The sequence below is a fragment of the Sceloporus occidentalis genome, unplaced genomic scaffold, assembly GCF_023333645.1.
Source record: "Sceloporus occidentalis isolate IW3139 unplaced genomic scaffold, rSceOcc1.0.p SCAF_5, whole genome shotgun sequence".
NCBI lineage: Eukaryota > Metazoa > Chordata > Lepidosauria > Squamata > Phrynosomatidae > Sceloporus > Sceloporus occidentalis.
In genome coordinates this window covers 116,660,641-116,926,004 of record NW_028316985.1, presented here as the reverse complement: position 1 = coordinate 116,926,004, position 265,364 = coordinate 116,660,641, and the positions used below count along the sequence as shown (strand labels likewise).

Genomic DNA, 265,364 nt, shown 5'->3' with positions numbered 1-265,364 from the left:
CGTATGTCTCCTTTGTGGTATACAGAGAATGTTACATTGGGAGCTTATTGTGAGTGCCCATTTGTGTAGAGAAGAAGACATCAAAACCCCTTTCCATAGTGCCATCCAGGTTTTTCTTGGCCTACTCTTTCTCTGACACTTTATTATGGAATAAATGAATGAAAACAAATGCCTGAGAATTAATGATTCAGGTTTATAGGCTCTAGCTTTTTCTTGCCTTCTTTCTTTCTTTTTTTGCAAGATAATCAAAACATATTCTCTATGTCTATATCCAAGCTTCAGTTTTGTCCTTGGGATGGCACTGACTCCTGAATGGAAAGCTTAACCAAAGAATTTCCTAGATTACCAGCTAGATAATACAAAAGAAATATTGAAGGTACAACATTTACCTGAATGACACTAGTGACAAACTTGCTGGACTATTGTTCTGAATAGACTGGTGTTAAAAGCCCAAACAGAAAGGGTAAGAAAGTTAAAATTTCCTTAATGCTTGCAGTAACATATACTACAATTGTGAGCCTAAATTCTGACAGAATGTCTGCCTAAGACATGACCATATTACTGGGGTTGTTCAATACTGGGAGCACTGGTTTTTGCTTATGACCTGTTCCCCAAGATCACGACTTGTCGTGAGAGAAAACGAAGCCCAACAAATCTATAACAGTAGGTTGCCATGTTTGACATAATGGCCTGAACATCTGGATAATGGAGAATCAATCTAGTACAACTAGTCTAGTTCATATATCATCTGGGCATTATTGTGCACTCTGTGGTGTGACAGATATTTCTTTTCTAGGGAAAAGAAATCGCAAAACAATTGAAATAGCGTCTAAGGTTCCATGCTTTCAAGTAGGAGGATCATTCTCTCGGAACACTTCCATGCCCATACTTTTGTAAGCAAAGAAAGTACTGGCAAACTTGTTAGAATGTCCTTCTCATGTTGTTACTTCCTAGATGTGCTCAAAGATAATGTCTGACTAGAAATAAAACATCAGTGACAGAAACAAACCAGTTGGTGTCTTAACTAATGATCCCAGTTGGGTCAGGGTCTCCATGATCCATTACTTCTGAACTCTGATAATAAGCTGCTATCTTTAGAAAAATTGTAACTATTTTGACAGACATAGGCTGTAGCTATGTGGCAGATGTCTCGGGTCAAGAATGGCCAAATCGCCAATACGTTTGGTGTCTTTGTGTTTTTCGTGTGATTCAAGGAAGGGGGTGGGTCAACACCATGCAGACAAAAATATATAACATCTTTCCAACACTTCACTGACCTCACAGGTCATTTTTAGTTTCTTATGCTGCGTGATATAAAAGAAAATGATCTCTTAAACCAATAGAGCATTTCTATATGTTCTATTGTTGAGACTGATAGTTGCATCCCAATTCTTGCACATTATGCTTGATGTATAGCAATTAATAGTTCATATATGCCTTCAAGTCATTTCAGACTTATGGCAACCCTAAGGTGATCCTATTGCAGGATTTTCTTGGTAAGATTCATTTGGGGCAGTTGCCTTTGCCTTCTTTTGAGGCTGAGAGAATATGACTTGCAATTTCTATGGCTGAGTGATGATTCTAACCCAGGTCTTTCAGAATCCGAGTCCAGCACTCAAACAACTACTCTCTTTGAATTATCCCCTCAAGGTAGTCTTAACTCCTGTTTCATCCCAGGCACAATGTACCAATAGGACATATAGTGGCAAATGGAGAACATTTGTTGGATTGTGCAAGAACCATTTGTACTATGCAAGGTGTATCCTGAGAAATCTTTAAGCCCACAGATGCTAGAAACAGGTAATTACATTACTGAGAGTCTTAATTGTACCATTATTAAACAGGCATTCATGGGTACTCTGCTATTGTATGCACAGTCACTTTCACCTTCCTTTGATCTCAGATATTATTCTGGAAATTAAATTTGGTCCCAAATGATATAACTGAATCATCCATGATAAACCTGGGTCAATAGCACTGTGTTTTCTGTTTAACAAGGCATACTTTTTCATAGCTGTTACAGTGACTGGTGTCCAAGCTGGGGCCTTTATCTGTCCCATATATGTATTATTCCAAAGGGTAAGAGTGGCCTTTAGCCAGACCTAGGTTCTAAACTTAATATGACTTGTATATTAGTCACAAACCCTAATCTTGCTATCATTTTGTCCTAACTCACAGGAAAAAGTATGGCACACAGTCAGGATCTAGAATAAAAGTTACATTTTTTTAGTGTCAGGAAAGATCAGTTTAAAACAGACACTAAAGACAGACAGAAAGGCTTTGATAGAGTCTTGTGTAACAATTGTCTATAAGAACTCAGGGGCGTCTTCCTCAATACAGGCTTAAAAATCCATTGTACAACAAAGCGGCATCTTTCTGGTGAGGATTTTTCTGCCAGCTGCTTGCATATCATTCCTTCATTAGGATTCCAGGATAGAAACTGCTACTTATCTGCACTTTGGCAAATACTGTTCTAGACTATATATATGTTATATTTTGTTATACCATGTTATCTTCAATGATTCAGTCCTTTCCTCACTGCAAGTTGTCCCATTCTTATGTATTGTGGAGTGGCACCTGAAACTACAATAGTACCATTTGCAGACCTCCTTTCTAGAATCAGAGGGTCTGCATTAGAAACATAGCCTAGTACAGAGATAGGAAAGATGCAGGCTGAATACACCTCTACTCACATGTACTCCGTGGTATCCTTGAATGATCTCTACTGCTTTTTTTTTACAGAGATAGAGACAGAGAGAGACAGAGAGGGTATACTTTTGACAGAAGCCTCTAGAAGCAGCAAATGTCCTTTAAGACAAAATTCAGCTTCCCTCCTCCCCTCTCATTTGGGGATTTTCTCTATGTCCTAATAAAATAATAATCCCTAAAAGTCATGACAGTGAAGGAGTGCTGTGCATATTAGATAGGCTGGGTGGCCTTTTTGCTCTTCCACCAGTCTGAAGAGAAAGACAAGGAGAAGATGCAGTCTCCTCAGTAAGAGCTGCTCACTCCATCTCCTCCAAAGTGTGTGACTCAGGGCACTTTTGTCTATTTGCCTCTCTGACCTCTTTATTGTGTGTGTGAGAGAGAGAGAGAGAGAGAGAAAGAGAGATGGGACATGTGGAGAATGGAGGAGGAAAGGATGAGAAGGCAGCCTTCCTACCCTTTCAACCTTTTCATGTCCCTGCCTTCTTCCCACCTCCTTTGTGAACAAGACTCAGCATTTAAGCTCTTCTCATTCCCTCCTCTGTTTCTTCTTCTCTGTGGCTTCCACTTGGCTTCCTTTCAGTAGACTGTCCTCTACGTTCTCCTATACTCCCTTGCAGTGGAGCCCTGTGGCACAGTAATTAAATGCCAGTACTGCTACCACAATGTTGTGAGTTTGATCCCAGAGGTCTACAGGTTGACTCAGCTTTCCATCCTTTTGTAGATCAGTAAATGAGTACCCAGCTTGTTGGGGGCAATTGGTTTACAGATTGTAAATCACTTAGAGAGTGGTGTTCAGCTCACTAAGGCCTCATTCCCACTACCTTTTAAATTGGATTGTGAATCAGTTTGAACCAGTTCAAACGACCCTGTTTCCCACTTAATCCGAATCGCTGAAGCAATTCTGAGAGGGGAGCCATGCTCCAGACTCATTTAACCCACGTCTTTTTGATGCTGATTTTTTCAGCTTCTTTTTCAATAAATCAATTCCCACAAGTGTGAACCACAAGCAGATCGGAATCGATTCATTGGTGAATGAGAACCACAAGTGGGTTATTTTGGTGCCAGAAAATGACAGGAAATGCGACCAGGGTAAGTGTAGTGTAAACCACAATCCGATGTTGAATTGATCTATCAATTTGAATCGCACACCGATTTATCTGTAAGTGGGAATGAGGCCTAAGAAGCTGTACAGAAATGTAAAGTGCTATTGCTATTGCAGTAGATGAGTAGGGTGGAATGATGGCCTGTTGGGCATATGAGTGGGGAGGGCACTAAGTTGGTTTCCTTCTGTCCTCTATGTCCTTGCAGCCGAAAGCTGCTGTCCCACCTCACCCTCAAGTATTTGGTAGATGTAGAAAGAGAGAGACAAAATAAAATAAATAGGCATTCCCCATAGTAGTTTTTGCTCCAAGGTTGTTATATTTTTAAAAGAGGTCCAGGATGGTGGTGGTCTGCTTGGGAGACCTGTTTCTTCTTATGCCAGTAGCTTGAAATAGTTCCTCAGAAGGGCATCATCAATGCCATGTCAGTCAAGATTGGGCCCAGTTATAGGGAAACTCAGTGCTGCACAGTGTCTCTTCCCCTCTTCGCACCTTTCCACTAACTCACATTGTTGGCACTATGCTGAGCTTAATTACTTTCAAAATGTGTCTATTTTGCTTGGGATTGACAGTTGTATTAAGCCCTTAGGGTTCAATCCTATATTTTGTTGTATACAAGCACTGCTAAACAGAATGAGACTTATTTCTGGGTAGACATAGAATTGTACTGTAGCGCTACCAGTCAGTGTACACAGACACCTCACTAAGGATCAATGATGGGTCAAAGATGGACTAAAGGCCCAGATGAAGGAAGGTGTCTGAATATGATTCTGACTGAACATTAGGAAGAACATCTTGACCATAAGAGCCATGATAGAGGATAGACATTGGAATAGAAGGTAATGGGCTTTCATTTGCTGGACGTTTTTAAAGTGAAGTTGCATGGCCACTTCTCAGGGGTGTTTTAGCCATAGATTCCTGTGCTGGCAGTGACACCGCCAATAGCTTGAACAGATCCACTGATAGAATCCCATGGGGAAGCTGTGGTTGGATCAGGCTGAAGGAGAAATTGTAAGAGAATGGAGTCTCGCTCAGGATTAAAGTAAGAGTTCTCAATTCCCCAAGAGAGACCAAAGGAAATTGCAAGACCTGTTTCCTGTCTTCTCCTTTTTCTCACACTACAAGCACCAGCAGCCACCATCTGCATGAAGGGAAGAAGGGGAGGGGGTGAAATGGAAATGCAAGGGCAGATTAAAGAGAGGGTAGTCCAGAGGGGAATGAAGTTTCCATGCATGCCCAGCATCAGCAGATCTCCCACCTTTTCCTAGGGAAATCTGATGAGTGTAAAAGCTCTGAGCTAAGGAATATAACCTGGAAAGTGTTTACTATCGCACTGACATGGAAGTCGCCACTGCACTGTGCATAAACTCCCTTTTCTCAGATTGTGCATTTCAAGCAGACAGTAACCAAAAATAGGATTAACACATTTTTAACCAAAAGAGTCATTGCCTTGTTTTTACAATGATGCAGGATATGCTAATGCAAAGTAAATTAATATAGGTTTTCACATATACTGAAAAACACTGAATATGCAATGATTGAGAGGATGGGGTCGTGAAGTTGTTGGAGAATTTCAGTAGTATAGCATGCCTGTGTTTTCAATCACAAAATATTGAAGGATATACCTGAGGTCAGAAACACATTTTTCAAATACAAAAGGGGCTTTGAAATACTGACGCTACAGAACACATTTTGGAATTTTACTGCTGGGCTGTCAACCCAGTCTGGACTACTGTTAGAGTAGAACTTTGTAACCTGTGTTCTTCTCTTCTGATGCACCTTATGTAGTGTGTAATATTGACAATGATCGCTGTATTACTAAATGTTACTATTTATGTTGATTGAAAAGCTGTATTGGATTCACCATTGTCTTTCATTTTCTCAACAACAAAGTAGCCTCCTGCCTTTGTATGTTTTGTGTTCATGCTTTTGGACTGAGGGGCAGCAAAACTGAATAGATTCCTTCCCTGGACTTCAGACGTAACATGACATTTTGATACATTATGATAGTGAATTGCATTGATCATTATTCTAAATACAAGTAACCTTGAAACACAGTCAGTTAAAACTGAAGCCCAGCTCACACTAACAGTTACTTTTATGTTATGCTGTATAGGAGTACAGCACTGCATAAAGGAAAACCAGGTTGCATATAGTCACCATCTTTGTTATCTTGGCTGCTGGAAAAAAGAAGCTGTGGATGGTCATGGAAAACAGCCCATTTTATACTAAATTTCAGTGTAGTCAGGCACCTTGTATAAAATTTAACCAGCTAGTTCAACTGAATTATTATTCAAATGGTGATGTGATAACACATTTTTCATCCTACATGGACAGAATATATATTTGATGCATTCTTATATGAATTAAACCATAAAATGGTTGCAGTGAACCTGCAAAGCTTAATATAGGCATGCTGACCTATTTGGGGGAAGATTTGTTGTTGTAGTACAGTCTGGGGTGCCTCAAGCTAACTTCTGCTACCATCGATGGAATATCCCCCACCTGAATGAGTTGAAAATCAAAACCCCAAAGTGTGCTTTGTGACCTGAGATCCTTTGAGTTCAGTTGGACTTAAGGAGAACCAAAATCAATTGGGGATCAGGTGGGGGATGAAATTCTCAGGAAATATATCCAAATTCATTTCTTCAATGGAAAAACTATTTTTTTTTTCCATTTGAAACTCCTACTTTCCCCGAATTCCCAATAGTGGATACTTTCGGGCTGATGGCAAGAGTCAAACAACATGTTGAATTCAGCAGGTCACTCCAGTGCCATCCATGAGATTATTCTATAATTAAAATCAGCTAGATATATTGCATTTCTTCAGTTCAGTCTGTGAAATTCAGGCTTGCTCCACCTCAGTTGTCTTTTTGGTTTGTAATGGCCCACAGATCTCTAGCCCTCACTCACTCATCCTAAACAATTGTGCTCTTGTCTGTTGGCCCTGTGTGAAACTGTCCACCAGCTTTTTTCTCCTCTTTGTTTTTCTTAGCCCTTCCCTGCTCCACTTTATAGAAAACCATGTGTTGAGCTTTGTCTCACATTACTGGAGTACGTTTCCCTGCAACTTCTTCCACAACATTCCAAGAAGAGAAATATATTTCTGCAACTGTGTATTTTTCTATTGCTTTTTTTCTATGTATGCGTCTGCAAATGTTGTATGTGGATTTTAAAGAACCAGATGTTCTCTTTCTGATGCAGCCGTGTTTCTCCGCATGTGTGGCCACAGATAGATAATCCATTGTATCCAACTATTATGAGAGGGGAACCAACGTTCGCGTGTACGATTCATACTCCAGTATTGTTTCCTGCCATGTGAGAAGCTACTTGTTTAAACAATGTCATATCAACACACTGGTTTGTTTATATTTCAAACGACATAAATTTAAAAAAATGCAGATATTTATTTTATTCAAAATAAATCCTATGAACAAAAATAGTTTCATCTTCCCAGCCCAGTAAACCATCCTGAATAGAGCTTTCACACAAGTTTCTCAAAACTCTGGTTAACTCTTTGAGAGGGCAAGAAGAGGAGGAAATATGTTTCTGGGCTTAAAAAGATACTTTCAGACAGAGGATTCCATCCATGCCAGGTTTCTTCAGAGCGGCTTTGCCATTGCCATCCTCTGAGGCTGAGAGAGTGTGATTTGCCCAAGGTCACCCAATGGGTTTACATGGCTGATCCGGGATTTAAACCTTGGTCTTCACAGTTGTAGTCCAGTGCTCAAACCACTACACCACACTGGATTTTCCTGTTATTTTTTTACCTGCATATTTATGGGTTTGTATCAAGTCTTTTCCTTGAAATAGTGTGGGTTTCTATGCCTCTCTCCCACTGATCCGGTCACATTTCAGAAACTGGGTTTCATCCGTTTCCATTGAGCCCTTTTTCATATCACTGAGGAGATTGATAGTCAAAGTGTTAAGGTGCTGTGGCAACATTGCTTTAGTTAAGCATTAGGGTCATTTTGTTTTAGTGCTAATATTCCTCTTTCCCTCACATTACCTCTGTTGAATCTGTGTCCTGGGAACAATAGTTGTGTTTACTTGTGGCAGCTATCTTTACTGCTTTTGACACAGTAGGGACAGACACACACACACACACACACACACACACAGAGAGAGAGAGAGAGAGAGAGAGAGAGAGTGATTTGATTTTGGAAAGTACTTGATTAATTTAAGCCAACCTGGCAAGTAAGAATGATAATGCTAGGAGCTCCCAGGAGATAATTCTGAATGAGGGAAACACTGGCTGGCATCTTGTTAGGAGGCAGTTATGTTGTTGTAAGCTAGGTTTATGATCTTGTAAGTGTTTAGTCTTCCTATTTACAATTGTAGCCCCATTGCCAGGACTACAAATATCCCCAGAATCCACTTAAAATCCAGGCAATGGGTCTGTACAGACAGGCCAAAATAAAGCTGCTTCGGGTCACTTTGGAGGTATGCTGTTTAAATGATGCATGTGTCCTAAGAGGCCAGAAGCTGCATCAAAGCCATGCTCTGGTCCTAAGGACTGAAGCACAACTTTGGCACCGCTTCTGGCCTCTTAAGATGCATGTGTCATTTAAACAACATACCTCCAAAGTGACCCAAAGCAGCTTTATTTTGGCCTGTCTGTATGGGCCCAATATCTCCTTAGGGAAGAAGGAGGCATCCAGCACCCTCCTGATATGGATGGAGCCAGAGGCTTTCTTCCCATCTGGAGGTGCCCCCCATTTTTTCCTGGTAAGAAATAAGATGGAAAGAGAAGTGAGAAATGCTGGGAGGGTTGCGATATTGTAAATAGCGGTTGGGGCTCCTATAACATTCTGTGTTTGTAATGAGATGACCGTAGGGCAAAAATCTCACTTGGAAGCACTGTCAGACTGATGCAGGTGAAAGCTGCTGGGGGCTTGGTGGAATAATAACATAAGAGATCTGGTAAGATATTGTGATTTTGGGGATGCAAAGATATCGTATTAGTTAGGCTTTAGTATTAGTTAGACTTTATTGTCACAACACTTGGGAGTCTCAATGGCCCCATTTCAGAGATAATTTGGCACCAGCTCAACAATAATTATTTAATGGTCTATAGGTGGAGCACTTGCATTGCACACTTCACTTGCAAAGAACATCTATTTATACTGGAACAACAGTATTAGTGCTGAGTGATGTTTAAATTGATGGACAAAATTAGAGCTGGAGTGGTGAGCATTGGCTAGTTTCAACAGACAATGCTCTTTCATAACTATCGTCTAATTTGCACTGTGAAAATAATGTAGTTTCACACTGCTTTAACTGCCATGGCTTAGTGTTGTGGAATTCTGAGGAGTGTGGTTTTGTGAGACATTTAGCCTTCTCTGTCAAAGGGCTCTGGTGCTACAACAAATTACAATTCCCCAAGTTCCATAGCACTGAGCCTTGGCAGTTATAGCAGTATCAAAGTAATTTCTGCAGTGCAGATGCAGCCAAAGTTTCATTATATATATATATATATATATATATATGCGCGCACTATTTGATAGGAGCCCTCTCAACATTTTCCCAGGTCAGTCTATCATTGCATTGGTAATATGTCACGCTGTTGCTTCTTAGGGGAAAAACAGAAATGGTGGTTGTATGACGTTATTACTACTACCAGGGGAATAAATTAGAGTACCATAAATCTTAGGACCTTATCCCATAGGAGGGAAGTTCCCAAATCCCGTGGATAAAAGGGTTTTAAATCAGAATATCCTGCAAAAGGGGGATTGCTTTCAGACAATGTGGGGCTAACTGAGCATTAATGCGACATTAACCAGTGCAGAAAGTTGCAAAATCGCACCGCTTTTTAACTTTTGGGATTCCTCCAAAAGTAAAAAGTGGCATGATTTTGTGACTTTTTGCATAGGTTAATGTCGTGTGAATGCTCATTTGGCCTGACATATCTGAAAAAACCCTGCTACTGTGGGATTTAAACCCTGTTTATCCATGGGATTTGGGCGCTTTGCCTCCCGCTTGATAAGGCCCTTAAAGTAGAGCCAGTGTGGTGTAGTAGTTTGAGTGTTGGACTAAGGTTCAATTCCCAGTTTGGCCATAAAACCCATTGGGTGACCTGCAGCAAGTCACTCTCTCTCAGCCTCAGGGGAAGGCAATGGGAAACTTCCTCTGAACAAATCTTTCCAAGAAAACCCCACAATAGCTTCACCTTAGGGTTGTCGTAAGTTGGATATGACTTGAAGGCACACAACACCAACAACAACTTGCAGTTATGCACACAGCGTATATCTTGTTCTCACAGTTCCCTGTCTACACACTGACCTCATGGAAGCAGCCTAGTGTAAGTCAGATCATAGCCATTGCTATGCAGTCACTGTATATGACAGTGCAGCCTCTTTTCTCTCTCTCTCTCATTTGCAGCCCAGCTTCTGATGCGGCCATAATAGGCTTCGCTCACAATCAGTGGCAGGCAATTCACAAGAGACAATTTCATTTATGGTAACTCTTCATTATACCAAGGTAGGGTTACTAGATCCTTCTTCTGTACATGAAAGGTTTGGGAGCCCTGTTCTGTATTGCACTAGACAACCCTATTGGAGTGGGAAAAGTGTGACCCTGGGGCTGCAAGAAATTGATCGTACACAAATTGACCACATCTTTGTTTTTAAAAGACATTGACAATTGCCCTTTACTGGATGGTGCTTATTATTATTATCTAATAAACCCGTTCCTCTTAATGATTGATGTATTATGTCCAAAGATTTGTTAAGAACATTCAGCTGAATTTCTTGCATTCCGAAAGTGTTGATTAAGATTCAGAGGCATTAACATAAAACCCCTCTTTGACATTAGAGGTGCATTCTTATGTTTGCTACCTCAATTTGTATCAGACAAGAAATCATAATAGAATCACAGAGGTATCTAGGAATTGGTTATCTTCTTTCTTTTGTGCTGACTCTGATTTTTCATTTCTTTTTTTTTTTGGCAGGCTAAGAAAGCATATAAAAGAAACATTTTCCAACATGTGCATTTCAGCTAAACATCAGTACCGCCACAATTTGTAAACTATCTGTGGCTGTACAAAATTGATTTATGTGCCTCATTAGTTCCTAAAATGCTTTATTTGGGGGGGGGGGGGAAGCTTTCATAAAATTATAAATGCCGTTTCTTCAAAATAATTGTGATCTTTAGGAAAGTATTCATGAACTAGTAATTAATCTTATAGGCGGGATACAAACGGGCAGGGGAAGACGTCTTGGAGGTGTATTCTGCTGAATACGGAGCCTCCAGACCGCCCGCCCCGGGGGCGTGGCTCAGGAGATGGGGCTTCCACATGGGGGGCAGTGAAGACGCCTCACCTGGGGCCGTTTCTGACCCGCAGTTTCCAAACCGCCACCTCGGAGGACGCTGCAAAGAGAGAGGCAGCTTCCTCACGGGCGGCCAAAAATGGGGCTTTTTTTTTTCCTTTGCCGGCTGGCGGATGCGCAGCTGCGCAGCTGCAGCGCTAAGCAGCGGCGGCAGAAAGCCTATGGGCACATTTAAAGTGCCCAAGCCCCTTTAAAACTTTCCCCCCCGCTCTGCCCAAGAACAATGGTGGTCTCCTGCCAGCTGGTGATCAGCTGGTGTTGGCATCCTTGTCCGCTTGCACTTTGCCAGTGTCACCAGCATCATGGATGCCTCCTCTCCTTTGGTCCCCGCGCTCCTGCTGAATCTGCAATGCACAGCCACAGCTGTCGCCGCTGCCACCGCTGTCCCCCTGCCATCCCCCATCACCTCCCTTGTACATATGTAAATATTTACAGTTTTAGGGGTTTTTATTGTTAGGTGAAAATGGCACAGGAATGTGTGTAGGGGCTCACTTTAAAGTCCAAACTTTCCAAGCAGCGCATGCGTACATGTTGCTCTAGGGTTAGGGTTAGGGTTAGGGTTAGGGTTAGGGTTACGAGTCTTAAAATGCGCTGCAGCTGTGCTGCAGCTTCCACACCTGCATGGCAGCTGACGCTGCAATTAAAGCCTGACTGCAAACTGCGCATGTTCCAGGACCCCGACTCATTATGCGACGCAGCAGACACGGAGCTTTTAAATGGGCAACTTAAATTAGTGGCGTAGCAATTCTGGCGTACCGGTGCAGCAGCTTACAGACGGAGCACATCAAACGGAAAAGAAGCGGAGAAAAGCAGCACCTTTTTAATGCCGCTTCTTCCCGCTTGGGGCGTGTTCATGGCGGCATTCAGGTAAGGCCCGTCTGAAGGCTCTACCTTCATGACGTCATGAATACACCCCTTTTTGCCCGTCTGTATCCCGCCATAATGTTCAATCACAAAGCTATTAATGGTTAGCAGTCATTGCAACTGCATGTTACTTCTAGTATCAAATGTAGCGTTGCTTACAAACACTTATATATAATCAAACACAAGGTTTAATGGAGGGGAAAGAGAAAAATATGGAGGAGTAATGCAGAGAGAGAGGTTATGTTAAAGTAAACAAACAGTAATTCTCCAGACAAGGAAACTAGCAATCAGTAAATATAGGCAAGCAAAGGTTACTAACTATTCGTTGCTAGCTAAAGGTTGGTTGAGTAGACCAAACAGGGAAACAGTTCCCTCCATAGTTCACCCACCAAAGCAACCAAAGCTGTCTCTGTCACATAACCAAGTCTGAAACCAGACTGCAATGGCCCTAGCTAATCTGCTTCATCCAGAAACCCATGGAGTTGGGAAGTCCATAAGACTCCTGGGCTGAACCGTTGGGCTCTCATCCTTGTAGAGGCTCTGAGTCCCAGCAGGACTAAACCTGACCAAGAAGTGACCTGTTCATGACAAGAGAACAGTGATCAACATCCTGTGAAATTTGGGAGTTGGTAAACCAGTTTAGCGAGGCCCAGGAGCTCTTTGGCTGAGAATGCGCCTACCTAAATTGCATATCCCAGGATTCCATAGGATATTGCCATGACAGTCAAAGTGGAATATAGTGCTATAATAATGTAGTGTGAAGCCATCTAACTTCATTCAGGCTCAGAGAGAGCGAAAGGATGGTCCAGCTCTATCAGGCCTAACCCAAAGTAAGAAGAGCCCTCTCTCCAGGCCATCTGCCAAAGTCCAGGCCTCCGAGGAAGAGAAGAATCACTGGACCTGATCACTTTCCCCACTGCCATTCCTTTCTCCTTATGTGTCATGTCTTTTTAAATTGTAAGCCTGAGGGCTAAGGCTATCAAATGTTTTTGAACTGTGGCTGGTGCTAGGCTCAAGGAGGGGCTAGAAAGTGGTCTTATAGGGAACTTAAAGGGAACCATTGATATGCTCAGGAGTTATTGCCTCATAACTGCTAAATTTGGTACAGGATTGTTGCTTTGTGGCTTTTCTTGTTTTATTGTTTGTTGCCAGTTCTGTTTCCACTTTCCTCATCCTGTCCACAATATTTGAATCTGTAATAGTTGCCCCTCTGTTTGTGTGGACTTCAGATCCACGATCCTCGCTTACTCGTGAGGGACAAATGGATGGGGGTTAAAATGGGGTGGGCACCACAGCCGCTCTTAGGCATGTGCCCCTATTCAAGCCTATGGGCCTTCAATATCTGCGAGTTACTGTTTTTGCCGGGAGGTCCGGAATGGATCTCTGTGAAAATGGAGGCTGGATGTATTTCCTTTGTGCACGAACATGGATTTTACCATGGTTAGCAAAAAGTGTCTTGTCTTCAATTCTGCTTAAGATCCTGATTCTTTTAATTATTTGATCACATATCTTTTTTAAAAACCTCCTTTCTCCTTCTCTCCATCCTCTGTAGCTTTTGATTCAACATCTTCCCTTTTCCTTCTCTTGCTCATCTCTGTCTCCACTGTGCATCTCCTGCCTTGTTGTTCTGCATCTCCAAGCCAATTCTGACTTATGGTGACCCTGTCAGGGCAGTTTTTTGGCCAGATTTATTCAAGGGATATTGCCATTGCCTTTCCCTAAGGTTGAGAGGGTATGCCTTGCCCAAGATTACCCAGTGAGTACTCACGGCTGAGCATGGATTTGAACCTTGATCTCCTGGATAATACTCAAACCACATTACAGTGGTTCCCAAATCCACCTTACCTTAGTCTTCTCATTTGTTGCTTCATCTTTCCTTTTCTTGTCCTCTTTCTCCTGGCACGGCTCCTAAGGATATTCCTCTTCCCCTCAATCTCCTTCATCTTTCTCCTTTGTCCAACTCTCCACATTTTCTAGATGCACTTCTCTCTTGTCTTTTCACATTCTAAGCATTATAAAACTATATAGTCATGATCATCCCCTTCCTCAAATAACTTGTGATCATTGCTAGCATTATTATGATGGTTATAATGGGGAGTGGGGAGGATTCCCTCTGGCTGTATGAAAATAAAAATAAAAATAAAAATGTGGCCAGTAAGGGTACTTATTAATAGGGGCAACCCATTAAATCTAGTTCAGAAAACTTTTATTTTTCCTTGTAAAAAAATGTTTTTCAGGGTGTGTGTGCGTGCTGCACTACAACACCCAATTTTTATTAAAAGTAGTGTATGAAAAGTGTTAAAATGCAGAGCCTGAGAAACTTACTTTGGATGAACTAAATCTCCCATGCTTTCCTAAAAACAGTGCATAGAAAAATGTTAAATAAAGCTAGAAAAGTTTGTGGATTCACCACCTTCCTCTGTTCAGCACAGTACCTGGAAAACTTGCACTTTCCAAGTGGATAAATGTTTTTGTATTTGTTAGACTTTGTGTTTTTAATATGAATTACTTGCTCTGAGCAACTGTGGTTAATGTGACTCCAAAAATAACACTTATGGCTATCATTTATCCCATTGCATATGACCTTCAGATCAAGCCGAAATTTATAAAGATGTCTTGTTTTCTGCCATAGGAATATTGCATTATGATCCACAGCAACACAAATCAGTTTTATTTTTTTGCTAAGAGGCATGTTGCAGTGAATCCCACAAGATTTTCTTGCTACCAAGTGGCCGCCTAAGGCAACCTACAAATAACATTAATAAGCTTATAAGATTGAGAAGCATTCTTCGGTGGGGGGTGGGAAGAAAGAAAACCATTTAAACCATCCGCCAAGGCATTAAAATAACTTTGGAAACAAACCAACAAACCCAATTGGGCAAATGTGCCACCCTACACTTCAAGGAACAAGGAATGTTTGGCCTTTCAGAGGTTTTGGACTATAAGCTGTCTTGGATGAAACCGATTATCTGGACCCATTATCCCACAGCGGGATATGGAGTTGAGACCGCCATGGTTGTCTTAGTCGATGATCTCCATCTGGGCATTGACAGGGGAAGTGTGACCTTGTTGGTGCTCTTGGGCATCTCAGCGGCTTTCAGTACCATCGACCATGGTATCCTTCTGGAACGCCTGAGGGAGTTGGGCATCGGGGGCACTGCGCTCCAGTGGTTCCGTTCCTACCTCTCGAGCAGATTCCAGGTGGTGCAGTTGGGAGACACTTGCTCCTCTAAGAGGGAACTGACATCTGGTGTCCCTCAGGGAGCGATTCTGTCTCCCACCTTGTTTAACATTTACATGAAACCACTGGGAGAGATCAACCGGAGTGTTATCAGTATGTTGATGACACCCAAATATGTTTCTCTGTGTCCCTGACTGATTCAGTGACTAAGGATGAGGTCTCTCTTCTGACTGCTTGCCTGGAGTCGGTAATGGGCTGGATGAGGGAAAACAAACTCAGTTTGAATACAGAGAAAACGGAAGTACTTGTGATAAGTTCCCCAGGCCCGGGGAAGGAAATGTATCCACCTGTCCTGAACGGGGTAACACTTCCCCTGAAGGACGAAGTTTGCAGTTTAGGAGTACTTCTGGACTCGTCTCTACCGTTGACATCTCAAGTGGATGCAACGGTCAGAAGTGCTTGCTATCAACTTCGGTTGATATGCCAACTGTGACCCTACCTGGGCCAAAGGGCCTTGAAACTGTGGTACATGCTCTGGTAACCTCTCGCTTAGATTTCTGTAATGCGCTTTACATGGAGTAACCCTTGTACCAAGCCCGGAAGCTTCAGCCAGTACAGAATATGGCAGCCAGATTGGTCACTGGTGTTTGCAGGTTTGACCATATAACACCTATTCTGAAAGATCTGCACTGGCTGCCTGTTCGCTTCTGAGCACAATACAAGGTGTTGGTTATTACTTATAAAGCCCTACATGGCTTGCACCCGAGTTACTTGAGGGACCGCATCTCCCCATATAATCCGCCCCGCACACTCAGAACAACTGGGAAGAACTTGCTGGAAATCCCACCTTCTAAATATGTTACTACATCCCAGATGGCCTTCTCAGTAGCAGCCCCACAAATCTGGAACAGTCTTCCTGAGGAGCTCCGCCTTATCACTCCCCTGGAAACATTTAAAAAGAGGCTTAAAACCTTCCTCTTCTGTCAAGCCTTCCCCTCTGGAAAATGAAGTTGTGTATTTTGATCCCATTGACTCTCTGCCTCACCCTATTGAATGAGTTTTAGATTTGTATAGTGTATATTGTATTACTGGTTTTTATCTATTTTTATGATGTGTTTGTAACTGGTTTTAATTCTGTGTAAACCGTTTTGATCTTTTGGAAAAGCGGTATATAAATAAAATTTATTATTATTATTATTATAACTCCCACAATCATATAACATTGCCCATACTAGCTAGGGCTGGTGGGAGAGGACCAAAAGTCCCCCATCCTTGCTGTAGCACTTACATCTGAACAATGCGTAGGCATATGGTTATGCTTAACTGCACCAGGGAGATGGGAATTCAGTGGCAGCGCTTAAAGCCATGGGGGGCCTTGCGTTGTGCACCTCTCATCTGAGACATTTCTTATATCTCTGGATTAGATTAATTTCAAATGTAGATAAAAATTCTGTGTTATAAATGAGGCTATTGTCTTGGTAACTACTCATGAAAATCACTATAATAATCTTGCTTGTCTTATTTCATAGGTAGACAATGATGTGCCCCCCAGATGTTTTGAATTACAAATCCCATAAGCCCCGGCCAGGCAATGCTTGCTTTAATGGATTTTAATAGTTTGCTGCTGAGTTTCAGCAACATCATTTGGGGTGGGGTAGGGGTGGGTGGGATGAAACACAGCCTGAGAAAAATGGCCTTCCGAGTTGCACTAAATCGATATATTTGCATAATCCTTACAAGTAGCAGTAGAAACACAAGTTTCATGTTAGGTCCGCTAACAGAGGAAGCTCTTGGAAGACAGGCAATTGGGCTAGCTGGAGAATAGCATTGGTCATCACATAATCATTATATATAAAACTGTCTCACTTCTTCTGCTAGTTTATTCTCCAGAGAAATGCTTACTGACATATGATATTTTGTTTCAGGGTCTTGCTCCCATGAATAATTATAGTTTTATTATGAAATGATTAAGCTAAATGTTCTGCACAGCTGTTGTCAGAGGAAGCTACTGCACTCTTTGTTAGAGATACTTAATCTAACATTGCTTCAGAACATTAAGCACTACAATATTAGTAACCAGACAAAAGTCAGAAATCAGAAAGCCCAGCACCTCTCTGTCTGGACAGGCTTAAGTGAGTCTCCTTCGTGTTCCAATTAAATAAGCTCTCACAGAATTTTCCTGTATTGTGGCACATAGGGCTGAGGTTACTCTGGAATTTCAGCAATGAATGATGCCTGCTTAAATCTTGAACAAATTATTGTGATTTTTTTTTTAAAAAAATGTTTTGAAGAGAAATCAGTATGTGGTGGCTGTATATTCTATGAAAAGGAAAAGTCCTGTGCCAGAAAGATCAAATGAATATCTTTGTTTTGGACATTTAAAAAAAGGAGGAGGAGTACCCCATTTTTGGCAGAATATGTTAAACCCATCTATATGCCAAAGGAGGAATGGAAAGCTATCTTATTCATGAGAAAATATCCAAATGGTTCTCTCCAGTAGCAAAGTCCAAGCTGCCATATGAAGAAGCACCAACTCTGCATATGCTGGAACAGAATTCTTTCTAAGGGCTTAAACATTCCAGTGTCCTCATAATTCATCCTGCCACCATTGTTAAGCATGCCCTGGATGCTGGATCTGAATAGGCACTTGTGCTCAGGCTCCTTCAAATTCATCATGAATTGCAAGTCAAGTACATTGGGAACTCAACAAATCACAAGCTGCAGTGTTGTTTTCTTTTGCTGAATTAGCAGATCAGGCAGACTCCTGAGTATTCCCATTTGTTCTTTAGGTGTCACTACTCACTGGGTCTACATCAACACGCTGAATCTTACTCTTCTGAACTTGATTTTCACGGAGCCTGGCTTTCATCAGTGGACTTGGACATACTGTGTTTTGGATTACTCTGAACAAAAACCTATAATGTAAGGAAAGATTTAGATGAACTTTGTAGGCATGAAAATGTTTCAGGGATGTACAATTCTGAACAAAAGCAAGAGTCTGGAAATCACAAGTAGGATCTGATATAAAGGAGAGTCAGACTTTCAGATGTACAACAAAGTTTTTCTTCCCCCCAAATTTAGTCCAACATGTTGTGGCTCAGAAATATTATTATGGCTACCTTTTGGGCTGTTAAGGGGGAGCGAGAATGCAATACATGGACAGACTACAAAATATGAACTGATTAGGTAAAAAGGTTTCTATTCCCATAGGCCTCATATTAACTTACACATGAAAAGCAATCTATAAAGACAATGGAGATTATTGCATGGCCATTTTTGCCTGATCCATACACGGAATGGGATTGGGCCAGAACTGGGGAAAACGGGTTTTATCGCACATGAAATTACTGTTGCGCTACTGCCTGACCATCACCCGTCCCTGAGCTGCGCTCTTCTGGCTGATTTTGGTAGTACAGAAAGCTTCCGTACTAACCAAAATCGCTGGGAGAAGTGCGGCTGGGGGATGGGGGATGATCAGGCAATAGCACAGCAGCAATTTTGTGTGTGATAAAACCCGTTCTCCCTGTTCTGGCACGATCCCATCCCGTGCACGGATCGGGCTAAAAATGGCCATGCAATAATCTCCTATGACAATAAACCAAATAGAGTTATATGCATATAAACAGGCCAAGATCTCTCTTCCAACCTCAGGGCATGATGAGATGATTATTTACTCACTGGGCGTGGAGATGGAAAGATGGCATTGCTAGACTGGACAGAGGGCAGGAGGTGCCCAGACAGTGTACTCAAGAGAAGACAGCTAATGTTGCCCTTTGGATCTCTAGTGGGGGGGGGGGGTGGCTGGCTGAGGATTTAGTAAGATGATGCCAGTTTTCTTTTCCAACTCAGGCCAGGTAGTGCCAACACCCCCTTTGTCCAGCAATGTGAAAAACTGCCTGGAGGAATTTCATAAAAAGCATGTCTCCTATATTGAAAATGGGTACTATAGATTGAGTCTTCCTTAACTGGAATTCCAAAATCTGAACTTTTCCAAAAACCAAAACTTTTTTCATGGGTGGCTGAGATTGTGACATCCTTGCTTTCTTATTGTTCAGTGTACACAAGCTTGGTTTCACAGACACAATTATTTTAAAATATTGTACAAAATTAACTTCAGGCTATGTTTATAAGATGTATATAAAATATATATGAATTGTGTGTTTAGACTTGGGTCTCATCTCCAAGATATCTCATTAAACTCCATAGTAGAAAAATTAAATCTAGATCTTCATTTTAAAAAAGCCGAGGCAGAGGAAGAGGAAGAGTTCCACCCTTCGATATCCAAATACAGTGGTGCCTCGGGATACGAAATACCCAGGTTACGAAATTTTCAGGATACGAAAAAAACCCATAGGAAATTATTGTTCCGGGTTGCGAAAGTTTTTTCGGGTTACGAAAAAACTTTTGGTGCTTTTCTGCGCGATTTCACACGGAATCGCGGCTTTTCCCCATTAGCGCCTATGGGAATTCGGCTTGCGAAAGCCTTTCGGGTTACGAAATTGACAGCGGAACGAATTAATTTCGTAACCCGAGGCACCACTGTAATTTATTTTCTCTACAGAGGAACATCTCAATAATATTAAGAACAAACAGTCCCATGTTCCTTTAGTCAATTACTTTATAGAACATAATAATTCCTTTAAGGATTTAAATTTCTGGATGCTGGCTGACACCCCCCGCCCCCCCATGATAAAACTGTGTTGCCAAGCTGCAAAGACTGAAACAGCCTTGATCCACATACAAAAGCCTGAAAGTGTATAGTTCTCTGCCTCCTATTCTGAAAACTACTAGTTACCACTCACAAGATTAGAAAAGTCTAAATGTCTGATACCCAGTGTTTGAAAACACATATACCATACAGCTACACTCAGCAGCTGGTCAACATTAGCTCTGGCTCCCCTGTTGATTTTACAGCACACCTTGAATTTATTGCGCTTTCAAGACAAAGGACCTACAACATAAGTACATATTTGTGGCGCTTTACAGAGTGCCCAAAAAGGGTGCTCTGCCGACGCCCGTGTTTGTTGCACCAGGGAACCACAGTGGACAAACCACGTGATTCCCTGGCGCAGCGAAAAGAACACGCAAAAAGCGGGTTTTTTTCAGCGCAGTTATGACGCCACAAGGCGCCAATGGCACACTTGCGGCATCATAACCGTGCTGTGACGTGCGGACGCTAAGTGTCTGCAACGTCAAAATGGCGGCGCCTATGTAGAATGGGTGCCACCATTTTGTACGTACTAGGTACGTACTAGGGTTAGGGCGTCCGGAAATAGTAAGTACTATTGGCGCGTCTGCAACGTGCCTATGTACCCCAAAATGTCTGGTTCTGAAGCAAGAAAATACCTTGGAAGCAAAGCCAATAGTGTCGTGATGACACAAACCAGATAAAATGTTGGATTAGTCAATTGTCTTTGTATAACCCAGTATGGATTGGCTGGTGGGTTGCAGAGGACACAGTTAGCTCCAAAAGTCCCATTAATGGAGAAGAACAAAAAGATGCTACCAGCAAAAACAGAGATGGGTATCACAGTCTGAAATAAAGAGAACAGTGAAATAATCTGAATGAGATAACATTTGCATCAATTTCTAAAGACCCTAAAAGACTCAGAGAGAAACACTATGTAATATTATTCAATTAATTAATTAATTAATTAATTAATTAATTCATAGCCCACCTTTTTGTAGGTATGAGGCCCAAGGAGACTTACTATTTGAATTAAAACAGAATATGATTCAAACAACTGACAGTACAAAAGTTAAAAAAGAAAACAAGAAATCATATTAAAACATTAACTTTAAAAGTTTTTTTAAAAATATATTGATGATGGTTAAAAATACAAATACAACACACTTCAGCTGAAAGGCCTTCTGCAACAGGCTACTGACATGCAAAGACTGGGGTAAACAGGAGGTTTTTGCCTGCTAGAAGACAGAAATAAGAGAGGGGGCTGACCTAGCTGTCCCAGGAGGGAATTCCACAGTTTGGGAGCAGCAGCCAAGGTTCTCAGACAAAACATGCCTCTGACATGGTGGTGGGACTGAAAAAAGCCCGCCTTTGAGCATCTTAGAACTTGGATAGGCTCATATTGAGAGATAAGCATCTTTTCTAGATAGTCTGTACACAAGCCATGTAAGACTTTATAGGCTATATCTAGCCAGTTATGCCCAGAAACAAACTGGTAGCCAGTGAAGTTGTTTAAACAGGGAATTACATAATCCCTGTAACCACCTTGTTACCCTATATGGCTCTCTCCCTTGTTAATATCAAGAAATATTCTGAGATTCATGTCTCCATGACCCTACATGTGGAAGCCATGAACTTCAAGCTAGAGGTCACATCGGCTAGCTTAGAAGTTGCCAGGGGGATGTGACTCACTCACACCTATCAAGAGATGAGTGTAGCTTGCATCCATTGTTCTGGGTCCTAGTCTCTGGAGCAGCAGAAAACAAGCTTGCTCCCTCCTCAATATGACATCCTTTCAAACATTCTTGTTTAAATATTTGAAGGGATGTCATATTGAGGAGGGAGCAAGCTTGTTTTCTGCTGCTCCAGAGAACAGGACCTGGAACAATGGATGCAACCTCCAGGAAAAGAGATTCCACCTAAACATTAGGAGGAACTTCCTGACAGTAAAGGCTGTTTGACTGTGGAACACACTTCCTCTGAGTGTAGTGGAATCTCCCTCCTTGGAGGTCTTTAAACAGAGGCTGGATGGCCATCTGTTGGGGATGCTTTGCTTGAGATTTCCTACATGGCAGGATGAGGTTGGACTGGATGGCCCTTGCGGTCTCTTCCAACTCTATGATTCTATGATAGCCTATCAAGGGACAATACACTAGTTTCTATGCTGCATTGTTCCTGTCTGGATTCCCATCAAGGAACAAAACACAAATTTCTGAGCAATATTTGTCTTGTCTATCAGGTCCTGCGGGCTATCTAAAGCAGGAATCTGTCCAATTGCATTCCAATTCTCACCTTGGAAAAGGTGATGGTTACCTCATACAATATGGACTATTGGCCAATGAAATATCTGGACTTTGCCCCAGGCTAGAAATTTCCCATTTAAACCCCTATTCTTCTTTTCCCTGTGGGCTTGTTCAGTCTGCTGGGAGAAACTCTGCCAGTTTTTCCTTTGCTAGCTCCCTCGGTCCCTCACCAACCTATGCTGGCTGGGAGCGACTAAGTCCCGCTACCCAGCTCCAGATTCCTCAAGAGGAACAACAGCCCTTAGGTATAGTATTTTCCATTAGAAAGGCTATTTCTGTTCCATTCTAACACATTTATTTCTCAGCTTCTTGTGTGCTTGTGTGAGAATGTGTGAATGCTGTGTGTGTGTTTAATTCCTTTAATAATAGAAGAATTTGCCTCTGCAGTTCTTTGCCTCCCACCTCCGTAAACATAGAGATAATATTCCAAGGCTGATGTAACCTAGCCATATATATATATATATATATATATATAGAGAGAGAGAGAGAGAGAGAGAGAGAAACCTAACCATAATTGAGCTAAATTAATATTCCCCAGACCTCTGGGTTACAACCTCCAGCCAGCATCCAGCCAGCAACCTGGCTGTAGCACTTTGGACGCACTGCAGTTTCTAAACAGGGTTTAAAGGCAGCCATGGCTTGTTCCCACTATCAAATATAGCAAATTGCAATTCGGTGCAAATGACCCTCGTTCCCATTTGAAACCGGTTCCTGTCACGATGTGTTCAAATCCTGTTGTGATGAAGAGAGGCAAAGGCAAAAGAACTGGTTTTTCCAGAAACTAGTTTAAAAGAGGTTCTTTTAAAAAGAATCATTCCAAAGAGTGGGAACAAGTGGGAACGACAAATCAGAATTGCAGCATTCTGGAGGGAGGGACTAATGGCAGAGGGGTGTTTAACATCCCTCTCCATTTTTTGGGAGATGTCATCCTCCTCCCCCCAGTGCTGCCTTTTCATTTATTGGTATGACTTTTGGTTGCTTTTTTAAAAATAATAATAAAATTAATCGATGAAGTGATAGAATAGTTTAGCAACTGCTTGCAAAGGGAGGTGTTTTTTTTTTAAGTGGCACTAGCAGTGGGGATGAGAAACATCCCCCCCCCTGCAAAAAAAATCGTTTTCACTGGGGTAAGGAAAAGATCCCCTTTCATAATGGGAACAAGGGACCTTTTAGAATCGCTTTCCAACTCAGAGGAAGGGAGAGTCAGGAACCGAATTACCCTCCAAGTAGGAATGAGCCCATAGAGTATTTTACTCCAAACAAAAGGTAGCCAAGGCATGTGTTACTTGGTCAGATCTGACATCTCAAGGAATGGGCTGTTAAAACAGCATTCTTTAGATGTAGGGTTAGAATGGAATCCCCTAGCTAGCACCATCTTCTGAGCCTTTCAAAGAAGTGCCAGAACCACTCTAAAACAGTGCCCTTAACTCCTATCCCAGAGAGAAGGCTCAGAAGGCTACCATGGTTGATGATATTGAAAACTGCTGATAGATTTCCCATGACATCAAGACATGCTGAAACACGTATCAGACCAGAGATTTTTCACAGCAGAACACACTTCCCTTGCCATTGGGTCACCCATTGAGGGAACCAAAGCTGTCTCCTTCCCATATGCAGGTTTGAAGCCAGACTGAAATGCATGTAGATAATCCATTTTATCCAGGATCCTTTGGAATTGAGGGGCCACCACATGCTCCAGAACCTTGCCCCAGATAGAGATGCTGGAGACTGGTGAGTAGTTATCTAGTGTAGTCAGACTCAGGAAGGTTTTTTTCCCCCAGTGTATTTTTTGGGATAATTTATTATTTTGTGCCCCCCCCCCCAAAAAAAAAAAGTTTCACGAGTAAACATTATCACAACCCCTTTACCCTTGAAATGTACATTTGTGGAAAAATGCAAAACAAACAAAAACCATCCATTTTTTCTGAGAGAGGCAAAGGAGTAGAGTCCATATCTTTTGATGCAGAGCATGGCAACTGCACTTCAGTTGCACCCCATAAGGGCTTTAGTCTGTTCCAAGGAGTGGTCCCATTCAGATACAAACCACTTGGATGTAGCTCATTGGAAATATTTCCTTGCAGCCCTGTGAGAAGGGACCCATCGCCACTAGGGTGTGCAATATATCAATTTCTGCATTTCAGATGATAAATTAAACTAGTTCTTTGTCTAGCTTTTAACTCTTGTTTATCACACATTCTTAATGGGAAGAACAAAGCAGTAGTGAACAGGCTGTGCAAATTTGGCCCATGACTGTGGTGGGAATCAAGCAGTTCTCCAAGGTTTTGTTGGGTGACAAGTCCCATAACCTGTAGCCAGCACAGTCAATGGTAAGGAATGCTGAAGGTTGTTGTTAAACAACATCTGGCGTGCCACATAGCGACATCCCTCTCTGTTAATAAATTGTGACCCAAGCCTGTCCAAGAATAATCTATGAAATCAATAATGTACTTACCAGAGAGTTACTCTCAATCACAAGGTGTAGTATTATGATAAAGAACATGGTAGTGTTAAGAGGACTCCCAAAGGAATAGAGGTCTATATCAGTGTTACGGAATACCTGCAAAAGAACAATTATTTAAATTTAATGTATGCTATGCTTATTTTTCCAATAAAGTCCACACAGCACAGGTGACAGAAACACTACTGTTTTCTTTAATACACAAAATTCTAATGAGTTTTATGAATAAGGAAAAAGTTTAAATAATATGCGAATAAGGAAAGCTTTGTGTTGATTTTAAAACAAACTTGGAAGAACCAGGAAGAACAAGTGGGCTATTTGATACTTACACAGTAAGGGATAAAAAAGCAGACTAGGCTTTGGTAAAATGCATCTAACAAGTTCATTGCAAAAGCTAAACGCCCATATGGCTGAAACAGAAACAGGAGAAGCACAATGTTAGTACAATGATAGGCTTTAGCCATTTTGAATAACTTGCTAGATTGTTTGCCTGAATCTCTGCCTAGTGAACTTCTAAAAGTGATGCATTGTAGGCATGGAGAACATCATGATGTCAGAATTGGATCTCAGTTTTCAGCAAGAGTCTAAGCCAATCTGCTGCATGCCAAATCACATATGAGAGATTCAAAGGAGAATATTCAAGACTACTTGTCTAATTAACAATGTCTAATTAACAATTTGAAAATCTCTCTGATAGCCTTTTGGCTGAAGAACGGGGTATAAAATAATAATAATAACAACAACAACAACAACAACTTAGTATACTAACATTTCTGGCATATGAAAATGCAACCTTTAAGCTGAGACCAGAGCTTGGAAAAGTAGTTTTTCGGACCATATTTCCAAGAATCCCCCCTAGCAAGAATGGTCATAGGCTTCACCTAACGCTTGGTCCTGTGAGCTGCTGTCTAAACAAAAGTATCTTCTAAACTCTGGAGATTCTGTAATCTATGCTGACCAATATCTAAAGCTGATGTCCTGTGCCATTTTGGATAAGTCACTTCACAATATCAGATTTATTTTCTTGATACTTTTATTCAGTTAGGAGCCCTTCCCAGAGAGTTTCAAAGTGACTTTTACAACCTGTTTGGTACACAGTATGGAATAAGGCTCTCATTTCAGTTGAACATTCCCTCAGACAAGCTGAAGGAAAAAAAACCCAAACCAAATAAGCAATAGTCAGCGTAGCAGCCAGGGATAACAGGACATCCATGAAACGACTGTCTTGTGCCTAACTCACTTGCTTTCCTAAGGCCACCTTGATTCATCAGCCTAGGGAAGAATAGCGCTTTTCATCTCCACATTACCATGAGATTATTTAAACAACAGGGAATGTGTCTGAACATTCAGATTCAATGGGCCTGGAATGCACATCAACTGTCACACATTTCTGAGTCAAGAAATACCTCATTTCTTTGACTAGCTTTGTAAAGTTCTGGATTGTGCATGAGACTTTCTGCAGAGACATCTTTGTCTACCACACCAAAAATGACCGGGGGTACTGATGTGAAAAGAAGATTAAAGAAAATCAAACTCCAGTAGTCAGTCATGGGTGTTCCTGAAAATCCACAGAAGAACTGGAACCAGAATAGGAGGTTGACATAGGCCTGTTAGGATCAAAAACAAGGATTAAAAACTTGTGGCATGGAGTGAGAATGGCTGTAGGAAGTCAAATGTTGTTTACAGTAACCCACAGAAATGCCAATGCATACTTTAGCTAGAAACAGCCAGCTCCTTCAGCCAATCTGGGAATGAGAGGTTGATACTTATTATGAATGAGCATTCTAGGGAGGACTGAAGAAGCCACTGCTACCCAAGGGCTGCAAAGGGGGAAAACCCTAAACTACTTTATTACTGCTTCTGTCTGACCTTTCCTTCTGAATTATTTTCTGTTGATGATCAAGGCTATGTAATAAAACTGTTGATGGAGAGAGAAGAGTAAATGAGTAAATGGAGTAAATGGATTAAGAACTTTCGGTCTCCTGCCTTGATCAGCTGATGCAAGGGAATAACCCACTAGTTGTGAATTGCTCCTTCAGCTCTTCTAGGATGATTATCCACGGTAAGGATCAACCTCTCATTCTAACACTACAAACTGAGCTGCCAGACACTGCTCCATTCCACTCATCTCATGCTTGTAAACAGTACAGAGTGCTACAGATGCCTAGTATTTTTCAGTACTAAATTCCTAAATCCATCCAGTTTAATATTAGTGTGGTAACAGGAAGAGACAACAACTAACAGTAGCTCAACCTGTATGGAAATATTATTTATTAATTTGTTTAAACATTTATATCCCACATCTGGAGATCTAAGGGCCCAAGACAATTGATAAAACACTTTAAAAACAATATATAGGACAATTTAACAAAAGCAAAGCAGAACTCACAATCTGAGTCATGATTATTAATTCTCAGACTATTTGGTTAACCATCACATTTGAATTTGATGCAGAAATAAGGTCAACCCCAGTGCCAATCAGGGCATTGCATTGTCCCTGCTTTCTTGGAATATCAAATGGTTACACAAATTCAGTATAGTTCATCTTATTTCAAGCCCCAAAGTTGCAGACTATCAGCTCTCCACACACTTAGGATATAGCCACACTGCAGAAACAAAGAAGTTTGATGCTACTTTAACTGTTATCACTCCATCCTATAGAATCTGGGGATTTGTAGTTCAGTGAGGTATTCAGCTTGGTGTGTTAGAGAGCTCTGGTGCCTTGCCAAACTACAATATCCATGATTCTGCTGGATAGAAGCATAGCAGTTAAAGTGATGTCAGACTGCTTTATTTCTGCAGTGTGGATACACCCCTAGGACCTGACTACATGGGCCAAATAAACTGGCCTGCTCCAGCCTTTGGGCAGGGAGACTGGATGACACCCAGCTAAAAACCTGAGTATGGCACAAACAGACCAGATGATATATGGTCTGCTCAGTGCCAGACCCAGGTATATCCTCAATAAAATGGGTTTAAATAACTCCTATTTGCTCCAGATCAAGATCAGGAGCCCTCTCTACTGCAATACTGAGCAGCTGTTTAAAACATATCCTGGCACAGCTGCCTGGCATGGCTGTGGCTGACTCACATCACTCTCTCTGAGGTTAGGTCTGAATTACATGGCCAGTCATGTGACAGAGGCAAGGCCACCTTTTCTGACCTCAGGAATGAGTGATGTACTGCTGCCATGCTGGGCAACAGAGTGGGACATCCATGTGAACAGCTGGATAGCACTGGAACAGAAGGGCCCAAATAATAGCAGGAAGTCAGGGCAGCTTTGGGGCCAAGATATGCTGGCTGTCCCTGGTGTATCTTGGTCAGTGCAGATAGGACCTTATAATAAGGGGTAAGTTTTTATTTGCCCCAATAAAACAGGTATGTTTTTCAGGAGTCACCACATGGGTACTAAGTGTCTCTATATTTAATTTATGATCCACTGAAGGTCCCTCCAAAGTCTTAATGTTCAGAAGAAAACCCAGCAGTTCAAGTTCATCATTGTAGCTGGCAAGACCAGCCTGTCTCTTGAGCATTTTTCAGTGCCATTAATGACACAGAAAGATTCTGTTTAAAGGCTTAAATAACGGTGCCAACATGTCACAATTGCTTATTAATGCTGACTGATGGCTTTTTGGCAGGGAGCACATTTAATAGATTGTAAATGCCTCTGGAGCACTGATCCTTAACCCAAACAGATGGCCAGATTCACTTTCCAGTGCTACACTCTGAATACAGAAATCTACTCATCTGTTCCCCGTTTCTTCTAAGTATTAAGGAACTGTTCACCACTCTCAAAAGTCTCATGTCCCCTGTGGGACCTACATACCAAATTCTTGTAGAAAAAGTAAAGGATCATGTTGGCCAGTCGGGTGTAACACCAGTGACCGTGAACAAACAGCAGCTTTTTCAGATGCTTGAACTGAGCAAGTGCAAAATCACTTGCCAACACAGCCTGAAAACAAACAAAATGGAAGTGAAATACAGCAACCAGGTCCATAGCAAGGGTATTATATAAGGAGCTTTAACTGAGAATTACAGTGGTCCCCCGGGTTACGAAATTAATTCGTTCCGCTGCCCTTTTCGTAACCCGGAAGGCTTTCGCAAGCCGAATTGCCATAGGCGCTAATGGGGAAAAGCCGCGATTTGGTGCGAAATAGCGCCGAAAAGCACCAAAAGTTTTTTCGTAACCCGAAAAAACTTTCGTAACGCGGAACAGTTTTTTTAAATAATTTTTTTTCGTAACCCGGGAATTTCGTAAGGCGGCGCATTCGTATCCCGGGGTACCACTGTATCTGCCACTTGGGCTCCATCTTTCATCTCCAGAGAAACCAACTTCATACAAAGCCTTGTTCATCACTAAATGCAGGCTCATTTAAGTTTCACACACACACACACACACACGCACACACCCCTTCACATGAAATGTACATGAAATAGGAGAAACAACACAGTACATAAGAATACAGAAGGCCACAGCTGTTGCATTAAGAAACTTAAATGAGCCTGTATTTAGTGATGAACAGGCTCATTTAAGTTTCTTAATGCAACAGCTGTGGCCTTCTGTATTCTTATGTATTGTGTTGTTGTTTCTCCTATTTCATGTACATTTCATGTGAAGGGATGTGTGTGTGTGTGTGTGTGTGAAAGGGAGGGAGGGAGAGGAAGAGAGAGATTGAAGAAGTTTGTAAAGGAAAGAAGAGAAAAAGAGAAAGAAAGGGACAACATTTTCCTTGGTCAATTAATCATCAATGCTCCTCAAAAGAATATATTCCTAACAAACATAGGCATCCAGACTTTTTTTGTGAATCTTGCTTGTAGCTAAATAACAGGGATGATGCCTCTCCTTCCCAGCAGTCCCTGGAGCTTCATGGGCTTGTGGAAGGGTGGGAAGAGCTCTTCAATCCGAGAGCAGATTGACTGGCTACTTTGGGGATGATGTTTTAGGCTGATCTGATTGAATATAACTATAGTCATGTCGGCCTGGGGAGTGCAAAAGTGTCTGCATAAAAGCAATGCCGTTCCTTCAGGAAGCACCTTGCCCACCCACCTCCCTTTAAGAAGAACTCCTCATTATGTCTTTGTTATGCCATTACATGCCCGTATCTGTCACAACGTTTGGCAGGTTGGGCATAGGATCAGATATAACTGGAGGAGATGGGCCTGCATACCCATCATCTCTGGTGCTAAAGTGGTCCCATTAAAGCACCTTGGGTTGAGTACTGGGGGACATAGCCAACTTGCAGAGGTATCTTTCTTCAGGCCTGGGTGATGGGGGAACCATAGAGTGGCTTTTCCCTATATGGAGTCCTAGTTATGTAACCCCATATTCCCTCCAGCATTTGGATTGGCAGGCAGGGAGTTATGAGCCAAAACTGGATCGCCCAATTAATGAATCTGTGGCTCATGTCAAGCCAAATTTTCCAGCTGTAATCAATAAAGGTGAACCCTGATTTTACTTCAAGCAGATGCATTTGGATTTTCATTGGAGTGCTCAGTCCTGAATTATTGCCAGAGGTGAAAGATAATTTCAAATATCAGTTTCATGCCAGAAATCCACCTTCTAGCTTCTCCTCTCCTGGAGAAGAGGCTGAACCAGCAGAGGATCATGGTATCCCATATTTAGTTATACATATAAATATGTATACTAGTATATTTGCAAAGATTTCCATAAGTGTAATTATCTAGCATATATAATTCAAATATCATATCTTGATTTCAGTAAGGCCTTTAACAAGGTTCCCCATGATATTCTTGCAAACAAGCTACTAAAATGCAACTGTTAGGTTGATTTGTAATTGGTTGACTGGCCAAATTATCCTGGAGAGAAGTGACCAGTGCTATTCAACATCTTTATCAATGACTTGGACGAAGGAATAGGGGGTATGATTATCAAATTTGCAGATGACACCAAATTAGGAGGAGTAACTAATACTCCAGAGGGCAGGATCAAAATTCAAAATGACCTTAATAGATTAGAAAGCTAGGCCAAGACTAATAAAATGAATTCCAATAGGGAGAAATGTATGGTACTGCATTTAAACAGAAAATGAAATGCATAGATATAGGATGGGGACACCTGGCTGAACAAGACAACTTGTGAAAGGACCTAGGAGTCCGCAAGTTGAATATGAGTCAACAGTGTGGTGCAGCAGCTAAAATAGGCAATGAGATTCTAGGCTGCATCAATAGAAGCATAGTGTCTAGATCAAGGGAAGTAATAATAATAATAATAATAATAATAATAATAATAATAATAATAAATTTTATTTGTATACCGCTTTTCCTTAGATCAAAGCAGTTTACAGACCAATCAAACCGTTACAACATATCATAAAATAGATAAAATGCAAAATACAAATTATATAAAATCTAAAAAACAATCATTCAAGAGAGTAAGGCAGAGAGTCAATGGGATTGGGAGTGCACAACTTCATTTTTCAGCGGGGAAGGCTAGACAGAAGAGGAAGGTTTTAAGCCTCTTTTTAAATGTTTCCAGGGGGGTCACAAGCCGGAGCTCCTCGGGAAGACCATTCCAGATTTGTGGGGCTGCCACTGAAAAGGCCATCTGGAATGTAACAACGTATTTGGAAGATGGAATTTCCAACAGGTTCTTCCCGGATGTCCTAAGTGTGTGGGGCGATTATATGGGGAGATGCGGTCCCTCAAGTAACTCAAGCCCAAGCCATGTAGGCCTTTATAGGTGATAACCAACACCTTGTATTGCGCTCGGAAGCGAACAGGCAGCCAGTGAAGATCTTTCAGAATAGGTGTTATATGGTCAAACCTGCAAACACCAGTGACCAATCTGGCTGCAATATTTTGTACTAGTTGAAGCTTCCGGGCTTGGTACAAGGGTAGCCCCATGTAGAGTGCATTACAGAAATCTAGACGAGAGGTTACCAGAGCATGTACCACGGTTTCAAGGTCCTTTTGGCCTAGGAAGGGTCGCAGTTGGCGTATCAACCGAAGTTGATAGCAAGCACTTATGACCGTCACATCTACTTAAGATGTCAACTGCAGAGACGAGTCCAGAAGTACTCCTAAACTGTGAACTTCGTCCTTCAGGGGAAGTGTGACCCTGTTCAGGACAGGTGGATAAATTTCCTTCCCTGGGCCTGGGGAACCTATCACCAGTACTTCCGTTTTCTCTGGATTCAGACTGAGTTTGTTTTCCCTCATCCAGCCCATTACTGACTCCAGGCAGACATTGAGAGGAGAGACTCCATCCTTAATCACTGCATCAGTCAGAGACACAGAGAAGCATATTTGGGTGTCATCAGCGTACTGATAACACCGCGCCCCATGTCTCCGGATGATCTCTCCCAGCGGTTTCATGTAAATGTTAAACAAAGTGGGGGATAATATAGTGCCATATAATAGTGCCATTCTATTCTAGCTTGGTCAGGCCTCCTGGAATATTGTGTCTAGTTCTGGGCACCACAATTTAAAAAGGATGTTGAGAACATGGAGTGTGTCCAGAGGAGGGTGACCAAAGTGAAGAGTCTGGAAACCATGCCTTATGAGGAGAAAGTTAGAGAGCTGGGTATATTTAGCCTGGAAGGGAGACAGTTAAGAGGTGATATGGTAGCCCTTTGAAGGAGCGTAATACTGAGGCTAGAGCAAGCTTGTTTTCTGCTGCTCCAGAGAAACAACAGATGCAAGCTACAGGAAAAGAGGTTCCACCTAAACATTAGGAGGAATGTCTTGACAGTAAGATCTATTTGACGATGGATCACACTCCCTCAGAGAGTGGTGGAGTCTCCTTCTTTGGAGGTGTTTAAACAAAGGATAGATGGCCATCTGTTGGGAATGCTTTGATGGAGAATTCCTGCATGGCAGAGGTTGGACTGGATGGCCTTGGTGATCTCTTCCGACTCTACAGGATTCTATGAAATTTCCCCCTTTTGTTAGCCTCTGTATGTCCAAGGCCCTGTATCAGTTCAGCTATCTAACACTATCAGGGACCCATTCTCTCTTCACTTTAGAGCCCAATAGGTGAGATGTCAACAGACTGCATCCCAAGAGAAGACTACAAAGATAACGGAGATGCCCAGTTCCAGAATCTATCTCTCTCTCTCTCTCTGTCTGTAGGATAGATATGCTTCTGGCAACACTTTAATATTAAACCTACCATTTCTCATCATGGAATGGTGACTCCCAGGAGTACAGTTAGGATGGCCAATAACAAGGGAAAGTAGGTTTTTGTAAACCCATGATACTTTTTTTTTAGAATTGTATGCAATACCATAAAGAAGAAGAAAGAGGACAAAACTAAAATTAGCCCTACCTACCGCTGACTTTGACTACACCTATGCACCCTGTCAGTCCCAAAGGTCACCAACTGCCTCTTCTTATCAGTTTTCGCAACATATCATTTCTCCCTTCTACTTTTGTTGCAAGCTTTAGTCTGATTCTTTTTTAAAAAAAGTTTCTTCTTGTTAATCATAATTTATTGCTTTCTTAATATGTCTCTATCTATTCATTACTTGTTAATTAATAGATTTTGTCCTTATGACTTAACACCAAGCTACATTTCAGCACTGCACTCATTAGGAAAGCTGTGGAACCCAAGTCTTTGTGCTACTAGCTCATATGTTACACTGTTCTCTTGGACAGATGACTGCTGCAAGCACAAAACCAGCACCACTGATTCCTCTCTAAGAGTCTTAAGATATCTACCTGAATTAACTTCAGAGAATATTCCCACAAAGATACTCATCATGACTACATAGTAGGCATCTGATTCCAGTACATATTCTCCCAATGTCTTTATGCCTTCATAAAAGCTATTTCCAGAATTAACAGAGTATGGAGCAGGGATGGGCTTTTTCATTTTTTATTTTATTTTATTTTGCTGTCCCATTCTTTCATGGGTAATACATCTGGAGCTGTATGCCCACTGTGGGGAGGGCTGAAACCCGAGGTGAGTTTCTGCTCTGCCCATTGAATAGAGCCAAAAATAGGCAATTACATATTTTCTATTCTTTCTGTCACCTCCCAATTCCTTTTCTTCACTATGTAGTTGACCCATGGACAGGACAGATCATTTTTGCCAGAGGCAGAAAGAAGCTTGTCACTTACTGAGCATTTGAAAAAAATTAAACCAAGGGCCACATGAGATCAGGCCAAGGACTACCAGCAGCCCTATGGCTGCAGGTTGCTCACCTCCAGTACAGAGGCATGGACTAGGGAAATTGCCACATGTCCTCATGCTGCAATCATGTTAGTTAATAAAAATGGAAACATTCTGGTTCCAGAGTAGACATTATTGTACCTCTCTGTAATAGCATGACTGAGGTGTTATGCCATTGAACTCTCTTCTGCATTCCCCCTTACCCCCTCACTGTCCTATGACCTACCCAGAGTGTCTTTCATTTTTTAAACGTTTTATTTTTATTTTGACTTTTTAATGCAGTTCCAGGGTTATGGTGAGGCAATTAAGTTTTTAAAAAAGAAAAGAAAAGAAATAGCTGACTGAAAAAATAGGAAAACATAAAGGAAACCAGCCTGCTTGGGAATAGCAAGGGGGAGGGGGACAAGAAGGAGAGGAGGAGATGCTGACACTATGTGACTCCCAATATTGGAACTGCTATTGCTGTGATGTTTCAAAGGACCACATCATGATTGGGAGCTTATTGATGGGTTTCCCCATCAATGAAAAAGGATGTCCTAACTATGCTTCTTAAAGGCATAGGAGTGCCACTGAGTTTGATAAAAACCGAAAGATACCCAAATGTTAAGAGGTTAGGTAAGGATGCATTCTATCACCCTACCTGTTCAACTTGCATGCAGAAAATAGCATGTGAAGAGTAGGGTTAGACCCAGAAGGAGAAGTGAAATTAGTAGGAAGGAACATCAACAACCTAAGAAACGTGGATGGCACCATACTACTAGCAGAGAACATCACAGACTTGAAATAATTACAGTGGATCCTTGTTATATGCTGGGGTTTGGTTCCCCGTGTATAACAAAATCTGTGGATGCTCAAGTCCCATTAAATATAATGACATAGCAAAATGGTGTCCCTTATAAAAAATGGAAAATCAAGGTTTGATATTTGAAATTTATACTTTTTTGAAACATTTTCAAACCGTGGATGCTTGAAGCTGTGTATAAAAAATCCGTGTATAAGAAGGGCTGACTGTACTAAGGAAAGTAAAAGAAGAAAGTGCAAAGGCAGGCTTACTGCTGAACATAAAGAAAACAAAAATAATGACTATGGAGGATCAATGTAAGTCCAACCTAGATAATGAAGAAATCAAAATAGCTAGAATAGTTCCCTTACCTTGGATCAAACATTGACAAAAACAGAGATTGCAGTCAAGAAATCAGAAGAAGACTAAGAATGGGAAGGGCAGTGATGAAAGAACTCGACAAGATTCTAAAGTGTAGAGATACACAGCAGAACATTAAAGTCAGAATCATTCAAGCTATTGTGTTCCCACTTACATTATACAGGTGCGAGAGCTGGATAGTGAAGAAAGCTGATAATAATAAACTCATTTGATATGTGGTGCTGAAGAAGAGTGCTGAGGATATTGTGGACAGCCAGAACAAGTGGGTGTTTGAACAGATCAAGCCCAAATTCTCCCTGGAAGCAAAGATGATGAAGTGGGGTTGTTTTACTTTGGTCAAATTATGAGAAAGCATGACTCACTAGAAAAGGCAATAATGCTAGGGAAGGCAGAAGGCAACAGAAAGAGAGGAAGACCGCATGCCATATAGATCAGGGGGGTCACAGTCCTGAATTTACAGGACTTAAGCAGAGAAGTGGAGGACAGGGAGTCTTGGAGATGTTTCAGCCACAGAGTCACCATGAGTCAGGGCTGACTCGAGGGTAATTAGCAGCAACAACAAACCGCGCATTGAGACACATAGGTTGGAGGCGATGTTGTGCAATAAGTATCGCCAAATGTGCCATTTTCCAGCTTTAATTGTAGTTTAAAAGCCACATGCAATAATCTCTGAAGTCATATTAGGAAATCTATAACTCTACAGCTGTATAATATCATTGTATTTTTCTTTCCAGTAGATGAAGTCTTTTGATTTACAATGTGAAAGTTCTAAAGTTTTTGGTGTCTAGTCTTTCATCTCGCTGACAATATATTATGTGATCTTCAGACCTCATGGCTCTTAGACAAATATATCTATAGGTAACATTGCTTTCATTTCTGGTTTCATCAGTTAACTGACCTGCATGCCTTCTTGGCCAGAGATTCCAATTCCAACATCAGCAACTTGAATCATACTGACATCATTGGCACCATCACCTAGCAAGAGAGGAGGAAATATAATATTGCAATGATGAGTTGATGAAAAAGAAAACATATCACATATACAGAGCCAAATTATATGTGTTGTTGCATGTATCTTTGCATATTTAAAAATGGCAGCTAGGAGCACTGGGAAGAATAACTCCTTTGAAGTTTTTTGCATTTGGAGGAAATCTTCCACTGCAATCCTGAGCACATGTAAATAAACTACCTGTTTCCCTTTTGGCACAAATCTAAAGTCACTTTCTAAGTTCAGGAACATAAAACATTTTATATGTGGCTTCATTTGCTCATAAATAATAATATTTGGGTATTTAAAAGACTGATTAATACAGATATCAATCAATTTAATGCTGTAATAGACCAGCATAAAAAACAGAGAAGACAATTTTGACCATAAAATCAAATATGAAATAAAATAACAAGCAATAAAATAAACACATAAAATTCACATTTAATAATAAAAGGGAGTAAGTCACAACATTCTTCCTAAACTTAAGATCATACAGATATATAATCTTACTGGATGCACATGGTTTCTCTGGTTTTTCTTCAGATCATGCAGATAACAATTACAAATTTACTACATAATTTAATTTTAATTGTTTTCAGTTTTTGTAACAAGCAGTTGAACTTGAACAAAGAGCTGAACTTGAAGATATTTTACATAATTTAGTTTTTGTCAGATTATGAAATGTAGCTGGAAGGTTTAAACTGAAAACAGATGAAACCATCAATATAATAATAAACCAATGAAAGCTATTGTGTATTCTGAACTTAATCTTCTCCATCATTTCAGCAGACACAGAAAGCTTTTTTTTAAAAAAAGAAAAACAACATCTCACTAAATACTGTTTTTGTATACATAAAACCTCATCTAATTTTTAAACTTATCGCTAATAAAGGTTTCTGTTATTTTGGAACTTCATATATGTCTGAAATTTCTTGGATGTGTGTATTTTCGGAGCTTGGAAGGTCAGGTTGCATATCCATAACTGTTGTTTTTTAAACAGGTATTCCTGAACCTGTGCAGAGCATATTTGGAATCTTCTAGAAGAGCTAGGCAGATTTTTGGCAGTAGTTCTGCCTATCCGCTATTCCCTCACTGTTCCTGCTCATTTACCACAGTTTCAAAGGGTGCCACATAGCAGCATCCAATGAGTACAATGTACAGGATACACCATGAGGGAAGGATAGGCGGGTTTGTGTGAATTCACAGATGACCTCTCAAAGAATTACAGTTACAGGTATGCAACCTGTCCTCCTTCTTCATGGTTTCTATGGTTTACACAACTAGGAGACTAGCAAACTACTCACAAAAGGTGGTGGGAGTATCATACTAGAAACCAAACATACTGAATACTTCAACCATGGAAATATTTTATAGAATACAACTAATGTAATTCTCACCCAAAGTTCAATGAAAACAGTTGACTGTTTCAAACTTGACTGTCCTCCCAAAGGCTGCATCAGTTCTGGAATGACCATCCAGTCTATAATGTGATTGAAAAGTCAGTGGTTGTGACAACACAGCAGCTCTACACACAGCTTCTAGTGGTATGCCACTCAAGAAGGCTGAGGAGGCAGCTACCGCCCTGGTAGAAAGGGCTCAGATTTGAGTAGTGGATTCTTCCCAATCAGTTCATAAGCAAGGTGTATTGTTGATACCATCCACTTCAAAAATCATTGTGGAGCAACAGCCTGGCCTAGCTTTGAATGTAACACACAAAGAATTTGTTAGTCTGTCTCAGATTTGAACTCCTGTCAATGTAGACTGTAAAGGCTCTACAAACATCAAGTGAATGTCAAAGTTGGAAGTCGGATTCTGCATGAACAATGGTAGAATAATGTCTTCATTCATATGAAATGAGGAAATAGTTTTGGGCAAAAAGGATATATCAGGTTAGAACATAACTTTGTCCTATTGAAAATGCAGGTAAGGCTGAGCTGTGTATCTGTGTGCGCAGCGAGGCATACTATGTTTTCTGTGAGGGGAGGGTCTTCCAGTGGATTGAAATCCATCAAGAACCACAATTATAGATGTCGAAACTAAAGGTGGGCCATTGGTGTGACTGAGGTGATCAAAGCCATATGCAGGAGAAGAACCTGTTTCAATCTGGCTGATGTCAGTCTGGAGCATGACTTCTGAGCACAACTTTTACCAAAGTTCAAAACCTGTCTTCCAGAAGATAGGCTACAGCTGTCCTTGTACCTAGAATTGCACCAATAAATCTCACTTCTTGGGAGGTAGTAAGACTGGATTTCTCCCAGTTAACAACTAGATCACATGAATTTTGCAGTGATCAACATATTGGATCAACTCCTGCTTGGGACTGATGACTATGAGCAAGTTGTCTATGCAAGGAAAAAGTATTATACCTTGCTGATGCAGAGAAGCCTCCAAGACAGGCACAATTTCATGAAAACACGAGGGACCATGGATAGGCCAAGGGAAAGTCACAGAACTGGAAAGCTATTCTCTCCACAGTGAAGGAAGGGATTTGCCTATGTGACTGTTGAGTCCTAGTGTGGAAATATGCTTCCCTGAGACTCTGTGAACCAGTTCTCTCTCTGCAACAATGGAAGAATGGAAGATAAGGTTACTACATGAAATTGCCTGTGGGGAATACAGGAGTTGACCCATCTGAGATCTAATATGGGACAAAGTCCCCTGTCTTTCTTCTTCACTATGAAATAACGGGAGAAAAAACCAAGGTGGATAGCTGATGTCAGTACAGACTCAATAACCCCCTTTTCTGGTAAAGTGGTGTTTTCATTGAGGAGAGTGTTTGAAGGAGGAGTCACATGTAACACCTTCATTGGGGGATATTCCTTGAAGGCATACCCATTCTGGATGATGTTGAGGACTCAGGGGTTGGTGGTTATCACAGACAAGGCAGAATGGAAGTAAGCCAGTCTGTCTGTGAAAGTTGCAGAAAGGTTGTGGGGAGGAGGAACTGAAGAGTCAAAGGCATCTATTGCCCTGATCTAGACCCTTTTTCTTCAAGGTGGAACAATATTTCAAGGATGAGGTTAGCCTCTTTCCCGAAGATGTTGACGACCAGGAAAGTATCTGGAATTTCTCACAAAGGATAGGCTAAAGGAAATGCTCTGGCCATAGGTGGATCTTTGCCATCTGTAATGGAGTTTGGAAGTGCCTTGATATGTGGAGGGCACAGCATATTTCTCCACAGTAGTTCACATTTTCTGCATGAACTCCAATTTAGCATCTATACACTTGTTGAAAAGGTTGGATTTATTGAAGGGCATGTCCTCAATGATTGCTCTTGTTTGCACAGAGATAGAATGAATGCAGCCAGGCATGCCTCTTGAGGGCCACCAAATCAGCCAGAAGCTGCACAGACAGCTATGTGGCAGGTGGAGTTAATCTGTTGACCCACCAAGGAATTGGCCTAGCCCTGTTAAAACATTGGCCAAGTGTTCTTCGTCTTCTGGGAGCTTATTCAATCATGGTAAAATCCTTTCCCATAGGTTGTTGATGGGGATTCAGGCTATGCAGTTGTTGATGCAGAGACTAAGGTGGAGGCAGATTTTTTTTTTTTTTGGCTATGAAGTTGAATTTCAAACCCTCATTGTCAGCAGGTGTCAAGGATGACCATGACTAGTGATGCAACTTTATTTAAGATGCTTCAACAACAATCGAATTTGGCTTGGGTTATTTGAAAAGCAAGTTCAAGTATGAGTTAGTGACTTGATAAAAACTGTCAATCTTCCTCGAGGTTTGATAGAACTGTCAGGGGAGTGGTCCACAAATGGTGCAAAATCTTCAGAAGCAATTGCAAGAGGGGAACAGATGCAGGTGAATGCATCTGTAAACTGCATGCAGTGATTCATATTCATGTTACTTCACTTAGATGTCAAGTGCATTCAGTCTCACCCTCCAAAACACACCCAACCTGAACCTTGACAACCGGCAGAGAGTCAGCAGGAGAGAGAGGCTTCAGGGCCATTGATCTTGGTGGGCCCAGTGGTTCAGCACTGGTGGAGTTGAAATTGTTTGGTGGACTTTGGGGCAAGTGTCTCAAGATCCTCCTCCTCCTCTTCTTCTTTTTTCTCCTCCTCTTTCCATGTCTATCCAAGCAATGAGAAGAAGAGGACTCTAAATGCACAGAATGCCCTGGAGCTGGCATCAGTGTTCAAAACTGATCCTGTATGTTTAGGAGGTTTTGAAAAAACCTCAGATTCAAGTGACATTTGCTTGACTGGCAAGATGACGTAGCTTCTGATGTGGACCTGGGTGGAATTGATACAGTCGCCATGGGCAGTTTTGTAGGTTTGAAATCCTGTTTGTAGAGCAAAGCCTTAAGGCAAGACTCACAATTCTTATGCGCTCAGAGCATAAAGGCTTTACAATGGACACAGGTACTAACTGTGTCCCTCACCCAGGCAATGAAGGTAGTGAGAGTAGTTGTTGCAGCTAGGGAATTTCACTTCACAATCAGCATACCTCTATAAAGGGCAGAAAGAAGCCATTACTGGCAAAGTTGTACTCAAGGCAGTACAAAGTTAAAACCAAAAGTTGAAGATTTCCTAAACCAGGGGCATATGCAGAGGAAGAAGCCATAGCAAGCCAAGTCATAATCAGAATAAGAAAAAAGAGACCAAGCTGAGGAATTAGAGAGGAGAAAAAGATGATAAATGCACTGAATCAAACCAATGAGGAAAACACCAAGACAAGGTTCCTTGATGCTGCTAATGCAGTGGGTGAAAAGGAACTGGGGTAGATGAGTGGGAATAGCGAGGGTATAGCTGGGGGTGGATGGAGCTACTGCCAAAAATTTGCCTAGCTTATCTAGAAAGTTTCAAATATGCTCTGTGCAGGTGCAGGAATACCCAGCTGTGTGAATCTCAGAGACCATGAAGAAGAAGTAGCTAGTTACCTGCAATTAATTCTCTTTTGTAGCTATCACACACTATATTACAATTATAACTTAACATGGCATAACTTCAGCCTGTTTATAGTGCAATTTAAACATTTAAAGTTACTGTTATAGTTACAGGGGTGGGGCCTCACTAAATGGTGGAAGAAGAATATCACAGGATTCAAGTGCTGGCTTATGCTATGCCTTTTTGCTCTGGTGAGGGTCCTTAAGGTGAAATAAGGTATATTTTCTATCACTGGCCAGAGGTTTGTAAGCTTTGTGGTTCAAGTTGTTCTATATTCTGCAATGGTTTAAATATTCTTTCTAATATCTGGTCCTAAGAATGTTTAGAAATCTTTCTGAGAAAAGAATAAAGACCAGGTAGTGATACAGGAAAACCCTATCAAACATTTTATTCACCATTTTAAAATAAAATATTTCATAAATGAAATTTTCCTCATTGTTCCATTTTTCCTAGTTTTTTTACTCCCCTTCCCTGAGGCTTTTGTATCTCCATACCCACTGATACTATTTCCATTTTTAAAACATACTAAATAGAAAGATAGTTTCAGGACCATTTCAAAATACACAATTATAGTGCTATGATTCCATTTTAACAACTATGGAATTGTGGGATTTGCAGTTTAGGAAGGGGTATTTAAAATTCTCAGGCAGAGAAGGGTAGTTCCTCACAAAATTACAAACCACAGGATTCTGTAGGATGTTGTCATGGCAGTGAAAGTGGAATAATAGTGCTATAATTGTGCAGTGTGAAAGAACCCTCAATGTCATATCTAGTTTGGCCCTCAATTATATTGCCTTCAATTACTGTCAAAGTTGCAAATATATAAGTGGTAACTTGGCAGCTCAGAGAACAGAGTCAGCAGGAAGCCTCTGAATTTTTTTCAACTACACAAGCTAACAACAAAGAAAAGCTACTATGCTGCACATAATATTAAGGCTCTAACTACTGATTACATGCCAATTTATATTATGAGAGCTCTGTGATTACCTTGCTAGCAAGTGAAACAGTTGGGAAGGGCTGAGCAGAAAACAAGTAGGAGGAAAGGAATATTAGATTCTTTTTCTATTTTTTCATTCCTCCAAGTTACCCCCCCCCCAAAAAAAAACCTCCATAAAGTTTAATCCAGTGTCAAAGCCACCGATGGAAACCTCTGTCCTGTTTCTTTCCCTACACTCTGCTCAAAATCCCAGCTTTTTAAAAAAGTACAAATTGTCATTCAGCCTTCAAAGGGAGTACTATTTATGACTCAGTAAACAACAACAGGATGAGATCAGGCAGTAAATAATTTCATCAACAATAACTATATAAATGCTGAAGAAAATCGCACTCCAGTGTAAATGTACACCTTTAAATAGCTGCATTATATACAGTGTGCCCTTGGTATACAAAATCCGTGGATGCTCATGTGCCATTCAATACAATGGTCTCTCTTATATAAAATGGCAAAATCAAGGTTTGCTTTTGGGAATTTATACATTGTTATAATATTTTCAAGATGTGGGTGCTTCAATCCGTGGACAAAGAATCCAAGGATATGGAGGGCTGACTGTATTCCTCTATATGCAAAATACAATGAAAGGATAACAAGACTTTTAATGTGCCAGGTGAAAAGAGATGCTGCCTTTTCATATGGAAAATGCTGCAGAATCTTTATTTTGGCTTTCCCTAATGATAAACTACTACTAATTGTTCTCATTCTGCTTTTCCCAGTTGTGCACAACTCCAGAGTGGAGAAAGCAGCTATCTGGTAACAGATATGCATGTTACTCTACTAACTCTTTTCATATGAGCCAATGTTTGGAAAGAGTAAGTGTGATTAACTTACAATTTCTACTGCATAAAGTCACTTTCAGACTGGCTTCATTTTGAAAGCTGGGCATGAAAGGAACAGGTCACAGCAACCCTTGCTCCTTTCATGCTCAGAAGCCGTTGTTTATCGTGCTATTTGAAGGAACAAACAATGGTCAACACTAACTATGGTTAATTTCAAACAAGCCACTTTCAAACTATGTGTTATAAAAGTTGGTTTGTTGATACTAACAAATGTTAGTGTTAACCACAGTTTCAAAACCAAATGGCACAACAAAGTGCAGCTTGTTAAAAGTGGAAGCATTTGACCATCTCCTCCTCTAGAAGGACAGAATGAGGATATTGCACAAGCCTACGGTTTCTGTGGGTTGTCCATGCAGTGCCAAAACAGTTTAATGCAGGTAGGGAATAGTTTTGGACCAAAGGACTAGCTTTGACCCAAAGTCTAGAGGTTCCCTTATCAATTTTAGTGTGACATGCAAATGTGCCCAATACTACTTTGAATCCTGCATTCATTCTCATGTACGTGGGGTTTTGGGGTCAAAGTAGATGTTCAAGGGAATGTGTATTTCCTATAAATAATCTGTTTTCCTTCCCATAATGGAACTGTCCCAGAGATATGTGCCTTAGAAACAAGACTTGAAAATTAAAGCCAAGCTTGACTTCCAATGATCAGTCACAAGATAAAGCATGCTATGTGCAAGATACATAGGTATGTAAAATCATATGCTATGACAAATTAATTGGAAAACATCTCTGCAAAAGAATAAATAAATAAATAAATAATTCTAAATTAAGAAAAACATTTAAATTTAAATTTAGAAAGCAAGTCTTCTCAATTACTTCAGCAGAAGGAGAAAACTCAGCACATAAATGAAAATACCCACTGGATAGGCATGGGCACTAGTCTACATGAATTGGAACAATCATAACCAGCTTGTTATATAGGACCATTAGTGTGTACTTGATGCTTCAGAGGATAACATAACCAGAAAAACAAAACTCAACAAAAAAACAGGTCCCTGCTGCCCAAACTGTTTATCATCCAAAAATTTAGACAATACCTCACCTATAGCCAGGGTCATCACTCTCAGCTCCTTTCGTACCAGTGTCACTAACTGGCTCTTCTGCACAGGGGTTGCTCGGCAGCAGATCACAGCCCGGACACGTCCCGTGAGCACTAAGAACTTCTTCTGCACACGTTCATGCAATGCAAATTTTAATGTTGGTCCATCTATAACTAGTGCATAAGTGAAGTGGGAAATGTGAATTATCGAAGTGGTTGGGATGCTTATAATATTTGTATTGCGCCTTCCCCTGGAAGAAGCATTCCTCCTGATATCTTCTAAAATATCGTCTATCATATTTGAACAGTCATCCTGGTTGGAAAAAAAGAAGCTTGTGAGATGACACACTGTAATTTTTGTCCAGTTTCTTGTATGATTACACATCATACTTTCACTTTTCAAAACACATCTGGGTGGTAAGACATACCAGCATACTGAGATTTTAAGATCTTTAGCGTAAGCCCTTCTCTTGGTACTGTTGCTCCTAGAATCACATTTGGAATGGATACGAGATAAGGATTCCCTGGTGCCTGCTCCCAAGCTTTGCTTCCAACCCCTGATGAGGAAAGTAAGGTTACCTCCCTCTTTCTGATGTCCTTCCCCTAGCTAGCAAAGAATTTTTCATTCAGACTGACCACTGAGATCTGAGTGGACCTACAGTGACAAAAGACTGTTGAATCTTTTTTTAAAATTGATATCATTTTAATTGTTTTAGCCTCTTTTTGGTGTGTTTTAATTATATTTGCTTTTACTTGAGTCTTAATGTTAGGAGCTTGTGTGCTATTTATCTGAAGAAAGGCAGAAGAAAACTAATAATAAATAATAATAAGTACATATGAATCATCTAGTTTGCTTTCCCCTCCTCTTTGCATGCTGCTGTGAAGACAAGAATGGAAGCTTGCATTTCCATTTTGATTAACTGTAGTTTAATGTTATGCCTGAAATCCATATTTATGATTATGGGGAAACAAGCCAGTCCTCTAACCTGATGTTGACATGGTTCAACGAAACTACAGTTAGGGTTAATCACAGCATTTTGTCTTTGGACAAAATGACATGCAGCATTTAATAAAAAAAAAATGCAAACAAAAACTTCTGAACTCTTCACAAATATGCTAAGCAAAAGAATGGTTACTGTGGCTTATTTTCAGCATAATGAAAGCCATGATTTATGCTTGATAAATTATGATGATCATGATGTCCAAACCACCTGTCCCTTTGTTAAAAGTTTAGCAAGTGAGTCGCAGCCTCAGTTCTTATTTAACTTGGAACTGGAAACCAATGGTTGCAGGAAATACTGGAAGAGGTTATCTTTTCTAGTGTATGCATGTATGTGCGCGCTCTCTCTCTCTCTGTATTTATGTATATGTGTAGTCTGATTCATGTGGGGAAAAAGACATATTATGAAGTCATGCAACCTGTGTAGAATTGCAACTTTTAAAGAGTTTACTTGTGGAGACAACAGGCAGATGGGAACCTTGGCACTAGGCAATGGGAGCGGAATCAGGGAAAGGAGGGGGCTGCTCCCAGGAGTGAGTATATAAAAGGGAGGAACAGATTTGAAAGTTGTTGTAGATGTTTAGTGTGCCCTGAGGGGTGAAGAGCTGCTGAGACTAGGTTAGGCTGCTGTGAGGGACAGCTATAAAAAGTTTTAGGTACCCAAGAAAGGGAAGAAGAATGTCTTTATTATATTATTGCAGTGCCCTATGGGAGACATAATGTTTGGTGACTAGTGTAGTCACAAATAACCAGAAAGGTTATATGATACAAAAGTTTAATAAGGTTCTATGAGAACAGTCTGTAAGGGAACATATATAAAGCTATAAAGAAACAATTACAAAGGCCCAGTCCAGACGGGCCTTTGCGGCACCCTCATCACGTGCTAGGGATTGGCCAAGGGCGCACCGTCCATATGTGCCTCACCCCTAGCACGTGATGAGGGCGTCAAAATGGCAGCGCCCTTGTACACACAGGTGACACCATTTTGACATGACGGATGAGCGTCCGCATGTCGCGCCCCCATTGTGACGTCGCGAGTGCGTCATTGGAGCACTGCGGCATCACAATGGTGCTGCAGAAAGAACCGCTTTTTGCGGGTTCTTTTTGGTGTGTGAGGGAGCCGCACGGTTTGTTCGCTGCGGCTTCCACGTGCAGCAAAACAATGTGCCGGCAGACCGCCCTTTTTGGGCGGTCTGTACCCCGCCATAGACAAGCTAAACGAATTATTAAACTGTGCAACTAATAAGGTATTTATGCACTGTATCCATTGTGAACATCATCCACTAAAAGAGATACTTTAAGTGTGGTACATACCTCCGGGAAAGGGCGGAGTGGCGGTGGCCTGTTTGGCTGCAGAGGGATGCTGCAGCAGCCGAACTGCTCGGCGTTCCTCCACCCCAAAAAGAACCAAGAAAAAACAGGTTCTTTTTGCTATGGCGCTGGCATGTACAGTGACATGTATGCTGCACGTCCCTTATGTCAAAATGGCAGCATCCGTGCAGATGGGATGCTACCATGATGCAGCCACCGATACACCACAGGGTTCGGGAGCATGCGGTTAATACGCACTTCCGAACCCTAGTATCGGAGCTGCTACACGCCTTTTGGCCCATCTGTACTGGGCCATATTCAGTCTGACATGCAAATAAATTTCTTACTTTGTTTCAACAAAAAGCTATCTGAAGTGATTTAAGAAACATATTAAAAATCTACCAACATTGAGAAAATTCTTTTAGATTTGGGTCACATTAGATAGTGTGTGTGTGGCTGTCAAAGAGTATATGGTGCCAAGCTGGGGGGGGATTTGAAACCCAGAGGGCTGGTGTCTAAAGAGAGTTATAGTGCAGAGGCACTTAAGAGAGTCCCAAGTTGGAGCCTCACAGTGAAGAATTGGTGGGATAGTGGACATCACCTTCACATAATTGGTGGCAGCAGTAGCACACCTTAAAAAGGAGTGAAAGGTTTTGAGAGATTTTGGCAGTGCCACATTGTCACCTTCACGCTACTCAAAGGACATAAAACACCAGTATCAGTCCTTATACAGTTCTAACGAAATAATGCAGCTTCTGCACAAGAGCTTGGAAACTAGTTGGGAGCTTACTGATATGTCCCCTACTGAAATAAATGGAAACTTTAAATATGGTTGCATGCTAATGATACATAGTGACTCACAACATAATGTTTGCAGGTGTTTGTACTTCAAAATCTGACATAATGGCTCTGCATTTCTAGCAAGAGATGGTTGATCTAAAATGCTAATTAAATTGTTGTTATGTGAGTACTTATAAGAAAAATTAGTTTATCTACTGGCTATTTTTTTAAATAAGTAACCCAATTAATTTGTCAATTTTCAAGTGACTCATTTGAGGAAACAAAGACTTGATTTTGTGAACAACAAAATAATTGCTCCCCCATCTTTCAATATGTTTTTAAGGAAATTTTTTAAAAGGATATAATTAGCATATAGAAAAGAACACGTTCCCTTTTAAGCATTTTTTCCTTGACTGGATAATTAAAAAGCGAACACAAAAACACTACCATTTTTCTTCATTAGAAAATCTAAGTAGATTATTTTCCTGGAATACTATCAGTAATTCCATTTTAATGAGATAATTCCTAGCACATTAATGGTAATCAAGCAAGGCTGCAGGAAGATACAACAAAGGGCAACTTAGAAAAATTATATTTGCTCAAATTTTAAAGACAAATGTCTGTAGACTGCCATCTGTATGACTACAATAATTTAGCATCTCGCTCTCAAAAGCATTTCAAGACCAATTTAAAATGTGTCAGTCTCTTAACTGAAATTGGGGGGACAGATGAAATCTTGATCTAAGTTTAGATAATTAACTGTCACTCTGTTTTCTATTAGGGGAGAATGTTTGCACAAAACATTCATTTTTCAGTGCTTATGCAGCACAGCCAGCTCTAACCTAGCACCCTGCTTCATTTGAATTGCAGAAATAATCTAGTTTGACCCTACTAGAGTTCTGGTGCCTCAACGAACTACAATTCCCAGAATTTAATAGCACTGAGCCGTGGCAGTTAAAGTGGGGTCAAACCAGATTATTTCTGCAGTGTGGACGCAGCCTAGTTGTGCTGAACTACAGCTCCTTCACACCCAGCCAGGATGTTGACAGGAGAATGGGAAAGCATCACATTGAAGAAAGCCAATACAGCTCATTCTGGGAGTTCAAGACACTTAAATTATGTCTGTAAACTTGACATGAGAATGATTGTCCTCTATGGTTCAAAACACACTGCAGAAATAATCCCATTTGAGATTGCTTTAACTGCCCTGGCTCAATGCTAGGGAATTCTGGAAACTGTATGTTTGTACAGTCTGTACTAGGCATTCAGGCCTAGTACAGACAGGCCGGTTGTGCCAGTATTAGGACTTGATACGGTGCAGCATCCATATGTGCCAAGCCCTAATATCGGCGCCATTACATCACAAGGCTGCAGCCCCATCCACATGCGGATGCTGCAGCAGAGATGCGGGGCTTACAGGGACGACATCTAGCCGCCTGTCTGTACCGCCCCTTAGCTTCTCTGTCAGGGAGCTCTGGTGCCACAATAAACTACAATTCCCAGAATCCCCTAGCACTGAGCCAGGGCAGTTAAAGTGGTCTCAAACTGGATTATTTCTGCAGTGTTTTGGACTGCGGGTACAGTACTGAGAGTGTCTTGCCTTAGGGTGCATCTACACTATACAGAAATAATGCACTTTGACACCATTTTAAGCATTGTAGCTACATCCTATTGAATCCTGGGATTTGTACTTTTACAAGGTCTTTCACCTTTTCTGCCAAAGAGTGGTGGTGCTTCTTAAAAATCAGGATTGTGCAGGATGGAGCCATGACAGTTAAAGTGGTATCAAACAGCATTATTTCTACAGTGTAGATGCACCCTAAGGCTACAAACTGTATTGTCGATGATAACAAGTTGAGACTAAAATAATAATAGACAAGAAAGAAAGAAAAAAACACATTAAGGCAAAAAAAGAGTGAATGTTCAGCACACTCTGGAGAGACAAGACCTTGAGAATCAGTGAAGGCATTTAACTGTTCTGTGCATATCAAAGGAAGAGGAAACAAGGTTCCCACCAAAATTCTAGTCAGATCTAGAAGGTTTTGAAGATAATCACAGAAAATATTATGAAAAAGAACTTCCTAGCTCAGATTCTTAGCATCTGTGTCATGCTGTTAGATGTGGTATGTACCTTATCAATGCTATGTTACATGTGTGGAGCATTGATTTGCAGGTATCACCCTGCAAAAAAGTAAGTAAGTAAGTAAGGAGGTTTTGGTTTTTAAAGAGAAAATGTGTTCTATTGTTTAATATGTTTTAGTCCATTTATCTTTTACTGTTTTAATTTTAAATTGTTTTAAATTTATTTAAAGTGAGTTCATTATATATTGCTCTGAGACCTTGAACACACTCCCTCGGAGTGTGGTGGAGTCTCCTTCTTTGGAGGTCTTTAAGCAGAGGCTGGATGGCCATCTGTCGGGGATGATTTGATTGAGAGTTCCTGCATGGCAGGGGGTTGGACTGGATGGCCCTTGTGGTCTCTTCCAACTCTATGATTCTATGTTTCTATGATATAGAGTGAGATAAAAATATTTCAGACAGACAAACAGACGATCCAGTGAATACCCCCATCCTGGCTGTTTTCTGATGCAAAGAGGGCTACCTCTTAGCCATGGGCAAGCTCATGAACTTCAGCCATACAGTCATTATACTGCAACACAAACATTTTCAGTAAAATACAACTATGGAAGAACCAAATGTCAAACGTACCAAATTACCAGACTTAAGAATGAAGAGCTGGTCAGTAGTGTCCAGTAATTTACAGGAATAAGCTATATTGACAGCTGTCTCTTGTTTATCACCTGTCAGCATCCAAATATTAATTCCAGCTCTTCGAAGGGATTCTATGGTTTCTGGGACACCTTCTTGCAAGCGATCTTCAATCCCAGTGGCACCTTTGACAACAACCAGGTTGATGAAATGTAACAACAGCAGATGGTAAAGAGCAATGCAAATAAATGTAGAAATAACCTATCAGGTAGTATTTGGTGCTAGGGTAGCCATGTTTTCCTAAGCTACTGGTGAGGAAAGTACACCCCTAGGCTGTATGTGGGCCTTTTGAGGCTCACATGCCCCCAGTGACCCCATTTTTTTCATTCCCCCCACAAAAGGTTTTTTTAACCCTTCAAATATGATGGAGATAATTTAGTGCAATTTTGGGAAAGAAAATGCCTAGATGGAAATGCCACTGTCACATAAGTCTACCCACTTTGGGCTCTGGTTTGTACTGGAATTCCAACTTGGACAAGTTTCAGTGGAAATATTGTTCACAATTGTTAATGTTAAACTTTTGCTATCAGATACAATTTGTTGTATATTGTTTTTACGGCAATTTTATGTGTATTGTATTATTACTTTGATTTTGCAATGGCCATTGGCCAAAAGCAATAAAGCATGTATGTATGTATCAGTGGAAATAATGCAACACTCAGTAGGGAAAAAAGTTATTCTGGTGCTCTGGACTATTGTAAAAACAGCACTACCACACACAATGGTGTTATGTGTATTAGAGAAATTAAGGTTAAGTAGAGTTATGTACCTGGTGTACGATATATGTAAATATGTAATAATGCAGTGCTGGAAACGAGTGTTTAGGATACCACGGACAGCCAAAAAGATAAACAAATGGGTCCTTGGATCAAGCCTGAAATCTCACTGGAAGCCAAGATGAACAAATTGAGGCTGTGATACTTTGGCCACATAATGGGAAGGCATAGATCACTAGAAAAGGCAATAATGTTAGGAAAGGTAGAGGGCAGAAGAAAAAGACTGCATGCCAGATGGATGGACTCAATCAGGTAGGTCACAGGCATGAATTTGTAGGACCTGAGCAGTGGAGGATAGGGGATCTTGGAGATGTCTCATCCACAGTGTCACCATGAGTTGGAATCTACTCAAGGGCAGCTAACAACACCAAAATAATTTAAATAAGGGGGTGAGAACATGGAACGTTGGGGTGACTGGTGATTGGCTGAGGAGGAGATTTTAAAAAGGTGGTCTTTTAAAAGTGGTGTCAAACTACATTATTTCTACAGTGTAGATGCACCTTGAGAGATATGAGTCAGTTAGAGATAGGAATTAGACTCAGGATGGTTAGTTAGGTTCAACTCAGATTATGAAGAGTTAGGGAAGGAGTTAGCTGTGTAAGAGTCAGTTAGGATTCTGATTACTTAATTATATAAAAATAACAACTAAGCCTTGAAATTTTAGAACCATAAAATTTTGTACACTCGGGTGCTGAGCAGACAGAGAAGAAAACTCAGGTCGCACCTGAGGTTTCTTGAATTGAAAGGAACTTCCACTGTCCACTAAGGCAGTTCAAACACCACAGGCAGTCCACACCACTCTATTATTTTTTTGTGCCTGCTCTCCAATATATGCACATCATTGCATAAAAACATCACCTGTGACTGCTAATTACCCCCCTCATCTGAGCTGCCATCCCATTGGACACCCTGTGTGACTGTCCACAGTTGCACAAGCGATACAGCACATGTACAAGTGCCTCGGTGTGTCCAGTGACACATGAGCAAAACACAATCATGGATGCCCCATATTTTCCCACTTTCCCCCTTCACTCCATACCCTCCATTGGACTATTTGTTTATGTTATTGCATCCACTGCATTATTGGTGACGTGGTGTGTTTGTCATAATTCCACTTCAAGGGATGTGCAATGGATCAATGGTGTGATGGGTTGATGGTACATCTGGCCACTTGTGTGCTTGCATGCTTGACAAAAAAAACAACAGAATGGTGAGCAGTGGCGCTGATGGCTGTGTCATACTGGGTCCAGGACACATGCTCCAGACCACTTATCTGGGCCTTCCTGCATTCCCACACCCACGCCATGCTGTTTATATGTCAGTGTGATAATGTGCATTTTCCATGTTAGAGCGGAGCAAAAGGTCATTATTTTGCTCCTGCTTTTTGTCCTGGAGTGCAACTTTGCCCTCGTTTTAGCCTCATGAATCATGTAAACAGCAGAGGCTCAAAATGGGATGAAATTACCTTTCTTTGTCTATGTGGACAACCCTTAAATAATTTCTAACTGTATGTTGAGATTATATTTAATAAATTATCCTTCTATATATGCATGTGCTTTTGGGAATGCAGAGAAGGGGATGGTTGCTTTTTTAAAAAAATAAGAGTTACAATACAGTACTTACAGGGACCCATGAATAAGTCTACCCATGTTTTTGAGTCCATTTTTTGGCTAAAATTTCTAGACTTATACATGAGTATGTACCACATTATTTACTAATTAATGGACATATTGTCCATTCACTTGCTCCTTCTTCCATCAAAAATGAATTCTGTAAGTTAGGTGCATGCCATCGTTGGGTCTCCAAGCAACTCCACCCAAAGGATTGTGATAATTGTAGTTTAAAATGTCTGGAAGCCAAAGATACTTCACCTTTGTTTTGATGTGGCAAAAACACATTTCTGAGTTACCTTTGTTACTTCATGAAATTAAGTGATAATTATTAGATTTCCTATTAGATAATTATTAGAGATATTCTGTAAGCAACTCACCAAGCAAAATTAAGTTGTTCTCAAGCCTTTCTGCTGACTCAAGGAGCAGTTCTTCCCTGTTTTCTATACTGCTTTCAGCTAAAAAATGTCCTTGCAACCATTCTTCATACTCGTCATCATTCAATACCTGTGGAATCAGCAAAAGGGCATACAGGGGGGGGGGGGGGAACCAACTACAAATAAAAACCGCTAACAATCCAAGAGGTGAATTCCTATCATTTCAAACTGTCCTTCAATCACTATAAGCCTGAATTTAGAAGTCCAGCTCTTTAAAATGTTTAATCTTTGTGACGGGTAAGGATTTATATTATTTGACATTTCCCCAAAACCACCACAGCATGAAAAAAAATGAATATTGACAGTTTCAGATCACAGGCTGCTGGCCATTCTGGCTGGGGTTGGCAGGCAGGTGGAGGAACATGAAATCCAAAAAAACAACAACCCCCCTAACACTGTGGATCTCCGTGGAGAAAAACAATGGCAACTGTAGCACACGTGCAATGCAGATAAAATCACTTAGCCCCCAAAGGCTTTAATAAAAAGTCATGCTTTGATTTGGTGATGGAAAGACACCAGGTTTGGCACAGATTGGGCATCCTAGGGGAGTTATACCATAACTGGGGTTCATCTCCAAAAAAAGGCTCTCCTGCATGTCCTCCAACAATTTATTGCCCTCACTGGTGGGACACAGGGACAGATGGGGGCTCCAAGAAAATTCAGTTCTTGCACAGGCAAATATAGAGCTAAAGGAGCTAAGTTGCAACCAATCTGAGCTCTGCAATGCCATATAAAAAGAAAGTAAGAAAAGAAAAAGGTGATCGCTCTGCCAGTCTTCCCTGCTGAAACATTTCTATACTGTAATAGGAGGAAATGTTTTAAATTTCACAATAGACATCTACCAAACCCAAAGTCCTTTTCACTGGGTAATATAAACAAGGGATAAAGAGCCTTTATTTATTTGTTTTCATTTAATGTTATATTCTTTGAGGATACTTGATCATGGTCTGCACAGTGGTGGTGGGTGAGGCAAAAGCTAGACCTAAGCAAGGCCATCCCTTTCTCATTCTGTTGTATGTTTTTACCACATCTCTCTTTCTGATGAGTCTTTATCTCTCCACTTTCCTATGGATTCTACAATGCACTGTTGTTGTTATTGTTGTGTGTCTTCAAGTAGTTTCCAAGCTATGGTGACCCTAAAGTGAATCTATCATGGGTTTTTTTGGCAAGTTTCTTCAGAGGGGGGTTGCTGATGCCATCCTTTGAGGCTGAGAAAGGGTGACTTGCCCAAAGTTACCCAGTGAGTTTACATTGTTGAGCTGGAGTTTGAACCCTGGTTTCCATAGCAATAGTCCAATGATAAAACCACTACACCAATCTGGCACTCTGGACAGCACTGGGCCCATTCAAAAATCCTTGCTTTTTATTTATTTTTTAAACATAAAATTTGGATGAATTGTTAAAGTAATAAACTACAGTACTGGATTCTTGGGGAGTCCCCTCCTGAGTATGCAGAAGTAACTGTCTGCTTTTGGGTGCTCCCATTTCCCATTACCCATGCCAATGGATTGCCACAGGACCAACCCACCCACATTCAGTATTAAAAAGAGATCAATGATGATACTGTAAGAATTAAAAGTAGAATATTCTCTGAAAAGCAAAAGCAGTGTGCACTATACAGGACTGTGCAGCCGAGTCTGGTGTATTCAAATATTGTAAGAAAATCCAAAAGAAGATAAGGCCCTTATTTGTTTCTAAATGTGAGCATTTTCCTACAGAACATTGCTTTCTGTACACTCAACATATAAGGAAGTCAGAATTCTGGAAAAAGCTCAGCCAGAGTTACCTGTGAGCCTCCACTGCCATCTACTGAAAGGCTAAAACTACAATAAGATGGTAATTTTGCTCTTATTTAAAATAACAAATCTCTCTCTCTCTCTCTCTCTTTTAAAAGGACCATGATAGATTTGCTTTAGGATCATCATAACTTGGAAATGACTTGAAGACACTTGTGTGTTCCATTATAATGAGGCACACACAGCTTCATGGGGACAAAGCAGGGGTGCCTACTGTGGTAGATCTAGGGCCCAATTCTTTGCTCTTGGGACCTTTCCTATGCCTCACTACCCCATTTGAATTATTGGGAAACCCATGTCTGATTTTGAAAAACTGATTAAAAAAATTAATAGTGCTGGGGAAGTCTTCCAAAGAGGGGAAATACCTGTTCTGGTGGATCAATTAATGTGGGAGGAGGGGCAGAAAAAGGGCAGACCATGGAATTTGGAGGAGTCAAGAGGATCAAAAACAACAAGTCCATTCACACTGCAGAAATAATCCAGTTTGACACCACTTGTACTGCCATGGCTGAAGGCTATGAAATTCTCAGAAGTGTAGTTTGCGGTGCCACAACAAACTACACTTCCCAAAATTCCATAGCCTTGAATTATGGCAGTTAAAGTAGTGTCAAACAGGATTATTTCTATAGTGTAGATGTAGCCAACCTCTGGGTGCACATGAGGCTCTAGAGTCATATGCTGTCCATCCCAGCATGCAATTTATCCATTCAATTCAATGGAAGGGCCAAGGGTGTGATTATTATTCGGTGTGTGCAGAAGAACTTGTCCTTCCTTGGAAATGAAGACACTCATTTCTGAAGAAACACCATGTGGCAGCTCTGACTCTCACTTTGAATCACACCCTGTACTTTTAAATTGTGGTTGCAACAATTTATAATCATACATGCTTGAATGTTGGATGGCGCCTGATCAGTGTGTTGTGCTTTATCTTAAAGTATCCTGTCTAATATAAACAGGCTATAGTCTTGCTGTTCTGTGTCTTTTCTATTTCTCACATTATTGTTGATTATCATATGCAAACTTTTAAAATGTTCGCTTTGGAATCTTTTACCTCTTTTTAGTTCCCAGTTGGTGAAATACAAATAGCATCTTACTCCTTTAAGAATAGAAATATTTGCTAATTTTTAATTATTATTACCTTCATAGCTATACAAAGAGTGCGTAGTCCCTGTGTAGCATAATCATCTAGATGCCTCTGAGTTCTGTCCTGTTTTTCCCTCTGGGTCTTATCTGTTTTTTTATCACCTGAGTTTAAAGGGATAAGCAAAAACCCATGTAAAATGGAAATATGCACCAGCTCTGTATAAAGCATTATTTCTTGTACAAAGATTTTTGCAAAAAGGGAGCAAAGTCCTGAGATTTGCTTGTGTATGAAATTGTTTTCTGCAAACCACTGTGTGAGAGCTAGTAAAAACATTTTGCTGCACAACAGTTTCAGTTCAGGAACACTTTGGAGATCATTACACTAAAGCCTTTTGCAGGAGACTGTGGCTCCATACAGACAGGCTAAAATAAAGCTGGATTGGTGCTTGGCTTTGGTGTGGCTTCCGGACTCTTAGGACGCATGCATCATTTAAACAGCATACCTCCAAAATGACCTGAAGCAGCTTTATTTTGGCCTGTCTGTATGGGGCCTGTGTAACACCTTGTGAAAAAGACTGCACCACATCTTTTGCTAATACACTCAAGAGCTCATGCAAGAGTTTGTGCAGTATCTTGTAAGAGAAACAACATTCTGCAGGATAGTTCTTTTCATACAGGTAAAGATCTTGTGGTAAACTGGGGAAAGCTGTTTCACTTGCAGACGAGGCCTTGTAGAAAAGCCCTTCCAGACAGACAGAGAGCTCAGAAAAAGTTTTTGGACTACAATGCCAGAACTTGCCAACACCATGGCATTAAGAATTAAAAACACCAATTGCATTTAAACATATTCTCAGTTTCAAAGAAGAACAGTTTTCCCATTTTATTATGAACCTTGAAAATACAAATGGAGCCAATGGAGAAACGGATATAGAGACAATCAAGGCTGAGGCAGCCTTATTAAGAGACCAGTGGCGTGAGCTGCCATAATGCTGATCTGAGGTGTCATGAGGGACTGTACACCTACTGGGGCTGAATCCCCACTGCAGAAATAATCTGGTTTGACACCACTTTAATTGCCATGGCTCAGCTCTGGTGCCCCACCAAACTACCATTCCCAAAATTCCATAGCCTAGAGCCATGGCAGTTAAAGTGGTGTCAGAGTGGATTATTTCTGCAATGGGGATTCAGCCTGGGACAATTAATCTGTACCATCATGGAACAACACGGAAAAGTTCTCCCATAAATTTCCTACCCTTTGCATTATGATTTATGTAGGAAAAATGACTCATTAATGAAGATGCGTGGTGTTAACAGTTTGGAATAATTATTTATTCAAACTACAATTCCTAGAATCTGCCAGCTAATGTAGCTCCTAGTAATGTTGGAGGGGAGATTCTGAGAGCTATAGTTCCAAGCTCAGTAAAGTCCTGTTCAGCCCAATATTCTGTATTCAAGCTTCAATGGATGATCTAAAGTTGTGCTACCAAGAGAAATGGAGAAAATGTCTCCCCATTCACTTTCTTTATACTATGGCTATTCCTATACACCTTTAGCATATCCGCATTTACTTAAGTATGGGACATTTGAGTCAAAAACCCTGCTGAGCTGTGCTGGGGCAGGTTTTCCCCCCATCTATTTATCCAACAAGGTTGATATAAGGATAATGGTGGTGATGCAGGGCTTTGTGTGTAACTCCAATCTCTTTCAAGGAAGGTCACAAAAATCTGATTAATAATAATAAATAATTAGAGAAGTAATAGTGCCACTGTATTCTGCTTTGGTCAGGCAACAGTTCCAAAAGGATGCTGAAAAGCTGGAGTGTGCCCAAAGGAGGGCAACTAAAATGGTGAATGGTTTGGAAACCATGCCCTATACGGAGCGACTTAGGGAGCTGGGTATGCTTAGCCTGGAGAAGGGAAGGTTAAGAGGTAATATGATAAGCCCTGTTTCAATATCTGAAGGGATGTCATATTGAAGATGGAGTAAACTTGTTTTCTGCTGATCCAGAGAATAGGATCTGGAACTATAGAGGCAAGCTACAGGAAAAGAGATTCCACCTCAACATTAGTAGGAACTTCCTAACAGTAAGAGCTGTTTGACAGTGGAAGACACTCCTTTGGAGTGTGTTGAAGTCTCCTTCTTTTGAGGTTTTTAAACAGAGGCTGGAGGGCCATCTGTTGGGAATGCTTTGATTGAGAGTTCCTGCATGGAAGGGGTTGGACTGGATGGCCCTTGGGGTATCTTCCAACTCTATGATTCTATGATCTATTTGAAGATTTGACATGCCAGTTCTCAAAGTGAGAAACACCATCATAATTAAAATAAAGTTTTGCTTTATGGTGTTTTCACATTGTTTATTTTGTTTAATAGTGTTTTCACATTTACTTTACATTTTTTCATGTTATGAGATGCCTTAAGTTCCAGCTTTGGAAGAAAGAAAGGCTATTAATCAAATCAAATCAATCAGTTTTCAAAAATCAGAGTTAGACAAAAAAGACTTCTGTGAGGTAAGAATTTGCTAAGAAGGTAATCTGTACCTGTTGCTTCTGTCTGCAGCAAATCCATCATAACAGAATCTGCGCCCTTTGTGTACATCACGATCCGGTTTAAAAGTGGGTGCTTCACCACTACAGACATTCGCTTGCGGGTTGAGTCAAAAGGCAAAATGTGTAACAGCTGAAATGTTAACGTTCCCAAAAAACCCAAGTCTATCGTCACCTGCTCAGGATTCCTAGCCTTCAGTGTGCACTGATAAGCCCTGGCAGCATGCACTAGTGCTGCTTCATCAGGACTTTCTGCCTCATAGGAGAGTGCCATTGGATCAAAGTCAGGAGACTCAAATTTAGTGGTCTCTCGTGCATATAAAGTCTCTGTTCGTTGTTCCTGAGCCAATACCTTCTTACTGGTCTCTGGTGGACTTAGAGACTCCATTTCTTGAAGGTCAGAGAATTCCTCCTTACTGCTCTCCTGTGCACCTATTTCTTCATGCCCAGATGTTACAGTGCTTGGTGAGCTCTCAGAAGTATCTGAAAAATTGTTGATTAAAGATGATGGAAACTGCACATGGAAAACAGTCAGCTTTGGTGTTTTTTTGTCTTTTTCAGGTGGTGTATAAGCTGAGGCTTGAGCAGACACGGGGCTAATTTTTCGGGATGACAACTTGCTAAATATTTGCCTAAATTCACCCAGGGGTAAAGTAGGTATTTTGGTTACTGAAGACCACCGTCTCTGTAAAAGAGTAAGCATTAATTAGTAATCACCATCAAACAAAACAAAACAGGAAAAATCCACATCCTGTCCAATGTCGAAAAGACCAAATAGACCCTTGACCACAGCTAGAATTTCTTATCCCAGAATTCCTGAAATGTTAAAAATGTTAAAAGAAGTTTAACATTTAATGTCAAATGAAAACATGAATGCTCACTAAAGCCTTTGGGCCTCACTGATTTACTTCAAAATGCTTTGTATATGATTTTTAAATTGTTTCAATATTTTAAACCTGCTTTTAACCTGTTAATCCTATTTAACATGTTTTTAAATATTTAAATTATTTTTATTGTTTTAAATTGTTTGAATTTGTGCTGATTATACTTCTGTGGAACTCTGATATCTTTTGATATAGTGTGTGATCTTTAGATAACAGAGACAGGTTGGAAGCTCCAGAATCTTACAATTTTAGGTCTAACAGCAGAGAGAAACAGAAATGCAAGCAAATCATCTGCATTGCAATCGGAAGGGAAGCCTCAAGAAGAAGCAACCTTTCAATAACTTTGGCTTGTTCAGCAAAATGATCTTCTTTGTGAGCAAATTCTAAAATAAATATTTATATAAAAATGAACTGAACTTAGCTTCGTAGTGCTCCAACAGATATGTGAATATGCTAGGCATATAGTCACAATCAAATGCCAAAGTTGGTGAATGCCAACTTCCAGACCTAGGTTTTCTTTAATGAGTATTTTGTTTGTTCTGGCATTAAAGAAAATCCAAGAATGCGGATGTTCTGTAAGAAAGGGTAGATTTGTTATATATTTATTCATTTATTAGAAATATTTCCAGTGTGTTCTTCATCCTTGTTAATACAATTTATAGGAAACATGAATAAAAATAATACCAAATATATTGTGATAAAACAAAATGACAGCTTTCAAGAATGGACAATTAAGAGAAAGCTAAAGCGAAAAAGTAGGTTAGATAGTCATGACCAATATAAATGCCTAGGCAAAAATTTCCAACGCCACCCCCTTGCAGTGCTGGCACTAATCATACGTCTAATAGAAATAGGAGATTTGAAAATCGGGGTGACACTGTAAAGAAGGAACTTTCACTTGGCAACACATTGCTTATTACCCATGGAGAGACAACTAGGAGAAATTCTTAAGATATGGGAAATGATAAATGTCTTTGCAAGGGGAGTGCTCATTTTTCATTTCCATGCCCCATGGGCTGCATTGATGTACCAGATGTAATACAGCATCACGTCTAGTCAGCATTTTGTCGTTTGCTGGGCAAAAATGGGATTTGAGGGTTCTGGGGTGACGGTCAAACTACTGCCCCGATGGGCAGTCTCTTGGCAAAAACAAAGGGTCCAAAATTGGCCCAATCCATTAAGGGGACTGGAAAATTGAGGTTTGAGGGTACATGTGGCCCATGGATAGCATTTTTTCCACCCATGATAAGGGAGAGGTATTCCTTGAGGAATTTGCATCTCAAGCTGTTTAGGACTTTAAAGCATAAGCATCCTGAACTGAGCACAGAGGCAAATGGACAATTAGTGTTAATTCTTTCAGAATGAATGTAACTATTCCAATTGGCTCCCCTATTTAAAATTGTAGCAGCCAAATTTTGTGGTAATAAAAGCATCAGGATGATCTGCAAGGGAAGCCCTATATATCAAGCACTTCTGTAACCTAACCAGGAAGTAATCAGATGTCGTATCACCACCTCCAGCCTATCCATATTCAGGAACAACTGTCACTGGTACCTCTGACAAAGCTAATAAGTTAATAAAAGGCCACCTAGGCCTCATAACATGACAGCCCTGGATTAAGTAGTACTCCCAAGCCAAAGTGTGTGCCTGGAATGTGGTCTTATCCAAAACAGACTGTACATTTATTTCCTGGATCAAGAGCAACTTACAGTGCCTCCATCCTGTCAGATTTCAGCCTCAGTTTATCAGTCCACACCCAGCCCTTCACCTAATCCAGACATCCAGTCCACTACCAATACCCGCCTAGGCTCACCTGATTTAAATGACAGAAAGAAGAGCATGGGATGTCACCAGGTTACCAATGGCTCTTTCACAGACAATCAATAAAGAGAGCCTTGCAAGCCAGTAGATATGTTCTACCATATCTCTACCAGTAGTTAGTCAGAACAACATCATTTACCATCTGGAAAAGATATTGTCAAAATGCTACCCAAGGACAAGAGGGTAGCAGAGAGCATGTCACAACCATCATGTCACAGCCATCCCTGCCCAAAAGTAGGCTTGGGAATGTTCCCATAGTTACTGTGAGATTTGACGCATATGTTTTCTAGCTATCAACCTTCTTGTTTCACAGACCCCATAAATCACATGTTTGACCACTCTTCAGAACAGCAGAAAGTGATCCTTCAAATTCAGATCCTTAGTTTTTGAAAGAATAATTAATTTGAAGGAGGGAAGGTCACTGAAATATTTATTGCTGAAGTTATCACTCCACTCCATGTAAAAGTCACTTTGACGATCCAGCATAGAATGATGAGGTCAGACACATAGAGCTGGTTAAGTAAAAGCCAATTTATTGCTCAGCCTTCCCTTGGGTAAAACACCTGGGGAAATCAAATAACTGGGTTGTTCCCTGGAGAGTGATCTATTGGAAGGCAAACCCAGAGGGCTCCCACTCAGGAACCAAGACTTCATAAGTGAGAACAAACCCCCAAGTCTTTCTCTACCCTAGGTCCTTGCACCCTAGAGAAGCAGTTCCAGAATCCTATCCTACACCAAAAGGGTGCCAAGGTGTACACCAGACTCTTATAATCTGTCCTGCTACCTGCCATGGACATGGAACAAGCAGGCACTTAGTCCCTTTCCTCCACCAGGTCAGCCAAAAGGGTGCTCACCCCTCATTGCAAGTCATCCAGGAATAACCTATTCCCCTCCTCCAATAGATAGATGTCATTCTGTACAGCCCCAGGTGTCAGAAAACTATGACAGGGTGAGAAAGAAAGTGGCCCAACCCTTTGCCCAAGGCATTTTGTACTTCCCTGTTCACTTTCTTCCAGTGCAGATCAAGGTATGGGAGAATCCCCCTCATCATGTCAAGACTGGTGTGGCAAAATAGCAGACCAGGCCAACCAGATACTAGGCCACCTGCTCCATATGACTTAAAGCCATGGAGAGACTGGAAAATGAAGGTCTTGCCCTTCAGCAAACTGAGGTCATTTCCACTGAGGTGAATGACTAGCACATGAGAAGGCGGTCCAACACGCTCCTTGAACAGGAGAGGAGCAAACTCTTCCCAAGCCATTCTTGGCCAACTCACTCAGCCACAGTTCCAAAGTGACAGCTTCAGGCCTGGTGCTCTGTCCAGTAGACCATGCTGTGTCCTACTGGGACCCTTTGCATCTCTGAAATGGATCTACAGTCTAATAGAAAAAAACAGCATTAGTAATGTAAATCAATATTTGACAGAGTATACCTCTTGAAGTCTGAAAATTTCCACTGTCCAATTCATTGTATGATCTGTGGGTCCAGGTTCATGACAGAGGCCATGAAGGCAGCCCCAATTCAACCAATTTGACCATCCAAAGTTTATACCTCATGAATGGTGTAAGGTTGGCATGGCAAAACAGCAGTTCCAGTGTTGATCTTCTGACCTGATATGCAGGGGTGCTGACAGGGCATAAACTGCTGATCTTCAACATTGCATGGTGGTCTTACAGAATCCAGGCTCTAAGATTCAGAGCCTTCTCAGAAATGTTCCCTTTGATTGAGGCTTTTATCTTGCAAGAATGCTGTCAAGGCTGTGGAGTGAAATAATATTGCTTCATATCCTGAAGCACAAATCCCTGGCCAGGTATCTCTCAAACTCCTCAGGTCCCCAGGGGCTAATGGTTTCTGCTTGTCTGGCTTGCGGCTCTTCTTCTAGCAAAACACGTGGCACTGGGCCTCATCCATCACCATGCCATTAGTTTTGCACAGGCTGTGCAGGTTGATGAACTGGCAGTGGTAAGGCTTGCTTTGAGCACACCACAAAGGATGGGGGAGCATGGCTCTGCCTATCTGAGGTACAAGGTACACAGTGCATGATAGGCGGTGCTTCTCCATGTCCAGAACAACCTCCATTAACACCTCTCCCATGGTGGTACTGCCTAACCTGAACTGCTGCAGTGGCCAAATGACCAGATGGCAATTACAACCCCCTTCTCTACTGGGATGGCTTTTCTCATGATGGTGTCTGACTTCTCTACTTTTGCATGCAGCTCCACCACTCTCCTGTGGAAGAGGGCATGGGGCATTCAGAAAAATCACTGCCATTGTTCATCCACCTATGATGATCTATGCAAGATACAGGAAAAGAGATTCCACTTCAACACTAGGAGGAAATTCCTGACAGTAAGGGCTGTTTGACAGTGGAACACACTTCCTTGAAGTGTAGTAGAGTCTCCCTCCTTGGAGGTCTTCAAGCAGAGGCTGGATGGCCATCTGTCAGGTATGCTTTGACTGAGATTTCCTGCATGGCAGGGGGTTGGACTGGATGGCCCTTGTGGTCTCTTCCAACTCCATGATTCCATGATTCTTTGTTTGTGATGAACCACCCACCAGTCCTTGCTGTTTGGGTATACCTACCAGTAGTGCAGGCATTTGGGTGGTGCCAGCATGATGGTGGCTGTGGTTTTCATGACTAGCATGGCTGTGGTGGCTAAGATGATACCTGTGTTGCACAGTTGCATGGCATCCTCCATCTTGGAGTCTGCAGCTGCTGGAGTTGCTGCTGCTGGCTATTATTCATGCATATTGTGGGCATTGTTGCATGGTCAGAAGCCTGCTGGCCACACCAGCAAATTGCAGCATGGCTACCAGTGTCCCTAACACTGGTGAGGTAGACTCCATGATTGGGCTTTGCCAATCTGCTAGCGATCTGTCGTACTGATGGTCCAACTGGATGGCCGGTCATTAGCTGTCCAATCAGGAGGCAGCTGGGCATTGAGGGAGGTGGCGGGTTCCAGGCTGTGTGTTTGTGTGATCATGTGCATATGCCAGGGAGCCAAACAAAAAAGAGTGGTGTGGCTAGATGCCGTGATTTCTTTGTTCCGATGCCTCTGTTCTCACATCAGGAGCGGGCCATGTAGACAGTGGAGGTTCCAGTCAAATCAGGAAAATCCTGGAATGACCCAGTTTTTTCTCATTGTCTACTCAGTCCCTTAATGTTGCATTCTGCCAATTCCACTTCCACCCCACTCCTAGGAACTTCTTGTACTGCCACATCAAAGGACATATAGTATTCTATGGAGAGCTCCGTACGAATGGTATCATTGACTGACCCGTCTTTTGAATAAGAGAAGTGGTGAATAAGCCTGTACTCGCCAGGTGTCTTTTTTGGGGACCATTCCCAAAGGTGACATCCTAAAATTGGGCACAGGGAGAGAAGCGAAGAGACCACTTCCCCTCCCCTCCTTATTGATTTTGTTCCTGATGCCAGAACTAAACATAAGTTCTTTGAAAAACAAGGCTTCCAAACTCCTAGTGATGGAATCCAAAAACATTCTCTAAACCCATCCCTTTAATTTAGTCTGGTCTAACTTAATTGGGCTGGGACCCTTTTGCAGATGAGGAAGCACCCCTGATACCTTCTTGCATTTCTGCTGCTCTCTGCTTTTTCCCAGAGTTCTTCCTCTAGGGCAGTTCCAAAAGGAATGTGGAATACTTGTGCTGAAACTTTAGGGATGGCATGTGCAGGAGCCCTGCTGTCCAAACTCACAGCAAAATTTGCTCTGATTGATCTTAACCACCTGACTTTTAACTCTCAACGCCAATTGGGCCTTTTAGAAAATATGCCTGCTGTGAGGCCTTTCTCCTTGCATAGGGCAGGCAGGAGTCATAACTTTCATTGACAACTGTGCGTGCATTTGATTGGATGGCATAGTGGGACTCATAATCCTAAACACCCTAAAGTCCTCATCATACAACAACCATGCAGTGCCAGAAAAATCAACATATGCCCTGTGAATAATAATAATGTATTGGATGAATGAATACCCTCTCCAGGGCTGCACCATTGCAATCATAAATAGGGGAAAAAATGAAAGCCCATTTTTCAGTTCCTGTCTATCTTATGCTTGTAGATGCTTCCCCTCTTTCTCATACATTCTTTCCCAATCTTTCTTCTCCACCTCACAGCAGAGCAAGGGTAAAAAAACCATGTATTCCCCCACTATCTATAGTGGTATGATAGAGATAGTCACCCAGGGGCATAGGGATGGCCCCATAAGATACACTTCCATATAAAGTAGTGGAGGGCTGCTTTAATTTGCCTTGGATGCCATAAGGCCACTATTCTGAGAAAAGAAACTGATAAGGAAACTGAGAGCTATGATGGGGGACATCTGTGAATGTCCAGAGCCCCCTGCCTGGGGAGTGGGAAGCCCTCCTCCCCTTGAACTTCCTCCTGCATCCTCACCACAGCCTGAGTGATGGGCACACTCCAGCTCCCCAAAGCCATCCCTGCAATCTCGTGTCTTCACTAGCATGCATGTCTGCCAGGGTGGCAGGAATAGCTGTAAACTCACCTGCCAGCCTGAGCTCAGCCACTCTGCTGCTACTTGTATTGGGCATCTCATTGTCCTCATCAACTGCAGCCACAGCCACTGGCTGCCCTGGCCAAAGGTGCCTTTCCAAGGCCTCTAAATGAGACAAGACACAGTATTGAAATAATCTTTGACTACTCATATCCTGGTCTGACCTTCCACACAGATGGCTGACTGGATGAGATGCTTAGCTTCTCAGATTTCTTCATCTTTGCTAGTATAATTGCTCTTCCTCTTCTTCCTTCCTCATCCAAGGAGTGGGGAATTGAAGGTGCAGGATTTTGGCTGGGGCTTTCCTGGCTGTACTCTTTCCTTTAGAGATTCTGCCCCCTTTCCTGGAAGCCATGTTAACCTGCCTGGAACTAGTATGATGCAGCAATGGAAAGTTGCCATAGGGAACCAGTGCCCTAGTCCAGTTTTTGAACCACTGGAGCCAGTGTCCAATCCAACACTCAAAACAGTGTTGAAGGCAGACTAGAGGCCTTCAACAATGAAAGGCTATCTTAATTCAACCCTCAATCCAATGGGACTAGTATCCTAGTCCAACACTCAAACAAATGCCTCAAACAGGGTAAAGTCAGAGCAAAGATTTGCAAGCAGCGGGTGGTGGGGAGCATGCTACTGTCCCTTCTCACCATCCCAGATGCAGAAGCAGCAACTCAAAATATATGGCAGGACTGTAGGAGAGTGTAGGAAATAAGAGCGTAGAGGTGCCTGGGCCGAGCCACCTACAAGGAAACCAGCTAGATCCCAGAAGCCCAAGCCATAAGCCTTAAAGCCCCCTCAGGCCACACCACACCAGTGGATGGAGGCTTGCATTAGGTCCCTACTGCCAAACTACTGTGTTGAAAGGCAGCTTTTCAAGCTGCTTGGCTCCACCATCAAACAACAGGGAGGAGGAGGGCAATGGCAAATCACATGTGAGCAGCAACTGAAATCAACTTGGCCGTGATGGAGAAGCAAAATCTTGGTCTTGCCTAGAGGCTGCTGCATGACTGCTACCTCCACCACCACAACACTGGTCAGCCTAGCAGCCACCACATGACCCGCTGCAAATAACAACTCACAAGAGTGAAGAGGCCACTGCTTGAAATGCAATCTGCTGAAAACAAAATAAACAGGAATAAACAGGAAAGAAAGGAGAGTAGTTCTTGTCCCCTAATAGACAACTGAGCAAAGCATGAGTGGCTGGTAATAGTAAAGGCAGCTACTAACTGTACAGTAGGGATGGGGAAAAAATTACAATACCAGTACCATCAGAACCTTAAAAAGAGCGACTGCCAATCTCTGCAAGACCAGAAAGGGGTACGTGAAGGCCCCGCCTCATGCACACTGCTACCCACTGGACCTTGGGAAATGAGGAATTGGTACCTATTGTGAAGTTTCATTCTTGGATAGTCCAGAGATGGGTTATCCTTCACACACCAGCCCACATTTCAGAGTTCCAAGCTCAAAGTTCTTTTCAGTAATAACTGGCTACTCCTGGACCCCAAGTTAGTTTTTAAATTTCCTGCCAAGCCAGGTACATGAAAGCTCCATGTTAGAGCTGTAGGAGAATTTGAAGGAAAGATGGAAAATAGTCAGAAACATAAGAGAAGATTAGAAGTGGAAGAGGAGAATGGTGAATTGCAAACTCCGCTGGAAAAGAAAACTGCCACAGAGGAAAGGGTGAGAGATACTGCTTCAAAGCATATCATGATTGTGAATAAAGCAAGAACGAGAAAACTCAGATGGTTCTCATTGTTTGAGCTTGGAACTCCTGCAACATGGGCTGGCCTGTGAGGGATAATCCATATGTCCATGGATTGCTCTGATGGACCATCCAGAGAATGATGGGGAAAAAAGCCACACGAGGATTATGCTAGCCTTAGCTGCTCTGACCCACAGTCCTGGAACAGCAATAGGAAGAAAACACAGATAAAAGCCTAGCTGAGCAAAGACCAAGAAATTATAGTAATGGAGGAAATTCGCCAAGCCAGCAAGATGCAGCAAAGTCCAGTGCTGTCCAGCCTCCAGAAATAAACAATAGGAAGGAGGCATGTGGAAGAGTGAATAGGCTTTATATTGCCTCTGGCTCCACCCCCTGAATGTACAGCATCTTGGTGCTTTGCACCTGGTCTAAGAGCTCCTTGTCTCTTTTCCCCAGAGGCCATCAAAAGGTGGTCCCTCCCTGGCAGCATCTAAGGGACTCCATTCTACAAAAATGGAATATATCCATTCCAACTTTTCAACAGATGCTTCCAGGCTCTGGAACGCCCTTCCTGGAGAAGTTGGACTGGCACTCTCCCTACTTTCTTTTCTCAGTCAGGCAAAGAGTTTTCTATTCCAACAGGCATTTGATATATAATGATATAAGAAACAGTGACGGAAACAATGATAAAGTGGGCTCAAGAAATTGGACATGTTATACCATTTGAAAATTGGGAAAAAGCATGGATGCAGTCAAATAAATTTACATGCTCCCAAGACTTAAAAGAAAATTATTTAAAAACAGCCAATAGATGGTATTACACCCCATTGAGACTTTCAAAAATATATGGAATACAAGAAAATTTATGTTGGAAATGTCAAATTAAAATAGGGTCCTACTATCACATGTGGTGGACATGTAAAAAAATTAAGAAATTCTGGAATAGAATACATGAAGAGATATAAAAGATAATTGATTTAAAATTTCCATGTACTCCGGAATTTTACTTACTTAATATGACCTCGGTATTAGGAACAGAAAGGGAAAAGAAATACTGGAGACTGGTATTGTATTTGATAACATCAGCTCGCATTGTTTTGGCCAGATACTGGAAATTGAAAACAACACCTAATATAGAGGAATGGTTGGAAAAAATAGTGGAAGTGAGAGAATTGGATAAAATAACGGTGTGGAATATAAAAAAATCAACAGACTATTGGGAAAGAGAATGGCAACCCTTAACAATGTATTTGAATAATTTAGGTGGGAAAAAAATGTAAGAACATATGAGAGAAAAACATAAATGGATAATGGTTAATATTTTGATATTTGTGTAAGTGAAAGGGAAGGAGATTGGGAAGAAGGGAATAGAAGTAAGAACGGAAGTTCATGGGGAGATGTATGTATGTACAGTTTATAAGAAATGAATTTGTGATGTTAATTTGTATATAATATTGTACATGTGAAAAAGATAAAAACAATAATAATAAAAGAACAAGTGGTACGGCAAAAAAAAAAGATATATAATGATATAAGGCCCATCTAACACAATGTGCTGGATATTGCTAATTGTTGTGCTGATATATATGTGTGTTTTGTGTGTTTTAATTGGTGTTTTAATCTGGTTTAATTTTTTTATTGTTTAATTGTTTTAACGTTTGTATTTTGTGGATTTTTAGCAATTCTTTTTAATTATTGTAAGCCACTTTGAATCCTAAGTTTTGAAAAAGGAAGAATATAAATAACAACAACTACTGCTGATGTTGCTACTATTACTTTTTCCTCGAACTTTTACTGCCTGCACATTACACACACACACAAAATCACTGGACCATGTTGTTCTACCAAAATAGTGGTTTCTTTCCCCAAGCAAACATGACAAGCAAGTCAATAGAGTAGAGAGACAGTTTAATAAAGGGGAGTATCATTGGCAGTTTCATTTGCAAGGCATCAAAAAGAATTATCAATATTTGGCAACAGGCTAATGCATGCTACTGAACACCTGAAGTCTCAGCCCCCACTTACCTTTAGACGTGGTTGATCAGGTACTGAAACTACAACTGTGTTGCAAATTGCTAGAGCAATGAAGAATTCGCTGATTTGCATTATCTCTGAGGTTACCTCAACTGATCCAGGAATCAAATAGAGTCTGGATGAGATCCGCTGAAATTTCCTTACAAGTCGTGGGTCTGGGACAACATCAGTCTCCTGTTGATACAGTGAAAACAATGGCAGTAAGGTTGCCCTAGTTTAATGGCACATGCTTAAAAGTTTCTAAGATCTAGGCTACCATGTAATTGGAAGGCCCACCTTTTGAGGGTGTACAGTTTGAAGGTACCAAATTGACAACACTGGCTTAAGATAGATAGATAGATAGATAGATAGATAGATAGATAGATATGAAGTGCACTACACTAAAATATTAATACTGATACATACAGTACAACCTTCCCAGCCTCTCAACCCAATCTACCCACAAAACAAACATACTACCAATGAAAAAGAGACACACAATTGACTTCTCACCTGTCAAATCCAAGAAAATAAGAACAAATAATAGTTAAAGTGAACTTTTCTGTATTTAAAACACCACTCATTACTAGTTCTGATCATAAAATATAACAACATAACATTAAACATCAAACCCCACAGACATAATGTTCCTATTTTTCTTCTTGGTGTATGACAAAAATGTTTCAAAGTCTTTTAAGAAATTATCCAAAGATTTCTCTTTAAGTTATGTTACAAGTTTGCCATTATAGCCATTTTGAAGATTTTGATCATCCAGTTTTCTACAGATGGTATAGATTCCCCTTTCCACTTCTGGTCACATAATAGTTTTGCTGCTATAATCATGCAATGGATCACATTACTGCTCTTAAATTTATCTTTTGCTATACATAACAAAAATAGCTCTGGCATCAGCTATATTTTAAATTTTAAAATACTTTGCATCAATTCCTGCATTTGCTTCCAATACATCTTAATTTTCTCATACAACCACCAGATATGATAAAAAGTATGTTCATGTACACCACATTTCCAACATTTATTTTAAAGACATTTATACATCTTGTATAATCTTACTGGAATCAGATGCCATGTATACATCCTCTTATATTTCTTCCCTCTAAGATCATAGCTCAAAATATCTTTTAAACCATCAATCCACACTCCAGCTCAGTGTTCTATCCAAAGTTTTGAGCCCATTTAACTATACATTCTTTAACTTCTTCATCTTCTTGTTCTATTTTAACAACAGCTTGTAAATTTTCTTCATCAAATGTTCATCATCTGTACATAAATTTAATTCAAATTCACTTTTTTCTCTTTCAAAACCAAAAAACTTTTTATCAACTTTAAATTTTTCAAACAATCATTTATAACTGTACCAGTGGAAGTCAAATCCATCCTTAACAAGATCCTCTTGGGTTTTAAATTTAACTTTGTAATTATTGCACTTCAATAAATCTCTATAAGTAAACCATCTTTCATAGATTTGTTTATCTATTTGATACAAAGCTTCTCTAATAGAAACCCAGAACAGATAATCGGGAGATAATCTGGGTGTCTGCTCCATATATTTAAAACTGCACACTTTACAAAATGATTATTAAAGTCTTTGTTTGCTTATTTGTAACTAAGAAACCCCATTAATTTGAATTTGTTTATTGTCATTGGGAGTAACACTGATTTTAGGCCAGTCTTGTTAAGCAAATAAAGCAAACAACACAAATTTAAGGGATTATCACACAGCTGAATAAAATGTTTTACAGTTGCCAAATGCAATCTTCATTTGGGTGAACACTGGTGTTATCACACGGCTTTTCTCCTCAATACCACCACCTGGGTACAGCCCAGCTCCAATGCTGGTCCCTGAACTCACTTCGGCAGCCATTTTTCAAAGTCGGGAGCTTTCCATCTTTGAAAAATGGCCACCAAAGCGAGTTCAGGGACCTGCATTGGAGCTAGGCTGTATCTGGATGATGGTTTTGAGGAGAAAAGCCATGCGATAACACCAGTGTGCAGCTCAAATGAAGATTGAATTTGGCAGCGGTAAGACGCTTTCTTTAGCTGTGTGATAATCCCCTTAGATTCCATGATACTCACAATGGCAATTGACTCATTGAAATGAACAGAACATATTGCTTACAAATAGCATAATTGTGTTGACTTCAAAGGGTGCACTCTAGCTAGGAATAATTTTAGATATAGTGTATCATTCCTTATTGTGGGTGTATAATTTATGATAGTCTTGGAAACAACTGCACTCCTGGTCATCCCTGGCAAGGAGCTTCTAGATGGCAAAGAGTATTAGTGATACAAAACCTAAGTGTTCACCCACCCCTTTTTATGGCATAAATAATTAAGAGAACTATGTATGCATAGGTGAGCTGGTCATTTTGATACACCTATGGTTAAGCTGGTTTAGGAGTCTGGGAAACTTACAATTGGGCTGCTGAAGGCTAGTTGCCTCATGCTTGGCATACCAACAGCACTGGTGCTACGAAACATGCGACTCATAGACTTCGAACTTATGAACACACTTGATTTTCGAGGAAATCGTGACCTCGATGAGTGCTTCAAAGAACAACGTGAAGCAAAGAATGCTGACTCATCATCTTCTGATTCATATTCTGATTGATAGGTTTCGAGTCTCTTGGCTGTAAGGAGAGAAATAACAGTTTTCTAAAGAAGAAAATCTACTACTTGTCTTATCTTTTCCCATGGGGAGATTCAATGCTTGTGTGTACAAATACTTCCATGCTCAGACAAATGAGTCTGGACTTCATTTTAAAATGTAAATAATTTTATTTAGTCATGAAACCTGGCTGGTTTTATGATTTAGCAGCTAAAAAAGAAAGCATAGGACAAAAAGCTCTTAAAGATTGTGTGAAGCTTATCGTTCTGTACCGTATGTAGAGGTATCCTGCTATATATTGCATTTGAAAAGCCCAAAGAGGAAGGGCATGCAAAGCAACAGAAGAGGGTATCTGCTGCAGTTCTTTTCCCTGCAACACAAAGACCAAAGAGGAGCAAGAAGGGAAGAATACTGCTACAAAATAATAAACCCTTTGGAGAAAGGTTGGTATAGTAGTGCATTCTTCCAAAATGGTTTAGTCACAGGATAAATGCTGGAGGACTAAGCAGTAGTCTCCTACCTCCAGGTAAATGTAAAACTACTGTGTTTTGCCAGTAGCAAAGGCCTCTGAGAGAGGAGCCCTCTTCTCCTGGCATAGGTCAGCCATCAGGATGACCCAGGCAATTTTTTGTTTTGTAATTAAGTCTGAAACCAGATCAAAATGGGTCTAGATATTCATTCTCACCTAATGGTACTTTAAGACACAACACAAGCTTGGCCTTCCCAGCACATTATGACAGCTCTAACCCATCTTTCTTGAACAGAGCTCAAGAAGGCACACATAGGGCTCCCATGCAATCTTGACTAGCTTTACCAAGATTCTAGTACTGCATGCCTTCAGACTTCTATCAGGAGAAATAAAGCATTTGTTGGTGTGATCCATGAGGGCTACCATAACAGTCATACTGAATTCTGTCGCCAGGAGGATATTTATGCAGAAGCTAAGTACATTTTAGGGTTTTAGATTATGGTCCAAATATTTATTTATTTGCATGGTCCAAATAAAATATCCACCCCCCCAGTCTTCTCTGTGGGGAGTCCAGAAGATGCACAACCCAAACCCCAGTTCTGGTGTGAACAGTACAGATGATGCCTGGCCCATTCTGTACCAAAGCCAGGGAATAACTCCCCTGATAATATATTTTTTAAAAAAGCTCATCTTTTGTTCCAGATGTTGCCAGACAATCCAGAGCCCTCTGTTGTGATGCATTACAATACATCCCACTGTGCCACCTGGCATGGCTGCAGCCACGGCAACTCGCTTGCTCTGAGATCAGAACAAAGTATCCAGCCATAGTATTGATGCTAGGTGCTTCATTCTTACCTCAAAGGGAGCAAAACACAGTGATGGTGGCTGCACTGGATGGCACAGCAGGATGTATGTGTGAACTATTGTCCTATTGTCAAAACGGAAGTGCCAAGTAATGGGAAGGGGGCAATGGGGAAACTCTAGATCCAGAATACTGCCTCTAGAGGATTCTGGCCCACACAGACAGAGCCTATGTGTATGTGGTGTCTCTAAACCAAAACTACTACCCCAAACACCATGCTTAAAATGGTATTCCAACATCTCACAGAGGAAAAACTGGGTCACATGTTGTCAAGCAACATCAGTGTGTGGTCAAGATGGGAAAAGTTATTTATGGCCTGTTACAGACTGCCAAAATAAAGCTGCTTCGGGTCTCTTTGGAGATATGCTGTTTAAACGATGCATGCACCTTAAGAGTCCGGAGGCCGCGCCAAAACCACACTCCATTCCTTAGCACTGGAGGGCAGCTTTGGTGCAGCTTCCGCATTCTTAGGATGCATGCATAATTTAAATAGCATACCTCCAAAGAGACCCGAAGCAGCTTTATTTTGGCAGTCTGTAACAGGCCACAGAGAAACAGCACACAAGCTAGGAGAGACTTCAGCAGTTTGCTTTTATTTGATTCCACTCTCTCCTCTTCTCTCCCTTCTGCCGAGTTAACCAAGTGCAAACTAATTTGGCACTTAGAACTCAGTTTGAAATTGAGTTGAAGTACAATGAGGATAAAGAAGAAAAATGGGAGAAGAGAGAAAAACAGTTGAAAGATTGGGATGATGAAGAATAACTGGGACTGTTCTTAATAAATCAGGAAAGTTGGAGAACCTGATGGTACCTCTTGAAGTTTAGAGTCCCAGCATGTCTTAAGCTGGCCCTGTCGATGTTCTTGACTTGAATGTGATGTCTGGAATATTGTTCCAGTAATGCCAATTGAACTTACATCTAAATAAGGGTCCAGCATTGCAACCAGTATATGATTAAGATGACATTAACTATAGCAGAAGCATAGGGATAGCAAAGGATTGAAAATAGTGTAACGGGCTGGACATCTCCCTATATGAGCCAGCCCAGGCTCTGAGAACCTCAAGGGAGGCCCTTCTTTCCATCCCATCACCATCACAAGTACAGTTGGTGGGGACATGAGAGAGGGCCTTTTCCATGGTTGCCTCTAGACTCTGGAAATCCTTGCCCAGGGAAGCCAAGATGGCCCCTTCTTTGTTATCCTTCCGCCGGCAGGTTAAGACCTACTTGTCTAGACAAGCTTTTAAAACAGAAAGTTTTAAAGGCAGGTGACGGGGTGCTGTTATATTGCTTTAATGTATTTTAAGCCTTTTAATCTTTTAAACTGGATTTTAGTATTGAATTTGTTTTAATTATTGTAGTAATTTAATTATATTTTAATATACTATTTTTGTATGTTTTTAACTGTATGGTGTTTTTTAATGTTGTAAGCCGCCCTGAGTCCCAGCTTTGGGAGAAGGGCGGGATATAAATAAATACAATAAATAAATAAATAAATAAATAACTTCTGACATATAAAATTAAATATAGCTATTTGCTTATTTTGGCACTGTAGGCATTTAGAAACTTCCTCCTCCACTTTAGCAGCCACAGGCAACAGCAAAAGCAAGAGGTTTATTAAGTTTTATACCTATGGTTAGGTCTGTTTTTGAAATCATGGACTAGAATGAATGATGTGCTTTTTGAAAATATTACGTTATAGATATACAATATGCTGCAACCTCCCCCCCGCTAATTTATAATTTCGTCTTCCTAATTTAGTTTATTGGTTAGAAGTATGATAATTCTTATCATAGATGTTTGTGTTGCTTTCATCTTAGAAACTGACAAATTGCCTGTGTTTGTGTCATTGCATCTTGCATTTGCTTTTTACTAATATTGTTAAATCTGGCTGGTTTAATTCTGTCATGGCATACTAGAACAAAGCTTTTAACAGTTATTTTCATCTGGATCCGTTTGTTTCTACAGTATAATTTTAAATGATTTCTCAGTAAACCAGCAGAGGGCATCACTGGATTCCTAAATAAGATCCCCAAGATGTGCTTGCCATAGTTTATATCCAGTTCATATCAGAATGAGTCATCCTTTGTTGCCATGGATTCCACTTGTGATTTTGTGTAGATTGAGGTCTTGCTGCCTGAAAGGGAAAACTTCTTCACTGATCATTGGGGAAACTAGAGCAAACTATAAACAATGGTAGAGCTACAAATAATCATTTTTGACTTATCACACCCTTTAATAAGAATGAGTGTGTGTATGTGTGTTCCAGTTTTGCCAGAGACCACACACACATATGGTATGTGTGTGTGGCTGTACTGAACCTTACTGAATCAATGATACCATGATATTCTTTAAATGCAAAGGTTGATACCCAAAGAAGCAACCTAAATACCATGAAAGCATCAGATCTGGTCCTGTTTTGGAAGCCAAGTAGGATCAGGCCTGGTTAGTATGTGGATGGGAGACCACCAAAGAATGAACATCATTAAGCAATAAAAACAGGCACTTCTCTTTCTCCTCCTCCTCTTCCTTCCAGGACTATTTGTTTAACTAACCTCTGAGAAGGAGGAAGGTCCTAATTCAAGCTACTGAAGGCAAAAGGCAGCGAAGACAATGACAGCAGGTAGGTTACCTTGCTGGCTTCATCTTACTTATATTCAGGATTAGGCTCTAATTAAACATTTAATACCTTGTTACCATACTAAAAGTGTTGATTAATCATTTTGCCTCAGGCTTACCATTCTCTTCATGGCCATATTCCTGCCCTGCAATGCTGCATCTTCGAAAAACCATTTTATTCTCAGTGAGGGTTCCAGTTTTGTCAGAAAAAATATGTTCAATCTGTCCAAGGTTCTCAGCAATATTTAGTGATCCACACTGAATCCTGGTGTCTGTGGGCTCATGGTATAAATCAATGTCATTCTGGATGAAATAAATTTGGCCCAGTTTGACAAATTCAATGGAAACATATAGAGAAATTGGGATCAAGACCTGTAAAAGTAAAAAGAAATTGATCTGGAATCATTTGCTCTTGAGATACTCTCATTTCCACCAGAAAAGGTCTGGAACACAGCCACCAAATTCAGTTTGTTCCGTGTTTAACATGTAATGGGGAACAGGTGGCCCTCTGCATATTGTTGGACAGCAGCATCATCCCTCATTGTTGAATGTGCCAGCTAAAGCTGAAGGGGATGGCAGTCCAAACACATCTGAAGGGCTATATCTTGTCAGCTCAATATATGTGAAGTGACATAAATCAACCAAAGTGAAAAATTACCTGAAGTAAAATTATCATAGTCCAAAACATTAAAAAACCTCCCCAAGTTGGATCAGGCTGTTTCCCACTGCTATAGAGCGGGGGCTTGAGATTATCGCTTAGCCAAAATCCATGACCTGTGAAAAAGAAGACAAAGGAATATAAAAATGGTGGCATCTTTCTGTGCAGTGACATAAGGCTATTACAGAGATCAGAGTGTCAAATTGACTATAATAAAGCTATCTATTTCTAAGCAGAAGTAATACAAAAGCCATGTAGGCAGCAGTGCTATGTAGACTTACTAGGAAGTAAAACCCAGGCACTCTGACTACTGAGTGAATGTCTGTAGAAGGGCCATGCAGCTGTAAAGACTTCCATTAGGAAGGTCTGATAATTATTGAAACAAGGGTGGACAACTTCTTATGGTCCAGGGGCATCCAATTTTGGCCCCACAATTCAAAAATAAGTAAATACAAAACAAGTAAATAAATTAGTTTTATTTAGAAGCTTATAAATAAATGTGAGAAGAAGTGGTCACAAGTCTACAGATTCTAAACAGAACTTCCTTGAAGGAGTAGTAAGATAAAAGCTATGGGAGACCGAAAAGTTTTGACATATGGCTGGGGAAGGCTTCAATGCAATAACATTAAGACTATTCAGATTTCAAAACTGCACCCACTCTAAAATGGAACCCAGTCATACTTTGCATAATCAAAGAAAAATATAGTGAGAACTAATACCGATGCAACCCTTTCTTCATTCAGTACATGAATACAAATAGAAAAAGTCTTCACTGTTGTCTTCAATGTATTCCATTTAAAATAGAATAAAATAAAAACAACAACAACAACAAATCAAGACAGTGGACTACAGCTTGAAGAAGTGGAAATTGTAGCTGAGGGATTTTGGGAGTTGTATTCCAGAAAAATAAATCAAGGAGAAACCTTTTGAAAGCTCTGACCGGGAGGCAAGGAGTGCCAAAAGTGGACTTCATCTCCCAACAGTCAGATTTTTGACTTAACCACACAAGACAGTTGAGAGTAACTGCGGAAGGATCATATCTGCAAGTAGGTTATCAGAATGAAGTTGAACGCAGGTGACTTTGAACAACATGGTAGACAAACTGGTGTGCTTTGCAGATATTTAGGACTGTAACTCCCAATAGCCCTCTAGCATGGTCAACGGTAATTAAAAACAACTGTTTGTAATTAGCTTATCAAGAGTCATTATTAGAAATGACCCTGCACCTCCAATCAGGCACGGTCTATGGTCTAGTTTAGGGCTAGCAGTCTAGAGGTGAGCAGTGAGGGTTAGTAAAACCTGTGCTTTAGCAAAAACATACTCAGATTGAAGACCCACAGCAAAGCTTAAAAAATTTACTTTTTGACTACAACTCCCAGAATGCTCCTGCCAGCATGGTTGTATGGCCACTTCTTATGCTGACATGGAGATTTTGTAGTTCTTTCAAACTTTAAGGCAGCTGCTTTACAAAGACCAGGAAAAACTCTACTGACTCCTTAGGCCATGCAACTCCTGCTAAGGATTCCCAGACAACTCTCTGCCCATCTGTAGTGGTGTAGCAGAAAGATGTGGTGGACTCCTAGCAACACCTTGCCCCCAGAATACTATACACCATCTGAAAATCCTAAATGAATGTAGAAAGAAAGAATGCTCTACTGTGTTGATTAGATCTGAACTTACCCACTGCCCCTACAGAGCACATCACAAAGAGAAGCAGAACACACCAGAGGATATCTCTGTTTACCATCTTCTCTAGTTTACTTCGTTTATAACGGCTTCCTGTGTTGTTTAACATGGCTTTGGTTTCATGACCTTTTCACAAACAAAAGAGATTGCATTTTAAAGATCCAGTCTAAAGAAAAATTTCCTCCAAGCCTAAGAAAAATAAGATATGTGAATAGTTCTCACACTAAATAATTCAATTCTGTACAATTTGTCTCTCAGATTCTTGGTCAGATGGATCAGAGATGGGAGGAGAAAAGCCTAATAACCTATACCCACACTTTGGACTAATTGCAATCTCACCATGCTCCCAGCTAGAAAGAATCAAGATAAGTGTGAAAAAAGTGCAGAGGATCAATATGACTATACATGCCAGAGAGAGTGGCTGGGTCACATAATGGATTTGGGATGTTGGGCAACAACATCGAGCTAAGTGAGAATGGAAATACTCAAAGAGTCAAGATAAGATAGTGCCTTTCCACATGCCTTTCCACAGTATAAGAGCAAGTTCAGCTCCTAATAGTTCCTTTTCAGCTATGGAAATTTCTACAGAGAAGCTTGCCTAGAAATGTCTATTTCTGCCCAAATAATGTCTACACAAAAAATTCTGAGACTTTTAACACATACAATTTTTTAAAAGCTCTACATGACTGCTTAAGTACCGTCTATTACTTCTGCAAACTGATGATAATGGATGATGATTTACAACCTGTTCTAATAATACTTGCCTGGATAAAGTAGGGTACATCAAGCTGATGGAAAAGCTTAAGCCAGCAAAATCAGGAAGTGATTATCTCTCCCATTCTGCATTGAATCCCCTCCCCTCATGTACCCCAAATACCTACTTTGGAGGGCTGGGAATTCTTCCTAGGCCAGTTTCCAGGTAGTGTCAAAGGCTTTGGGGTGTGTGAAAGTTATGCTGTGTTGGCACCAGCATGATGTTGGGTTTAGGCCTTTGTATGGAAGGGTGGTGCAGAAATATTTAAAATTAGTAGGCATACTAAAACCAAGAAACAAAAATCTTATTATATTTAATACACACACACACACACACACAGGGCCCAAACAGACAGGCCAAATTTAAAATAAAGCTGCGTCGGGTCACTTTGGAGGTATGCTGTTTAAATGACATGCACATCTTAACAGGTCAGAAGCTGTGCCAAAACTGCGCTCCAGTCCTTAGGACGCATGCATCATTTAAACAGTATACCCCCAAAGTGACCCGAAGCAGCTTTATTTTGGCCTGTCTTTTTGGGCCTATATTCAAGGAATCTTAGAAACCTCTTGCATGCACTAGACTATGAAGCGTCAATGACATTTATAGGACCTCCCTTCTAATCTGGCATTAAAAAGGGATAACTGTTATAGTCCAAGAATACTCTTCATCACACTTGAAGCTTTGCCATGATCACAAATGACAGCTTCCTTCTCTCTGATTCTCTGGCTGTGCAAACCAGCACTGCCTGACCAGTGAATGCTAACCTGCATACACCACAATACCAACAGCAGCTTCGGTATTTCTGACAGTGCATCCTCGCATCAGCAAGTTATCCTTACTCAAACCCACTCGTTCATTATTTGTATGTTCACTGCAAAAGACATAACACAAATACAGCTGTAATTATCACCTATCCATGATATTTTTCAAGAAAAATGTATACATGCTATCCAAGGGTTACAGGTGGGCTTTCCCAGGTTTTCAGCATATACTGCAGCATCTATGGTTAGATGTTCTAAACAGCGCATCAAAGTACATTGTACCTCAATTGAAAAGCTAGCTGTGTGGAGCTTTGGTGTGCATGGAGTTGGTGTGTGTGTGTGTGTGCATCTTCAAGTTACCTGTCAACTTGTGGTGATCCCATGAATTTCACAGGATTTTCTAAGGCAAGGAATACTAAGAGGTGGTTTTGTCAGTTCCTTCCTCTGAAAAATAGCTTATAGCACCTGGTATTCATCAGTGCTTTCCTGTCACAGTATTAACCCAGGCTGACCCTCCTTAGCTTCCAAGATAAGATGGGATCTTTTACCTTTAGGGTATTTAAACTGATAGAAAAAATCTGACCAGGACACTTGCAATGGAAGACTTTGTGTTGTATTTTAAAATCTGCATTAAATCAAATGCATTGATATATGAAATGTAGCATAAAAATATGCAAGGGTGTAATTTGCAAAGCTGTAAAATTGCTCCCTCCATGTAACATTTCTGCACCCTCTGCGAAATTTTCCTTCTTCCCCTAAATTTCTAGCATTGCAGAGAGTGAGACACTGAAAATTGTTCACACCTAGACCTGTTATATTTATTTTATTTTATTTATATCCTGCCTTTTTCCCCAGAGGGACTCAAGGCGGCTCACAGATAAAACCTTTAAAATTATTATAAAATTCAAACAATTAATATTGTATATATAAAATCACTTAAAATATACACAATATAAAATATAATATAAAACCACATAAAATATACTCAAGTTAAAAACATACTAAAAACCCACCTGCTCCATAAAACTACCCCGCTATGCATTATCTATAGAAAGCCTGCCAGCATAAAAATGTTTTCACTTGTTGGTGAAAGGCCAACAGGGAGGGGGCAAGCCTAGCCTCCCAAGGAAGGGCTTTCCAGAGGGTGGGAGCAGCCACCGAGAAGGCTCTCTCGTGTGTCATCACCAGGTGAGCCTGAGATTTTGATGGGAACAAGAGAAAGCCTTCTCTTGCAGATCTTAGGGCTCTTGCAGATTCATATTGGGAGATACGGTCTCTCAAATAGTCTGGACCCAAGGTGTGTTTATTGCATTTGCATTTGTTTTGGGAATACTGCCTTTCGCTTTTTCGGCTACTTTAATTGTATTGTAAATGTTCTATCAAAGTTTAAAGTTTCTGCAGTGCTAGAAATGTGGGAACTGAAGGAAAACTTTTATGGAGGCAGAATGCTCGTTTAGAGTAAGGTCCTCATTTTGCCCTCTCCCCATAGTTATACCCTTGTAACACATTTGTGTAAGACAAAGGCAGGTTGCTAAGCCTAAGTACTTGCATTTAACTCAGATTAGTCACCTCTTTGCAAATGTAGGAATCTCCTCTGATATTGTAGACTGTTCGTGTTGTTTAAAGGTCACATGGAAAGTGAACACATTCGACAGAAGATTACTTTGATGAAGGAGTGAAAGCCAAAGTCCTTCTTGAAAGCAGTCTGCCGTGCATTCCATCCCCACACTGCACATTTGCCTCTAATAACAGCTAGCAGGAGCTGTAAAGTAGCTGGATTTGTCTGGTGGTCCTTGCTTTCAAATGAATTCTGCAAGTCTTAGAAGAAGCAGTGCAAAAGCTTACTACAAATCACTTACATAAAACCTCGGAAATAGTTGAGATCACTGCTGGGGGTCTCACATATAATTCTGCATGAAAACGTTTCTGGGTCTATTTCAGTGGCCTACATAAACACAGGAAAAGAGGTGGGGAAAAACATTAAATGTAGACATGGAATGGAGCCAGGCTGAGAATGCATGACTTGCCAAGGTCGCCCAGTGGGTTTCCATGGCTGAGCAGGGATTCCAGCTTTGGTCTCCTGGAGTACTAGCCCGACACTCACACCACCGCATCATGGTGGCTCCCTCATATAAGTAGAGGGGTTGTTTTTTTCCAATCAGAAGACTCCACCCATCCGTAACTCTTTTGACTATATATTTTATGTAAAACACACAAAACAACACACAACATGTAATAGCTTCTATAACATCTGACCAGCTGCTGGATTTACACCTCAGAGGTGCAATAGATTGGGAGTGGGAAAGTGTGATTCCCAAACCCTTCTTGTAGTCTCTCAAAGCCCCTGATCCCCTCCAAGCTCCTTCTTGAGGGATGAAAAATGCCTTCTAAATATGGTCTGGAGTGGCTGTTCTCCTTAAAACACTGCTCAAACTAGACAAAACCCCAAGGAACTCAGACATATACTTGCAGTTACCTCTGCGAGCTATTTTTGTGCTTGATAATGTGTCGGTATGAAAACTGGCCCTTGATGCAGTTGCCCAGACAGTGATGGGAAGTTACAGTTACTTAGCTGTCAATTTTCCATCTATGAAATTAACATTGTGCATACTGTATCTGACAGTCAGCCAGCATGATGTAGTAATTTGAGTGTTGGACTATGGCTCTGGAGACCAGGGTTCAAATCCCTGCTTGGCCATGGAAAATTCCTGGGTGACCTTGGACAAGTCCCACACTCTCCGCTTCAGAGGAAGACAAAGTCAGCCCCCGCTCTGAACACATCTTGGCAAGTAATCCCATGACATGTTTGCCTTAGGGTCACCATAAGTCAGGCACACAACAACAACAATCTCACAGTGATAAAAATGAAGAAGTTCAGTACTCAGATAACTTTTGAAATGTGACTAATTGCTAATAACAACGCTCATTGCTAATAATGATGCTCATTGTTGATAATACTACTTCCTCACTGCACTGGATAAATGTTTATACCTACCAAGTTCAGCGGGGACTCTGGAACAACACATGAGGCAAAAGGGTTTTTGCAAAAGTAAATAGCTTTTGTGTAACTTCTCTCACCTCATTTCATAGGAAAGCACTTTCTCTGAATACATAGTGTGTGTGTGTGTGTGTGGGGGGGTGTCTCATGTAACAAAGGACACAGGTCATCTAACAGGAGTCTGAAATCAGATTCAAAGGGCAACAACGACAAATGTAAAGCTGTTCTATTAAACTCAGTGGAATGTGGGCAGTATCAACATGCTTTCTTCAACCAATACTTAAAATAAAGCTAAATATGTACCTGTTCTGCAAATCCTCTCACCACCTGCTTCTGTTTTAGATTGGTCTCTCCATCAAGGCTTGATGTTTCAATGTGACATATCCCATCTCCATCACTAGAATATAACAGCACTATGTCAGCTGGAATTTCCTCATTACATGACAATCGGATAAAATCACCGACCTTAACATCCTTCCACATCTTTTCTAAATATGCCTGTTCCTTCCTGAAAAAAAGCAAAAAACTATAAACAAAACATATAATTAAAAACAATAAATAAAAAGAAAACTCTTCAATTATAGGCAATTATATCATTAAAATTCATTAAAATAAACCAAAGTCTCTTCTCAGGAGAAAATAGAGTCAATTTGGCTTTTCATGAACAAATGAGAACAAAATGAGATTCTCTGATACTGGCCTGGAATATAAATGAGGAGTCACGGTCATTTACTTTTCCAAAATACCCATAGCAACAAAATATTAAAATATAATGGAGGTAGAAGGTGATGTTCAAAATATTCCTTGAATGAAAAGCTAATTTTCTGCTAAGACCTGTAATTTTTAAAAATGAAGTCAGTAAAAATGCAGGATTACCATGCACACAAAATAATGCTTTGACTGCACACAGCCTATGTATCTTTCAGTAACAGGACTATGAATGCTTGATTCCCCTCAAGGATGCCTTTGGCATCACTTTGAAATTAAATCCACATGGATAGAGTCCTATATATGGAGGCCTAATCTGCACTATCACACTACTGGTCCTTCATTGAGAGATAAAAGACCACACAGATCCTGGCAGGCCATACATAAACCTCATGGTAACCTACCAGAGAGGAGATTGGCCATTTTGGTTGGGGGATTCTGGGAGATATAGTTCAAAGAGCTATATTCCCAAATTTTTGGATAAATATTCTCTTCCAGATGGCCAGCATTCTTCAAATAACTTTTTATTGTCTGGATTAAGTTTCAGTTTTTTAGCAATAGCAACAGCATACACACTTCTATACTGCTTATCAGTGAACTCAGCACTCGCTAAACAGTTTACAATCTGTAAGCCAATTGCCCCCAACAAGCTGGCTACTCATTTTACTGATCTACAAAAGGATGGAAGACTGAGTGAACCCTGGGGCCCCGGGAACCGAATTTATAATCTTGGGGCAGCAGTACAGGCATTTAATCACTGCATCACCAGAGTTCCCTTTTTGCCTCCAGACTTTATCATATGACCCCCATTCTTGCCATGATCAAGTTAGTGAAAGTTGATTTGAAAGTCCTACTGATTTAGGAGCCATTCCATATCACACATCCCTTCAATAGTATGACTGTACTGTTGATGATCCTGCACACTCTCATTTGTCCTCATCCTTAACTCTGACTCCCTGCTTTATGCCCTACCCAGCGTGCCTTTCATTTTCATTTGTGTGTGTGTTTTAAACACAATTCTGGAGGTATGCTAACAGGGTTTAACAAAATATATATATATATATACACACACACACACACACACACACACACATATATATATACATACATACACATACACACACACACACACACACACACACACACACACACTAGGCTGTTCTGGAATGGCAGGGGGCTGCAGGAGAGGAGGAGGCATTGCCACGAAGTGACTGTCCAATCCTAGAACTGCCACAAGAATAACCTACCGCACCTGAGGACTAGCACTATACCAGTATGATTGGGAGCTTATTGAAGGGTTTTCCCCATCAGTGACAAGGTATGGGCTAACCACACTTGATGGATGAATCAGCAATGAGAGGGAGATGACTCATATGATAAGTATTGGTAAAGGTGATACTATCCAGCTTCCGTGGCGGATTAAATGCCGTGTGTGATAAAGTCCTCCCTCCCTATCCATTCTTGAACCAACATCAGATGCTGATTGATCATTTCCGTTTATTCTTTAGTATAGGATAACAGAAAAGAGAATGGTGTTCTGTATCCTCAGGATACAGTTAGCATCTTCGTCCAAAGCTTTAGATGAGATTATCCACTGGTTTCATGTATATATTGAAATTAAGCATGGAACACAAAATGGAACCATGTAACACCCTAAGAGGAAAGTCTAGAACAGCAATCTTCCAAAATGATATTACTAGACAAACTCTCCACGAATTATTAGAACCACTGAAGGCGACAGCCTGATAAACTTATCCCTGCTTGATTGCCTAGAAGAATATCATGGTCAATGATATAGGAAGCCTGAACAGTCCAGGAAAACTGATTCATTTTTAGTCCTATCACCAATCTCCTAATGGAGATCACCTACAGCGGTGACTGAAACAGGTGCTATGCTAGACTGAATCCAAATAATCAGTTCCAGGAAATTTTGGGAGCTGAAATGAGATCAGATGCTTACATATGAATAAGAAATTTTGACATACATATATTTGCCTCAAGTCAGAATCTGTTAGGATGCAAGAAGTGTTGCTTGCTTTCAAAAGGAATAGCCATGATTATTACATTTCTCAGAGGCAAAGATGGTTTCTGATGTACTTACCGATTGTAGACTAGGGTGATTAAATTGTTTATCTTTTTATCCAATCTGTATTTTGAGTAATCCTCTAGGCCATCTTTCACTGCAATAATTGTAAGAACCACAAGGAGAGGAATCATTGTGATTTCTTTCCTAAAGGCTTCCACGGCTGGAATCCAGTTTAGCACAGCTATGAATAAGAAGTATAAATTTGCAGCTCTGGAACAAAGCAAAGGAACACATGCAGGATATGGACATCAGCCACTACATGTTAAAATAAGATGTCTGGAATGGGATATGATACATTTAATAAGGTGGCACATAATCTATTTTTTTATATTTAATCATATTGCTAGGTAAACTACCACGAATGTACAAAGCATATTAAGACTGTGCATAAATTCCACAAAGCTAAACACAGAAAAGTTTTCATAACAGTGCAGCAAGACCTCACTGGAGGAGGAACAAAATGGTAAAGTCTCTTTTGTGGAATTTCTTTTCTGTATTTCTACATGTTTTGTACCTTTTATTTAGGGTTTAAAGATTTTCAATAAAACTGAGAAGCACAGGCAGAAGAGTCCTGCGATCAGCTCCTGACTGGCACTTCACTGGATGCTTGGAGTCTTTGAGACAGTGCATATATATCAAATTGAATATATAATCTGTTTTATTGTTGTATGCATACAAACACACACACACACACACACACACACACACACACACACACACACAGAGAGAGAGAGAGAGACTAGAACTTAAATTGTGCTTGTGCTTGCAAAAGTCAATTATAGTTGGCCCTAAAGAGAGAGGTACAAAACTGAATTATCTCATAGGGGTTACAATTGCATCCTAACCAAAGTATGGTTTGCTAGAATGTCACAAGCCACACTTAGAAGCCATTGCTTGTTATTAGCCTATGAACTCTGTTTAAAAAATGTGGTTTGCCATTACATTTGAACCCAGCACTCTGATTTGTCCTTGGCTTGTTTCTCCAGGTGCTAATTCTGAAATATGAGCTGCGATTCTCTTGAAAATAATATCACCTGCGAATGCCTTTTTGAAGGGGAACATGGAAAAAGGGACTCACTTGTTTCATTGCCTCTCAGAGTTGTGATGAGTCCCTACTCTCTCTCTGCTTTTAAAATAAATATGTCTGAAGCTCCACCTCTTCAGTTTATTCTTTTAAGGTGTTTTGAATATTGTTATTAACATTAAACAGGTTTTTTTATTATTTAATTTGTTTTCATCCATGTTTGTTAGAAAGGTCATGGTGGTGGGTGTGAGATAATAAAAGCATAAATAAAGAAAATAAAGCAACAAACTATTGCTAACATAAAGATGGTTTAGTAAGAAGTGCAAACAGACTACAAATGTCCTTAAATAGATTAGTGTCTGATCAATTCCCTTTAAAATACAGTCCTGCTCCAAGGATAGTTACACCAGCACATAAAAGAGAAAAAATGAAATGTAATATCCACGCCAGTGGCTCATGGATAAAGAACTACTTTACCAGGGAGAGAACATGGCTAGAGAGCCAGGTATAAAATAAATGCCAAAATCACTATCATTCCACTGGAGTGATTATGTTATTGCAAATTGCTGCTGTTGTGAATGGTCCTTGTGCAAATTTTGCACAGATTTAGTTTAAATTGAATTCTCAGACTGAACATTTTGCATTTCTTTGCAATGTTTCTGTTCACCTGAGGTTAACACTTCAGGTATCTGACTCCAAAACCCTTTTTGTTAGCCACATTTTTCTCAGCTGGTTTTGTTGAAACAGACTAATGACGTATTAGTTGTAATGGAGGAGTGGGAAACCATGGCTTTCCAAAAATTTTGGACTGCAGCTCCCATCAGTCCTAGACAACACAGCCAAATGATGAGCAGTGCTAGAAGAAACAATGCAAGAACACTGACTGGGCTATTGCTGTTCAAACCAAGGCTATCTGATTTCACAACCATGTACCTGTGAAATTGTTCATATAAGTTTCTTGGTATGAAGCTCCATATTCTGTACTTTGTAGTCCGTATTCTGTTTGACCTATAATGTTTGGTTACTTTTTCATATTCTTCTTTAAAATGCCCCACACATGGTATAACTATCCGGTGTTTACTGGTTATCTTGGCTGGCTGCTGGAATTTGTGACATTGTGGAGAATCAACTTCCATTTGGGACCTGCTATGATCTCTGGCTTCCACAGATGATGAGGGCCCCAGCAACATCTTCCCCAGCGAGGTGACTGTTGTGTTTTCAGGGAGGGTCTGTACACCAGGCAATGTCCTTTATTTAACAGCATTTTAAAACATAAGAAACAAAGGAACAAAATAAGTTTGGCAAAGTGTTTGATTTATTAATTAATGATTTTTTCTATCCCTCTCTATTTCCAAAATCTCAGAACAGTGTACAATGAAATGAGTTTTAAAATATTAAAGTAGTAAAAGGTAATGTACAGTCTAATACACAGTGAACTATATAACAATTTAAAATATATCAAGATAGTTAATACCATGTACATTTCCAAATTGAATAGAACATTAGACTATCCCCCAAGGCTTTAAAAACATGTTTTAACTTGCTTAATGGAGGCAGAGTCTGCACCAAATGCCCCTCAAGTCTTATTTGATATACACATTACAAACAGGATACATTCAGAATTGCCAATGAAGATTTAGAAAATCCGGTGTACATAGAACCAATTTGTAACCTTGGTGGTATCCACACAGGCTGGAATACATGGGACCAGCCTGGAGTATTCTGGTCCTGGAGTTGTCCTGAATTCAACTTGTTACCAGGGCACTCTGTTGTGATGCCACCTGGCTGTTCACATGGATGTCCTGCTGTACTGCCATTGCTGCCATGCACCACTCACTCTGAGATCAGTACAAAATGCCCAGCATTGATCCCATGGCTGGACACCTCATTCTTATTTCGGAGTACATGATGCATGGCAGCATGGGTGGCACCAAGTGGCACAGTAGAGTGTGCATGTGAACAGCTGCTCCGCTTCGCAGTGGAGGGCTCCAGATTTTCCAGGAAGATCTGGAGCAAATGGTGAATTATTTTAAACCATTTTAAAGATGTTGTCTGGACAATTCACACAAGAAGCAGGGATTGGACCCTGGGTCGTCCAGACTCCTTGCTGTGGGAACAGGGGGAGGGCTTTTTTTTGCCCGGCAGACAGGGCTCAAATGAGAAATAAACTTCAGATATTAACAATTTAAAAGTCAACAAATATCAGATTTAAGTAATATTGTGGCCCAAGAACATTGCAACACTATTTATTTGCCTTTTAGTTAATATGTTAGGTTAGACCAGTGCTTCTCAATTATTTTCTGTCATGCCCCCCTAGGAAGAAGAAAACATTTCGCGCCCCCCGCGTGACTGTAAATAGTATCATTTGTCTATAAAATTGTTATAAGTACACCTCTGCATAACAGAGCCTCGCGCCCCCCTTTACGGAGCCTCGAACCCCCCCTGGGAGGCCCGCCCCACTATTTGAGAAGTACTGGGTTAGACCATAATGATTTCTTCTTTTCTAAAAAGGTTCTTAAATAAGGGGCTCTACAGATCTCCTCAAAGGGGTAGCCTGTAGCTGCCCCTTTTTGCCAAGGTTTGGGGCTGCAGCAAGCTCTCACTGCAGCCCTGATTTGGCTTTTTGAGGGTGCAAAAAGGAGCCGCAAAAGTGGCTACTTTTTGCGCCCTTGAAAGGGCGCCAAAAACACAATGGCATGACACTGTGCACCATCTGGAGCGGCATGCAGCATCAGGGTGCCCTGGGAGTGGAGTCAGGTGTGCGTCGTCAGGACTCTATGCCCTGACTCTGCCCCCAGACAGGCCTTTCAGGCCAGTCTGTGAAGGCCTAAGATACTTTTCAACAGCTTCTTTTTCTGTGTTTGCATTTGACTGGAGAACTTGGTAGGCAGAGTAGAGGAGCACTGGCCACAGATTATAATACTAAAATCCTAATTTTGCTAAGAGTGCAGAGAAACACCAATGTTGTAACTGCAATTATCCTCATTGACCTCTTACACAGTTTAGCCCTCCTTTCCCACAAAACCTGCTTCTTTCCATCAGAGAAGAGGACCAAACTGGCAGTCCCCAACCTGAATAGTTCTTAGTCCTTTCCCCTTCCCTTTCCTTCCACATGGCTGTGACAGCAAAAGTAGATAGATAGCTACACGCAGACATAAGTTTAAATATACTTTATATTACATTACATTTTTTTATATTTTCTTGGTCACATTGGAAAATTTAAAGTTAGAAAGTCAATTCATCAGTGCCTTGTACCAAGTTTCCAGAATGCGTTACACATTCCCCTCAGCCATCATGGTTTGGCAGAGACAGTCCCAGTTAACACTGTCATTCCACTTTTCCAGCCACTTTTTAAATGTCCTGGTTTCTCTCTCTTCCTCCCACTTTCCCCCTTTGTCCTGAGACTGTGCGGCTTATCGCTCAGCATTTTAAACTGGCTCGGGCTGGGCCGCGGGATGGATGTGGGGATTATCACACACTAAATAACTGCCAAACCACCAACCCAACTTCTAAAAAGTACTGGTGGAGTGCAGCTGGAACCCGGGCTGATGGGGGCTGGTGATTCAGTGGTGATTTAGTGTGTGATAATCCCCACCTCCATCCTGCATCCCGGCTCCAGCCCGGGAGGCTGGAGCTTGTTTAAAATGCTGAGCGATAAGCTCCTATAGCAGTTGCTACAAACTGAGTTTAAAGTCTCAAAATAGTTTGCACTTAGTTAACTCAGCAGGGGGAGAGGAAAAAAAAGGGGGCAGAATCTTGCCCTTTCCAGTAAGCTCAAGCAAAAGAAAACTGCTGCACCCTCCAAGCTTGTGTGTTCTTACTCCTTTTGCCATCCTGACCACATTCTGATGTTCATTGGCCACATGTGCCCCAATGTGAAATATTAAAGTGCTTGGTTGCCCTCTTAATTTTCTTGGGAAAAATAGCAATAAACTACAGTACCATAAATGTCCTAGTACTTTATAGAGGAAAAGAAGAAGGAATTCCTTTGCCTCCAAGCTCAGGGTGCATCTACACTGTAGAAATAATGTAGTTTGACACCATTTCAACTGTCATGTTTCCATCCTATAGAATCCTAGGATTTATATTTTTGTGAGGCATTGGCACACTTTGGCAGAGAAGGCTAAAGACCTTGTCAAACTACAAATCCCAGGATTTCATAGGATGGAGTTACAGTGCTTAAAGTGGCGTCAGCCTGTATTATTGCTACAATGTAGATGCATCCTTAATATTATCAGAAAGATATATAGATGGATCACACAAGGCTTCACTATATCATCTACACAGCTACTATAGTTTTTTGTGGGTTTTTCAGGCCATTGTGGGGAGGGTCGGGGGGGGGACTCCATTCTCCCCTTTCCCAATTTTTTTCAACAGAAAAAAGAAAAGAAAAGGAAATTGCAAGAAATATAGTACTTGAATATAGTACTGTGTAATATCTTGATTTCTTTCTCCCTTATCCTTTTTGCCTTGGCTTCAAATGCCCAGACATTTTTATATCTGTCAAGCAGGTGAGCGGGTAAAACTGGTGCAATAGTTTGAGTGTTGCATTAGGACTCTGGGAAACCAGGTTTTGAACCCGCACTCAGATATTGAAACCTATTAGCTTACCTTGGGAAAGTCACACTCTCTCATACTAAGACACACAGAAACCGAAGATGCGCACTGTCCCAGAAACCACTGGCTATGCTAGTTTGGGGATTCCAAGAGCCGAATTCCAAAAAGCAACTTTGGTAGGTGCTGTTTAGATTACGGCAAAGCTTGAACTGCAAATGCCTGTCTTATATACAGATATCATACCCTCCAACTATACTGATTTGGCAACAGATACACATTAAATTCAAGTCAAGTTTGTACTCAGCAGAGTCTTGCCCTTCCCAGTAGGCATAGGCAAACGCAAACTGGTGCAGCATTTCCTAGCTTTCTGTTTGTCTTCATTAACAACTTTCCCCATTTTGATCACACTCTCAAGTTCCTTGGCCACAGATCCGTGTTTTTCAGCTATTAAATGTCTGGTGGAGTAAGATCCGTGATAAATATTAATACATATTTAACATTAATACATGTTTAAATATTAAACATTGTTTAATTAAAGATTTAATTAAATATTAAATATTAATATACATTAATACACTATGGAAAAAATAAATCACTTCTCACAGCACTTACATATAGCAATCCAACTGGCCTTGCAAAAATCAATGCCAGCACCAACGTTTAGGTGACTAGGCCACTAGGATTTTTCCATTCCTTTTACTGCTATAGCAAAATGTGAGCCAATTTAAATGAAATAGCATCTTACCACTTTGGGATCCACTGAGCTCCAAAGCTATTTTTATGCAGCCAGGCTTAACTGTTGCTGTTGGTGATATCTGCAAATGACAGAAGGCACTTTCTAAACATTATATGAAACAAAGAAACAAAAGTTATTACGGTCCTTTTTGAGCCCTAGGGGGGCATGAACTATATCTGGTTCTCATTCATTCAAATATGGCCACTGCTAGGTCTATAAAGATGAAAAGCAATTCATGGAGCCCAACATTAGAGAATAAAACGTGATGAATACCCTTTCTCCTTCCCTTTTCCCACCTGCATAGTGGCCAAGAAGACATAGTCCTATCCTGAAGGTGGTGGGTCTGGAATGGATGAGTGCTTGCTACAGGGAAGAAACAGGACAGAGAGGATTATGGAGGGCCCTTATGGGAAGCAAATGAAAAAGGCTGGCAGTGGAGTCTGACAAGGGAGGAGAGAGACTGAGAGAGAGAGAAATAGGTAGAGTACCCTGTGTCGATTTTTTCCCCCAGAAGAAACAGCATCAAGGTTATAGCTTATGGCTCTCATGGAGATAACAGCTGTGGGGCTGTTTGGCATGGAACTGTTGGCCACTGAGATTGCTAAGTTACAGCCAATTCTTTTTCAGAACCATCAACATCAGAACCATCAATTTCAGAACTACCTACTGATTTAACATTCTAAAAGAGCTAGAAAGGTCAGTTATGCAACCACAACATGGCTGCCGTAGGAGTCTATAGGTTCTATCGTGCACCCTTCAAGTCTCACACATTTGTCTGTAACAATCTGTCCCAGGTTCTTGACTCTAGGGAAAAAAGTGACTGAGAATGGAGGAAAAGTCTGAATCTTTCAAGAAACTGTACAAATTAAGAACAACTTTTTGTGGGTCTATATTCTTGCCTTTCGTGCAGACCTAATCTCTGTATCTCTGATTTTCTGCATCAAATAAGAGGTGTCAAGCTCTGTTTTGTTAATACCAAAAAATCTCACCAAGTGTACAGACCTAGTTTCTTTTTGTTGGCAATCTTTTGAAAGAGAAAAGGCGCACATGTACTGTATCACTGTTTAAACAGCAGTTAAAATTTGTGGAATAGGCTCAGATTTTTTATGTATTTATGGAAGATGCAAAGATGCAAATTCTTCTTGGAAGAAAAATGAGTTATTTGCTCATACTGGGTATCTTGAGAGCGCAGGGGAACATTTTATTTATTCAAAAGTTGAAAACTAATCAAATAAAGGAAACCAGTATTAAAAGAGAAATCTCAAGTGGATCCCTGAGGTCTCACAAAAACAGATTATTATTTGAGCTACAATGGAAAAGACAGTGAATAGCTGTGAATAAAGTATTTATATTTGGACAGAACAAAAGATTCCAGTGTTGAGTTGGATGGCAATAAAGTCTATGATTGTTTAGACTTCAGTAGGTTACTCAGTCTATCATAGTTAGCTCCTATTTTAGTGATATATATGTGCAAGAAACTATGCTGACACTTTTAAAAAAGTGAAGCACAGAGTGTGGAAAATTTAAAAATTAGGAATCAGAAAATCAAAAGCAGGGAAACCTGCAAACCAGTTATTTACATAGAACAATCTGTACACATCAATGGGGTTAAATTACCATGGAGAGATTCGATCAGGATAAATGTAGTGAGAACCTTGATTCAGTATTGCATCATTGAGTCACCCTGGATTTACTTGGCACAAAAACGCTAGTGTAAATCAGCCCCTATTTAATGGAGCTAAATCCATTCCAGAAACAACCAGTTATATTAATATGTCCCAAGCCACACTGAGGGAGGCACAGACTCATATTGCTTCTGGGCTTTGTTTCTGGTTTTCACAACTAATGACCACTGATGTATCTAATAATAATAATAATAATAATAATAATAATAATGATGATGTTTATTTATATCCTGTCCCTCTACAAAATGCAATCGAGGCACCTTACAACATTAAAATATACATACCCAAACCATCATTCCCACCCCTCTTTAAAATACAATTAAGCAGATTAAAATTAAAACAGACTTAAAATTCACAAATAACGATAAACAGAGGCTATAGCGAGGTTGGGTCAGAAGCTGGATTTCCTTTCTTTTGATGGCCGGGAATTTAATCAGGAAAGGCCTGCTAGAAGATGCATCACACTTCTTTTAAAGGAGTGCTTTTTTTGAAGCCACCCGACACTTCATCCTTTTTAAAGGACTGCCTTTGAAGAAGCCACCATGACATCCTCTGGCTACAAATTCCATATGCTAATTATCTGTTGCATGAAAAAATTGTGTATTTTATTGGTCCTGAGAAAACTTCTCTCATTCATTTTCAGTCTTCTACTCCAAGGATGTGAAAGTTCCTCCCCCTTCCCATTTGCTCTTTCTACTCATGATCCTATCAGCCTCTAACATATATAGTCCTAAATCCCCAGTCTGATTTCCACTTTTCTCTTGATTGCATTCTCCTGATATAGTTTTGTATTCCAAGTTGTGGTGACAGTAAATTACTACAGAAATGAGAATTTATTTTGTTCATTGTCATATTTTCTTTTTCACGTACATTAACTGTTAATCTGAATGTCATCTCCTATGTCAAGGCCAAGCCTGGAAGGAGGATTCATCAAGTGTTTTACCCATCCTCCAACATCCGGCATCCATGCAGTCAGCCAATCCCACCATGAATGGGTGCCTTATAGGTGTGTCTAACACTTTCCACAAGTGCATGGATCTTCTCCACTTGAGTCTCAATTTCTCCTGATCTGTTTATGTAGTGACAACAACTTACATTCAGCCATACACACAGTCCCCCATCCTTGCTTAGCAAGTAATCCAATGCTAGTTTGTGTTGTGCTACAACCCCTGCCAATGAGTCCACTTCAGTCTGCAAGGCTTGCAGTCTCTTAGTGGTGTCATTAGCTAACGCTTCAAGGGTGTATGACAGGATTCTTATTTGTTTTACATTCCATGCCACACCCTGTATTGGCATTCCTATTGCAACAAAGCTTTCTCCTTCAGTCAGGTAGGTATTATCAGGATCATACCCTTTTTGGGATCATACTCTCTCTTTCGTCTATTCCAGCCAAATTGTTTTTGCCAAGATTTTTCTGGTTGTTGCAATGGATGTACCTGTATTCCAGCTGGGGCCAAGGTACCTATTGTACAAGTACCATTCCACAAGGGGGGAAGGACTTTTCCAGCCCATTTCCCACTAATCCAAAACATTCCCTTTGACAGTCCATATAGCCAATGAGGTTCTTTAGCCATGGCCTGTCTCCAGATTGCCACAAAAATATTCACACTTTCATTTGAACTGGTCAGTGTAAAAACCTTGTGTTCTTCTGTCAGTAATATCCTGGGTAACAAGTGTTTTCCCCATCTGTAGTGATATAGTCCCAATTCGTTATGTTCCGTCTTTGTATACAGAGTGGCGCTTTGGGTGATTTGGATCTATGTGTGATTACATATTGATTGGAATCATATACTGGGTGACTTTCACCTTCTCTATACACCTTCAGGTTACCCAACACTCAGTGACATTAGCAAGTTGGGTCATATTGTGAATTAGTTGATGAAACTCATTCCTCTCCCCACCCTGCTTTGGTTTTTTTTTTTAGTATTTTTAAAATTTTACAAAAACAAAACAGATTAATCTACTTTCAATACATATACATACTTTTATGTCTTAGTCGTTTTTTTTTTTTTTTTTTTTTTACAAAACCCCCTAAATATCCCCTCAGTGCACCCCACCCCGGGAGCCATTCCCGTCTTTATACTCCATCCAAAATCTTAACTCCTCCAGTGGAGGTAATTTCCCATCTTCTTTTCTTAGTACATTTTCAATAATTTTTTTCCATATTTCATCAAAATCATTTCTTTTCCATAATCCTTTTTTTTACTTTCAATTTACATGTTAATTTGTCATTAATTGCTGACTTCCAAACTTCTTTATACCAATCCTCCAATTTCACATTTATTTTTGTTTTCCAATTTCTTGCTATAATTAATCGTGCAGCAGCAAACAAATTTGTTACAAGGTTTTTTTCTTCTTTCCATTCTACTTCATTGTATATTGATAACAATACTATATTTGGTTTTCTATCTATCTTTATATTCATAACATTTTCTATCTCTAATATTACTATTTCCCAAATTTTTTGTACGTATTTACATTGCCACCACATATGTAGACATGACCCTACTTCCTGACAACCTCTCCAACAATATTTTGAATTCTCTTTGTTTATATTATGTAATCTCACTGGTGTCAAATACCATTTCCAAATCAATTTATAATAATTTTCCATAATTCGCACCGATAAATTTTTCAAATGTCTTTGTTCCCAAATCTTATTCCATTCATTATCACAAATTTTACATCCTAATTCATCTTCCTATATTTCTTTTAAAATAGTTTGACTTAATTTTTCCCTTTTATTGTCCATTAATATTTTATAAATTTTACTAGTTATACCGTTCATATTTTCATTTTCCTCCATTTCTTTTCCTTTCTGAACTATTTGTTCAAATTGTGTATATTTTCCTTTTTCTATATTTTTTCTTCCAATTTTTAAACCATTATTCTATTTGCATAAAATGTAACCAAGACATATTTATCCCCCTAAATTTTTCTTGTATATTTTCTTTTCCTATTTTTAATTCCATCCAATTTTCTATTTTATCTATTTTCCTTTCCTTTAATTCTTTATCTAATAAGTCTTTTAAATTTTTGGGGAAAGATTTTTCCATTATTATTGGTGTTATCATTGAGTTTTCATTCATTAATCCTTTTTTATATTTATTCCAAATTTCTAATATATTTTCCATAAATGGGTTTTTCAATTTCTTTAATTTCTTTCCTACTAATTTCTTTAAAGAAAATTTTCTCTATTTACATATCTATCTCTTTCCCCCCCATTTCTAACCAATCCAAATCTGGTACATCCATCATACCTTCTATTACATATCTTAAGTGGTTAGCTTCATAATATCCTTTTATATTAGGGAGGCCTAACCCTCCTTTTTTCTGAGGCTCAAACCAAAATTGTTTATTTAGTCTACTTCTTTTTCCTCCATTACAATATACATTTAGTAACTGTTGCCATTTACTTAATTCTACCTCTGATATTTTTAGTGGTTTCATTCTGAATAAAAAATGTAGTTTTGGTAAAATTTTCATTTTGACTAACGCTATTCTTCCAAACCATGATAATTGAATTTTCTTATATTCTACTATTTTTTTCAACTTCTTTCCATAATACTAAAAAATGTTTCCCTTCCATTTCTTTTAAATCTTTTGTTATATTAATTCCTAAATATTTTATATTACTTTTTATTCTTATCCCTAACTCTTTTTGTTTCATAAGCTCCAATTCTTCTTTTTTTGTATAATTAAATAACATCATTTCTGTTTTATTCCAATTAATTTGAAGTCCTGTTATCTCTCTAAATAGATTCAAATGTTCCTTAATTATTCCTATTTTATCCTTTAAATCTTTAATAGTTAATAGTGTGTCATCGGCAAATAAACTAATTTTATTTTTCCCCCCAATCCTATTCCTTCCAAACAACTATCTTTCCTTATAACATCTGCTAACATTTCTATAACCATTGCGAATAATATTGGTGAAAGCGGGCATCCTTGTCTTGTACCTCTCGTTACCTTTATTTCCTTTGTAATTCCATCATTAACTATTACTTTTATTGAATTATTACAATATAATTGATCTATTAATCCCCTTATTTTTTCTCCCATTCCAAACTTTTTCATAATTATTTTTAATGTTGGCCATTCCACACAGTCAAAAGCTTTAAATATATCTAATGCTAAAATTCCTGCTTTTAATTCCCCCCCAATTACATGTATTTTACTCAAAACTCTTCCTACTAAATTAGACATTTGTCTTCCCTTCACAAAACCACATTGATCTTTTCCTATATATTTGTACATACATTTATTCATTCTATTTGCTATTATTGCTGTTAATATCTTTGCATCCTGATTTATTAATGATATAGGTCTATATGACCCTGGGTCAGTTGGATCTTTATCTGTTTTGGGTATTAATATTACTAATGATTGAGACCATGATGCGGGAATTTTCTCTCCTTGTAGTATTCCATTATATAATTCTAACAACTTTGGAATCAATATCTTTTGGGGTCCACAGTTCCTAGAGTCCTCATTGGCCTGCTGGGATTCTAGGATATCATGCTCCTCCTGCTAAAAAAATTCCAGACTCGAGACAGTGCTTTCCTTGGATCTCAGTTCCAGACTCCCAGTGGATGTGCTTTTAAGGAGATTCTGGGAGCTGATCCCCCCAAGCTTTCCCAAGCTCTGAGTTGTCTGGGACATGCCTTCCACCTGGCAAATACAAAGTCTATGATGGCTTGGGGGGTTGCAGGCCTAAAAGGGGCAGGTGACCCTTACCTTTGCAGGCCTTGAGGTTGCAAAAGTGGCGTTCCATGTAGGCCATCAGGATGTCTGGGCACCAGTGCCCTCCTTGCCCTGAAAGGTGGTAGATGCACAGGTGCCATTGTTGCCCCGCTCCACAGCTGCAGGTGCAGTTGAGGCCCAAGCATTCCTCACTTTGGCACAATGGGGCATCTAGAAGGCACCAGAAGAAGGAAGAATCAGAGAGATGGACAGGAATCCATGGGTTGTTTTAGGGGCCTGAGTGGTGTTTGTTTGGGGTGGGATGGCTGCAAACAGGAGTGTGGTGGAGTGTCCTCCTTTGGAAGTTTTTAAGTAGATGCTGGATGGCCATCTGTTGGGGCCTGGGGGTCTTTGATTGTGATTTCCTGCATGGCAGAAGCAGGTTGAACTGAGGATGGCCTTTGGGATCTCTTCCAACTCTATGATTCTATGATCTCTCCTGCAGTTTGCAATTGGGGAAAATGATGCAGTTGGGAAAAGGGGAAGGAAAGTAGACACATTATGCAGTGTTTATTAAGCACAAGTCACAGAAACTGCTGGTTAGTTTTCAACTATAGTAGGCACAAGGAACCAACTCTTGAATGGCAAGTCAGCATGTAGGTAAATCCCACTGTTTCAATAGGCATACTGTCCATGGGGCAAAAATGGGATTCTGGGACCTATAGTGTCATGAGATACTATGCATTCTCTACCAGCTAGTTCTAGTGCTGTAGTTCAAGGGAGATAACAGTAGACCCCTAGGTATCTCTGAAAGACTGTATCCTCCAATTGGGTGACTTTGGGCAATTCATATTCTTTAAACTTCAAGGGCAACACCTCTGAACAAATTCTGCCAAGAAAACTCTGCCACAGCTTTGTCTTAGGGTTGTAGCAAGTCAGAAACAACTTGGGCTGCATCTACACTGCAGAATTTATGCAGTTTGACACTGCTTTCACTGCCATGGCTAAATGCTGTGGACTTCTGGGACTTGTAGTTCTGTGAGACATTTAGACTTCGCTTTCAGATAGCGCTGTTGCCCCAATGAACTACAGATCCCAGGATTCCATAGGAAGGAGCCATGACAGCTAAAGCGGTGTCAAACCACATTGATTCTACAGTGTGGCAGCAACCTTCAAGGCACACAGCTGGCACCAAAGGCAAGGCAAACCAGCTCCTATGCCTTCCTAATGCTCTGAATGTGGAAGGCTATGGAGCAGCAGGCGTTTTTGTTGGACTACATTTCCCAGAAGCCCCAGCCAGCTTGGCCTAGTGTCAGGAATTCTGGGAGCTGAAGTCCAAAGACACCTGGAGGAATGAAGGAAATCATAGAGAGATTCTTGTAGCACCTTTGAGACTCACTGAAGGAAAGAAAATTGGCAGCATGAGCTTTCCTAGACTAAACTACTTCCTCAGATGCATTCTGGAGAACTACAGTTTGAGAACCACTGCTGTGGAGAGAAATGGAATCTGCCATTCGAAAACAGAAGGATTGCTTTTAAGAGGCCACACAGCCATTTTGGAACAGGGGGGGAAAGACAATTAAAAAGGGGGAATGGCAATGCGCATGCGCACTGGGAAAAAGGAAGCACGGGCGGAAGCGACTGCTGCTGGGACGTCACGGCGAGGGACGTATGATTGACGCTGCGGTCCTTCCACCGGGCGGATTGGTGGATCGAACCATTCCGGGGAAAGGGGGGAGGTGAAGAAGAGGGCGACGCCAAGACCAAGAAGATGAACCTTTTGGGGCAGTTGCCCCCCGAGAGAGCTTTGCAGGTGGGCGAGCCGTGCGCGCTTTGTGGGGCAGGGGGCCTCGAACCCCTTCATTTCAAGGGAGGAGGTGGTGGAGGAAGGTGCTCTCCCTCTTAGGCTGCATCCACACTGGGGAGATAACCCGGTTTGGCAGCGCTTTAACTCTTTATTTGGCCCAAGGCTATGGAATTCCGGGAGTTGGAGTTTGTTGTGGGGCCCATAGCAAAGAGTCGACAAAGAGTTAAAGCACTGCGAAACCGGGTTATCTCTCCAGTGTGGATGCAGCCCTTTAGTTCCAAAGCACACTGTCGAAATAATCCAGTTTGAGACCGCTTTAACTGCCCTTATTCAGAGATACATAGCCATGCTAGTGTATAGACTCAGTACGTAGAGAGATCCTTGTAGCACCTTTGAGGCTAACTGAAATAAAGAAGTTGGCAGTCTGAGCTTCCCTAGACTAAAGCCTGCTTTCTTCAGATGTCTCCACCAGATGAATTTCAGAGAGCTTTGTTCTTTTAAGAAAAGACATACTCATAAGACAATATCTGGTGCTTTAAGAGTAGGCCTTGAAACCAAAGTAGCTATCCACAAAAAGGAGCTGGCTGCTGAAACTTGACCAATGTGCTTTGATCTTTTCTCCTTCCCTTCAACCTCCCTGCTTTGGGGCCCAGTAAATCTTCAGTGTCTTCTGAGTTTGCCTAATTGGATCACTCCTGAAAGAGACCATTTCCACAGCAATATTGTTATTGTATTTTTATATTTTACGGCAACCAGGCAAAGGCTTGAAGGAGTTGTATGGAGAGCATGAAGCACACAGCAGGAGACCTTTGAGGGTACATAAGGGGTGATTTGGCTCATAGACTCAGTAGCATCTGCAGAATGGCTTTCCCTGTCAGAGTCTGGAAAGAGACATGTCCAGATCTCTGCAAGAGCCTTTCATTATTTTTAATTAATTTTTCTCTGTGCGCAGTCTGGGAAAGACTAAACTGTTGGTTAAAAACAAGCAGATACCAAAATATGCTTTTTTGTTTTTGGTACTTAAAGGGTTTGGCAATGTCATTTTTGGATTACTGCTCCAGAACCAGGTCATTCTGGCTGGGGAATTGTGGAGACTGCAATCCAAAAGCAACATTTCCAGGCTTAGGGTGTTCATAAGTACAAATGTACCATGTTTTCTAACTCTGCAGCAAGCAAAGGTCATATAATTGTTCTTTAAGCAGTAGGTTGCTTAAAATGTGATGAGTCAAATTAAACTAACCAAGCTTTGTTTATACTATTATTTTTTTTCTAGTTTTTTCACAAAGTAATTGATGGCATATGTGGACGGGCATATCCTCGATATCAAGATTACAACACTGTTTGGAATTTGGCAGAATGGATTGAAATTCTAGAACAAATGACAGCATATTTCAAAAGTACAGTTGGCAAAGATGTCTCCGATGAAGAGGTATGAGCACTTGTTCCAGACGTGGCTCTGAAACGAAAGTCCCAGATTTACTGTTCCCAGCCAAACTGTTCCTTGAAATAGGATGACATTTTTATCAAAATGATGGTAAATATGGCGTGTTGTATCTTCAGTATGCAGTTCCTGGAAGATTAGTAGAATTAAGTACAATGCTTAACTTTTAATTAATATAGAATATATATTAGTATTTTAGTCAATGTTGGCTAGTGTTTTGTACAGATAAACTAGTAATTAAAATGAAAACATCATACTTTAATAACCTCTATAATTTTGAAAAACATTAAGTTTTAAAAAGCTTTTCTTCTCAGGCATGGCACTCTACATTGGGCGCTTTGAAGTGTCTATACTTTTAGTTGTGTCCCTAAAATATTTTTCTAATCTTCTGTTAAAATTATCCTCTCTAATAATAAATTTAGATGGTGAGTACCAAAAGAAATGGAACCAAAACAGGACCATTAAAAAAACAAGAGGAATGTATTATGATGTTTACATTTGCACAAGTACACTGAAACAAAACAACTTCTTGAAACTCTAGGGGCAAGAGCCAGTTCAGTCGGACCCATTATGCTCAGTAGCCAGAGCATGTGCAGTGTAGTGATGGGAATCATAGCTTATAGGCTACATGCAGCCGTTTTGGAGACTAGTCTATTCCCCATGGGTGTGTTAGTTTCTGGACTCTGGGAACTGTGATCTAAAAAGGGAACTTTCCCATACTTTGGGGTTTGTTTGTTTGTTGCTGTGATGATCCCTGGGCAGTTGCACTTTACCACTTTCTAGCATGGTTGTTTTGAATTGCAGATCCAAATAGAGTAAAGAGGATGTTCTGGTATTCCATGGCATGGCAGCTTGTTGCTCCAAAATTGTTTCAAACAGTGGGAGTATCACTGTACAGCAGTGGTGCACATGTTGTTCTTAGCTATCAGATATTTTTAATCACTGCTGATAGTATTAGGCAAAATAGCATCAATTTTTCTCTCTACTAGTTTGAACTCTTTTGTAAATGTGGAAATTATTTTTTTAAAGCAGCATAACTGTGGTGTCTCTTTTACAGGCTGTTCAGCAGCTGGATGAGCTGAGTTCTGACTGTCGAAAAGCATTGGTCACTTGCCTGAAAGGAAGAAGACATGATATCAGACATGCCCTGATTCAAAAAACAAATGCCATCTGTTCTGCACAGCTCCTGGATTTTGACTGGCAGCTAAAGGTTAGTCTAAAAGTTTGAAGGTTAGATGAATATTTTCATTCTTAGTTGTATACAAATACAGGTCAACCCCCGTATCCATTTAGCAGTTGTTCAGTAATTCAATTGAATCTGTTTCTTTCTCTAAGGCAAGAAAAGGACCATCATATAAAACACGTATAATGTATGTGACAGAGCAGTTGTCCCCTTACACTTTTGAATTACATTGGTTTATAGTGTGTTTCAAGAGCAAATGTGGTGTAGTAGTTTGGACATTGGACTATGACTTCCCCACTCAGTCATGGAAACCCACTGGGTGATCTTGGGTGAGTCACACACTATCAGCCCCAGAACATCCCATTATACATTCGTTTTAGGGTCACCATAAACTGGAAATGACTTAAAGGCACACAACACAACAACATAACGTATTTACTGCATGGCAGTACTTAGTAGGGTTTTTTAAGGAAAACATGCAAGCATATATGCCCAACTATAAGTCAACTTCATGTATAAGTTGAGGGCAGGTTTTAGGACCAAAATTATGGATTTTGATATGACCTGTTGATAGGTCGAGGGTAAAACGTAGGGATATGTAACAAAGGATGTAAAAGATGAAGCAAAGGAAAATGGTGCGAAAGTACCTACAAAATTCCAGCTGTGTGCTTACCCTAAAGGCTGGATGGATGAGGAGGGAACTATGGTAAATGGTGGCTGTGAAATGTGTAGGGGAGGCAACCAAGCATAGCGAGGCTAAGAAAACACATGTCTATAAGAATGAAAAGGCAAAGCAAAGAAAATGGTAACTATGGCCTGATTTAGACGGGCCTTTGCGGCGCCCCCGTCACGTGCTAGGGGTTGGCCGAGGACGCACCATCCCTATTGGCCTCACCCCTAGCATGTGATGGGGGCATCAAAATGGCGGTGCCCTATACTCACACGGGTGTCACCATTTTGACATGACGGACGCATAGCGTCCGCACATCGCATCCGCTTGCAACATCACAAATGTGCCATTTGCACACCCAGGCATCGCAAGCATGATGCAAAAAGAACCTGCTTTTTGTGGGTTCTTTTTCCGCCACCGGGAAGCCTCACCATTTGGCGGCTGAGGATTCCCGCTGGCGGAAATGGAGGCATTAGCAGACCGCCCTTTTTGGGCGGTGTGTATCCCGCTTATGTTAGCCGTGATTATGGACTTTAACTTTAATGTGATAACTTTGCCTGGTTTTAACCCAGGAAATCTGATAAACTTACATAGATGTCTTATTCAGATCCTTCAAAGCCCAATTCCTCTCTATGTTCCTTTGGGAGGAAGTGCCAAAGAGTTGCCATTGCTGCCATTTTCCTACCCCGGCATTCAAAAAGTTCAGGAGTGGTACCACAGCAGAGAGAGTGGGGGATGGTCAGTGCTTCTTTTAAGTTCTCCTGGGGTGGACTAAGCTTTCGTCTTTGACCACTCTATTCAAAGAAGGGGATGAGTTCATTTTTTATAAGAGTTAATGTACCATCTTTACATTGATCCGTGGATAAGATGGACCAGTTTTTTTTGTTCAAATTTTTGACTAAAATTTCTTGACTTATACATGAGTATATACTATAATTCATCTTCCTCTTTTTAATGTATATTTTGTACCATAAGAAAGAACGAGGGTTAAAGTTGAATACAGCAGCTCTGTCACATCAATGAGAGTAGTGTAGACAGTGGTTTTCAGAACATCTGGCTATAACACAATGATTTTGTAAGAAGAGTAATTACTTTTCCCATCTTCTTAATGTGTTTTTTCTAGCTTAATTGTGATAATATTCTTTACATTTGTTCTGGAAGCAATTATATAAGCTTTCTGTCTTAGCAGAGGTCTTAAACATTATTTATACAATGTAAAGAGGGATCTAATTGAAAATGGTGAATCTTTTATCTGCAGCCACACATCAATTCTAATTTTGTAGAACTAGTAACTTTATATTTTACAGTCAAGGCTTACTTTGTAAATCCAGTTAATTTGCCATTCTCTAGTCTAGTCTTTCCCCCTCAGACTTGGGGCCGGAACAGACTGTCAAAAAAAAACAAACCAAAAAAGCTGGCTTTCTGGAAGCTTAGTGGCGTGGTGTACACGGCACATGCCCCTAAGCTGGTAGGAAGCCACAGTGAAGCTGCCCGGCCGTTTACACGGTGGCAGCATGGCGTATAGATACAGTATGCCGCAGGAGCTCTGAAAAGCTTGACAGTGGCGGAAAGAACGCCTTTTTTCTGGCACAAAAGGAGCGGCATTTTGCTGCTTCTTTTTGAGCCAGAAAAATGCTGGATCAGGGCCACGGTATGCGATTGCTACAGCCCCAATCCAGCAATCAAAGGGGCGGCTGTTTTGACCCTGACTTAAGTCTGTCACTATGGTATTTCTTGATTGTCACCTGTGGAAGATTTTATTAAAAATACTGTGCTTTTGGAAATGATAGCCTTTAATTGCTGAAGAACAATTTTGGACCTCTGTTGGATTGCTGACATTCTGTTCTTTAATTTGGTTAGATTTATGTGTATGAAAGTGAACTGTCCAAGCAGCTAGAAATCACCCTGGACATACATACTCAGAAGTCAGTTCCACAGAGTTCAATGAGTTAGTCTGGAGTTAGTGTCCATGGCACACCTTTGTGATAATTCCTTATTGCCAGCTCTCCTCCTTTGCCACCAAATATGTACTATTTCTGCCTTCACCAAATATTTCTACACCCAACCAATATAATCACTGTCTAGAAGTGAAAAAGATATGTGGAGTTATTGGCTGGTTCGTTTCTACTTAGGGCGGAGAGTGAATAAGCTTGAAATTCTCATGGTGGATTAAATCCAGTTTTTGGTCCCACTATAGTAAGTATGGGGCTTATTAAGTCAACACTGATTGACCATTGATTCAGTTGGTTAAATCTTCTTGAGATCAGTAGTTGGCTTTAGCCCCCTATCTGACAGATTTATTAGCACATCCATTCTGCTAATGGGTATTTCAACAAATTATAGGGGAGAGTAAAACAAAAGTAATATGGAGTGATCTACTCTAACAAAACCTTAATATGGTTTATGAATATATTGATATACAGTGGTACCCCGGGATACGAAAGCACCGCCTTACGAAATTCCCGGGATACGAAAAAATCCCAAAGAAAAAAACTGTTCCGGGTTACGTTTTTTTTTTTCGGCTTACGAAAAAAAATTTTGGTGCTTTTCGGCGCTATTTCGCACGAAATCGCGGCTTTTAGCGCTAGCGCCTATGGCATTTCGGCTTGCGAAGGCTTTTCCGGTTACGAACGGCGCCGCGGAACGGATTAAATTCGTAACCCGGGGTACCACTGTATTACTATTTTTTTGACAATCATCATGCTAGGTTGGACAAGCAATGAACTGCTACAATGACTTCCATCAGATCATCATTTTTGCCTCTGGGTACTCCTTTGCTGCTACCATGTTATTCAAGTAAACTACCACCCTGTCTTCATTTTAAAATGCTAGCTAACCTTTTGGGGCTACTGCCCCCTTTCTTATTGAGTGACAACCCTAGTGCTCCCCCAAACATGTATTTCTTAATATTCGATCTACTGTTCTAATGTATATTCAAAACAATCAATCTCAATCACTTCTCCCTTTGCCACCTTGTCATCCTGGGAACAGCAACCAAGTAACTGTCTGAGAAGCCTCTCATTCATGCTAGTCTGCCACCTGCCACTCTAAGGCAAAGGACTCTTTCCGAGAATTGACCCAGATACTCCTTCCCCTCCTTCCCCAGAGGTGCCTTCCCCACACAGCTTCTAGTGTTCCGCCGCGCCCCCCCCCCCCCATTGTTTCTTCGGCCACCTCTTCTCTTGACCTGTCTGACGAAAGAAAGTAACAGCAGTGCAACTCCAACCTGCAAGCCAAGTCCTGGTAAAGCTCACAAAGCTTAAGAAGGGTCCCAAATTTGAAAGCTTCTTTTTGTCACCACTTTCCCTGTCCCAAAATGGTGCCATTCCAAGCCACAGAAGCAATGTCCTGTACCCAAGACTCATGAGAATTTCCCAACCACCACTACTAGCAAAAGACACATCTAAGACAGTGAGCTCATCTCAGGAGGTCAAGAGTGGGAGAAAGCTTCACATAAAGTGATCAGCATGGCTGTGTAATGATTTTAAGGGATCCTGGAAAGAGGTTTCATGCAACCTTCATCCCCTCCATGGTTCTGCAATCATGCCAGCTCCCTATGAAGCAGGTCATAGCCATGCAGGGTGGCTTCTGGGATTTTGCAGTAGATGTGGACAGATAGGCTTTGAGTGCTGAGGAGAAACAAAAGGAATACCAATTCTATAGCACCTTTTAGATTGACTGAGAAAGAGGGGCATTTAGTATAAGCTTTTATGGGCTGTAGTGCACTTTATCAGATGCATCTGATAAAGTAGAATGGAGACTGAAAGCTCATACTAAATATTTCTTTTTCTCAGTTAGTCACAAAGGTGCTATAGGATTTCTGTATATCTTTTTCTATTACCTATCCATGTCAGGTTCAGTCCTGGTGGCTTTCCTTGTTTCTTGAGACCCTGAATCACTCCTCCTTTGTCTTCCTAGAGTTTAAAGTGTACGTTGATTGTGTGATTTTGAGCCTGTCCTTCACATGAGGTGACTGAGAACAAGAGAGTGCTCTGGAGCTAAAGACAGCTCTTTGTCTCTAGGAATAAACTGAAATTTCGTTGATCTTGCCAGTCTTTATGAAAGTAGCATTTTGCACCTCTTCTGAGTTATTGTTAGACAATGTACAGGCAAAGTGTTCTTCCAAATTGCTAAAGTGTGATTTGGTGTAGTCATTTCTTTAAAAAATGAACTTATACTGTTTGTTTGCTGCCAAGAAAAGCTGCTCTCCTGCTGATTTTCAAATATAGAAAAACCTCCACTGCTCAGAATGCCTTTGCTTTCTGAATGCAAAACCTATTTATAGTCCCTGTTTATATGTTGCTATGTGCTATAAGGAGAGGAATAGTATTGTCAACATTTCAATCTCCATTCATGGGCAGTTCATTTACCATTGGTGTAAAGTGGATATAAATTATGTGTGTGTGTCTTTTTCCCCCTTCTGTACAGCTTGCTCTCTCTAGTGATAAGCTATCCATGCTACAGATGCCACTGCTAAACCTTGATCTGGATTTGAGAGAGAATGACGATGTCAAGTTGTGCTCTGTAGAAATGAATAAGGAGGAGCTACAAAATCTAATAAATGCATTGGAAGCTGCTAATAAGGTGTGTATCCCATTAAAAAAAACAACAAATTAAAATGGCCAAAAAGAAAGGGGAAACTTTTTGACTGTTTTAGTTTGTAGTAGTTCCTTGTATCCTTGTGTATAAAGGGTATGTCTAGTCATGTCTTTGCTTCATGATACAGCTTTATGCTATTGAACTTTACCTGAAACTGGAGCAGACACCTGTAGGCTGTATTGGTTCCAAACTCTTTCTTAGGATGTACCACAGTTGGCCCTGAAGTACATTTGAAGTGCCAAGGAGGACCTGTGAAACATAGAATCTGCACAAAATGTTGCGTACACTGCCATCAACCAGAACCATTTGGTGGCTGTTCCCCCGATTCTAGGGGAAACATAACAAGTGGGTGACCACTGGGCACAGAAAGACTGGCTTCAGGGAATTTGATTTGACTTTGTCTACCAGAAAAAATACTCATGTCAACTTTGTGATGAAAAACTAAGCAATAGGGCAGGCCGAATTGCTTTCTTTCTCCTCCTCACAATGCCCCACCCCGACATTTTGGCAGTATCTTTTAAAACCTGAAAGTGGGGCCTTCTTAACTCCTTTTAATTCTGGGAATCACTCTGGAATCTGTTTAGTCTGAAAATATCAGTTTCATCAAGGGATGACTCCCCTGAATGTACTCCCCTGAATGTATTGAAATTTGGCAATGGTGGACACCCCCTTCATTTTAGGACAGGAAATGAAGGGACCACATACCTTGTTCTAAAAGGGAGTTGTACTTCCAGAATTGGAATTCTCCCTCAAAACATGGTATGTGCTCCTTGTGCATCTTATTATAAAGTGGGGCTGCATGAAACTGAATGTTCACAGTGCTGACTTTTGGTGGTATGCTATTGAATTCGCTAGTGGCAAGGGTCTAGTGACCCTGAATGGGCAAAGCACACATGAGATTTACAGTTGTGTATAGTTCACTCCTAGTGAACTTAAATAAAATGTGATGAGACAGCTTGTTTTTTTATTATTTCAGGTGAGCTTTATTTATAAATTCACATACAGTTATACATTTGCAGTTGTACTTCTGTCAGTATCTCTAGAACATACACAATATTTACAGATTAATCATACAGTGCACCCGCGTCATACGCGGATGCACTATAAGCAGGTTGCACCACTGCACCCCCCCAGTAATGCCACTGCATTAAATGATGAAAATGAGTTACTTTGCAAACACTATAATGAGTAATAGGAATGTTAAAAAGGTAATTTTCCAAGCTAGAGAAGTGTTGTTCAAGAATTGTTTTGATTTGTCATTTTGACTTACTGCTTCCAACTTTTTTTCCCTTGAAGGTTGTCCTGCAATTGAAATGATTCCAGATATCTGCACAGTTGCTTGTTGGTGACTAAATAAACATAGATTAAAACAAAGAAGGAAACTATGTTTTTGAAGAGTTACGGTCAGCCCATAAAATATGAAGTTGAAGAACTTTAACTGCAAATGTTCCAAAAGGCTCCCAATTTGGTCTAGAAGGCAAGAAGTTGTAAAGCACATTGGGCCTAATTTGTGGACAAATTGCAAGGAACATAGTTTATCAAACCATTGAAGAATTACAAGTACCATGTTAAATCATCTGCTCTGTTAAATAATTTATTCAAGATTCTGAAGCTACATTGGACTTTGTCTCCTAATGTTTCCAGCAAAGCAGAGAAGTGGTACCTCAGATATGTGAAACAAATATTCCTTTCTTTAGTTTTGGATACATATAGTAGACAGTATGTTAAAGCAACACAACCATTTCCATAATTAAAGGCAAAATGTTCTGTACTGTTTCCAGAATGGCATAGGGATATGTTTTTTATTCTGATTGAGTCCTCTTCTTAAATACAATAGAACAGCCTTTTCATTGTGCCCACCCTTCAGATGTGTTCAATTGCAGTTGGTGTCCTCCCAGGCTGGCAGCAACAAACCTGGAAGAGCACCTGGTTAAGAGGGAGGCTCTCATGGGATATGTCCTCAATGATCAGACTGAATATGACAAGCTCCAGAGCTGATTAGACTCTCAGTAGGGTATCTTTAAGTTGTAAAATGACCAGAAATTGATGATGGTAGTAAAAGCTACTCAAGTGACAATACTGAAAACTCATGGCTGTAAAATTGAAAAATGTGGAAATTAATTAGCTGTCTAACTCTAAGAACCATTGAGTAAAGTGACACAGGCAACTTGTGGCCTTTGTTGGACTGCATCTTCCATTGTTCCTCACCATTGGCTTTGTTGTCTAGGGGTCATGTGAGTTGCCTTCCAACATATGGAGGAGCATAAGTTGTTTTCCCTTGCTATGAGCACATTCCAGCATCACAGGCACTCATAAATTAGACCATAATTAGCATTCCATGTAATTCAGGCTTGCGTTTGGCATCTTTTGGTACATGAGAGGAACAGCTTTTTTAAAACAATGAAACATTGTTTTCATTGATTGTGAAACTGCACCAGAATTGTTCTCAAAAAATTTAAGCCTACACAACTAGCCCTTTTTATTGGACTTGTCTAGGTGATACTTAACAGATATCATTTTTAAAATGAAAAAGCCTTAAATGTATGTACTTAGCTTATGATGTCAAGCAATAGATTCCTTAGAGTTTGTATTGTACTTTATGTATATCTGTATAACCTCTCAAAAGAAAGTATTTGCAGTAAAACATTTAAACCAATTGTTTATATCTTTGTCATACTGGATTAAGACCAATATTGTGTCTAGGGTACTTAACTAGAACATGAGTGGACAGTTGTGGGGTGGGGGATAATTTTTCCCTATATAGGGTACATCACCCACAGCAGTTCGTCCGAAAATGGAGAAAAGAAGTGATGTTGAGTCCCTGTTGCCATTTTGAATAGCATTGCAGAGGAAAGTGGAGGTATTTGGAGGGATAATCTGGGATGCTTATAAGAGTAGGGTGATGATATTGGTATGTGTTTTCATTCAGTTGTGAGGATCCCTGTGTAGTTGGGGACAAAAATTACTCGAAAATCATGCTGATTTTAAAAAAACTGGTGGGCTGAACTTTAGGGCAACATTTTCTTCTTGCCATCTTCTCCTATTGCCAAATATGCTCCAGAAGTGAAGTTGAAGGCTTTCATGGCCAGCATACATAGTTTTTGTGGGTATTCCTGACGTTTCGCCAGCATCTGTGGTCCCATGTCACTTCTCCTTACCCATGGTCACACAGTGTGGGTGTGTGTGCACACAGACCCATTCTTCCAGGTCAGCATTCTCTGAAGATGTCAGCCACAGATGCTGGCAAAATGTCAGCAATAAACTCTTCTAGAACATGGCCACATAGCCCAAAAACCCCACAAAAAACTGCTCCAGAAGGTTTCCCAGCCCTATGTGTGAAACTGATAAGTACTGCTTCCTGGAGCCACTTGCTAAATTATCTGTCAGTGTAAAGATACCATTGAATGTAGGTCCTTGTTAGGCTGTTCTTGTTAGCTGGGCCACTGAAGAAGAGAGTCTGTATGTGGTAATATCTCATCGATCTGATTCTAGTGCAGGGTTAGGAATTGTTTAGCCCTCTAGTTGTTGAACTGTAATTCCCAGCATTCTTCAATATTGGTTATGCTGGCTATGGCTACTGTGATTTTTAGTCCAACAACATGGGGAGGGCCATACAGTTCCCACTCCTGTTTGGGGATGTGATACTATATAATTATAGTACTCCAACTGCCATGGCATCTTCTGACCTGATCCTAAGGACTGTAGTTTGATGATGTACTAGAGCTCTCTGGCTGAGAATTTTAAATACTCCTCCCCATACTGCAAATCCTATAATTCCAGAAGATATTGTCATACAGTTCGATTGGAAACATAGCACTCTTAATTGTATAGTGTGAAAGGGCCCCGGACTGGAGCACCTGAACATGAAGATACAGCACTGAAATGTTGACTCCTTGACAATACTGGCAATATACTTTTATTATCCGAGGTATTTGTTATTATCCTGATTTTTCTTTTCTGCCTTGACAGGAGGAACACATTGTTCACATATTTAAACATGTGGTCCAAATCTGTGTTCACATATTGGTGGGCAGGGGTCTCCTTTTTTTGTTCTACCATATGCTCAAATTTACTTGAGCAGGTCTTTAGATTGTCCTGTAAAACTATCTGATACCAGATCAGGTGATGCCACATATTTATTCAGTTTAATATTAACATATTCTTTACCTTGAGGATTGGAACTACAAATTGGTCAATAGTAATATATATTACAATGATATAAAAATGATACAAGTTTTCCTACAAACAATTCCTACTCATAATTTTGAGTGTAATTAGGGAGAAAACAATTGTATTAAGACATGTTGCTGTAGTGGAAACACCAATGCTTCATAGACTATTGTATAAATGCTTAAACTCTTATGATTGACTAATAAAACATGAGCAGAGTAGAAATGTTATAGCACCATGCTCTGTGAATATTCTTAGTTGTCATAGGCTGCATCTGCACTGTAGGAACAGTGGCACCACTTTAATTGCCATGGCTCAGTGCTATGGCACGGGATTTGTAGTTTTGTGTAACTTGGTCTTCTCTGCCAGAGTATTGGTGCCTCATAAAACTACAAATCCCATGGTTCCATAGCATTGAGCCATGGAAGTTAAATTGGTATGAAACTGCATCATTTTTACAGTGTGGATGCAGCCTCTGGCAAGCTTTTTTTAAAAACGAATTGCACACCATTTAAAAAAATAAAATGGAAGAAGAGCAGCAATTTCGACCATAAATACAAACCTTTGTAACAAATGTTTGACACCACTGTTAATATAAACTTTAAGACTGAAATCTTTAATGTATACAAAGAAAGTCTGTACAATGGAAAGCTATTTTAAAAATATTTATTTGGTAACTAGGAATACATCAACTAACAGAATTTACATTTATTACACCTCTATGTAATGTTATGTAAAGCTATGAAAAATGGCTTAATGAGCAAGGTAGATAACACTACTTTCCCCTCCTTTTCTGTCTTGTTCATTTGTACCTGCAGCATTTAATGGGATAATCTAGGTTATACATACCAAGGGATAAAACAAGAGGGCATTACCTTGCTGGGATATAGTTGTAATTAATATTTCTCTGAGTATTATTTTTTCCAAGTGAATGGCACTGTTTCCTAAAAGATGCAATGACTAAAACAAAAATACGAGTAAAAAAAAGGCAAAAAAAGAAAAAGATGGGATCAAGAATACTGAAAATTATAAGAAAAGGCTCTGAAACATTTTTTTCTTTTTAAAAAAGAGGAACATTTTGCCATATCTGTACTTGGACAAAGGAGAAATGTGTTACTGATGTACTACAAGAGAATAAATACATGTAATAATCAGACAGAGGATGATTTGTACGTTAAAGTAGGTTAGAAAAGATTGGCAGTTCTGTGGAGGTTTTCTAATGGCAGTTGAGTGACTCTCTATTGCAGTGGCTCCCAGTCTTTTGTGGGCTACTGTCCCTTTCCTTTTGAGTGGCAACCCTAGCACCCCCTGGACACATTTTTTTTAATATTAGGTCTCCTGTTCTCCATGTAGTCATGCTGGCCACATGACCATGGAATTATCTCTGACAATATTGGCTCTCTCGGCTTAGTTATGGGCATGATCACCGCCTCCTACAGTCGGACATGACAAGACAATCTTCTCAAAGGAAAACCTTTACCTTTATTTTTTCTACTGCAAATTCACGCTCCCTTTGCACCCAGCCACCTTGGGAACAGCAACCAAGCAGCTGGCTAAGCAGCGACCAAAACACTTCTTGCTTGTGCCAGCCTTGAAGCTAAGGCCAGCATAGCAGAGAGGCTTCTTGGTTACTGTTTGACTGGCTGCCCAGTTGCTGCTCCTTTTGCACCCTATAATCTTGGGAGCAGCAACTGAGGAGGTGGCTGAGCAGTGAATAAGAAGCCTCTCACCCGTGCAAGTCTTGCAGCAAAAGCCAGTGCAGACAAGAGGTTTCTTGGTTGCTGCTCCCAGAGTGATCAGATTCAAGGGATTGAACTCATATGGGCAGGCCAAGAGTGGGAGACACCTCCACACAAAATGATCAGTGTGGCTGTGTGGTGGTTTTCTAGGGACCCTGAACAGAAGTTTAGTTTAATCCTCATCCCCACCATGGTCCTAAGGATTGCTGGTTGCCCTTGTCTTTCCTGCATACCAATACTTTGACTGAAGGGCCCCTGCCACCCCCTTTCCCCCTTACTGCCCCCCTACTAAGTAGATTTCCTGGAGTTGGCAAATGGCTGGATTAAATGCCCTTGAGGTACCTTCCAATTCTGATTCTATGCATTAATGATTTTCTTAAAGAAAGTGATGTAGGGAATAGAGAATTGGTTGTCACTGATACCTGGGTTAAATCCCTGCTTGCTCACTTGTTGAACTTGAAAAATTACTATGCATCGACCTCTCAAATATTGTAAGATTATTCAAAAAATAAATCGAGACACTCCTAAATACCCTGAGAAGGGGGTGGTCCAAATAAAAGAAATACTGTAGATGCATACAAGCCAACATTAGCAGTTAAAAAGCAGTGTTAAAATTATAAATATATAATTACAGTGACATTTTTTTTTGTCCTGAAAGATGAATTTGATGAGTCTAAGTGACTTCTCAATTTCTGGGTGGCCTTTTTTTTTAAAAAGACTATCAATAAAGAGTAAAATGTGAGTAAAACTACATTAAAATGAGGAGTCTAAGATGGCCAACCGGCAGCATCATCCATTAATGCTAAGAGGCTACACAAATATGAATATACTTTGGTCACAGATAGTTAACATATTAGTGCAATGATCATGTCTCTGTCTTGCTACGTTTTGTTTACCTGAGGGCAAAAAATGTACCCCGTTTGAGCAAATCCTTATTTTCTGGCATTTGAAGGGATAGCAGTTTAGCTGTGGATATTGTATTGCACAGCAAGAATCGCTCCATGCAATTTTAAGTCATGTTCCTTTTTCACAGTAAACTTACTTTCGGTGGGCTTTTGCTTCAGTTTGTGGTTTGCACAGTATGTATAAGATATCCAAGGAAAGCCATGGCTGCTGACTTAAAACGAAGGCTGCAGGATTTAGGGTACAACTGAGTCAGGTCTTTTCCAACACAGGCTATTCATAAGGCCATCAATAGGTGTGTGGTGTTTCCCTCGTATGTGACTAGTCCTCAGGAGCAATTTCTAAGGACTACACACACCAAAGGCAGAAAGCAGCAACATTAAACAGTAAAGCCTATGTTTAACTTTAAACAAAAAAAATTGAAGCTGTTCACCCTGGTGATGGTAATACCTGCTGTCAGTGTTGTTCGATTTGAAAGGAAATGGCAAAATAATGCTCTTAAAGCACAGGTTTTCCTTGTTTTCCCGCTGGACCTTTAATATCGCTGAGAGTGGATTTTGATGCCTACGTTCTCCACAAACTGAAAAAAGCACCAGTGGCCCCATTACATGGATGAAAGCGGAGCAAGAGTAATGAGCCTTGCACAGGGTGCCTTCTTGGTGGATTGGGCCTTTCTCCTGTTCTAGATCAGTTGAATCAGCATATGAAAGTAATCACAGTATTGTAGGCTCTATACAGATATTTTAAAACATATAAAAATGTACAATCTAATCCAGGAAAAAACACGTTTGGAAAAACATCTGAAAGAACGTTTTGTGTTGATGACAAAAACCATTTCTAATGCTACATTAAGCAGACCTTTGAAACAATGTGAGAAAAAACCCTCCTAAACATGCACTTATATACAGTAAGAAAAAGGAAACGCTCTAACAAAAACAATACATAGAAACACACACACACACACACATGTATACACACACATTAAAAAGTTAGAATTGACTGTGTAAAAAGCATATACAGAAATCCACATTGCACTAACAGGTCAGGAATTTGAATCAGAAAATGCAGCATATCTTTGTACAAAGTAGAAAAGTTAATTGTAAAAAATTAGTCTATTTTTCCTCCCTTGGCATTCCTTTGAGCTTATTTCCTAGAAATCTTTCCTTTCATTTCCAAAAACAAACACTGAATGGGATCTTTTCAGCAGCTCAGCCCCTTAAATTATTCTGGTGAAAAAAGCTTTTCAAAATCATAACAAAGGACAGTTTGAAGAATATTTTTGATTTTCTGTTTGCAATTAAACACCTAAATTTGAATTTATGGGGACTAGTGATAAAATGAAACCCACAATACAGTTTCATCAAACTATGTCTATAACCTATAAATGAGATCGAAATGAGTCATGGAAAAGGAGTGGGGGTTCATTCATATGGAGTTTCTGTCCTTTTGTATTAGAGCCTTGTTTTAAACTTAGATTCAAAATGAAAAAAATAATTAGTTGGATCCAGATTTAGTCATATTCAGGCCATACTATGGCTTTCAATGGGTTAACTCTAAATATGATTTAAACCTGAAGCCAGAACAATTCACTGAAAGTAGTTCCTTTATTTGTTTCTATTAGACAGTTTGAATGAACACCTCAAGTGGGTTTGTCACAATTTAAAGTTAGCTGTGAAACCCTGTCGACGAAAAGACATATTAGTTGACGAGTGGTAGATATTTCAAGTAATGGTCAATAGACTTCAGCCATCATGTCATATGGCAAATATTTGCTTCTGGATGAAAGGTCTCATCCAGATAACAATCATGGACACCAGTTATTATAAATTGTTTCATTTTTAGACATGTAGGTAAAGCCTTGTAGCCTGAGCAATTCAGAGTAATTCTCTGTGGTTCCGGCTCTGAAATATTACCACCACTGAACTGTGGCCCAGGCCACAAACACTTCTATATTAATAGGCAAAGTTATTCTACATGTAAAAGGTTCATGCAATTGTTCTTCCAGATTCTTGGGAAATCCTGTACAAGATCAGCTTGAGCTACTGAGTGGCAAAATGAGGTTGCACCAGATTGATTCGCTGGTGTCTAAAGGCACCAATGGTAGACCAAGAGGAGCAATGGAAGACCAAGTCCCCACCACACACAAACACAGTCAGATGTCACATGGGCAGCTACATATTTAGGCAGGAGTCACTAAAAGCTCAATTAATATGATGTTGGTATCTGATGGAGCAATAAAACTTATTATTATAGCAAGTCTACACAGCTTCTGACCTACCAAACTCATTATAGCCTCCACTGCTGAGTATATTATTTCTCTGGTCAAAAGAGGGGATGGAGTCTGGGAGCTATAGGCAGGATCTATGGATCTTTCTCCAGTTGCCCCTTTTGTTTCCTGCGTCAGCATGAGAAGGTATCTCCAGGCTTGGTCTCTAAGCTAGTTTCAAAGAGAAAAGGGGATGTGTGCAGGGGGAAAGAGAATGAAAGAGAGAGAACACAACTGTGTTAAAGATGAAGGGACCAGGAAAGGATGCCACACCAAAGGGAAATTGCTCCCTCCTTCTTAGGCCAGGGGCAACTGCTAGCCAGTAGATAAAGCCTTCTCACCACATTGCTACTGCCATCTAGCACATAGGTAGGATGCATCTGCATGGGCAAGGCGCTCCTCACATCATCTTATCCGCCTCAATGGGAACTTCCAACTAGTCCCAGAGCAGCTAATGGCAGTTGAATGCACATTGCCACCCACCAGTGGAAAGCAGCAGTAGCAATAATACCCACAACAGACTCTCTGCAAGTAAGATATCCAGGACCTCCAGAACCATAGAATGGATACAGAATCACTAGATTAGGAGGAAGAAGGGCTCATCTCTGAACAGAGGATGGAGAGAGAGTTGATGGATTGTAACACATTCTCAAAGTGGGAGACAAAGAGGACCTTCCCTATCTTTTTTTAACCCTAAAGAAGAACCGAAATACAAACAGGACTCAGATAGTGGGAACACTAGCAAGCACCTAAGGAAGCAAAGATGTTTTGATGGAGATACCACACTCTACCAGTGCACACTTTTTATTTAGAAGAGAGGCAACACTTGTCAAAAGCTCTAGCCAACACATTGGGTATGTCTTTGATATACTCCGTCTTAACAGTCTTCTAGGAAGATGATTGCCTGCCAGAATGCAGCAGAGCAGAGTCACTCCCACTCAGGGAAACTCCAAACCCGCTGCCTGGGTTCGTAGGGCTGTACCTTCAAACAGGTCCTAAGCAGAGTCAGAGCAGAACTTCAACAGGGCAGAAAAGAGATCAGTTTGCTTGGCAATGCAAAGCCTCATGGCCCTGGAAAGAAACCACATCCCAGTAAGAATAGGCAAGATGGCAATAAAGGCCTGCAAGCAAAAGCAGGACATGGTCCAAGTCCCTGAGGAAGGAATCAATTGTCTGTTCAGGTAGTCTCACAATCCCGCACTGTGGAATGCCTGAAGGAACTCCTCAATACTCTGATATACTGACTCAGCAAGAGGTGTATGGATCCAGGAAGATGATCATTTCACCCAGACAACTTCAGTCTAGTGGTCGGCCAGATGGGGATGCTGATCATTCACCTTCCCACATCAGTGTCAATTGGCAATTTATGTTTTAAGATACCAGGAAAAGACACCACTTGCATTGTTGCCTTGATGTTCAGATGCTCCAAGATTGTCCTATGTACACTTCTCCCCTCCTCCTGCAATTACCAAGTTTTTCAGAAAGATCACGGTGGAAAGAGATCTTTCAAGGAGGAGAGTTTGGGGCATTCTGGAATTCTGTATGGCCCTTCAATTGTTCTTATGCCCTCAAATGCCCAGGTCTCTGCAATTGCATGGAGGTACCCTGAGATCACACCTACACCTTACAAGATTCCTCAGTGGCCACACAAGCCCTGTTCCCCCATAGAAACTCAATGTAGTGCTTCAGAGTTCTGTCTAAGCCACTCTTCAAGCCTGTCAGTGCCATATGCTTCAGGTTCCTTACACTTTAAACATCTTCTTGGACCTATTTCAATAGAGAAGGGCCTATTCATTTCCCATAAAGATAAGAGACCAGAATCCTTTAGTGATATATGCACACATAACAACAGGTATGTGAACATATTTTCTTTTTCAGATGCTATGAAATCAGGTATTCGGTATATACCACAATGCCCACTTTGTAGCCTATTGAGCCTTCTTGAGGTATAAAGAGCCACCAGATCCTGCCTGGCTAGGCGTATCAGAAAGTATATTTTTCTGACCAGCACATCCAGTTGCTTGGAAGTCCCAGAGGGAATGGTAGCCTATGTGGTTAGAAGCAGAGCTACCTCAGGAGCTATGAGAGAACGAGTTCCACTGGTGAAAATGTTCTGGGCAGCTGCTTAGTCCTCAGAAAACATTTGCTTGGTACATGTAGCCTCTAGCAGATGTGTCCTGCAGAGTGTCCTGATACCATAGAAGGAAAGGAAAGGTAATCTGACTCAGGGATTCACTTTTTCTATAAATCCCTATAACAGCAGGTAATTCTACCTGGTAATTCAGTACTTACCAATGAATTTCAGTCATTGGATCCATTTACTGGGCCTGTCATGATGGAGAGGGTGCCCCTAATCCCTGCTCTTTCTGGTTAACTTGTACATCTTGAACCTATTACCTCAGATTGTCCTATGCCACTTGGTACTCTCTAAAAGCTATAGCACTTTGGTGAAGAGCCCAACTGGCTGATCTACTTAAAGAATTAGACTGAAGCCAGCCTATTGGCATGAGATGGAACATCCCTGTAATAATTGGACTCCTTTCTCACTGACCAGAAAGGAAATTCGCAAGGAGAGAATTACCATTTTTGTAACATACATGTGAATACACATATAGGTTGCCAAAATGACCAGTGGGACTAGTGAATCACAAGTGGAGCTTGGACAAATTACTGTTTTGTACCACAGTTCCCATTTGGCTGGAGGATACTGGGAACAGTACTTCAAAAAGTAACTCATTCCAGCTCTAATTCACAAAGCCTTTATATCCGTATTTTAAAAATATATTTGTAGCTGAAAGAGCACATGGGGTACATTAATGGCTAATATTATTGCCTTTGCTACACTGCAATAAAAAGGAATTGAGTAATGTAGCCAGCAATTCTTCTTCTATCGTCTGTCTGTCTACCCTAGTTTTAATATTTATTTTTCTTCAAGGAAAAATAAAATTCAAACATGGGACATTTCAAACATGTGGTTAAATAAATGCATGGAAGTTATGTGCTAAGCAGTTACAAATGTTAACTTGGTTCATTGTTAGAAGAGACTCCAACTGATTTCCCCCCCTTTTATCTTTTAATAAAATTTTGTGTTTAATCTGTTTTATTGTTAGCTGCCTTTTTATGTGGATAAACTGAGTATAAATAAAATAAATAACTTGCTGGCTTATATATCAGGTAAATTGCCACATGAAGCCCTAATGGCTTTTGTACAACATTCCTAAAGTAGCTTGCTATCATGTTATCTCTGAAAGGATGAAGACTCTATCTTAGAAATATAGCTCTCTCTCTCTCTCTCTCTCTCTCTCTCTCTCTATATATATATATATATATATATATATATATTACTTATATGATTTCACATTTGCAGAGAAAATGCCACATTAAATAAACTGGATTTTCCAGCTGGATCACATCAGCATTGCTTTGTAAAAGGGGGGGTTGTGGCCCTCCAGATGTTAGTAAATGACAATTTTCATTATCCATCATCCCTCACCATTGATTGTGCTGGCTAGTACTGATGGAATTTGTAGTCCAACAATGTTTGGAGGGCTACTTATTTCTCACCTTGTCTTCTAAAAACCATGTCTTATACATCCTGTCTTATACATGCACAGACTTGATCAAGGATGGTCATAGTGTGGCCCTCCCAATATTGCTGCAATGCACTTCTCCTCAGCCCTACACAACATATCCAGTGGTGAAGAACGATGGACATAGTCTAACAGTATCCTAAGGTTACACAATTTCCAGCCCTATTTATGGTCTCTCTGTTGGTAGGGACTGATTCTCTCATCAACCAAGAAAAAATGCTGCTTCTGCTTCTTTGGCAAGATGGATGGAGATGTGCAGTTGTGCAGTTCAGTCCTATGCTTTTTGATGCAAGTATTGCTAAATTCAGTTGAACTTATTCTAAGGTATATGCCTAAAGGATTTCAGTGTTAAAGTTTTGGTGGAAACAGCCAGCAGTTAAGTTGGGCATGGAGCAGTGAGCAATGATCATAAGCCAAAGGGCTGTTTCAAGACCGAGTCAGCTAGCAAATGGTGATGGATGAAGCTTTTGTTCCTCAAATTGCAGTTGGACATCCAAGAACTGAGCTGTTTGACCACACTCCTTTCTGTGTTTCACAAACTACAACCAGAGATTGGTTTTGTTGAAAGATGGGTCTGCTTAGTTGAAGGAATAATTTGTTGAAGCTATGTTTACAAGCAAAGTCTATCCATACTTCTACCAATCATGCAGTTTGGTAGATTGTTTGTCATGGATGGATACTCTTCTGAAAATTTTGTGGCAATATAGTAGTTCCAATTTATTCTGCTGTCCAAAAGATTATATGTACCCCAGTTTCACAGGGCTAGAGGCAATGGTGATTCAAAATGGCCTGCTATCCTCATTAACGTATCCTTATTTTCAACCCACTTATTGGTTTTTCATAGGCAGTCTATACACTGAGACTGACATGAATTCAGTGACCACATGCATTTATACATCTCCATGTTCACAAAAAGTAGATAGATTCAAAGGCAGCTTTGTAGAAGGGAGAATTTATCCCAGAAAATGTCATTTATAGAAGAATAAACAGAATAAGCCTACACATGTTTACTTAAAAGTAAGTACCTTGCCAGGTACAATTGGAGCTTAGTGTGCCGTGATTTCATTTCTATTTGTACAAACTTTTTCAAAAATAAATCATAAAAACAGAACAAAAAGAAAAAGGTCTAGAGCTTAAATTTTAGTAAATCAGTAAAAATTTTAACATTAATACTGACATTGCTTAGTTTGTTACAGAGCTATGTTTTAATGACATCTCTCTTGTATTCTTTGTATAGATTCTTTCCAAATTGACAGCACATGGCAGTAAATTAGCTTTTAAACATCTTAATATAAACAATATACTTAACATTTCAATAGAACGCTTGATGGAGGGAGCATTTGTATTATTTGGGGCATCACTTCTCATTTTTACTGTTTTATTTGCTAATCTAATTTCTGTCCCCTTTTCTCCCCACAAATGGGATTCAAGAGCACTAAAAATTTTGGTCCAGTTCAAAGGAAAACTGAATTTAGATTCATATGAACAAGGCACTTTTGTAAGCATGTTGTTTTTTCATGGATTCTTTCCTCTTTTTCATGGATTTAGAATACACTCGAAAGTGGATGTATAAAAAGGCACAATGTGAATGAATTCTCTTGGCTCAGCCTTGGTGCTACTTTTTGAAAAAGCAGCTTAAAATTCTATTTCCCACTTGGCACTTTGGGTATTTCTTTAGCTATCAAGAGGTTTAGGATAATGTTTAAACAGACAAAGAGGAAAAGGAGTTTAGTTGAGAGAATATTGTATTGGGTAATCAGAACTTTGCCTGAGGAATTTTGGGAACGATTTAGAGAAGCAGTGGAACTGTAAGATGGCTGCTGGGTTGCAATTTATTAAGCCTCAACAGCAAAAATGATGATGTGTTTCGATAATTCTTGGCTTTACGAAGATCATCCATGTCAGAGAAAATCTCCTTTTTCAGACATCACAGTTCCAGCATGTCCTTTTTAGTTAATTTCAGTTTTGACCTAGTGACTTAGACCAGGATAAAGGTTCACCAGCTAACAGTACTGGTCCAAACAAGGCTCTCATTTCTCTAACAGAATGTCCATTGAAAAGTGTAAATGTATGGAAATCCATAATTTTCCAGCTAAAACCACCTGGGAGATAAGAAGTGTGCAACATGATATATTTGTTTCTTGTTATGGTAAGGCACTTTCAGTTGATAAATACCTATTGAATTTATTGGGACTTATTTCCACGAATGGGTCTGAAGGATCGCAGCCCAAATTATATAAAAAGCTGGTGACTTATGGTGGCTTCCAATTAGCTCTAACACAACAAATAACACCCTCTTCAAATTAGGAAAAATTACCATACACATTCTCATGTATGGTGGGCCTTCCACATTCACTGGGGTTAGGGATGCATGGCCGCCATGGAAGTGGAAAAACTGCAAATAAAAAAACAGCTATATTTTTTACCTGAGAGAACACCTCTCTGGGAATCTCTAGGTCCTTTGGTGCAACTCTGTGGTCAACATCTGCCAGAAGCTGACCTTAGAATTGCTCTGGAGACCTATGAATGCCTAAAGAGGTGTTCTTTCCAGGAATCTCTAGGTCCTCCAGCACAATTTCTGGTGGACACTGACTGCACTGGAGGAGCTAGAGGTTCCTTGAGATAACTTATTAATCAAATCCTTGAATACTCAAATCCTCAACAGTCTAAGCTATAAATGTGGAGGGCTGACTATACTATATTTTATATGTAGTCACATTCAAAAAGCATAACTCTTCTGGAGTCAGTTTAAATATGACACCTGCCATAGTGGGTTTAGTTTTAGTTTCCATGGTGTGGTCAGTTCACTTTGTGTTTCATGTTAGTCTTATCTGCTGGAATGAACCCTACCTCCAAAATAGGTTAAGACTTTTGAATGGCTATTTTAAAGTTTGGAAAACTCCCCAGAGTGGATTCAACACACCACTGACACAGCAGTCACCAGCCACTCTTTGTGCGCATGTTTTTGCATTATTGGCTTGCCAGAAGTGCATACTTCTGAGTTGTAGAAGCCAGGCATGTAAATATTACTTGTGTAGTTTCAGTGACTGGATTTCTATGTAATGCCAAACATATGGAACACAGCAAGGATGCCACTTCCAAGGTATCACAGAGAATAAAATTATTGTATTTGTGATACAAACTGGGTTTCATGACATGTGCTACATGTATATTGTTATTTTAAAATTCTAAATCTTAAAATGTTGTTTTACAGATACTTAGGCCTGTTACAGACAGCCAAAATAAAGCTGCTTCGAGTCACAGTGGAGGTATGGTGTTTCAATGATGCATGAATCCTAAGAGTCCAGAAGCCACACCAAAGCCATGCTCCAGTCTGGAGCGTGGCTTTGGTGCGACTTCTGGACTCTTAGGATTCATGCATCATTGAAACACCATACCTCCACTGTGACTCGAAGCAGCTTTATTTTGCCTGTCTGTAACAGGCCATAGCCTTCTTACATGTTTTCAGCTTGCAACAAAAAGACTAATTTCCTTTGTGATGGACCTTATGAATAGAATTGCTTTTCAATACAACTTGTAATGCAATCTTAACACATGTTCAGTGTGCCTTAGTTATGCCTGGGTAAGTGTGCACTCTCAGATAACCGTGCTATTTTTGTAATTTTAATACAGCTTAATCAAAATTAAATTTTAAGATATTTACTTGTACAATGATTCCAGTCTGAACAAAGGGAAAAGGGTCAACAGAAATAAATAGTGGTTATGTGTAAATTACTATTTTTAAAATTGTGCATCTCACTACCCAGCTTGAATGATGAGACTTGGAGAAAATAATTAAAATGTGAGAGTGATTAAAAATCTGCTATATTATTCTCCCAGCTTGTTCTCCAATGAATTGTTTACCCTTTTATTGCATTTTGACCTCGGTATGTTCTTTTTATACTGATTAACGGTTGTTCCTAATTTAATTTCTATCAACATTTTCACTTTGACTAACTTTGGCTAACTTCTTGACATCTAAAAAGTAGGGCTTTCTATGTGACATTCAGAAAATATAGTTGGCCCACCATTCCATGGGCTCTTTATCTACAGATTCAAATATCCATGGATTGAAAATACTATGTGTGTGTGTGTGTATGTGTGTGTATTCCAAAAAGTAAGTATTGATTTTGCCATTTTATATAAGGGACACCATTTTACTATGCTATTATATTTAATAGTATCCCCGGATTTTGATATCCACAAAGGGGTCCTGGCACGAAACCCCAGTGGATAGCAAGGGCCCACTGTATAATCAGCATTTCTGAGAGTATAATTTTCATATGTAATGGATTATAATTTTAATTTTTAATGAAATTATGAAATTAAAACTTGAAAATTTGTGTGTATGCATTCTTCTGTTTCAGCCCTAGAAATGATATTCCATGAAGTAATTTGAGCTAATATGTTCATTTGCAGTTGCTTAGATACTGTACTTTTGCAAACTAAGAGAAAAAGATAGAGATTATTCTAAGGATGGAAGGACAAGCACATAGTATTGACCTTATACTGTTAGCATCTTAGTTTTCAATTACTGAATTTGATAAATGCTAACTTTCAATATAAGACAGTACTCTGAGACAAAGTGAAACTGATGCCTAATCACTGACCAGAAGAGTGAACTGGGTCTTGCATTCAGTAAACTGATAATTTTTTTGGATCTGGTGAATCACTGTATCCCACTGCAAATAACATGTTAGGTGTGAAAAGTTGCACATGCATGTATCATTTTGTGTGTACATTTATGTGTCCAGTTCCACCTAAAAAAGCTGTGAACATTTTGTTGTGTGTTGATGTATATGCATATATATGTATATGTTTGCATGGATTCCACATAATGATGTATACATGTTTCTGCTGTATGCAGATGAATTTGCTATCACACGCTAATAGTGTAGATGATGGTTAATGTGTTAACATATCCTGTTTTAATCATTTATGTTAAAGGGTTTATAACCAGCTGACCTTAATGTAGTATATGGAAATGTCGGGTCTCTTTACCTACTTGTTATGTAAACTTTCTTTGCAAAAAGCCTCAGTATTTCCATTCTGCCCTTGCCTAAGGGCTTGGCATAGGATACAAATGGCTTCTACAAAGATATTGATCTGAATTATACCTTTTTACCATCAGGAATGGGAACACATCAAGTTTCTTTAGATTATTGTCTTGGTGAAGCTTAGAGAAAACCCTAAATCCTAATAGTTTCCTAGCAAGGAAGGGGAACAGATGCTGTCTGAGCCTACCTGTAACTATGCCACCTGTAAAGAGGACTTTAGTAAAGCAAAATACTTATTGCCAGGAGAGAATGGAGAGGTTACAATGAGGCACAGTTGTCTCTAAAACCAAGAGAGCATCATACAGAACAATGCATCTGTATGCAAGATTTCACTGGGGGAATGCCACCTTGGTATTATAATTTTATAGTTTTTGTCCTGTCATCGAAATACCATAATCATGGATCAAATAATGCCCCTCTAATAGACACAACCTCACTACATACAGATTGTTTTTTTTGTTATTATATTTTTTGTTATTATAACTGAAGTTAATAAATATGCACTACACCATTAATGTAACTCACATCTTTTGGTCTCTGGCCACACCTCATTGTCCTAATTAAACTGATTCCCTGTCTTCCAAATTCTAGGAAGGTTGAAGTTTTTGCTTTGCACAGCTACAGTGGAAGTAGATCCAAAACTTTGGGAGGTGAATCAATGTCAGTGTATTCTCTATATGTTCCCCTTTATGTATCCTGGATTGCTCCAAGCCTAGGCTATGGAAATTGTTATGGAAGCTATAACGCCAGAAGTATTCCGTTCCTCTGGTATTATGTCAGAGATATCACCAGGGATCCCCCCTTCTGATAGATACAATGAATGCTGTGTGCCACCGCACTGCTGCACCCATGTCCCATTATAATAGTGGCACTTTGTCTGGACTCCCCCTTCCCAAAATCCTGGCTACGTCCCTGATGTCACATTTCATCCCTCTGTGTGAGCATATCTAGCCCGCAAAGGTTAAAGCAGATATGATATCACGTGATGTGTTCATGCATGTTTTTGTCTCAGTTCCATTTCCACTTCTACAATAAACCAGCTAGTGGCTCCTGTTTTAAGAATGTGCATATAATGTAATTTGTTCTGTCTAGATTTCACCTGCTTACAGAAATCTTGGCTGCTCAAACTACATGGGGTTTTAATACGTTATTGATTAAACCGGCACACATTTTCTTACAAGCAAAGCAGCATTTTTAAAGAAAAGTGAAAGCATATTTTGTTTTTTGATATTAATGTGCACATCGCACTAGGCACCATTGGGGAGAAGCATTCGCTTCTATATGTGAAAGAAGGTTAAGCTTCTTTGTACATGCTTTCTATCATTTGGAATTCTTGCAAGGACATGTACATAAAATCATCAACATTTTTTAAAACACAGGCTATTGGATTCATCAGGGGTACCCTTTTAATTTCTAAAAATGTTTTAAAATCTATGATTCGACACTGCAGCCCTAACTTTGCCCTATCAAAAGTCTCCATATAAGCTTCCATACTTTTTTTGGACTGTAAAATTATCTCTTGTGCTGAAAGATCATTTACCATAAAGATTCCAGCACAATCCTATGTATGTCTACACAGAAGTAGGTTCTACTCTTATCAATGGGACTCACTTCCAGTAAATGTGCATAGAATTGCAGCTGTCATATATTGGGGAATAACTGGAGTCTATCAAACTTCATATTTTTCATAATGCAGTGAAATACCAATAAACTTCATGAAAAAGGGGAACAAATAACTTCTAAGTTTAAATGTTAAGAAAAAAGAAAGGAAAGATTACCAGAAATAATCTTAAAATTAACCGAAGAATAGCACTTACGTCTTCAACGTCGTCGCTCTCTGAAAGCAGATCTAAAAGAATAGTAGTATGTTCAGATAGATACTGTCTTTATGAAGTAAACATGGAATAACTTTTGGATGTGGTTAAAAGAACACCCTAATCCACTGAATGGCTGAATACTGTACTTTGAACATGTAGCATTGTGGCTACTGTAGTCCTTAAGGTTGGCAAAACTGAGGAAAGGAGAAAAAGGTGTTTGGGTTGATTGGGTGGAGGGATCACAGCATAATTCAGTGCACATAATAAAGCCAATACACAACATTGAAAAGAATAAATGTGATAGGAAAGACCATTCTGGACCACTTGTCTATGGAATTGACATCAGTCAAATCTGGGATTTTGACTTTGAGTTGTGACGCTCTTCTCCGTAAGCGTCCCTTTTGATGGACTGTGTGTCTATCCAAAGGGCTTCTGCTGTAGAGATCTCTTGTAGGGGGAGGCCTCCTGTAATGGATGCTGGCGCTGTCATAGGAATACATAGTTGCTCTTGGATCATTCAGAGTTGCAAGAACATTGGATCCGCTGACTTCATTTCTCATCTCCAGGGTTGTAAGAAGAATATTCCCACAGGCATCAATCTAAAGAAGGAGCATGAATTAGAATATCTCTAATTCATCAGTTGTGTTTAATACCCTCACTAGTTAGTACATTGCTAATGAAACAATTGTATAAAATGCAACACCAAAGCAGTTAGGGATGGGTAACTTTAAGCTGCCAACTCTGTCTCTTTCAATGCCTATACTGATGAGGGTGAAGCGAAACTTGGTTTGAAGAATACATTAACTCTTGCTTCCCTGAATATACAGAGATACGCTCTAGCTTTAAAAAGTGGAGGTTGACACATTTGTGAAGGTTAGATCAGCCTGAGTGCAAAGAGAGCCAAATGAAATGTCCATTTGTCAGAGCAATATGTTTTGAACTATCATGTGCTGGACTGTTGCATTATTGCACAAAACACTGCAATACAAATTTCTCAGGAGATAACAATGGACATAAGCTTTTAACTACTAGACAACCCAATTAGTAACTTAAAGGGCTTCCCCATTTAGTTATGTAGTCACTCACAAAGGGAGTGTAAACATCATTAATATTTTTCTAGTTTTTCTTCCTGACCCACTGTAAAGATAAATATCTCATGAATACTAATAGTTTAAATCAATGATACATGTGCGCTTCTTTGTTTAAAGTACTGTGCACTCTTTGCAGCGGATGAATTATTGCCTTAATTTAAAGCATTATGAACAACATTGCTCCATTTTAAAATGAGTTTTTAAATCACTTGGAGCCTCCTGATTGGTATAAATCATCAGCCTATTCATTTTCTCCGAATTATAGGTTTCAGAATTCATAACAAAGAGTTTATCACGACTGCGAACAAATTAACACATTTCCCTAGATGGAAGGAGGAAATAGAAATATCTTTTGTCATCTAACTTTTGCCTTAATTATCATCTTGCCTGGCTGTAAAAATCTCAACGGGGTTCTACTAGGGATAATATGGTCCTTTAAATTATAGGGGTCCCAAAATGAAGACAGAATTGCTGTTGGTAGAAATCTACTTGTGAAGATCAGTTAAATAACTCAAAGTCCAGAGGCACATGGAGAAATTCTCATTCAAGAACATCCCTAATAACCCAGAACATCCCATTGCCCGTGTTCTTAGAATGATGGTCCATGTTCTTAGATCTGTTTTTTCCATATTTAAGAAATTGAAGAGTTCTTTGCAGCAACTACTTCCATAATGACTAAGAAAGGAAAGCAGATGAATATCGGCATAATGGGGTGGGGTGTGGGGTAGGAGACTCTAAATGTAAGATCATACAAATAATAATTTATGAACAGCTACACTGAAGCAGAACACAGGCCTGTCTACACCATCAGGCCAACCAGAGGCCCATGGAAAGTGCACAAGCAGGAAAGTGTGAAATTCCAGGTTCCTGCTCCTGTTCTCTGGCAAGTGATATTGAGATGCATACTTCATCTGATAGTGGAAATAACAAATAGTTGTTATTACTAGTGGGCAAATAAAACATTGTATTATCAAAGTGGATTACTTATTGAGTTCAAAATGTGAATTTGGGGCCTGGAAGGATCAAAAGGCATTGATCTAGGTCTTTTCAAAAAACATGTTTAAAAGAAAACTAGATCCTGATTTTACCACTGACAACAAGTAAAGCTAACAGAACTTGCAACCTCTATATCCCATGGAATCTTGGGATTTATAATTTGGTGAAATTTGTAGAATTCTGTGCTTGAAATTCTGTGCTCTGTATGCACGCCTTCTTGAATTATAATGCGATATCTCTCTAGCAGACAATTCTAACCGTCTCGCCAAACTAGAGATTCTGGGACTCCTTAGGATGGAAACATGACAGTTAAAATGGAATCAAACTACTGCAACTGTACCATGTAGCAGCCGTCTGTCTGGGTTTTCTGAGCTAAAGCTTCCTCATCATCCAGAATATAAATGAATATAGATGAAAACTGAGAGAGTTACCTGAACTTTATTCATTTCCAGTTTCTTCTTCTCTGTAGTTGCCTTTTCAGCTGCCTTCTTCTGATGTTGAGGGCCTTTACCAAAGAATGTGTAGTTTACAAAAGCATACTCCAGCAAGGCAAGGAACACAAACACAAAGCATCCCATTAGGTAGATATCAATTGCCTTCACATAGGGGATCTTTGGCAGTGTCTCCCTGAGGTGAGTGCTGATGGTGGTCATTGTCAACACAGTGGTGATTCCTAGGAAGAAGGAACACATTGGCTGTATGAGGAAACCAGTCATTTGCCTTTACTAAACCCTTATACAAACCCTGTGCACTAATAGCAGACTAATAACTCAGTGTTAATACTTATATTGCCAAAATGACACCACCTGCACACAAGAAAAAGCTCCCAGGAGGAAGACAAAAGGTACAAAATACAAATAATGTTCAGATAGCCAAATGAGGAGAGGAAGGTTATGCTTGAGCAGGGATGGAAAGTGGCTCACCCAAAATAGGAGTGTGAGATACTCTTTTCTGCTTGGACTACAATCCACCACTGCTAGTGAGGAATGCTTTGAAAAGCTGAGTTATTGCTGAGAAAAATAAAATAGAAGATCAGGAGGTAGGGAAATGGAGTGCTGTATCTTGGCTGGAGGACAAAAATAGGAACACTCCATGTGACCACATTTTGTCACCTTCCTCCATTTGTACATCACAAATGCATTTCAAACATAGATTCCATTCCCACATCTCCTAAGCAGCATGGCTGCCAGTTCCTAAGTTAGCAGTGCTGGCTTGCATGGGTCACCCATGAACACCTTCCACATGTTTTCTCCATTGTGGAAGCCAGAAAGGAAACAGTCTTGTGGAAGTTGCATCACTTAAGACAAGATACTGTTGTACCAAATGCAACCATCAGCTATGGGTAATCTTATAAGTAAAGAAGGAGGAAATCCTTTACGGGTCAAACGGGCAGAGTGACTACACAGCACAATATGTCGTGGAGAGTGTGGTATAGAGTGTCAGTCCAAGGTCTGGGAGATCCAAATTTCTCCAAGTCTCCACTGAGCCATTAAATTCACCCTGTGTCCTTGGCCAAAATTATTCTTTTTCAGCTTGCGCTACCTCACAGCATTGTTGGGTAGATAGTGTGAGGAGGAACAGAATCTTGTACATTGCTTTGAATCCAGTGGAGTGAAGATAGGATATAAATACAACCATCTGATAAATACATAGCTGTGTTAGACTGGAAAATCAATGTACAAAGGGATCTTGTGGAACTCTGAGATGAAATTAAAGAAAGAATCTTGTCTCAAAGGTTCTACAAGATCCCTTTGCAGCTGATCAATGAATATTTTTAAAGTTGTTGAGTGCATAATTCCTATTTAGGGATACTATCATCTTCAGATTAATTTGCACAAATCAATTTTGTGCATGGATTCTCCAGAAACAGAAATTTACTTTTCAAAATAGTTTACAGGGGTTCCCTGCACTGTTCAGCACCTCAGAATATATTCATTTATCTGAAACAACAAGTAGACATTTTGGGTTCTTCTGATTTTCATCCCCCACTTTTGGGGTCATTTTTGGCAGTCTGTGCAGCCCTAAAAGAAAATAAAAAATAAAAAATAAAAATAAAAAAATCCCAGAAGCAGAAAATTGCTTCTCCAATAGCGACATAGCTTTCCAAGAATGCTTAAAAATGAGTTCAAACAATTGGGTTTTTAAAAATGTGAAGTTGTTCACCCATACTTTACAATCACAAGGACTGGAAGCTCATATGCACAGAGTACCCAGAAACCTGTGATGGCACAAATGTATGAGACCCTTGTGTGATATGAATGAGACCCTTGTGTTGCTCTCTGATAATGAAATGTATGAAATTAATGCCTGCATTGTAAACCTCCCCATGCTCTAAATATATTTTACAGCCTAGAACAAAAACATATTTGGGTAAATATTTAGGTAAACAATTATAATAAACATGGTAATAATGATAATAAAAAGCAATATACTATGGTCTTAAAGACCCACCTGAGGCACACGCTTGCTCAACCTTTTCTTGCAAATATTCAAAAATGGATTCAATAACTTTCAATGCAGCTTGTTCTAAGGTTTCTAGGATCTCAAAGAGAATTTGTCCTAATATTACCTTTTTGATTAACAGTAAGCAATCACTGTTCTTTCTTATTCTCTGTTAACACATAGAACAGGTGAACATATAGGTCCCTTTTCTTACTCTGAGCTGAATATTTTGCATATGTGCCCTTTCCAGACCTTTTTTTTTTGTTAAAAGCACCCTTTCCCTTCACCACTGAATCCTTTCCAATTTATTCACTATGTTTGGTATCCAAGACATGAGCATTTCAAATGAGGTTTACACAGCTACAATAGCAGTACTGAGAATGGATATGAATGAGACCTTTGAGACATTGCAATATGATCTTAGGCAAGAAACACAAGCCTGGTTTTTTTCTAAAATGGCGTGCACACAGAGGTGCTGTAGAAAACATTCTGGTTTATGAAGCCATGTTTATCTGCTATCATTCATCTTCGGTTTCTTATTGGTGTGTACATCATTCTCCCTGTTACATTTTCCAGATCAAAACTAATGCAGTTGATTTTTTTTAAAAAAAGTCAGACAGTTCCATATTTAATTACATCATCAATTGATTTATATTTTCTAGTTATTAAATTGCCAGGTTTTTCTTATTGATAACATTGGGTCTACAGGAGAGGAGAAGCACAATTTGCCAGGAATGTCTCCTATGTTAGTCCTAAGGCTTAAGTCCTGAATCTGAAATCCTAAGTCGTGAATCTGAATAGTTCCCATTCATTCTCATGGTTTCTCTTTAAACAACCTTCTAGTTCTTCCTTACCTGTATCTGGTGTGCTCCAGCAAGTGTATTATGAAGTGGAAGGGAAGCTCTGGCCTTTGGGCTTGATTCAGGACTGGTTCTACCATTGGGCAGACTGAGGCAGTCACATCAAATGTTTGCTGATACATAGCAGAAGCAAATTCTGCTGGCTCTGTTCAGACACAACCATGCTACCTTACATGTTAGCCTGCCATCTCAGATGGCATGGAGGATCCTGTCCCATCACCACTGCTGAAGTAACACCCCACTTCTGGTTCAGACAGGTTCTGTAGACAGAAGGTGGCAGCACCATCTTGTCTACCAAAGATGGCAAAATGTCTTAGGACAGTTCTGTCATTTCCATGGATGACAAAATTCTGGCTAATGGGTGACATGCTGGGGTTGAATAGTATAAAATGACTATCACTATCGAGGTTTCTCAACTTTCAGAGGCATTTACTTGCCACAGTGGTAGGCAAATACTGGACTAGATGATCAGCTCAAATAATATACTTCTTACTTGATGACTTACCCCAGTCATAAACAAGGACTAAGCAAAAACAAAAGACAAGATTTCCTTTCCATTCTACTGGCCAGGCTGATACTTGGACCTTACATTAACATGGGCAATGGGATATGGTCCTGTCCCAAACTTGAGGGCAACAGGCTGGCTAAAGGTATGCAAAATAAATGTTGTCTGCCAAAACAATGGCTAGGATGCTCAGTAGGAACAGATGGGGGTGGCCACTACTGGCCCTCAGCATCTGTCACTTAGGAGGATAGTCTCACTTTGCCTAAAGGGAAGGCCAAGCCTTGCTGGACCATGGCATTATTATGTTTCTGGTTCAGGGATAATGTGAGGGAGAGCACTACCGGGTGGGCAAAATCTTCTGGTGGAAATCCTTGTGACATTTAAGTAGCAGCATTGTCCAGAGAAGAAATTACCTAGTGCAACTCGTGCAGCAGATGCATCATAGTTTATCCAAAATGATACCCAGGATAGAATTGTAATCAGAGTAGAAGGCATATAGGTTTGCAAAATGAAATAGCCGATATTTCTCTTAAGTCGAAAACTCAGTGATAGTCGAGGGTATGCACCTGTAACAACAACAACAAAAAAAACCCAACTTCAACAACAAGAACAAGAACAAGAACAACAACAACAACAACAAAACAGTAGCAGCAGCAGTCACAATAACAGTAGTAGCAGCAGTGACACTATGTTCCTACTTATTTTTTTGTTATTTCAAGGGGATGTCCTCGGGATGCTTCAGTGCTTACCTGTTGCAAACTCAACTCTTTTTGAAATCATCCTGTAATCGATAATTGAGAACTGAGGGAGCTCAATCTTACTAACTCCACTCACAGCAGATTCACCTCCATTCCAGTAGAACTCAATATCATCTGTTGTGTACCCATCTGCAATATGAACAATATTAATCAAGCATGTGAAGTTTTTTTGACCATTTTTAATTAAAAAAACACCAATACAATTGCAAAGGAAACGACAACAAAGAGGACAAATATTAGCATCCATAGTCTGAATCATGGAAACTGCCAAGTTCAGGGTTATTATGGTGTACATCTACAACTTTATGTGAGCTATCCAAGGTGCTGAGTCTATTTTATGAATAGAGTTTAGCTACGGTTCTTCTAAAACTCAGGGAGAAAATGTGTGATGAGATCAGGGACATCCCAAGACCATTTTCAGTCTAAAGGTGAAGGTTAAGATGTCACACCTTTCCGTTCCACATACAGAAGCAAACTAAATAGTCAGTTCAGAAGCTTACTCTGACACTAATGATAGGGCACTGTACTCCATGACACCTAAAGGCAACAGGTTAGCCTAGATATGTAGGATAAACTGCCTAGAACACACAGATATTTCCTCCAACAGAAAGAAACAGTTACAGGACTGTTGTTATTGCCCCTACCAGCCCCCAGAAACTGCCTTATTCAGCCCATCATGAACTAAAGAAATAAACAAGGAAAATCCTTAATGACAAAGAACTGGGTTGGTAATTCAATTCTCCCTATAAAAAACAACAGTAATCTATCATGCCTATAAACCATCCACTGGCCATGAACACACCCTCTCCTTACTGATTAAGAATGTCCCAGACCTGATTAAAAATGTCCCAGAAAATGGAACGGATAGATTCTTTACATCTACATCCATTCTCAGGCACTTGGGAGTTGTAAACTCCAGCCACAACTAACTACTTGAATTTTCTAAGAGGGAAAGTTTGCAGAAGGATATGATGGTAGTGATGATGCTTTTTTGGGACCATGCTGAAAAACCACTTCATCTAGTTAATGCCAGCAATAGAAATGGAGGGAATCATCATTGAGTAGGCTGCAAAATAAAAATCTCTCTGGTAAACTAGGATGTAAACTAGACTTCAGAGCAGCTGCAGGGGGCAGTGATGACTTGCAAACTGGCTGTTGCTTTCTTGCAGAATAAATGACTGACACCCCTCTCCCCTCTCTGCAGGCTCAAATTTCTGTTTTTGCTTATGCTTCACACCTGTTTTTCACTCATCCCACCTGTGAATGTAGCGTCACTACAACTTGCAGTTTTTGAATCTGAAAGGAAGAGCCATGTTAACTTATTTTAGACAGAAGAAAAGAAGGGAAAGCAACAGCCAGACTGAAGAATAAAAATTGGGCAATGGCTCTTTATAGAGACAGGGTTTAGTCTGGTTGAAAGTTTTTTTTTAATGAGTGGGAAGATATTTAGTTACATATTAAGAAGGTATCCAAGTGCTACACCATCTTGATATATCCACAGATACACAGTAAGGCTGGAACAAATCTGTGTGATTGTAATTGTTAAAGCCTAGGCCTACCATTAGGCAGAGTGAGGCAGTAGTTATTGGGGGAAGTGCACAGAAGTGGCAGGGTTTTAGAAGAGCTGAGTGTGCTTTGCAGCATGTCCTGCACCCACTAACCTACTATACTGTCCTAAGGTGCCGCAAAGGATATTGTAGAGTCACCAGTGTTGGGGTAAGATACAACTGCCAATTCAGTCAGCTTTTGTATCTAGGAAGGATGGGTAAAGGGCCGCCTTCCAGATGTTGAACTGCAACTCCAGACATTACTTACCATTCAGGCTAAGGATGCTGAGAGTTGCAGTCCGACAACATTTGGAGGGCTTGATTTTGGACATCTTTGATATATGGAAAGGAGAGAGAAAGGAGGAAGGTGCCATTTTGTCCCTTGCTTCAAGCAGCAAAATCGCTTGAGCCTACCCTATCCTGAAAGTAAGATAACTAAAAGAATCACTCTTGTTCTAGGACAGTGGGTGTGGGTTTTGTATATGTATAGAAAGCAATCACTCTGAGCTTGCAAATAAATTCACCAGTAGGCCAGAATCAGAACGTGTTGCATTAGTAGTGACCCACAGTAGCTGAATGGCACTGACATCCTTGATAGGGCCAAAGGGTGGAATAAAATGAATGACAAGTGCAAGCCTGCCATTGAGAAAAGCAGCATTGTGTTGAATTCTTTCAAGTACAATGAAATTTACCAATGGCTTGATGTAATCACTTTGGTGATGCCCCACATCTACCAGTTAGCAGCATCCAGGGAGAGCAGATGAAGAACTAGGGAATTCTGCTATGATAATAAATCATTTTGTGTTATGAAAGGGGGCAAAGACAAAATGGGCTGCCATCCTGGGCAGCAGACACATATTTTCTCATAACACCTAGTTTCATTTCTACATAGAGATGTACAAAAGGTACTATAAACCTTAAAACAAACATAGCCCTGTGAAGGCAACCCCAATGAAACTTCCTGTTGCTCAGGAAAATGGGATGGGGGAAAACATAACTTAAATGTAACAAACCTATAAGAGAACCAGTCTCTTCCATTTTAGGGTGATGCTGTGTTCAAACAATGACAAACTATGATTTAACATTATACAAACGAATCTAGGACAGCCTTGGGTTTTTGTACACTCTTTCCACCTCCAGTGCAGTTGTGAGGGTGTGACACAGAGAACCTGTTTTTATTTTTAACTGTTTAGTATTATGTTTGCATCTTAAACTATGGTTAGTCATAACTATGGTTTAGGAAACTGGCTTATTCCAGTAAACTAGGCATGGGAATCATATGGAATATGGCCCTCTGGCGGGTTGGAAATGTCCTCCTTCTGAATTTTTCCCCCCACCATGAAAGAGAAATAATAATAATAATAATAATAATAATAATAATAATAATAAAGAAGGAATGTAGGTGAGTCAGTAAGCCACTTCTGTATGCCATCATGAATAGCAATTCTACCCTTAAGGCCTCGTTTGAATACAATACTTACACAGCTAGTTTAAAAAGGGAGCAAACACATCTGATCTTTTCCTTCTGACTTGGTGAGCAGTGGATAAGATGGGCAAGGCATGTAAGCGGAAGCCTCACTCTGGCCTGTTATTGTAATACTAAACTATAATTTGGAGCTATATTTGAACAAGACAATTGTAGCTAGTTGTAGTATCTTTTGTGGCTTTTTAAAAAGCTTCATCATGCAGGACACACATTGAATTTATTGAATAAGAGTCTGGATTAAAGCGGTGTATGAAAATGGAGTTTCCACTGCAGGAGGGACTGGAATAATTTATCCAATGCTGCACTGAGTTCACCAGCAGACAAATGAAAGCTTTAAATGCATTTGTTACTTAGATAGAATCTGTGCTCCAAGCAGCTGTTCACACATTGGAAGAAAACCAGTAAATGCATAAACTGTGCCAAAGGCCAATAACATGAGGGTGAATGCATTACCACCAAACAGTCTGTGCCTCTTTTCTAAAAATGTGAAATGACAAGACTCACAATTTCTACTCTCTGTGCATAGAGATTTAATTGTGAGCTGACTGAATAAAAATTTGCCAGGAGCTATCACAACAGGCTGGCAGTTCAAGAATTCTGGAAGCATTACCGGTGGGGCATTGCCTGCATATTCATTTTGATTGTCAGAACTTGTTGAATGTGTGAAAACCGTAGGTTTGAAGAGATAGTTGGGAAAAGCTCTCCAGGTCATACTGACTTTCACACTAAGGAATAAAGTTGTAGTGCTCACAAATGATAGAAACAAGGCTGGTCCAAGATATTGCGATTTTTTGTTACTGTGTGCCTTCAAGGCATTTCTGACTTATAGCAACCCTAAAGTGAACCTGGCAAGTATTGTTCAGAGGGGTTTTGCCTTTGCCTTCCTCTGAGGCTGAGAGGGTGTCACACATCCAAGGTCACCCAATGGGTTTTCATGGCCGAGCAGGGATTTGAACCCTGATCTCCAGAGATGTAATCCAACACTCAAACCACTACACTACTTGAGTGAAAGATGAGATGGTGCCTCCTCCTAGATTGTATACTGTGTTCATTAGACTGACAGCTGAATCTCAAGTCAACACCAGTAATGCAAAAGGAACCAGTAACCAAGATTCACAATAGTGGAGCTCAGAGGCCACCCATCACTTATGTTCTTTGCACTAGTGGCTAGTATGGCAATGTCAGTGGGGCAATGAATCTATTCTGGGTTTTAGTTTGAATTTTAAAGGAGTTATCAGAAGTGCTGAATCTATTCTAGTGAGTGTATTCTGGACCTTGGATATGTCCTTTAAAATTTGGACTAAGCCCTAGACACCTCGTGACATTAGAGCGGTTGCAACTGACAGCATCCTTGATGGCACCTAAGGCCAGCAGGGTGGCTTAGGGAGTACACAGCTCTGTCCTCCAGCAGTGTGCTACCAGTGCAGCATCTCCAGAATCCATTTCCTGATCTGACTGTCTCTATCTGGCTAATAGTAGGGACAGCTCTGTGTGAAACCACACCAATATCAGGAGCATGGCATTTAGATGACGCACACCTCAACACACCCCGCCAAGCTAATGTCATGGCGCTTGCCCACCCAGACGGTGGGCAGTGTTGTGGTGTTCCAGTGGTGTGGTGTTCAGATGCTGCATGCTGCAGGAGTGCAGAAGAGCTATGGTGGTGGCAGAAAGGGCAGCTTTTCTCCGCCCCTAAAAGGAGTGGCATTTTGCTGCTCCTTTTTGGGCTGGAAAAATGCTGGCTTGGGGCCATGGCATACAGTTGTCTCTACTGCTGATGGAAAACTACACTTTTCCATCAGCAAATATATCTTGCAAAGTGGCAGGACTTGTCTTAGTATGTGAAGACATGTTATTTCAGTGGCTCTTGAATTTCTTCTAACACAAAATTCAATATCCAGTTCTTGACCTTATTATTAGTCCTAAATAGAGTGAAGATATTGAACCAATTTGATTTTGATTTATTTGTGTTGACTCATCAGTCAATAATTGATTCAGTGGGTCTCCTCTAGTTGGGATTAACAAAAAGGTTTCAAGCCTCGTACAGTGTTTGTCCACATTTGATTTGCTGATTTTTCTGAATCCAGAAAGGAAACTCTGCTGTTCACATATATTTTTTTGTTGCAGGCAGAGCCAGCTAAAGGTTTAAATTGGCAACATTGACAAAAATATAGGCTTTGGACTGGAAGAATATGGGTTTTAATATCCAGTTAGCCAGGAACCACTGAACTCTTAAGATAAAATAGGGAAAACCTCTTGTGTACTGGTTTGAACTACCACTGAGAAGTGGTACCTATTTATCTACTTGCATTTGCATGCTTTCAAACTGCCAGGTTGGCAGAAGCTGGGACTAGTGACAGGAGCTCACCTGATCAGGCAGCATTTGGGCCTCGAACTGCCAATCTTTCGACCTTACAATCATCAGAATTGGTGTCTTTAACCACTTGAGCCACTGCATCCCATCTTAATACAAGTGTATAATAGCTTTATTGACTTTAGGTCAGGAATGGGCATGATCTAGTGGTCTCATCCTGAATTGCACAACTTCTACCTGCTTCCCTAGTCCTCAGGGTGAGAGGGAAGAATCTCAGAGCAAGAGCACTATTTTGCAAAGTGTGTGTATATATCTATTTGGCTCATTTATTAGACTTGGTGGATTCAATTTAAATGGCATACCCTGTACAATTGTGGTTGATGCTTAAAGGTATTAAGATTAATGACATCACGAGGGCCCGTCCCATTTGATATCAGTGTGTCATAAGGGGTAAAGGAGTTTATGTTTGGACCTGAAATCTCAGGCTCTTTGTTGTGGGAGCCAAATCCCATCTACTGTCCATGGGCCACACTCCCCTAAAACGGGAAGCCTACTCTTTGGGACATTTGATTCTAGATTGTGTAGTGTGTGTGTGTGGCTGCACATTATTTCAAGTGTAAATCACATTTACTGGAGGCTTCCAGGATTGCAATTTTCTTTTCTAATGAAACAAACACTTGTGAATAGAGTACCTTCTTGGGTGCTCCAGGGACCTCAGAATCAGGCAGGGGGAATCATGTGAGCTGAAGGCCTTTCACTGGCCATTGATGCTTTAGAGGTAACTGTGCTAATACACATTGAGCATGCTGACATACACTGTATATAGTTAGATAATTTTTGGATATGAAACACATGTGACTACTGCTTTACTTAACAGCTGAAATCAGCAATCAATCAGCAATCTGGTGAAGGGGAAAAAAAACTTAGTGGGAAGCTGAGGCAAGCTCTGGTAGCCCAACCTACTATTTAAATGATTTCCCCCACCTCTCCTTAACACTTCAAACATTGTTTGTTGTGGTTTTTTTGGGCTATATGGCCATGTCGTTTCACCAGCATCTGTGGCTGGCATCTTCAGAGAAATCAAACATTCTTTTTTGGACAGTTGGCAGTGGCTTTTAGGGGAAAAAACCTTGAACTGCATGGCAAATGACGTCCTATGTGATAATAGCCAGCATGTGCAGCAATTTAAAACTTTGTCCATGTGGCATCTGCACCTGGTAAAATAGCAGCCATTGGCTGGGTTGGTTTTAACACAAGAGGACTTTGCTTACTTTGGGGAGCTACAAAAACCAGAAAAATGAGGTGAATGTAATTGAGGCAATCTTGTGTGGTTTCTGTGAGGAACAGGACTATTGTCCTGTCTATTTGTTGGAGAGAAGTATCACAGCTAACTGGACACACAGAAGAGCTTGTGTATGCATGCAAGAATGGAAGGAAAGCTTAAGGAAATGACTGTGAACAACCCCCCTAAAATCTGAGGAAGCAAAGTGAAACAATTGCTGACTTTGCTGTGTTTTTAAATAAACCCTCTGTTTCTAAGCTAATGACAAGGTTTGTGATGATCTTCCTTAAGCCCTTGTTTGCCTGAGCTGGCTGGAATATTCAGCCAGGAGGAGGGTGCAGTTGGCACACTTTACTATATGAGAGGAATGACTGCAGGGTGAGGACACAGAAAATAACATCACGGAGAGCACAGACAGAAAAGTCTGTCACCAGTTGGACATCATTAATATTTCTGCCACCTGCAAATGTAAATTCACTGGGTAGTAAGGTTGTTAGAGTAAAAGCTAAAGACAGTTCCTGTATGTTTAATGGTTGTGCAGAAGACTGAATTTGAGCAGGTGTTGCATGTCATACAACTAGGTAACAAGCCACAGCTGCTAAAATTTCCTCTTCTGCTCAAACATTATTAAAGGTATAAGAGCCTGCTCCAGTTTTCAAGCTGGCAGCCTGTTTTCAAAATGGACTAATTATTGAATTTAAAACTATAGCTTGCAGTATCATAGCAGACAACCATCTGGCTCCTCAGGAGTAAGGCAACTCCTTGCAAGTAACTGGTTTCTTCAAAATTAAGAAATCTCCTCAAGAACAGGAAGCTTTGAAGTCTGGTCCCAATACTTGCACCTAGTTTTAAATGGTAATTATTGTTGTTAGCTGCCTTCAAGTCAACGTCAACTCATTGTGACCCGTGAATTTATTATTATTATTATTATTATTAATCTTTATTTATAAAGCACTGTAAATTTACACAGCGCTGTACATACAATCTTTTAGTTAGACAGTTCCCTGCCCTCAGGCTTACAATCTAAGAAATGAATGAGATGCTTCCAAGGCCACTGTCCTCAACTACTCTCTCAGGCCCTGCAGATTCAGGGCAGTGGTATCCTTCATTGAATCTCTCCATCTGACATGCAGTCTTACTCTCTTTCTACTTCCCTCCACCTTTCCTAGCATTATTGTCTTTTCCGGTGAGTCCTAACTTCTCATGATGTGTCCAAAATATGACAGCCTCCATTTAGTAATCTTGGCTTCCAGCAGGGAAGAGTTCAGGTTTGGTTTGTTCTAAGGCCCATTTGTTTGTCTTTTTGGCTGTCCACTTAGCATTCCAACACCAGATCTGAAATAATTTGATTTTCTTTCTATGGGCTATGAGACTATGGAGGACTAAAGCTGCTGAAACCTCATTTCTGGTCTTATTACTACTGGAAAAACAGAGGGCCTACTGATGTGTAACCCTGTGTCTGGTGAGACTTGCCTTTTCATATTCAAAGTATATATGTATGTGTTCTCAGATATACACACATATATATGCATGTATAATGTGAGTGTATGTATGAGAGTGAGAGAGATAAGACAGAGATCCCAATATGCACAGAGATAGAGAGATTGAAAATTTCTGCTTCCTGATTTCCATGGCTAGATAGTAGCTTTGTAAATATTTGCCTACACCAAGAGGGAGAACTTAGTGTCTGGGAGAGAGGATGGATGGAGGGAGACAAACAATCGGGGTGGGATGTGTAAATGTCCCTTTTCAGAGTCACTTTGTCTTTCCAGTTGCAGTCCATTTTACAACCACTTAGCTAGTAGTAAGTCCTGCTGAATACAATGATACTTACTTCTGAGTAGACATATATATGGTAGGAATGCACTCTTCACTAACTTTAAAAATAAAATAATTTTATGTCAAATGCCTTCTGCAAATGTTCAAAGACAATTGATCAGATCCATTTAGGAAAAAAAGGTCAGACTTCCTTTCTCAGAGGACAATGTGGACAGACATTATTTACTTCTGTCATTGCTATTGCTATATAGTACCCCTATGAATAATGTGGCGTGTCATTTTAAAACTGATGTTGAGAATACAAAGCAGTTTCTTGTACATTAACTCAGTAATCCTGACTCCAGCTATGAAAACTGCTGTTTAAATTAGCCTATTGTATAATACAACAAAATCTACAAAAGATCAGTAGCTTTATTGGCCAACCAAAACGCACAAAATACATCATGGAAGCTTTACTGGTTTTTCATCAGGCAAAGACTTTAAAAATGGTACAAGAGAAAAAACCCCCTGTATGATTACTTAAAATTTGAGTCTTAATTATTATTGACTTGATGAGCATAGGTAGAGTCAGGCAATTTTAAATGCTTCAGGCAGGATCTCAAATGTGGTGAAATCCCCTACATTAGGAAGGCCAGACTTGTTGTATATTTATATCTCCTGCAGCTGTTAAAGGCATTGGAGACTGATGCAGATAAAAAGTGGTTTTAAAATGGGGAGTGGGCATTATGGGGCACGTATGGAGAGTATAACCCTCTACATCCCATGCAATATATATGTGTATATATATATATATATATATATATATATATATATATAAACCCAAATCTTCTATTAGCTATCTATAATGTAATTTTGAAACTAGTGTTTCTGAATGGGAAGGGGCATATATATACTGGTCAGCCCCCCCCCCTTTTTTTTTTTTTTGCATGACATGTAGTAAACTCAAACTTTAAGTGGAATTGCCAGGGCCAAATCAAGCCATTTGCTGCCTGAGACACAGTAGAAGATGGTGCCCCAACTGTCACGTTACATATGAAATCTGACTGGATGAGCAGTGACACATCACTACAGCTCTGAGAGTAGGGTAGCATCCTAAACGTAAAGGCAGCAGCCTTGCTTAGGGGACAGAGGGCAGCCTGTGTGGCACACAGGTCTCTGTCCCACATTTTGCTGCCCTCGATCAGATGATATTGCCTGAAGCAACCATTATTATTATTATTATTATTATTATTATTCTTTATTTATATAGCGCTACAGGTAGGTTAAAATAAAGATCAAGGGAAGTAATAGTGCCACTCTATTCTGCTTTGGTCAGGCCCCACCTGGAATACTCTGTTCAGTTCTGGGCACCACAATTCAAAAAGGATGTTGAGAAACTGGAGCGTGTCCAAAGGAGGGCGACTAAAATGGCAAAGGGTCTGGAAACCATGCTCTGTGAGGAGAGACTTCGGGAGCTGGCTATGTTTAACTTGGACAAGAGAAGGTCAAGAGGTGATATGATATGATAGCATAGCCCTGTTTAAATATTTGAAGGGATGTCATATTGAGGAGGGAGCAAGCTTGTTTTCTGCTGCTCCAGAGAACAGGACCCAGAACAATGGATGCAAGCTACAGGAAAAGAGATTCCACCTCAACATTAGGAGGAACTTCCTGATAGTAAGGGCTGTTTGACAGTGGAATAAACTCCCTCGGAGTGTAGTGGAGTCTCCTTCCTTAGAAGTCCTTTTAAACAGAGGCTGGATGGCCATCTGTCGGGGATGCTTTGATTGAGATTTCCTGCATGGCAGCATGGGGTTGGACTGGATGGCCCTTGCGGTCTCTTCCAATTCTATGATTCTAAGATTTATCAATCCCCTGGTCAGAAGCCATGTAGAGGCTCTAAATTGGGATCTAGGACCAGTTTAAGACATTTTTGCTACTTTCTTCATTCTGTTAAAAGAAGGTAGCTAGTAGGTAGGTGAATCTTACTTAGTACATCCAGTGGGACAGGATTCTCCTTCTAGGGTTAGGGGCTACAATGGGGAGTAGATACAGCTCTGCCCTCTAAGAGACGGAAATACATGGAGTCAGGAGGAACATGCTTGCTACTTCCAAGCATCTGCTGTCTGAACCAATTGCTTCCCTCTGCCAAATGGGGAAGCCAGCTCTGGTAATCTCTAATTGACTCAGTATAGTCTCCAGGACTGACCTGACCACAGTTTCAAAGGGAAAATGGTATGGGTGAATTGGCCACAATGATGTGAAGTGGATTTTTTTCTTTCATGTGGAATACTTCCAGTTCAAAAGTGCATGCTCATAATATCAAATTATTTTATTTACAGTCTTGTCTCAGAGGAAACAATAAATGGTCTGCTCAGACCTGTCTCAATACTTTTTACAACCTTCAGTTGCAATGAAGGTTCTAACAGGAAAATGGCTGGTAAAGCATTTTCTCCTTTTAAATAAAAACAACTCTGAGAAAGCCTATGCAATTTTGTTTGCGTTGATTCATATCTTATTCTTCAGATGGATCCCTGACTTTGTTCAAAGATTATATATGCATTTAAGATTATACCCATTTTTGCAGAAAGGAGAGACACAGACTATTTCAGCACCATAAATGTCTTAATGAGACATTTTCTATTCCTCCCACAATCTTTTATTTAATGTGGAAGCCAATTTTATGGTGTCACCCACCGAATGCTCACAATATGATATTTAGTATTTTACATTTGGCAATTAGCATTCAGCAACTGATGTTCAGCATTTGATCGTAATTGATGATGGTTGATAATATTATAAAAGATGGCATGGATTCTAAAACAGTTCTAAACAGAAGGGATACCAGTCAGGGTAAACACAAAAATCAGATAATCGCTTATTCAGCAATGCACAGTTTGAGCCCCACTGAATGGTTCATAACCAAATACAGCCATGTATTTTGGTCTTGCAGATACCTTCCTCTCTGCTGGGAAAGTATTATTTTTGTGATAAAGATATCAGTATTGTCACACTCCCAAGAAGCTTATATAAAGTTCCCTCCCCACCCTATTTTATCCTCAGAAGTACCATATGAAGGCAGGAAAGGCTGATAAACAGTAATTGGCCTAGTTGCAAGGGGAACTTTATGGATCAACAGGGATTTGAACCAATTTTCATAGGCTCTGGTCCATCATTAACAACTATATAACATGGGACACAAGGAACGTTCCTGTCTGGCATCCATTGGCTGGGTGAATCACAAGTTGTATAACCTCCAGCTATTCACTCTTAGTGGGAATCTTATGATTTTACTACAAATGAACTAGGATACCCATGCTGAGATTCTATAACATTGCAGGAAAGTGTAAAGTACTGTCAGATGACTGGCATTCTGCTTTCACTACACAAGCCATACACTGAAGACCAATGCAGCAAAATGTATGGTCAGTGCACATGGCTAACACCGATGTGAAAAAGCAATGCTCAGATTCCCTAAAATGAAGGGGCAACATTAATTTGTAACCACAATAGTTTCATACACAGAACTTTGCTCTCACCACCAGCAGCTGGATATGACTGCTGCATATCTTCCACGAAACCCTGTTATGGCCTGCTAACAATGTGATAACATAACCAATGATTTGGTGTGCCAACCAATACATGGAGTGTGTGTGTAGAGGGCACCTCCATCCTGAAATGGTGGTGGGATTCTCTCTTATTTGGTTCACAAATTGCCAGTGAACTTCACTGAAAACTGTGACAAAAAATAACCAGTGTTGGGGTTTTTGGAGATCTACTCTCCTCAACAGTGAACAGTCTGGTTTATATGCTATATCTTCTCAGTCATTATAATAACCTTTCAATGAGAAACTAAGATTCTGAAGGAAAGAGGTCTCTCTCTCTCTCTCTCTCTCTCTGTGTGTGTGTGTGTGTGTTGTGGGAAGACTGCATTATCAAAAAATATAAACCATAGTAGTTTTCTAATAATAAGAACCAGTTCAGTTATGGAAAACCAGACCTATCCTCTAATCTTTGCTGTGCTGGGGCTTACACCATGGATTGTGGTACCTCTTAGCTCCTTTTTAGGATGGCCTTTCTGTTATGGGAATGGATGTGGTGCGCAGACTGTAGTGGAACTGAGGGTGGAAGTAGCTGTGAAAAAAGACTGACATTCTTTACTCTTCTTTCTTGGTTGACCAAAGCTCAGAAAAGTTACTCTTTTGGACCTGCATCTCTCTGAATCTCCCAGATAGTTCCAAAAATGATGGGAGTTATCATTCAAAACAGCAATGTTTCCAGGTGACTTTTCCATAGTGCAAGTGACCACAGTTAGTTATCCATCATCATTTTATTCAATTAATCAACTAAATGAACTAAGTCTATTTATATACTATCAGAGTCTCAAAAAATAGATGCTTTTTTTTTGAGAGACTGAAGGAACTGTGAAAGAACTTGCATTGGAACAAAAATGAATATCTATTTGCAAAGGTTGGATGCTACAGTATGCCAGAGAACTGTAGGAACCCTAATTTAATGATAAACACCTTGCTGGTACACACAGCTTGCACATAATAAGCCAGGGCTTTTGCAGTTCCTTCACTTACATGTGGTTTGTACACACTCTTGATGTTGTCCTGATATGCAACTTTATAATTCACTCACAGGGTTTCTTAGTACCTCTCCTACTTAGCTAAGTATAGGCAAAGTTACGTTAAGAAAAAGGTGACACAGAATTTTGGTGTATATCTTTAATGTGTCCATTTTCATCCCTGTTATAGTGATATAAAAAGGTAAAGGTAGTCCCTTAACATGAATGTCTAGTCATAACTGACTGTAGGAGGCAGTGTGCATATCTGTTACTAAGCTGTAGAGCCAATGTTGTCCGAAGATGACTCCGGTGGTCATGTGGTTAGCATGACTGCACTGAATGCTATTACTTTCCCACTGGAATGGTACCTATTAATCTCCTTGTGTTTGCATGTTTTCTAACTGCTAAGCTGGCAGTAGCTGGGACTAGTGACAGGAGTTCATCCCATCATAGAGCATTCGGGCTTTGAACTGCCAACCTTTCAATATTCTGATCATCAGAATTGGCATCTTAACCACTAAGCCACTGCATTCCATGTGTTTAATGAATACATTAAAGATATGCACCAAGATATACCAACCTTCCATATTCTGATCATCAGAATTGGCATCTTAAACACTAAGCCACTGCATTCCATGTGTGTGATGAATACAATAAAGATATACACCACAATTCTACACCAGCTTTTATTTAACACAACTTTATCTATATTTAGTATCTCATATAGTGATATACTCATGGTAAAAACAACCTTAAAAAGGTCAGTCTTCACCTTTTAAAAATTGCCCTCAGTGATTAAATTTGGCACTTGCTAATTAATTAACTAAAGCCTTGGTAGATTCCTCTGCAAATTTAAATACAGTGCCCTGATCATGCTATATAATACAGTCACAGTTGCAATTGTATGGTAGATGTAACTGATTATGGAAAATACTTTCAAAAATAGTAATTATTTTAGAAGCTTCATAAGAGGAGCATTTATTTATGTCTTAATGTTGAAGACATGATTAAGAGGAAATGATGATTCTAAGTTATTTAAAAGAAGTAGCAGATTTGCCTAAGTCACTAAAATATATATCATAACCTTTAGAAAGTATCTCAAATAAGGCAAAATATAGTATAGCAAGTTTGTTAGATCTTAAAAGAAGCCAGTAACTTAGATGTAGGTCACTGTCTACTATCTCTGTACTGTGTTGCATGATATATTTAGTTTCAAAGCAAGTCTGTACTTTTACTTCTCCAATGGAAAATGGCAAGACAACTTACAGCTTTCAATTTCCAGTGTGCAGTTCTGTTCATCCAGAGGGTACCTACGTAAATCCATCATGCAGGCTGCTGTAGTTGTGATCCTGTGGAAGCAGAAGGAGCCAAAAGGTCATATCAAAGAGGCCAGGAAATATGGGCTTATAGCTCTAGTCAAATATTGTAGCACTTGAAAAAAGCATGTTATTTCAAAATGTGATGTGACTCTCAGAACCCTGGGGAGGCAACAACTTTCTGGCATGTTCTAATTTGGACCAACATGGCTCATGATCTGCTAAAACAGTTTCCCCTAATTTTCTACCACTATACTTCTCATCATTTTGAGGCCTGGTCATGCTGGCTGGGCTCAGGATAGTTTAGAACACTAAGGCCTGTTACAGACCGCCCAAAAGGGGCGGTCTTGGGCCGCTGCCGGTTGCAGCGTGGGGGAGCCGCTGCAGCCAAACCGTGCGACTCCCCCACGCTGCAAAAAAGGAGTGCAGAAATCGCACTCCTTCCGGCAACCCGGAAGAGCCGCCGCAAGTGCAAAAGTGCGCACTCGCGACGGCTCTTCCGGGTTTAGATGTCCGGACGCTGTGCGTCCGTTACGTCAAGATGGCAGCGCCCGTCTGTATAGGGCGCCGCCATCTTGCCATACGGAATACGCGCGAGGGGTAAGGCGAGTCCGGAAGCGCTGCCCCTCACGCGTATTCCTGGCGCAACGATGGTGCTGCTTAGGCCCATCTGTAAGGGGCCTACATTATCATAAACTATGGGGGGAAATTAATCCTTAGGAATATGCATTTTTCTTACTGTCTAGTTTGACCCTGAGTGGCCAGAGGGCATGCTGGCTGGGCAGTTCTGGGAGTTAAAATAAAATCATGAAGACATGACTAGCCCTAGTTAGGCAGAGTGAGGCAACTACCTTAGGCTGCAGATCTTGAGTGTCATAAAAGGGCAGTACCTTAGTAGATATTTAACTTCTCATTATTGTACTCCCACTGCTAGAGACAGGAGGAGCTGCTTGTGGGTTTTCCTTCCTCATGTGCTTGGATTTCATAGAATCATAGAGTTGGAAGAGACCACAAGGGCCATCCAGTCCAACCCCTGCCATGCAGGAACTCTCAATCAAAGCATCCCTGACAGATGGCCATCCAGCCTCTGTTTGAAGACCTCCAGGGAAGGAGACTCCACTACACTCCGAGGGAGTGTGTTCCACTGTCGAACAGCCCTTACTGTCAGGAAATTCCTCCTAATGTTGAGGTGGAATGTCTTTTCCTGTAGCTTGCATCCATTGTTCTGGGTCCTAGTCTCTGGAGTGACAGAAAACAAGCTTGCTCCCTCCTCAATATGACATCCCTTCAAATATTTAAACAGGGCTATCATATCACCTCTTAACCTTCTCTTCTCCAGGCTAAACATCCCCAGCTCCCCAAGTCATTCCTCATAGGGCATGGTTTCCAGTTCCTTCACCATTTTAGTTGCCCTCCTTTCGACATGCCCCAGTTTCTTAATATTAGGTGCTTGAATTGGAGGGAGGGTATCATTTATTGACCTGTTTCAGGCAGTAAGATTTCTTCAGTCCATTAGGGCATTTAATGCGTACATGGCATAGACAAGTTTAGTGTTATCAGGCTAGGACTATTCCTAACACCACCTCATTTTTTTTTCACTTCTGGGGTGAAACCATTTGGTAAACGAGATGGCGGTGACCTACAGTTTCTTATTACGCTACCAAAACATGGGAAGAAAAAACTTGTTTTTGTTTTTAAAAGTGCATGTGTTCTTTGACTGGTATGCTACACCTGGCTTTATCATACGCCCTGCAGAGTTGCCACATAGGACCAGACTTAATCTACCCTTTGATGTTTTATGCCCCCGTGCCACTTTTGTCGTTTTATGAATGTAGGTTTTATTGGCATTATTTTCTAAAATAGCCTGGTTTTATCTGCTTTGGATGACATGGTTTCTCTTTAACCAATTTCTTAAAATCTTTTGGAAATTTGACAGCAGCTTCTCCATTGCAGATGTAGCCTCTCCGGTCAATTTGACATTTTCAAGTCCGTGCCTATTGCTAAATCTTTACAACCATTCCTTACTTAGAATGTAGCACTTGTTTCAGGCAATGCCCTGATGAAGTCTTCATGCCGGCTTAAAGCTTTCTGGAACAACACCTTGACATCCATGAGAATATATTTTCTGTTAATGTCTTCCACAAATTTAAGGCCTTTACAATTTTTATCATGGACTTATCATGCACTTAGGATGCAAATGTTGCAGTTTGAGATGCTACAGCAAAACTGCCATGACTTTCTTTTTCCCCTCTTCAAAATTTCATAGATAAAAGCTTTGTTCTTACCATAGAACTTAGTGGCCCCAAAACACATTTTTTTTCTTTCCTAATCAAGTCCAGAACTTTCATCTTCTCACTTAAAGAAAGCACTTCACTGGCTTATCTGGATTGCCAGCATCACAACCCTTGTGCTTTGGGGCCATAATTCACTGGCATGACCACTTTGTCAGCACAACCTCTTTGCCGCACGACCCCTTTGCCAGCAGAATCTCTTTGCCAGAATAACCCTTTCACAGGCATTACCCCTTTGCTAAATGACCCATTTACCAGCACAAGTGGCATGAGCAATAAATGGCACAAGTAAATCAACAGCAGCAAACACAAAGTAGAGGGGACAGAACAAGATAAAGCAAACAGCATTGAAACCACATAATATGGTCTTGTGTAATACACAGGTCACTTGTACTACTACAGTTCCATATGTTCTTATTTTCAAATTTAGGAAATGTTTTTTGGGGTGGAGGACTATAACTTCCTAAATCCTTCACCCAGGCTGGCCAGTGAGGTTGTAATCCAAAAGAATAACATTTCCAACTCTGCTTGGCCTCGTATTTCAGTGCAGGGTATATGTGAAGGGAAAATCCCTCTAGCTGCTTCTGTTTGGACTGGATACTTTTTGCCATTCCTTTCATTAGTTAGAGTGAGACAGCTGCCCCAGGCAATGGATTTGGGATGTAATGAAAAAGGCAGCAAAAGACTAGTGATTTAATGCATTATTAATTAAATTTTACTACTTAAGGAATGAGAAAGAGTCCTGTGGGATCTTCTCCCTTGGGTTCCAAAAAGAATCTGGTTGGCTTTGGTAATATACACCTTGATTTGAGGTTGTGGGAGAACACACCACAGCCAGCAAAATACCCTGGGTCAGCCCTAGCCTTTGGTCCTCTAGCTGATGGGTGTGAAGTGTGATTTTCCCAACAATATATTGTTAGATTGTCCTTCCTTTCTTCTTCGAAAATCCTCTTATCTGCTTTCTTTCTTATTTTCTGTTTCAGTAGCATGGAATGATAAAGGAAGAATCTTTACTGCAGGCCCAGGCAGCCTGTTATTCAGGCAATTAATTACATACTGCACAGTCTGAATGTGGGCTCATTACTATTAATTTGTAAGGAGTGCAAGCAGTTCATGAATCAATCTGTGATTCTGACTCTGCCCTTGGGGTAGTGCTATCTCTGCCGGTTGGAAGGTCTACTATTTTTTCTCAGCCTGTACGTGTTTAAAATAAGCAGACGATGTGTTTAAAGTAAACAGAAGATACATTTAAGAATTCACCACAAATATCCAGTTCACTTCTGCAAAAGAATATAGACTAAATGGAAATTTCTTGAATTTTCCATTATATGGGGAAAGAAAGCAAAGCACTCCTTTATCAGATGAGTTTCTCAGTTAGAATCTGATTGTTTAAGGAGGACTGTGTGTAAATACTTTGAGGGGAAAATTTTGCTACAAAAATGAATTCATTCTGTTTAATACCAACAGTATTGAATTTCTTCCTGGGTACTATTGCTTAAGGGTTCGTTAATGTGTTAAAGGAGTCTTTTGCTTAGTAAGGCATGCTGAACTGTATAACAAATGTTTCTATGTAAACATGGTTCTAAAGATCATTGCAATTTATCCTAGTTCTTATGAAACAGAAAAACTACACCACAAAATTTAACAGTAAATACATTTCAAAAGACATAACACATTGACACATTTGTGCAAATTTGTTTCCCCTGTATAAAAGGCACAATGTGTTCCTTGTCTCTAAATGAACAAACTAGCCTGGAAGATATTCATCTGGGTTCGTGCTCTAATTACTTCTTTGGCCTTGTCTGCATGGGTCAAAAGGCCCGTCCCCACTCTACCTGTTCTGGTGTTGTCCTGTTTGTACACTGTTTGGCCCAAACACTGGTCCAGATGAGATCTGGCATATTCTGCACCAGAAGTGGAGTTTAATTATGGCCCGAGACAGATGGGCCAAAAAGGGGCGTGCTGCTGCCAATACTAGGGTCCCTGAGCGCATGGCAACTGCATGCTCTGGAACCCTAGCATGGCACAGTGGCAGCCTAATGGCAGCATCCTGTCTACATGGGCGCCACCATCTTGATGTAAGTGACGTGCAGCATATAGACATTACTGTGAGTCTCTTACATCATGAGTGTGCCATTGGTGCATTCGTGTCGTGCGCATGGCGACCCAAAAAACCCTGGTTTTTCTGGTTTCTTTTTGGGGCAGAGGGACGCTGCACAGTTTGGCTGCTGCAGCGTCCCTCCAGAGGGAAATGGGCTGCATCCAGTCTGGCCTTTTTCAGAGGTATGTACCTGGCCTATGTTAAAATAAATTTCAAAAAGTTACTTGTTGCTCTAGATTTTCTGGGAAATTCCAGAGCCCTACATTCTACATTGCAGCAGCAGTCTGCACAGACATCTTGCTGGCCCACCTCATCCACTGCTCTGGGTCGCTTGTTTTGAGATCAGAATGAAGGGCCCAGCAGGTGACCATCACTAGGTGCCTTGTTCTGAGCTCAGAAGCAAGTGACCCAAGTTGACAGACACACTGGGTGGTCCAGAAGGATACCCATGCAGACAGCCTCCTGAGGTGTAGGAAGGAGGTGAGGCCAGGATATGGGGGCAGGTCAAGGCAGCTGCAGGCCAGGATACTCCGAACTGGATCCCAGAGTATCCTGGCCAGTGCAGAAAAGGCCTCCTAGATGCACTGCTCTGGTCACTGAGACAGGGCCTTTTCACTGGTAGCATTGCAGTTATAGAATTTTGTTGTTGTATGCCTTCAAGTCATTCATGACCTATGGTGACCCTAAGGCAAACCTATCATGGAGTTTTTGGGGACTGAGAGTGTGTGACTAACCCAAGGTCACCCACTGGGTTTCAATGGTCAAACTCTGGTTTCCAATGTTGAAGTCCATGCTCAAACAACTACACTATGCAGGCTCTCAATTATAGAATAGGAATGTGCATATTTACTTATTTTATTCTTACATGCAAGAGTAAGATTTTTATTTTTATTTGTTTAAAAATCCCAGCCAAGTAAGATTGTAAGATTTTTCACTCACTTTTGACTGTTTTTTGTGCACTTTGGGAACTTTCCCACCCAAAAATATGCTTGTTCAAAATCAATATTTTTGCACCAATAAACAATGAGTACCATCCCAGAAGAAAGGCAAAATGAATGAATGTATTTTGAAGTAAACATTCTGTTCCATGTTTTAAAAAGCTGGGTTTTGTAGGGGAAAGGTTTTCTATGTAAACCTCTATTTTGGCTTGTTTATTTTATTTTATTTTTTTGCAATAATTCTCAAATGATAAAAAATCTTGCACCAGTTGACCATTTTCTTGGTAGGATAGCTCACTGTTTCAATACATCCTTTCTTGCTGAGCTTGAGAAAATGTGTGCATATTCTTTACATCCTTGTCATGGAATCCTCTCTTCAGACAGACTTGTTTGACGTCTATCTTGACAACTTTTTGATGCCTGGCAAAGACCTTTCTATTTTTTACAGGTCTTTTCATCTATTTCAGCTTCTAAGCTGACTTGTGTCTTGGTGAAGTGATTTTATTCTGCTTTTACACATCAATCATTTTTATTAATTTTATTCTATTTTGTGCTTTTTTAAAAATGTGTCTTAATCTTCTGTTTATGTAAGTTGCTATGAGAACTTGGTTAGCTTGAGTACATTAAATGACTAAAGTACAAATAGAGACTCCATCCAGAGAACATCTAAGTGAAGTTTTCAGCTCTGTCTTGAGACTCTTGCACACAGCAGCCCATTTACACATTGCCCACCATCCAGCCACAGAAGCAGGCAAAGGCCTGTTTTGTACATGAAATCCCAGCTTTGTATTTTATAGGAGCCAGTTTCCTCTGATTTTAGCATCAGTGGTTGCTGGTGGCTACTTTTTTAGTGGGGTTGTTAGTCCACTCTGGTTTTTTGCATGAACATGAAAAGAGCAATCTAGGGTGCTGAACCTCTTTGGTTGTTATCCCAAGATTCGTCCTACTTTCAGATGTTAAGTTAATATAAAAGGACTGTCCAAGGCACATAGCCACAAATGCGTTCCCAGAAAATAAGTAAGCTGTAATACCTTATAAGGAGATCTGGAATCATATTAGGGGGTCTGGAAGGCTCAGCATGGAGAAGTGCAAGAGTACATAGGAGAGAGCGAACAAGAGTGTATAATCCCTTCACTGATTGGAGCAATATTGGCTGATAAACCTTGTGTTTACAAGTAAACAGAAATCCAAGAGTACCTCCCTCATGGGGTGATATTCCTTTGTCCAGGGACATTTGCTTGATTGTCCAACTATTCCCAACTTCCCTTCCCATTCCTCTCTCCTGGAAAATCTACTCTAACCCCAAATTCTGCCCCGGGATAGGTTTTACAGTATAAATATGCATGCTTAGGCAACACCAGTTCAGTCTTGCTTGAGGTCAGCCAGAGCCTTTTGTCCACATCTTGCATGACTTCTCAGCTTGCTGGCCATGCCACAATCATCAGGCAGCTTGCTGAGGCACTTCTACTTCACAATGTCCCTCCAATTGGCACTAGTCTTCTGGAATTGGTATACTATTGCTCTCTGCACCCCCTTAATTCACTGTCTGTTACTGCCTTCTATGCTGTAAAGTCTTGATTGAACATTTAAGATAATTTCTTTGCAATTAAAAATAAAACTAAGTTGGATTTTGCATTATGGAAAATTCTGCATTATATTTTTCAAACTGGTGTACACAGGCAGGACCCCCACTTCAGTTGCACAAGCCCTTTCACTGCTTTCAACTGAAATGATCAAATTCCTCCACTGGATATTAATTGTGGGTGCTCTTCCAGGACCCTTGCGTTTGGGTAACAAGATCCTTGAGTTGATCATTTATCTCACTGACACTGGAATCACCAGGTTCTGCTGCCAGGAGCTGGATGGCTCTACTGCTCCATGTTGCAGAAATTCGGTGACAAAATGAAAGAAAAAAGGCAACACTTTCAGGTTGAAAAACATACATTTTGCATTAAATCGAGAGATGTGGAGAGCCTACACTTTGCTTTATGGTGAAAATGTGTGTGAGTGTGAATGTGTTTGAAAAGGATATCACCACTGCAGTGGCAAATTTCAGCAGCAGGCCACTAAATTTAAAAGGGGTGGGAGCTGTGAGACTCACAGAAAGGGGTGCAGGAGGACCATATATTTCTCACAGACCACATGCTGCCCATCTCTAGTGCAAAGCATTAATGCACAGCTGAATGACATGAAGCCTATTTTACAGGGTGCCATGAAGTTGAATTGCCAAACACTTTGACAGCAGAAAACAAAATCTAACATTGTGCTGTATTTTCTATGAAAAAAATCTTGCAGTGTTGTGGCCTATTGAAGAAACATCAGCACAGATGGCCTTTTCCACTGTGGAGCAATAAATACAATCAAATGAAATTTATAAAAGAAATTCTGACAGAACTATAACTACAGTCCTGTAAACAAGACACTGTAATAAAAGTTGTCTGGGAATGGGAAGCAAAATTTATTGCAAACAGCTGTATTTGACAGCAATACACCACTGTTTTTTGTTGCTACTGTTGTTGCTTTTGGGGTGTGTGTGTGTGTGTGTGTGTGTGTGTCTTTCAACCCCAAATACAGTGCAAAATGGCAAGTTTCAGAAAGGAGCAAGAGAAGAGAAAATTTAAGCCTTGATTTGCCCTTCTCAGTACATTTGACGATAAGTTTAATTTTAAGAAAGTGAAGGGGAAACTGCAGTCAGAGCACTTGGGAAAAATAAATCTCCATGAACAAATGGCATACCAATACAGGTTCCTCAGTCTACAGAGACAGAATCTACACTAGTTCTAAGTAAAATCTCCAAAAAAGCCGCCCTAAAGAAAACAAAACAATGGCCCACAGATTGGAAATGCCCAATATGCATTCCAATACCCAAGAAAAGGGACACTGATATAACTACAGGACCATTGCATTAATTTCCCATGCAAGCAAAGTAATGCTCAAAATTCTACCTACACACACACACACAAATACGTACATACTTTCCTCCAGCAGGACATGTGCTTCATCTTGTTCTTGCATTCAAGAGTAGTAGTAGTGGTTTATTTAGCAATCCCTCAAAACAGTGACTGATTTGCTGTGATCTCTACATTCAGACCATAAATTTGCATCTGACATAGTGAGGCAACTGCCACCATTTCCAGTAGGAGTAGGGCTGAAACTAGATTTTATGGTTACTGTTTTGATTGTCCCACCAATTGTGACTTCCAAGACAATTTGGAACATTCTGAAGTAATGTGGCCCATTTTATCATCTCATGACTTTACCACTTCATTGCCCTCTGAAGGATACTCAACCTATCTTGACAAATATGTGTGACAAGCTAGAACCACATAAATAGACATGACTTTATCACTGATCTTCCCTTCTGTCACAGTCATAGAAATATAAGAATCAATACAAGGCTGAGAATAGCAGGCATAATTCCAGTTCTCTTTCTAATGAATGCTGAGACAGGAATAATAAGTTTAGCAATGCTCTCTTGAATTTCATGGTGGCCTGATTTTAGACAGCAAAACACAGAGTTTTAAGTTTTTAAAAAATATAAATAGCCTTATTTATTTCCTTTGCAAAGTTATCTATCACCCCAAGGAAACTCTTCAGCTAAACCAACAGGCAGGATGCATACTATAAATAACTTTTGTTGGGTGTTGCTCCATTACATCTCTGCGGATATTTCATGCCTTCCAGATGTGCTCCAGAGATATCTAAAGGATTTCATTTTTTTTGTGCAACATGAAACAGAAAGTAGCAGAAAATGGAAAGCAGATTACCAACCATTAAACATCATTACTGCCCTCCTATGGTTTTCTGGCTTTGGTACATTTCCCTAACCATCCATGCCTTTTCCTTCCATTAACTATGGAATACTGGGGGAAGAGAATATTCTCCAATATGCCATATGCCTGGCTAGTTTTCCAGCATTATGAATTGCATGAAGAGCCTCCATAAATGTTTTTATCATCAGAAACAGGGGCTGGGGCAAGTAAAGGGGTCTCAAACATGTATGTCATTCATTCTAGAATTTCAGAGCAATAAGGATCCCCTTACTTCAGAATGTCACAGACCAAAAACCAGATGAAGTTTGGACTGAAGCCAGGGATGTGGGAGATTACTGCATGGAAGTGCTGTTGCACTGTAATTGTGCCGTTTCCTTAACGTGATTAGAATGGCAACAATGACACTATTAAAACACTTATATCTGCATTACCTTTGAATAGCACTACAGTCTGTGTTTTGTGACAAATTTTCCAGTCTGTTTTCCACACAATGCACATGACCCCAGCCTCCACCCTCTTTTTTTCCTGCTTTGCGCATTATTTACTTATCTTTCAAAATTTTGCAGTGATGAGATTAGACCTATAATCATTAGATTCTTTGGGCAACTTGTTTCTGGTGATTCAGAATTCTAGAGTTGCATGCTGTTGTATTAATTCTGGAACTGGTGGTTCTGTAAATAGCAAGATGTTCTTTTATCCTGTATCGGTGGATCTTGTGAAATGGAAGACTGTTTCGGGAGAACTGTTTACATAAATAAGCTAAATTAACACCGCATCAGATTTGGTGAAAACAGCCTACGTCTCTAAACCAAAACATCCATGACATAATAGAAGCAGGGAGAAGGGTTCATGGCACACCCACTTGCACCACCTTGACTTTGCAATAACATTACTGTAGTGCTAAAGCAATCTGCACCTGCACAATAGCATGAATATTAGCAGTTTTTGACTGGTGTCGCTTGTTAATGTGAAATTGTGAAATAATAATTATGTGACAACAGATGAGCAACAGATGAGTGACCATGTCATGTAAAAAGGGGAAAAATCATAGACTGTAATTCCACTTCATGTAGTAATCTCCATTTCCAGGGAGGCATACTATTTGTAGCCAAAAAGAAATAAGCCTCAATGGATGATAGATGAAATTCTTCAAACAGTCAAGGACAGACAGGAAGCAAAAGGTAAAGGTGACAGAAATAAAGCCATAATCCTAAATTCAAGCGTTCCATAACTTGTGTGCATAATGAGAACTACTTTAATAATCAATGCAGAGGAATAGAAGTTGAAAATAAAAAAGGAAGAACAAGAGACCTCTTTCGCAAGGTCTGAGAAATCAAAGGGAAATTTTACCAGTAGTGGGAATGCTCTATGACCAGCAGGAGAACCCACTGCATGACCTAACAGAAATAAAATGATGATGGAAACAATACACAGAAGAACTATATAAAAGAGATGAAATGATGACAGATTCATTCAAGGAAAAATCATTTGAAGATGAACCTCCAGTTTAAGAAAGTGAAGTGGTAGCTGCACTCAGAACACTTGGGAGAAATAAATCTCCATGAACAAAAGACATACCAATAGAGGTGCTTCAGTCTACAGAGACAGAATCTACATTAGTTCTAAGTAAAATCTCCAATAAGTCCCCCCCCCCAAAGAAAACAAAACAATGGCCCACAGACGGAAAATGCTCAATATGCATTCCAATTCCCAAGAAAAGGGACACCAATAATTGGAATACAGTAACTACAGGACCATTGGATTAATTTTCCATGCAAGCAAAGTAATGCTCAAAATTCACCCCCCCCCCAAAAAAAAAGTACTTATACCATATATGGAGTGAGAAATGTCAAATGTTTAACCTGGGTTCAGGAAAGGAAGAGGCATTTGCAATCATATAACAAACATATATTTGATAATGGAGCACATCAAAGAATATCACAAGAAAATCAGCATTGGCTTCATAGATTATATCAGGGGTTCCCAATACTTTTGACGTGTGGAGCCCTTTTTAGAATCAGTTTCTATGGCAGAGCCCCTAAGAGGTGTGCCCTATGTCTTACAAGTTAATGGTGTTTAGGAGTGGTGTTATTTTTTGTTTCTTATTCTTTATTTTCATTCAGTTTTTATTTCTTTCATTTTCCTGAAGTGGCCACAGAGCATCTGGGAAGTGCACGCGGAGCCCTAAATGCTCCTTGGAGCACAGGATGGGAACCACTGGATTATATTATAGATTTCACTGTATAGACCACGAAAAGCTATGGATTGTTCTTAAAGAAATGGGTGAGCCACAACATTTGATTGTCTTGATGCAAAAAAACTGTACGTGAGACAAGAGGCTACTGTTAAAACAGAATATTGAGAAATGGAATCGTTTCTAATCGGCAAGCAGGTCAGGCAAGGCTGTGTTTTATCATTCTGTCTGTTTAACATGTATGCCAGAAATATCACATGCAAAGCAGGATTAGACATGGAGAAAGGAAGTATGAAAATTGGAGGATTTAAGATATGCGGATGACCTACTAACAAAAATAAATAAATAGCAAAGACCTAGAACAATTGATGAAGAAAGTCAAGGAAGAAAGTACAAAGGCAGGTTTACATTGAAGGCAGTGGAACATTAAAAAAACCACAAAGATAATGACCACAGATAATTTATATAACTTTATAGTACATAATGGAGACATTGAAATAGTTCAAGATTTTATCTACTGTGTCTCAGTCATTAATCTGAATGAAGAGTGTTGTTATCCAAAATGCCAGGGTGCTAAATGCCCTGGCTTCCTTCAAGCAGAGCCAGAAGGATCTCCTTATATGATTTCAGATGCCCTAATATGACATGGCTAGTTTTCCTGCACTGGGGTGCCTTCTTGACTACCTGCCTAAAAGCTCCCTTCAGTATCAAACTGATATCAAAAAGAGGAGGTGTGGAGGGTGGTTCAGTGCAGGCATGAAATCAGAAGACTGGGACTTGAAAGGGAAGCTATGAAGGACAAAATCATGAAATGTAAAGAAACATAATTGAATACTAAAGTTAGGATTTCCATGCCATTGTGTTTTGCATTTCTATGTATGATGGTGAAAGATGGACAGTGAAGAAAAGAAAATCAACGCCTTTGAAATTTGTTGAAGAAGAATTCTACACGTACTGTGGGCTGCCAAGAAGACAAATAAATGTGTCCTGGAGTAAATAAGACCTCAACTACCCCTGGAAGCCAAGATGATCTAAACTGAGATGGTTGTACTTTGACCATATCATGAGAAGACAGGCCTACTAAAAACAAAAAGACAATAATGCTTGGCAAGGTGGAAGGTAGCAGGGAAAGAAGAAAACTACATTCCATGTGGATTAACTCAATCAAAGAAGCAATGGACCTGAGTCTGCAAGACCTGAGCAGGGCTGTTGATAGGAAAATGGCTTGGAAGTCTCTCATTAATAGGGTTGCCATAAGTTGAAGTCGGTCCCTGTATTCAGCTACAGGTAATTAAGTGATGACCACTCAAGTGTTGTTCATACATGCTTGAACCAATACTACCTGAAAGGTCTTTACCACTATTTTCCAAATCTCAAACAGCTAAATTGGCTGGAACACAGCTTGGGACAGATCTTTCTAGATATGACAAATAGAATGAATCACAACTACCCAAACAGGAGTGCTTAGATTTCTATTGTGTGAAACTTCATTATTTGGGATGATGTATAAAACATGTGGCATTGACAATGCCACAATTTCTTTTACACTGACAGTGGTATTACTTATTTGTTCTTGGCTTATGTTGTATAAGTCTGACTTGATGCTGTGTGCTTGACCTATACAATAGAGAAAAAAACATTCTTTTCTGTGCTGCCAATGCAGGGCCTATTATATCGTCAGATACAGCTTGTTATAGGAGGATACCACACAAACATGTGCTGTGTATTCTCAGCAGGGCTACATTCTAAGTTCAAGCAAAGGTCATTGTGCTTGGAAAAAAGGTATAGTTGTTTTCTGTATGTGGGTGAGTGCATCTATTAAAGAGCAAGCGTATGTGGTCTGTGCTTGTTGGAAGAAAGGGCAGGTGTGGTCAGTTCTGTTAGAGGGGGAATGACATGTGAAAACAGCAGAAATTGGAAATAGCAGTGTTATTTGTAATGCATTATATTTTGCATTAACTGGCGGAGAGTTAAACTCAGACGTATGCCTCTGAAGATTAATGTGCAAACTTTGATATATGAGACCCTTTATTTGCAATCAGAAATTTTAATTTGTCTATGTTAATTTAAAATGTTAATTTTGAACATTTTGGGTCACCCTTGTCTTTCCTGTTTTTTTAAAAAATAGTACGTACCCACTGAATGTTTCTCCACCATGTCTCTGCCTCGAGGAAAAGATTAATCTTTCTTCTCTTTAAAACTCTCTCTCCACTCTTTCTTTATACTTGCCTTTCTTTCTTAAACCATGCAACCATCTTGGTAGCTTGTATTAGTGCTGTGGAAAGCCTGTTTGATGCAAATAGAAAATTAAACAAGACATACATGTGCCTGGTAATTGCTTCTACTATGCAACAAGGTGGAGGCAATTGCAGGCATATGCGAGGTCTTGACAGAATTTCTTAGTTTTCTGCTAATAGGCTGAAGAGCCCATTTAAGTTCAGACTTAGCATGGTTCCTAACCTGCTCATTCCACCCCTAAAATCCAACATTGGGAGACCAGCAAGCAAGATTATACTTGTGATGCAAACAGCTGATGTTCAGATCACTTTCTCTTACAAAAAGGCACTCCCTGGACCTAAAATTGGTGAAATTGTCCCTCCAACTCCCCAGGGAACATTAGGGGACAAGGTCACCTGGGGACAAATGTAGTCCCCTAACCACCAAGTTGGCCACCTCTGTAGGAAGGAAGTGTGCCTATGGCTGTCCTTCACTGTTTTCTCTCTACTTGCAACATCAGAGAAAAGACAAAAGTCACCATATGGCACTCCCATACAAAGGGTACTTCCTTTTGTATAGGAGCACATGACCGTGTGTGTGTGTGTGTGTGTGTAGGCATTGCACAAGGAGCCAGCATGGTATAGTGGTTTGTGTGTTGGTTTACAGCTCTTTAGACTAGAACTCAAATCCCTCCTCAGCTATAGAAACCCTTGGGCAAGTCACACTTTCTCAGCTTCAGAGGAAAGCAAAGGCAAACCCTCTCTGAACAAATCTGGCTAAGAAAACCCTGTGACAGGTTTGCCTTAAGGCCACCATAAGTTGAAAACAACTTGAAGGCACACAGCAACAACAGCAACAAGGTGTCATAACTCCATGTAAGGATGTTTCTATTCTTACCAAATAGATAAACAGTACTGGCAGCTTTGACAGAACCTTTTAATTATGAGTTGATGGTGAGTGATCAATCCCTTCCTTACTGCATGGCAAGGAGTTTACCTGGATGGCCCTTGTGGTCTCTTCCAACTCTATGATTTTAATACTGATAGATGAGTGTTGCTTGTTCAGTAGCACACAGTAGGAACCCTTATTTTCCTCCCAGTGGTATGTAGTTAGTACAGAACAGTGCTCAAAGCTCAGAAGGCAGATTAAACCATCTTTTAAAACAGACAAGCAGCTTTGGGCATTCCAGTGTTTTGGACAGCAGCTCTCACAATCCCTCCCCATTGGCAATGCTGGCTGAGGCTTCTAGAATTGATGTCCAAAACGTGTTTTAAAATTTCATCTGGAAAGTCTGTGGGATTCCAAATGGACTGGTTGCTGGCTGCTTTGGAGACCCTGCTTATTAATAACCCATTCTTATTATTCTCATATTGATTCTGACTTTTTGCATCAAGGCAAATCACTAATATGTCTCTTTTCATTTGTTAGCTGATGCTGATTTATTATATTTATAAATAGGAACTGATTTTGTTTGCCCCATTTTGCTCTTCTCAAATTCCTTACTTCAGAGAAAACTCATTTATTTTAGTAGATTTTCTTTATCTCACTTAGTGGATAGAGGATTGTGACTCTAGAGTTCATTAAAGACATTTTTTAAAAAGTCTCTTGCAGTCTTGCAGAAATAGAGATGAAAGGGGCAGTAATTAAAGTTGTACCTCACAGTAGACTACCAATTTGCATTGAATTAGCTTGCATACTGATGACAAGACTAATATATATCAAGAAGAATTAAGAAACGTGTATTTCAGTGTGAATAAATGATGTCTATGTTTTCCTTTCCCCCTAGAGGCTGGGGAATTCAGGTGCATGGATGAAAAATGTAAAGGTGCGGTAGTGGTGTAAACTCTGTGTGAGAATCAGGAGGTGTCATTTGCAAATCAAATTGTGCAAGTGATGAACGGGTTTGGCTCAAAGGTAAATGGCAGGGATGATTAAAATTTTAAAAAGGCAGCCTATTTATTCAAGACTAGGTTGAACCTTTTGGATTCATCTCCATTTGAATGGCAGGAAATCCCAGTGTTAGCACCCCCTGCATATCCTGTGCTGATTTTGGGGTCCCCATATTTCAGATCTGGAAACAGTATGTTTTTGAGAGGTTGATGATCTTCCAGGAACACTAGGTTAGGTGCCTAGGAGGAAAGGAGTGTGTCCCAAGACATATACTCATCCAGGTAATAGGACAATTACATCTAGATGGATATATCAGTTGCTCCTTCCTTCCCCTTGAGACACAGGATCTCCTTGCACCCAAAGCAGTAAGCCTCGCTGTGTATCCCTTGTTCTGTTACGAGCCAAATTTCCATGTCCATCCATCCTGGGGCTATTCTGACCCAATCACTGTTTTTGTCACACTAAAATTAAAGGCATAAACCAATCTGGAATACCATTGTCTATTTCTGGGAAAGGACATCCAGCCTTTGTCACAAGATAGCTCATCATGTGGGGCTAGATTTTAGGTATAAATATTGGTTCCAGAAATTTAGTCTTTTTGCACACAGCCAGCATACACCTCTGCATTCTGATAGCAATACTGGAACTGAGTGAGCTAAATTGGACAGCAGTGGGAATTACACATTGTAAACCACTTACAGAGTGCTTCGTTTACTATGAAGTGGTATAGAAATGTAAAGTGCTATTGCTGTTAATTGAGTGCAAACTATTCTCACACTTCAAATTTACTTTGCAATAATTGCAGTAAGCTGAAGATAAAAGAGGAGAGTGGGAGGAGGAGAGAGAAACTGGGACATTTTTACAGCACCCAAAAACCTGGGTTGACAGAGGATTAATTGGGACTGTTTATGCCAAACTGGAACAGCTGCAAAGTATGTTATTCTGATAGACAAGATGACAGTACTTATATTCATAGTAGTTTGTGCCAGAATCCTTAAAGTGGCATAGAATTCTCTGTTGACTTTGGTTTAATCTATTCTGAAGAAAAAATGCAGTTTGATACTACTTTAACTGCTATCGCTCCATCTTATGGAATTCTGGGATTTGTAGTTTCTTGTGCCGTATTTTTGGAAAATGGTTGAAAAATGAGTTACTAATCATTGGGAATCCCTAATGAGGAGAATCCTGGACTGATGACAATCTTTGTAATTTTACAAGAAATACACATTTCTTTGCTCATAAAATGGTATCTGCTCCCCAGAAAACAGCATTTTCTGTGCAATAAATAAATAAATAAATAAATAAATAAATATTTTTTTTAAAATCCTGCATGGTCTTAATACACATGTGTAGCTACACTGCTACACAATGAGTTCCAGCTCATCCTCACAATCATCACTTACTGGGAAGCAGCCACTGAGAGTGAAAGTGATCTGCTCCCCAGTTGCACAGAACACAGAAAACACTGTTTTCAGTGTAAAAGAAAAAAAGTGCATTTTTGAAAAATGCACAATTTTCTTACAGCAAGGAGCAAGATGGTCAAATTATTCATTCTTGCCTGTGAGGAAGAAATTTATGAAGATTTACGGCTGTCCAGTTATAGTTACTCCAAAAAGACAGTTTCAAATGTGTTCAAATTTGTTTTTGCTTGTCTCCAAACATTCCTCTAAGCATCCTATTTGCTTCTAAGCTCCTTTTTACCAGCCAGTTTGATGGAAAAGGATCAGCAGTCCTGAAGACTGAAGGCAATTAGAAAGGCACATTTTCCTCATGCTCTGTTTAACAAACGATAACCACATTCTGGAATTTATCAACCATTTCCCAAAGGATGCCTCATTTTTCTTTCACAACTGAAATAGCAGCTTCCCTCACCCTTTGCAAAAGTATTTCCTCTACACCAGTGAGGTCTACTATTCTCCAGAGAGAGACCCAATGACAGTTTTTGCCTGAATCGCTCCCAAAGGAATTAAACTGTGTGGCACAAAATTAATGACAGTGCAACTCTTTCCCCCTGAGCTGCTATTGTGGATTGTGTTTCCATTCAACACACAGCTATGCCTCATTTCTATACTTTTGATAAGCAGAATAATTTTGTGCAATTTCTGAAATGTTTGCATACTGTCTTCGAGAATGGGAAAGGCATTGCCTAGTAGGGATGAAACTCTTCACTAACAGCAGTGAATAATAACCCATTTCGGAAAGAAGCAATGACTAATTTTAGTTCTACTCCACTGCAAGAAGATCTTTGAACAGTTTTCAAAGACTATTCACAGCCCAGGACTAAATCTGTGCAAAATTCACACACAGGCTTGTTTGATTTTTTATTTTATTTTACAGGAAACAATATTTTCTGTATAGGAAATAGCATTTTTGTTCATTTCCTGCACAAAAAATGCTGTTTCCTCTGCAAAAAAATATTGTAGTTGGTGACTTATTTCCCACAAATTCACAGAAAACAAAGGATTTTGGACAGAAGACAACATTGTGTGCTGAGAAAATGAGCAGAAATGTTGTTTCCCATGGAAAAATGCTGTTTCCTACATAAAGTTTCCTGCCCAAAAATTCACGTGCAAATTCTATGAAGAATACATCAGAGTCCAGGTTTCTTATAAGGATTTCCTGAAAGTGAAGAAATGTTTTTGAATATTTTTCCATCCCTAAGCAATGAAAATCAAGAGTATTTCTGTCTCTTTGAATTCCAGATGACTGCTAAGAGCAAAACAGCATCACAAATGGCATAAGTAAATAAATATTTTAATAATTAAAAAAAGAAAACAGAAGTAAAAGAGGTAAGCCTCAAGCAATTGCCAAATGAGAAATGATCAAAACATTAAATGCAGTATGTCTAACCAAATTCTTCATTAGGGAACAACAACAAGAAGCAACAACCCATGCTTTCAGGAAGTTTCGGCCACCATGACATGTGCTCCAGAAGGAGAGGCAATGACATTCTCTTCATTGGCCTGACAGGGACTAAATGCCACTTGGCTCTCTGTTCAAAATATATTTATATCCTTGTTTCCCTTGGTTTGTATAATTGAAAGTATTTGTCTGTCATGCAATACAAATCTACATGCTTCATCACAGAGTGATCAAATGTGGCAAGTTACCTAATGGGCTTGAGCATGTAAGTATGTATGTATGTGTGTATGTATTGTTCTAGAATGGACATTTAGGCACATCTAGAATGCACATTTAGAATGCACATGTTTTTTTCAAAGGGGGTTTGTTGTTGCCATCTCTAATATTTTAAAAGAAAATGTTAAAATTATAAAAAATAATTAAAAAAAGTTTAATAGAAATAAGTTTCATAGAAATTGGCTGGAATCTACTGGGGACTTTAGTCTTTGTAAGTGGACTTAGATGTGTGAGAAATTAGAACTGCACAGATGCATAACATCTGTATATAGTAGACATCTGCTGTTGGATTGCTATTTAGCAGAACCAGAAAAATGCTTGATGCATTGGTGCACAGTGCACAATGAGACCAATGTACAACAGTATTGACATGGGACTGTCTCAATTCACATTGCATCGGTCCTGATCTGAACTGGGAACTCTTGCTGGAATCCTGCTATGCATCTTTGTAATTCAGTGAAATGGTTTTTAGCGCCTCTACAACATAGCTAGGTGTGTATAAACTTACATAATGTAACAGGTCATATAGGTTTTCAGCACATAACACTGTGTGAAGCATTACATGTAATACAACTCTGGAAACCAGGACTCAAATCGCCATTCGGTCATGATTACCTTTGACAAGTCACATACTCTCAGACTCAGAAAAAACCCCTGACAGGTTTGCCTTAGGATCAACATAAGTTGGAAATTACTTGAAGGCACACAACAACAACAACAACAACAACAACAACAGATGTAAGATTAATGTATGGAATATCTGTAGTAACATTTTCAATTTTGAATGGGCATAGTTTTTATTGCTATATTTTGATAAAATTTGCTAATACCACCAGGAATCAAAAATAACTGTGTATGTGTGTTTGTGTATACATATATGTTTTTGAACAGCCTGAACTGGAGAACAGTTTGTGTCATCATTCATTCAGTATAATTGTTTCTATGAGCAAACATATTCCAGTAAGCAATTGCAAAGTAAAATTAAACATTACATACCGCAAACCATAAAGAACTGTTCCATCTGGATGTAGCCGAATCATTCGATTTTTCACAGTAACTCCATGAACAAAAGATTTTTTATCATTCAGGAAGTATGTATCTGGTACCCAGAGATTGTCAGCAACTCTGTTATCTAGAGTGAGATTCAAAGGTATTCCAGAGTACGATAGTCTTTTATCCCTCCAAGACTGTTGGAAATACATAGTGAGTGTGTAATCCTGGGGAAAAATTAAAAAATGTAATTTAATCTCTCTGTTTTTGATTCTCATAGCTTCTATTTGTTATTACCTAAAGATTGAAGTACTTGGTGCCATACTTTTAATAGTTTCTTTTAAAAAATCAGATGGATGTTGCTTGTACAGTCTTGATAATATTAGGGTCCAAACAGACAGGACAAAATAAAGCTGCTTTTGGTCACTTTGGAGGTATGCTATTTCAATGACACATGCATCTTAAGAGGCCAGAAGCTGCACCAAAGCTGCGCTTCAGTCCTTAGGACAGAAGTGTGGCTTTGGCGCGGCTTCTGGCCCCTTATGACACATGCAGCATTTAAACAGCACACTTTCTAAAGTGGCCTGAAGCAGCTTTATTTTGGCCTGTCTGTTTGGGCTCATTAGATTCTTTTTTAAAGATTTTGCCACGATTCTATATTGCAAATGTAGCTATGAATGCATAATTACATAGTATTCCCTGACCTGATCCCTGCCCCCAATATCTTAACAGCCAGCAGCCACACTATGCTGGCTGTTAAGGTAGCTTGGGGGTGATCAAGGTGGTGCATGTTGACATTTTCAGCCCCTTCCCACCAGCAATCTCTGCTACAATAAAGGGCTTGTTTCAGATTGTCACACAGGATTGTTCCTGGTAGACAGGGACTGGAAATCTCTGATCACTAGTAGAACAGGCTTCCATTATTCAGTGCAACTGCAGGCTGTAAAGGTATGTTTTGGAAGGCATTTGTTATCGTGGCATTAGTGTCACAGTCATAAACATGAATACTGAACAGTTACAGTCTAGCCTGCACATTTATAACTGCTCAACAGGATGCCAGCTGTTAAACTTAATTCATTTTGAATCCACTTTTGCTTCCGGCTGCAGTGGTATCTTGTAGCTTCCATGTCAGTGAAAACAGTCTGGGGTTCAGGCTAAACTTTAAAAGTATCATTTTAAATTGGTGTGCCCCAGTTAAATGGCATCTAAAGTGACTTTCAACACTACAGACAAGCTTGGGCCAACCAGTTTAGGATTCCTTGCAACTGAAACTCCAGAAGACAGATGTGGCTGCCATTAAGAGGTGTTCCCTAACAAAGTGGAGCTGTACAGTAGCAGCCTGGCACAATAGATGGGGGGCTGCTTCAGCAACATTCTCAAAGAACTGACTTCCATGGAGAAACACTGATTCCCTTCATAGAATCATAGAATTGTAAGAGACCACAAGGGCCATCCAGTCCAACCCTCTGCCATGCAGGAACTCATCCAATGCATCCCAATTCTTTTCTGAATGAATCACAGAGCAGTATTGTGCATAAGTGTAGTGGGGGAGGCAGAGACTTCTGATGCTGATTGAATGCAAGCTTATGTCTGTTGGGCCCATACAAGTCTTTGTGGAAGAATGAATTGTGTCAGGTCTGGCCTTATCATTAGGGAGACTGAAGCAGCTGCCTCAGGAAACAAATACTGGAAGGGAACAGACTTCCCTGCAAGCCATTTTTCCTGAATGTTCTCCTGGCTTGGAAGATAGAGCTCTGTCCACTACACAGTATGTCCTGCTACCTCCCCGCAACCTGTTGCCTTTACATATGATGGCAGGCAATATCCCATTGCTATCCTAGTGTTGGAGTAAGGTTCATTTGCCATTCTACTCAATTTCTGTAATGGAATAATGAGGGTGTCGTCTTGTATTTTGCCAGGAAGCAAAATATCTGTTCATGGAGTAGCGTTAACCTCTTATCACCCAGCTCTTATGGGATCTTTAACTGAGTTAAATGCTGTATATGGTGCATGGCAGTGCAAATGGCATCCTTTTGCAGGAGAACACTTTGATATAAAAGCCAATTAAAAGTTCATATTATACAATTTTGATGAATGGGCAAATGGAGCAACGTGTTCGGTCTTATCCAGGATGCCTTATAAATTTCTCACTCTTAACAGCCCACATTTGCTTGGTTTTATTGAGATCCTGCCATCTGTAAGAGTCTTTGATTAAAAATGCAGCTTCTGAAAATGAAGTGGCATAACAAATTAGTTAAAAACATCCTGTAGACAGCTTTAACTGGTAACATATTTTTTTATGAATTGTAACTCAGCTTCCTTGGGTAGTTTATTTTGTGCCCCCCCCCCCCCCCCGTAGCAATTCTATATCAAGGACATAGTCACCTTCCTCCTGGTAGATTCTAATATGATACCAATCAAGTTGTTTTGATGTGTCTGGTGATTATTTTCTGCTCAGTACAGGCTGACATCTTTGGCTAAGAGAGGATTTGTTGCCTCATTGGCAGAACCATTCACTAAAAAGCACTATTAGGAAAGAGAGTCAGAGAGAAGGTTTTTTTTTGGGGGGGGGATGGTTTCTCATTCCTTTCATATTTTAGCAATTATTATAGTGTCACTGCCTAATAAAATCCTTCCATTTGGCTACAAATCTGGAAATAGATTGCTTAAACATCATTGAGTTCAGTGGTATTTAAGTAATTTGACAACAGGCCAGACTGTTGCCTTCATCTGGAAGAAAGGAGAGCTTGGTAATAAATCAGTGCACTAAGCCATGTTTATGAACAACAGACTAAACACTGCAGGCCTGTTCCAATATATTTTGCTGCCTATGTTGAATAAGCCCACATCTCTGAGTCATGGTGCATTGGTCCCAAATTCAGAATTTGGAAATTTTCTAAGTCTTAATAAAACCAGCCAACTTCTTTTGACCCTTCATAGGGAAAATCCCTCCAAGTCTTTCTCTCCATCCTTGTCAGTAAATAATGAATCCTGTAATGATAACAATTTGATGCCCCTTATATAGTCTGAGGTGACTACCTCACCTTACCAAATGATAGGGATCAACCACATCCCACTTTAATAAAACCAGTATTGCTTGCTTTAACAACCACTCTTAATCTAAGAAGATATAATAATATCTATGACATAAAGTAACTCTGGTGTGGGAAGTATAAAATTTAGCCTAAAAGTATCTTTTAAGGTTACCTGATCTGATGGAACAGATCTGCCAGGTTATTGAAAATTCTCATTTCAGAGGTGAAGCAGACCATCTCTTTGTGCCACAATCCAGGCAGTGAGGGAGCATGGCATTTACATGGGAGCCAGCTTCCAGGCACTCTGGCAGTGCAGCATTTAGACACTGCACACCACCAGAGCACCTTAAAACTGGCCTCCAGCTGTGGCTGGGTGGAAAAGCTGGCTTTTTGCCACCCCAAAAAGGAGCAGCTGTTTGTTGCTTCTTTTTTTGGCTGGCAAAAAGGTGGATCGGGGCCATGGTGGGCTGTTGCCATGGCCCCAATCCACCTTAAGAAGGGGTGGCTTGAAGCCACACCGTTGCAGCGGTCTGTTTTGCCCCTTAGATTCTGAGCCCCTTAGCACTGGGCAGCATTCTGCACTAGTGGTCTTCCAGTTGGCATATCCCAAAGAGACCATCCCTCATGAACCAACACAAGGCAGCTGCCATTTCAATTTCCTCACAGGGCCACCAGCAGAGCATCATTTCAGGTTACTGTGGTATGTTAAAATGTCTGAGGAGGGTTGCTTTGAGGCAGTGATTTCCCACAATGCCTCAGAGCAATGACAGACTGAAGCATTGTGTGGGGAAGTTAAAACAAACACCATTTGTGGAATTGTGGGATCCCCCCCCCCAATAAATAGATAGATAGATAGATAGATAGATAGATAGATAGATAGAGTGACTTCTAATATAGCTAGTAAACAATTTGGGTTATTTTGAGAAATCAGGATGTAAAGCAAGGATGGGAGGAAATGTGGCCCCCAAACTACGACTGAGGTCCCCATCTCCAAAACCTCTCACATTTTTGGCTCTAAATGAATTGCAGTGTTGTCATGTTTTGTACCTCTACAGGGCTCCTTCAGACAGGAGACAGAAAGTGAATATTGGAATACACTGTATTATAAATGTCCAAGGAGTTCTCCACCATCAAGTTACAGAGACTGAGAATGGAGAAAGAATCAAGGCTAACATATTACTGGCCTCTACACTTCTCAAAAATTGCTGGTAAATATTGACAACCACAAGAGATGAGATCCTGACTTTACTTCTCCTGGTAGGAGTATCCCTTGAATGCAGGGTGGCCAAATGTCATAACTGCAAAGGAGAACAAGGCACCATAAAATGTAGGACTTTCAACAACAAAAATACATACTTTTTAGCCTAACTCAAAAAGGAGGACATTTTGGAATTCCTCCTGGATAGAAGGTTGAAATATAGAATGTGTTCTGGAAAAGAAGGACACTTGGTCACCTTGCTTGAATGAGGATCTCCTCTTAGGGTGTTCTTGCCTGAAGAAGACATGTGTGTGAGTGGCTTGTATCTTCTTTCTTTAGCCCTGGGGTTTTTCTGTGTCCATTATCAACCCCTAAATCTGAAAAACTCTCTGCAGTTGTCCACTCTTGAATCCTTCAATCTATTCTGGAAGGTTGGAGGACCTTTTTGGAATTGTGAAAAAAATTGCATGGGGAGCTGGGGATCAGGGAAATCTCTTTGCCTTCTACCAGTAGGATCCCCTGCTGAATTGCAATCCCTCTGGAGAAAGGAATTAGTCTTTATAGGTGTTCAGTTAAGATCCAAGATTTCTAACATTTATTATTCTTATGCTTTATCAGCCGCAATTGGTTACAAATTGTCTCCTTTCATTTATAAAACACACACATATATATTTTAAAAAAGGCTACTGATCTACTTTTCTCCATCCTATGTCAGATCTGAACACTCCACATGTTTCTGAAAGGATGGATGGTTTTTTCCCCATAAAGCAGAGATAACAGTCCTAGATGAAAAACCTGACACTCTAGTTGTAGCCAGAGTTCTCCACGTCTAGTTAATGCTTCTGTCAGGACTTCATATTTCTTTGAAATTTGTCAGTGATTGAAGATGAAGCCAAGAGAACTTCTGAGGTTTTATTTTGTTTAGAAGGAAATGCATTTTAATTACTTTTTGGCATCCAGAAAATGACAAAGGAATGGATAGGAAGTTCTTTAAAACCAAGGCCTCAGTGATGAACAAATCATCAGGCTGGTTTTCCATAATCAGGAAACTGATGATTTCATTTGATATGTTCCCAAATCAGCATCCCTCTTTTGAGTTTAAATGAAGATGCCACTCTGAGCTTGCCTCTCATCCCTAATTCAATATTCAAAGCATCCCCATCTATCTTTTATGCATTTGCACTGGTGCCACCTTATATCAAAGTCCCGCCAGATGAATTTCCATGCACACTTGAAAGCTAATTCTGTAATGCTTGACGTGTTCATTGAATTTTTCAGTGCTTAACAGGCTTAGCTTTGGATATCAGCATTCACCTGTACTGATGTCTCTAGCCTTATGGTAGAGTGTATCTCCCCTCTGCATAATAACTGGTCTCAAACAGAGAGGAAAGGTAACAAAGAAGGAATAGATTGCATGAAAGCTTGTAAGTTTGTGCAGAAAGATCTGCAGTGACAAATACCAGAACATATCAAAGGCAAGGCAAGAATTTACTTGCTGTTGCAAAAATGTATTTTCAACACCTTTTGTTGCCAGGAGCACAACTTACAAAAAGTCAAAGAATCAAAGCAATAGTAAACACTTACTTGACAACCGGTACATCTTCAGAGTGAAGTGAAAGCTAAACCATTATAAATTAATCCTAACAGAGCCTGATCCAAAACTCATCAAAGTCAACAAAACTCCTTCCCATCATGTTTGTGAATGATGAAGATTTCCATCTCTGCAGTATGTTTTCCTTCTCATAAAAGAAATATTGGGAACAAATATTTTGACAGCAATGTGCTCCTCAGACAGAGGATGAAAAACAAAAACCTCACAACTCAAAATGTCATGAAATTAAAACTATGATTCATGACTGAAAGCCATTTCAAATGTTCAGAAATAGCATATATACAGCCTTCTGAAGACTGCTGAATGACAGTGGGGTAAATACATGTTTGAGTACCTCTTCACATAAGAATATATACTTCGATGCAAGTGGTTCAAATTCTTCATAGCTTTCTTCTGATGTATTAGGTTTCTGGAAGCCAACATGGTGTAGAGGTCTGAGTGCTGGACTAGGACTCCAGAAGTCCAGAGTTTGAAATCTGCTCAGTAAAGGAAACCCACGTGACTTTGGGCAAATCATATCCTCTCAGCCTAAGAGGAAATTAGTGACAAACCTCCTCTGGATAATAAATCTTGTCAAGAAAATTCTCACCAAGTCACTCTAAATCAGAATTGACTTGGAGGACCATAACAACAAAGACACCTACAGAATTCTGGTCAAGAAACAGCATCACATAAAGTGGTGCAACTAAAGGGGCTAAATAGACTGGCATTTAATGCCGGCCTTGGGGCAGAGTAGGGGTGTGGTATCCACATGCCGCATGCCCTGATGCCATTCTGATGCTGGCATCATGCTGTGCACCCAACCACACGGTGGGGGGTGTCAAGGTGCTCCTTTGGTGCAGTGTTTAGGAATGTCAAAAAGCTACCGCCACAGTGGTAAAGCCACCTTTTTACCAGCAGTAAAAGGAGTGGCTTTTTGCTGTTTTTTTAGAGCCGGCAAAGTGCCAGATTGGGGCTGTGGTATGCAGTTGCTGTGGCCCCAATCTGGTGCTGAAAGGTGTGGCAGGAAGCCACTCCTTTGGGTCTGTCTCTTGAGCCCCCTAAATCATTTTAGATCATGGGATGGGGTGGGAACATATTTAGAAGATTAGGTGTGACGTTTGGACTAATTACATTTGAGAAATGCTGCTCCCAGAATCCTCCAACCATTGCAGCCAGGGGCCATGCTGGCTAAGAGAGTCTAGGCTTTGTATTCAGGGATGTGCTGGCACATTCTGTTGAGTGGTGATCTCAGTGGTGTTGGAGAAAACTGCTAAGAATACTGTGGGCAATCTAAAAGACAAAGAAATGGTTCCTTGGAAGCCAAGAGGATCAAATTGAGGCTATTGTACTTTGGCCACATCATGAGAAGGCACAGTTCATTACAAAAGATAATAATGCTATGAAAGGTAGAGGGTAACAGAAAGAGAGGACGACAGCATGCCTGATGGATAGACTCAATTACTGAGATCGTGGGCTTGGATCTGCAGGACCTAAGCAGAGCAGTGGAGGATAGGGGGAATTGGAGATATCTCATCCATAGGGTTGTCATGGGTCAAGGCTGACTCCAAGGCCATTAAGAACAACAACAATTACTATATAAGTAAGATGACCAATTGCATGAGATGACAGGGCTTTTGTACATTCAGTAGGACAGACATAAAGTTAGCATGTCATTTTGCTGTAGGAACAAAAACAGCTATACTTGTCACAGTTCCTTTTCTGGCATTAAGTTCTGAAAGTACAAACAGAGATGTTCCCCACACCATTTTGTACAGTCAACTACTTTATATAGTTCTTGTTCTTGGGTAGTTCACATTACGATGTTGCTATTTAATGAAGCAATAAGAAAAGAAAAGAAAAGAAAAGAAAAGAAAAGAAAAGAAAAGAGAAAGCACTCCCCAAGCTCTGTGCAGATATGTTCAACTTGGGAGCCATCTAGATGTGATATAGCAAGTCTTCATTTGAAATCCTAATGTACAGGCAACTTGCATTTTACACATGTTTATATAACATGGGTTCACTTTCATGCACCAGAAAAAAAGTGCTGTCTAAGTATTTTCTAGATCCTTCAGCATGATTCTATGATATGCTTTCATTGGAAGTTGAGCATCGAGTCACGCTGGAGGACATAGACTTTCCTAGAAATGACATTTCTCTAGGCATTTGTAAATGCTCCAGTGCAAATCTATGGTCAATGTCTGGCAGAAGCATGCCACAGAATTGTGCTGGCAGACCTAAAAAATGCCTCAAGAGAATATTTTGTCATTCATTTCAAATAAAGGAAATAGGGTTCTAGATTTTACATGAAAATTGTATCACGCAAAAGATCCTGGAATGGATCCTTCATATAATATGTGAGGTGCATGCTTTGTTTTGTTAAAAGTAATGATGGTGGTTGTGAGAATGATTGGGACTTGGGCCAAAGCACTGTGAAAGGCTTTAATTCCCCCCTCTCCATGTTGTTTGGAAGGCCAGCATGGTGTAGCAGTTTGATCATTGGATATAGCTCTGAAGACTAGGGTTCAAATCCTTGCTTGGCCAAGGACACCCACTGGGTGATCTTGGGAGAGTCACACTATCTCAGAGGAAGGCAAAGGCAAGCTTCCTTGGAACACACCATGCCAAGAGAACTCTGCAATAGGATTGCCATAGGGTCCCTGTAAGTTGGAAATGACTTGAAGACACAACAAAAACAACAAGCTGCTTGTGAAGTAAAGAAAATATAGTAACCCCCCCCCCAAAAAAAAAAAAAAAAAACCCAGCATGCTGCTTGGCCTATTTACATCACTCCCAGTAGAAGCTGGTATTGGCTACAGAAGAGGGGAAACAAGAATGCAATAACAGATTCCTGCCTACCCCACCTCCACTTCCTTGTGCTGTGTGGTTTTGACCCAGATTTGATATTTTTAATCAAACAAAAAGACATCAGCTCAGATAGATGTCAGCTCTATCCGTTCATAGATTTCCCATGATTAACTTTGTTAGGCTCTTAAACACCATAATTTCAACATCTGAAACCAATATATGAAAGAGGATGGTGGCAGGAGAGAAGAAAGTTCTAATATGGTTACACTGCGACCATTGTTTTATTTCCGTTGTTATCAAGTTACACAATCTCAATAATAAACCAAATACATAAAATCTGATGGTGTCCTTCAGAAAAAAAGGAAAAAAAAAACACCATGTTATGTTGTTATAGCTGTCATTATTATCAGGTTGCTATGGTATCAGCTGTTTTGAAGCCAAATTTTCACCCCCACTGGGAAGTTGTGAAGAATGAAGCAGGAGTTAATATTGGTGAAAGGCAATGATAAAATGGCATACTAGGTACTGAATCGACTCTCAGCTTAATATCTGAATAACTGAGAACAGAAGAAAAACTGTATGTGAGGTTTGTTCTTGCAAGCAGCAGAAAAATCATCATTGTTTCAGATTACTGGTTATATGATTAAGGTAGCACCAAGTAGGAGCAGCTCAGGACTTCCAGGAGTGCGATGAATCCCCTCTGGGCATTATTGTAGATTTTGCACCATGGAAAGGGTGCCATAGTTGCCGGTGCTATGGCTTTTCAGAACTCCTTTGATGCTGTGTCATCTGGACGCAGAACCAGAGGAGCACTGTGATGCTGCCTGCCATGCAGTGGGGCATGTGGCAGCACTGGGTCTGGCATGGGGGCAGAGTCGGGTATGCATTGTGCAGACACCACACCCCTAATCCTCCCTGATGCCAGCCTTTATCGCTGGTCTGTACAGCTTCTATGTGGTATGACTTCTGACCGCCCTCCTCAAAAACATCCAGCCTGGAATCCCTACAGAGTCATGAGTAGCTAAGGATTATTTAGCCAGTTTGTGTCAGGGATTCTGATTATTTTACTGACATGGTTGAGATGATCTAATCTGTCTGTAACTTGTAACTCTTAAGTGTGCCTGAAGAAAAGGTGATCCTTCACATGAAAATACATCCTTTTACATTGGAGATTTCTTACTCAGAATAAAGCCTTTTCCTTTAAAACCTATTCCTTTTTCACATGCTTTTGCTTGGTCTCGTCCCCTCACTAGAGCTTGGGGTGGGGAGGTTTTGCAGTATCAGTGATGGAAAGTACAACTGAAATCTCCGCAACATCCCACTGCATCACAATGCAAAGGGAATTCAAATTAATTGGTGATGGCAGTTTGTTAAGGTAAGGGCTCTCTGGATGTCCCATTCTGCTCAGCAAAAGCAGGAAGAGTAGACCTCAGAAGCATTACTCAATTGTTCTCATAAGCTCCGATCCCATACACCTTTATCTGGGAATGCTGATCATGGAACTCAATTGATCTCACTTCTGAGTAGGCATACTTAGAATTACATTATGATATCTGCTTTATTTATTTAAATCTATATATTGATGACATACAGGAGGAGGTGGTCTTTTACATCCTGGCCTCAGGCCATTTTGTTGTTAAAACCCAAAGGTTTCTTTATCTATTTACCACATGAAGGCACTAAGCAGAGCTGAAAATTACAGAAAATCAAGTGAAAAGTGCAAGGAAATTCTGTAATGTTATTTTGGGAGAGCTTCTATAACTGCTGAAAAATAATGTTGACCAATTTAGGGGTGCTTTTTCATTTAAACAACAGCAGCAGACTTGGGATGGGTTTTTAAAAAAGGCAAGATGGGGTGGATTTGCATTTGCCATGTAATGACAAATCTATTACACACTGATGAGTTGGAATTTTTGAAGAGTTAGTAAATGTGTTAAATTTAACTCAACAGACAATGAAAGAGCAATTTAAAATTTTAACTCGCAATCAAGAAACCTGGACAGACACTTGGAGACGTGTAGTAGAACTGAACAAGCTTTTTCAGAATTGTAATCATGGTGCTTCTCTGACATAAATGTTAAGGGACAGGCTAATACACGGAATTAATTAGGAACAAAATGCAGAGAGGATGAAAGTCTGAACCACAATTAACCTCTGAGTCCATTTTGAAGCTTGCCTTGGCTATGGAACTAGGAAACAAAAGGATATAGATTCCAACGGCCGGATGTGCATATGCAGCTCTAGTGAAAGTTCCCCCTTACCTGAAGCTGAGGAGTTATGCCACCCCAACCCCATCCTCAGGGATCCCACATGGAGTGGGAAAGGTGCACATGACTAGGAATAGAGATCCAGAGCAGATAAGCCTAGGCCGAAAGCTCTGTTACATGATGAAAAAACTGAGATCATCCTACAGATATTTATAGAAACTTATTTCCTTGCAATTGTGTATCTATTGCCCAGATCTCGTGAGATTTTCTAGAGTCCATCAGCAGAAATGTTAGAGCAATCTCAAGCACCATGTTGAACTGCTGGACATTATGGCCTGGCCCATGGCCCATCTCTAAAATGAAAGGAATTTGTCTGTGTAGTCGCCCAGTGAGAATGACAGAGTGATTTTTCTTTCTCTGAAGGACACAGCTTTAGAATTCCAGAGTTCCTTGTGTGTAGTAAGGCGGGGAGGAATACCTGATGAAAAGGTTAAAGGTTAAAGACTCTTGAAGCAAGTGCACTGGTTCTTTTGGAATAATTGGGCCCCTTAGTAAGTGTCCCAGTGCAAAGTTGAACAATTGCATCTGCACTTTAAAAAAATAAATTTTAATCAATTTTAAATTCCATTCAATCATAAAATAAATGATTGAATCACTGGAAAAAAGCTTCTGAATATCTACAGATCTTTCTGAGAATTTGCCTTGTGATATACTGCATTTGAAACAAAAAACTAGTCCAATATATTTTTGAAAAAGAATATGAACTGCCCCCACTTATATTATTAATTGTGATTTGCAGTTAAACACACACACACACACACACACACACACACACACACACACACCAGCAACTATTTTTCAATGAAGTCTACACAGCTGCATGAATTTTTCTTCACACTGGTAGTGAATATGTTAGAAGCAGAAAGATGTTTCAGCAAGTTAGCACTCAACAAAAACTCTGGACATTCTACAGAACAGTTTAAGCCAACAAGCCATCTATCTGTCTATTGAGTGTGGACTTGCAAGAGAAACTGAGTTGGTGGTGGTGGCGATATTTTTTTTCACAATGGAAAAGACCAGCAAAAGAAAGTCTGAATGTTAATTGGACTAATGTTTGCAGCCAGATTTGTCCATTGGAATAATAAAAAAGAGAAGATATTGGCAAGATAATCCCTTTATCAATGACCCCAAAGTTACAAAATAGTTAGTAAAGGTGCAGGACTCCTGGGCTGTATATCAGTATTAAAGAAAAGTTGCCAAGGTGGACATTTTTTGTAAATGTAAAATATGTAAACAGTGATTTCAGCAAGTAAACCAATTCTTTCATGGTTCTTCAGATTGTAGGCATAGGATGAATGATTGTAGTGTTGGTATGGGAAGAAGACCCATGTTACAAGGTTCTGCTGGGCCTGCAATGGGTGCACTAGCCACAGCTTTACGGCATTCCTTCGGCGCTGCATCATGTGGACACAGTACCAGAGGAGTGCTGTGATGCCACATGCCATGTGGAGGGGTGCGTGGCATCACACTCCCCTTGGGGCAGAGTTGGGGCGTGCGTCACGTGGATGCTATGCCCCAACTCCACCCCCAAGCTGGCCTTTAATGCCGGTCTGCAGAGGGCCTCACAAAGGTTTCTCTTATCTACTCACCAGCCTAGTCTCTTGGTGTATTGGGACCCCCAATAGGACCTTGATGAAGATTTTAAATTTTATACAGGCACTTATATTTGGTGAGGTAGTCTTTCAGATATCCTGATCCTGAGCTGTTTGTAAGTTAATATCAGCTCTTTGAACTCAGCTTGGAAACAAATTGGAAGTTGGTTCAGGAATGGTGGCATGTGTTTTCTGAAGCACATGCTATGCAGCACTCTGGCTGCTACATTTTGCACTAGCTATAGCAGGGGTAGGCAACATTTTTGAGCCGGGGGCCGGGTTGCTGTCCCTCAGACAACTGGGGGGCCGAAGCCAAAAAATAAATAATTAAATATATTTTTTAAAAAATTAAATATATAAATAAACCAGGAGAAATGTAGGACAAAATTTTCAAATGGAAGACACTTTTTTTAAAAAAATGGAGGACACGCAAAAAAAATTGCTGATTTTTTAAAAAAATGTTAATATAAATGCATGTTTCTGAGGTTTCTATAGACAATTGCCCCCCAAAGGCCCCGGCAGCAATCGGCGGCAGGACTGGGCTGGGGCCGGTCCCAAGGCCTCGCCGGGCTGCATCCGGCCCGCGGGCCGCAGATTGCCTACCCCTGAGCTATAGCTTCTCAACACTTTTCAGCTGAACACAATGCAACACAACTATTATTATGTCACTCCCGCTCACCGATTCTTGTGAATGGGTGGCCAGAAAATCTATGAGGAAAATGCCTGTTGCAGGTCCCTTTTTTGCAAAATGTTCTTCATACTCTTCCTGTCTCTGATAATGGAGATTATCACATCCGAAGTCGGCGGCAGGATTGACATGGGTTGTAACTATCACCAACTGATCCTACTGCACTGCCCCGTCACACTACCTGGAAACCTATCGCAACGGATCCTATCGCACTGCCTGGGAGGTAGGCAGCCTGTATCCAACCTGGGCTTCTCCTGCAGCTTCTCAAAAAAGGGATTTTCTTGTTCTTGAAAAGCTGCTGGAAAAGCCTGGGTTGGATACAGGCTGCCTACTGCCTAGACATGTGGCAGTGCGATAGGATCCATCGGTGACAGTTACAACCTGCATCTATCCCAGCACGGATTTGGGGTGTGATAATCTCCATTATATCTACTCCGAGCTAACAGTACCACTGAGAAAGGAAGTAGTCACAACTTTTCTGACTACCATTGGTTCAATAGCTCTGATGTCATAGGGGGACTGGACAGCATTTAGCAAGTGACTAAAAGCAAGCTCCACAAACTTTCTAACATGCACATATAATTTCTAAAGGCCTTGGGCTTCCACATGTGCCAAACCAGGACTTAGAATTAGTAAGCTGTGTGAAGCCTCTGGACTGACAAAACAGGAATATGGCTACTATCACTTCTAAACCACTAGAAATGTGTCTCCTGCTTGCTTGCTTGCAGCACTTCATTCTTTAAAGATTGGTTGGATAAACCTAATAGAAATATAAGCCTAAGAGATGAACTTCAAGTCTAGATTGATGTATAGCTACATACAGCCTTGTCTAGGCCCTGGCATGTATCAACAAAAAGGTCATATTGGCATGCAGACAGACACCCTTTGGCCATTATTTTTTATTTCCCAATTATAAAAATAGCTAAATCAGGAAATTACTTTTTCTTCCTATGAATATACGATTCTGTGGTACTTTTCCAAAAAGTGCTTTTTCTAATTCACACAGTGAGGAAACATCCTCTTGGACCTCTCAGAGTGATTAAAATAAAATGTTTTCCTGGATGTGACTCTGCTGACTCCCAGATATTTAATTTTGTTCCATTTCCTTCCAGGTCTACATTTTGATTAAAATTTATTGTGAAGATCAGTGGGTAAATCTTGGAGGAACCCATGGTATTACTGTGTTGCTCCTTGATTTTGTAAAGGCAGACTTGAATCTGCTCATGTTGTTTTGAAGTTATCTGTACAAAACAAAATGTTTTCATTCAAACAAATAACCCATACAAGCTGCTGAGTAAAACCGAAGGTTTTCAGTGTATTTACTTCCCTACCATTTTTTTTTATGTCTGAATACATGACTTTCTTGGTCACTTACAAATTGTAAGATCAATTTTTTAAAAACAATATAATAAAGTAATGATTTTGAGAACATACATTTCCAAAATAACCATTTCTTGCATGAAGAATAAAAACGTCTAACTAATCAATATTACATGAGGTACAATAGTTCCAGTTTTCTGTCCCTGCTTCTATGTCTCTCGCTGTATATTTTCATCCTGATTTCTGTGTACCTTACAGGATATGAAATACAATAATTTGAACTGGTTTGTCTAATTTTCTTTTACTTTTCTTTGTAAGCTGCTTTTTGTTTCATCACAACATGATTTTATTAAGAAAAATTGGTTGCACGATGATAAATATATAGAATTTTATGATGAATATTTTTTATCCTTTTATTTCTATGCCTATTAGAATTATGTTTGCATTTCCAGTCCCATAGATATGGTTGGTAATCATGCTGCCCTCTAGATATCATTTTACTGCAGTGTCCATTCATTTGTGCCAGCATAGCCAATGGAGAGAAATGCTCAGAACTGCAGTCCAGCCAGTGGTGTCACTGGGAGGTGCAGAACACACTGTGTGACACCCTAGAGGACAGGTGACACTTGATTGCAGGCCCTTCCTGGCTGCTTTGTTGCCAGGCTTTCTCCCTAGGGAGGAAGCTCAATGGCAGAGCAGTAGGAGGGGTGTACAGACACCCTTCCCAACAGATCTATCTCAGGGCTTTCTTTTTGGAGAGGAAGGATGAAGATGATGATGAAGCAGGAGGGGTGAATGCGCACCCTCCCAGGGTGACACCCTCTGCACCATGTGACATCTAGCAATGAGTCCAACAATATCTGGAGGGCCAAATTTTGCCCATCCCACAATAGATAATGGATTTAGGCTTTGTGTAACTAAAAGAAAGAAAGAAAGAAAGAAAAGCTCCTAGTAGCTACCACCCACTTTCAAAGTACCATAATGTACTTGTTTGAACTAAATGCATGGTGGAGACTTGGTAAATATTCCTGTTTACCTTACGAAATGGTTGAAATCCTTCAGATGATTTAGATCCCAAGGCTGGGCCCAGCCAAATGGTCAGGGATAATGGGAGTTATATGCCAATTTATTCACAAGATTTTGGAATGAAAAATGGCACAACCACAGAAGATTTGCTTGTTCAATCTAAAGACAAAACTAGCTTGTGGCATGTCTATATGAATAATTTACTCTTGCACAGATCACCCAAACTGTTATAATGTCCTGTTCCAGGTCTCCCCCATATGCATTTAAGGGAATACTGAAAAGAAACAGATTTATAGGTGGTACCACATAGTTGCAATACCCTCCCAAGAAAAGCTTGTAGATTGCCAACTTACCTCTCTTTTACAGTACACAATTGTAACATTTTGTTAGTTTGCTGAAGGACTAGAAAACTGGAGAAAAATTATGAATGTCTCATGAAATTACAAATCCAAGCATTACAGAGGATGGAACATAGGATGGCAATTAAAATGGGATCATAGTGCTACAATTGTGTAATGCGAAAGAGACAGATGAATAAATTTTTTATCGTTCCAGCTAATTTTATCACAGCTTTTAACAATGTTTGCTGTAAAATGCTTTTGTGCCATGAGGGCACAGTAGCATTCCTTTTGCAAACTAACAAGCACCAGTAATATCATTTTAAAAAATATCATGTAATGAGTAACATTTTGTTCTTAATTTTCTTGTTACTCGTGGGATGCTAAAAATGCTATCTTGGAGCATTTTTAGGTGACCCTTCCCAATTTTAGACTATTTTCTTCCTTTGTCAATATATTCCTCCAACGAAAGGAATGAAAAAAAAAGGAAAATAATGAGGCATGGAATGAGACATGTAATGGGGAGGTTAATTTTAATGAAAATAGCTTAATGGGGATGGAAAAGCTTTATAATGAGCTACACAGTAGATTGTTTTAAATTAAAAATAAATTTCCAACTTTGGGTTTTGGTATTATCATAATGAGAGCTCGTATGGTTTAGTAGTTTGAGCACTGAACTATGTAAAACTTTGGAGGCTAAGGTTCAAATCCCAACTTGGCCATGGAAGCCCAAAGGGTGACCTTGGGCAAGTCACGCTTTCTCAGTCTCAAAAGAAGGCAAGGCAAACTCCTTCCAAACAAATCTTGCCAAGAAAACCCTGTGATAGCTTTGCCTTAGGGTTGTCGTAAGTTGGAAATGACTTGAAGGCACACAACAACAAGATTGTCTTAATGGCTCTGCCTTTTATTTAATGTATTGGTTTTATGGGTTCTTCTTCTGCTGGTGCCAGTTTATGAAACTTTACTGATCCCCAGTTCCAGGTGTTTAATACCCAAAGATAGTAAAGTTATCTCAGGCCCAGTCCAGACGGGTTGAAAAGGATGCCCTTATCATGTGTGAGGGGTGTCTTGGGGCGGCACTTCTAGACGCCCTTCGCCCCTCACACGTGACGAATGCGTCAAAATGGTGGCGCCCTGTACAGACGGGCTCGAACATTATGACATGCCAGATGCATAGCATCCGCACATCACGGTGCCATTACGATGTCTTGAGTGCGCCATTGGCGCACTGCGACATCATAATGGCATCGCAAGAAGAACCCGCTATTTGCGGGTTCTTTTTGGTCCGCGAGGAAGCCCCATGGTCTGGAGACCATGGCTTCCCCTGGACCAAAACTAGGCGACAGGAGACCATCCTTTTTGGATGGTCTATCACCTGCCTCAGGCTACAAGATAGCAAAGACCCAAACATCTTCCCTCTACTTGAAAGTAAAAAGATCAACCAATTAAATTGCTTAAAATTTGCTGCCATTTTGTGATACTCAAAATCTGCACAACTGACAATACCAACCACAGAAGAGAAGCATACAGTGCTTTCCTTAGCATGTCTGCCTACAGTATACTTTTGTGGTTTAAAAGAATAATATGTACTACTCAGTCAATCAAGCAATCACTCATTGACTTCATCATCTACTTCATCACTCACATTGACTACACCTACTTAGTTATGAATTTGTAATTATGCAACATCTTCTGGCCCAATACTCAAATCTACCTTAAGAGCCGACATCCCTACTGAGCAATGTAGATCTGTTCTGCTGCCAATCAGGGCACAGCAGGGTGACATTTTAGTACCTTCCCACCAGTGAATGAGGCTGTGACAATAAGAATCAGAATCCCTGTTGCAATTCCTCATTGTATCCTCAGTCACTGAGGACTGGAAACATTATCCTGATGTGCCCAATAAGCAACAGACTTCCACTGCCTGGTGCAGCTGCTAGCTGTTAGGGTAGGTTGGGAGGGGACATCTATGATTGTACAGACCCCTTTCCAGTGGATGGTAGAACTTAAAGCAGCAATTTATAGGGGTCTGCTTTTAGAGGGCCACATTTATGTCACAGATATGGCAGACAATGGATAATGAGCTACAAAAATGTGTGAGGTTTTCTGCAGTCATCCTTTGGTATCCAATCTAATCAGGCCAAGGTATGGGGAAAAATAGGGTGCTCAAGCAATCAGGATGTTCACTGAAACCTGAGTTCAAGAATTTCACAATCACCATTCCTTTTTCTTGACTTTCCCCCACAGCAACAAGATGGGTCTAAAAGCTCACATTTCCTCCCTCCCGGCCAGGTTTCGCATTGTCCTGGTTGGCCAAAAACCTAGGGCCAGGATTGTGGCAGACTGTACATGGATCCAATGGATCTGATCTAATCCTGGGGCAAACAGCCCTTAACACAGCTCAGTTTGACCCCTGGTTTGCCATAGTGTTTCCTGGAAAATCTGTGGCACACCCTGGCTGTTTAAATGGCCTCTGCACACTCCATATCTTTCTATGACATTGTTCCTAGTGGAAAGGCTCCTCTCATTGTCTCCAACACAGAAATGGGCTGCGAGGCATCCCTTACCTGCATCAGACATGGTGATTGGTGGTGGTGGTGGTGGGTTCCCAGTAAGAGTGACAGTGTAGATAGGTACGGATTATGCTCTGGAAGCATGCCCCCAGGTCAGCATGGGTCCAAACTTGTAAACACCCATCCACACCTGGGTCAGCCTTTGCTTTCCTGGCATGTCTGCTCAGAGCCAAAGAAAGAAAGAAAGGACAAAGTTGGGGGGAAAGGCAAATCCAATCTGTGGATTCAAAGCTATATAAAGAAACAGGATGAATCTATTTAGCCTGAGTGTTCCAAATGGTTTCATTTTTTCTTTTAAAAAACAAAAAACAAAAACAACCCTAGCAAACTGATTTTGGAAAAGCATTTAAAATATATTCTTAGATGCTTTATGCCCAAACAATAGAGATCCCCTTTACTATAATAAACTGTTGTTACTTTCTAACTCTGGAGAACTTTGAGACCACAATGAAGAACAATAACATCAACATTAGAAAATTTGGGCCAGCTGGAAGGGCACCCTGAGGTGTGAGGACAACAAGTTCTGTGGCCTGACAGCAAATCCCAGATGTCATTTCCTCTACATCTATTTTTGTCTCTAGGTTGACAAAAGGGAGGGAGATAGGACCGAAAGTACACAAACATGAATAATAATGAATGAAAATGGACACCAGAGGAAAATACTGAACTTCTCTGAAGCTCAGTAACACATGCAAAATGCTTCCTTGCATTTATACTTCATTTTAAGAAACTGTTATCATCCTCATTATCATCATGGTGATATTTTTAATATTATTCACCTTAAAGACTTGCAGAACAAATTGTTGAAAGTCACTGTGTTAAAAGCACAGAAGGAAGAGGTGAGAAGGAGAACATTTGAAAGTGGTTGCAGAACAGGACACTCGGGGAAAAAAAAAGAAACTGGAGAACTTATGTTTGTGACCCAAGGACAGGTTCTTTGGATAAACAACATGAAAGTAAATATTGAATTAATCAAGTAATTTTTCAGTTTAAAAAGTGTATAAATGGCCTCTGAAACTAGAGACAGAAACTGGGCCTGTGAAATGATACATGATAAATTTTGGGTATAATATATTGTGAAAATGTGGTAAAATATAAAATTTTCTTTGTGCATTAATTAAAAGAAAACTTATATAAAAGGATGTATAGATGGTATCGAATCACAAATATACTGTTGAAAATGGCCCAGAGTGTTTCAAATCCATGTTGGGAATGTCAAGATGAGGAGGGCTCCTTTTCATATGTGATGGACTTGTAAGAAGGAAAACAGTTATTGGTCTAAGATTTATATGCTAATTCAAAAAGGGTAAATGTAGATTTTGTAATGTTACCAAAAATGTTTCTGTTGAGCGTTATTGATAAAGAATTGGATAGTAAATGTGGATCACTTCACTGATATATAACAGCGGCAAGAATTCAGTCTGGAAACAGACCGAAGCACAAAGATGGAAGAATGGATTATTAAAGTTGCTGAATTAGCCCAAATGGCCACATTAGTGTGGATTTCAAAGGATAAGCCAACTGAAAGATTGGAAAATATTATGTTTTTTTTTTTTTTTAAGAATAAGAAACCTAAGGATGTAAAAATCTTTGACTATGGTTATTAGTAATTTTAGTAGGAACATTTAGCCATATCTGTAAAGTTAGAATAATTTTCTTTTTCTTTTCATTATAGTTAGAATTTGGAGAGCTCAGAGTCTTACTGTGTGTTAGTTGCATCTCTCTCTCCCCCCCTTTTCTTTTTCCTCATTCAGTTTACTTATCTTTGATTGTATATTGTCTTGATTGCAAATTAGATTGTTCATACTAAACATTAATAAAAATTAATCTCAGAAAATTAGATGGTAGATGTCATCTATGTGAAGAAAAAGATGAAAACATTGGTCATCTTACTAGTTCATGCAAGACTGAACAGACTGTAAGAAATCCCATTATAAAGTAGCTGAAACTATACACTGGAATCTATGCAAAGATAGTTTTAAAAATGAAATACTACCTGCAAAGAACTGAGGGGAATGTAAACCTGAAGGTGTCCTTGAAAATGGTGAAGTGGAAATTTCATGTGACTGTAAGATTCGGACTGACAAAACATTACAACATAATATCCCAGACATAACTATGGTTGAGAAAAAAAAATAAACTTTGGATTATATATATGGGAATCCTTAGGTACAGTAGTGTTAAAGACAAAGGGTCTGAACAGACGGCCCAGAAAAGCCGGCTTCCAGGCAACTGGACCTCAAAGGGGCGGGATATAAATAAATTTTTTATTATATTATTATTATAACTTGGGGGCGTGGCATTTTGATGGCGCATGCCTCCAAGATGCCTGGAAGTTGCACTGGGTGATCACAATTTTGACAATGCATGTCCCTGGAGCACCCAGAAGCTGCCCTGGGGTTGCACCAGGGTTGCCTAAGGAGACTCAAAACCAGCCCCTAAACGATCAGATCTTTTCTGCTCCTTTTTAGGCTGGCAGTGGGGCAGATTGGGGCCACGGTATGTGCTAACCACAGCTCTGGTGAGGGTTGTTCCAGAGTGGCCCCAATCTACCCTTTTGGGGCAGTCTGTTTTACCCCAAAGAGAGGGAAAGGATTATGGACTATCAGTACCTAAGATTTGATATTCAGCATTTCTGGGAAAAGAAAACAACTGTGGTTCCAGTGGTGATAGATGTTCTAGGACCAGTTCCGAACTGACTGAGAAAACATCTGAATGAAATTGTTACAGATAGGATCACAATAGTACAATTAAAAAAGGTTCACTACTTGGAAGATGCCACATTATCTGATTATGCCCCTCTGATTCCTATATTCTTGCATAGAATCCCAGTAACTGATGATCCAAAATTCTAGTTAGCAACACCTGATAGACTGTCAACCGAGACAATATTTTATTCATTCATTCATTTATCCCACTCCCACCTTTCTGCTGCTAAACGATGCCAAGGTAAGTAGTAGAAGTAATAGTGATAATAATAATTAGGGTTATTTGACTAATTTAATGGTTTCATTAGTAGGCATATTCCTTAGCTAACAATATAATATTTTAAAAAGTCAGATAGTAATTCTGAATTCAGATAAGATTAAGAGAAATTTTCTCGCATATGTTTCTGTATAGTGATTTCCCCCCCTTCTTAATTCTTGGCTCATTTCCACTTTTTAGACATGATATTATGGGCTGGTGTTTACAGAAGAAAAGATCAAAGATGAGACCCTTACACTTGAAATGAAAGGTAGAAAGATCTGTAATGGCATTTTATGGTAGCTTAACCTGAAATGGCTTTCCATCTACTCTGCAAACAGTGTAGGTTTGAATTGTAGATTTAGACTTTTCCCCAAGATGCAGAAGTACAAAAAATAGCTGGAGCTTGCCCAATTTGTCAAATGAAAAAATTGTGAGTGTCAAGCAGTGACTATAGAACTATTTAAAATTCTCCCATATTATTTGCAGCATTTAAATGTTTTATATGACTTAGAAATTCTTTGGATCAAAGCTTACTCAAGAGAAAAAAAACCCTATTTTCTGGAAAAGCCACCCCAAGCAGTTTCTGGGAATCAGATGGCCCAGTAACTTGTATCACAATACTCAAGGCATGAAATTGTTCTTTAAATCATTTGTCTGAATGGAGATGACTTTTTTCTGCAAGTGAGGTGCTGTTTCCTTTGAAAGAAACAAGAGAAGACAATTTCTTTCATGCCACATCCATACAAACAGGGCTATGTATCCTACTTGGTATAAGTTTGAACTTTAAAGGAGGTGTTCAAGGTGCTAAACCTGTTTGGGGAATAAGTTCAGCTTCTTGGACAGTTTCTTCTTAGTTCAGTCTAACACATAGAGTGGATTCATGTGGAGTGTGTGGAAGTCAGAAGCCATACAATTTTAAAGCAGTGCCATATTGAAGATGGAGCAAGCTTGTTTTCTGCTACTCCAGAGATTAGGACACGGAACAATGGATGCAAGCTACAGGAAAAAAGATTCCATTTAAACATTAGGAGGAACTTCTTGACAGCATGAACTGTTTTACAGTGGATCCCACTCCCTCTGAGAGCGCTGGAGTCTCCTTCTTTGGAGGTCTTTAAAGAGAGGCTGGATGGCCATCTGTCGGGGATGCTTTGATTGAGTTCCTTGAGGTCTCTTCCAACTCTATGATCCTATAATTTTATGGTGCTGTTCTAGCCTTCCTAGGAAGGAAGTTTCAAAATCTAGGGGCAGCCACTGAGAAAGCCCTCTCTTGTGTTCCTGTGAAGGTGGCTGGGACTCTCTTTTAGATCTCAAAGTCCAAGCAGGCTCCATCTGTTCAGTAGAAACAGATTTGCCAAAAGGGTGAATGAAGATCTTGCAGCTCCAGAGAACAGGACACGAAATAATGGATGCAAACTGCAGGAAAACAGATTCCACCTCAACATTAGGAGGAACTTATTGACAGTAAAGGCTGTTCAACAGTGGAATACACTTCCTTGGAAAGTGGTAGAGTCTCTCTACTTTGAATAAATCAGCATCTGGACTTAGGTGGGATACATACAAAATGTAGCATGGTGGCGGCGATTCTAGGGTTAGGGAGCGTGCACCATTCAGACGCTCCCTAACCCTAGTACGTCCTTTGTATGTCAAAATGGCGGTGCCCTTTCTACATGGGCGCCACCATTTTGATGTAACGGATGCTTAGCGTCCACATGTCACGTCGCAGGCATGACGTGTTGGCACCGCTACAGGGCGCTTGTGGTGCCCTTTCAGCAGAGCCGAAAGGAGCTCTGAAATGGAGCTCCTTTCGCAGCTCGTATTGATGGTGCTGCCTTTACATGGCCACACCAGCAATATGGAAGAGAAAGGGGCTGAGTGGCCCCTTTCTCTCTTTCCCTACCACTGTCGGGGTGTCCTGGGGCATGAAGCCCCAAGGACACCCCTTTCCAGGCCGCGGGGAAGCGGATTTTGGCTGCTTCCCCAAGGCCTGGAAAAGCAGCAGATTGGGGCCTCCGGGGTTGTCGCTGTGGCCGCTCAGGCCCCGATCCTTCAGGGAACGGGGCAGGTGCAGGCCTCCCCAAATGGGCGGTATGTATCCTGCCAAAGGTTCCCTATGTTTTAGTTAGATTAGTTAAATTTAAATTTCCTACCAGAACATCTGGTATTAATTATTCAATTAGGTATGCTGCTTTCAAGGTAAAAACAAGATAATTCCCTTGTTATTAATTATCTAAAAATACTTTGCCCTTTGTTCAGAATGTTCACTTTCAATTATATGTATAGTAACTAAGCTATTACATCTCAAAGCAAATTGCTTTGTTTTCAAAACCTTAACTTCCCAGCAGAGCTTGGAAACATTTTTTTAAAACTACAATGACCAAAATCCCCAGATGAGGTGGGTGGGCCTGGGAGTTATAGTCCAAAAAGGTAACATTGCCAGTATTTGATTCTTAGCTCTGTATCAAATGAGTAGATGATATTATATTACAAAGAGTACATCCCTGTCAGTGCTAAGCAGCTAAACACCCTATTGATTCCAAAGACAGCAGACCTGACTCTCTCCTCACTGAAGTCCACGGGAGTTAAATATATCCAAACCTTTGGAGTCTCTGGAACAGATTTTTCTTCTCACTGAAGCCACTCACCCTAAGATCTTCTCAAGAGAGGTACATTTTGTTGACGATTTTATGAGGCCTTTGGGAGACTGATGGAGGAGGAAGAAAAACTTTCACTGTATAAGAGAAAGTCTGTTTGTACAAAATTGGATGCAACCCATTGACTCTGTTATGCCTTGTTTAAACAGGCCAGTAGTTTAATGAGACTGCAAATAAATTATGAAAATATGACATTCTGAAAATGAATCTTCTTTTGAATGATTCAAATTGGACAAGAAATAGAGATGTGCTAAGAAACGAAAGAAAAGATTTGGAGTTTTCCCTGAAAAGTGTGGAACTTCACATTTTACTTGCTGAAGATTTAAATGCAAATCAATTTTGCTTTCTTGGATTGCATAGAGTTCAAGTGGCATGACTGCAAAGCTGCTTCCTTTCAAGCAATTAAAGTAATTGCTATGGCAACCTTAAGCTTAAATCACTCAAATAGTCCCATCAAAATTGCTAGGTGAAAGATATTGCTTGAAGAATACTCAAATTAGCAAACACAGCAATCAGTGATAGGACTGTTAAAGTATCCCTGGCTTAATTGAACCAAATGCTAAAGGCCTATCAAATTGGTCAGTTCATTGGATCAAATCTCCTCTCCTTTTCAGAAATACATCTTTAAAATGGATATGCCCAGACATACTAAGACAACAAAGGCACGGTACATACCTCCTGCAAATGGCGGGCTGTGGCCATGTCTCTTTGCTGCGTAGTGTTACTGCAGCACCCAAATGGCGCGGTACCACGGTGTAGCAAAAAAGGAGCGCTTAGAAGCAGCTCTTGCTTGCTGCGCAGCTGTGATGCAGTAAAGTGCCGTAGGACGGCGTGGTGGTGTCGCAGCTGTGCGGTGCCATTTGGACGCTGCACAGTTGTGACATCACCGATGAGTGTGATGTGTGGGCGGGGCCACACAATCATGGCGGCCCCCACACGGACTAGGGTTAGGGTGTGTGTGGTTGGTGCATGCTCCCTAACCCTAAAATTGGTGCTAGCACAGCGCAAAAGGCCAGTCTGTACCGCACCAAAATCCCCAAATTATTCTGGTTTACATTAAAGTTTATGACCTAAATCTAAATGCTTGTCCCAACTAGGGTAGACCCATTAAAGGGGTCTGTTGAGTCAATAGATCTGCCCTAGTTGGGACAAACAAGTAATGGGGGTTTAGGACCAGATCATCCAAAGCCATTGATTGGTCAGTTTGAATATTCCACTCTGGGACTTTCCCAGTCATTCAAAGAAGACTACTATTTGTAAAAAAAACATCAATTTCTTCATTTGAATAAGACAAGATAAAAAAGAAAGAAAGAAATTGAAGCACAAGCATTTCCTTCTCATTAAGGAGTAGTTTGAGCATTAGCCTACAACTTTAGAGAACAGGATTTGAATCCTAGCTTGGCCATGGAAACCCTATGGGTACCTTGGGCAAGTCACAATCTCTCTGGCTCAGAGGAGGACAAAGGCAAACCCCGCTGAAGAAATTTTGTCAAGAGAACCCCTGATAAGTTCACTTTTGGGTTTCCATAAAGTGCAAACAACTTGAAGACACACAACAACAACAACAACAACATTTCTTGGTGTGTTCTTCCTAGTATCCTAATACATTTAATGAGCTAATGATTGCTTTATTCATTTTATTTATGGTAGCTATTTCAGAAATTTATTCATTTTTTCCCCTTTAAAAAGGAAACTGGAATTGATTTAATTCACTAGCCTGGGCTGATGGTTGGCTTTACCTCATGCTTGCCAATGATAATGTGGTGGTGAGTTTTGAAAAGCCTGTCTTCCCCCTTAAATACGTATACCTGGTGTCCTGTGCATCTAGAAATGGTTGCAGCCCATCTATGGGGAACATAGACAAATAGGATTTGGCAACCTGCCCTACCTAACAGTGCCAATATACTAGTTAGTCACAGATGATATGGTGATACTGGGATGGGGAGGGAGAGTTGAAGAATTCTATTCTTTGTCCTAGTCTCAGTCATTACCAGCCCAGACATAAAGTATCTATCCCACACCACAAACAGAGAAGATGCTCTATTTCCAAGACTTGTGCCATCAATTATAATAACAACTGTACCAGCCATTAATTCCCTGGGGAGGGAGGAGTTTACATATATGTATCTCCCACATTCAGATTTACAGTGAAGACTTCTGACCTGAGTGGAGCAAAGTGTGGGGCCAAGTTTGGTTTTCTGAACCTGTACCTTGTTGCCCCATGCCAACTATACTGTCTAGCAGAGCACGAAAAGAATGAGAGGAGAGTTGGAATGTGTGTTTTTGTGGGTCTACAAAATCTCCAAAACTGGCTGGGGAATTCTGGGAAGTGTAGACCAAAGAAAGAGAAGGGCACCTGCTGTCTAAAGCTGCTTTGCCCTATAGATGATGCAGGTGAGGAATTATTAGATCATTAGTTGGAGTCAGACACATTTGGAAGGGATCAGGCTGAGAAAAACTCCTTTAGGGCCCGAGACATCTGTACTTTACTTTTTTCCATTAAAATTAGTAACATTAATTAGTTAATTAATTAATTAAAATAAGAACAAGTTAAGCACCACACTTGGAGAGATATGAGTGATGGGGCTTAACCTGTTTCTCACCTCTAGCGACGTTTGTCTTAGCATCTGTTTCTCCTTCTCAGTATGGTGCGACAAAATGTTAGGAGGGAAATATGAAAGGATGGCAGGTAGGTTATGAACACAGAAAAAAACAACAATCCAGTATCTTGAATATATGAAAATTTATTTTGCCACTGCAGTCAAATGACAGGACTTTGACTGGCTGTTTGAAGAAAGCATTCCAGTTCAGTAATAATGGAGTTTATCAGACAAGGGAAATTGGAAGTATAATCCAATGGCAGTACGAATGCAATCATGGCGTTTAATGTTATTGTGTGATAGACTACCACACGCAAATTCGGGCAATGGGACGTCAGTCCGAGCGCAATCATGGGGTTTCACGTTATTGTGTGAGAGGTGATCACACACAATTTTGGGCAATGGCAAGCTATTTTCGGGCAATGGGAAGTCAGTTCGAACGCAATTCAAATTCATGTAAATTCACTCAACTAACAAATTCACATGAATGCATTCTGGCCCCACTTTCTTTTCATTCGAAATTGAGAAATTCTTCCCATGTGATAAACTCCAATGAGAAGGCTTGCTTCCTGCATTCAGTTGATAATCGCTCTGGCCACAATCCTGTATAGGCAGCTTAAATGCTTTTGCTTTCTATGGCGCGATACATACCGCCATTTAGTACGTATAGAATACGTACTAGGGTTAGGAAGGGGCGGTGCTTCCGCACCCCCCTAACCCTAGTACGTATCCTATATGTACAAGATGGCGGCGCCCCTTCCACATGGGCGCTGCCATCTTGACGTATTGGACGCTGAGCGTCCGTACGTGTCGCGGGCGTTGTGATGTAGCGAGTGCGCCCCTGGCGCCTCGCTACGTCGCAAACGCGACTCAAGAAGAAGCTCCATTTTGGAGCTTCTTTTTCTCTCCGCGCGGGAGTTGCACCGTATGGAGGCTCTGGCTCCCCCGCGGACTAACCGGCGGCGGCGGCAGACCGCCGCAAAGCAGCAGTTTGTATCCCGCCTATGTGTGCAATATTGCCTCCCTCCTCAGAAAAAATGCCTAGAGCATGAAAAGAACGTTTTCCATTTTTTTTTTTTTGGGTGAGTTAGGGAATAGTTAAAACTGTTATAATTCTATCTTGATTTGCTTTGTTTTCCTGTTCAGTGACAGAGCCCATGCTGTGTGCTTAATTTAATTGTACCATAATGAAGGCCAACAAAGTTTATCAACAATTCCTATATAGTTTTCATTTTGACTCTAATTTCAATGAAAAAGTAATTTCTTGGCTGAAAGGAAAAGAAACAAAATGCTGGTAAAGTGACAATTTTATATTTTGAGACGACTGCCACCAGCCCTATACCTGAGCTGCAACTGTGGTTAATGGACATAAAAGAGCAGCAAATTAGACCCAATGACCAAAACTGGAAATATTCTTCTCTTCTCTTGTTTATGTTGACAAACAGGTCTCACTTCTTTCTGAATGCAACATTTTGATTAACAAGTCAAACTGTGATTTTTTTTTTTTTTTGTACTTTTGGGATCAGAATATCTTTGCTAAACCATAGGACTGCAAAGAGAAATAGATTTTTGTAGGTATCTATCTGGCTACAGTTGTGCTAGAAGAGCACTTTTAGAACTGAGGCCAAAAGTGATTAAGGTAGTCAGAAAGAAGCTAATTTTAGAAAGCTACTTATTCTTCGTAGGACATCGGTCCAAATATATTAACAATCCTTACAGTTTACAAACTTATTGGTCAACACTAAGCCATCCTGCACTTCCTGAAACCATCCTAAAACCCTGCTATCTGTGGGCTACTCTGTCTAGCCTCTATGTCTCATAATAGAGACTTCCATGTCATCTCTTTGTGCTCTGTCCTTTGCCATGCTGTCTCTCATACCATTTAGATTTGATTTATTAAGAGTTGTGTGCTGTTAGCTGTCCCAGTTGAGCACTTGCTAATTTACACAGGAATTATTCTCTTTAGGATGTATTATTAAAAGAACATGAAAGCAGCTTTCTAAAATTAGCTTATTTCTGACTACCTTAATCACTTTTGGCCTCAGTTCTAAAAGTGCTCTTCTAGCACAACTGTAGCCAGATGGGGACCTACAAAAATCTATTTCTCTTTGCAGTCCTGTCAATAGTCCAAGGAACTGAAGATAAATTCATAAAACCAGTGTGCAGACATAACCTATGGGTTAGCAAAGATGTTCTGATCCCAAAAGTAATATATATATATATATATATATATATATATATATACACACACATACATACACATTCATTCATTCATTCATTCATTCATATATATTCAATTTGGCAGGCAAATAGGATAAATTATTACAAGTCCAATTAATCTGTTTTGCCCTCAGCTTCCCAAGATGTGTTGCTGAGCAAAAACAAGTCTTCAACCCAAAACTAATACCCACTCCTGGGAAATTCATTCTGCAGGAATGTTGCCATGCTTGCTTGCACTGAAAGTTGAGATGGATGTGTTGGAACAATTAGGGCTTCATAACCTGTTTTCCAGCTCCAAATTTGCTAATTAAAATGATGAGACAAGATCTGTATGAATTGCAACTGAAATTAGGGCCAGCTCTAGCTTTCAAGGGGCTGTAGGTAAATAAGCACTGGTGGGAGACGCCATTTAAGCACTTCCTACGATACTCTAGAGCCCATGAGCCTTGTCGAAAATTAAAACAGAAGTTAAAATTAACTGGCTTGAATGACCTGGGACTTTCACCCTGGAGCAAAAATGGAGAAGGGATAGGGCAGGCATTAAAAATGGACCCTGGCAGCTGTTTGAAGATGCCAGGTGCTGACACCAATGACGGCTGCAATTGCCTCCATGATAATCTACTTATTTTTGCCAAACCAGTGGTGGATGGCTGGTACAGATTGTCTGTGCTTTACCAGCAGAGATGGGAAACCTACAGGCCATATCCAGCCAACACCCAGATCTTGGAAAAGTTATATATGCTTTCTAGGGGTGGCTCCTAAGTAACCGGAGCAGTAAATCCATTTGAGATTCTAGTCCAGGATTTCAAGGAAATCTCAAAGATTCTGAATTCTATTGCTATAGGTTTACAACTTCATATGTCCCCCTTAAAGGGATTCACCACCCCACTGATGACAAGGAAGCCACCAAGGGCCAACGCTGATGGATTTTAGCAGTTGTATTATTTATTTAATTTCGGTCCCGCCTTTCTCCCCGAAGGGACCCAAGGCGGCTCACAATAACAATCGTAAAACAATAAAACAATTAAAAGATCAGCTAAAAACAATATAAAAATACAAACATTAAAACCACAATAAAATCACAATGCCCATCCTATATAAAACCCACCCCATGACTAGACATTAAAAGCCTGCCTGAACAGTTGTTTTACCTGCTGACAAAAGGCAAGCAAGAAGGGGGCCAGCCTTGCTTCTTGTGGAAGGGCATTCTACAGGGTAGGAGCAGGCACCGAGAAGGTGCTCTCTCGTGACCTCACCAGGTGAGCCTGTGATGGTGGAGGGAGTGAGAGAAAGCCTTCCCCGGAAATCTTAGGGCTCTAGCAGGTTTGTATGGGGAGATATGGTCTCTCAAATAATCTGGACCTAAACCGTGTAGGGCTTTATAAGTCTTAACCACCACTTTGAATTGTGCCCGGAAACGAACCCGTAACCCGTGAAGCTGTTTCAATATGGGAGTTATATGCTCCCTATAATTGCGCTGGTCAGCATTCTGGCTGTGGCATTTTGCACATGCTGAAGTTTCTGAACAGTTTCCAAAAACAGCCCCACATACAGTGCATGGCAGTAGTCCAAACAGGATGTAATCAAGGCATGTGCTGCTGTAACCAGATCTGATGTCTCAAGGAATGGGCACAGTTGGTGCACATGTAACTGTCCAAATGCACTACTCGCCACTGCTGAAACCTGGGCATCCAGGCTCAGAGTTGAGTCCAGGAGAACACCCAAGCTGCGAGCCTGAGATTTCAGGGGAATGTAACCCCATCCAGCACAGGCAATATCCCTATTCCCTGATCTGCCTTAGTAGCCAAAAAGTAACTATTTCAAGGTTTTCTGCCCATTCCATTGGGTTGAGGGACTCCTGGCTTTGGTAATGCTAATCCAGCATTTGTTTTACTGTTTCCAAAAGTATGAAATTGGTGGACCAGATACTAAATGTGAATTCTGGAAGAGGATTGGCCAGAATATTATTCTCTTACAATGAAATGTGCTTGGAACCAGTTATTGCAAATTAATTTATGCTGGCTATTTGCCATAATAAATGACATGTAACGTAATTGCGAATTAATTATTACCAGCCTGGTTGCCCTGTTAGATTCAGTAGGCAGAATAATGCTAGATGCATAATGAGCCCTGTCACAAGATGGGAATCACTTGGTGTTTTATTCCAATGTAAAAAGTAAGAAAATGGTTATCTGAAATGACTACCTCTCTGCTCGCATTCACAAACATGGCATGAAGAGGTAACATTTAAGGGCAAGCTCCTATAGTTTCCTGGTAATCACTTTCTATCAAGCCATGCCAAAATTGTAAACCTCTGGAGCTGTGTTCCTATTTTTCTTAATGCCCTGTGCTAAAGTGGGCACTCTAGCATTACATACAATGTGATGAGAAAGACAGATAATTATAAATATTGTGGGCAAATACATAGACTCTCACCCATGTATATAATAAGTCTAAATTGCATTTCATACTATCTGCCACTGGCAGATGGAGGCTGGCAGGCAGCTGCTGCTATAAGATGCATTATTCAACAGGTAGATTATTTTCTCTTAGTTAATGAAACGGCAGCACATGCTGGGATTGTCTGCTCTGGGGTTATTTGGTATAGGATAAATGGTTCACTGCGAAGCATTTCTCGATTTTCTTTGCTTCTGCATCCACAGCTGCAATGAACTAACTCTGCATGGAGAACTCTACTGGAGACTGACAATAAAATGGAAACCTAGACATCCCATCTCTTTTACTGCTGCTTTTACTAAGGAACTGCAAAGAAGAAAACGAGACCAAATCAATCAGTTCCACAATTTGCATCTTCCTGTAGTCCTGTGGTTTACTAAAAATAATGTCAAAGAGCTGATTAATGAATCCGCTGTTAGTATTGGCATGTTGGCCCATTTGATCTAAATTATTTGTTCCCACTGGACTTACTGTTACTGTTATTGTAGAAGCAGTTTTCATAGTGCTTATCCAGCTCATCAGCACAGAGAGGAACCCTTGGAAAGCCCAATTTATTTAGTTTCTGGAAGAGTTCAATTGAAATGAAGAAAAAAAACCCCAACTCTGCCTGCAGAGCTCACCTTCTTAGCATCTTTGACATGAGTGAAACATATCTCCCAATTGCAGTTTATGAAAAACACACACAACACAAACACAAATACACACACCTTGGTGAGTGATCATGCACATCAGAACCATGGATGCCTTCAGATGTTGCTGACCTGCAACTTCTACCATTCCCATCCATTTGCCATGCTATCTGGGGCTAGTGGGAACTAGAGTCCATCAACAACTGCAAAGCTGAAGAGTCTGCCCTCTTGGCAGGGAGAGAGGCCACATGTGTGTGCACAGATCCGGAGTCATATCACATGTACAAAAGGAAAGAGAAGCTGATAGCCTATCTGATGCATGAAGAAAGGGACTGGACTGAGGTTTCAATCACTCAGAGTCCATGTATGAATATTACAGACTTCTTGGCTTCAAAGTATGGATTAGACTTATACTGCTGGTGAAGAACTTGCTCAAATAGCTCCCATAAAATATTATGTATGGTGCTCTGCAGAATAATTTTAGGAGTACACCAGAGTCCTCATTTTCTCTAAAAATGGCACATACAGTTGGACCTTGTTATTTGCTGGGGTTTGGTTCCAGGATCCCCCGTGGATAACAAAATCCGTGGATGCTCAAATCTCATTAAATATAATGGCAGAGCGAAATGGTGTCCCTTCTATAAAATGGAAAATCAAGATTTGCTACTTGGGATTTATACTTTTAAAATAATATATTTTCAAGCCGTGGATGCTTGAACAATGGATAAAAAAATCTGCGAATAAAGAGGGCTGACTGTATCTATTTATTTCATGTGGATATTTTATTTTTTAAAAGTGCTAAATTAAAGGTCTCTACAAACTGGCACTTTGTGCTGGCTTGCAGGCGGAGCCACGGCACAGTGTCCACACATTGTATGCTGTGACTCCACCCCATCATATCATGATGCCGCGTGTCTTTCTAGATGGCACGTGGCATCATGGTGTGGCCCTGGTGCTGCATCTAGACGATGCAGTGCCAAAAGGGCATCAGAAAGCCGTGGTGGCACGGCTATGATGCCCTTTAGAGGGTGCAAAAAGGCGCTGGCTTTTTTTGACTCCTTTTTGTGCTCCCTAGAGGCCAAATCAGTGCCACAGCATGCGGTTGCTCTGGCACTGATCCGGCCATTAAAGGGGTGGCTGGATGCCGCGGATCTGTCCAGCCCCAAAGTCAGTAAATTTGGGATTGAATGAATGAATGAGATTTATTTATATACCGCCGTTCCTACGATCACGGCGGTATATAAAGCAATAATAAAATACAATGCAATACAAGTCAAAGTACAAGTTACAAATGAAAATTAAAACAGCAAATTTGATTTGTGAGCAGACTTTGATTTTCATGAATGAGTTCATAATCCAAACAAATCTTTCATTATGCATTCATTGACCAGTTTCAGTAAAAGGGATAGTCACAGACTTTTCCAAGAGTGCTCAGTCATTTCAGTTATGTGGTATTATTTCAGTTTTCAAGTTCAATGAAGGCGGAAAACTAGGGCTGTGCAACCAGTTCACTTGAAACCTGAACTCTGAAGTGAGTTTGGCCAATTCAGACTGATTTGTTCCAAATGAATATACATATGGCTCCACATCATCTCTGGAGTGAAATGTGGTTATTCAAAGTAATTTTGAATTATCTGTAGACCCAGATGTAAAAAATAAGTGGGTAAAAGCCAGATTCGATGTCTCCAAAATAATATATGAGAAAAATGCAGAGGTAGCGGAATGGAGCTAGACATTTTCATTGATAGCTCTAACATGTAATCTAGGGCAAGAATCTTACTTGCACTGTCCAATCACAGTGTTTAAGGGGAGGGATTAGCATTAACGTTATATAGATAATTGTCTGCTGTGTTTCTTCATTCATTAGATGTGCCTATATGAAAGATCTGTGGTGAGGGCATGGACATTTGCAGCTGAATTTGGTCTCTCTGATTCTTTCTCTTTTAATTTCCCAATTCTTTGCCCTGTAGAATATTCTGGCAATAATCTGCCTTTCTTGCTAATTGGAGTAGTAATTTGTTTATCAGTTAATGCACATGTTTTCATTATTGAAACTTGTTTCTTACCTCTTGCTGCAATCCTCCTCTCCTTTTAACTAGGTGTCTGATTTTTCCACATGCCCCCAAAAGAACCCACTTTTAGCAGGTACTTTTTGGTGCGGAGGGAGGCCGTGTGGTTTGGCTGCTGTAGCGTCTCTCCGCAGCAAAAATGGGTGCCTCCAGCCCGGCCTTTCAGGGTGGTCTGTCGAGCCCCCAAGACAGCAATTGTGGAAGCAATGTGGTGGGAAAGTATGTGGCCTAACATGGACATTTCAACACCAGTCTAGATCACCACATGCCTTTAGAAGGGTTAGAGAGTTGTCAGGGAGATCTCACCACTTGGCTTGCTGGTAGAGTGTCTTCTTGCCACTCCCCTTTTTCCTTATGCTGTAATATCATCAGTTGGGCTGCTTAAAATAAAGTACCCTCACCTGAAGCAAGTGGTCTGTTAAAGATAATTATAATAATGGAATTAGTTATCTTTTAAAAGAATTAGCTGGCTGATTATCTATACTTGTCAACCTGATTTAAGAAGTAAGTAGCATCTGAAGACAAATGCTCTGGCCCTCTGCCCACCTCTCTGCTTCTGCCAAGCTTTGTTATCTCTTGCTGGTGTTCCACTGCCTTTGCTTTTCTGTGGTGAAGTTCTTCAACTGTATTGGTTGGGCTTCATCAGTGCCCTTCACTCTTTCTTAGCCTCACAGGATGGCCATGGCATATCCCTCTGAAGAAACTTTGCCACAAAACCCCCATGGCAGGGTGGCTGTAGGGTCGCCGTAAGTTGGAAATGAAGGCAAACAACACACAACACACACACAGCAGTAGCAAAACTAGCAATTAAATGAGGCTAATTCAAGGAAAGTTTTGGGTGGAATGCATACTTCATTAGTAAGTAATGTTCATTTACCACTGTGCATGCATGGAATATTTTAAAACAAATCCAAACAGTGATTAACAGGCTCATAGAGCAGATGCTTAGAATATTTTTAATGTCATCACAGAGGCAGTTGAATATCATGAGGCACATTTTTCAATGAACTTTATTTATTTTTAAGTCTTTCCTCTGAACAAGGAAATCCCACAACGTCTCTTTTTCAATATTTTAAAGGAATCTATAGCCATTAAGGACAATTTTTTTTAAAAAAGAGCAAGTTCTTAGACAAAAAAAAATCAGCAGAATGGAAAGGATTCATATTAAACTTTTTCTTGCTCTCATTGAGATTGTATGCAACTACTGTCAGTGGAAGCTTATCAGAAGTATATAGGCAGACATTTACAGTCTTCTAGCAGCACTGTTCCCAAAGGTGCAATCTGGATTCAGGAAAGGAAAGCATTCACATTGCAAACATATGTTGGATAATGGAGCACACCAAGGAATTCATCAACTACACCAAAGCCTGTGACTGCATAGACCACATAAAGCTATGGCATGCTCTTAAAGAAATGGGAGTTCCATTGCATCTGATTATCTTGATTTGTAATTTCTACTCAAGGCAAGAGACTGCCATCAGAATTGAATATGAAGAAATGCAATAATTCCCAAATGGCAATGGGGTCAGACAAGGCTGCATATTATCATGCTGTCTATTCAACTTACATGCAGAAAATGTCATGTGCAAAGCAGGTTAGATTCAGAGACAGAGGGAGTGAGGATGAGACGAAGGAAATTAGAAAAATACTAAGAATGAGAATGGCAGCTATGAAAGAATTGGACAAAATCCTAAAGTGTAAAGATATGACTCTGAACACTAAAATGAGGATTGTCCAAGTCACTGTATTCTCCATCACCATATACAGATGTGACAACCAGATTGTGAATGAAACCGATAGAAAGAAAACCAATTTATTTGAGATGTGGTGTTGGAGAATTGAGGATACTGTGGCTGGCCAAGAGGGCAAACAAATGAATTCTAGAACAGATCAAGCCCAAATTCTCCCTGGAAGCTGGGATTACTAAACTGAGGCTGTTGTACTTTGGCCACACCATGAGAAGGCATTAATCACTAGAAAAGAAAATGATGCAAGGAGAGAGAAGTAGAAAGAGAGGAAGACCACATGTCCAATGGCTGAACTCAATAAAAGAGGTTACAGACCTGAGCCTGCAGGACCTGGGCAGAGCAGTGGAGGGCAGGAAGTCTTGGAGAGGTCTGATCCATAGGGTCACTATGGATTGAGGTCTACTTGAGCGTAGTTAAGAACAACAACAACAAGTAGCACTGCTGAACCTCAGCCAGAACCTCTGGCTCAGATGCGGCCTTACCATTAGGCAGGTGACATATGTTCAGAAATGGCAAACATGGTTTCAAACCTTACTCTACATGCTCCAACTTAGCTTCCTGACTTCATGACCAGTGTTGAAGAGTCAACTGCCAGTTCAGATGAAAAGAACCATAGAATGAATGTGGAAGGTGTCCTGTTCTTCACATCAGATATCACTATGTTTTGGGACAGTGGTGGTCCAATGAAAGGACCAGCTGGGTCTCTAGTCATTTAGTCCTCTTCTAGCTCAACTAACCTGGTCTTCAATGCCTCTTAATGCTTCCTGTTACATAGTTTCTCCATGGTGATTCACTACTACACTCAGGGACAACTGTTAAAAATGTTTCTATATAGCCTTAGAGTTCACTGGTGATCTCTTTAGCTGATTCTCAAGATGATGTATAGGAAAGACAAGTACCTGGGATGCTTGAGAGATTTTAAAGGCTTTAAAGATTATGGGTCTGAATGTGTTTATGTTATCTATATATCAATTATGGTATATATCTATTATATTTTGTCCTGTTTTTCCCCAGAATATTTTCCTCCACCAAATTGGCTAACACCAGTAAATAAATTAAAACAACCAACATAGTTCAAAACTGGGATTCTTATAAGCATGTCAGTAGGAGGAATATGTGCCCTCTGTTTAAGTGATCATGCTGGTAATGCTTCTTGAGTGCTTATTATAACAATTAAATAATGATTAATTCATTTGATCTTATATTGGGTGACACAAGCTCTACCCTAGGAAGTAACATATTTTGCAGCAAGAGGAAACATTCCCAAAGGTCACTGCCAGATTTCTCTCCCCATGCCTCACTGCATATTGCAAACTGTCTTTGCAAAGTTCACAGTGCCTATTTTAATTGTATTTCGGGAAAGATCCTAAACAGAAAGACAGATTTATTGTTGCTTTATTGATGTGCATAAGGAAGTGTGAAATGTACAATAAGTCAAGGCCCTTGGAAAGACATAATGTGCCATCCTTTTGTCATGCAATAAGAAAATGCTTGCCTGGGGGGGGGGGGTACTCACCAATCTATGCTTTCTAGCAAAATGTTCATAATTGCTAGCGATGGAATTTACATGGATGAAAGGGTTCCACATTCTAGAGCAGTGATTTTGAACCTTTGGCCTTCCAGATGTTTTAGACTTAAACATCTAGAATTCCTCGGCCCTGGCCATATTGCATAGGACTTCTAGTCCAAAACATCTGGAAAACAAAAGGTTGAGGACCACTGTTACAAGGAACCCTGGAAAGTGTCATATTTCCTGTGGATTACATGTTGATGAAAACTGAGCCAAATAATATCAGCTGGGTTAGCCCAAATGTATTTCCAGCAATCAAATCATGAATGTTATTGTTTGTGTAGTCAAAATCCATGAGCAGGAAGAAAGTGATCAGGAAGTGTAAGGGAATCCCATCTTTTCCTGAAGTAACATTCAAGTTTTTAAAAAGGAAAAAACCCTTTCAGGGTAAAAATTTTAAATTTAAAAAAACCCTGTTTGCTCAGTGATCTGAGAATGTTGACTGTTGGGGCTAGAATAGAAGACAGGCCTAGTTTGGCTAGGAAACAATTCTGAACCACAGCAGTAGGTCTAACTTGTACATATTACTCCTCCAAGTGCCAATCCTTGTGCAGTCAAACCATTACTACCAATGTACAAGGTAGCATCAGAGGACAAATTAGGTTGACAGAAATATACACAAAAAGGTATTTACAAAATAAACCACATAATGGTGACACCCTTCATCCACAACAACACAGTGAGGCACTGAGCAGGCCCAGCAATGACAGGCTGAAATCCAACAGTGGAACATGAATCTCCAGTACATTTTCACTCACAATTCTGCTGTCTTGAATTGCACACTGTATCTCAATGCCTCTGGACTGCACCCCTATGTTCAATCAGTGTCCAGAGCCCATGGGGCTCCCAGGAACCATCCAACTGTAGTCACAAAACACCCATTGCTCCCCCACCAGATCTCCAGTATATTTATTTAATTAAGTAATTTATATGCCACTTTTCCCCTGGAAAGGGATCCAAGACAGCTCACAGATAAAACAGTTTTAAAAAGCTTTACAACAAAAAATTAAAAATAATTAAAATCATCTTGCTAAAAGTGTATAAAATCACATATAATTTACAAAAATTAAAAACATAAAAGGAGCACATATGCCCTATAAAAGCCTCCCTGATGATAATTATATATGAAACATTTGATTGAAAAATATGTATTTGTCTGCCAGTAAAAGGAAAGCAGGGAACGAGCCAATGAGTATACTCCTTGGAGATTGAGGTGGTCAATGGCTTTTCTTCCCCCCCGGCTGCTGAACTTCACCCTGATACTGTCCAAGAGCCACTTGCTCCCTGGCCACTGACAGGCCATGGATGTTTATCCTAGTTCCTACAAGCTCCAACAAATGGGTAGGTGGCTGCACAAGGTAGTACTGGATACCTGCAAATTATTCCAGGGTAGTGCATATCCAAAAAAGTGCATATCCTGGAATAACAGGAGGTTACATCACAGACTTCTGACTTGACTTGCTTTTTTGGGTGAGTAATGACAGAAGATTAGAACTCACTGTACATGCAATCTACCTTGCTGATGCTGGCATGTTCCCCCACCCTGTGCTATTTAGTAGCTGAGAAAGGGCAGATTGACAAGACTGAGCTGAACTGAGACTAATGCCATTTGATGCCACTTTAACTGCCATGGCTCAATGCTGTGGAATTCTGGGATTTGTAATTTGTTGTGGTGCCAGAGCACTCTGTCCAAAAAGACTACATATCTTACAATTCTACAAATTTGAGAATTCCATGACAGTTAAAGTGGTGTGAAACCGCATTATTTCTGCAGTGCAGATGCAGTCTCTGTTTTAGGAGATTATCGCACTCAGTCATCCTGCCAGGACAGACATGGGATTGAAAAGTCAAAACTGGGTGTTATCACACACAGCTGCGGCCAAGAGGAATGGATAAAGTTAGTTGCTTTTCAGGCCAATATGGTGTAAGAGCCCTATGACATGGGAGAATAAGCAAGATATAGAGAATCCTGCTCTAGCTAATAGATCAAAAACTTTCTCAGATCTCTTTGCTCCCAACTATTTTCCGCCACACCTTTTGAGACAGATAATGTGATACAGAGAACTCTGTAATCCAGTATCTTCAGCTGTTCTGTTAACATCAGCTGAAACTGATCATGATCCTCTTAGACTGCTCAGTTATGGCATTCAATATTAATGAAACACTGTAAAAAAAACACCAGACATACCTGCCTCGTGGCAGTAAAGAGTCTACATCCATAAAACTATGCACTTCTAAGAATCTTGATTGGAGTCACATGGGCTCCAATATAATTAAGACAAAAAGGTGATCAAAATTTTCTTCTCTAAAATCACCATTTCCTTTTTGTCTTTGGAATATTATTCTGGTCTATATTTTGTTCATATTCGCAATACTAATAGCCATACCATATTTAAATTTATTAAACTTAAATATTTAAGTAATAATATGACAATAAACAGCTGATAAAACAGTAAATAAAAGCTCAGTCTGTCTGTCTTTCTGTCTGTCTATCTGTTTATCTGTCTATCTAGCTATACATCTGTATTTATCAAGTGTTAAAAATTATTAAAAAGGCTTGGCGGAAATTGAAAAAAGGCTTGCTGAGCATATGAAGATTATTATTGTAAGTGCTATGCAAAGATCCTCAAAGAGGTAGTCCCATAACCACCACTAAAGAGTATTCTTTCATTGCTTCCAGCTCATAGTACACAAATAGTCATCTTCATGGGAAGCCAGAATCCAAACTGCACATTACTATTAATGTGAAGCATGCAACTATGTCAGAGTTTCCTTTTTGTCAATAAAAGTTGGCACATGGAGCCCAATCTAGGTTTAATCCACTGCTCCCACTGCTGTACCAAACCATATTGAGTGGCCCAGCTGCAACTTGCAGAGTAAAAATTCCTCCCATTGAACAAAATAAAGCTTTATCTCTTAAGTGAATTCAGAGAACTTGCTCTAGATTGGAACCTTGGTGGGGAGCAAAGACCCAAATCCAATTGCTAGGTCCAATGAAAGAATAACCACTGAACCAATGGGATTTATAGAAGTGTTGACTGCTCATTTAACAAGTGAGTCATGGATCTACTCTAGCTGAATTTAGTTAGGAATAATTGGATTTAGACCAAAAAGTTTAATAAAATATCTCCCCCGCCCCCTACTAGCGTTGGATCAAATTTCTACATTTATATTTGAGGAAGAAAGAAAGCACTAATGTAGTTAAATATTCTGTATTCATGGTAGGATGTAGTTTAGCCCTGAGAATCATTCTAAGGTTATTACAAGGTTTTATCCTACAGACCCCTCAAATACTGCTGATAGAAGAGTGGGATGTAATCAGAAGAAGTGGGATCATGTGAAGGAGAAAGTATGGTAAGGGAAACCAAGGGATAATGTGGGGGTTGTGTACAAATTATTCTCACTAGACTTCCAGTTCTCAGGGGTGCTTTTTCCAAGGAAGAGGAAAGGGGCAGAATCACAGTGTCTGTTATTAGCTCTGCAGTCTTCAGGCAGAATAATATGATAAAAGAATAAGCTAAACCATACCTGCATAACCTGTGAATGACAAGGCCAAACATAGCTTAACACCCATGACTGGAACCCCTAATCCATTAATTCAGATACTATATCTAAGTATTTTTCTGATACCAGACTTTGTGATATAGTTGCTAAAAAGACAAACTAGAGTCTTCTGTGATATGTGACAAGTAAATGAATGTTCAGATCTCCCATATGAGTGAGCGCATGACCAAAGGAGACACAAGGACCATTAAATTTTACCTAAGGATAGCTAGAGATCAATGTGATTTTTGACTCTTTCCCCAAATTTACTCCATTTTGAAACAGGATGACATACTGTCAGATATTCACACTGATTTTGGAATAATAATAATAATAATAATAATAATGGGAAAAAATGGGACAGAGCATGACTGTATCAACAGATACCATCATTATTTTCAATAAGTCAAATTACTGCAGAAAATCTTTGGTGACAGACTAGAACAGAAATGTCATTTTTGTACTTATTTCATTCTTCCAGGCAAGAAGACAACACTACTGAAGTTTCCCCTTATTTGGTGAGATTAACAAGAGTTTGCCCGTTTTTGATGATTTCTTATATTTCACAACTTTATTGTAGATAAAAAATTGCTCAAAAAGCAAATTTTTTGTGCAGAAAAAACCAATATTTTCTGAAAACGCATAGTTTTCTGTGCAAAAAAAATTAGAGTATTATTTTATGTACTATAGACATGCTTTTGCTCATAGAGTACTTGTGCAAAAAGTCTTGAAATACTATGTGAGGGAGGGCAGGTGCAACAGAAGACTGATTTCATGAAGGAAACATTGGTCAAGGAAACATTGCTGTTGTTATTGAATTTCTTCAGCAATACTGTAAATGGAATATCACAACACAGACTCAGTTTTTCTCTTTCCCCTTGTGACATTAACTCCTTTACTCTTCTCATTAATGACAACCTTTGTCTGATGTTGTAGGGAACACACACACACACACAAAACCCCAAACCCTTGATGCTTAGATTTCAGTGCAGATACCCATGTAAGCAACTGGGATTTACTGGAGATCCTTTTCTTTTTTATGGTCAGAGAACATGCAAAACGAGGATCTTTTAAAGAAAGACGATTAAGCGCTGCTATTAGTCTGTCACTACATCCTTGTATTGCTCATTGAGCTTCAAGCTTATTTACCATTAGTCTTCTCCACATCGACTGCCATTTTAAAATGTCATCATCTGTCCCCCCCCCCTGCCAAATAAAACGACTGAATGTCATTCAAAATGTCTCACAGGAGGCAAACCATCCTTGCAAAAGTCATAACTAAAATTCATGCTGAGCCTTTTCCTTATGTGCTGCCAGATTTTTTATCCTCCACATTTGCCAGGTAGGTGTTCCAGCTCACTCCCCTGTAAGCTAATGAGGGCAGGCACCTGGAAACCACTTGCTCATCTTTCTCACCCTTTCCGCAACCTATTATCCCTCTCCCTCCATGAACACCTGGTATGTAGGAAGCTGACAAACAGAGGCATGCATATGAATCAAAATGAAAAACAATTGACTACTGTAATGAGCAATAATTGACCAGCAATGAGCAAAGCTGATTATCTTACAGATTGAAAATACGGCTTAAAAACCAAAGAGCAACTATATTATATGCCGTGAAAGCATGAGGTTTCAGGTTGGATGCTTCCATTTCAAAATTCATCCCAGTATGAACTTCTTGCCTCCTTAGAATGTAATAGCATTACTTGAAAAGTTACTGTTTGTTAAAAAAGAAACCTCTCCCTCATTAGGGTGTTTCAGAAGCAATTTGTTCCTGTGATTCATTCCAATGTAAAAAAAAGTAACTCATGTTACTAATTGCATTTCATTATTTTTCATTATATTTGAAACACACACACATTTTGACACTTTAAGGAAAAGCTTGGGATAGTGAAGAGAATGGCATAAAACTTGAAAAATGCAATCCAAAGTGCCCCTAAAAATACCAAAATGCCCTTAAATGTAAAAATTTTTTTTAAAAAATGAAAAAATCCAAACCTTTACTTTACATCACAAAAAGCAACATGGTTCCCACTCATTATGTTACCTTTTAAACAATTTCTTCCTTTCTTTATTATCTAAGATAGTAACTTGTTACACGTAACCATATTATTTATATCTCCATATTTTCAAGCTATCTGTTAGAAAATAGGACCAGGACTTGGAAGAGCAAAGTTCAAATCTTCACTCAGTTATATAGCTTGCTCTCAGGCTAATCTGCTTTACATCTTGGTTGCTGTAAGAATAAAATGGTGCTAGTGGGTGGCATAGTGGTTTGAGTATTGGGCTACAACTCTGGAGGCCAGGGTTCAATTCCCAGAGTAGCCTTGAAACTTACTGGGTGACCTTAGGCAAGTCACATGCTTTCAGCCTCACGGAAAGGCAATGGCAAACCTCCTCTGAACAAATCTTGCCAAGAAAATTCCATGGCGTGGTACAGACTGCCCCTTAGGTACAGACCGCCCCTTTGCACCATATATTGGGCCAGGGCAGCCTCACTGGCAGTCCAGAGGCCCCAGTCTGGTGCTTTTCAGGACCATGGAGAAGTGGCAAAATGCCGCTTCTCTGTGGTCCCGAAAAGGGGTGTCCTTGGGGCTTCATGCCCCAGGACACCCCAGCAGGTGTTTAGTTGCTGCGGGAATGAGGTGGCCCCCAAAAGGAGCTCCGTTTCAGAGCGCCTTCCCATGCCATGCCGGGACGCCGTAAACAGCCTGGGGGGGCACGGAGACGTCTCGCACGCACTGCACTGTTTGGATGCAGCATGTGTGTGACGTTATCATGGCGGCCCCGCCATCATCATGTGCTAGGGTTGCGGGGCGTGTGGGTACTCCATCCCGAGGCAACCCTAGCACGTGACAAGGGCGTCATTCAGGGCCTATCTGTACTGGGCCCATGATAGGCTCACCTTAGAGTTGCCATACATTGGAAATGACTTGAAAGTACACAACATAACAACAAATGGGAAGGCAACCATATATGCTACCTAGGGGTATTTGGAAGAAAAGTGAGAGAGAAATGTTGTTCAAATGGAACTCCATCACTGTAGATACTTAACTGATGTTACCTCCCAAAACCCACCTCTTAGGCCAGGCAGTGCTCCAAGCAATGGCTTTCCAAGTCATTGAAACACTATTAAATGAAGATTGCAGCACTATGCGAATCATGAGATGTGTTGAGAAAAGCAACTGTGAGATAATCCCAAGGGGTCTGTCCAACTACCCATCTCAATATGCCTCACAACTAGGAGAGCAGTCATAATTCCCCAATGCAGCTGCTTGGAAACCCTTTGGCTGGGACACTGATTGGCTTAAGAGATGAGGTTTTGGGTTCGTGTTTTGTCATTAATGGCCATAAACAGGAATCACAAAGCTTATAATGCCTAGGTCCAGTTTACAAACTTATAAATATTGATCATGATACCAGCGATAATTACTAAATACAAGTAATAATAGGTGATCTCCAATGACCCACTCACTTCATTTATGCAGTGTTAGAATAGCCATACTTTCTAGCCAATCTTTTAAGATGACATATTATTAAAGAATATTTGTGTCTACACTTTCCTATCCTCTAGTGAGCAAAGGGTGGTGTACCTAGTTTCTCTACATCCTCACTTTATTCTCAAAACAACAAATTGATGATCTGGACCAGACTGAAAAGTAGAGAATGACTGCTTGGTTTCATGGTTTAATGAGTATTTGAACCTACATTTCCCAGTTTTTAGTCCTAGTCAAAACTATACAAAACTGTCTACTCGAATGTCAACCCAAATGGGTTCAAATGGGACCTATTTCCAGGAAAGTGTCTGTAGGGATTACAGCCTATATAATCCTGCTATATTTTATTGAATCATGGTATAATAGAATTGTAGAAGGGAAATTGTATCAGGCAAAGTAAAAACTTGAATGATTCTGATGGGACAAAAACAACTTGCTGAAACCTGACAGACACAAATTGTACTGGGAACAAGTCCAGATCATCTATCATCCTGTCTCTTACAATATATAGTATTGTCTCCTTTCTTCCTACAGCTGTTGGAGGATGATATTAAGATTGCCTTGGCTATTGGTCAGTACAGAAATGTGATACATATATATTGGGATAATTGGGTAAGCCTGCATTTCCATTTGTTCACACATAAGTGTGCTTGAAGTTTTAGATGGAAAAAAATATTTGAAAAATGATTGAAAAACATGTTTCTCAAGTTTCAGAAAAACCTGATGAAGAGAATCACGGACTGATGAGAATCTTTACTGTTTGATATGTACAGTATTCTGTGCAAAATTCACAGTATTTTTGCACAGCATTTTCTGCGCAGTAAAAAGTATTTCTGCACTGATCTTGTTTCCTGCACAGAATACACTGTTTATGGGTAAAAACATCACATACAATTTTTACACAGAAAAATTCCCCACCTACAGCATTTCCTGCATGGCATCCTTAATTATTTATTATTATTTATTATAATATTATTTTCTGCACAAAATGCTCTTTTCTGTGCAAAATAAATCACACATGGATCTTGCACAGAATACGTCTGAAGCTGTGAATAGCCCTTGAAAACTGGGCAGTTTTCAAAGAGTCTGTAGCAGCATGTAGAAAAAAAATTGTTCACTGCTTCCTTTGAGAAGCAAATCAGTGAAGAATTACATCCCTATTGCAATCGCAGCAGGTGGTGAACTTCCTAGCTGTCAAGAATGATCTCTCACTCTGCACTGATAATACATGATGTGAGAGCCCAAAAACCCCTAGTACGCAGAGGGCAGCAATGGGAGCCCTACCCTCAAACTCTTTTCTCCTTCTCTGGCATGAGATATTACACACCCCAGGTGTTCAACTGAGCTGCAGTCCACCAGAATGTAGCTCCCCTTGGCAGTTGACCTTTAAGTCTTAAGCATGTGGACACAGGCCTTCCTCTCAAGACACAGTCACACACAAAAAGGTGATTTTAGTTCATTCAAATAAAAGAAAAGACATCTGATGCAAAGCTGTTGCTGGGTGTTACAAGGAACTGTGATGTTTAAAAAAGCCAAGACGTTACTTCACTGGGAGCCATCTTAGAGTAAGAAAAACAGAATACATCTGCTGCCCAAATGAAAATAAAGAAAAACAACTCGACAGTGTCTAGCTAATCTTCCTAGTTATTCATGCTTCTGCAGAGTTCAGCTATCAGCCCTTCTTGAAACATGGACAGCAGCAGATTCCTTTACCAAGCCAGGTCCAGGGCTCAGAAACTCCCATCCCCAATTAGTTTTTATCCCCCTTTTCTCCCATTACAGGACCTGAGACAGCTTACTGTACTACAGAAGTTAAAATGAAATTGAGCTATGACTAATCACTTATAATTTCAGGGAACAATTAAATCATGAACACAATGAAATCAAACATAGAGTAAAAGCAGGGTTTCGAAACATTTAAAGACATAAGAGGAATGGAGAAAAATATGCAATACCCTCAGTTCAAACCCTCTTCTGCACAGCTAATAAATAACTAACTCAAAGCTAATTTGAATAAAAGATCTTTGCTTACTGGAAAAAGTAGAGCACCACCCAGCCTCTCATAGAAATGGGAGCAGTCACCAAGAAGGCCTTCTCTTGTGCCCTCCCAAAATATTTCTGTGAGGGTCATGGGACTGAGAGATTCCCTGTTGGTTGTAAAACTTGAGATGTGATCATTTAAATGTTGAATAGCATTGGGGATATGATGTTCTTATTTTATTATACATATGCTGTGTATTTCACTATACATACAGCCCAAGCCATAGGTCTAAATTCAATAAACACACTGGCAGAATGCATCTCCCTGAGTGGACAAGTGATTGTTGCTGTGATGCAAAGTGCTTCCCCATTTCCATTTCCTCCCCAGACGTACAACATCAGGGCCATGTATGTTAGTGGTCACAGCTCCATTGCCTATCCACTGAGCAGCTTCCACTCTTGGCATAAAGCTGGTCCTTCTTCACCACATATGTGAAGGCAGCCAGAACACCTTCAGGTGCCCCCTTGTATTTGAGTAATGATGGGGAACTCTCAATTGTGTCCTCCTCCTGGAATATATCTCAGAGTATATACATCAGCATACCTCCTGGATTTGGAGCAAAGGGCTGTTTTCCATATTATTATTCACAATTACATGCAGCCAGCATGACTGTATGATCTGGCCCATAACTCCAGATGCTTTGGACCACCACTCCCATAATACTAGTCAGGACAGTAGAAGATGATAAGGACTATAATCCAGACTCCTAGAGAGCACCAGATTGTCAACCCCTGGAATGGTAACTAAACATTTCTTAGTAAATTAAACATTTGTCCAAAAGCATTACAAAATTTTAAACTTTATTTTCTACTTTTCTGTTATGTAACATCAAGGCTATTTGCCTCAATCTTTTGGTTTTTGGGGCGCAGGCCAGACCGCCCAAAAAGGGTGGGCTCCCAGTGCCTGTTTTTCTGCTGGAGGGAAGCCTCAGTCGCCAAACCGCATGGCTTCCTGCCGGCGGAAAAAGAACCCGTGCAAAGTGGGTTCTTTTAAAGCCGCAGTGGCGGCATATTGAGTGCACCACTGGCGCATTAGTTATGTAAGCATTGTGCAGTGCTGTACGGACACTGCACGGCACTTACATAACAAAGAAAATTGTTACGCCCTCGTCACATGCTAGGGTTGTGGGACGTGTAGGCGCTCCACCTCTAGCCAACCCTAGCACGTGACGAGGGCATCACAAAGGGCCCGTATGTACCGAGTCCTAGTCTAGTATATTTTAGGTGTGAGGAGAGTGGAACCCATGGGCCACATGCATGGCCAAGATTATCTTTGAGTGCCTATACAAAAAGGGGAGAAAGTACAGAGCAGGTACAACAAGATAAGATGCTTCACATGCCTTTGGCAGGCCTATATAGCCCTCAACCCCCAGCCTTTATGCATTCCTCATGTATTTGGATTTTCTCCTTGTCCATCTACCTTTGAACAAATGAGATTCTTTATTGCTATTGCTGTATGATGCCAAGAAAGATGATTTCTTTTTCTTTCTTGCAAGCCAAGCTGTGATTTTGCTAAGCACCGAGTGACAGTTCCTTTTCATCTCCGTGTTGCTGATGTGCTCACTTGTAAACACCCTACCAAGGACAGCTGAAGCAACTGAAGCAAACTTCACAGTTGCCTATTGCTATATCACAGCGTGTCAGTCAGCAGTCCCACCGAGCAAAGTCTAATGATCAGGCAGCAGGTTTGTGCTACTTTGGAATCACTCACAAGGTAAAGCCAGGGTAAATAGCTGTCAGTGTGAAGGAATATTGTGTGCTGGAGCTTCTGAGAACAGCCTTGTTGGGTTGCCTCACCAGCATTGCTAATGGGGACTGTTTGATTAAATAAATATGGGAAAATTACAGAAAATTTTCACTTTTGCCCTCATACCCACAATGATAATTTTGCTACCTCCCCATCCCCACCCAGCCTAGTTTTCCAACTGGCTTTCTTCCATGATAGGAGCTGTACCTACATTCTCCACTTCTAGGAGCTGGACAGGAAAATTCAATTCTGACAAGTTTGCAGTCTTTCTGTCAGGTCACCTGTTGAATATCCATCAATATCCTATCACACAGGACTCCACTTCACACTTGCCAACATTGCCAGACATGTGCAAATGAAAACAACCATAATCGACCTCAGCTATTGCCTAGTAACAGCATAATATTTTCTCACCTATTGCCAGATCACATTTTGACAGGTTTTGACATGGCTTTAATGCCATTGCATTTGGGGGCCAGTTGTTGTGGATCTGTGTACTTTGTCAGTCAGAACTGCACACCTTGTAGGACACCCAACAAAAGTCTGATATCTATAGCATTAATTTTCAGGGTGGAGTTTCTTCAAACAGCAAACTGTGAAGTATGGGCCCAAACAGACAGGCCAAAATAAAGCTGCTTTGGAGTTATGCTGTTTAAATGCTGCATGCATCCTAAGAGGCCGGAAGCTGCGTCAAAGCCACACTCCATGCTAAGTACTGCAGCGCAGCTTTGGCGCAGCTTCTGGCCTCTTAAGATGCGTGTGTCATTTAAATATCATACCTCCAAAGTGACCCGAAGCAGCTTTATTTTGACCTGTTTTTTCGGGCCCTATGTTTCAGTGGCTTGAGCTGTCCTTGGTAGGGTGATTGTCTTTCAGCAACATGGAGATGAAAATGGCAACATGTGTTTAGCTGCTTTTAATGTTATTTGATGTTTTAATTAATCTGCAACTTGCATTTGTTTTATTCATTTTATTGTTATCTACCTTGGGCCCTATATTTTGAAAGGAAGAGAGGGGAGTGGTGATTGGCTGAATAGGTATGAAGACTACAAGTTTATTTATATGTCTGCCGTAATGGTTTGAGCAATGGACTAGAACTCTGGAGACCAAGGTTCAAATCCCCACTCAGCCGTGGAAACCCACTGGGTGATCTTGGGCAAGTCACACCCTCTTACCCTCAGAGGAAAGCAAAGGCAAACCTGCTCTGAACAAATCTCTCCATGAAAGAGTTGCCTTAGGGTTGCCATAAGTTGGCAACTACTTGAAGATATAGATACACACACACACACACACAAACCATTGCAATTTGGTGGAGAAACCTTTGGTCAGGTGAACTATGGGTCTGTTCAGCCTGATGTCTGAGCACTAAGACAAGGGTGGGAATTGGACAAGTTATCTAGATGTTGTTGGACTGCAACTACTAGCAGTCCTAGCTAACACAGCCAATGGTGAGGAATGGTGGGAATTGTAATTCAATAACTAGAAGGCTGTATTGTAATTCAATCACTAAATTCAACTAACTAACTGTATTGCAATTCAGTAACCATCCCAACCTGTAGAGGCTGACAGATTGAAGGCTGTCTCCCCCTGTGGTTCTTTAGCATTAATCCAGACTTGAACTGAACAACCTTTCATACATCAGATTGTCGTTTCTGAAATATGACACATGGCTATGCTAGTGTAATAATTACTGACCTCTTGAAAATTATAAGGTCTTGTTCTTTCAAAACAATGCAGAGAACCTACATTGGGAGACATAGCTATGACATCTCTTGGTACTACCCTACAAAATCCTAACTTTGAAGTTTGGTAACCCCCAACCCAGCCATTTCTGAGGTGCTGGAGAACAGGGTAGTGAGTAATGACATGTCCAACCTGCTCCCAGTTGTGAGGTGTGCTGAGACAGACAGCTGTAGAGATCCTTTTAATGTCCTGTCAGGATCCTGTTCCAGCTATCTATTACAACATGCCTCACAACTGGGAGAGGGTTGGGCACATCATTACTCACTGTCCTACTCTTCAGCATATTAGAAATGTCTCTGTGAGGGAACGGGCCTGTGAGGCTCCTGAAACAGGATTTGGCGTTCACCTTTGGTCATCACAATCATGCAGTGTCCATAAATATGAATTATAATATTTATGTCATAAATGTTATAAGAACCAAACTTAAAGGAAACAGGTATTTTATTTGCCTTTTTATTGAATTAATTTCTTTGTTGCCTTCTTTTTACTTCTAATAATGAAACCATACTTTATGAAAGAGCTCCAGGAGAAAACAGCAATCTGTGAATTGAACAATAAAAGTCACTATACTTAATATCCTCATTGTCTCCCTGCTAGTATAATTCTTCTTGGAGTGCAGTGTCAAAAGCATTGCCGGACCTGCTGAATGAATCCTTGCATGGCATTGGCCTAGATGAAATGCTGTCTCTCATCTAGCCATGAAATATAATCTAGCGGTTATGGTACATATAAAATACACATTGGCACTCTTAGATAACTACATTCTGCTACAATGGCAGTGAGGTGAAGGCCATCTGGGGTGGGGAGCAAACATGTGAGGAACCAAAATTTTCCTGAACACAGAATATTATAAAATTACTTGCATCATTGATTTTAGTTTTGATTGGATTTAGTGTCTATGTTTTCCAGTTGCCTTTGGGTATTAACAGAACTGTGGGAGCATTTGAAATACCTTACTAAGCCAATTTTGGATTTTGGTCTACAACCACAACAACTGTTGTTAGTCCCATACCAATTTGATTTGAAACCATTGCAATGAAAGAACACATGTGCAATCCTTTCTTTCTTTTTTAAACTCTTGTATTAAAAGGACACAATGGCTTAGTGGTTGAGATGCCAATGCTGATGATCATAAGATTGGAAGGTTGGCAGTTCGAGGCCCAAGTACTGCATTATGAGGTGAGCTCCCATCACAAGTCCCAGCTTCTGCCAGCCTAGCAGTTCAAAGCATGCAAATGCAAGGAGGTGGGAAGGTAACAACATTCCATGCAGTCATGCTGGCCACATAACCACCAAGTTGTATGAGTTGTCTTTGTACAATGCTGGCTCTTCGGCTTAGTAACAGAGATGAGCACCGTCCCCTACAGTCGGTTATGACTGGACATTCATGTCAAAGGAAACTTTTACCTTTAGAATTGGCAACCTACTGTCTATTGTGCCCAGCACGGAAATACCATTTTGGGACTACAACTCCCACAATTCCCCAAACAGCACAGCTTACTAACATTGCAGCTTGTAAGATTCTGGTCCCCCAAATAATTTTTCTAGGTTCAATTTCTTGGCTGTTCTTTGCCACCTCTGTAAGGAATCAGTTCAAATTTCTGGCGAAACTGTTTTCTTTCTTTCCTGGCAAACTGTTGCTTCCTGAGACATAAAATAAAGTTTAGAGTTTAAAGTATATATAAAATACACATGGTTTGGGTCAGATAATGACAGTGAGGCTAGAGCAAATTTCTACAATGCAAAAAGTGCTGACAGTGGTAATTTCTTTATTAATACTGGCAATTTACAAAATGGTTGATGATAATAGTAACATCTGGACAGTAGGTAGTCCCACTAACACATAGAATCATAGTATCATGGAAGAGACTACAAGGGACATCCAAAAGGACACAGTTGCTTAGTGGTTAAGATGCCAATGGTTGAGATGTCCAACCTTCTGCCATGCAGGAATACACAATCAAAGCACTCCCAGCAGATGCCTATCCAGCCTCTTATTAAAAACCTTCAAAGAAATAGACTTCACCACACACTTAGGCAGCATATCCCATGGTTAAACAGCTCTTACCATTAGGAAGTTCTTCCTAATGTTTAGGTGGAATCTCTTTTCCTGTAGCTTGAATCCATTACTCTGGAGCAGCAGTAAACAAGCTTGCCCCATCCTCAACATGACAACCCTTCAAATATTGAAACATGGCTTTCATATCACCTCTTAACCTTTTCTTTCCCAGGCTAAAATACCCAGCTCCTTAAGTCGCTCCTCATAGGTCATCAATTCTAGAGCTTTCACAAATTTGGTCACCCTCCTCTGGACACACTCCAGTTTCGCAACATCCTTTTTGTATTGTGATGCTCAGAACCTGACATGGTATTCTAGGTGAGGTCTGATGAAAAGAGAATAGAGTGGTACTATTACTTCCCTCAGTCTAGGCCTTACTCTCTTATGGATGCAGCCTAAGATAATATTGGCTTTTTGGTTCAGCTTGTGTTCTACTAAGGTTACATTTATACGGCAGAAATAATCCAGTTTCACACCACTTTACTTGCTATGGCTCAACGGTATGGAATTCTAGATGTTGTAGCTTGTTGTGATGCCAGAGTAGGCTAAGTAGCTCACAAAACTACAAATCCCAGAATTCCATAGCATTGAGCCATGGCAGTTAAAGTGGTGTCTACATGGATTATTTCTGCTGTGTGGATGCAGCCTAAGACTCTCAGATCCCTTTTGCATCTATTATTGTCAAGCCAGGTGTCATCCATTCCATATCTGAGCCTTTCATTTTTTTTCTGCCTAAGTGTAGCACCTTACATTTCTCCCTGTTGAAACTCATTTTGGCCCAACTCTCTAACCTGTTAATGTCATTTTGAATTCTGATCCTGTCCTCTGGTGTATTAACTACCTCTCCTAGTTTAGTGTCACCTGCAAATTTGATAAGCATGCCCTCTATTCCATCATCCAAATCACTAATAAAGATGTTGAAAAACACTGGGCCCAAATCAGAACCCTGTGGCACACTGCTAGTCTCCAGGATGAACAGGAGTCTTGGTGAGCACCCTTTGGGTTTGTTCTGTCAACCAACTACAAATCCACTTAACAGTAGCATTATCTAGCCCACATATTGCCTGAGATCTTATGATAAGGAGATGCAGCATAACTTCACATGCTTAGAGTTATGCCTTATGCTATTTCATCTCATTATAGAACTACAACACTGCATGACCAAATCTGCAAGAACATACAATGTTCAATGCATAACATTTCATGTTAAATTATGCTCAGTGGCACCACATGCATAACTCCTTTCAGATAAACTTCAACTGATACATAACTCTAGTCCCATAACCTTCAACTGACTAGTAAGGGAATTTATGAAAGCATAACACACCAAATGACCACCATCTATTTTTGGTTCTGTGACAGCATGGTGCAGTGGTTTGAGTGTTGTCTAGGTATCTGGTAGACTAGGGTTTAAATCCCCACTCAGCCTTGAAAACTCACTGAGTGACCTTTGGCCAGTCACACACTCTCAGCCTCAGAGGAAGGCAAGGGCAAACAACCTCCAAATAAATCTTGCCAAGAAAATCCTTTGATAGGATCATCATAAGAGTCATTGAAGGCATATAACAATAGCAACAAGACACCAGCAAGAGGCCAGTCATTACACAATGATGAAATAATTATTTAAATGTTCAGAATGAACTAGGGGAGGCTATTGATAATCTTTCTATGCTTTTACATATTTAATGAAATATGTTCAAAACATGATCGGGCAGGAACAAAATCTATTGAAACAGTGGGTAACACTAGTTACCTGTCTTTAGGTTAGTTCCAATAATCTTTCCCTTTGGATTCAATACAGTGGCATATGATGAGCTAAATATAAACTTGACGAAGGAGAATCAGGGGAAAAGACTCTAAATGGCTGAGATTCTTTTGAAAATACACCACCTTTTAACATTTAAGAGGACTTTCTGAAAATCAATAGGCATTAAATGTAACCTACATTTCACACTGTGTCTCTGTAATTCTTTTTACAGGGATGTTGATTGAACAAGAGTAGAACAAATAGTACTGATCTGGTAGCCTTCCACCATACCTTGCTGTTTATCCCCCCCATGAGTCTTAGTCTACCTGTAAAAAACCTCTGAAGTCCTGGTGTTTTGCTGTCTCAGTTTTATTCTGAAATTCCAAAATATATGTATTTGTTTGTATATGCAAACAGGGACCAACTGAAATCCATATAGCAGTTTTAAAAAATGAAAGAAATGTGAAAACATCCCTTTGGTACATTGTTTTTTAAGACTGATCCTATATAGATTAACTCAAAAGTAGTCTCACTGCACTCAATAGAGTGGGTTTCTTTCATACTCCTCTTACCCACCTTGACTATTCCTCCTGCAAGAATATTTTATAAAAGATCCCGTTATTCAAAAAATGGCTTCATTGCCGGGAGAGAAGCAGGATGCCTCAATGACATTTCAGATTTAGAAGCATGAAGGACGATCACACCTTGGCGCTTCAGAAACACTTCAGGAACGTTTTGCCCATGGTAAGGGCTCCAAAGGGATCCTCTCCAGCTGGAATTTAAATATAACCTGAAGAAGTGCTTCAGTGCTGCCTTCTTAGGGGGCATTCACACTCATTTTTTTTTGTCCCAAAGAGATGTGAATCATTGCACTGATGCATATTAGGTTTGTTGTTCCCATTTTGTTTTGGGGCCATGAATCTCTTTGAGTCATTGTAATCCCTATGTTATTCCCATATGCCATCATTTTGGGATAAAATGGACCTGCCTCCCTTCCTTTGAATGATACAGCATGATCTAAATCAATTTGGAAGCTTATTCCCACTGTTGATCATGTGGATTGATGCAGATCTTTCAAAAAAAAAAAAAAAAAAAAGTCAGGAAAAAATATCCCAGGTTAAGTGGCTTTTTGCTAGTCCTCCACACAAAAGTGCATTGAGTGCATTTGGGATGTGTGTGAACAATGAAGATTCAACCCAGATTCATCCTGGAATGTTTTCATAGTGTGAATGGAGCTTCACTCTCGACTTGCCCTCTTCCTCACTCCCCCACTTCAAAGCCCCCTCCCCTTCTTGTGTTTAGTGCTAGTCCAGAAGCACACCGGATATCAGGAATACTGGGAAGTGTAACAGTCCCAGTCTTGTTCACATAGACCAGTAGCCCTATGAAAACTAAATTTCTTAAAGCTCCTAACTTTCAGAATCTAAGGCCTGTTATATAGCATGTTAGGCTTCCGAGTCAGCAGAACAGAGAGAAACCTTTACCCTTCATCTCTTGTCATCAGTAGAGTTGCAAACAAGGGACCTGGGGATTTTTGAAAAATAGAAATATAAGCAGAAAGGCAGATAAGAATTCATAAAAGGGGATTATGGGGTGGGCGCAGCAGGCTCCAGACTGGTCTCACATATAATTAAGCTATATTCTCAGCTTATGGTTTGTAAAGTTGCAAGGTTCACATATTCTGTTTTCTAAAAAACAGTTCTACCATTTTGCTAATGGTTAACCAATATAAAGAAGGATGTCACCATATAGCTAGGTGACCTATAGGTTGATGTGGTTGACATTAAGTGTAACTGAATTCTCTGGGACGAAGAACAGGTATACCTCAGTTAACAAAGCCTCTGACAAAGAAATTCCTTCTCAGTTTTGTTATGTCTTCCCAGCCTCCCCTTCCTTCTTGTTTTCTCTTTAACTTGAAGATAGCATTTTTTTTAGCAGCAACAACATTGGGAGGATGGTGAAAAAGGACCGGAGAAGCAAAGACTCCATGTCTGCAGAAAATAAATCAATAAAGCTTGAGCTGAGGAAGAACGGGATTCTCCTCTAGCTGATCCTATTGAAACTGTGTGTGTGCCTGACTACTGCAGGCAGTGCTAACAGCAGCTGCCTCCAGAATCAGAAAAACACAAAGAAAGGGGTTAAGCCAACCAGCCTTCCTCACCAGCTTCCCCAGCAATCTTTTTGAAAGCATTGATATGCCACCAAAATGGAAATCATAAGAAAAATGTAGGCTACTGACAGAAAAATAAAGCATTGGATGCATTTTGGAAGAAGCCCTCAAGCAGTCTCTAGAAGGTTCGGCATGTTTTTGTTTTCTTATGCAAGGCTTTCCAGACTTGGTTGTTTCATTTCAGATGTGCATGTTGTTCATTTTGAATACAAAGCTTGCAGAAACATGCTGAATTTCTTCTCCTTTTTGGTATGTGGACCTGACCCTGTTCTTTCTGTGTTATTTCGGCTGCTGGTACCAAATTTTCTGTTAAAGAAGTAATGCCCAGGAAAATCATCTTCTTCATTAACTGAAGTATGCCTGTAAACTGGCAGCAGTAAATGGGGATTTTCCTCTCATGGCAGGCAGCCCCATCCCCCACTACATTTCAAATACTCAGAGTTTAGATCTCAAAAGAGTAACTCTGGATGATCATGTCAAAATCCCTAATTTTGCATGGTAAATTGCCCTGCTGTCAGTGGATATTTGGGAAGTTGTTGTGCAAAAAAGAGTAACTTCCAAGCTACGCAATTAATGAGCAGAGATTTCAACATAAGTCTTCCCTCATCCCAAGCCAATGGCACTGCAATGCATTTTAGATCTGTGTCATTTTGGAGTGTCATTTCTGTCTTGAATCTGTTCCTCCTCCAATCATTTCTGACCTATGGAGACCCTAACACTATGGGGTTTCCTTGGCAAGATTTGTTCAGAGGTGGGATTGCCTTTGCCTTTCTCTGAGGCTGAGCAGGGATTCAAACCCTGGTCTCTAGAGTTGTAGTCCAGCACTCAGATCACTGTGCAACGCTGGCTGTCAATGCAGATGGATTAATTCTGGAGAGCTGGTTTCTAAAAGCAGGAGTGTGTATGCGTTGTGTGTGTGTGTGTATGTATGTGTGCAAAATGCAATGGGCAATAAATTAATATTTTCTATGCAGTTATTTTTGCATTTCCAAGACAGACTGTGCCATGTAACATAGCCATTACCATGGCAACACTGGGTGACTCATGATGATCAGGAAGGAAAGCCCCAGTAAGTGGTTCAGGTTTGAATGCTCTCCCAATTTTAGATGCTTAAATGAACAATTACTTGTTTTTCTTCCCTATTTCCTTTTTCACTTCATGATATGCAGTGTGGAAGTTCAGCATGGCTTTTGAACAACAGCAGTAGGGTAGTGGTAAATTCTGAGGGACAGATCACGATGATAGTCTTCACAGCTACCCCTTTAAGAAGAGTCCAAAGAAATGCAGATAGCAGCATTGGTCATATCAACAAGCAAGTTCTAGCAGGTTGCATCTCCACCAGCATTGATCTTTTGTAAAATTATTGGGTCTGAATTGCCCAGTCAGGACCAAGCCATTGCAATCAAAGTTGCATCACAGTAAAGATAAATCATAAAATTTGCTTCAGAACAAAGATAAATCACTGGCTGCCAGTTGTTTCTGGGCACAATTCAAAGTGCTGATTATGACTTATAAGCCTTATAACACTCAAGTCCAGGCTATTTGGCAGATCTTATCTCCCTGTATGAGCCAGCCCAGGCTTTGAGATCCTCAGGAGAGGCCTTTCTCTCAGTCCCACCACCATTGCAAGCATGGGAGAGAGGGCCTTCTTGATGGCTGCCCCTAGACTCCAGAAGGATCTTCCCAGGGAGGCCAGAAAGACCCCCTCCATGTCCGTGCCATTATTGAGGACAATGTGACTTGAGCATCCATGGATTTTGGTATCTGCGGGGGATCTGGAATGGCTCCCCCACAGATACTGGGGGTCCAACTGTACTGCTACTACTACGACTACTAAGAATAATGATATATTTTTTCTGCAAAAGGTTCATTTCTCCCCAGCTACTCTAAATTGGTTGTTAAGAATATGCATTTTTTGAGTTTTTTTAAATTTAAAAAAGCCCCCAGACACTTTTGTGAAAATTTTGTTAACACAAAAGCTATCTTTTGCACAAATAGCATGTTTGTACAAAAAAATTTTTTGTTCAAATGAAATTGTCACAAAAAAGTCCCAAAATGTTAGAAATGTTTGAAAATGAGGAAAAGCTCTAATAATGTGTTGAATATCTTGAGAGAAACCATTTTTTAAAATATCATGACTCACAAGAATATATTGTTCTTGTTGGAAATCTGTGCGAGGAAACAGCAAAATCTGAGGGTGGGGCCAGGGTGTCCTATGCCTCATCATCACTGCAGAAATAATCCAATTTGACACCACTTTAACTGCTCTGGTGTAGTGCTATGGAATTCTGGGAACTGTGGTTGGTTGTGGCCCCAGAGCAAAGCACCAGAATTCCATAGTATCGAGCCAGGACCATTAAAGTGGTGTCACTCCGGACTATTTCTGCAGTGTGGATGCAGCCATAATTCATGCTAATCAAATAGTCCAAATGGCATTAATCCTATGAGCTCTAGTTCCATTACTATTGGGGAAAGCTATTAGAGAAAGTCTGAATCACTAAAAGTATCATTAACTAATTCATTGGGTGCAGATGTTCCCTTTCAGGGAACATTTGTACGCAATTCCTTTCTCTTGCAGACACCAAATATGCAGGCACTCTTTGACATCTCTTACAAACAGGCTGTTTAACTTGGAACAATTCACTTCAGGAAAGCAGACAGCTCACGCTGGCAGAGTCTAATAGACTTTGTCGTAACCATAACCCTGCTCCTAATTAACTCATTTCATATTCTTGTAAATGTTCCACAAGGGTTTTGTTACAGAGAAATTCTGTTAAATTACTATTAATTGATGCCATGCCAAAGGGTCACCTTGTAGATTTGGAAGATGTTTTGTAAATCGAAGTGGTGTGCCCACAAAACACAGAGGTGAAATGGGAAACTGTTAACACATGGGCCATGGCTGTTTGGCACAGAGGTTGCCTATTGGCCAAAGCAGGGGATCATGACTTTTGCACTCTCATTTTGTTTTCAAAAATTCTTTCAGTTGCTGAGAGGCATGGAGCACATCTACATAGAGGTTGTTTTGAGAGCTTTGAGGCACTAATTGAGGGCATCTAGTGCCAGGGAGGCATGCTAATAACTGTACCAATATTTTCATGACCTCATGTTAGTTTGCATGGCTTGGATCCTCAAGGTTAATCAAATCACACGACGGGAAAATGGGCAGAATGTATACAACAGAGTACCTTTCCCTGATTTGGTTCTGATTTTCTGTTAGCACTGAGCCAGGAGCATGGGAAGTTTTCAGTAAGACAGATCATTACAATTCTGGAACAGCAGCCCAGCACCAACTGTGTTTGCCAGAAGCTGCCCCAGCATCCTCTACAGCAACCATATAAAGTGTGAATGAGTGACAAATCATCCCACAGATGCAGATTAAGAAACCTGGGTTAAGCCTTGACTCTCTATCCTCTATAGTTACATAAATGTACAGTTGTCCTATAAACTTTATATTTGCTACACTCAACGGTAAACATTGTTCCAGGATAGTCAGCATGACTCCACAATAGGGATGTAGTTATAGGTGGAAGGAAAATTAGGGTGTTGCTTCTCAATTAAGGATTCTGTCCCTTCAGTCCTCAAATTTCTAGCATTCCAGAGAGTGAGACATTGAGACTTGTTCACATCTAGAACGCTTATATCTTCTGTGTCCACATTTCTTTGGTAACTTTGTCTGCCCCTTTTCTTTGGATGCCTAAACTGTCTTTCTAATTGGTTAACTGATGTTTGAAGTCACTATAGTGCTTGAAAAATGGAAGGGAAATTTCATTTGTAAGGGGAAATTTTGTATTGAGGGAGACAATGTCCTCATTTTGTCCTCCTTCCCTATTACACCCTGCACAAGTCTTCTTCCAACTCTATCAATTTTCATCTCTAAAATTTCAATAAGCAGAACTTTCAGTGTGGGTTCCTAAAGTCAAACTCCTCAAAGGCCGGCCAACAGGCAGTAGACAACCAGTCCTATCAATTTGCTCTATTGGGAACTAGGATGGCCAACGAAGACCGCCATTAATGATGGGCAGAAATAACTCTGCTATTTCTCTTTCCTTCCTAAGCACTGTGCTAGCTGAGGGTGGGATGAGAACCACAGAAGAAAACAACATCTGTGATTTTAGTGAACAATCTTTGCTGGAGCTGAATCTGAAAAGGAGAGAGAGAAAGCTGACTTTGCTTGCTGCAGAAAATTCTGAGGTACTAAAGGTTGCCTTAGAATTTGATGTGGAAAGAGAATCTGTTGCAGGGTTACCTCTTCAGATGAAGACTAGGCAAAATGTTTTCCATGGGTGCATATTGCCCCAAAGGTGTTTTTATTGTGCATTTCACCAATGGTCCTCCTTTTAAATGATCCCCCCCCTTGACTAAAATGATCAATAGCATATCAGAAGGTTCCAGAGGATAAAAATAGGCATGTTCAACCCATTTCTCCCTAGCAACACTTTCTGAACCTTCTCTCTCTCTCTCTCTCTTTCTCTCTCTCAGTCTCTCCCTTTCTTTTTCTTTTTTCTTGCAAAACAAGTGTCCAAAACACACTGCAGGAATAATCTTGGTTCAATACTAGGGAATTCTGGGACTTGTAGTTTATTGTGGCACCAGAACTCTCTGACAAAGAAGGCTAAATACCCCCCCCCCCAACTAGAGTTCCCAGAATTCCCTAGCTTTGAACCAGGGCAGTTAAAGCAGTCTCAAACTGGATTATTTCTGCAGTGTGTTGTGGAATGGAAGTGACCATCTGATCTATTTTGGCTTTCAAATAATAATAATAATAATAATAATAATAATAATAATAATAATAATAATAGTTTATAGCTCGCCCAATCACAAGAAATTCGGGTGGGTTACAGCAATAAAAATACAGAGAATATAATAAAATAAAATACAATAAAATAAGATAAAAGAGAGTGACATAAGTCACAGAATTTACAGCTAGTCCTGATGGAACTGGGATTGTCTTTTTCACTCCCTCCCAGGTCTGATTATGACAGAAGGTACCGAGGGAGAATTATTCTTCTTGAGGCAGGAATTTTATTTTAATTAATTTTAATTTAATTCTTCTCATTAAATTTAAGAGAAGAATTGGTGGACAGAGCGACGTAAGTCACACTAAACAGTGAGAGGAACTAGGTAGGGAAGGCCTGCTGGAAGAGATCCGTCTTAAGAGCCTTCTTAAAGGCTGTAAGAGTAGAAATGTGGAATGTGGGTCTCCGTCAGTAGGTCATTCCATAGCTTTGGAGAAGCGGTGGAGAAGGCCCTCTGGGTAACTGAAGTTAGTCTAGATTTTTTTGGCTGAAGTAGATTCTTTCCCGAGGATCTTAGAGTGCGGGACAGAGAGTACAGAAGAAGGTGTTCCCTTAAGTATTCTGGACCCAAGCCAAGAAGGGCTTTAAAGGTAATCACCAACACCTTGTACCTTGCCCAGAAACTAATTGGCAGCCAGTGCAGGGATTTCAAAACCATTGTTATGTGATCATTACGAGAAGTACCTGTAATTAATCTGGCTAGCATATTTTGTACAAGTTGAAGTTTCCAAACTTGGCACGAGGGTAGCCCCACATAGAGCACATTACAGAAGTCCAATCAAGAGGTGACCAGCACATGTACTACTGTTTCATGGTCTCCTGGTTCCAGGAAGGGGCGCAGCTGATAACAAGTGCTCCTGACTGTCGCATCCACCTGAGCTGTCAGGTGCAGGGATGAGTCGTGGAGCACCCCCAAGCTGCTGATAGAGGGGAAGTGTGACCCATCCAGACCTGGCTGACATAACTCCATACCTGGGCTCGGGTTTCCTATAACAAGTACCTCCGTCTTACCTGGATTCAGCTTGAGCAGGTTTTCCCTCATCCAGTCCATTACCACCCCAAGACAGGCATTCAGAGGGGAGATGCCATCCTTAGTCACTGCATCAGTCAGAGACATAGAGAAATATATTTGGGTGTCATCACCGTACTGATAACACCCCGGCCCATGTCTCCGGATGATCTTGCCCAGCGGCTTCATGTAAATGTTAAACAGAATGGGAGACAGGATGGCGCCCTGGGGGACACCAGATTTTAGCTCTCTTTTAGAAGAGCTGTCTCCCAGCGCCACCATCTGGAATCTGCCTGATAGGTAGGACCACAACCACTGTAAAACAGTGCCTCCGATACCCAACTCTCTCAGGCGTTCCAGAAGGAGTTTGACCCATGTGGGCCAAAATCAGGTCAGGGAAGGTGTAAAGGGGAATTAAATGACTACTTCTCTCCCCTAGGGACTTGGGATTATTTGCCGCTGTTAGTTAAAAAAAAATTCCCATGATTTTTTTTGGGGGGTGGATGGGGATTGACCCTAGGGTCATTTATGGGTGATGTGCCCTCACAGTTACTCTTCCTTGCTGTAAATCCTCATCTTATGCTCAGACTACATGTATGTGTATATGAGAAAGCCCTGTACATTGCAGAAACGTGCTGATGAAAGTAAGGATAAATTCTGGACCCCTCCAACATGGGATGCACATATGGAACAATGTGTGTGTATGTGTGATATTATATATTTCATTTTTTCTCATAGTCAAGTTCTTAATATCAACTTCTTGCCATCTTGTTTAGGAAGAAATTAGCAAATTATTCAAAAAGAAGAGGAGGAGGAGGAGGAGGAGGAGGATCAAATAAAATTCTCTACCTTCTGACTACTATGAAGTTGAGAATGTTATATTAAGACCTTGGAAAAATTACAGCATCCTTCAACCATCAAGAAATTCTTTGTCAGAAGTATCCCCCCGCCCCCCGGCAACAAATGCTGGTGATTTCTGTCACTGCTATTCAGTTGTTAATGATGAGGAAGGAAGGAAGGAAAGAAGGAAGGAAGGAAGGAAGGAAGGAAGGAAGGAAAGAAAGAAAGAAAGAAAGAAAGAAAGAAAGAAAGAAAGAAAGGGTCCTGCTCAGGCCTTGAAATCTCAAGACTAATCCATTTGTAATGTGATCTCCTCCCTTTCTTGCTGCCTTCCGCTTTCTCCTGCATTATGTATATATTTTTTCCCAGGGAGTCATGTTGACTCATGATGTGTCCAAAGTATGATGGCCTCAGTAGAGTGATTTTGACTTCTAGGGAGAATTCAAGCTTGATTTGCTTTAGGTCCAATTTATATGTCTTTTTGCCAGTCAACAGTCTCTCCACACCACATTTCAAATGAGTTCATTCTCTTCCTGTCAGCTTTTTTTTCCCTTTCACTCTCCACTTTTTGCAACCATACATAAAAACCAGAAACCCCATGACAGTTACAAATACTTTCAGTTACACACCAGTAACAAAATTCCCACATGAATAAAGCTCCTGCAGATTTTTCAGCCCTCAGTGGAAGATGAAGTGGGGGTGCTGATGCCATAGTGTTTACATGTAAAAGATGTCTTTCTTGGCTTTTATTGCCAAGAAAGTCTTGGTCCAAAAGGGGATCTCCATGTACATTGTTTAAGGCATTGTTGTTGTAATCATTGTTGTTGTAATCCCACCTCGATCCCCAGGAAGAGGCAGGAGAATCATCATCATCATCATCATCATCATCATCATCATCATCATCATCATCATCTCTCTAGCAGCCTTTGTCCAAAAACATTAAAGTGGTAGGGAAACCTAGACAGGCCTGACGTACAACATGGAAAAGTTAGGCATTGGTGGCCATGCTTGCTGGTGGGTTCTGAGAGTTGTAGTCCAAAAAGCTAGCTTTTCTATGTTTGGGTCTAAAGAAATCAAGAACAGGAGCAAGTTGACAAAGGCTCTTTTTGGACATTCAAACTCTATGTAGACACGCAAAAAGGAGTAGTACACTAGCCACAATTCTTTCTCAATAGAGCCTCCATGGAGGTTCTTCTTATGACGCAGAACACTGACATTTCAGCATTTTGAGTCATGTGGAAAATGACAATGGATATAGGATGTTCTCCTCTTTAGAAAGTTAACTTCCATGTATAGAAAGTGGTGGAAATGTGCATGTTTATTTTACCTGGATTCAAATGCTTAAATAGAGCTTTGAAAATGGACTAATGAAAAGGAAAGCTGTGTACAGATCTCACAGAGTGAAAGGCAGAAGTGGCTATATATGCGAAAGGAATATGGCGGGGATAACAATGTAAGAATCTCTCACTCTCAGTTACGTTCTACCTAATAGTAAATTGTTGCCATTTTCTGCCCACGTTGAAATTTGTACAATTTGACACATTCCCTCATTTTCTTAGTTCTTATCCTGATAGAATGTTTATGCAATTTTTTTCCTATTACAGATATTTTTAACCTTCCACATTTTAAAATATGTGTGTTGTTTTCTGCACAGCTAATCATCCCAACTAGAGCAGATTCACGGAAACAACTAAATGGTAAACCAACATGTATGTAAATTCCATTGATTCAATGGGTTGACCAATTTTATTTAGACCATTTGCCCTAAGTAAATTCCCTCAGTAAATTCCCTACTAGCCTTATAAAAATGTCAATCCTTGAGAACATATGTATATTTTTCTAACAAGAAGTCATGTGTAAAAATTCATCAAGACAGTTGAGCCCAAATTCTGTCCAGACCTGGCAGTGAAAGATATTGCTGTTATTTTTGCTAAAACATACAGAAATGTAATATTAAAATGGAATTAAACTATCAATAACATTGAAAACATTTAAAAATATACATGCAAAATGTACAAAAATGCTGAAAAATGGGACTGTTATGAAGAGTAAAACACCTTGTTAAATGTCTTTTCTTTTAAAAAATCAGTTCTCAAAAGCCTATCAGAATTTTAAAAAATAGAACAAAACAAAACAAAATCTTTGCCTGCTGGAATTTATTATTATTATTATTATTATTATTATTATTATTCAGAATAATAATTTCTAGCCTCACTAGAAAGGGAATTCCAGAGTCTAGAGTAACCAAATGTTCCTGGGAAGATCCTGGAACAGAGAGAAGGGTGTCTCTTGGAGGTCTTGGGGCCTGGGCGAATCAATATGGGAAGATATTGTTTGTCTGATTGTTAGGTCTTAAGCCATACAAGGATTTATAGGTCATGAACAACACTTTTAATTGTGTCCAGAGTCATAATGCCTTTTACTCAGGTAAAATATAAGGCAAAAGAGGGGTGTGTGTGTTCAAAACAGATAAACCAAATGGTTGCATGGAGTAAGCGTGGCAGGTGAAACTAAGTGCTAGCCTTCTTGTACAAATGACTTCTGTATCAAATGTCTGACCATCATCTAGTGAGTCCGCATCTTCAGAAAAAGAGAAAAGAGGATTGTGATTGCCTATCTCATGGGCCAGACCTAAGTGAGATATTCACAAAAGCCAGGAGTATGCATCATCAGTCACTACAGAATGGCTGATTAGTTTCTCTCTGCAATCCCTGGAACTTATTCAACATCCATTCTACTCTATTGTTAAAAGCGACACGATCGCTTAAATGCCTCATCAAGTTTATTTGAGCTGAGAGGTGCCATAATCATGTATGTTGTAAAGGGAGAAGTGATTGGCTTATAGTTCAATGGATTCTCTCCGCATTGCATTTTGGGATTCATACATTTTTCATTCCTGTATCCAAAAGTCTGGTGAAGACTTTCCTGAAGGAGTTCCCGAATGCTTTGGCTGAGTCACCAGCAATGGGGGCTACTAAACCTTTCCATCAATAACTTTAGCATGCCGTTGTCCTTGGGCAGTTTCCATTTATGTCGGTTTTGGAGTAGCCTGCCTGTCCTTCTCTGCCAAGGCTGGGTGATTCATCCATGGATCTTCATCGCTGCTTACTGCTTTCTTTGCTCCACTGCATGTTGTCAATGCATAGACATTCTACTTGGAACTGACATTTACTATCTTTTCATTTTAAGACTTCTGTTTCATTATGGAAGAACAGTAGATCTATGGGCATGTTTTTTGGCAAATTTTAAACAGTCACTCCTGACTCCATTCAGATTTAAGTTTTTTTTAAGTGTAGAGTAATGGAATTAACTGTATTATTTCTAAACACCTAATAAAAACAAAAGCAGGGTGGGCAACTGCAGAGGTTCTGGACAATCCTCCAGGTACTGCACAGATTGCCAAAAATGCCAAGTGTGGAAAAAGAGAAGTTTGGTGTGTGCACTGTTCACTGCTTTGAAGAGCTTTTTCACACTACATAGAATCGTAGAGTTGGAAGAGACCACAAAGGCCATCCAGTCCAACCCCCTGCCATGCAGGAACTCTCAATCAAAGCATACCCAATAGATAGCCATTCAGCCCCTGTTTAAAGACCTACAAGGCGACTCCACTACACTCCGAGGAAGGAGTGTGTTTCACTGTCGAACAGCCCTTACTGTCAGGAAGTTCCTCCTAATGTTGAGCTAGAATCTCTTTTTCTGTAGCTTGAATGCATTGGTCCATGTCTTAGTTTCTGGAGCGGCAGAAAACAAGTTTGCTCCCTCCTCAATTTGACATCCCTTCAAATATTTAAACAGGGCCATCATATCACCTTTTAACCTTCTCTTCTTCAGGCTAAACATACCCAGCTCCCTAAGTCCTTCCTCATAGGGCATGGTTTCAATTTATAGCTATATGATTCTCCTTAATTGCCATAGTGGTATCCTATGGAATGCTAGGATTTGTACTTTGATTAAAGGCACTAGACCTCTCTGCCTGATAATTCTAAACACTTCTCCCTAAACAGCAAATCCCATGATTCCAAAGAATCGAACCATGGCAATTAAAGTGGAATCATAGCACTATGGTTGAAAATGTAATTACAACTGCAGTTGTATTCATGTACACAATGTATTCCTGAAGAAGCTGTTTTCCTATTCTTCTAGCCATAAAAAGGATTAGGAGGGCTGTAGGATTAAAAAAAAACCAAACAGATTTAGGGGGCTGCATGCACCCCAGGGCTGCGGCTTTGTCTTGCACTCCAGCAATATGATAAGTGGCCATGATTTCTTTTAAAACACTGGGATTGCATCTTTGGTATGCATAGACAACACATATATGCTTACTAATATTTATAACACTGGTTACTCATTTTGCTAAGCAAATGAGTAGACCAAAAATACAGGTGATTGTGAAGCCTAAAACATTAGTGGTAGGTGGAGTAGGGGTTCATTTTCACTGCTCTTACTTGGATACCAAAATCATTACCTGCCCTGGCTCAATGTTATGGAATTCTGGGAACTGTAGTTTTGTGAGACATTTAGCCTTCTTTGTCCGAGAGCTCTGGTGCCACATTAAACTAGAATTCCCAGGATTCCCTAGCCCTGCTAGGGCAGGTAAAATGGTCTCAAACTGGATAGTTTCCGCAATGTGTTTTGAACCAATGGCAATTAAAGTGGAATCATAGCACTGTAATTGTACAGTGTGAATGGGTCAGCATGTTTCCTTCTGATGAACCTATCAACAGTTCCAGAAGTCTAAGGCTCAATATGCTGAAGTCATTAGAAGTCAGTATTTCTCCTGGAAATACCACAGAAGGAAAGAAACATGTTAGTACAATAAATACTCCTTATTGAAGGTGCAGTACTTTTGAACTGATGAAGTTATCCCTAATGATTAAAAAGTTTATTAATTACCTGGGTAAGAACTGTCTTACAATATACTAAGTCTTAAAATTCTGCAATTGTTGATGTGTTTAACAGAAGGAAAGAAATATATGAGAGTAATCAGGTTCTTTATTACTACTGCTACTACTACATATCTACTTTTCTATCAAGTCTCTCATTTCTACAGCTGCTCCTTGAAAGACTTACCTCCAGAATTTGGATGCCTTAAAACATTGTTGACTAAAGGTCTTTTCAATAATCTCCTACAAACATAGTTACAGAAGGAGCATATTCTTCTATAAAATTTGCAGTTACTGTATATGTGAACTGTTTCTTTACAGCTATACATTGTGTTTACATTGTTAAATATGTTACAACTGGTTGCATTCTACATTTGTTAATAAAGACATGACAATTTCCTATAAAAGTAACCAAACAAAGTAATAGGAGGCTACCTGATTGCTAATTTCATTAATATCACAGTCTGTACATATTGTATATTGTGATGGCAATATAGTTTCTAATTTTTCTGCAAAGTATGTCTCTCAATAGGTTTTAGATTATTTAACATGGCTGGTGTTATTTCATTCTTATCTCCACAAAATATCTAATCTCTTGGGAAATTGTTTGAGCTCTTTCCCCACGTATCCAGGATGAAAATGAAGTACAGATCTACAGCTGGACATTTCATGGCACAGCTAGAGGAAGCTGCAACTTGCAAGCACACTGGGAAACAATATATTTGATTCAATCTAATGTAAAATCTAATGTAGGTCAAGATTTTTAAGCTGCGGCTATTGCATTCATTCCATTATTTTAAAATAACAATAATAAGACAGTTAATGTTAATATTTTACTGAGTTCTCAAACTAGGAAGCTCAAGTTGTCCCACTGCCCACCCTGAAAAATGAATAAACCATGGTGCACTGGGGCCACCCAAGAAAAAAAAGGGAGAGCCTAGTCTTCTACCTACACTATAATAGAGATATGTTTTGGCCTACAACTCCTCCTTGTCAAAGTTCATGGACGTTGTTGTCCAATGCATCTGGAGGGCACTTGTTTGTTTGTGCTACACTGTACAACTCCATCTTTATGGAGTGTATGAATTAACATGCTGGCAAGTAGTTGTTTACTAAACAATTTGTTCCTCTTATACTTACAAGCTGGAAAACATTATCCAACAGCTTTTAGATTTGACTGAAATTGGCACAACATGGATATTAAACATACTAGCTGAACCCTGGTGACGCAGTGGTTAAAGGCCTGTATTGCAGCCACTCACTCACAAGCCACAAGGTTGTGAGTTCTGTCACAGGGTTGACTCAGCCTGGCATCCTTCTGAGGTTACTAAAATGAGTACCCAGCTTGTTGTGAGCAATTAGCTTAAACATTGCAAACCCCATAGGGAGTGTTGAAGTGCACTGATAAGCAGTATAGAAATGTCCTTGCTATTGCTACATGGAAAGAATTAGTGAGAAGGTACCACCTGCTCACAGCCATAATCCAAAACAGATATGGGGTTCAACAATCATTCCAATGGAAGAGCGTTTCTGGCAGGCCAAAGGTCTTCATATACACAGCTATCTCTGTGTGAAAATGGAACACACTAGGGTTTCTACTTTGCTTACTAATATACAGTCTTGATCACACACACACATCTGAGGGTGGTAGAAAGCTTTTCTAATATAACATTCCTTTCTGTTTTTCCAGAGATGCAATTACTGTTGTCTAGAAACTCTATTACTATGTTGACAAAACATTAGTATTATAAAATGATGCCATTGGATAACTCATCAGTCCCCTGGCAATTCTTTCATGCAGATTAGTGCCTCTGAAGATCTCTTCTGATTCCTTCAGATGTCTTTGAGACCAGATGCATCTCAAACATGAAAGAGATATGCTTCAGGTAACTCCAGCAGAAAAAAGTAGATGCATCCATAGTGGCATGTAGATGCATATAGAAGCCCCACAGTATACACTCTGGGAAAGAATTGTGTCTAGTAGTATAAGGAAAGTGATCCAGTTTTGCTTCTCTTGCAACACTTTGCATCCATCTGTGATGCAAATAAGTGTCCTATCCATTTCTACTAGTGGAAAATCCAATCTACTTGCTCAGGCAGACCAACTGACAGCCCAGTTTGACCATTTTAACTACCATATGGAGACTTTCAGTGAGATTACAAATTATGTCTGTATCATCCCAGCAAGGTTAGAGCAATGTGAGTGCTTGACATAGAGCAGACATATTATCAATCATGTAGCCCTACAGCTCAAGGAAGAAACAAGCAACACAAATAATAATGGGATAAGCAACACAAATCAACTACATACAGCTCCCAGTTAAATGAATAAACATCCCCAATGTTCATAGGCATCTCTTCTGACAACTCTTACTATGTTAGGGTACATCAATAATTTCCCTTTGTAACTGCACTCAGGCAAGGAGGTGAACACAAAACCATGTCAGGCTAAGACAAATCATTATTTACATCATTCAGTCAGGAGGAACAGATGGCCATGCTGAGAGATCCTGACATCACTTTTCTCCTTCAAATAGTTGGAATATCAAGCATTAGAAAGGAAAACATTTCACATGCAAACATATTTCTCCTAATTATGACAGAAAAAACTATAATTTATTTTATACATGCATGTGGTAAGTGCTACTCAAAGTAGGGGTCTGTGGACTGGTGCTGGTCCGTGACAAGTTTCCAGAAAAGAAAGAGACGATTGTAGTTAATAGCCACAAATATGCCACTAGTCCCTGCGTGTTTTTTTAATTGCCAGTCTCCTACATCAGATAGCCCCAGAAATATAGTGGTTGATCTTGCACAGGTGATGAACTAAACTGAAGGATATTGTTACTACTGAGTAATCTCAATTGGCTTTCTTTGGAGTATATCAGACCGGCTTTTTTTTTTTTTTGGGGGGGGGGGGGTTAATGACAGGAGAAGGATGGGAGTGAAGCACCATGCTCCTGTCCTTATTGCGTGATCACACAAAGATTATCAGACACAGGGGGTTTATACTGTGATTATCCCATAAATGAAGAGGAATTGTCTCATCACTTCAGTATTAGTAGGTTATCCCATTATTAAGAAATAGAGGTAAATGATGGGACAGTTCCATTTCACTGACAAGACAATCATGGGATAATTGCAATATCTTCTGATAATCTTTGTGCAATTGTGCGATAAGGATGGGAGCATTGCACTTTGCTCCCATCCTTCTTCTGTCATTACCACCAGCCCCCAATCTGATAATCTCCTTTGTGAGTTAGGAGGTTTGTGCTGTAAACTTTCTAGGTACTTATACAATGAACGCAATGGATAAATTCTAGTTATGGGTATATTTTAAAAAGAGAGAGGAGAAGAAATAGGCAGCTGCCTGGGACATCCCTGTGTTTGCCATAATTTTTGACAAGGCAGCATATGGCAGAGATTTCCTTTCTAAGCACTGGTTTTCTGCTACATAGTTCCACAGCTTCGAATAGGAACAGCCAGAGTGATGATGTAGCAAGAAGAGGTGTTACCGGTAAGAGGAGGCACATTTCAGTATCTGCAATGGCATTCATTAAAAATCAACTTGGGCTGGTTTCAAGACAGATCAAAACAGTAGACTCAGTGGGGCCACTAAGACTTTTAAAGGCATTACTGTTGGCTCAGTGTAGGAAAACAAAAGCATATGGCATGAGGGAAGCAGGCAAAGACAATGCCAGCTGGATTGTCTCTTCTCCTGCCACAGGGCCATTGAACAGCAGCAGAAAGATGCTGAGCTCCTGGCTGAGCAGAGCTGGTTGTTTGGTTGTTTTCAGTTTTAAGGGTGTGGTTCTTGGTCAGTTTGAGTTATGAAGTTGAAAGGGAAGATATAAATCTACAAAATAAATCAATCAATAGCTATTGCAAGGTCCTCATTTTCCAGTAAAATTTCCAGAATTTCCCTATTTTGTTAAGCTATCAGTTAGACTCACAATGTTAAGCTATCAGTTAGACTCACAATCTGCTTCACATCTTGAATAATGCTATCCAGACCCTCTTATTTTTTTTTATGGGGCATTATTTTTATTACATAGCAGGGGTCCTGTGGACAGCACTCCTATTTGGGAACCATCACCCAGCCTTTAGAATTCATCTTTGCCAAAGACAGTCCCAAACCCCAGGGATATGTGTGTTGACCAACAGGCTTTTGTGCCTGAAGTTATCAGTCCCTGCCTAGCAGTACCATTGCTTATGGGGACCACAGTCGCCATGGCTGAGCTTGTCAATGAAGCATGGCGTTCTCTGCATTGAAGATGGGAAGTCATTTGCAGCCCTTCGTATAAACAGTTCGGCTTTGCAGCAATGAGAACTGCCCAGAAAACAAGAGAGCTACCAGTTGCATACTAAATGGGAAGGGAGCTTGCTTTGGGTTCTTGCAGACATTTAGAGTGTCTAGGGCTGCATGCGCAGTGCAGAAAGAATCTGATTTGAGACCACTTGAAGTGCCATGATGCGATGCTATGGAATTCTGGGAAGTGGAGTTTGTTGCGGCACTGCCGCAACAAACTCCACTTCCCAGAATTCCATAGCATTACACCATGGCACTTCAAGTGGTCTCAAACCAAATGTTTTCTGCACTGCGCACACAGCCCTATTGAAAAGCATTGGGGAAACAGGTCGCTGTCCGCGGTGCTGAAACTCCTCTGCGAAACGCGGCGACCGGCAGGTGGCGCTGTCCCACATTAACAAAGGCCAGCCAAACTCTCCCCAAAACTGAGAGTCACCCCTAAAACAAGGCATCTATTTCGACAAAGGAAAAACAAGAACCCACTATACTATACTTCCAATCGGATCCCCCTTCTTTCGCTTGGATCCCCTCCATTCCTGAACACACACACCACTCCGCAAAAGCCTCCCTCAAGGCCCCAGGCCTTAAGCCACACTCACCATGTTGACTTCGGACACCATGTCAATGCTGGCGATCTCGATCCTCATCCCCACGTCGACCGGAGAGCCTGGAAAGAGGGGTTTGGCATTGGGTTACCAAAATGCCCAACATGTCCAAATAAATGGGAAGCCCTTGCTCCTGGATCTGGCAAGATTTCTCAGGACTGCTGCTGGGTGCCTTCAAAGTCTGGCCACCCTGGGCTGCTTTTCTTGGCCAGCTTGGTCTAGAGGAGTTCTGAGGCTGAGAGAGTGTGACTCGCCCGAGGTCAGCTGGGACTCAGCTGGGACTTGAACCCTGGTCTCCAGGTGTGGAAAAAATATCCCCTTGTGTGCCTTTTCAGGCTCTCCCCCCCCTCCAAAAAAATTGGGTGAAATCTGGACTCAACCCACAGTTAAGGGAACGCACGGGAAACAAATCCAAGGAAAACAAAAGGCGGGATGAGTGTTGAGAGAGAGAGAGAGAGAGAGAGAAGGAAAGAGAAGAGGACAAGGAGGGTGAGAAGGGAATCCTAACTTAGGATCTAGGGAGGCAGACTGACACATAAACCTCCACTCTCCCCCAAGGCCATGTGATATCCCCCCCTCCCCTGAGGATTTAATGTGAGAGACTCACCTCCAAAATCCGGCCGGAGGCGAATGTCGTAGCCCTTGAGGAGCCGGTCCACCGTCTCCTTGACGTAGGACATGTTGCTGGGCTCAGTCAGGCTGAAGAGGAAGGGAAGGAAGGAAGGAAGGGAAGGAGGCAGAGGAGAAAGGAGGCTGAGAGGGACCCCAGAAGCCAAGCCAGAGCCCTCCCAGCCCCCTGGTCCCCCCTCCTCTGCCATCCTCCCCCCTTAGCTTACCTCTTGGCTCCGCAGAGCCAGGCTGCCATCAGGACCCGCAGCCCCACTGCCCACATGCCTCCTCCTTCTGTCCTCTGCCAGCCTCCTCTCCTCCCTCCCTCCCTCCCGACCCAGGGCCCAAGGAAGGAAGGAAGGAAGGAAGGAAGGAGGACACACTGCCCAGCCACGGGCGCCCAGGGCCAAAGCAGGCAGACGCGCATGCGCCCAGCCAAGCCAGCCAGCCAGCCACCTGGGCCAGAAAGAGAGAGGGCTGCAGCCAGGCGTCCTCCTGGCTCCATGCACCTGGCCTCCACCTCCTGGCCTTTCCTGCAGGGGGCGCCCCAAAGGGTCCTCCCAGGTTGGAGCAGGAACAAGGAGGGGGGCTTGGGCTTCCTATGGCTGCGTTTGATCTGGCTTTTACTGTCATGCCTCCAGGCTATGGCATTCTGGGAATGGTAGTTGGCTGTGGCACCAGAGCTTCGCTACTATTCCCAGTATGGATGCAGAAATCGAGGGCTTTGAGCTTTTCTTTAGTCATCTCATCCATTTTTCTGGAATGTCCTCCATTTTGAGCAGGACTAGGAGACATAGATTGGCCCTGCTAGGAGTGTTTCAAGCTCTTCTTTGCTCATGTCCTCCCTTTTTTCTTGAAGGTCCTCCATGTTGAGCAGGAATAAGAAGCATGGGTTTCCATTTCTATAGGAGTGCTTTGAGAATTTCTTTGCTTATGTCTTCCCTCCCCCCCCCCCCCGAATGTCCTCCATTTTGAGCAGGACTAAGAAGCATGGGTTTGCATTTCTAGGAGTGTTTTTAAGCTTTCCTTTGCTCATGCCCTCCCCTTTTTTTTCTGGAATGGCCTCCATTTTGCAAATCATAGAATCACAGAATCGTAGAGTTGGAAGAGACCACAGGGGCCATCCAGTCTGACCTCCTGCCATGCAGGAACCCCCAGGCAAAGCATTGCCGACAGATGGCCATCCAGCCTCTGCTTAAAGACCTCCAAGGAAGGAGACTCCACTACACTCCAAGGAAGTGTGTTCCAATGTTGAACAGCCCTTACTGTCAGGAAGTTCCTCCTAATGTTGAGGTGGAATCGCTTTTCCTGTAGTTTGCATCCATTATTCTCCTTTCTAGTCTCTGGAGCAGCAGAAAACAAGCTTGCTCCCTCCTGAATATGACGTCCCTTCAAATATTTAAGCAGGGCTATCGTATCACCTCTTAACTTTCTCTTCTCCGGGCTAAACATCCCCAGTTCCCACAGTCGTTCCTCATAGGGCATGGTTTCCAGACACTTCACCATTTTAGTCGCCCTCCTTTGGACATGCTCCAGTTTCTCAATGTCCTTTTTGAATTGTTGTGCCCAGAACTGGACACAATATTCCAGGTGGGGCCTGACCAGAGCAGAATACAGTGGCACTATTACTTCTCTTGATCTAGACACTATACTTTTATTGATGCAGCCTAAAATTGCATTGGCCTTTTTAGCTGCCGAATCACACTGTTCGTTCATGTTCAACTTGTGGTCTACTTGGACTCCTAGATCCCTTTCACACGTAGTTTCATTCAGCCAAGTGTCCCCCATCCTATATCTGTGCATTTCATTTTTCCACCCTAAGTGCTGTGCCTTACATTTCTACGTGTTGAATTTCATTTTGTTAGCTTTGGCCCAGCTTTCTAGTCTATTCGGGTCATTTTGAATTTTGATCCTGTCCTCTGGAGTATCAGCTATTCCTCCTAATTTGGTGTCCTATGCAATTTTGATAAGTATGCCCCCAATTCTGTCATCCAAGTCATTGATAAAGATGTTGAATAGCACTGGGCCCAGAGCCCTGTGGGACCCCACTGGTCACTTCTCTCCAGGACCAAGAAACTTTAGAGTTTATCACACCAAGGGCAAATTGATAAAATCCCGTGCAGAAATATGATTTTAAAATCCAGGTGTTGTTTGTCAGATGTGTTGGCATGAAAGAGAAATAAGACAAAAATAACCCAAACAGAAAACTTCTTTCAGAAATTTAGCGAAAGTGAAAAAGACCTGGTTTTGACAACTTTGCGTTCGGGTTATTTTCTCGTTATTTCTCTTTCATGCAAATGTCATCTCAAAAACATCCCGCAAATGCGGGTTTTCTCAACTTTCTGTTTGGGTTAACACCAAACATCATCTGAAAAACAACCCACAAATGAGGGTTGTTTTCAGTTTAAATTTAGTTCCTGCACGGGATTTGTCCCATGTGATAAACGCCATAGATTGACCTTGGAAGGTCTCCACCTTGGTCCACAGAGGGGAGAATGGGCCCCAAGGTGGAAGATGTTGGGCAGTGAGGGTCTGCCAGGGCAGATCTGATCCTTCCAAATGCAACCAGGTCCCCACCTCAGGGCTCACCACCAAGCCTTACCTCCCTCCTCTCTTTTCCTTTCTTCCTTCATTCTTTCCACGTTGGTTTTGGATTGAAAAGGATTGAACCTTGATCAGGGTTACCAAATAACTTTCCCTGTAACAAAGAGAGTGGGGGTGTTTCTCCAGTTTTTGTCTGGAAGCAAGGTGACCATGTGTCCTCCTAACCACAAAGGAGCACCACACACCACAAAATGGACAGTCAAGAAAAAGAGAGGGCATGACCAAATAAAAGCTCAAGAAATGTAAATGTTTCTCTAGCCACCTTGGCCAAGGTGACCAGATGTCATCACTGCAAAGGAGAGCAAGGCACCACAAAATGCAGGCCATTGAAGGAAAAAGGGAGGTCATGATCAAAGAAAAGCTCAAAACACTCACATACAGTGGGCCCTTGGTATCTGCTGGGGTTTGGTTCCAGATTCCCCCCTCCCCCGTCATGGATACCAAAATCCATAGATGATCAAGTCCCATTAGATATAATGACATAGTAAAATGGTGTCCTTGATGGCAAAATCAAGGTTTGCTATTGGGAATCTATACTTCTTTTGAATATTTCCAAGCTGTGGATGCCTGCATCTGTAGATAAAAATTCAGTGGATACAGAGAGCCAACTGTAAATATATATTCATGCTTCTCAGTTGTGAAAACAGAGCCCTTTTTGACATTCTTCAACAGAAGGTTGCAATGGAGGACAGGTCCTGGCAAAGGAGGACCTCTCGTTATCCTGTCTGGAAGGCAAAGCAGAGGACTGAAGTTGGTGAAGAGCAACTATATCCAAGCAAAACCTCCTCTCCCCATTTCAGGAAAAAGAAGAGGAAAGGACTCCGTCCCTAGCCACATTTTTCCTCCCTCTAGAATTCACAGTAGCTGGGAATTAATAGATTTTACCCCCAGCAGCAATATATTGTTGTGAGCTATCCTTGTAATCCAAATTATTTTTGAGCGTTCGTTTGGTCTTGAATGAGAAGTTAAAACCAAATCGCTTTACAAAAGACCTTCTCTCAGGAGATAAGAAAACTGCCACAACTGGCTGTTGGTGTGATTCAAAATAGCTGCCTGGAACTAAGATTTTCTTTGGAGAATAAAGTCATGAGAACAATCATAATGAGTGGCTCCGCTTCATACATTTTTCAGCACAACTGTGTGGCCAAGAACTGACGGAAGACAAAGTGATTGTATCGGAGCACAATTTCTCTCTCTTTCTCTCTGGAAGGGTTTTGTTTACTGGACAGACAACTCTGTTAGGCTGTCCAGAAAGAGAATTGAAGGAGGCAAGTGAAAGCATGATGTAGTTGCTTCTTCCAAGCAAGTGCTGTACAATTCACAAGGACAGGGGGAGAAACTCAGCTGCTCACAATCTCTCGGAGTACTCTTGGCCTACTTCAGCCCTGGTGCTCTGCCTAGAGAGGGTGAGCAAGAGAGAGAAAGTGGGAGCAGCCACTGCTTTCCCCATTTCCCCACTTACCTGAAGCAGGAATGATGGGGCAAAGGATGACTGACAATCTCTCTGTTCAGCTGCTCTTTCCAGCTGGACTATTCTACCTACCTTTGCTCACAGATACCCAAGATATCTTTAGGTTTGAGGCAGAACAGGCAATGGCTGATGCATTCCATCCACTCATCTGCCAAAGGATTTTTTTTTTTTTGCTCAAAAAGCCAGCCAACTTATTTTGGCACAGGTGGCATCTAATAATTTATTCAACTTTCAAGACACTGGAGGTGGATGCCTCACACTGATCATTTGTTGGACTTGTCTTCCTTGTACATGCTGTCTTTTTGGGCACCATGAGAGGAGCAACTAAGCTTAGTCCAGGTCCAGATTTTGGAAATCCTCCAAAGGCTAAAATGGCTCCCTCCAGTGGTGTCATTGGTGCTTCTGAACACACACTCTCTCGCTCTCTCTCTCTCACAGGTATGTTTTTGTCCATTTTTATTCTGTACTTATTTCAATAAACTGTAAACCACCTTGAGTTCCAATGTTGGGGAAAAAAGTAGGAATAAAAAAATGAATAAAACAATAAAGTAATAGCCATTTGGAAGGAAAAGGCTTTTGGGGAAACTGTGTCCCGGAACAGACATGCAGCCTGGGGCCAAAATTAGGGTTTGAGAGAATGCAGCAACTGCACACTCCTGAACCCTAGTACGCGGCGGCGGCACCATCATGGCTCAGCACCATCCACATGGGAGCCGCCATGATGATGCATGCATCGCACAGCATGCAGACGTTGCACCCAGGAAGTGGTGGCATCGTAGCGCCCTTTCCCATTTATGGCACTGCAAAAAAGAAGCCACTCTAGGCAGCTTGTTTTCGGCAGCCTCTCCTTCACCTACTTCTGTAGAAGCAGCCTCCCCTTCACCTACTTTTAAGAAGTGGCATGGTCACAGGCAGGACTGGACAGTGCTTAACAGGAGTGGCTTATGAAAGCAGGGTAGATTCCAAAACTAAGAATGGAGGCTGCAATATATATTTCCTGTACAGAATGTGAGGAAGTCATAGGGAAACACTCCATGGTTATGCTTACCTGTCCCATGTGTTTTCTGAGAGCATGGAAGAGGCATGGACCCCTTGGAAAGGTTAATGTACTCTTTTCCTTCCAAACATGGTGGGAATAATAATGAGGAAATAATTGATCACAAGTGGGCTGCCTCTTGCCAGGAAGCCAGATGCTTCAGTGATCCATGACCACAGTTTGTCTGCACTGGTGTGTTTGCTTACCTTCTTGCCCTCCTGAAGCCATAGTTGAAAGGGAAGGAAAATAATTGCAACAGAAATGATATGGCTTCATGAAAATTTATGGAAGAAGTATACTGACAAATTTCAGGTGCTGTGGACAAAATAGCCATCACTTTCTGACACTCTCCAGGGCATCAGGAATCTTCTGTTGGAAAGAAAAGGCTGGACTACACAGTCTGAACCAGCAATGCAGTGTGGATTCAGCCTTCTGAAAAGATCAACATGACTTCCTCTAGAATACCGTCACATGGGCTTGCTTTACTTATTACAGTGTGAGGAAAATGTAGCTTCTGAGCCAGTTGTTGTTGTTTTTGTTGTTGTTGTGTGCCTTCAAGTCATTTTCAATTTATGGCAGCCATAAGGTGAACTGATTTGAGACCCAAAGCCCATTTGGGGGGGGGGGGGGTGACATTTTGTTTTTATTTGCCATCATGTTGACTTCAGCTGATGGTGAACCTATGAATGAGAAACGTCCAAGGTCATCAACTGCTCTACTTAGGTCTAGCAGACTGAGGGTCGTGGCTTCCTTAATTGAATCAATACATCTGTAGTGTGGTCTCCCTCCTTTCCTACTGCCTTCAACTTTACCAAGTGTTATTGTCTTTCCCAATGAGACACATTGTCTCAGTGGTGGATGTTTTTCCACTCCAGTCATGAGCAAAATGGCTGCAAACCACTGGCAAATGTGATAATTTGGGTCAGCCACAAACCCCAAATGGGCCCAAAGGACAACCTGAACTATAGTTTTGTTCAGGTGTTATTAGAGTATGGGGACAGTACTGGAAGTAAAAAGACCTCAACACATGTATCAAGTAACGGGTGGGAGGGGACCATGTGTAGATAGATAGTTCCTGATGTCTTCCTCTCTTAATTTTATAAATCTATATACTTAGGCCTTTCTGCCCCCCCCCCCCCCTCCTTCCTTTCATGAGGCCTCCTCCTCCTCCTTCTGGAATATAAACAGTCTCCTTGGGGCCATTCAGCTGTCTTTTTTTTTTTTTTTTTTTTTACTAGAATGATGCAAATAACCTCACTCACGCATTCCAGGTTTGGAACCACATCTCTCACACTATGGAACCACATCTCTCTGCATCTCTGGCAGTTCAGTTGCTCACACGTGGGCACCCTTCCCTTGTCCCCACTCCCACCAGCACCCTTCAGCTGGGCAGAGGCTTCGCCTCCTACCACTTGACGTTGTCAGCATCCCTTTCCCCCCTTCTTTTATCTTAGCCTTTTTTCTTCCCAATGGCAGCTGTTCTGCTGCGGAAGAGGTGGCACTTTCTTGACCTGTCGCTGATGGAAATATATTTGAAATGCATTCAAAGCATGCACAGTTTTATCCCGTCTATTTGGGTTTATTCACATCAGTTATTCACACTGTCGACTATGCAAATCTTTTTTTTAAAAACTCAGAAAATACCCCAATATTTATTATCCCAGGGTAAGTTGGGTTTGGGCAGCCCCCCCCCCCAAAAAAAAACAAAAACAAAAACAAAAACCTTAATCAGGTGCATTCGGGATGCATGTGAACAATGGAGATTCAACCTGGATTCATCCTAGATTATTTTCACCATCTCATGAGGTACCATCTCCACTTATGGCTGCTAGCCTTGTACTGTCTATAGTACCATATTTTGATAGTTCCTGTGATCAAGTCTAATTTAATTCTTGTGTTTATCTGTTTTTCTAATTCTGCAAAAATAAAAAAAAATGAGCATGTTTTATTTATACCAGTTTACAAATGTCTGGAGTAATCACTATTGTTTCTATCACTACCTCATATCACATTAGTTCGTTGCACTCTGCTAACAAAACTCCCCAATATAATTTTAGGTAGGGGAGCAAAATGAGACATGAGATTTGAAAAACAGCATTCTTTTACAATATGATCCTTACCGTGCTTGGGATGGATTTCACATACCAGTAACTGTTAAGTACCTTTCAATAAGCTCTATTTGTTTCACAGCATCATAGAGTCATAGAACCTAAGTGTAGGAACAGACCATAGCATCTTATGGAAGCGAGTTTCAGAGGATGGGAACAGCAAGTGAGAAGACTGTCTCTCATACACTCACCATGTGAGCCTGTGATGGTGACAGGACCAAGAGAAATTCTTCTCCTGAAGATTTTACAGCTCTGTCAAGTTCATATGGGGAGATACATTATAGCAATAGCAAGTGCATTTCTATACCACTTATCAGTGCACTTATGCACTCCTTAAGCAGTCTACAATTGTGTAAGTTAATTGCCCCCAATAAGCTGGGTACTCATTTTAGCAACCTTGGAAGGATGCAAGCCTGAATCGAGCCTGAGCCCCTGGTTGGCATTGAACTTGCAACCTTATGGTTTGTGAGTGAGTGACAATAGTACAGGCATTTAACCACTGCACCACTAGGGCTCTATTCTTTCAGATAGTTTGGACCCAATCTACATAGGGCTTTATGGGTCATGACCAACATTCTGAATTGTGTCCAGAAATATGTATATGTTTAATTGTGTTTGAATGTTTCCCTGTTCATTTTTAAAATATGGGCCCCTGATATCCAGTTCTCTCTGTTGTATTTCTACACGCAGAAACAGTTTATTTGATATGTTTAAGCAGAGACTAGATAATCTCAGGGGAAGCTGCAGTAATGGATTTTTTATAACTGCAGTGAGTCAAACTAGATGACCCTTGAAGTCCCTTTGAATTCTATGATTCACTGATTCATTTAAACTTTCACCCCCCCCCCCCCCAAAAAAAATACCTCCCCAACTTCCTGGTACACTTCAGGAAGAACTGTACCACATGCTATTTTTGCACATTGGGAAAGAGAAACGAAGGTGAAATCTTCTGGGAAAGATTTTTCACTGTATTACAAACTCCAACACTTCTAATTTTATAAGATTAAGCTCTGGTGCTAGGTTCAAAACAGAATTTAATGGAAACTTGGAAGCTGAAACCTTTTCAGAATAAACTGAAACAAGCAAATGACTCTTCCAAGATAAAAATGTATTATTTACACCATCGCTGACAAGTTGCTAATCGTCTATGCTGTGGAGTGGGAGGTTTGGCTGTAAAAGATGAGACAAAGACTTGAGGGTTTTTTCTCCCCTTCCTCTACACACATTTCCTTGGAACGGATTTATTTAATAGCACATATTGCACCACAACATTTTTATCACCAGATCCAGCAGAATATGTCACCATCAAAAGAGACCTCAAGACAGTTTCACAAAGCTATAGCATTCCTACAGCATTCTATTCTGTTCCCTGCACTCTCCGTTCCTGCTCCTCAGTATAAAAATAAGATATCTGTAGTAGGCTAGTGTGTGAGGGAGAAGGCTACATAACTGTCACTCTGAAATGCTATCTTTATGCAAGTGTCATTCCTGGTAAGGGAGGCATCTAACCACACAATCCCCACTTCAGGTTTAAAGATGAAGAGAAACAATTTTGCCACATGCTTTATTGCTTGTGTCCACTGCCGACATGCCAAAGCTCTTCTGTTAATCTGCTTCATAAAGTCAGCAAAATGTAGCCCCTCTAAGACTGTTTTTGAGGTCTCAAGAACCCCTAAGGCATTCTAAATACATACAATTGGGTTTACATTCTGGTTTTAAAATGACCAATTCTGGGCCTAAAAGAGCCCCAGGAGTGGGAGGAACCATGGCAAAAGTCTTCCCTCATATCCCCTTCAGGTAATATGGAGCATTTTGAGTTTTATTTTATAAAAGAAACATTTAAAGATATGGGAAGTAATGGGGTTGACACCCTCTATGGTCCCAGGGGAGTCAGTTGCCTAGGCCTGTACTAGGGACTGCACTTAGTCTACTCTCTGATCCACCTTGACTCTGAAAAAGGTTACATAATCATACTTCAGCTTAATAAAGCCAAGAGATAAATGAGCCTTTGAAATGTGTGTGCAGTCCCTCTGCTCCAACTTCTGTTGCAGTTATACCAGGCCTATTGAAATGTTATTGTTATAATTACATTTTTAAAAGTAGTGCATACTGTCTCATTTCTCAAAAGTAGTTAGTTACCTTTAATTAATAAACAATAACCAGAATGCTACAAATTGTTATCCTCTGGAGAAACCACGCCCCATTTACGACATATTTTCTGCAACATCTACAACAGAGCATTGTGCAGAGCACAATCCAGCACTGAACCATGTGATATTTCTCCTCCATAATTTAGTTCAACAATGATTGATAGCCTTAATGTTAGTGAGGTGGCAAATCTGGTCCAGGGTTTAATTTGAACTGTAAAGAAGCTGTCTAATGCGATGAACCTCATTTCCCTAATGGTTCTGCATTTTAGATAGTTCTTTTAAAGTTTGGACTAAAACCCAGGACAGATTCAGTATTGAAGTGTGACCCCACTAAATTAGTAGTGCCTCATGACTCCTATGTCAGTGGGTACTGACATAGGAGCCCTGAGGCACTACTAATTTAGGTCGCACTGCAATACTTTTAAAACAAAGAAGTTACAGTGACACTGGAAAATGAGTAATTTTTTTCTCATTAACTTATAACCATAATGTAACTTAGGGGTTGAACAGACTACCCCTAAGGGGCAGCCTGTAGCTGCCTGTTACATTGCTGGATCAGGGCCGCAGCAATTACACACTGCAACCCTGATCTGGCATTTCCATGGAGCAAAAAAGAGCTGCAAAAAGCAGCTCCTTTTTGCACTGTGGAAAGGGCACCCAAGTTGCGGTGGCAGCAACTTTTCACCGCTTCTTTGGTGCAGCATATGTAAGTGCTGCACCAAAAGCTTGGCATGATGCAGCCCACTGTCTGGTCAGGCATGGGTTGTGGGAGCAACAGCCAGGTGGCCAGCTTGCGGATATCATGTACCCACTCTGCCCTGAGGCTGCCTCTTTATGCCAGCCTGTTGAGACCCAGAGTAGTATGACAACCAGCATTGTGTAATGTTTTGAGAGTTGGATTCTGGAGACCAGGGTTTGAATCCCTGTTTGGGCATGGAAACCCACTGGGTGTCCTTGGGCAAGTCTCTCATCTTCAGAGGAAGGCAAGGTAACCCCTCTCTGAACAAATCTTGCAACCCCCCCCTCCCCGTGATAGATTTGCCTTAGGGTCTCCATAAGTAGGAAACAATTTGAAGGCACACAACTACAACGCGCCCACACCATACGCAGGCTCACCATACGCGGCTTCCAGTTTACACAGAAGCCGCACTGCAATCTACTGAATGGTGTGTGTGCCTGTGGCCGCCGTGAGCACAAGCCCTATTCTATTGAATGGGGCTTGAGCTTATACGGTATTTGCCTTACATGAGAGGGGGCAGAATGGATCCCCGTGTAAGGCAAGACTCCACTGCACAATAACTTAGGGGTTGCCTGCAACTGACTCCATTTTTGCTGGATCAGAGCTGTGGCAACTGCATGCTGCAGCCCTGGTGTGGCCTTTGCAGGGTGGAAAAAGGAGCTGCAAAAAGCGAGATAGCCACAGTATTGTGGCTTTATGGTGCTCCTTTGGTGCTGCGTCATGTGGATGCAGTGCCAGAGGAGTGCCATGATGCTGTAAAGTGTCTGGAGCAGCTTGCAGCATCACACTGTTCTGGGGGTGCTATGTCTGACTCCGCCCCCAAGTTGGCCTTTAAGGTCGGTCTGCATAGGGCCTTGGTTATAGCTTGACTGTTGAAGAAAGGCATTCTAAGTTTTGTTTGACACCTTCAGAGCAACCTAAGATATTATACTATAGTGAAGCCATGGTTTATCATGTCTATTCTGAAGCAGGATTTACCTTGTTCAGATGACTGAAGACTTCTTGTTTGTTCCCATATGAAGAGAGCAACAAAGAACATGCATATATGTGCATGCCCTGGTTTATCAGACCAAACTATGATTATCAAAATCCTCTCTCTGTCATGCATTCATTCCTGATTAAGAGACTAGTATTTTAAACCAAATGTTAGGAAGCCAACTAACAGCCTCACATATGCAGGACTATACTACATTGTTAAATTTCATTTTGTTCAGTTTGCCCAAGGCTCTTTGAAATGTATTTTTTAATAGCTTGACACAATTTGCTTGTCCTATATCCTCTATCTTATAGTTTTTCCACTGAGAACAAGAAGAAAAAAAGCACACACAAGGCAACACCATTCATTATATCTCAGCAAGCCAAGATATCAGAACAATGGCAGAGTTTCCTTCTTGTGTATGCAGCTTGTTGGCTAAGCCATTCCAAGTCTGCAGTTTCAGCCAAAGATAGTTTATTTCCTTCCCCAGCATTAATCTCATGTACAGTGATGACCTATGCCCCATAAAAGAAATATTTAGAAAGCAGATTATGGATTAACCAAACCAAAGGAGGGCGCAAAATACATAATATCAAGGGTTGGGGTTAAATACTGACCTTTTTGATAATGCTCAGCATTTGGAAGGTGCTTTACATATTCAAGTCACTGTACAAATATTCAGTGATTCTGATTTAATCCACAGCCATATGAATTATGCAAACATCTTTGCCTCCAGTTTGCAGTCTGTGAGGATGAGCTGGTGTCAGAACATGGCATCCTTGCCCAGCTACTGAGATTCACATCTCCTACAGGACCTCTCTACTGATGGTGTCTTGATGTCCCTTGTACTTTCCTTGACCAGCCCAGTGAAATAACACACATTTAAACTGTTCAGTACATTGTAATTAGGGTTGCAAATTCAGGATCATCCCAGGCACTGATCATCCCAGGTTTTGGGTCCAACCTGAGACCTAGAAATGGCTCCTTCTGATGTCATTAAGTGTTATGCATTCTTCCAACGGCATTTCTCATAACTTGTCATTCAAGAACACACACACACACACACACAGAACATATTTTCCTGTTTGGAAATCAAGGGAGAAATATTAGCTAAAGGGGCTAGTTACAGATCAAGGTGAAATGGGATTATTGCTTCTCACTTCAGGGCAAAAAAGATGACCTCAATGGGGCAGCTTGGAGCTACCCCATTTAGAATGGATTGGAACTACAGCAAACAGATACGCAGCCCCAATCCATCCAGCTTCTGCCCCAAATAGGAGCGGGAAAAATCTACTCCTATCTGGGATAGAAAAAAAGTTGCCCCTTTGCCTCTGGAACCAGCTTTTTGCTGGTTTTGGGATGTGTGGAGTCATGCCCCCAAGTTGCCTGGAAGTCGCCCAGTGTGTAATCGCTGGCACGACTTGTGGGTAACTTGGGCACATGACACGTGAAAATGCCATGCCCCCAAGCTGGCTGAAGCTGCTGGTCTGTTGTGTCCCTTATTTAGGGAGATGGGCTAAGCCTACTTGATTTTAGTCAGAAGTGGATGTAGAGCAAAGCTAAGGGTGAGACCTGGTATCACAATGATTGAAAACCAAGGATAAAGCAAACTAGGTTAATACACAGACCTTCTAGGGAGTCATTGTGCAGCGACAAATGAATTAATCCATGCAAATCACATCTGGATATTTCCTCTTGCCTGGAGTTGAGCTCCACAAAGTAGGAGAATTTGTACCCCCATTTCCCACATGGAGATGACCCATGAAAACTGAGACTGAGGGCCAATCCCCCACCCTGGATAAGTGAGGATTACTCAAATGCATCTTATCAAGCAACAAAACTGTACTTGTTGAAATTCCAGTTTCTCTGATCCTAATGAGTAGAGGACATTGGGCTGCTCAGTTGTTTTGGATAACACCTCCCACAGTTTCTTACCCTTAGCCATGCTTGGATTTCATAGCCAAAGCACCAAGAAAGCCAAAATGTTCCTATTCATGTAGTAAAGGTGGGTGATCCTTTCTAGCAAAACTGATCAAAAACTCTTGAAGACCTGGAATATCTGAAGCAGCAATGCACTCCCCATCCAATATGAGTTTCTCTAAATAATATATTCATCTCTTTCTACCTGCTCAGTTTCTCTTGTCAATTCAAATGAAGGGAGTGATGCCAATGGATTCCAGCAGTGGAGCCACAAGAGCTGGTAATGGGCATTGCGGATGGGAAGAGGTTTGTGGAATGTATATTAAACCATCATTTATAAACACCACATTGTCCGGGGGTCATTAAATTAGGAAGCTACTTGATCTGATCATGTTAATACAGATCTGGCTAACTGAGTTGCTCCCTCATGTGCTTTATATACTGCATACATGTGAAATTATTTTTAATGAGACTGTAATCCCGACAGGGCCATGCAAATACAGAAGAGCAGAATGATCTTCCAGGTCTCTCTAAAATCCACAGAAAGACAGATGGTCAGTGACACCATTAAAAGTTTAGGTGGGAGGAAGATGGCAAAGAGTTCAGAAAAAGTAGAAGTATTCATAGTGCAGTTCAAAGGCCAATTGACTCATCTAGGGAAATCTAGCACCACATCTCTCCCTCTCTCTCTCTTCCACCTCTCTCTGCTTCTCTATGTGTTGGTGGTATGTTCTCCACCTCCACCTTTCAGAGTTACTGTTTCGGAACACACAGAGCAAAGATAACCAGGTTGGACACAAGGGAAATTTCAAAATTCACACCAGTGTGATACCAAAAAATTACCAAAAATGTGAAAATAAAATATAGGATCTCAGAACATAAGAACATAAAAAAAAAACAACAACCCTAACCTAGGAAAAAACCCCAAAGTCCTCTCTTGGCCAATATTCTGTTCCTATAGTGAGCATGAAGTTAATGGAAAACCCAAAAATAGCCCAAGAGCAAAATAGTACCCTAGCAACTGGAAATGAGAGGCATATTGCTGCACTATACTGCCACAAGCTGCCTCTAATACATGAGTAATTCAATATGGTTAAGTACATAGGGATTCAAACACAGATTTTTTTAAAAGCACTGATGATGCATCTACACTGTAGAAATAATGCAGTTTCTCACCACTTTAACTGCCATGGCTCCATCCTACAGAATCATGGGATTTGTAGTTTAGTGAGGCACCAGCTCTTTTTGGCAGAGAAAGCTAAAGGCCTTGTATACCTCCAAATCCCAGGATTCCACAGGATGGAGCTATAGCACTTAAAGTTGAGTCATCACCCAAAGCCTGCAGTTTTTTATATGGGCCATTGTTGATCAAGCTGAGAGATATTCCTTCCATGTTTCACATTTCAAGCTCTAGGAGGCAGTCAGGGGTCTAATTTATTAACTGCAGCCCAATTATGGAAGATGGCTTAATTTGCCTTTAATGTTTATTGACTTCACAACAGAGGGTTTTGGTGCTCAAAAACTTGCAGGAAACCATGAACGTGTTGAAGGATCTGTTCAGACTCTTGCTATATCATTGCTTTAAATCAACAGCCTGATGCTTCTTAATTGCATCAGCATGTCATTGGCCTTCTCAGAGTGCAAAAGATGAAGAAGCTCTTCGGGGAAATGTACCTGATTAATGAGAGTGTGTTGAAAATTGTCAGAAGCCAATAACCTGAGTATGTTTCCCCTATGGGGGGTGGATGATAATGAACAAGATATGAAGGAAGTGATAAGCAGAGGCTATAGTGAAGACTGACTTGCACCCTTATCTAACACATGTTTATGTGGAAGTAATTTCCCATGAGCTCAAAAGGACTTGCTCTTCCAGCAAAGAGGGCAGAGTTAGTAACTGGCCAACCAGTCAGTGTCCAGTAAGAATCCTGGTCCAACCAATTATGGCTCAGTCAGTTAGTGTTTTGGAGGAGAAGAACTTCTCCACCTGCAGTTTGTGGTGATGTCCCTAAAACTGGGATGGGTGAGTCTGGATTGGGGCAAGTCTTTTTAATTTCATCCTATTTTCAAAGTCAGTAGAGAAGGCTCAACTTAGTAGTTGACTAGAGACAATCTGTAGTTGACTAGAGACAAAGAAAACATTAAACCCCTTCAGATATGCTACTTGACACCAAAAGTTAAATACTGTAAAATTCAATTCATCTTGATGGGTAGTAAATCCTAATTTAAACTCCATTATTCAATGAATAATTAGTTTAATTTTTGACAATTCTGTGGATGACTACCACAGAATTTGTTAAACCTATTATATGAATTGCTTGAAAAGTAGCTGTCACAATCAGGCATTTTCCAGGTAGTGCTCTTTGCCTATTAAATGTTTCAAACTCTCTTGGGTGAGACAAGGGAGGTAACTGGTAGTTACAGGTGGTGTGTCTGCATCATGGTGTGCATGCATTGGGGGAAAGGCAAAAAAAAAAAGAAAAAAAGAAATGAAATAAATAAGAGTGGTGCAGCTTGATGTGCAAACCTATGATGTATTGGCTGCAAGGAGTCACTCCAGCCAAGATGTAAGTCTTTCAGAGCAGAATCCAGCTCCCCTAGTATTAGGGGCAGAAGGCTGGTTTGACTTTCATGTCCTCCAGCACTTTTCTTTCATCTGGGATGAATGCAATACCCTTTAGATATTCATTTCATAGCCCTAACATTTGGCTGACTGAATCCTGATACTTTCTGGTCTTCATCCTTATCTTCTCCTCTTCCTCCTTATCTTTATTTATACCTCAACTTTTTCCCAGGACTCAGAACTCTATGGTAGCCATTAGAAAAGAAGGCATCCTGGCGGCGATAGTAGGGCTCGGGACCATGCACCAATAACATGGTCCTGAGCCCTACTACATGCGGGCAGTGGAGTAATGGTGGCATCCCATCCACACGGGTGCTGCTATCTTTACGTAATAGATGAATAGCATCCACACATCACGGTGCATCTGTTACATCATGAGTGCGCCATTGGCACACTCGTGACGTAACCAGGGTGCCGGGAAAAGAATTAGGAAAAACTCGGAGTCTTTTAACTCTGCAGGGCTGTCGTGTTTGTCTAGCGGCTGTGGCATCCCTCCGGAGTTAAAGTGGGCGCCTGCATACTGCTGTTTTCAGGCGGTTTGTACTGCACCGAAGATTGCTTGTACTGGTTTAGCCATTCAACATTATCATCCAGCTTTGCTCTTTGTTTTTTGTTACTGCAGAATGCAAAGAATGCAAAGAGACTCTCCAAATAGAACAAACCCATGAACTGCCAAGCACCTATACTTCAATAATAGTTAAAGAGCGGAAATGTTTATGCATCACAGTTTACAGTCCACTTTAGAAATATTTTTATTTCTAATGTGCATGGTCAAACCAGCTTAATTCATCTCTCCCTTCCTGCACCTTTTCTTTTTCTTTTTGCTTGAATGTTACTTCACTTGTATTATTCAAAAATACCCCTATAATAAAAAAAGCAGCATTAAAAAAAAAAAAAGAACATGGTTGTTTTCTAAATAGAATTTATTTTCAGAATATGCTTGCAGCACTCCCAATCCACAGGGTCAGATTTACAAATCTGAGGATAAGGTATGATTATTTTCCCAAGACTATTACATTACATTAAGCAAAGATCTCAGCTCAGGTATCCTACATCTGAGCCTCTGACTCCATTTAGGTCTTGCTGTTTTCATCACATAATTACTATATGTAAATGTCTGGATTTTAACTTCTACAATGACGTCATGGTACCTTAGAACTATAAATTATGGATCAGGTATAATAATGCAGTAGCAAGTCCACTACTTTTGACTGCACTCATATATCACAAGAAGCCGTGGTGTAACTCCACCATGAAATCTGTGCTGAAGTCTGTGTTGCAGTACGTGAGCTGTCTTGTGCTAAGAGGCTTCGCAGACCACCATTAGGGGCTCAGAGGAACACCATTAAGAGGCAGCACTGCTCAGCCCCTGGAAGCCCTGGGTTGGGGACATGGCAAACACATGCCATGCCCCCAACCTGGTGCCCTTTCCAGTACCACCATGGGTTTTTTGTAGCTCTTTGGCACAGCATGTTTACGTGCTGTGCCAAAAACTTGGTGTGACACTGCCTGGTTGGTCATGCGGCATGACGCCAGCATGATACTGGCATAGAGGTGGCTGGCATGCGGTCACCATGCCCCCACTCTGCCCTCACACCAGCATATTTTGCTAGTCTGTTGAGGGCCTGAGTTTGTTAACAGGCCAGAAACCAGAATCTGAATCCATTTTTTTTTTTTTTTGGTTTACAAATTTTGGCTTGTTTAAACCATGGTTTCTAATTATATTCAAACCAGAAACTATGGCTTATAACTTGTTTGTTTCATCAGCCACCCACTATGAAACAAAAGGAGTGAGAGGGAAACAAAGCAGAAATGAGAACATATGTTAAGTTTTTTATAGTTTGCCGTACAACTTTGGGCTTTAACCACAAAACTTGGTTAATATAAACCATAGCTTATCATGACAAGCAAATTCCATAATATGTGTTTATACTGACTAACATTGTTAACAAAATCTGTTGTAGTTATTTTATTTCTCTGATGATATACTACAATGCAGTTCTTTTCAGAGATATATTTGCAAGCACTGCTCTGTGTAGTAACCAGCAGATGGTAATCAAGAGCAGATTGGATGCATCTCCTTTGAGAATTAAGCATAATACAACAGTGGCATACTGAGTGTTTGCCAAATGAAGTCACAGTTTACAAGTTCAGTTGTAAATGCTAGATTGCTCAGCTCTTTCCAGCTCATTGAAGTGTACAGATGTCTGATTTGTCTGGCCTATTTGGAGTTACAGACCATTTTTTCTGGGATGTCAAATACTTTTACATTGGCTGTCAAAGCATCTACTTGTCTATAGAATGAACCTATTGCTTGCCCTGATTGAAAAATGCTACAGTTCAAAACTAAGTAAGCTTGATTTTGAGAATACTGAAGATACATGCAGCTCAAACAATTTGTAGGTGATAAGTTTTTAGGCACAGTGGGAAATAATTCACTAAGGGATTTGATATATGTGTTTATTATTCACTGTCGTGCACTAGATTTGTGAATATGGATACAGTCAGGTATTTAATAGTGGCTTAATTTGAGATATAAAAACTGGAATTTTTTAAAATAAAATTAGACTGAGTATGCTATTACGGGAGTTCTGCATTTTTGGATTGGATCCAAACTTAGTTAGAATAGACACATGGAAATCAATAGAACTTAACCACACTTTCCTTAAGCCTTATATATTGGAATAAAACACCTTGCATTCTGCAATTTGTGGGGTATTTTTGGCCACAAATAGAATTCCAGTTTATGGTGGAATATACAAATGCCTGATGTATTTGTGTATAAAGGAGTCACATTCCACCCTGACACTCAGAGCCAAAAAGCACAAAGTAGAATGGAGGTAACGTGTATTTCATGATGTCAACAAATTCCAGAGTTCCCACGAGTAAGTTTTTATTTTCCCCAGATGAGGCCAAACTATTGACAGCTAGAGCATTCCATTTTTGCTTTGCTGTTTCACAATTCACTATGGGGTTGTCTGCATTGGCATAAAGAAGTGGCTTCAACCCAACGTGAGGCCTATCTGTTCATATGACACTCAAGCCTAAAATGGGAGGGGGGGAAACAGAACAAAGTAATGTTCATTTGCTCTGCTCTAACATGGAAAGCACTATTATTACACCAGCATATAGACATCAGAAAGTGAGTGTGGGAATGCAGGAAGGCCTGGGCAGCTAACAGAAGCAGTCTGGACCATGCACCCTGGGTCTGATGAAATGCAGCCATTGGGGCCACTGTTTGCTATAGGTCTTTTTCTTTTGTTGAGCATGGAGGCACACAAGTGGCCAGCTGCGCCATCAACTCATTGCACCATCAGATATCCCGTGAAGTTGAATTATGAGAAACACAGCAGATCGCTAATAATGCAATGGATGTAATAAAAACATAAACAAATTAGACAGTCCAACAGGGGAACATGGGGTTAAGGGGAGGGAAAGGGAGCATATATGGGGGCCACCATGACTGTGCTTTGTCCATGTGTTGCTGGGCACACCAATGCATTGAATGGGCAGTGTATTGCTCATGCAACTGTGTGACCAGTCACACAGTCATGCAAGGCATCCAAATGGGGTGGCAGCTGGGTGAGACAAGGAAGGTAACTGGTAGTTACAGGTGGTGTGTCTGCGTCATTGTGTGCATGCATTGGGGGAAAGGCAAAACAAACAAACAAACAAACAAACAAGAGTGGCGCGGCTTGATGCCGTGTGGTGTGGACTGCCCATGGATGTTTGGCCCACTTTGGGAGCAGCTGGTGCAGACAGTGGAGGTTCCTCTTGATTGAGGAAACTCTGGAAGAAAGCTGTCCCTTAAAAAGGCTTCAGACTTTTTGTGTGTGTGAATCCAAATACATTACATTATGTTATTTTCAAAAATTGTAAAATATTTAAAAAATTGACTAAAATGTCCCACCCAAGTCTCGGCCCAACTCATAATTTAAACAAGCAAGCCAGCAAACCGAAGACTTTCTGGCTCTCAAGCTTGTATATCAGACCTCTTGTGTTCCTTAGGAAAAAACACTGCTCCTTTAATATAATTACAGAAGAAAAACCAAAGATCTTTGGAGATAAGGGAAAGATACTCTGGCCTAAATTCAATTGCTAGCCCCAACTAGAGCAAACCCACCAAATCAGAGAGGTTTTTCTTAAGTCTTCATTTACCATTCAGCAATTGATTCAATGGCTCTACTAGATGAACCATTGGATTTAGGCTACTATCTAAGCAACCGTGCCCAAATTTTCAAATTTATAAAGGTTGTTGTTGTTGTTGCTGTTGTTGTGTACCTTCAAGTCATTTCTAACTTAGAGAATCCTTAAGATGAGTTTATAATAGGGTTTTCTTGGCAAGTTTTGTTGAGATGTGGTTTGCTATTGCCCAGAGTGTGATCTGCCCAGGGTCACCCAGTAAGTTCATATGCCAGCTCCTTCTTAATAACCTTTGCCATCTTAACTACACTTTGATGTTGCTTGGCCATATGTGTTCCAGTTTTCAGTTGTGAAATGCTGGGGATATGTTGTTTTGTCCACTTGCAGTTATGTGGGCCTGGACATTTCCCCCAAGGTCTGGCTCTTAACTGATTTAAAGTTCATATTTCAGGTAATATTTTGTGGTAGGGAACAGGAGCCTGGAATACTGTAGAAAAGCTATAGCTACCTTGGTTGGTTCTAGCTGCCTGCAAAGGCTAACTGTTGGAGCTCTTCCATTGCTTTCACCTTCATGGTCAGAGCAGCACCACTGATGTGGTCTTTTCCCTTCACTGCTTCCGAGCTGCCTGTGTCAGCCACTTCCCCACAGCCCTGCAGCAGTGTGCGAAAACGGCAGAGGGATTGTTACAGTTGCTCAGGGCAACCAGAATTTATGATACATTTTGCATCATAATTTAGACGCCTCGAAAGGGGAACATTGTGTGCTGAACAGCTCTCCCCAAGACTCCTCTCCACATCTTAGCTCTGCCCCCCCCCATTACAGGCTGTCAAAAAGTCAAAATAGCCATTCAATAAGGCAATCCTAGCAAAGAAGGAATGGACAGGATGTACCCTTTGGGCATCCTTGTTTTCACCTGCCCTCTTATTCCCCCCCCCTTTTTTTTTCTTTCCAGTTGTTCTTGCTTCTGTGAACCCCAGTATGGGGGAAACACAAAACACAGAATCTCAAGCTCTGTATTTTGCCAAGTTGGTTCTCTTTTCTTTCAGAAATCTGATGCTGTGATATGACTGAAAATGGAAGTCCAAGATGGAGGCAAATCCAGAAGTACCTGCCACGGACTATAGGTCTTGGTTTGTACAGATGACAAGGCTGGCACTACTAGGCAGAAAGAAGGCAGCTGATTTGGGCAGTGGATTTGGAGTATCACGCAAAAGCAGCTGTTAGCTATTAATTTATTATAACTGCATTTTTAAGATTGGTAGAAATGCATGTGTGGGATTGTCAGCCACGGGTCACAAAATAACATTTAATTATCTTGTACTATGTATTATGGACCATGATTTTTAGTGGGAAGGGGAATTACAATTTGCTAGTAGAAAAATGTCTCAGGCAGGCTTCACGCAAGGTCATAAACTTTCCCCAGTGTTGCAAAGTCTTGCTAGTGCCTTCTAGGCAGGGCTTTGGGGCAAAAACATGGTAGAATGAACTGTGTCCCTAGACACAGCAGGGAAAGCTTACATTCTGAAGTAAATGAAGCAATTCTACTTTACCATCTAGATACCCCGCTGACCATTAAGGACATAGTTTTAAATTGGTTCACTGCTCTAATAATAAAAGTGCAAGGAGAGTTTTATAGAAACAGTTTCTTGTGGACAAGACAGAGGGTGCCAAATGGTTGCAAATGCTTATGTTGAGTTATTGATGTTGTAGAGGAGCCAGGGCTTGTAGATATGAAGTAGTGAGACTTTTTTATTAGGAGGGACAATTCAGACATATCTCAGATAATGAAAGCTCTAACATTGAAGTTCCTTTTTGTTGTTGCTGTGCCTTCAAAGTGTTTCTGATTTATGGCAACCCTAAGGTGACCCTATCCTGGGATTTTCTTGGCAAGATTTGTTTAGAGGAGGTTTGCCATTACCTTCCTGAGGCTGAGAGCATGTGACTTGCCTAAGGTCATCCAGTAGGTTTCATGACCAAACAGAGAATCAAACCCTGGTTTCCAGTCATAGTCCAACACTCAAACCACTAGGCCACAATACCCCCTGCTCCCTTTTCTTTCTCATCCTCTGTCTAGCTGAAATTTGTTAAACAGTATCATCACTAGAGGATGGTGAAGAAGAGCTAGAGAAACAGAAATAAAGCTTGGGCTCAGAAAAAGTGGAATGCCAGTCTAGCTGATCGTACTGCAGCCACATGTGTCTGCAAACAACATGCAAGGTAAACAGTAGCTGCTTCCAGAATCACTTACTGATCTGCATGAAGAGCACAAGAAAGAGAAAAGAGGACAGCAGATAAGCCTGCCTGACCAGCTAAATCCAACATGTTAAAAAAGCATGTATCTAGAGGTTGGCTAACAAAATGGAAATTGTTAAGAAAGGTAAAACCTAGATAAAGAAAACATCATCCCTGGATGCATTTTGGAAGAAGCTTTCAACTGGTCTCTAGAATGTTTAAAATACTTATATTTACTTATGCAAAGCTTTCCTGACCTGGTTGTTTCAGCGGCATCACTAGGGATGTGTGGGGAGTGTGGACAGAAGTGGGGTGAAACCTAATGGGGTCCTCCTCCTTTTGTGGGTGGTGTGGTGCTGCTGTTGTCAACCGCCCCTTCATCTGCACTGCCATAGCTCTCTCCTAAGGAAGAAGCCAAGGAAGAAGAAGGGAAGGAGGGACGAGAATGTTTCTCCTGGCTTCACCTCCAGTTGGCTACCTCCTTGCTAGGAAATTGATCAGAGGCAAAGGAAGGATGGCACACAGAGGTGAAGGAGGGTCAAGCTCCTCTTTCCTCCCTCACTTGCCCAGCCCTGGGTGGCTGGCTGAGTAAGCAAGTTAGTGGGGACACCCCCCAGACCAGGTAATATCAGGTCAGTGGCTGGGCATGCCACTGATTTCACATGTGCACATTGTTTGGTTTGTTGAACAAAACCTTTGCTGAAACATGTCATACTGCTTTTCTTTTTTCTAGTGTAGAAACCTATCCCTGTTCTTTATATATTGTTTCTTCCTCCTGTACCAAATTTTTCATTAAAGATGTAATACTTGTCATGTCATCTTCCATACCCCTTAAGCTTCCCTGTCCTTTCTGAGTTGAGGTGAAATCCCTACAGTAGTTGAGGGGAAAATGAATTTTCCAAGTAACAATATATTGTAGTGTGTGATACCTGTATTGTGTACATTATTCTGACGTAGCTTGAAGAAGCAATTAAGACCTTTTTAGCTTTATTTGCTGTATTTTAGGGGTTTTTCTCAGGGACAATGTGTGCCATACAATAATCTACTTCCAGGAACAAAGGATAGCCACTGTTCAGCTGCCCATCAGGCTAGCTTGGTTCACTATCAAATCCCAGGCAGTGCAAAATTCTAGCAAGAGGGCTTTTCTGCATAGCAAAAAGTAGACCTGTAATAATGCTATGGTCAGTTAGAAATCGAACCCTGTGTGTTTCCAAAAGTTGATGCTTGGCCAGGAATTCTCAAATATCAATTATCTGACCAACTAATTAGGAATTTTCCTTTTTGGTCTCTCTTAAACTCTCAAAATTTCATCTTCTCACCCTCCCACGCTATCCTTCAAAAACATTTAGCAAATTCTTTCCCTTCCCTCTTTGCCTGTGAATCCCATTTTAACTTTGCTCAGCAAAATACCCTGAAGGTACTAGACCCTATCTGTTCTTGGAAGCTAACCAAGATCAGCCCTAGTTAGTTCTTGGATGGGAGACTGCCAATGAAAACCAGATGCAGTAGTCTATATTTCAGAGGAAGGAACTGGCAAAAACCATCTCTGAGTACTCCTAACCTAGGAAAATGCTATGAAATTCACGGGGTCCCCATAAGTCAACAGGCAACTTGCACTTTATTTTAATATATTCCTCCATTATTATTTTTTACACACTCCTTCTTTCATATATGAATGAACTAAAGGCAGGGTTTTAAACAGTATTAACTTAGCTACCCCCTTCCCCCCCCCCCAAAAGAATTTGTATAAATTAGTGGGGTTTTTTTTCTATTTTAAATGCTTAAAGAATTCCGTCCCTTCTTTGGGGGATAGTCAGTGAAATCTCCTCCACTTTTAAAAAAAAATCTATCTACAAATGGGGTGCAGAATTTTGGAAAGCTGTTTTCATTCAATTAATAGGAAGATGAGGGATGCGGTGGATCAAGTGGTTAAGATGCTGACTCTGTTGATTGCGAGATCGGGAGGTTGGCCGTTTGAGGCCCAGGTGCTGCATGATGGGATGAACTGCCATCACTAGTCCAAGCTTCTGCCAACCTAGTAGTTCGAAAGCATGCAAATGCAAGTAGATAAATAGGTACCGCTCCAATGGGAAGGCAAACAGCGTTCTGTGCAGTCATGCTAGCCACATGATCACAGAGTAGTCTCTGACAATGTAGTCTCTGACAGAGTAGTCTCTTCGACTTAGTTACAGAAATGAGCATTGCCCCCTATGGTCAGACATGACTTGATAATTTTGTCAATGGGGAATACCTTTACCTTTTACCTTTAATAGGAAGACAGAATCTTACCTAGCAAAACAGACAGAATTGGCTAGATTGGCTAGATATATTCAACTTGAAGGATCCCACAGTGGACAATGCAAACTGTTAATCTGATGATTTTACGTTTTAAAGAAATTTTAATGGATTAAAAAAATATGATTACAAAGCAAAGATATGGAAAATAATTAAAGTGAAAAAAGAAAGGTAAGAGGAAGTACAAGGGCTATGCATATACAGCAGTGTAAGCTAACTACCTCCAAAAATACATTTTTTTGAACCTGACATCTATAAAATACAATTGTGTGCATTGCTAAAGCAAGAAGATCTTCTGAATATTGCAGAATAGATTTTTTTTTTAAATTTGCCAACCTTGGAGTATAACTCATTTTAAAACCATAAAAGCTCACAGTATTCAAAAATATTGACCTTCAATTAAATTCCATGTAACATGACTATAATTTAAAAGAACATATGCATCTACAGCTGTCAAAGATTTTCTAAAACAAAATTAGTACTTTGTACTACATCAAATTGCAACATACTAATTTTGTATTAGAAAATCTTTTGACAGTTGTAAATGCATATATTCTTTCAAATTATATTTAAAGAGAGCCAGCAAGGTATAGTGGTTTGACTGTTGGACTACGACTTTGGAGATCAGTGTTTGATTTTTCGCTTGAGCAATAAAATCCCCTGGGGTGACCTTGGGTAAGTCACACTCTCTCAGCCTCAGAGAATGGCAATGGAAAATCTCCTCTGAAGAAATCTGCCAAGAAAACCCTATGATAGGTTCACCTTAGGGGTACCA

General features: G+C 40.5%; 3 protein-coding genes across 4 annotated transcripts; 1 reads left to right on the top strand and 2 right to left on the bottom strand.

The window, feature by feature from the left end:
• Positions 1 to 16,895: 16,895 nt before the first annotated feature.
• Positions 16,896 to 97,753, bottom strand: LOC149312704 (phospholipid-transporting ATPase VD-like). The gene is made up of 24 exons (XM_089525194.1): positions 97,706 to 97,753; positions 91,293 to 91,362; positions 86,924 to 87,238; positions 84,982 to 85,176; positions 82,476 to 82,680; positions 81,034 to 81,119; positions 79,178 to 79,284; positions 77,654 to 77,785; positions 75,974 to 76,089; positions 75,435 to 75,687; positions 71,177 to 71,391; positions 68,753 to 68,935; positions 57,786 to 58,476; positions 55,304 to 55,410; positions 52,313 to 52,439; positions 49,487 to 49,671; positions 43,690 to 43,999; positions 35,824 to 35,900; positions 28,457 to 28,582; positions 26,037 to 26,237; positions 24,960 to 25,040; positions 24,625 to 24,729; positions 20,529 to 20,716; positions 16,896 to 18,097 (listed from the first exon to the last, which is right to left on the bottom strand). The coding sequence occupies exons 3-24, from the start codon at positions 87,178 to 87,180 to the stop codon at positions 17,968 to 17,970; spliced, it is 4,077 nt and encodes a 1,358-aa protein (XP_089381320.1). The 5' UTR covers positions 87,181 to 87,238; positions 91,293 to 91,362; positions 97,706 to 97,753; the 3' UTR covers positions 16,896 to 17,967.
• A 1,535-nt stretch (positions 97,754 to 99,288) lies between these two features.
• LOC149312703 (COMM domain-containing protein 8-like) lies at positions 99,289 to 110,007 on the top strand. The gene is made up of 5 exons (XM_089526964.1): positions 99,289 to 99,464; positions 100,732 to 100,887; positions 101,957 to 102,109; positions 107,181 to 107,336; positions 108,648 to 110,007. The coding sequence occupies exons 1-5, from the start codon at positions 99,423 to 99,425 to the stop codon at positions 108,666 to 108,668; spliced, it is 528 nt and encodes a 175-aa protein (XP_089383090.1). The 5' UTR covers positions 99,289 to 99,422; the 3' UTR covers positions 108,669 to 110,007.
• A 13,434-nt stretch (positions 110,008 to 123,441) lies between these two features.
• Positions 123,442 to 240,579, bottom strand: LOC149312702 (gamma-aminobutyric acid receptor subunit beta-1-like). Of its 2 annotated transcripts, XM_089526962.1 has the most exons (9): positions 240,522 to 240,579; positions 240,293 to 240,384; positions 239,680 to 239,747; positions 167,357 to 167,577; positions 147,769 to 147,851; positions 133,537 to 133,674; positions 133,201 to 133,353; positions 129,412 to 129,653; positions 123,442 to 127,492 (listed from the first exon to the last, which is right to left on the bottom strand). In XM_089526962.1, exons 1-9 carry the CDS (start codon positions 240,575 to 240,577, stop codon positions 127,145 to 127,147), a joined length of 1,401 nt encoding a protein of 466 aa, XP_089383088.1. In that variant the 5' UTR covers positions 240,578 to 240,579; the 3' UTR covers positions 123,442 to 127,144. The 2 variants fall into 2 exon arrangements, with proteins under 2 accessions (XP_089383088.1, XP_089383089.1); XM_089526963.1 differs by lacking the exons at positions 239,680 to 239,747; positions 240,293 to 240,384; positions 240,522 to 240,579 and adding an exon at positions 204,644 to 204,706.
• Positions 240,580 to 265,364: the final 24,785 nt, after the last annotated feature.

Coding starts and splice junctions, on each gene's coding strand:
- LOC149312704 (XM_089525194.1), bottom strand. CDS start 87,180: ATGTTGCTGGGGCCCTCATCATCTGTGGAAGCCAGAGATCATAGCAGG. Junction 49,672..52,312: donor GAACAACTTAATTTTGCTTG/GTGAGTTGCTTA, acceptor TTGTTGTCAAAG/GTGCCACTGGGATTGAAGAT. Junction 25,041..26,036: donor AAGCTAGTCAAAGAAATGAG/GTATTTCTTGAC, acceptor TTTCTGTTTCAG/CCATATGGGCGTTTAGCTTT.
- LOC149312703 (XM_089526964.1), top strand. CDS start 99,423: ATGAACCTTTTGGGGCAGTTGCCCCCCGAGAGAGCTTTGCAG. Junction 99,465..100,731: donor CCCCCGAGAGAGCTTTGCAG/GTGGGCGAGCCG, acceptor TTTTTTTTCTAG/TTTTTTCACAAAGTAATTGA. Junction 102,110..107,180: donor ATTTTGACTGGCAGCTAAAG/GTTAGTCTAAAA, acceptor CCTTCTGTACAG/CTTGCTCTCTCTAGTGATAA.
- LOC149312702 (XM_089526962.1), bottom strand. CDS start 240,577: ATGTGGGCAGTGGGGCTGCGGGTCCTGATGGCAGCCTGGCTCTGCGGA. Junction 240,385..240,521: donor TGGCTCTGCGGAGCCAAGAG/GTAAGCTAAGGG, acceptor CTTCCTCTTCAG/CCTGACTGAGCCCAGCAACA. Junction 167,578..239,679: donor TGGTGTCCGAAGTCAACATG/GTGAGTGTGGCT, acceptor ATTTTTCCCCAG/GATTACACACTCACTATGTA.